We start from the raw sequence: 288,358 nt of genomic DNA, 5'->3' as shown, positions 1-288,358 counted from the left end.
AGATGCCGAGTCTCAGGAAGTTACAGTGAATCTGCTTGAGATAATTTTAACAGTTGTGTTCAAAATTAGACTTTCCTTCTCAAGCAAAAGCCCAATGTGTATGCCTAAAAAAGCTAGGCAAGCATCTTAAAAGTGGTCCTGACTCTGTTATTTATGTCAGTCTCCTATGCAAACACACAGAGAAAACCTCTTCTTTTGAAAAATAAACTGAAGTGTAATAAGTGTCAGGTTTTATACATAAGGAGTGTAAAGAATAAAATAAAATTGTAAAAATATAAAGCATAAAAGACACGAGAAGAAGCTAAAACATATTTCTTTTTATACATACCATTAACTTGAGATCGCATTGATAAATGCTAAGTAACAAAATAGGAGGCAGGGGCAGGAACAGACTCTAGTTCCCAATCTTGCAACATGTCGGACTCTGCTAGGAATTTGTCTGGTGGGGCAGGTAAGGGGGGTGATGCAGGAAGGTTTCAGAGCCAGCACAGAACCTTCATCTGGGCAGTATCTCAGGTCTGAGAAAAGCAGTGAGGGCTTCATCCATCGAAGGAGAGGAGCCAGCCCTTTCCTCCCCTCTGGAGCCAGCCAGGCTGGAACCCCTCACTCAAGCACCACAGGCTCTGGGCAGCTTTGAGCCACCGCTCATCCTGCAGCACAGTGCTGCACTCTAGCCCCAAGCAAGATATATCTAAAGGCAGATAATCCACCAGCTAACCATCAAAGATATCTTTTTTTTCCAAGTTATTTACAAGCAAGACACACCAGATCATTGAACACATACTTTGTAAGGAATGTGTGCAGAGCCATGGTAGCCTAGCGGCAATAAGATGAGAGGTGATATATGCAAAGACACATTTGGTGCCTGTAATTGTTTCCCAAGCCCTATACCTCTGGTTTTAAGCCTTTTTTTTTTTTTTCCTACTGCCTTACTTACTTTCCTACTTGCAAAATCAGGCATTAGGGAGGCATGAGATTCCAGACAATTTAAATGGGAGAGGAAGAAGGGAGCTGTACTGTGCCTTTCAGTGTGATTTCACTCTTTGTGTTCTCACCTTTCCTTGAATGTCCCAGTCCCTCTACTACTATCCTGCTTTTGAAATGATATAAACATTCATCCAAAACTGTGAAAGCATTGTTTGAACCTAGGATCAAAGCCATGAGCAAAGACTAAACCAGACTTCCCTCTCACTCATTCACAAAGATCTCATTTCTTAGCATCCACCACTTTATTCCAATGTCACCTTCCAGTGGCCCTTTGGCAAAAGTTCTGTATTTATATATAAGCTAGTGCACTTATGTTTGGCTAATAAATGCATTATGACCTTAACCAACCTTAAACATTATTCTTATCTCAAAACGTATATGCTTTTACATGTGCTAGTTTTAAATGTTAAGTGACAAAATCAAAATACTTGGAAATAACTGCTTGAATTCTTTGCTCAAATGCACATTCAAAATCCATATTAGAATAGAACATTTGCTCATTGTTTTTTTCCCCCCACCTGATCATTAGTTTCTCTCAGGGGAAACACACTGGCAACATCACAAAATAGCAGTGCCACAATAGAAGAAACATGGAAGAATGCCAGTGAGTAAAAATATCCTCCCCAAAAGCTAGTACACAGGAACATAAATATATCTGGGAACTCCTGGGTCATTATCCCCCAAGGCCAGTCACCAGGACAGGTTTTTAGTGGGGCACAGCCTCACCACAAACATCAGTATCTTCAAAATATAGGGAGTTTAGTACAAAATACCAAAAAACCCACAAAATCTATATTGCACCATTAAACAGCAAACAAGACAAAAACCTGTTTCATTGCCAGTAAATCTACTGTGTGTCTAGAGGTAGACACGTCAAAGGCATTTTCCTGGCCCCTGCCAATGTCCGAATTGGTGCTCCGAGGTGTCACCCAGCAAGTCACCTCTAATGGGAATCAGCAATGTGCCACTTAGAATCAGCACTTCTGCCTTCACACAAAGAGAAAGAGCATTTGTCCAGGTAAAGTACATGCCATTCAGAATAGATATTTTTAAATAAAGTCATGAGCAAGTTTAATTAGAGAGTAGCAATAAAGTAATTTAACATTGATGAATAGAGAAAAAGGTAGCACAAAATAAGAGTAACACGAAAAGAGTAATGAGAATAGACTCTCGTGAAACACTGGCATCTAAAATTTTATTTAATATAATCAGTTCAGTAAATCCGAGAATATAAAAAACATTCTTCAATTGCCAGTACAGAAGCTGGCTCCTTCCTGTTTCAGTAGACCTGAAAAGGGAGAAAACTGCTGCAATGAAGAGAATTATACTCTGAGAGAGAGAATTATACCGAGATAAGTCCATAAGATTTCTCCTACTGACCTCTGGAATGGTAAAGCCATTTCAAAGCCCTTAGGCTACTGTGCACCCCCATACTTAAACCAAATTCTCTACCTAGAATATGAAAACCAGAAAGGAATGTAGCAAGCTATTTACAATTACCCAGTCTAAAGCAATACAGTGTAAAAGGAATTACAAAAAGCTAGCCAGGAAAGCAGCTGGTAAATAGGTACCAATGTTCAAAACAAATTCAGGCCAGATATGAGAGCAGGGTTTTGTTGGGTTTTAGGAAGAATAATTTGCCCAGTAAGGCATATTTTGTAGCCTTAGGGTCCCTATACAAATAAAACAAGCAGATCTCTTAGAGGAATGCATGCAAAATTGTTCTGAAGTTATGTGTTTATTATTATAAGGCTGAAAAAAGAACCGAAGGAAATGCTTTAAGAGGAACCATATGCTGAAGCATTATTCACCTTTTATCCTCAAAAACATGTTTTTAATGTGGGCATTCTGAAGGTTCGTTTCAACAAGGAGTAGTCACTGAAGCTGCTGACCTAAGAAAGCTTTTAGGCATGGCAGTCGTGGAGGCTTGTTTATGAAATCCATCAGTAAATTTAAACACTGCAGCCTCCCATTCCATGTTAAAGACTACCCTGCTATTGTCCTGAGCTCTGATCTGTGTGGCCCAAATTGTCTTCCAAGTTAAAAGAAAAAGTGATTCCCTGTGGTTCAGGAAAATACTTTTGGGTTTGTCCTACCCATAGGGCTGAGGTCAGCCACGTAGCTGTCACCAAGCATGAACACAGACTTTAGTCCAGTGTTCATCGCTTGGGCAGGGACTGGGGAACCTTGTTGCACTGGAGCTGAAGTGAGAGGCAGCACAGCAGAGATGTGACTTGATCTGATGGGTCCTACACACCACAGGGACTGGCATTTTTAGCGTTCCCCACGAGGGACAGATGGACATGCGTTGGGCTGAGGGGATACCTTCTCAAAGAGGGAAAAACAAGCTAGCCCCACTGTTTCTCCAGAGAATCTCCTGCCCTCAGTATCATACTGCAGATTCCACTGTGTACTCCAGATGTGATCCAGCTATCTCATTGCTGTAAAGAAGAGGAAGGTTATTGTTCCAGTGCTTCTTTAAATGATAATTACCTTTAATTATCTAACCTAAGTCACCAGCCTGTGCAGTTCTTCAGCTTAGAGTCACAGACACTTGTAAAATATTTATTGTCATGACATTTTGGGGAAGACCTATTCTAATTTTAGCTTTAGCTAGCAGGTTAAATCCTAGCAGGAAAGTGGGAAATACCATCTGGAGTAGTGAGGCATTGCCAGACCTCAGCACTTCTGCAAATACAGTTTCCATGCAACTGTGAAGGGAGGAGGCTTTATCTGCTCCCTTTCTCCACTCACCCCAGCTGGCAATATGGTCCTGGCCTGGATACTAAGTACATGTTATTTTCTCTGTTATATCTGTGGCCAATAATACAACTTGCAAAAAAGTTAGGGACCAAGCAGTACATGAAGGCTGTTGACCCAAGTTTGCCTCTGAGCACGAGTCCTCTCAGCCAAATCAAGACACTACAGCCTTGCTTTCAGCCAGATGGTGATCTTTCATTTTCTTACTCGCAAAAAAATGGTTTGTATTACTTTTTTTTTGTCATTTTGAGATGTCTGTAGGGACCATTAAGATCTGGGTGTTGTGCAGTGCTCAAGGACACACTGCAGAGTGTGACCTCAAGGCTCTCATGCTACGCTTGATGTCATATAGGACATCTCTGAGACTGCTGCTGCCACTGTCAGAAGGAGCAAACACTGAGTTTTTGTCTTTACTAGTCCTCAGAAACCCTTTGGTGCCACAAGGACAGAGCTTGTGTTTGTACAAGAAATACTGAAGTGTGTTCACTTTCAATATGCAACATCACCTGTTGTGAATGAAATTAAATTATTTTATATATAAAATGGCTATGTAAAATTAATCATTAACAGTTTTAAAATAAAATCTTGCCTATAATGTAGCTCATAAATCAGATTTTCACTCTGATATTTTTAGTTTGTCATGGTTGCCCCTGCAGCTATTATTGCTGGATTTGAAATGTCAGAAAATGGGCTTCGTATCCATCACCTGAAGGAACAGTTGCTCCCAGCATAAGGACAAGACAAAATAAGTAAAGCTTCAAAGGCAGTTTTAGCAGGTTTCTTTAGGTATTAAAAATATTGGTAAGAAATATTACTCCACAACATGAAAGAGAATACTAGTAAAAGTTATTATTATTGTAAAAACTATTATTATTTACATTCACATAGGCATCTACACAGGCATACTCATACACAGACTACTCTCATACTAGTAACAAATAAAAGAAAAAAATTGGACTGAAAAAATCTGCAAGAAAGGGTGTGGATTCAATGGAGCTGTATAAAATCACTGGAGAAGGAAATCCAAGCTGCACTCTCCTCATATGGTACCTAGTGCTAGCTCTTGTACTTGCATTGTGCAAGCAGAAATTCCCACTGATGTGTTGGTTTATGTTCTGTGAATTAGATGTGGGCAGGGGTGAATCCAACAAGGGCTTTTTTTGGGTGTTAGTTACATCCTAGAGGCGACATGTTGTCCAAAGTCAAATGGTCCCACAAGATTCAGTGCTAAAATTTCCTTTGCCACCCACCTATTCTCTATTGCTGCCTGTAACTCATTATATTGTCTTTTGAGAAACAAAGAACTGGTGTGCATCTGAAACCTCTTTATGTAGTGTCTTTGACTCTCTATTTATGTGTTCCTGTAGAACCCTGTTAGGAGGGGTCCTCTTCTCAGAAGTTTGACCATTCTTTCCTTGGCCTTGGATCAGCAATTACATTTCAGCCACAAGCATTTCATTCAAACAGGAAGAGAAATATGGCTCCTAGAAGGATGACTTGATATCAAAAATAATTTTTGCAATTTTCAGTTGTTTAAAGATGGTAGCAGTTTAAATGTTATGCAGGAGTTGTAGACTAAGAAATCACATTGTCCAGCAATCCTTGAGAAGATTAAATCTATACATTCAGCAGTATGTGAAATGTTTAGTATTGTTTAGACATGTAGGGTAGAAAAATTCTGTCTCTCCACATAGCTATTTGCACTCAGCTGCTTCAGAGGAGAAGTTTTCCCAGCTGTGCCTTCAGAGAGAATTAAAACTACAGTCCTCAGATGCAAGTGATTTCCTCAGAAATTTCCTGCTCTCTCAAGCTCCATCATTTACAATTCATCTTGTTGTCCTGCATATTTCCAACTTTTCTACATAGTCGCCATAAAAAGATGCCCATAAAAGAGGTGTTGAGGGAACTTCCCTGTCTGACTATCCAGGAGCCACACTTGCACCACCTAAGCTGGGACTACAGCCCCTCCATAGCTCTACATCCCACACTCACGGAGTCAGACCAGGGTTCCTCACCATCTCCACTCCAGGTTTCCTACAGCAGAGTTTCAGACATCTTGATCCTTAAAATAATGTAATTCTGGTGGTGAAATAACAAAATACCAACTTGAAATGGGTGCCTCCAAGGAGGAACCTGGAACAAGGCAAACCCTGGGCTTTTATACCAGCAGAGTCTAAGTGCTCAGGGGTCTGGAGGCCGTCACTCCTGCTGCATCTCTGAGTGTCCCTCACCTGGCTGAGCCACAGGTCCATGAGCCCTTTGTTACACAAAGGGTCAGCAGTTCACGGGCTCTTTTCTGGGCTTCCATCGCCCAGAGTTCAACCTGCAGCTGCACACCAAGCTACCTGCACCAAAAGTCTTCCTCATCACAGGGGACCCCTTGCACCCATGCAAGAGGAGTGCCCAGCTTTCAGATGCTCCTTCTTGGAAGACCAATAACAACTTTGGAACAGAGGACATGATAATATGCCCATTGTTCACAATCTAAATAACAATGTGCAGCATCAGCTTCCAAATGTCAAGGTCATTTGCGATATTTCTATTTTGAGTAAAATGGTTCCTTACAGTTTCCATGGTTTCACCTGAAATTCGTACTGAGCCTCATTGTTAAGAACCTTGAAACCCGACCATTCTAATAAGAAAAAAGAGATCCTCTTCTGTAGGTAGTCAATTTGACTTTCAAATGAAAAGCAGTCTGTATTTACCCTGGATAGCTTTATGGATCTTTACACTGCATTTGTGAACAAAACCGGGTGTTTGAATTATCCAGTTTGCCCGTCTTTTTGGGCATATTGCACAATAATGCATTTAATTATTTTTACAGCACAGATTTGGTTTTTTTTCTACTGTGGAAAGATTGGCTTTATTGTTTACTTCACATAAGGAAATATCAGCTTTATTAAAATAAACTATTGAGAAAACATTGTAGGTCACAGTCAATCAAAATGCAAAAGAAACACAAAATGCTTTAGAGATAGATTTTTAAAGTGTAGCATTGCTTCACATTGTATTCTGTATGTCACATTCATCTGTGGGAATAGTAACAGCTATTAGAAATGCCAAATTTTACAGGACAAGATAGTAATTTTTCCATTATTGCTGTTACTTAATAAGTATTAATCAGAAACAGAATGCTGGAAGGAGATTGAAGAATGACTCAGATGAATAAGGCAAGGAATAGTTTAATGAATTTTTAAAACCTCAAAATGCAAAATTAAAACTGTGGATACTAAAAGACAGAAGATTTCCATATTAAGTCCTCCAGTACTGTTCTTGTTGAGTTGCCAGGTTCAGAATAGTCCTCTTTGCAATATTATTGTCATAAACACTGTGTTTTGTCACCAAAATGAGGCAATGCTTTAGAGTGATGTAGCTTTACTGGTAGAGATAGGATTGGAGCAGATGCTGTGTAGCAAGGAAGCCCATCATCTTATTAAATGGACATCTTTACAGCCCAATTTTAAGCAGAATATGGAACCAGGTCATTATTTAAATCTGTCCTTTCTTTTATTTCTCTTCTGAAGCCTATCTGTTAGTAGACTGTCATCAGCTGAAGCTCTCATAATTCACATGACATCAGTCTGTGGTATTTTTCTCATTTGCTACTTACTCTTTTTACAGCTGTAGAAGACACAGAAAATGTAAGAACATAGAGGAAAATTGCCATTTTATCTTTGATAAATTGCAGTTTCATGTTGTGAAAAGTCTGTTCATTTTCCCCTTATCAGGCCAAGAGATTTTTTAAAAGCAGCAAATGGGATCCAGCTCACCCAACTGTAGTTGTCTTAGATGTAGCCATTCATGCTGAGTTCATGGACTAAACTCTATATTCAGCAATACAGAGAAAATTCAGTGGTTGACCTCTAGATATCTTTTGTTCTTTATATATATACAACTAATACTTAGTTTGTGCAAATGTGAAAATGCTTAGAATATCTGTATGCTGACATAGCTCTGAGTAGTTTTGCTTAGTGTCAACAGAATTTTATACAAAACTAAAATGTGTGAGGACTTAAGACTTTGGCTACATATTTTGTATTATTTAAAGTGTTTGCATATATTTCTGTATCCTTTGGTGTTATTTCTTGGTTGATACATTTCTCATATGTGGGATTTATAGTCCTTATGGTTTTAGTTATTAGAGAGGAAGAAAAAAAAAGAAAATAAAACCTTCACATACCTTGTATGATTTCCTACTCTTATTTCATTTGAAATCCTAAAGAAATCTGTAAGAAACTAGAATAATTAGTGTCCAGCTTGCTTGTATCCTCCATTCTTCCTATCCATCCCTATTGCCTTCCTCATATGTATGTCCTTCCACAAGGTCTGTCCCACTGCTGTGCCAGCTATGCCAGAAGTCACCTCGTAGGTGTGCAGAAGCACGGCCAGCTCCTAGAGTGTGTGGTCTCTGCACCACAAGGGAGTGGGTGCAGATCACAGAAAGATGAATTGTTCCTGTAAGCCTCACTTCAGTATGATGGCATAGTTCTGTACTCTCCTCATCTTGTTCAGCCAAACCAGCTGGCATGAATCTGGCTTTTGGAGCAAAACTAAATTGGTCAAGAAGAGCTTGAGGTATCATGATGTAACAAAGTATTGCGTCGGATACAAAGAATGTGTTAATAAGCAGTTTTGTTTTGTTTAGTTTTTTTCTTTTAATACAGGGTGAACTTATAAACAGGCAAGATCTGTCATATTCTTTTTTATACCTCAAAACACAAGAGAAATGCACATGTTAGAAAGCATTCCCAGCACTGAGACACTTCAAATTCCTCCATAGCTTTAATACCTAGGAGATTAACAGGTGAAGAACACTGTCTACAGGGCTCTAAAGGGACAGAAATGACTGAAGGCTGAAACATCCTAGCACATCCAAATAAAAGCATGAGATGTTACAACCAGTAAAGACTATGAGAACAGTATGAATGTTTTACAGACTGATCTAACTTAGGCAGGCTTACACTTGAGGCAAGGTGCTTTGAAAACTTTTTCTTTTCCTTTCTTGTATTTTTCCCCAGCTTTATTTTTTCCTTCACCTGCAAAAAACTTCCTTCAGCTCTTTCTTAAAGCTCAGAATATGCATGGTACATCAGTATTGGAACTGCATCGCTTTTGCTAGTTTTGCAAAAGGCCACATGTTGGGTTCTTTTGATTAGAATTGCCAGTCCTGGGAGAATGAGACATTTTCTACGGTCACTTGGCCTATCTTGCCTGCAAAATAAAATCTGTTCATCCAACAGTTTCAGTCAGGAATTTATAGGGAAAGCTTCAAAACACTGTAGACAGAGCAGAATTTCAAGTATCTCTTAGCTATACAGAGCCCTTACTCTTCCCTGGAAGACCATACGGTTGGTGCTGTGCTGCCAATTCAGTGAGTGATAAGAAAGCACAGATTTTTAATCAGCTGTGTTAAAACTCATGCAATATTCTGTTTCTGCTTTTAGCATTAAAGAATGTAAATATTTTTGAATGGGTTTTACATGAATAACATGAAAATACTTTTTTTTTAAGGAGCTGATGCATCTTAGTGTCTATAGAATCACAGAATGATTTGGGTTGGAAGGGACATAAAAGATCATCTGGTTCTAATCCACAGTGACAGTATCTACATATTACCTAGGTTTGGAATTCCTTCTCTAGTCACTGAAGAGGATCTTCTTGACTCATTTCCCAAATGTAGACAGCGAGTGCCGTTGGAGAAGTCACAGGACACCTGGGAGCACTTCACAAAGGTGGCAGATGTTGTACACTTTACAGAGGAGACCCGTGAGTTCCCAAGCTTCAGCAGGACATCAGGCAGAAGGCTCAAAGGCCACTAGGCAAGTAGAGCCTGGAGCTCCTCATGCAGGCTGCTGTTGGAGGGTGGCTTGAAGAGCTCAGAGCAGAGGGCAGTCTGTCAGCTGCCTCGGCTGGGTTCCCATTGAGTGTAACAAAGTCTAGACAGCTTGTTCCCACATAGCTAGCTGCATCTAGGTACCTAAATCTTAATGTCTGTGACCTGCTGCCAAGTCTCACCGAGATGTGCAAGTAAGAACACAAAGTTTTTGGGATTTGTAGAGAGATCAAATAAAATGTGCATCAGGGAATACTGATGTTCTAGGGAACAGCAATTTCCAGAATTAAACAATACCTGGAATAATATCTGATCCCTGTCCAGAAAAGTATTTACCATTAAGCATGCAAGAAGCTTTGTCTTTATTCAATGAAGCATTGCAGCACACTCTGGGAATTTAGGATGTGCTTAACAGGTCTGCTGGTTCAGGGCTCTAGCTCCATCTGCACATACATATTCTGCACTAAATCTTGTGCTTGTGCACAAGGCTTTGCAGCCCCTGCCCACTGTGCATAACCTTAGTGGAAACGGAGAAAAAAAATAAAGTCAAATAAATGGATATCTGAGCACAGCCATGAGATAACTAGAAAATCACATCCTCATCATGTTCAAGCACTCTTGGTAACTCCCAGTTTGCTGATATACAGCAGCTGATGGAATTGCCTTTGCCTGAGCATCACAGGGGTTTGCCTTCAGTTGCATGGCCTCAGTTCTGCAGTACACATGCAATTCAGAAGCAAGTTTTTGAGTAAGGAGTATTTGAAGTGGAATTCAGTTTTAGGAAGCTTGCAGACCATAACTGATTGGCAAAAGAGATAGGAAACATCTCTTACCAAGAGGTATTTTGTGGGTTTTGGAGGCTATGAAATCAGCTTTTACAAAAATGCATACTATGGGTATAAAAAAACATTTGACTGTGGGATGCTTCTATAGTCAATGGGATTTTGTAATAAAAATGTTCATTTTTCTTAGTTCATCCAGGATTTCACTGCTGTGAATTTAGATAAAACTCAGATCTCTTCATTCCCAGGGCTGAATTGAAAGATTACCAAAAAAAAGGTCATATTCTCATGGAACAAGCAGTTTCTAGTATAAAATATATGGTAAAGAAGAAAATACTAGTAATTTAACCTAATTTTTAAAAATAAACTAGCCTTATAATCTAACTTAAGTATGGCTCCTTATCAGAGCTGCAAAGATCTGTGTCTTGAGTAGGTTCTCTAGACCTGTCTGAGCTCTTAGACCTGATTTACTTTTTCAGGATCTGTGTAATTGGCTTAAAATTGATAGAGGAGGGGGGAATGGGACACATGGGAAGACACATGATAGATACACATGACACTGGCAAATTTCAAGTAGCAATATTTATTTTATTTTATTTTATTTTATTTTATTTTTTATTTTATAGTCCGTTCCACAGTAAAACATCTTAACAAAAATGTCCATCTTCCCAAACCAAAACAAACCAAACTTCCCAAACCAAAAGTGCTTCGTTTTTAAACTTGCTTTTTAAACCAAAGCCAAGCTTTGCTTTATTTGGTCTCCACCAATGTTTTTTCTGCCTTGAACTGAACTGCCAAATGCATTTTCAATGAATAAATTATCCAGAAGCTTTGCCGATAATTCTACTGATATAACAGGAGGATGCTGATTTGCTCACCTTGTCACTATGCTCCACAGACAGCTTTTGCCCAACCCCTCATAAAAAGACTGTTTCTTTCATTTACAATTACAATTGTAATTGCAATTTACAATCCTTCTGTTACAATGAAATATCTGGTTGGTTTTAAGATTTTAATATTATCTTAAGCCATGAACGCCATAAACATAAGAGCAACCATCCATACAATTTCACACTACATAATTATGTTAAATCAGCAAAACACTGTTAGTACAACCCCAATATACATTCTCAATTGAATGCAAAGGTCCAAAAGCACCTGGTGAAAGGCAAAGCTGGAAGGACTTGAACACTAGTACTATCCACTAAGCTTCAAATATCTAAAGGCACCTTGTTACTTCTGATATGTGGTCCACTCTGTTTCATTAAATCCTGCTCCTGTAGCTGCGGCTCTGGCATTTTCAAGACAAATCCATCATCAGTGTTATAAAATTGGGCTAAATTGGCTGACAGTCTGATCCAACCTAATCCTGCAGAAACGTTAGCAAGTCCCAAAAGCAGTTGCTATTAGTAGCTGATCTGTTTGAAGAAAGAGGGACCAAGTGTGATGAAGAGGTTAAAAATAAGTTCAACAAACTGCGTGCTTGGCCATGCAGCTTTCTGTCTCTGTTATCTAACACGCTCACCTCGGAAGAAATCTCTGATTTAATTAGAAGTACCAATCTGGGATTCGTGCACTTACATAACAAATTACCTTGGGAAAGAATTAAAAAAAAAAAAAAAAGACCTTTGTACCAGGAATACTGTCCCCAAATATTAATTATTTATGCTTATAATAATTAGAGCATGGATAATAATAACAACTAGCCAGCTCACAGTTTTGCATATGCTGAATTACAATAGTTGCAGACAATTAAAGCCACAACCTGAGTGATAATGATCATACTGCAGAAATATTATGTGTTTCCTCTATCTTTCATTATTCACTGCTTTAATGAAACTCCTTCTGTTTTCTAAAATATATTCTGGCCATTATATTTTTATTCTTTTTTCTCGCCGGATGATCTGCCATCTAGCCAGAAATCTGAAACTGGTTTATCTTCTATTTTTAAATCTCTGCATTTGAATTAGGTATTCTTGGTTTATTTGGTTTGTTGCTTTCTTCTTTTTTTTTCAACTCACATCTGCCACTTAAAAAAAAATAAAATAAAAGGCCACAGTTCAATTCAGTGGATTTATCTCAAAATCCTGGCAGGTTAGCTTGATGTTTTTGCAGAACACATAGGACATGTGGGATTAAAGTTACTCCTTGTAACTGTGTCATTAGCATTGTAGCAGTGTGCAGGCACTGATTATGTTCTCTCTGCCTCGCCTCCACACCTCTAATCTCAAAGCTGACCCGATTTATATCACTAGCTTTACACGGGCCTGTACATATTGAAATCCAGGAGAGGGAAAGGGCTCAGACTCCCTGAAAATAAACTCAGCTGGCAAAGAGATTAACCCATTTATAAATGCAGTTTTGCCTGTTGCTGAGTGTGCAGAGTTTCATCCATTTAAGGAACATAGGCCTGAATCCAGATACTAACACTGCTTGGAAAGGGAGAAGAAAGAAATGGATGAAGTGGTATTTTAAATGGATCTGTTGCCAGCAGACCAACTCAAATGATTTGGGGATTTTTGGGTGGGAGGGAAGGGAGGAAACAGAACAGGGAATTTGGAGTCAACATCTCAGAGAAATCATCTGCAGTGGTTGGTGTAAGAAAATATTCTTTTCCTTTCCAGGTACCGCTCATTACGGATATCTTTGGAAAACTTGGTGTCCTCTTAAAAGCATTTCCAAAGTGAGTGCAATCAGTCATCAATGGCAGAGGTTTATGCAATCTCACATTTACAGCGAGGAAAGCAATTTACAGATGAGCATAAACACGAGACACAGTGACCCTCAGGCCTTTGTCAAAGGATTCCCAGAAAGCGACTTAGCTGACACGGAAATTACCAGCACACTTCACAAGTGTTCTTGTCCCCTTCTGAGCATGAAGAGCCTTCCCCATTTGATGATCTCAGTTCTAAATCCAGGTTCTTCTGAGATTCAAAACACCTAACACCATTATTCTTATGAAGACCATTTTCCACCCTTCTATAGATGTCTTCTGCTGAAGCACCAAATACACAGGACAAGGTTTAAAAACAGTGCTTTGAGAATTGCATTCACACATAGTGCCAGGAAACAGTGAGACGTGCAAGGTATTCCCTGGGCAGTTTATGCCAGGTGTGAGTGGATGAGATGTGCAGGTGCCAGATGTGTGCATGTGGTCTCTTTGCACATGGGAGACCTTAATGAGTGTGGATCCATGGCTGGACAGGCAAAGCACCCACGGAGCTCAGCTGGGCTTCTAGAGTTTCAACTCATTCACACCTCTGACTCTGCTTCCCTCTTCTGATTGAAGACAAGCCCAGAACATTTAAACAAGTTCAGGATATCTAAACTGTATTTTAGGCACTGTAATATCATCCTCAAGAGCACACGTGGCTGTGGAACTTTAGCACTCCTCTTGATAGGCCAAGGTGCATCTTCCAAGATTGTGAGTGGGAGCAAGGATGAGAGCTTGTGGATGAGAGCAGTTCTTTCTGTGGGCCCTGGGACCAAGGCTGTGGCTGTGCCTGGAGCAAGCACACTGTCTTATTTGGTGCTTTCTTACGGTGACAGGGCAGTACAGGTCATTGCACCAAAAAATACTGGGATTATTCTAATTTTTTACCTAAAAATATCTAGCAGTAAAATCTTAAATTCACGATATTCCAAAGCAGGAGAAAGATTTTTCCAAGAGGTGATTCAGATAGACCCCTAACATAGGTACTTAGAATAATTTCCAGCACTTCTAAGTAAGATCAAAACCAGAATAAAATTAATGTAGAGTTACGAAAAATTGAGTGTGACCAAAACTGTTATCAAAATCAACTATCCTGGGACTGTGGGAGAAGTCATCTTGCCCTTGTCAGCCAGAAAAATTTCATGATTGTATTGCTGTTATATCTTTCTCTGAGTTAAGAGTGCCAAGTTTATTTTTGTACCTGTTACTATTGCAAGCCTGGTGTGTTTAAATATGTGCAAAATTCCATCTCAAGAGAAATTTTGATTTTGAAAGGAAGAAAAAGGTAAGATAAGTTTAAATGTGATAAAAAGAGGAAGCAAAAAAAGGAATTGAGGAGGAGACAAGGTAACAATCTCATTCAGATACTTTGTCATGTGTCCATAGCTAAGGGTTTTTTTCAGACACTTCCTTCATATAAAAACTTAAATATTCAATAAATATAAATACTATATTGTCTCTGAAGGGTAATAGAAGAGACACACAAGACAGCAAAATGATCAGTTCAGAAATCTATTCTACATTTAAGTGGATTTAAGGTTGAAAGTACTTGTCAATAATTCAAGGGTAAAATACATTAAGGGACTACTGTAATTATCCAAAGCTCAGGCAATATAAGCTGGAAAACTGAGAATCAGGGAACTGATTATAGAACATCCAGCCATGCAATCATCAGGATTTTGTGGTTAATGTGTAGTATTATGATGGAGCAGAGTTAAGGATAGTTGCCTGCCTTTGTTGTGCCTGCTTTGTCTGCATGTATGTTGATTATTTTTGGTGTAAAGTAGATATATATTTAAATGTAGTTGTTTGCTACAGAGACCCTGGTGCCTCTACTGAGAAGCACTCAGCCCCTCCAGTGACTGTCAGAACAGAAATAAGGTTATTCTCCTATCCATGCAAACATAAACAACATACTTCAGTGAATTAGAGCAAGAAAGATTAAATTAAAAGGCAACCCCTGGTCTCTGACAGCTGTGTCTCCCTTCCCTCACACAGCCCAGAACAGGGCATTTTCTATCTTTGAAAATTGCCTAGAAGAAAGCGTTCTGTGTGTAAAATCACAGAAAACAAGCTGAAAGGGATCTAGGGAGTCCTGCCTAACATATTGCTACACCCTAACCCCATGCAATGACACTTTCAGCAGGTCACTGTCATAGATAACAGCAAAAGGAAATTACTTTTTCTTAATGCTTTTCCTTTTTAGCTATGGCTATTTAGGAAAAAAATACCCTTTAAATATAAATTAGTGAAGTTCTCTTGGGAAAGTGTTGAAATACAAATGACATAATCAAATTAAATAAAGCCTGTGTTATGGGCATTAGTCATCCATTCTGCATGTGTCCAGTCTGTTCAAAATGACAGAGAATGCCTTTGGCTCACTTTGGCATTAGAAAGGAATTGTGGTTCCACTTTTGACTTGTTTTCTTAATCAGATGGTCTACATATGTTCAAACAAATCAGAACAGCTGTAAAAAAAAAAAGACAAAATAAACATCTTTTTGCTTTCTTCACCACCACTCACTGTGCATCTCATATCGAGGCTAATTAATTCTTACAATTCATGTTTTCTTCTTGGAGAATGTGCTGCCAGATCAGATCAAAACAAAGAAACAAAAAACCTCCACCTGGAATGCAGCCTCATTCAAACAACCCTGACACAGATTGTCCCTGCTCAGCCCTCATGCAGAGCACACAGCTGATGGCAAAACAGGGACAGGAGTGGCACGAACTGAGAACCATCCACTCTGTTTAGTCTGTGGCTGTGTGGTTATCAGTGGTATAAGAATATTCTGGATGATTCCCTCCCTGCTATCTTCACCAGGACCTTTCAATGACTGTTCTGAAGCAGGTTGTCCCAAGAATGGATGCTCGCAGCTCTATCTGCCTTCCAGCTGCTGGCTGCTTGCTGCAGAGCTCGTCTCTGATGCCTGCCAAGGGAAGGTTCCCCTCCATTCCACTGGCAGGAGGTACCTGACCTCACCAGTCCCCAAGTCATCCTACAAGCCTGACAAAGAGTGTTTTCAGTTTGTCCCTCTCTCTGCCCCAGGCTAGGTGGTAGGAAGTTTAGGACAGGCCAGCTCGGCTGTAGATTTGTTGTTCCTGTCATGTTCGTTGCATAACTTTGAGACCACTTTTATTGCTAGACGTTCTACAGCAGGAGTAAATCAAACTTATTCTATTAAAGTACTGGGCTAAGAGCTGGGCTGCAAAACTGAATGCTAAATTATAGAGATCAAGTGATCAAATATATTATTAACTTCCATCTAAGGCTGATCAACATATTCTGTTAAATGACCCATGTGCAAGCACTCATGAATTTACATAAAGGACATATATAAACATATTTGTATGGGACTTCCCACTTCATTCAGAACAAAAAATTAAACAAATAAAAAAATCCATTGTCATTGGCAATAAAATATCCTGATGCAGGAAAATATTCAAAAAGCAACTGAATGTGTGGAACAAGATGTAAGTTACCTCAAGGATAAACTTGGATGGTTGGCCTCAAAGATGGGTTCATTTGATTCAAAGAATGGTATTGCTCTTTGGAAAATATCCAGTAAAGCTGCCTGCCAATTTAACCTCCCAGAGGAGACAGCTTGATGAACATTACGGGCAGGAAGTCAGGAGAGTGTAGTACGGCTTTGATCCTGAGCACCTATTGCAGCTGCAGTCGCAGTGCAGGGCAGTCTGAGGCTGTTCCTCCTCCCAAAACAGGGGTTCAGGGACTAGGCAGGAATAGCAGAATTTGGGCTGAGTCTGACTGCTACCCCTCAGGGGTAACAATGTCACTGAGAGACACAGCAGAATTTACTCTATGCTCAAAGCAGTGACAATCTTTCCATTAAGTTTAGTGTATTGATTGCAGGTGGTAATCGAAATTACACCTGAAATATATTCCTTAGAGTTTGACTCTCTGGTGGTACAAACTTGACTGATATTATAGGAGTTCTGTCAATCAATTAAGCTATAAATCCGGCCTTTCAACCATCAGTACCCAAATATTGAGTAAACTGAGAAACTCTATTAATACACAGTAATAACTTTCAGAAGCACCTGGATGAGTCCAGCTGCAGCCAGTTTTGTCCTCTGTAACCTCTCTTCAGTTCTCATTTTCAAAGTTGACCCCATGCCTCTGGCTCTTGCTGCACTTGTTTAATCCCACACTTGTTTTATCTCCAGAAACAAAGAAAAAGAGTTAAGAAGAAATCCCCTCTAATGTAACTATTAAGGATGTTAGCCACATTGTTTATTGGGCAATGCATTTCAGTGCCACAGAGATGCTGCTAGAAAATCAACAGAGCTGGTCTTATAAGCTGTTCTCATTTCCAGGAGCAGCATTTGAGATAAGTTGTTCCTTCAGCAGCCAGAAAGAGTTTAGAAGCTGTGAATCCTCTTTGTGCTTGGCTGCAGGTATATTAATTATAAGAGCGCACAAGACTGGTTCAGTGAGTGGTATCCTCAGGGATGATGCCTTCTAGGAGATATTCACTTGAGCTGTGATAATAAAGGACACAAATAAGCCAGTGGCCCCATAACCCTGAACCTGCTCTAAAAGCACAGAGGAACAAAGTAGAAAACAATTCACAGCTGAAAATAAGATGTACAACTGGGAAGTTTCAAACTGGGAATTTTCTCTGTAACTGTTTGTCCTGAAAATAGATCCAAAATCCACTGGCCAGAAGCTACACAGGTAAAATCAAACCACCCGGAGCTCTGAGACAGGTTTGATTGATTAAATCTGCCCTCTTTTCTGTCTGTGATTAAACCCTGAGAAAATGGAATCTACCTGCTGTGGCCACAAGACCTCATGCACTGCGAGGCCCATGTTTGCCTCCCTTGCTTACTGTTTTGCACCCCTGCTCTGCCAGTTTCTCTTTTCCCTATGCAGATTCCAGTTCCATGTCTGCAGATACTCAGCCAGTGCTTCTCTCTAACAGACCCTGGGCCCAGGGGCTCACAGATGCATTTGTGGGGGACATGGGGACATTTTCTGCAATATGCTCATTTTTATCCCCTTTATCTCCACTGTGAGAAAGCAACTGTTCTGCATTTTTAACTCTTTGCTAATATAGGAATCTACCACTTCTATACCAGTGAAAGTCGTTCCTCAGGCCTCTGAGCAGAGTTAGTACTAATGCTTACCCCAGGTCATGAAACAGCTTGTTGTGGTGCTCTGTTGAGTTTCATCAACCATACAACACAGGTTGTTTAACCATAATGGATAAAGCAGGCTGAAATGTGGCGTACAAATAGATCTGCTATGAGCCCAAAATTCATAAGTCTGTACTGTGTGATATGATGCTGCCTAGAGGTGCTCAAACCAGGTTTGGTATCAAATGTCATCTAGATCCATAGCAAGACTTTTTACCTGTATTTTTTTATTCTAGTTCCCAGATGACAAATAACACCCAAATTCCTTCCCAAATAATACATGGGGAGGAAACAGATTCAGGACGTATTTGTTGAAGCTTGGGGGAGGCAGCATGATACAACACTTACACAGTCAATGCTCCTAGCACAGACTCCCTAAGGATCACCTGTACAAATAAGATGGTGAAGGATCCAGGCCTTTGGGCCAGATCCAGCATTACCAGTTCTAACAGAAAACTCCTACTCATCTCAATGGATTCTAAATTAAGCCCTCAGGCCCTGAAAGGCAGCTGCTCAGAAAATTATGCTAGGTCATGGCTAGAGACCAGGCGCTGCAGTCCCAGGGATTACTGAATATTTTATCATTCAGTTATTAAAAAACATGCGTATCAGACATCTATCAAGTTGGGCATCCATAACCCTGGCTGCTTCTGGGGAATTGAGGGAGGATATTAGCAGAAGAGCTATTTCAGGACTGCAGGAGCCTGCCTCCAGTAAGCCAATACTTTCGTGCGGCGAGGGACTTTGCTGGATATTCTTGTATCTTCAGTAGGTGTGGGGCTGACTCACGCTCTGCTGCATTAAATAGCCGTAGCAGGTAATTCAGGGTGAGCTGCCCTGTGCATGTCCCTGGCCTCCTGCAGACAGATCAGGGCAAGGCCAGGGCACACACCTGAGAATAACCACCTCCTCCCAGCTTGTGTGCACACAGGGTCAAGGCCTTCTGGGTGCGAAGAGAAGGAAAAAGCTTCTGGAAGGAGAATGGCTGCAGGGAGCCGTGCACAGAGAGGGCAGGTTTTAACAGGCATCTCAGGGTACAGCTGTGATTTCAGCAGTCAGTTCATCCAAAGTGAATCAAGCTGTTCCCAACACAACCTTAGAGGTATTGCTATTGAAGAACAGCTGGATAACAATCTATTTGAAAAGTGGCATCAACGACAGCACAGTTACATAGGTTTTCTTCAATACAATATATAAACAAGATAAATCGCTGTTAATTGCTTTTTAATGATTGCTAAATCCTGCTATGATATGAAATGCCAGTCAGTTTCCTGTCTCTTAAATTCTTGAGAATAGCAATGCCTAATTGAATAATTCTAGTCCTAACCTAGATGATCCAAGATGAATAGCAAAGGAGATGTGAGAAATTAAGTTGGTATTTTAAAAAAAAATTACTTGTTTAGTATTTGTTCCTCATATCAATGTTTTCTAAGACAATGAAAGATTTCATATGTAGATACATGCATTCAAAGAAAGAGCTGAAACTACACCAGAGCAGTAAAGCGCCTCTGATTTCTTTCCCAGCCTGACTCACTGAAAATAAATTTTTTGGGGATAAATCTCACAAGAGCTACTATGAACTCTCAGAAACCCCATGTTCCTGAGAAAAGTCATTGAGATTGTAATATGCCAGTCTGCAATGTTCACTATACCGAAAGTGGCAGTGACAGTGTTAAACAGAGTTTAATACCTGTAACATTTGTCTGTCCTCTGATTTCCACTTCTGCTGAGGACCAGTTATTGCCAACACTGATACTCCAGAAACTGTGGCCAGAAGGAGTGGATCAGACTGAGGAGCACCATACCAACAGAAGCAGACATCATTTTCTTCAAGTAGTGCTACAAGAGAAAGGAACATGGCCCAGTGTCTTTATTATAAGTAGTAGCAATGCTGTGTGCTCTGATTCAAATGTATCACCACGGCATTGCAGTTATCCTCACAACAGCATTGTAGTTTCTGCCTGGAAGAGAAAGGGCAGAGAAAGCAAATGGGGTTGGATTCTCCTGCCAAGTGCTCTACTTTGACACTTTGGTTCATGACATTTATTCAGCTCCAGACCTATGAGGGATGAATGCTGTTGTCAACAAAAGAAAGTGTTCAGACAAGCTGTAAGGTGCCACTGCAGTTAGTGGCCCTGTTGCCCCCATGTCACAGGGCAAAATAACCTGAACAGAAGCAGTGGCACTCACCTCTCTCTGGACACTGGTGTGCATGTGGAAGGGAAAACAAATCATGTTTCCTGTGCACTTATCAAACAAAACTGTCCCGCACTGCCACCAGACTCCATGTCACCCCCAGACGAGGGACACTCTGGATGTGCTGCCCAGTATGGCCAGGGCCCACTCAGGACAGTGATCCTCTGCCACACCAGTGCAGAGGGAGCTGAGAGCCTCTCTAAGAGCCACCCAACACAGAGTACAGGCCTGTCCCACTGCAACAAGGGCAGGCAAAGCCAGGATTCTGTGACCCCCCCAGCGGAGAGAGTGCTGCGGGTACCCAAGGGCTGGTTTCACACCCGCTGGACCAGGGCGAGAAGGGATACAGCCAGGGCTGCATGGTGTTGTGTCACAGTAACTAAACCACTGGATACAAACAGACCCAGCGTTCATCTTCATTAAACTGTTTTAGAGGTCAGACACTACAGTTCCTATGTGCAGCCCTGGATGTCAGAGCTCATTGTGCAGCAATCCATCCCTCCTGACCTCCCTGAGCAGCGGTTGCTGCCCTCACGCGAGGAGCCCGGCTGCTCGGGCTGGCCGGGGCGGCACAGACAGCTCATCCATCTGGACACCATCTGCCTCTCAGGAGCACCGAGTCATGCTGCTCAGGGCTGGGCCACCCCACGCAAGCTGTGCTGGGGAGAACACACAGAGGCAAAGAAAATCTTTCTGCAATCCCTGCAAGCACTCCACAGATTTTGTCCTAAATCTCTACTCTAACAGGTGGTTACGCTGAGCCTGGACACACGGGGAGTCTTGACCCCTGTTTGCAATTTTTTGTGGTTTTTCTGTGGCTCAGTGTGTGCATCTCTTCTGGATGAGAGGCTGGTTCTGCATCACAGCTGACAGGCAGAACGGAGATTTGATTATTTGTCAGATGGAAAAAGCAACGGTGATCCTCTCTTGCAGTCTCTGGAGAGGTGAAGAGGGAGTGTCTGCTCTTAATTACGGCCTTCAGACTCCATCATGTCCTGAGAAGCTGAGAGCAGGATGATACATATACATATACATATACATATACATATACATATACATTTACATAAGTATACATATACATACACATATACGTATACATATACATACACATATGCATATACATCCACATACACATATATATACACATATACATATACATATACTTGTAAGTGACTCTATAAGTGACTCAGTGTTGACATTTGTGGAGACAAAAAAAAACAAAACAAAAACCCCCAACTGAAAAAAGAAAAACAAAAAACCCCTAACATGGCAACACTACTTTATTCACTGTAGCCTTTCACTGTGCATCAAATGTGCAAGAGCACTGTAGGAAGGACTGACAGAAAAACCTCTCTCTCAACTGGTATTTCATATCTGATTGCTGCAATGGCTCTCAGCATGTCTTGCACAGGTAGTGAATCCTGACCACCCTGCACAACACAAGTGTCAACCTGATCCAGAGAGGACAAGAGAAGAAAATCAGAAATTAATGCATTTAAGAAGTCTGGGTATTTTCAGATGCTTGCATTAAGGAAAATGAAATGTTTTCAAAGGATATTTTTAAAGCTTGTTTTCATTAAAAATAAAAACCTCTATGATCTTTTAAAGGGCAGTGGTAGTGTGGCAGGCATAACTGGTCAATAATTACAATGGCAAAACAAAGTCTTTATAAATGCTATGAATCATTTAAATCGCCATTAAAAAACAGCATTATAACCACACTTGCTACTTCTGGAAATATTAATGAGGAAGGAACTTAAAGTGCAGTTAACTTTTTGCTGGATTATAGTCAGGAACCTGGTTGTCCTGCCACAGAACACATTAAACTTTTGTCCATATTTTCTGCAAGCTTTGCAATCCCTTCAAGAAGGGTCTGTGCCCCACAGTCACTCCCTTACTTTCTTGGACAATCTAAAGAGGATCCAGCTCACCTAATTCAATCCATTTATAAGCCAGGGCTGCAGCCTAAGACGGCTTTGTGAGCATCTTTGTCAGTCAGACAAAGAAATAGGCATTTGGGGAAGGCTGTTCACCTTACTCTAGGCACTCTCTTTAAGGTAGGATGACACATCCTGTGGAGATGTTTACCTGCTGCTGATTGTGGGACCTTGATGCTCCTACTCACTTTTAAGGGAAGAGGTGAACTAACTAAGATAAGAACCTTGCCTTCATAACTTGGCAAAATGGAAGGAAACACAAGCACAAACAGCAGCAGTGCCCAGCTGGACAGGTCATACTCCAGTACCTTCTGCCTTGCTCTGGTTTCTCCTGCCAGCCCTGGGGTAAGCCCAAAAACTGAGTCACCAGTGGTGTTATTCCATGTTGCCTGCAGAGCCTGCTCCCCTATGGTTCTGGTTGTCTAGTCTGACCTTTGAGCTTTGTGTAAGGGCAATTCTCTTGACAGTCCCACACTGAAATACAGTACCTTGCACAAGGAGCACTGAGGACAGCTGATTTACTAGTTCTCTTGCCTAAGTCAAAAAGGTTTGATTTTTTTTATGTTAAAAAAATTTTGGTAACTTTTTCTTAGTGAACTGATTTTCTTAGAGTTTGGATCTTACATGTGAAAAACTTTCAATGTCAAAAATATGAGTACTGAGAGTTCTCATCATCAACTGTCCCTTGTTTTTTTCACTTATGGGCTCCTCATGTGAGTAAATAGCACAGCCTTCATATATTCAGACTTCCCTAGACAGCACCTGTCTTAATAACATCTGAGATAGCTACCTGGCCAAAAGATCCTAGGAAAGCTTGAGGGAAACATGAATACACACACTCATATGATTATAGCATTGCTAAAGCTTTTTTGGTTTATTGTAGAACAGAGGGGAAGGTAATTTCATGAAGTCTAAATGAAATTTTGTCTCAATAGAAAAAAATTTGAAGTGTTGCTCTATAAACATGCAATTCTCTTCTTTTATGAAACCTTTGCTCAATGGTCTCAAAAATGGAAATCATCTGACATGATTTTGTGAATTAAAATGTGTTTTTCAGAATGAAAGGGAAATATCTGAGTCATCCAGCTCCAACTCTAGTTTATATCCTAGTTTTTTGTCTGAATTCCGTTTTTAGATTGAATGCACAAGCAAATCCAGTCCAAGTAAAAAGTAAAAATTCTACACAACCATCTCTACAATTATTCGATATTTGGTCTTAGTCAAATGCCAATGTGGCACAACAGTGACACGGAAACACCTAGGACTTGATATCCAGATTTACAGCAGAGCAGATTTATGTTCATGACCAGAGACAGCAAGTCAGAAAAGAGACCTTGAACATGCCCCAAGGACTTATGTCTCTTGACAGTGTATTGATTGCATATGTTCTTTATCTGATCTCAGAACTGAATGTACAGATCTGCCTCACAATTCTCATTCTTTGCCTGCTCATAAATATGTCCAGAATCCACTTAAGTATTCGTTATGCATATATTACTTATGACTGGTCAGATTATTCAGTATGATTGTTGTTTATACATGAAGTTTACAGCTAAATTGGAAAAATGTTTTATTCGCCATAAAACTTTCCCCTCCCTGTACTTAATTGGTGGGTGATTTTCATTATTCTGATCTATAATCAAGTCTAATTACTTTGACAGCTCTTTCCTATCAACATATTATTGTGCCATTATTTCATTTGTTTTAAACCTTTACTTTGTTGGGCTGCAGAAACATGAACACTCTTCCTGTTTGAATGTGCACTGTTGAGCAGAGCAAAATAAGAAGAAGAGAACAATGCCAATTTTCTGCTCTATTTTAGAAAGAGCTGGTATCCTTTCATCCCCTCTTTCTGTTGACTGATAAGAAAAAATGATGACCCTCTTTAAAAAGATTGGAAAGTTGATTGCATTGCATTAAGTATACCTTTCCTACCCCAGCTGCAGTTGTACCTGCAGGTAAATACTTGGACAATCTGTCCTGCTTTGACTAAGAAACTGAAGACATGAAAAGACATGCTGACAAAATCGGCAGCTGCTCTAATTGGGACTGTTTCTTTTCAGTTACTGATTTCCTTGAAAGATGTGTAAATCATGGTGTTTTCACTAACACCATTCAGGAATGTATGAGACACAATTATAATATTTTTCCATTTATTAGCTCTAGAGTGTTGGGCATCTGGTGAGAAATCTGAAATGTGGGGGTGTGAGCTGCTAAGTGTTATCTTCACAGCCTTCCGTGCAGTAGTAACAGTGCTCTCAGCAAACCACTTTAGACAGCAGATTTCCTCTCTGTTACCTGGAATGCTGGAATGTTTGTTGTTCCAACTCACCTGGAAGTACTGCCCTCAGAACACGGTATTTGCAGGCAAGATGTCATAAACAACAGCAAACAGAAATAGTTACTTGAGAAATTGCTTCCCAATTAATTTCTCTGACTTAGGAAAAAAAGCATGTTCTTTAGGAGAGATGCTGGAAATAACTCATCAAGGGAGATTTTAGAATAACAATTCAAAATCATAATAGCTCCATTTTGCTACGGTGTTGAAGAACATGTCCATTTTTTCTCTAGATCTGCTGTCCTATATAGCTCTGTTACCCATGCCAGTGAGTCAACCCAAGTTTCTGTTGAAATCATGCACCAAAGGTATCCTTGGAGTCACACCATGCTGATCAGCTGGAGAGAAAAATCTTCAACTGTTTCTGGGAAGAGAGAGGGTTAGATCCCTAATGTTCACCTGAGAGAAAAAGAATATACAGAGATATACAGTGACCTTGTTTCACCTGCATAGAAAGTAGACCATCTGCAAATAATGAATTCCACATTCAGCAATAGTTACTTGGAAGCTCTTAGATTTTGGGACATTATCGAAACAGATACTGCAAGTAAAACACTTTACATTAGACTAAACAGGCCAGCTAAGGCTGAATTATTTTTTAAACATGAACATTCCAAGACTGTGGTATGTTAAGTTCCTCACTTAGAGGCCATATATCCTTTACAATAAATTGCCACATAACCAGTTCAAACAGAGCTACCAGGCTCACATCCATCTCTGAAACAGTATGCTTACAACAAATGTGCCATGGTGTCAGGATATAATGAAACTTCAGAAGAATCAAGGTATTACACATAACAGAAGCCTTTTGGCTCTGAGAGAAAGCTCACACAATAAGAGAATAGCTGAGGTGGGAAGGGATCTCTGGAGACACTGTGGTCCAAACCACCTGCTCAAGCAGAACCATCTGCAGTGAATTGCTCAGGATCATCTCCAGATGGCCTTTGAGTTTCTCCAAGGATGGGGACTCCACAACCTCTCTGGGCAGTCTGGGCCAGTGCTTGCTCATCCTCACACTAAATAAATGTTTCCTTGATGTTTATAGGGAACCTGCTGTGTTTCAGTGTGTGCCCATTGTCTCTGATCTTAGCCCTGGGTACCAGTAAAAACAGCCTGGCTCTCTCTTCCTTGCTCCTTCCCTTCAGGTATTTATATACATTGATGAGATCCCCTGAGCCTTCCCTTCCCCAGACTGGACGGTCCCAACTATCTCAGTCTCTCTTACAGGAGAGATGCTCCAGTCCTTAAATCACCTTAGCTGTCATTCACTGGACTGTCTTCAATATGCCCATGCCTCTCTTGTGCTGAGAAAGGCCTTGCTAACAGCAGGGCAAGAGCCCTCTCTGAGAGCCAGGAACCTCAGCAGCTCCTTCAGCATCTTGCTGGCACTGCCTGTCTGACTGCAGTGCTGGAAGAAATCCTAGTGCCTCACTAGGAGAGGACTTCCTTCTTCAGCTCATTGCAGAATGGCTCCAGTCCAAAGCAAACATTCATTGCACCTGAGTTCTGTTTCCAAGCTGTCCTCTGCTGCTGTAGGGATAAAAACTGGCCTTTTGTAGCCAAATATTTGAATTATGCTATATACTCCAAAGGTGAGACACAAATCAGAAACTCATCTTCATTCATCCAGACTGGCATGTTCTACAGCATGCAATGGAAAATACTTTCCATAGAATATTTTCCCATAAAATTAAAAAAATAAATAAATAAAATTAGAGGGAATTTGGTTATAAGCTATAATGGGGTCCACTGCATTTCAGGAACAGCCTCCATGCAGGTTATGCATCTTAAATGTAATCGTAGTCTTGGAAAAGGAGAGTGCATTCAGCATTCAGCAGTCCAGGAATAGAAGACAGACAAGGCAATGGACAGGGACAAACTGAACTCAAGTGTAAATTACTAGCCTGGGAATTTTAATAATGTAGATGATACTGTCTATTTTCCCAGGTTTAATGCAAGTCTCAAGATTTAACTTTATAAAGACCCCTCTCTTGAAAAAAAAGCAAATATGCAGCATTCTGACCTTTTTTCTTCTTACGAAAGTACAAGACCTTTTCCATTTAGAGTTTACGATTTTTTAAAATTATTATTAATAGGAAATTATTTTGGAAATTTACTTTGAAAATTTCCTTAAAGAGCAGAAGACAGAGGAAGGAAAAAACCTCAGTTTGTGCCACTGCGCTGATTTTTTGGCTTAGACTTTTTTGACTTAGACTTCCCAGCAGTTGCCGTATATCCAGCAACATTAATTTGTGGTTATTTGCAACACGCGCTTGCATCCGTGCCTAGGAAAAACCTCTCGGTTACCTAAACCATGCACTGGCGAGGCTGAGGAAAACCAGCGTCGCAGCTGAAGAGGCGCCAGCGCTTCCAGCCGCGGGGAGATGGGGAAAGCACCGGCAGCGCTGAGCCAGGCAGCGCTGCGACACGGGGGACACGGGGCTGTGGCTGCTCCTCCGGCGCTGTGGGGCTGTGCCAGGGCTCTCGGCAGCCCGAGGGCTGTGCCTGGCTCTCGGCAGCCGCTCCGGGCCGAGCCATCCCCGCGCTGTCCCGTCCGGGCCGGACTCGGCTGCGCTCCTGGAGCGCGACCCAAAAAAAGCCATTTGCACTTCGGCCAGCAGAGGGAAGTGTCAGGCCAGCTAAAGCACCCAGGTCCGCTCTGGCTCCCGGAGAGAGGAATCCGCGATCCTGGGAACAGCCAGGGAGAGCTAGCCGCAGGATCACGAGTGGAAGGGACCTCAAAGACCAACTAGTCCAACCCCCCTGCAATGAGCAGGGATGTTCTCAACTCAGTCAGGGTGCTGAGAGCTCTATCCAAGCTGACCTCGAGTAATATGTATTTATATATGATACTTCTTCCATCTAGTAAAAATCTACCCTCTTTCAGTTTAAAACATTTACCCATTGTCCTATTCCAACAGGCCCTGCTAAAATGTCTGTCCCCATCTTTCTCATAAGTCCCTTTGGATGTGGAAATGTCACAAAAAGGTCTCCCTGGAGTCTTCTCTTCTGCAGGCTGAGCAACCCCAACTGTCTCGGCCTGTCTTCATAGGGCAGCTGCTCCATAACCTTTTACACCAATATAATACAGATTTTATACTCCTTTCTGCAACTCTATTGTATTTCACTGCTTTATAAGGTTCAGGAGCAGGTCCCATTAGACCCCTACTCATCATAAGACCCTTCAGCCTCCCAACCCCAAACCACCTGAGGGAGTGAAACTTAGTGATTTATCTTCAGAGAGCAGAGGATAGTGTAAAGCATATGTGCAAATACACTTGAAGAAAGGCAAAAACAAGCAAAACACTTTATTTTGAAAGTTCAGGAAAGGGAGAGCAGTGATCTCTGTAAAGGAGATCAGCTCTCACACTGCTGTACTGGCAGTGCCGACCTAAATGTGTGAGAGGCAGTGATCACAGATGTGAGCATGGCCGGCTCATCAGTCTCTTCATTCCCCACCTCTGTTTTCTGCCTCTGGCTTTCTACCTCCATTTCCAACCTATCTGTCCTACTGGTCTTCCCATCACAGATTTGTGCAATCTCTGGGTGCCTCTGTGTTCCCCTCTGCATCCAGTTTAAGCACTTTCAGCAGTGTCACTTCCTGCTTCAGCACTTTCCCTGCCAACTTGAAACCTGTAGACATCGGGGGAGTTTATTGCTGGGTGCTGCTGACAATTCTTCTGCTTCCCTGCTTCAAAATTTTAGGGCAAATATCTCTCTTACTGACCCTGAACAGTCTCTGAGCCATAAAATCACTGTGGGGGGGATCCTCTTAAAGGTTTTTCTCAAACCTTTGGCAGCTCAGAAAATCTCCATCCCGTGGAATTAGGTGAGTGAAGTAATTTCTATTCATGGTCTGAGTGTTTTTGCACTGCATTGAGGGCCAAGGGGAGGTTTGCTTTGTGGATCCAGTGGTCAGGAAAGCAGACAAATGGCACTGATGAGCAGACACTTCACAACTAAATGCTTCTTTGGAAGTACCTCATATTCAAACAATTTTTACCAAATCTAGGGTGAGTTTCCTGGCAGACTGTGCCAGGGTTTCGATCTAGCACTCATTCACCGCAGACGATCTTTATCACGATTACCCGAGGGCAGAGCAGGCAGACATCATCCTCTGAACAATTTACTGGTTTCCATCTAATATTTTTTCATATCAAAAAGTCAAATCTCACACAATTTCCTACAGAAATGTTGCTTGCTGACTAACTGTAAGCAAAACACCATGCCTAGATTCTTCTAACATTTTTTTCATGTGACCTTTAGTTGTTCTGAACAACAAGAAACCAAGTAACCTACTCCTACAGAAATACTGTACACCATTAACAGCTGTGGCTTGAGTGATTTGCACCTTGTGTGCTTCAAAGAGTTTACAAGAGTTTTGTAAACACTAAGTAATGTAGTACATCAGCTCTACTTGTTAACATACCAAGGAAAAAGAAGGCTCAGCTGACATACCACAGAAATCCATCTCCCCCTTAAAAATTAAAAGGGATTTTGCTTAGTCCAAACACATTTAGTTTGACCTAGATGCTTCTGTGAACAGCTCCTTGGTTTTTCAACTGCGGTAAAACCAAGAACCTATTCACTTTCATCCCATCAGAGTGATCAAAGAAGCCATTGTGGGATAGTAGATTCCATGGAGGAGAGCTGCCTATTGTGTCACCAGCTGCCCCAGCATCTCAGCAAGCACACGGAGTCTGACTAGGCTCAGCTTGGCTAATCCAAGTGCTCCCCGAGGTTACAACACAGACAATCAGGCTGCTGTCCAGAACTTGGGAGAGTGATGATATCAGCAAAGTCTTCCTTGACCATGGTACTTATCAGGGAAAAATGCTACAGAGTTTAAACTGCAAGCAAAGTCAGGTGAGACCAGCTGCTCCACTGTCCCTCCAGTATTCATGGAAATGCCTTCACAGGTAACAGCAAAATTGCTGTACTGTGCATAAAGAAGGACTCAGCCAGTGTGAGCTAGTTATGAACCACACTAACAGAAACCATGGCATATCCTTGGCAAGGTCTGCACCACCAGAAAATTCAAAGTCATCTCAACAAAGCCTAGTCTTGCCACCTACATATAAGGAGGGTGTGAAATCTCTCCATAGGAACTTCATTAACATAGGAACACCATTCTCATGACAGCACATCTGGAGCAAACTGTCCTAGAAGGAGAGAGCTCCTGGAAATGGTGCTGTCAGCAGCAACAATGCTGTGTCCCGGGCTGGAGGCAGCTATGGAAGAGCCTGCTGGTCATTCTGGCAGACCACCCTACACACCTTGGCATGCTTCATCATTTTCCATGTACCAAGAGCTGCAGTTTCCTGAATTTGCGCTGTTGTTACACAGATGTACAAGAAGGTTCAGTCTGTTGGTGGGAAGTAAAACATGCTCCCTAGGCAGAGCTAGCAAGTAGTTTTCTTATTTATTTTATACTTCAATTTTTCTTAAAAACAGGAGGTATAATACAGCTGCAGTGTCTTTCCTTCTGACAGTCCTCATACTTCTAGTGATGTCTGAACTTCTTGATCAATTGTCCTCATAGACTGAGAGACAGAAAGGCCTCAAAGACTTTATGTTGATGCAGTTTGCCCAGTAACTGCCATGTGGCTGGAGAGAAAAGAGCCCAAACCTGCCCACAGAGGAAAGGCAGCAGCCAACAGCTCCTGCCCAGGCAAAGGATCTGCTCTCACCCAGCAATCATGGCTTCAGTGCAGCAGCAGCATGGAGCTGGACAGTGCTGGATGTGGAAGATTGGACAACCCACATCACTCTTCCACTGGAAAGCAAGATTAGAGTAATTTATAAAATTCACTGTCCTTGGATGCACTGTCCTTTTTGCCTTGGACTGATACATTTTACACATTTTTATTGGTTTCTTCTTGCATTTTGCTATCCTTATCCTGATATCCAGCACCTGAAATCTACTTAATTGTTTTTTTTTATCTCCTAGTGCAAAAAACCTCTATTAAATTTACTGAAATCATGAAAGCTAAGTTTGGCTAAAATGTCTCAACTCCATCTTTTTTACTGCTTTGAGGCTGGTTTGTGCCTCATATGTATAATGAGCTGGCCAGCTCATTAACTTGGACTTGTGTGATTCAGTGTGTATTTTCAGGACTCTGAAAGACAAAGCTAACATTTTGTATACAGTGCAAATGACTCCTTACCACTGCTGATTGCTCTTCTTCTTGTTGGGGACACCTACATTTTCCTATCTATAAATTTAGAAGCAGAAAATCATTAGTTTGCCTCAAATAGTTCAGTGATTTTGAGTCACCCAAACCAAACCACATAAAAAACAATATCCTGACCACAGCTCAGGGGAGTTCATAGGGCCCTGTCTGCAGTTTATTGCCATGAAATGTGTGGCAATAGGGAGCTCATGTGGCTCCCTCTTCTGTACATCATGATTGCTCCTTGAGACTGTGCAGTGAACCAAGGGACCTTCTAAAGATTAAATGAGAACTTGTTTGCACAAGGGAAGATATTGTTGGCATCTCCATATGGGAAAGCAAAATGGTTAACTGATAGCAGAATTATACTATAAAACATACAGGACAAAAAAGAAGCAAGAAAAAAAAAAATAAGTAGTCCTCTGCGAAGCTGAGATAATTTTGCAACTTGAGCAATTATAGGATGAAATCTTCAAATCCAATTGGATAAAATCAATAGAAGTTAAATCCTTGGTTTTTCTTTTTTTATATATTTTTTGCAGGTGTACATCTGTATCAATAAAGGTGTACAGTTGCTGGTTTATCATGGCATAATAGCCATATCAGCTTATAAATTATTTCACAGATTGAAAAACATTTATTTATGAGAGGTGCTGGCTTAGTGGTTTGTGGGAGCCAGGAAAGTGCTACTTCTGATGACACAGAGCCATTGACCAATGTCTGTGGTCAGATAACTTGACTTCTTCCTTCAGTCATCCCAGCTGGAAAGTGTGTTAAATGCATTGCCCCTGGAAAATGACAGTGTGCATTCATGCATTTATGTGTGTTTTACTGCATATAGGATTTTGCACTTCTCCTTCCCCTTCAGCTTGTAGTTTCTGGTTTCCTAAAGTGTTATGCAGAATCCTGTGCAAGTGATGTTTTACATTTCCTAAACCTTTTATATCCTTGAAGTTTAAGAAATTAGATAGCATCAGCCTTCCTCTCTTGGATTTCTAAAGACATTTCAGGCTTGTCTTTTATCTAAATCATTTTATGGCCCATTAATTGAATAGATAATGTTTCCCAGCAAAGTCTGAAGGGTCATTTAGCATTTTCAGCATGACACAGTGTATTTTCAGCCAGTGATGATTTTTTTTTTTTTACAGTTTCAACACTAACAAGTGAGCCAGCCTTTGATATCCACTGCTCTTGATACATGTAAATCTTTGTGCTGAAATTTAAGCAGAAGAAATAGTATTTTGGTTGAAATTGCATGTAATCTAATGCCATTATTGAAAAATCTGAAAAGGCAAGGAAGACATTAACTACTGCTTGTAAGAAGACAGAATAAAATCCCCCAGAAGTCTAGCCATAAGTTCTCATAGAATTCAGAGAAAGATTTATTATGCTAGGTAGTAAAATAGGTGTTTTCAAAGAAAAATCTAGTTATACTACTCATGTCAACTCCAAGTCAGTTTTGTAAGCCAGTTTAATCTCTGTTAAAGGCCTGTGTTGATCATCCAGTTCGAAGTGCTGCCAGTAGTGGCCTGGTGGCACGAGGAGCCCTGTTGCCCTATGGCATAGTCACAGAAAGTCCAACTTATTGACATTATTCTGAACACTGGGCAGTATCCAAAACAGTCAACCCAAGCTATGTTTAGGCTACTGAGCCATTATGCAGTTGTACATAGCAAGGAAAGGGGAATGTGCATCCTCCTTGGTGTTCCTCTGCCGCTGCCAAGTGGGACCCAGTCCTGTAAGGCCTTGAAACATGTTAAGCTGCACACACCTTTTCCAGACAGACATGGACAGGAAGACAAAATCCCATTGATCAGCTGGTTGGAGTTATATTTGGAGTCTGTAAGACTTCTTGGTTTTTGGGAAAAGAAAAGGAAAACTAATCTTAATGGTTCGAAAAGGTCTGCAAGTCTGCATCATACCTTTGGTTAATCAGAGAATCACAGAAAGGTTTGGTTTGGAAGGGATCTTAAAGATCATCTAGTTCAAATCCCCCACCATGGGGGATTCAACCTTCCATGAGATAAGGTTGCTTAAATAATTATCTTTTCTAAATTTAATGAGAATAATTACATTCCATAGTACTGCTTCTGCAGACAGTCCTTGCTCCTGAGTTGTCATAATTTGTGGTAGGTCTTTAATTTTTAATTATTTAGTAGCTACTTTTGTGGAGGATTTTTTTTTTAATTGAGGTTGAACTGCATAGGGAGAAAGAAAGCTGGTCATTCATACATGTTCATATATATATATGCATATAAATATAAATACATATAACTAATAGTTAACAGCTACTTTAAATCTTTTGCAGCCACATTCAAGAACTACAACCTAAGAACAAGGCAGATTATGGTCCATTATATAATTTTATGTCATGATAACTTCAGGGTGTGTTTTGAAAGGCTCTGAGTTCTCTTGGTGAATAGCAAGTAACTGCACTTCATCTCTAGAATTAGTCCCTATTGTTGCAATTCAGGTGGAAGAGATCATAACTGTGTACTCACCTCTTACTGCTCCTTATGGTACAGTTGCTCCAGGGACTACTTATGAATTCACACTCAGTGTTTATTAAGCAGATCACTCAGAGCTTGCAACTTCTATTCCAGTTCCTGCCATATCACAAAGTAACAACAGGGCAAAACAGGGAAGCAGCATCATAACACATAATGTCATTTTCTCTTTCATGACTGCATCTGCTAACACAGGGCTGAGATTCTCTGTGAAATGAGAACAATAGATCACAAAGTTGTGCCAAGAGGTGTCAGGGGTGCCAAAACAAAATTCTGTACACTTATGATCTTGTAGAGAGAATGAGGGCACTCAGAACTAATTAGCTTTTAAAGTCATCTCTGATCTCCAAATTACTGCAGGCCCTGAAATAATCTTTAAAAGGGTGTCTCTTGCACATGTCTTTTTGATGAGCACCAACACAAAAAGAGAACCTCAAAGGAGCATTTGCCCTGCATGGTCAGAAATCCTTGGGGTAGTAAAAGTGTGCAGAAGGCTCATGTGAATAAGGCCTTGCGTAGTACCTTTTACTCTGAAAATATTACTTGCCTCCCAAGGCACAGGAAAGACTCATACTTTTTCAATACTAGTGATATGATTGCATGCTCAATTTGGAAGATGAGCAGTCCATTCTCAAATCACAAGCCCACCAAAATAGGTGTCAATATCACCTCCAATCATAAAAGACAAGAAGTTATAGAAGGACAATTTGGGTTGTTGTAGCCAACAGCTGCCTGAGCACAACATGGGGCAGATTCTTTAGGAATGAGTGTTTCTGATTCCATATGAATGAATGATGTCTGGTTTCATGTAGGATTTAATGCCCAGGTAATAAAGGAACTTGGCATTGGACACAAAGTAAGTTAGTTCTATGCCAGTCCTCCTAGAAAAGTGATTACAGCAATGTAACTATTGAAGGAACTGAAAGACTGAATGTGTCTTAGATTTGTAAAGCTACCAGAGAGTACATTTCTAATGTTTTTAACAGAAAACTTCATGCATAATACATCTTAATAGAAGAAGAAGCAATAGTAGCAAAGGTATCACACAGAATACACACAGTGCTGCCAAGTGAGCAGGCATGACTTCCTGAACAAGGGCTGTGGCCTAATACCAACAGATAGATACTTCCTGAGGAGAGCATAAAAGGTCAAAGGAAGGGCTAATGGGAGAAGGAGGGTAAAAAAGAGCATGTATGGACTCCTACACCCATTTTACAAGCAGCAGAAAAAATGATGCATCATACTCATATTGCATAATTCAGGCAGTAGAAGGAATCACAAAAGCAGCCGAAGTATGGGTCAGAGACACGTGGATGTGCATATTTTCAACTGTGTGCATGTTTTGACCTCATTCAGCACGTTGGCTCTTTGTTCTAATCCTCTTTCTTTCACTCCCTCATTTTCTTTCCCTCTGCTTTGCTCCCCTCAAGCCACTGTACCTAACAATGTTTGCTGTCATCCCACAGTTAACTGTCCTGTCTCATGATTTCCTTTTTCCTCCCTATCTCATCCATTTGCATTGAAAGGTCTCTGGAACAGGGGAAGCTCAAGCATTGTGTTTTCCAATACCTTTAGGCCAACTCTGGTTCCTGTACTGATTAATAAGGTGCTAATCTACTCACTATAAGAAGACACAGAGTATCTTAACTGATAGCACATTTAAAATAGATTATAGCCACTCACTGCTGAGAGTTTGAGACCAAAACAACAGAGTATACCTACTTCTCTCTGTTGTTGTTGCTGTTGTTGTTTTGGTTGGTTGGCTTTGTTTTCTTGGGTTTTTTTGTAACGAGCATAGAGGACTTTAAGGGAAACTTTAAGTCCTTTAAGGGAAACATTTCTACTGTGAAATGAAGCGCCTCTCTGTTTTTGATCAGGAGCATTAGTAACACGTCCATATGCATTTTTTCAAAAATCAAGATGATTCCTTGGTAGTGGAATGAAGGCTTGCAATCCCACGTTAACTATTTTGATGGGAAAAGGGCTATGAGACCTGTCAGAATCAAATTTCTCAGAACCTGGAGGGAGCTTGTGGCCTCCTAGTGAACACCCAGTGGGGTCCTGCTCTCAGTGGAAGCAGGGACGTCCTACTGTAAGTAGGTAGAATTAAATTAGAGATGAGCAGTAGATAAATTAGATGGGAGTGACACAATCTGAGAGAAGTGATTTAAGAAGCAAACCCGTTCCATTAAAAATGCAAAACTAAAAAAATATGAGCTCAAGTACACTTTCTTTCTAAGGATAAGTCTGTATTCAATCAGAATTGTGGCTTCAGCTGCATGCATAGACCTTTGAACTAGCCAGTGCAGATGTTTATATCCATGGAGTCCAGCAGGAGCCACCAAATATCCAGGACAACCTTGAGTTTACCATCTGTTGATTACCCAGTGGTCTAAGCTAACACAACACTGAGCTCTCATTCATTTGTCACTAGTGGTCTAAGCTAAGGCTGTTATCTATAGCTCAGGGATTTGACAAACCGTGGTGTTGTCCTGGAGATTTTTCAGGTTCTTCCACACTGAACTCCTGCCCTGAAGGCAAAGGATGACAGCAGAAGGAATGGATAGTAGTGGCACAATTTATATGAAACTGTGAATGCAGTTATACTGCCATTTTCTCTGGGGGCAAAAAGGTCTTGAGAAGTTTCTGATTCTCATTTTTTCACCCCTCTTGACTTCACAGGATTTGCTTCCAGTGCTGCAGGTTAGAGCCTGCCATAGCATACCACAGCAGCTCTGTGAGGCTCTTTGTGACCAAAATCACCATGAGGAGGAATTCCAAAATCATACAAGGCAGAAAAGCCTCCCAAACTGGCTTTGACAGCAAGTAAAGTAGAGTTCCAATACAAAGAAAGCAGAGTATCTGTAACCTGTGTCTAATTTATCCTACCAAAATTATTGCATTTGTATGAGTGGATTTTAAATCAGCTTTTGTCTTATTGTGGGAGCAAGGGTAGGATAGCCTTGATCCCTAAATTAGACCACTGCTGTAGATGAATTTGAAGCTTCTGTAGTCTTATTTGTGCTTATCTTGACCAAATTTCCAAGTTCAGTCTTGCCAAATTTGAGGATGGTAATGCAAACCTTCACCAGAGAGCAGGGCATCAGGAAAAATCAATTAAGACCATGTAAAGTGCAGCATCCTACACCAGGACTTTGCAGCTTTTGATTCATCAGAAAAATTTTAAATAAGCAAGATTTGTCTATATACTTGCCCCTCCTCTATATTTAAAATACAGTCCTGTCATTTATAATTGGTTTCTGTATTATTGTTTGACGATTATTATTGTGTTCGAATACTATTATTGTTATATCTTCCATGTCTTGGAAGTGCTAGATTGCAAAAGCCTGTGTGATCTAAAATTTGTCTCACTTATATTTATATAAGAATACTGGATAAAGCTGGGCTGTACACAAGCTTTATGATGAAATCATTTCTGTTGTGTCCTTATTTGAATTTCCATATTTACTTAACAAAAGGTTTCACTGGGGCTTTTCAGTCCTTATTTACATAGATCCATCAAAGATGGCATAGTTAGACACAGGATGTAGTTGAAAATAGACAATAGCACAGCAGGGTTAAGGTATTGGGCTGCAGCTAAAGTGTTTTGTTAGGAAGATCTGATAAGTGCTTAGACTTTTTGCTAAAATAAAGACCCTGACAACAGTGGGAATTCAACAGGGTAATCACACTTAATGCAGACTGTTTAGAGCAATTAGAGGTGATTGGCAGTGTCTTAAAGCCCTTAAAGAGAAACAACATATAAAAAGAACTGACCTCAATTGGATTTCAGCTTCGTTGCCAGTTCCAGTCTAATGGCTTATATCTATCGTTAATGCACATAAGGGTGAAGAATTTTTTATTGATACTGTAAAATATCGGTACTGAGGCTTCCTCTGCCATGGAAAGTTCAAAACGCTCCACGTGGTAGGCAGCCCTATCAGTAGACAGTGTAAATAAAGAGTGCCAAGGGATAAATCTCTCTTCCCTGATGTCCATGAGTTGTTTATCAATGAATGGATCAGGAATGCCGCGGGGAAGGCGGGCAGACGGTGACAGATGATCCAAAGGCAGAATGGACTGCAAAGTGTGTTTTTAATGCAAAACCAAAGTGTGCAAAGACTCACTTACAAACAACAGTGTAGTTGTGCTTATAAATAACACACAGATATTTAATCTGCAGTGAGTGAGATACTCTGATTTAAAACTCTACCGACATACTGAAGTCACTGAAATGAGGCTGACTTTTCATTTCCAAATGATTTAGCTCATAAGTGGAATAAGCTCATGCAATGAATCACCAAAGCAGTTACACACATCTTAGGAGCCTTAGCAGGATTTCTGTGATAGTGTCTTTAGGACAAAATTTGCTAAGGCATGGCACCCACTGACGTTGCCAATTGTTGAGTACTAGGCTGGCCTTGGTAAAAGACATGTTTGAAATTAAAAAGTCACACTTATCCACAGAGAGGGTATGGCCAGAAAGACAAAACATCTACCTGGGACAGTTTAAATTATGTCGGCCAGGTAAGAATTGCCATGTTTTCAGCTGAAATACACAGCTAGAATAGTCATGTGTTCCTATGTTGTTGTAGTGCAGAAGTTTGGTATCTTAAAAGTTAAAACCTTCATTTAGGAGGCAGCAACTTTTTAAAACATTCTGTCCTGATAACTTTTGAATGTCTAATGCCACCCAAGTTTTTAATATGTTTTTTATATTTTTATTATTTATAGTCATACAGTGATTGTGTGCATAGGATGTCTTATGTTCATCTAACTTAATCTGTTCTGAAAATATCTGTATTACTATATTGCCACCATTGCAGCAATATATTTGTAGTTAGGATGTTGGAGTGACTGTGGAGTGATGTGCTGAGGGAACAACCATTCTGTCATGACAGTCACCCTAGCCAGTATATTTTGGTCTCTAAGGGGAAGGGCCAATGCTGAAATCCACAGCTGGGTACGCTGCTTTAGCAGCAGAATTTATGCAATGTAATTTGTGTATTTTCACAAGTGCAAAATAATGACCCAAGGGAGCAATAATCCTCTGCCAGTTTGCATAAACAATGAGGTGAGTATAGATCAAGAGCCTTTCTCTGGACAAAATCTACAGAAAATGAAGATTTGCTCACATACTTTGCATTATGACAGACAGCAAAGAAAGCTGCTGTTCTTTCTTAATCAGAGCCCTAGGTTTAATCAATAGTCACAGTAATCCCATCTGCACAAGGCTGGGAATTGCCTAGGTCTAGCCACCCAAGAGATAAGCCTTCCTTTAAGTCTGACCCACTGGTCTGGACTCCCTCCACAGCCAGTGGAGACAGAATAGGCACCTTCACAGAGATTCCTCCCACCCCAGGAAGGTGCATAAGCCAGGGGGGACATGAGGGTGTGCACAGTGACTACCTGCACAAGGACATACACAATGAACTCATTGCAGGTACTTGGCTTGCAGTGATTAATGTTTAGGTGAATGTTTGCACAGGGTGTCTAGCACAGTCAGATGCAGAGACAGATCCCTCATCTGCACCTACAGATACTAAAAACCCTTTCCTCTGCTTTCAGGTCCAGTAGGAGCAGAGTTTTCTCTTGCAGTCATACTCAAACCTACCTGCAACCACGTGTAATTCCTGAGCCATTTGCTTGTTTCACTTTGTTCCTTACTGGTTATAAGCCAGATGTCTGAAATCTCTGCTTGTGTACACATTTTAATCATAATGCAATAGGTAATAAACATTTCATATGGTTTCTACGTTAGGATAAATAATGGGTTATTATTTTATTACATAAAAGGGGGGGGGGGGAAAGTGAAATTTAAATAATCTCCCAAAGGCAAGCTCTCAAAAATAGAGAAACATCATAATTTTATTGCTTGTCTAGTAGCATAATTTTGAAATTTTTTGCTTTACAAACAACTAACTGGAAGCACAAGCTTGTGGCTACGTAGAATGTTACTTAATTAAAACAACGTTAAATTACCATCCTTTCCCTTGCCATGGGAAGCAAACAGCCAGAGGATAATGAGCTTTATTAACTCTCATAATGTCAGTGTTGACTGCATCTAAATATTGGATCAATTTTTTGTCAGTCCCCAAAGAACCACCTAGAGAAGCAAATGGGTCAAGGATTAATTGATTGGTGCAAGGTTCTCTCTTTCCAGTACAGTTTTGCTACTGTGCCAAGGAGAAGAAAGTCAAGGTGTTTTGAGGCTGGGTTTTTTCTGCTCAGCAGCAATCACCGTCCTTTTGCCTGGTGTCTGCAGATGATGTTGTAAGGTCAGCGGCATCACTGCAACCTTTCAGCAGCTGTCAAATATCTTTACAAAAACCGCTGGTCTCAACTGGCAACCAGTGAGAAATTTTCTAAACAAACTTTTGAATTTCTTGTTTTGCTCTGTTTCTTAAACCTCATGCTAATTTGTGGAGTTGGAGTCATTACCTGGGAATGCACCCCCCTCCAGGAAATTCTCACCAGGAAAGGACTCTCTAGCACAGAAATTAGGAGAAACATCTGCAGCCCAGACTAAGAAATAGATCAGTGATTAGGACACTTGACTGGGATGTTGAAGACCTATTCTTCCTCTGTCCCAGCTTTGCACTAGCCCTGGGCTACTGCTAGAGGAAGGGAATTTCCTTCAATCTCTTCCAAGGGCTTTCACCTTTGAATAAATAAACAGTTGATTGCTGGGTGATACAAATTGTGTTTTTCAAAATATAAATAGATTTGTCAAACATTTGGTTACAACTCATGTAGCTTCTGAGCAGACTTTTTTCCAAAATTCTCTCTTACCTGCTCCATCAGGGACATTTTCTTGGCTTCATGTTTAAGGGTGAATACTAAGTCTATAAAAATTTCTGCTCTCTAAATTGAGGGAAGCCAAGAGTCAGCAGTACCAGCTCAAAGAAAGCCAAGCACAACCAGGAATGAAGGGGTAAAACTGTTTGGGTTTTTTTTTTTTTTTGGTAGCAAGTAACTCTTAAGTTCACTTCATGTAGCTTAAATGATTACATCATATTGTCATTTATCCTGACAGTATTTGCTTGTTTTTTTGAGGGAAAGGAAATTGGATTTTCTTTTGTTCTTTTAAAAAGACTTGGTTTCACCTTACTGAGCAAAAGAAGGCTAGGACGAAACATTGCTTAGCAATTTTCCATAGTAGATTTTTTTGGGGGATTTTATCCAACCTTTATTACCGATATCCCTAAGCTGGAAAGCCAAATGATAAATTCCCATGATAATGACATTGGTTTGGTGTCAGAAATATTTTCTAACCTGTAAAGAGCAAGTAACCCCACAAAGTCTAAAACTAACACAAATTTAGAAGAAGCAGGTAAAAGCAATTGATTCCACTGTGCATTTCTGTTCAATGTGGGTGAATTTTCAGAAATTTGCTTCATTCCCCATACTGGGTCCAACCATTTTTGTTATTTACATCCTGACTTACCCTCTGACTCAACTCTGGTGAGGCAGTCAGCTCTGCGGCCAAGGCATGTAGGTTTGAGGAGGGTCTGTCTCATCCTTCTGAAATTAAACAGAAATGCAGTATTTCCTACCCTTAAAACTGTTCATAAAGTGGAGTTTAGATCATGTTTAAAGGAAACTTGAGAAGGAAAGTACATCATGATACTAAAAATAAGCAGTGAAATGCATGCATATATATATATATTTAAATAGTGCACAAAATCCTTCAGAATATGTTAAAATGGGAAACACTGGAAAATACAGCACTTTGCACTATGTTTCAACAAAATTAAAGTTTCAATTCTTGCAACCTCTATTTTTCAAGAAAGATGTCTTTTAGTGGCACATCTTCCCATGATACTAAGAACTGAACAACAAATTTATAAAGTTCCCAAGCTGTCCTCAATACAACCTTTTGGGAACTCATTCCCAAATGTCATTTTTGCCATTTCCACAAACAACTACAGCTGAATGTTGGTAATGTGAATGGAACATGCTCTGTACTAGCTTTGAAATCCAGCTTGTTTGATTCCTAGGTCTGATAAATTAAAACCCCAACAGCAATGGTAAATTGGGAGCCAGTAACAACTGGCACAAGCACCCACAGCTCCACACCACTGGAAAGGAAGCGATGTGATCATATAAGACATCCCCCTCTTCTCCACTCATTCCTGTTCCTACTCTGTGTGACATTGCTCCCTCAGCTGATCTGATGTGGCTGCTCGTGGGCACATCATCTGCATGACAGTGGAGAACTGAGCTGGTTTTTTAAACATTAAGCAAATTTTAAATTGCTTTAAAAACTAGTGAAGAAAGCACCCATAAGCCAGCACTGTGACTTATATCAGCAGCAGAAATACTGTAGAAGGAAAGACAAAGGGGTTTAATGCAGTCAGTGTAATAAACCTTGTGCTTGCCTATTCTCAAGAGGGTCAGCAAACTTCCACTTAATACAATCCAACCTCTCTTACAAATAGGAGATATTGCTGGATATTAACACTCAAAGCCATCTGCAACTTGGAAAGTTGCATGTGTTTTAGACTAAGAAAATCCTCCTGAGTGGCCTTTTTTTTTTTTTTTTAATGGATAGAGAAGCAGGTTAAAGGGTCTGAAGATAAATAATAAATGAGTGACAGCTTAAGATCACAATTAGGCCAACATTAATAAGCATCAATTCAGAAAGATAAAGAATTTACCTCCAGAAGTGACCACCATATTATATATGTCCTACTACACCTTAATAAATAAACTGAGTTAGCATTACAGTTGAATATAAAACAGGAAAAAGGTTATACACAGGAAAAGTCTAAACACTTTTTCTCCCTTTATTTTTCCCTTGCACTGCCTTGGCAACAGCCTGTCATTCCCACAGGGGAAAAAGATATCTGAGTATAATGTCCATTCTCTGTTACACAATATTAACCTTCAAGAAGGCATCTTTCAGACATAATTAGCTTTGCCCAGCATATTATTGGCACACCATTCTCAACCCTAAGGGGACCTCCTTTCCATGGCACTTTAAAATTTGCTAACGATAAGACCTATACTAAATACTGAATATTCCATACAGACTGGTAGGTCTTCTCAATGCAGTCGAAGCAACCTGTAGCAAATGACATTCCAAAACAAAAATGGTGAATTAAATTCAATCTTGTTTGTTTGTTTGTTAGCTTGTTTCCCTTCCTCTCCTATTCTTTCTGTTTATTTGATCAAAACACACTGAATGGCAAAACATCCTCTGATAAGTCTGGCTCCTGCTGAGCATATTAGCTTATCTGTCCCTTCATCCCATCTTTTACAAAATTGAGTGCTGTGACAAATCAGAGCATTTCAAACTGTTTTAAGTTACTCAGCTCTAAGTGATTTACTTTAACCTTAGTTTAGAAACACAATTCTTAGAGATGAGATAATGACAGTGCAAATTTGTTACATGATATCAACATAGAACAAATCATGACTGGTAGAAAACAGAACTTTAATGCATGATAATATCCATGAAGAAGTAAATCCCATAGTTAGTCACGACCATCTTTATGCCTTGTCCAGCCAACAGCAATGGAAGTTTAACTTCTCACTTGGAACACGTGAGCCTAGTACAGGTTTTCATTGTACTTACTCCAAAAAAATCAGTTCCATGGTCCTGGCACAACCCTGGTTTTCCATAAGTCAGTGGAGTGATCTTTCAAACCTACACTCTGAGTCTAGGGGACAAGAGCCCAATTTTTAAACGTGAAGCATTGGTGTTGGGAAGAATGGCCCAAGACCAGTAAGGAACAACATTGCAACATTTACATGGGCATCTAGGAGCACAAGTACCTTCTTTTAGTGATGGACAATGCACTGCTTAAGTCATACAGATCTTCTTTCACCTAACAGATAGCCAGGAAGGGAGTTGCTCTCTAGTCACTAAGGTGTCTTTGCCTAAAACATTTAGAAAAAAGATACCAAATAAGAGACAATATCATTGTTCCCTTAAGAAAAAGTAGCACGAGGAGGAGCTATACGTAAGTGTGATCAGATGCTTTAACAAAATTACATCCTCCAGGTTTCAGGAATTTAGGAGATGAACATTTTTCTTGTTAAAGAAAATGAAGTTTTTTCATAAAACTGCAAAGCCTATATCAGCCCTGGAATATAATGCTAATTAATAATACTAATACTTCTACTAAAACTAAAAATAGCTACTCTCCTGAAGGTCATTCAAGCAACCACTCTTACTGCAGTCATTGTTTCTGTTGCTTGAAGCAATGGAAGAGACAGTGGAGGAGCTAATACACTTCTTTAAGTGAAAACTGTCTTGTCAAGGACCCAGCACAAAGCTGTTATGCTACTGGCACCTCCAAAGAAATATCAGGTGGTATCAGCTCAGGAAACCGACCTATCTCGGACAAAAGATTAAATTGATTATGTCCTCATTTCACAAACAAGAGGGTTATTTACCCAACTCTCAGTGATTCAGTGAAAGATTTCAGTTCACTCTGTTAGAAGCCCAGTGATTCTAAAAACCAAATTAATACTGAAGATAACAGGCCTATTTTCTTCCACATTTAAGTATAAAAGTATTTCCAAAGCAATAAATTATTATTTCATTAGCAACTGCTCTAATGAAACTGGGTATGGTCTTTCACAAATCACTTAGATGACAGCTCTCCCTATGAAGGAAACTGAGAGGAAGAAGCAAAGCCCATCATTAAACTAAGCATGAACAGGAAAAAAAAAAAAACAAAAACAAAAACATTAACCCCATGGTATGAGCCCTGGATTTTTCCAAAGAAACAAAGAAAGACGTAACTGGTTATAATTTTGAAAGACTAACTCTCAGACTACTTTTGCAATGAATGATTAACATGGTCTAATGTCCCTGTTCATTACAGGGGGCATGGAACTAGATGACCTTTAAAGATCCCTTCCAGCACAAACCATTCTATGATTCTATTGTTCTGTGATTCTATGTTTCTATTAAAAATCTGCTTGATGTCAAATATCTCTGCTTCTCACTGCTCCAAGTTTCCCATTCTCCTAGCTCACACCACTGAGCCCTGTGTGCCTGAGACAGAAGCAGCAGTATTAATAACTGCAGCAGTTATTGGTGTTCCTGTGATAAAGTCAGCGTTAATGATGTACGATGGTGTCAGCGCTTGTGCTCGTCTATCAGCTGCCTATAGACCCTGCACACTTCCAACAATAGCAATCATGTTCCTGATTGATGCATTTGCTTTTTATGCCTTTAGATCAATTCAAACTGCAAATATCTATTGGTCATCTTTACTACAAACCTGGCTAATGCAAATCTTGCAGGTGCTCTCAGAATTTAATGTTTCCTCATATGCCGGTTTTCTTTACTCCAAGTCCCTGAGCAATGGTTTTGCATTAGGACATATATCCTTCATACCATGCAGAATGAACATATGGGCATTACTCTCTCCATAATGAAATTGATTGAAATTGGTTGAAATTCAAATTGATTTAATTGGTTGAAATTTAAAACACCTTCACTTTACCTCCTTTGTGCTACTGAAATTCTCATTAAATCTGTTGCAGTTTTCCCTCAGATGAGGATGTGAAAGTGCATGCAGGGGCAGTTTGACTTAAGAGGTTGTTTGGGTGAAGATTATGTATGTTAGGGTTGCTCACCAATTGGTGAAATAACTGGATTATTCAGGGACTTCTAATGTTTTTTGAGGTTTTCAGTTCTGTATTTCTGCTGTCTAGAATACAACTCATGGTGGCACCAGCTGCCAGCTGTTCAGGGACCCATGAAAAATGGGCCAGTAGTAGATGCCAAGTCCTTGGGAACCTGACATCCAAGCAGGACAGGTGAGTGGTTATGCGGCCAAACCCATCAGAGTCCTTATGAATTAATCCTGAGTGGGAACTCCCAAAGTTATGGCTTCCTAAATCCAGGAGGGCACTGGCACGCAGCAAAGGAATTATCCTACTTGCAATTGCAACATTTTACTTCCCAGTGCTGCTGGAAACCTGTGCTGTTAATTGCCCGCTCATTTACAGCTGATAAACAGCTACTTTGTTGCTGTGGGGACACAGATATGGGGACAAGAGTCCCTTGGTGATGTGAAATTTGATGAAGTGAAATTTCATCAAATTAAGTCTAAAGCCAGTCACATAAATCTTGGTATTATCTCCCTGTAGCAAGTGTGGTCTGAAGTCTATTATTCTGTTTATTTTAAAATTAAATTGCTAAGGAGAAATTTTTAAATCAGTAAAAAGAACCCTGCCCACATTTATTGCTATGGTGGGGGTTTTGGGGCAGTAGTAAAAGTTGCTCCAAAAACGACTTGATAAACTCACACCAGAAACATTCCTTCAAGGACTGTGTTAACAAAAAAGCTGGATGTAAACTCACCTCATGAAATCCTTAAAATGCAGGTGGTAGGAAACTTGAAGAAGTATCAGAGGTAGCAGTTTTCTGTGCCTGTTTTCATATTTTTCAATAATGATTATTCAGAGATATAATGTCTTTTACCTTAGATCTGATTCAGTACTAATATTAATTTATTAGTTCCTAAAAAAAATTAAAATTATCCTATGGCGTTGCTCAGCTTATACGTGAAGGAAACCTCTATTATTTCTGGAGATCATATTTGTTTGAACTTATCAAAATACAGGCTTTTCTTCCTTTTCTTTTTTCTGTACCTTTGAAGAGATATTAATATATTTCCACCAAAATGTTAGCCAGCAGACTAGATAAATTTCTTACAGCCTTTTTTCAAAATATTGACCAGCAGAGCTGATGCTATTTTCTACACACTTTCTTTAAAGTGTTAGTCAGCAACATAAAAGACATAAAGACATCTTCATTTATAGTTATATTTTCCAGTATGCATCTCTTTAAAACCACTGTTACTCTGTGGTTTTCCAAGACAAATAGGATTAGAAATGCATGTAAGTGTACATCTGCAGAAAAGAAGGAAGTCTTTAAAGGGAATGTCCTCTTTACAGGCAGACATTAAAGATAACTGGATTTTCCTTTTTGGTTTCAGTAAGATTTTATTCCTAATATCAGTGATTTTGCATTAACAGGCTCATTTTATTTTAAAGGCCTGTGCTCCTGACTGTCAACTGCTTATCAAAACACAAATCCAAAATGTGACATGTGCATCATAGCTCTAGCATTTTTCTCTTTAAAGTCAATCTAAAAACATAGGAAAAAGTTACCTGAATTCTTTTCCCTAATACACAAAATACTCACTGCAGGCTGAATTTATAAATCGGTATTATTTAAACATATGGATTTAATCCCCTATTACAGAAGCAGGTTCAGTCTGATTTAGTCTCTCTCCAAAGCTCAAAATAAAACAGACAAAAAAAGTAACATCTGAATCCCACATTTCAGGCCTAATTATCAAATATGTACATATAGACAGCTACAAAAATAGAACTTAGTTTCTTAAACTGTTCCATTCCAAAATACATGTTTAAAGGTCATTACTTCGTGATTGGAGCATACGTAGTGTATGCATAGTTTCTATCTCACTAATCTTCATTAATTTTCTATATTATAAATGGTTTGCTACAATGTTTTGAGGGTTTTTGGTTTTTTGGATTGTTTTTGTTGGCACTTGTAAATCAAAGACCCCTCAGGTAAGAACATTGGATAAGAATGTCAGGTCATGAAAATTCATCTATTCATTTATTACACTCAATTCTTTAGGGTCAGTTTCTTTAAATACTTACATGAATTTTCCCCAAAAATGTTATTTTATTTATTTTTATATTAAAAGCTTTAAAATGTGAGTATTTTAGTTTTGAAAATAGAATTAAACTAACAATAAGTTACATAATTTTTTTTTTCTGAAATTTCCAGTAAAATAACACATAAATTGTCACTGGATGTTAGTGACCTGCTACTTCATCTTACTGTGGTGAGTTGTCACAAAACTTTAGACCCATCAGTGACTATAAATGTGCTATTTTTAGGCCATTAGTAGTTATTTCTTGTATGGCCTTTAAAAAAAACAAAAAAAACAACAAACCCTTGCCTGAATTATTGTTAATGTGAGATGAGCTGCAAAATACAACCAGAAAGGCTATAAAATCTGCTTCTTTATAAAATCACTAGGGTTTTCTGTGATGCTGAGATTATTTTCAGCAAGGCTATTCAGTAAAGAAAGTTTGAGATTTGGCCTTCTATAATAAGCACTCAATAGACCACAAAATAATGCTTTTACAATAATCGATTCTGCCTTTAAAGTCTTTTTTTTTTTTTTTTTTTTTTTTGTAAAAATAGGTTTATAAACTATGTTGCTTCATTTCACATCCAGCAGCCTTGGGATAACAGTCCCAAACAGTAAGAGATTTTAAGGTAGGCCTTGATATTGTAGAAAGCCCCAGCTTCTACAAGCAAACATAGATTTCTTGGCAATTAGACTAGCTGGACTAAATTTCTCTCTGACATGATTTATAAATTCCTCCAACTTAATTTGCTGATAGGAAGCTGAGCACTGTACCCGGATCATTTGGTCTGATTTATATCAGAAAAGTGTGCAAAAGAAAATGGAGCTTCTCTATCTTGCTCTTGTCCTTTCCTCGATTCCTGTTACTATATAACAGGCACTCTTTTCCTTTAATTACCTTTTTCACGGCTTGAGAGCTTTGATGACTTGATTAAGCCTTGCAGTGCAGTTCCAGTCCCTACCCATCTGATTAATTAGCCCAAACCTTATTAACTTCCTAATTCCAATCAATAATGCACTGATGCTGAACTGTGGAAGGGCAAACTAAGGATAGCAATTTTGTCTGAAGACACAGAACCATGTACAGTCTGTTCTTTTACTTCTTCTTAGTAGCAAAATTAAAATTACCCATCAAGAATATATTTGCTCAGGGAGGCATTTTGTCACCACCTGTCTTACCTGAACCATGACAGCAATAGAACTTGCACTGATGGAAGCCCATTGGTGGCACCTCTGTGCTGGGCTGCCTTCTTCCAAATATTTAGCTGTTTCTTGTGGAAAATGGTACCTACTGTCTTGGGGTTCAAGTCTCCTGCACAAAATGCTAATGGCACTGGAAAGGCATGGCTGACTCATGCTCCCTCCTGTACAGCTCTCCCTGAACCTGTCCAGAGGTGAGGAGAGCCAGCAGTAACTTTCAGTGTATTTTAAGGATGCCAGTGGATATATTTCAGTGCTGAAGGATTATCTCAGCAGTTGCCAGCACGATCAAAACAGCACATACATAATCCAGTGCAAGTGTAACTGTGGGTGGCTGAAACAGAGGTGGGACATGTTGGCACTTCTGTGGCTCTCAGCCCCTCTGTCCTGAACTCTGTCACTGGTGCTGGAGGTCTAAAGGTTTACAAAGGCTTGGCAGAAGGACGTCAGGCATTTTTTTTTTTTTTCTTGCCCGGGATGATCTGAATGCCCAAGCAGAGAATTTTGCATGGCTGGGGCAGCTGTGAACTGTCAGGCAAATCCATTTCTCAGGCTGCAACTTTCCCACTCAGTGATCGGTCAATGCTACCATTTCAAATATTTTTATTACAAATATTTGTTAGACCTTACTTGCACAGTCCATAACTGCTGTGTCTTTTTAAAATGATTATTCTTTTCTTGCAGCAGCATTGACAGTGAAAATGGGATCCAAAAGTCTCCAAAAGTCCACTCAGCAAAGATTTCACATTAAAGTAGTTCTACTCATTATTATGAAATGTACTGTTCTTGTCTGTGTTATTTGGCTTGGTCTAGCTTTCTTCAACTATTGGGTTGGGGGGAAACTAGAGAATCAGAGGATATCCTGGCTTGGAAGGGACCCATAGCAATCACTGAATCCAATTCCTTTCTCTACACAGGACGATCCAAAAAAACACACATTGGTTTTGAGAGCAAAGAAGCACAAGAAAAAGGAGAAAAAAAGTATGACAAAAAGACCTCTCTAATATTCTTTCATCAGTAGTAGATAGTCCTGGCAATAGAAAAGATAGTAGAAGGTACAGCTCACGGAACACTTCTCAGCAATGCACAACTGATTTGCATTCAGGATAAGAATCAGTACCTGGGATTGATGGTGGATGCTAGCTGTCTACCATTTATTCTCCAAACAGAAACACGGGGTTTCCAGACCAATCACATCTGAATAACAAACCTTCAAAACACCGTATTGCGTGCTAAGAAGAGGGGAGCTGGACAGGTAGGACGTTTGGGAGGACCCAAGGGCTTCTCATAAAATGCCATTGTTATTCTCTTCTTGCTTTCTCTGGGTTTTATTTTCTGATCACATGAGCAGCTCCTTTGTTCTCATTAATGTTTGCCTTTCTAAACAATCCATAGTAACAAGTACCTCCATTATGCTTTCCACAGGCCACTGACAACAAACCACAATTCTCTGTACAATACATTTTCTTGGAGGTAGTGGGTATCAAGGACTCTTAATAGTGCTATGTGGAGGATCAATTGCTCAGCTCTATAGTGCGGGAGTGTCTCCTGAGCCTCTCAGTGCCTGCTTTTGTGTACAGTATCACTGATGGGGAGTGACATTTCTTTCTTAGGGATCCTTCCCATTAGAGAGGCTGCTTCCAGGCAAATCCAGTTGTGGAGCATTTGGGAAACAAAACATGGGTAGAAGTGGGCTTTTATCACATTTGTCCATGTGATTGATAAGGAACTAGACACTTTTCCTGCTACTCAGGAAGAAGAAACTCTAGAAAAGCACTTTCATTCCTGAACTGTTATTATTTCTCTGAACTTTTAAATATAAATCACTATCAGGGTTAATTTCCTAAAGCAGAAATTAAGAAAAACTTTTAAAATGCCTTCATCTCTGTATTTTCTAGATTTATATGAGCCACTAGTTTTTTGGGGACAATGGCTTTAAACCTTCAGTTTCTTAAAGGTAAGATATCACATTTTTCATGTGTCTTTGCTGAGTTAAGCCAGGGTAGCAATTATGCAAGGGTTAGAGTGAAGCAAAGCTGTAGATGAGTTTCTATCCCATGAAAACAATAGGTACGCTGCAGGAAGATCTGGTTTTGAACAACTCCAGTCTTAACTATGTAAAATCCTTCTGCATGTATGCTAGTGAGTTTTGAGTCCAGCATCCTGCTGGAACTGCCAAGTCATGAAGGTTTCATCTTTACTGATGGTGTCCTTTATTGAAGAAGCAGAATTGGTGTTTTTCCTTGCATTAACAGCCCTCCAAATCCAGTCCTACAAATCCCTGATTCCTAGCTTCTCCTGAGACATTAGAAGAAATCAGGCTGTAGCTGAGGTCAGCAACTGGTAGATATGGGACTGCTCATTTGTTAGAATTTGGAGTCACATTGCCCCAGAAGAAACTTATGAGGAGCTTAACATGCTAGCCTCGATGGCTAAACACCAGGAGGCAGGAATATGCACCTGCATGAAAGAGGCTGCAGGGCCTCACTATGCCTGAGCTTCCCACCTGCAAGACAGAAAGGAGCGGGCATGCTGATAAATCCCAAAAGAGTTTGGGAACTCCAAGGAACAGGTGAGCAACATAATGTGGCTTCACTAGCAGGTGGTTCTGCACAGCTAGAGAAGGGTGAGGTACTTACACTGTGGCAGAATTATGGTGCAAGTAGAATTCCACATTAGCCCAAACTAAGAACACTTCCTCCAAGCAGCTAAGTTTCATGAATATGTGAGTAAAAGCAGAAAAATTTTAAGCCAGTTTTGTTACTGGCAACTGAGCTTTGCAGGGGAATCTCATGCCCGGCCACTGCCAGCAGAAGATCCCGAGGGTCTGCCAGGCTGGATGCACTACTCAGCATGGCTGCTCTCCCAGGGCTGGCACAGGACGGGGGCAGGCATACTTCACTGGTCAAGATAAGCATTTAAGCAGCTTCCAATAATCCTTTCATTCACTAAACTACACTAAGCAGATCTGCTTGGTCTTCAAAATAAAATCAAATACGTGAAGAAAGGACAGTGCATCTAAACTGATTGTACAAAGTCAGCACGGGCCCTTGGCACCAGGGGCCACCTGCCTGCAGCAAACACAAAGGTACTGCAGCCGTCAGTGCATCCATGCTGGAAAAGGTCACGTAGGCTTAAAGAACATCCTCTTGAAAGAACTCTTCCCTGTCACCAAGGGGTCTTAAGAAGTGATGTAACTGCAGGGATCTTGGCACTCACAGCTTATAGAGAAGTGCACAGTTCGCCAGACGCTTTTGGCTTGTGTTTCTCAGGGCCAGTCAAGAAATTCAGGCAGCTAAGGCTCAACACCTATCGAGATTCCAATCCACCTCCTCCGATTATTTCCACCACCACAGCTCCCTTCTCTTCCCTGAAACTTGCTCCTCTCCTCTCCTCTCCTCTCTCCTACTCTCTATTAGCTCCTTGACATTCACCTTGCTCTGATAAGATCCCTAAAAAAATCCAGCCTTGTTTTTACAAATATTCAGATAGCAACTGACACCTTCTGCTTGTCCTTGTTTGCCATTACCTGTTCTCCCGTTGTTCCAGCTGCCCCTCACCCCACTCATAAGCATGCAAGCCAGATAACCATCACAGGACACAGACAGCAATCCTGATGGCAGACAGCATTGAAAGAACAATCAGCTCCTGCTGCCAAGCCCGTACACACATCATCGAATGCTGTGAGGCTGGGCACAGGTGGCTACAGCAAGAGAGGAAGCACAGGTTTGGTGAGGGACACAGAGACTGATTTTCCTTCTCTAGAGTTACTCAGTGAGAAGCTGTTTCATCATTTCATTCTCTTCTGTGCAGACACCAATTTCCAGGGGTGCTGGTTTTGTCCAGATACTGCCACCAGCCTGGTGACCTCCACTTCTGACATGGGGACATATTGTGTCTTATGGGATCCATGCCCTCAGGGATCCATGCCCCCAAGGACAGTAGGGTGAGGGTCTTTCTAAACATTGTCTGGACAAATGCTCTTGACACCAGGAATAGCATTATCTGATCTTGTATGCGTTTCCCTGCAATGCAACCAGACCTGCCAGGTCTGGTAGAAAAGTCTTAGTTAGGTCATGTGGAACATGTCCATCTAATGTACTGGGGAAGGAACAGCCCAGGAGAGGGCTTCAAGGGCAACCCATTGTGTGCATGGTACAAACCACAGCCCAGAGCTCACTTTGCTGGCACCCCTAGACTGCCCAACAATCTAAGACCAGTAGTAATTACTTAGAAGATATCCAGTAAAATCACATTTGTTTTCAGAATACTATTATCACAAGCTATATATCCCATTCCAATCCATGTCACCCTGTTTCAATTGTCGCTGCTGAATATGCTTTCCTGTGTTCCTTGGAACTGCAGCAACAGGCTAGTTAAAATCTGCCGACCTATAATACTAAAGCTCCTCCTCAAATTATGCATTTTCATATCAGGTAGTTAGTTACCTCCAGTGTTCATAGCTTAAAGGGAGTAAATTTGCTCATCACGTGTGGGAGCTCCATGTTTTAGTAAAATGTTTTTTGTTCTTCAGGTGCACCTAGTAAAGAAAAAACAGGAACACAACAAAGTGAAGAAAACTAGGGAAATATCTGATTTTATATATAAGAAAGGGGGGAAAAAAGTATTTTATTATTCTTCCCTATATTTTTTCTCTCAAGTATGTGGAAATGTTATTCTAAAATACATATAATGAATGAGATTAAAAAAAAGCAACAGGAAGGAAAGATCTGATGAGCATGGTATCACCCCAAAACCAAATCAAATATTTCAGGTTGGATCCATTTCACTCAGCATATATTTTAACAAATGGATTGCAGTGTAGAAAGCATCGTGAAATTCATCCCAGGAGTCTGAGCTATAGCTTTCATTCTAGGATATTAATGGAAGATTTCTAACCAGGCTGAGTTTACTGAAACAAAAACATCTCAAGGTCACACTTCTTAGGATGAGATATGTTCAATAAAATCACTGAAAAGGGCACATATGTTCCATGCAGATATACTTACAGATGTCACTCATATGTGTTCTCTACTTTTTGAAACCTGAGGTGTAATGGAAGTAGATTTATGTTAAAAGACATTTTAAAAAAATCAAGAAATCAATTTCTGGTAAGAAGCCTTCATATGAGGAAATGTTTTTTCCACCTCTTTGGGTTCCTTTTTTTTTTTTTTTTTTTTTTTCCTGGCTTACAGACATTGTGGCAAAGTACAGCAGGGGCTTTGTAGCAGTTTATTGATGAGGAGTGGCCAAGGACATCTGTGGTCTAGAAAACCCACTACCAATGCAAAACAAAACCCTCAACCTCAAAACCATGAAGTGAATTTTAAAAAGACCACAAAAAGCTGCAGCTCTCTCCTCCTGGGATTCCCCATGGGTATTCTTTGAAAAGCAGCTTATTTTTTTTCTTTCTGTTGGGATTTCCTATATCATTGAGAAACCAGTTGATCATCTGGAGCCTGGAAGTATTCATCTTGTTCCTTAGACAAAACGTGCCATGACCAGAGAGAGGAAGCAAAATTGCTTAAGTGCCATGCCTGGAGCACTATACTTCTTCAAAAGAAGCAGAGTGAAATTTTTCAGATGTGGAGAGGATAGTCTCTCAGTTCTGTGCCCATCCATGAAAATTCCAAAGCAAATTTCACAGACATTGGGAAGTCCCGACACGGAGAACAAATTCTAAGATTTAACCCTCAAAGTTGTGTTTTTGTCCAAAAGAAATCCTCACAGTCTGACAAATGTTGGACATAAAGAGACAGCTTCTTTGACTTGCTGATAGAAAAAAGTCATGGACAGAAATCGTCAGTTAAACTGATGAAAATTAATTTAAGTCAGAATGGCAGTATGAACTCTGGCTACAGAAGCTTAAAAGGCACTGGTATCACAGTTTTATTAGACTTTAATTTATATTTCATTAGAAATACAAAGTGACTGAAAATGAATGTGTTCATTTTACCTTTAGTGCTGTCAATTCACATATATCAAACTATTTATTCAAAGCTATCAATGTGCCTATTTAAAAAAAGTAGTGCAAAACATGAAGGAAAGTGTGATGGCTCATTTCGCTTCAGGGTTCACCTCAGACTTCAGGCATGTGATTTATCACCCTGTTATTGCAAGTTGAGGCTTTTAAATCAAGTGACACAAAATCTTGTGTATTTTGTGCAGCTCTGGTGAACTGCAAACCTGAAAAACATAACATTCTTGTTATGGCTTATACATTTTGACCATCTTAACTTCAACATGTCTTTCTAAATACACAGACACACATGCACACACATGTTTACACAGAGCTAAATTCTGCAATATGATACATCCTGCCTTCTGTGGCTGAGGTGGAGAAAACACTTTTAACTCAAGAAAGTGATTTTGCACTGGAAGTTGTTCAACTATCTCTCCATCAGGGCCTTGAGAGTGAGGTCATATGCAGCGCAACTGCTGAATATTATTGGGAAAATAAGAGATGCAAGACAATAAGAATTTCAACACCAATATTAGGGCTTGGTGTTGTTTTGAGGGTTTTTTTTTGTTGTTGTTGTTGTTTTTTTTCTTTTTTTTAAGGACTTGCTAATAAAGGAGCAAATTCTAAGCATCATAATTGACACAGCAGACAGCAGGGTTTTAATCAAGCAATCCATACATCTGACTTTCTTCTAAAAATTGTGTCTGTCTTGGTTCCTTTCCCATATATGTGCTAATTATAATTTTGAAAGTTTAAGTAGCTACAAAGTTGTGTCAATTTGTTCACTATTTAAAATAACAAAAGGGCTTGATCTCCAAGGAGAAAATCTGTGCAAAAGAAAATTCAGCAATGCAGGAGAAGGAAATTCCAAGTACACAGAAAATCCTATAAAAAATAACTTCATTCAAGAGGGGCAGACGTGCCAGCTGATTGGGATATTCAGAGTATTTACTAGAGGACCAGCTGCAGTGGGGTTAGATGCCCTACACTGATGAATTCCATGTGCAGGGGATGTATTAGCTAAGCAATTATTATATAGGTTTCTGAACATGGCTACAGAGGAATATATACAGTGTTCCAGCTAAGGGCATCATCAGGCATATAAGTGCCCGCTCTGCCATGGAAAGTCAAAAGGAGAGGAATAAATGGGATTAAGAAGGTATTTGCAGCAGGACAAAGACAAGGACCTGTGAAACACTAACGCACCAAAACATTCAAGAGGAACACTTTAATTGCTTCGGACTGAATCAATGAAGAAATAGTAAACAGTGGCTACAAATGTGTTAATCTGCTTATTAACACGGCAATTTAGAATAGCTCGCTCGCACTGGTGACATTGTTCCTTTACTGCTCTTTCCCCACACACCCTCCACACCCTGCCAGAGCAACGTGTTGCAGAGCACATAAAGCAGAGGCTGTCCCCAGCAGGCTGGGGAGGTGACACGTGCTGCCGCAGCTCTCTTCGAGGCCATGCCCTGAGGCTGTTTCCCTTGGAGGATATGTCAGGATGGGAGAAGGAAGCAAAGCCGACTGTGGGAAGTATATGTTTGTATCTCCCTTCTGTACAGTAATTATTTTTGAGGTCCGTTAATATGGATTTGGGCTCTACTTTGGGCATCAGTCTCTGCAGTGCAAAGAAAATGATTTAACTGATCTGCAGTTCTTTTTTCCACTCCCCCGCCATTTGAAAAATAAGAACTGTTATCCTCACCTGTCTTTGCACAACCCTATGAAGATCTAAGGACAAAAAGTGTGAATCGGCTTCACACTGGCACATTAAAATATAACTATGCCAGTTTTCTCGAGTTTCTGCCAGGGACAATCAGCCCTGCTCCCACTTTAAGTGTCTTGAGAAAACCCTCTTTCAGCAGAGAAACCACTGAACAACAGAAGATCATCAAAACAGCTCCAATACTTCCCCCGTGCTGCAGGCTTCCACCTTGTCCTGGCTGCTGTAACAGTGCCTTGGAGAAAGCGGCACCCAGAAATCAGCAAGGAAGAGGCTCGGAAGAGACCAAGCTGGACCGGAGCCTGCTCTACACAGCTGGTGCAGCCTGGACCAGCTCAGCTGGGCCAGAAACTCCAGGACTGGGGTCATTGTGTTGCAAAGGAGCCATTGTAGTGAAATCAATAGGGGCGTTTTAAAATACCCCTACATGACAATTCCAGTGTCAGAACGGAGCAAGTCAAAGAAGGTTGTTCTTCATAGCAGGTTAAACTCCTGAGGGTGGAGATAATCTCACAGCAGGAAGGGAGGAAAGTGCTGTGCCTGCCTGGGCCAAGATGCTTTCACACTCCTCATTGCCAGCTTTAGGCTACAGAGCGGGCCATTGTCAGAATCATTGCCATTATTATCCTAAAATCTGCTGCCCGACATTCAGGCATCTATCAGGAAAAGACCCAAGGCCCTATTAGTGCAGGCAATAAGCCCCCAGGAGGAGGGGAGGAAGATCATTCCTAGAGAAATTAACGTTGCTGCTGGCTACATTCCTATCAGCTTTGTTAATTCTGAAGTGACATTCATTGGTAAATCTGATTTTACCATGCTCTCCCATCAATCAGCAGGACAAGTCTCCTAACAGAGGGTTTTTTTATTGTCACACACAATAATTTGCCTCATAGACACATGATGTAAGGGCCCTGGGGGAAGCTGATTATCAATACTTTGCATCTATATGAAAACCTTGTGCCCACCACCATCACTGTGTCCTGACTGTGTCTCTGATATCTCCCTTTCTGCTCTCAAGCTGCAGTTGAGGAAGTCAGCATTTTTCTATTAAACATATTAATCGATTGTGAAAGAATGCCACTCCTTCCCCAAGTGATGCTTCCAAAGAATACGATGTAAAATCCTTTACCTGGAGATACTTCCATTGCAAATGCACACTAGAGAATTGAAAACGGTGTCCAACAAAGCCTGGTGTTTCCCTGATACAAAAAAAAAAGCGATGGAAAAATCCTGAGTTTTCATCCTGCACTTCAGCAAGTCAAGTCCCGCTGAGATTCTCATTCCTCAAGGTGATTTAGAAATGTTTTGTCCTGTTTTAGACAGCTGGGTACAAAAGAAATATCCGACAGATTCTGATAGATTTGCAATTCTAAGTTAATTGAATATTTTACAACCAACTGCATAAAATACAAAATTAATTGACAAATAGACTGCACACACATGCTATTTCTTTTGGGAAATTAAATATTTGATTGTGATAAAAACTTTAAAGATCTGGGTATCAAAAACCCAATAAATTTCTTGATATACTTCCATCTAAGTGAATAGAAACAGGTGAAAGCTTGCAATAGTCTTTTAGCTGGTGGGGGGGGGGGGGGGTGCGGGGGGGGGGGGGGGGGGTGTGCGGAAGGAAACTCTTAATTTCTTGCAGATTTATGTAAAATAGTCCAAACTCATGAAACTGTGTGTGAAGAGCACAGTCTTTAAGGTGATGAATAGTACTAAAAGGCCTCCTTACCATTCTGAAGGTAGTTAACTGAGCTGAGTGCCTCGAGCATTGACACATTTAAACGGCATGTTCACCAAGGGAAAGATGGGCTGAATTTGCAAAATATTTGTCCTCCTTCTGGGGCCATACAGTAACCCACTAAACTGTGTAATTGCTTAATTTTCTTCTACTCCATACCCTGCAAGAGATGACAAGAAGCGAAGAGAAAAGAGAGCCTGAAGCTGAAGGAAAGTAAGTTTTAACTCTCTGCTGGGCAGGGGGCTGCTGCGTGCCTCCCTCCCGTGGGAATGGCTATAAGAGAGGGTTAAAAGCTCTTCCTCACAGCCCCCGGGGGCTGCTGTGTGTACAGCAGCACACAATGCGGCTGCCTGAGGAAGGGCTGTGCCCACAAGCGCGGGGAACCGGCCGTGTGGCCGTGTGGGCCTGTGCCGGCAGAGGGGCTGAGCGGAGGCAGGGCTGCGGGCCTGTTCCCAGCAATGCCTGCTGAGCCCACACAGGGCCCAGCTCCCCCGGGACCCCAGCCACCACAGAACCCAGCTAGCCAAGGCACCTGCGATTCAACTCCGGCACGTTAAACTTCTGCCCAGTGTCTAATGGCTAAAAACTCCCCTTTGGCCTTGGGTGCTATAACTATTTATGAGGTTGACCTTTAATTACTCTCTCATGTAGAAATCTTTGATAATATGTCTTTGAAAGCTTGACAAATACGGACCTACACAGCACAGATCAATACCAATATAGTAACATAGTAGAGCAGCTTCCACAAAAGCAGATGCTAAAAGGTATTACCAGCAAAGCTGCTTCAAAGGACTTATCACTTCAGCTGGGCACTGTCAGCTCTCCTATTACTGAAGGGTTTAGGAATGTGAAAAACAATCATGTTTTTTTACAAATGCCAAATATTAACGTGACATAAAGACTGGAAAGGGTATGAAGCATTATCCCACTGGGCCCAAGGGAACCGCAGCTGCCAGCAGCAGCAGGACAAGAGTGACTGCCATCTGCCGTTGCTAAAAAGTTTCCTGCTCACCGGCCTTTCAGGGCTGGAAAAGAAGTTGGTAGTGTTGAATACCTAGTTTGAGTGTCACAGCTTCTTGAAAAGCAGCTCCTTAGCAAATTCACTATCTTCATGAATGCCATCCAAAGTAGTAATCAAACTGAGAGTGGATCGCTATTAATTCTACATTCAGTTCACTTGAATATTCATTATTGCTTGACTTTCAAGCTTTAACAGACATTGCACACATGCATGAGCATACCTATAGGTACACAAATGCACATATATCTGTGTGTATATGTACACACAAATAAAATCAAAAAGTCAGTAATATTCTGCTAAGAATGGTGAATACACTTGGGAAATATCTACACAGTGTTGAGGAGGGGGTTATCAGTACAACCATACAGTTATATAAAACAGAATCATAATCCAGAGTACTTCATTTTTATTTTAACCCACCTAGCATAATTGATTATTATCATACAAGTTTAATACTTTGTGTCATAAGTAGTATGGAAATAAGTCGGGGTTCTCCTACAACAATGATTAAAAGCACAGAATATGTATCATTTTTGACCATCACAATACATTATAGGGAAGAACTTGACATTGTTCTCACCTAATGAAAGTTTGCTGCTGAGAGGATGATTCCCAAAGACATAGACTGAAGAAAATGCAAAGATAAAATTTTAAAGGTTTTATAATAGTTTTTTTTTCCTCATCACTACTAGAAAAATAATTGACCCATCTACCAGACAGATATAATTAAAGAAAAGCATCACAGACCAAAAAGCTGTACAAATTTAGGGAGAAGTTTTAAATGCTAAGAACCACTTCAGTTTTCCTTCTCTTCTGAATTTCTGCAAAATTAAATTGTTTTCTCTTATTCAGAAGAACAACTGTTCTCCTTTAGCTCTCCCACAGAATTTTTTTTTTTTTTGGTCATAACAACATCCTGGCCAAAACAGCTCCCAAGAGACAAAAGCAATGAAAGCCATAAAGGAAGAATGTTTTTGTCATGCCAGGCCCTACTGCTCATGTCTTAAACTTAGGAAACCATCAGCAACTAAACTGGGCCAGACGGACCATCTGAATAAATTTGGCCAGTTACCAGTTACTCCAACCAGTTAAAAAGTCCAATATATAGAAACAAACTATGTTAACAGTGTTACATCAGCATAGAAACAGAAAAGGAATTTAAAAGCCCTAAATTCAGGGACCTTTCCCACAAGGAGGTAAGATCAGACTGATTTTCTCTGAGCTTGCCTCCCTACCTGCAGAGCTGGCATTAGAACTCTCTCTTTGATGGAAAGAAACTCAAAAAAGCAGTCTACCTGGAGGGGTCCTTCTCCATCCCTCATTTCTCTAATCCCCAAAACATAAGGCTGAGGACACCCTTGGGAAGGGGCCTGGGGGTGGGTGTGGGGGGATGAGTAAAGAGCCCAGATGCTTGAGCAAATAACCAAATGTCACTTATCCAGAAATTTTCCCTTTTGATGGCCCGTTTCTCCATGCTGAATTTTGTTTTGTGTGCATTACATTAACTGTGTGTGTGATCTCTCCAGCTGTGAAACAAAGAGGAAGAAGCCTTAGAAGAAGAGGTATGGGTTAAATAGTTAGAAGACGAGGTATGTGTTAAATAGAAGCCTACTGTGATAAATGTAGTAATATCCATACAAGGTTTCATACTACTCTTGTCTGGAGGTCCACCAAAGTCGAGAGAGAAAAACTCATTTGACTGGTACACTTCTGAACAAGCCTCGTTGCAATGTGTGGAGCAAAGACTCCCAGCTGGGACCTTGCTGCCTTCAGAGCCATGGTGTGAAGCCTTCTTTTGCTGCCAGCATAAGGAAAGAAGCTTTCATGAAGGCAGCTCCAGATACAGAATAAAAGTAAAATCCTGCCCTCCAGGGGCCGGACTGCCTCTTTTCCAGCATTGCACATGGTACATGGAAGGGAAAACCCCCAAACCCTCCAGCATCCTTCAGCACTGCCATCTCCAGCACTTCCTGCTCCATCCCCAGCAGGAGTACTGCAGGTATTGCCCATCCCCAGTAGCAGCAGGATCCTGCCAGCCCACATTGCCACTCTCTGCTTACTGATGGGTACAGCCATACATCAAGCTCTGGGGGAAGGGGGCTCAAGAAGAAGAGCAGATTCCCCTTGGATTGTTTCATGGGGGTTTTCACATCACTGACCAAAAAAAAAAAAATTGAAAATCAAATCCACTTTTCATTAAGAGTCTATTGGTGAAACTGATACTACAGAAATACACATTCCTGTGTGCTGCCTTCCTGCTCCATAATGGCTCTTGCATTAGGGGCTGGGGGCAGGGGGGCTGCTGTTATCCATTTACTTTAGTAAAGATTGCTATTGAATGAAACCTTTAATGGGGTGTTTATGCTCCCGCTCAGCTAAGAGCTCCAAGCTTGTGGCAGAGTAGTCTTTCCCTCCACCTTGACAGCTATCAGAGAATCAATACAGGTAATCCCTCAGCTGGCCTCAGCACCGCTGCTGCGGGCCTGCCCTGGCCACTGCACTGCGGTCACTCGTGGGAAAGCCAAACTTCTCCGGGAAGTGACTTTTCACAAGACCCCCACCACCTCTGCACCGACCCTCTGCAGCTCCAGAGGGAGTGCCACTGACCCCACTTTGATTTGGACAGGGAATGGACTTATTCTTGCTCTCTAGGAAGCTTGATTCCACTTCAGGGGTTATCTGTGAATTGCTCTTTTTGGCCAGTATAATCCAAGTCATCATCCCTTCCTCTTTCCTGAATTCCCAGTGGGTGTTTTCTCTGCTCCTGCATTTCTGTTCATGACTAAGGTATCTCCTACTGGCTCTGCTCAAGTTCCTGCAGTCAAAGTGGACGGATTGCATTTTCTCACTGCTACTTTGCAGGCTGATAACACTGCAGTTTGCAGGACTGTGTGCCATTCTCATAGCAAGGCATTCAAAAGTGCTCTCTACACTACTAAATTGCTCGGCCAGCCAGAGGTTAGTCCTGTGACAAAGGTTAGTCCTGTGAGTTTAAGTCTGGTTTGTCACTCTACAGTGATGATAAGCTGGAGTTTCATGACAGCCCCTACAGCAAGGCTGCTGCAGAGTGGCTGGCTGGGGATGGAGATGGAATAGAGTCTCTCAAGCCCCACTGCAGGAGAGGCAGAGGTGCTGTCACTCTCCCCTGGTGCTGCTGCACAGCCCCAGTTGTCAACACCAATTCCAGGAACCTTCGAGGGGATGGCTTTTCAGAAAAGGCTAGTGGAGATGAAGCCTTTTTAAAGCTCGAGTCAAGCACCATAAAAACACAGACTGAAAGTCTGGACATATTTTACCTAAGATTGAAAAAGAACAAAAGGAGAGCAAAGACAGAGCCTCACACCCCTCATGTGCCTAAGGCCCTGCACCAAGTGTGTTAAGGAGAGACAGAAGGGAGAAAGTGCAAGGGCATGTGTATCAGGAGGGAAAGGCAAATGAAGATGATGGTGACTGTGTCTGTAGGGGTAAACAAACACCAGCACTTGCTGCAAAGGCTTGTAGGAGACTGGGGACCCAAGGAATGGCTTTCTTAAGAAGGGGACAGCCAGTCAGGGCTCCTCTAGTGAACAATCTCTCTTGTTTAATGGATAGGTTGGAACTGACCAATATTTGTTTGTGACATATCTTCAATTCACTAAGCTCCTTGCTGCTTTTCACCCTCCTTCAGTGGTTAACTACCTCCCTGTTCTCCAGAGTGAGCAGCAGGACAGGGACTGGGACAGCAGGGGCTGGGGATCAGGTGTTTGAAAAACAGGGATATGCAGGAGATGCTACAGGCAGCAGATGTCTGCGGCCAGGCCTTTTGTTCTCTCACACTTGCAAGCCTGAGCTCTGGGACCACCTTTTTTTTTTGTCTCCCCATTGTCATTTACCCAGGAGGAGCATTGCAGGAGTTAGCCTCACACAGTCTCTCTCTCCCTGCACCCCTCTGCTCCAACAAAACAGTTGATTGCCCTCATACTCTGGTTTCTATTTAGATCACTTCCTATTAACATTTAAAAAACTCACACAGAGTTAATGCAGAGCACTTAAAATCACCTAGTGTCTTACAGGACGGATTAGTCCCAGGGACTTGTCTTGCTGCTCCCCTTGGGAGGACCATTTTCAATCCTAGTTAAGGGAAGAAGAGCCAGGGTGCACACATATCCTTTGCCTTAGTGAAAGCAGTGACAATGTGACCCCAGACAGGGGCATCACCCCACAGCCAGTTTAAGTGAAGCTGAGTGAGAAACACGGGTGTTTCTCACTAAATTGCACAGTGTATTACTGTAGTTACTGTCATGGAAAATAACACCTCTGTCCTATATTTGCAGATGCCAAGAAATGGAAGAGATGGATTTCGTACAGCGTGTAAAGCCACAGCCCAGCCGCCTGAGAGCTGCAGGGATGTCGTTTTTGCTGCCTCAGCTCAGAAATAGCTGCTGGAGCATGAAGCACCACGGTGCCTGCTCAGGACAGACCTGGCAGCCGGGACTGCCCTGCACAAGGACTGAGATTTTACACATGGTCACAAATATTCTCTTTTCTGCTGGGCTTGCAGTGCAGCCTCCTTCATGCACATGTCCTTCTGTGCCATGCAGTCATTCTGGGATCCTGCCAGATATCGAAGTGCAGCATGCACACAAGCTCCCTCAGTCTCCCCCCTTCTTAGTGGTGTGTACAAATATCCAAAACCCCACTGCTGGCTGAGCTGGCTAGAGCTGCACATTCACTCAGCTGCTGAGAGCACAGCCACAAACGGTGCAAGTAAATGTGCAAATCCTCGGGGAGGAAAACCTCGAGCTCACGGGACACACACAGGGTACAGGTACACTACAGGAGGATTCTCTAATCTCTCCTAACCCCCATCTGGCAAGAACAGCAATCTGTTTGCTCTGACAATCAGCGCATTTTCGTTTCAGAAAACTAAAATCTGCAGTGGTCTCGCGGGTGGCTCAGCTTGACCTCCCTCCTGATACATTTCTCCCCACCCTGCTGTGAAGTGTGCAGAGCCAAGTGCCATCCTGTCCCCAGCACAGCTGGGACTCACTATTCAAAAGGGAGAGGATGACTCTATAGGGTAGTTAAATGCTACAAGGTAGTTTAATTCCTTTTTTTAGTGCTCAATCCGGATCAATCATCTTGCTTGCAAGTGGGAGTGAACTCAATCCAGAACTGAATGCCCTCAGCTTTCATGAACTGTTAGGGTACTTAAGACCAAATCCATCAAGACAGTGGGTGCCTTTGACTTCTTGTGCAGTCAGCTGCTGCCCATCAGGACAAGGACTAGAATTCCCAATAAGAGAGTTTGACTCTGTAACGACTTACAAATGACACAGAAAACACGCTTCATCCATTTGCTAGTACCTCAAATACACAACTCTGCATCTGGCAGGAAACAAGCCACAGCCCATTAGTGTACACTGCAGCCTCTAACAATTTATTTTTATTATTTGCATGAACGTAAGAGTAATAATATTAATAATAGAAAAGATAGGTGCTAACGTCTTCACAAACAACTCGATGGGTGAGGGTCTTTAGGACAAACGGGTGTTCATGTCTTTGAGATGGGTCTTAATGTCTCTACCAACGTCAAGCTGAAAGTTTGTTACAGAACCCATCCAATTTGACTACAGCCTAAACTCCTGAACTTCGTGGTAATAGAAAAATGGGTCAGCAAACCCTGCTGCAGAACCTACATACTTTGGGAGAAAATGACAAATGCTCAAGGCAGCTCGGGAAAGCTGTACCTCAGCCAATGGGAAAAGTAAAGGGCAACATGCAGCCCGGAGTTTAGGATAGAAGAAGGCTCAGTCTTCTAGTGGACTCTCCCTCTCCGTATTCAAATAAAGTTGCAGGACTCCTCTGTCTCCTTTATGGACACTAACTTTTTATAGAGCAGTTTTGTGCACAATAATTAGCATCAAAATTTACATACACGGTTTTAATGTGCAAGGCAGCCAGTACCTTCAATCACAAGTATAACCCTTCACATACTCCTTTACAGGCAACACATCAAATACTATAGAAAGGTGCAAATAATTAAGCACAAGACATTTGGGATTTCTTCAAGAAGATGAAAATGTATACAAGAACACTACAGAGGCACCATTTAAATATACAACCTTCATTCAGAACAAAAAAGGAGGTTACCTGCACGGGAAGATAATCAGGCATTTCACAGTACTTCAAAGCCATTCCTAGTCATAACATTTCCTTCATTAGTAGGCAGTTTATTTCACCAAATACTGATTTTTTATAAGTGACTGAACTAACAAAGGCTTCACACACAATTCTTGTTTCTGTTGGCCATGATTTTGTATGTTTGTAGCTATCCTCCTAGACAGCAGGCAGCTGGAAGAAAGGTTCAGTTCCCCTACCTGTTTCACAGTATTGTTTGTACATGTAAGTACTGTGATAATTTTCTGCTCGGCAGTGAATTTTACTTATTTAGGGGTCAGGGATTCAGCCCTCAATATGTAAAATATTTAGCCTGCTGTATTATAGTAATATTTGGTATTAAAATAAGCAAAAACCAATAATCAGAGCATACTCTAAAACCTACATGCATAAACACACAATACAAATGGATTTGCTTATTTCACATACTTCCTAGTGCTGGGCCTCAATATTTTGTTTACCAGTAAGTGATTCAATAAATATCTAAAAATATTTTTACCATGAAAACAATGAGAACAGAGCAACTTGAGATACAAAAAACCTTATAAAATTAGTGCAAATCAATATATTTAAGGATACAGTATCTGCACAGTATAATTGAATGTACAAGTAAAATATTTTCTATTTCTATGCTGTATTTAAAGAGACCAATAGAGTTTGTACAAAATAAAAACTTGACTTTCTTCTACTTTATGTACAAAATTCTTGTTAATTCTAGATGATCTAGGATACTTTGAAGAGAACTTTATCATCCCAGTAATATCGAACTACCTGTGTTTATCAACTAGCTCCAAAAGGGACTTCCATTATTCCTCCTGGATGCAACACACAGTCCCACTAGCACAGTGAGACCTTTCACATGCACAACCTTCTGCCAGTCGTGGTGGTCACTCAGTGATAATTAAAACTTCTATAGCAGTTACAGCACTCCCTATCCTCAGCAGTCCTTCAGCACATGCTTTTTGTTAAGCTTCTTAGTTAAAATTTCACATTGATATGGAATGCCACTTTCTTAAGAATTGAAAATGTCTCACTGACCACACTCCTGCATTGCATGTGTGGGCAGTGAGACATGGAGGATGACACCTTCCAGTCCTCCCATGGAAGCAAAGTCCCTTCCCTGCAGACCAGGGAAAGAATTTTCTGGTAGCACCTTACAGTAATCCAACATAAAACCAGGAGGAAGCAGACAAGCCCACCCTTCATTTCAAGGTTCACTGCAAAGATTCACCTGGCCAGAACCAGAGAGGTTCAGGGAAATCCAGAAAGAAGAGCCCACTGCTGGGATTGTGTTTGCGTCTGGCCTGCTCTGAGTCTACAATGAAACACTTCTGTGAGGCCACTTGACTGCTCATTATCCACTCACTGGCTCACTGATGCTTAGGAGTATCACCATGTTTGGTCCTCCAAACTCTTGAGAAGACAAAACCAACCTCCACTACCTCTGCTACCTGGGATATCAGGCCTGCATAGATCTTACCACTCCCCACTTCTCTCCCCCTGGGCTAACCAGCATCCAGCACCCTCTGGAAGAGTTGCTCCCACAGCCCTGGAGTTCTCAGTCTCCCAGCAGCTAAATTATTTAAAATAGCTCTTTGTTGGTCCAGCAGCCAGTATCTCTGAGAAGTTCACATTTAAATAGAACATCACTAAAAGACAGGTTAAGGGTAAGTAGACCATACACCTGTGGTCATCTGTCCAAACAACATGAACAGGTTAAATCAGCTTTGAGAAATGCACCTGATAAAAACATCCCTTACACAGGCTTTGATACAGATTGTACCAGGCAGCCCATAGGCACTGGAGATGCAGAAACACTCCTCACAGGGATATTTGTGCACAAAGGGGTTTTGGGAGGTAGAATTCCTTCCTGTCTTTAGAGATTACAGTATGGGAGGAGAAGGAGAGTGGCATCAGAGTGTACCCTGTTCCCTGTGCTCAGTCACGTGCCCTGGGTCCAGAGACCAGACCTACCCCAAGAGCCACTGCAGGTGTCACCTCCTGCGCTGTGCACACAGCCACGCACAAACAGAAACACACAGACTGAAACACACAATGAGCTGGTCCAGGACACATCCGTGGGGCTCCTGACTAGTGAGCAGCATGAATCTTCATGTGGAAGTCACAATCCTCCTGCTGGGGGAAGTGCTGGCCGCACACGGAGCACGTGCAGCCCTTGTCCTTGCTGTGCGTGCGCCGCACGTGGCTGTCGTGGGCCGCGTGCGAGGCGAAGGCTTTGCCGCAGTGCTTGCACTTGAAGGGCTTCTCCCCCGAGTGCTGGCGGATGTGAGTGCGCAGGATGCTGGATGCTGTGAACGCCTGAAAGGGCAGGAATCGTTAAGGGCAGGGCAGGAAAGGAAATGGAATTGCAAGTAATTTGCTTTCACATGTGCAATCCCCACCTTCAGCTAACCCAGACACCACCAGAAGCACACTACCCTGAAAATTAAGTCCTGAAATAGCTCACGTTTCCACTCCTCAGGCAAGTGGAAAAAAATAATGAAAACTCCCAGCAAGGAGGAATCAGAAGGCAAAAGCTATTGCTATACAGATGTGGCTGAGTCCATGGAGATATATGGAGCTCAGAGAAAGATTTCTGACCAAAGACACCAGTAAATATCTTCTATATGTCAGAGGGAAGAAGTCAATACTACCCTAATTAACTTTGCAGCTCATTTATGTGTGGGAAACATAATGCAGGCTTTCCTTACAGTTTTTGTTTTTAAAGTTAAACCCTTTGACTGTCTTGGGATTCAGCTGCTAAAATTCGTCTATGCAGTCCACCATACATCACTTACAAGTTCATTTTCCCTGCTCCATCATACTCTTCTCTTTTTGCAGGCAGAGTTTCCAGCCTGTTCCCCCACCACTAACACTTTTGAGTAGCAAAGTCATAAAGACTTCTCCTCCATTTGGGGATAAAACTCTCTCACGAAAATTTGAGCAGGAATGTTGTAAAGTTGCTCATGTTTTCCCCATTTTTTCTTATCCAAAGAGAATTTCAGGCCCTTCACTCTTTGCAGACCATACAAAATAAATACTTTCTACTAAGTTTTCACGGCAAACAGCAATACATCTTATTAGAGACCCTTTCACTAGGAACCTTAGAGCACAAAAAGATCACAGACTCCTATACATAAGTCCTTAGAGGTGTATACCAAGGGCAAAAATATATTTTGGGGAGAGAATGGTGATGCTGACCCAGCACTGTTCCTTTAATCTCACAATGTTCCTGAAGTAAGTGAACACTGATTTCCAGCAAAGGAGCTGGAAAAGCAAAGCCACTGTTAGAGGCAGAAGAGGAAAAGAATCTTAATCGCATAGGAGGAGCCAGTGAGGATTCATTAAAACAGGCCCTGGTTTTCCAGCCTCAGTAATTATGGCTATGTTCTAGGATAGCTGCATCCTGCAGCCTGAGGACAAAAAGTTTAATCTGATCCAATCCACAGCAGTCCAACCAGAACCGGCTGGGGACTGGTCAAGAGTCCCGAGACATCTCTTTACAGAGCAACCTATAAAGCTCTGCCACCTCCTCTTGTGATCAGAAGATTAAGGATGAGATTTCATCCTAATCTCTGAGAACAAGTATGTTCAGGATGATCATGGGGAGACAAAAAAATATAATAGCCAAAAGGAGTTTCCTCTAAGGGCACTTCAGCAAGACACTTCATCTTTGTGTTAGTCCAGCCAGTCATACAGAAAACTTTTCTCTCTACAAAATCAGTAGCAGGTTACCACTGCTGATGGGGTTTCTGTATTGCATGGACACTCCACAGCACTAGGAGCCCTACCAATATTCATCCTCCAGCAATTTGTGCATCCACTTGCTGTCTGCTGTGAGAGCTGCCAGCACTTTCACAGGGAGAGCTCACCTGAATCACCCCTGCTGTGATGGGCAGTAACAGCAGAGCACATCTTTGATCAGGGCTGTATGGTTCTCCTTGTGTTCTTTTTTTAAGTGAAACCTCCATGCCCATCTGCCCATCAACAGCCTTGATATTTCAAGGTAAGCATGCACAAATTCATATTGCACAGGTTCAGTTTATAGACCAAATCTGTTTATTGCAGTCCAGAAGCAGTGTCAAGAACACCAAAAATTATCTATCTGAACACCAAAAAATATCTATCTACTGGATATAGCTGCATGCTTTGGGTGGTTTTTGAAAAGCTCTCAAGCTTCCCTAGACCTTATTTCTGCAGCAGATCACTGAGCTGGTATGAACCACAAATTCCATGTCAGATGGGACCAGACCCTGTTTCTTCAGTCTCATCCCGTCCTGTCACCTTACCTCACAGCTGCCCAGAATATACACCCACTCATCTGGTTACCAGTTCAATAAAAAGCATTTTCTTGAAAGAAAACAGAGAAGAAACAAAGCACAGCAGAGGGAGAGATGGGGCAGGGCTTCCTTACCTTGTTGCAGTAGACACATTTGTAGGGGCGCTCCCCAGAGTGAACCCGCATGTGTTTGTTCAGGCTGGAGGATTGAGAAAAGCTCTTCCCACACACAGAGCACTGGGGGAAAAAAAAGGAATAAAGTTAAAAGGAAGCATGTAACTACATAGTTAAAAGAAAAAATTAAGTATGTGGATGATGTGCACATTTCTTACATATAATCTAGATATACACATGTATTTATATATTCATGTGCAAACACAATAGCAATTTTAACTGCGATAAATTGAAATACCCAGATGTTTAGTCGGGTTTTAAGAAAAAATTTACCGCATATGTACATATGTTTTGCATTAAAACCATGCAAAATTTCAAATCATTGGTGTTAAAATTGTTTCAATAAAAAATTGGTATTTTACAGAACAGACAATATTGATTTTCTGTAATAAAAATCTGAACATTTCTGTGAAATCACTTAAAAATATATATTAATCAAGCCCCAGTTTTAATTTTTTTCCTAAAAGATAAACTATCTAAAGAATAAAATAATCTTAAATTTACCAAGGCAAGGTAAAGGAAAAGGAATTACATGGTATTTAATATCTCATATTTAATGGAAAATTTATCTGTTACAAATTCCATGCAGATATTCTGACATTGTAATAGTGTCATTTTAGTTACAAAATATTTTTTTCTCAAAAAATATAGACATTGTAGGATGATCTATAAAACAGGTATTTGGAGAACTTTGAGGACTGATTTAACTGTGCTGTTTCAAGCACGAGAACTTGCCCTTCCCAGGCTTTTCAGAAAAAAAAAAAGTTTGATTTTCCATTCCCAGTGCTGCCAGAGAAAACTGGTGCTAGAAGCAAGGGGTTTGGTGGAGATGAGTAAAGCATTTTAAAGATTTGCTTTCATCAATTGAAAATCTGCTTCACACTGAACGTAAAACTTTTAAGCCCTGTTTGGTCCAACAGACACAGATAAAGCTGTCAGACCAGACGGTTCTCAGACCGAAGAGTGGGGTGTGGGAAACAGACATGAGACATCTCTCCCCTGATCCTGGACAAGCCAAGCACCTTAAACACAAGTTAACCTCACACTGTGTGAGAAAAGGAGCAACATTCATATGCAACCACGCAAAAAGCCCAGGAGAAATTTTGTTTCTTTTTAAACTGAGACTGTGGAGTTTATTTTCCCAACCTAAACCCATTAAATTTCTTTAACCAAGCTTTGCTGCACAAGACAAGTTCTTCCTGAGAAGTCCCACCAGAAAACTACCAGGGAAAATGGAGGAACAACGTTATCAACATCTTATCTGGACCAAAAAAAAGATTTATTAAGTACCCTCAGAAGAGCCAGTGACTGCAGAGAGATCCGGGAGCAGGCTCACCTTGTGAGGTCTGTGCTTTTCGTGAACGTGGAGAATATGGATCCTCAGCCTGTCTCTTTTTTCAAAGGATCGGTCACAAAGGTGACAAGGAAATTTGCGGTCCCCCTGGTCCACGCAGCGGGTGTACTTGAGGTGTTTGTCCCGGTAGTACTTGTAGGCAAAAACTTTGCCGCAGCGCTCACACTTGAAGCTCTCCCCGGCTTCTGTACGGCAGAAGGGAAAGTGCCACCTCACCGTTACACCGCGGCAAAAGGGATTCAGATCAAACCTGCATCCTTGGCAGAGCTGGGATCCCTACGGGGAATTTTGAGTCTCTGAGGGGGCAACGACTGTAAACTGATGCTGGCAAAATCATTAGCAAAATACATGCCGCATCTCCCCTTGTCTTTTTAAAGGAGTGGAACAAACGAGACCCCAAAGCCTGCTGAAATTATTCGGTTTAGCTACTAACTTCGCCAAAACCAAGATTTCTTCCTTGTATATCCATAAATAGCAAGAAAACACGTGAAGAAACAACTCAAAGAGTCCATCATAAAAACTTCTCCATGTATGCAACCATTGTGAGATATTTCTTATCAAGAATTGTCTGTCAGTTTTACCTGCCATCCCAAAAGGGGAAAAAAAAAAAAAAACCAAAAAAAAAAAAAAAAAAAACCAAAAAAAACCCCAAACATTGCACACCTTTTCTATAGTTTTCAAATAACTATCGAACAAAATAACATATTTATTTGACTTTTTTAAAAAATTCAATTCATTTTTTACCACTGAATTTAGGAAAAACACCAGAAAAATTTCAGGCGTTTATACATTCTTTTCTGTCTTTAATAAAAGTAGCTTTAGCTTAAGCCTTAAGATGAAATGAACAATTTAGCATCTGTCAAATTAGACATTTCAAGACAACAGGTACAAAATTTTCCATGCCAAATTTTCATGCAAATTTGCTTCTCCCCCTTTCTGCTGCACCGGGCTAACCCATCCCTTCCCTGCTCCAGCTTTTCCCGCGCTGGCACAAATCTGTTTTTTCCATACATAAATTTTGCTTATAAGATCATACTTTCTGTACATTACAAGTAGAACTACCCTCCCTCTCCTCTCACCCTGGTGTAAGTTCATTTGACATTTCTTTTGCAAGCAATACTGGCATTACGGGATCGGAACGACTTCAGCCTGCCTCAGTAAATGAGAGCGTCAATTACACGAAAGTCAGGTGTGCAATCCTAAGATGAAACAGGACCAAAGGTGGAATAACCCCATCTCCTCCCAAAACGGGACCCTGAAAAACGGCGCTGAGGGCCCAGGCAAGCTCAGCCCAGGACCACCAGATGTTTTACAATCGTCAGACCAAACAACACTTTAAACTCCCCGAGGAGCCGCGGACTGACGGCGGAAGAAAGAGCAGCCTCTTGCTCCGCGCTGCCGGCAGCCCTCGGTGCAAACCCCCGGATTCCCGGTGCCGAGGGGAAGCTGCTGATTCGGGATGCTAGATGCCGCAGGAAGGGGCGGCCGGGGATCGGCTCCCTGGGAGAGCGGGCGGACAGACCCAAGGGACCGGGGCTGCGGGGCCACCGCCCCCGCGGCAGGACCGGTCACCCACCACCGCCTCATCGCAGGGTCTGGGAAGCTTTTAAAGTAAAACGCCGGACAAATGTGGTGCTTGTGTTTCTTTACCTCCCCTCGTGTGAATCTAATTCAGGTCAGGTACACGTCCGTGGGAATAAGGGGCAGTGTCGCTCAAGGGGTTGCTGGCAGGCTCACCTTCGGGGTGCTGCGGGGGTTTCTTCCCCTCCGCCATGCCCTTCAAGCTGATGGGGATGCCCAGAAATTGCACGTAGCAATCGCCGTACCACACCAGCAGCTCCTGGTTCGGGAAGATTTCCTTGCAGGTCTCGTAGAAGATTTGTCCCTGGCACTGGATAGCCGTCAAATTCTGCTCCTCAGGGAACCTGGCGCAGTTCACCAGGGACATCCAGTTGCCAGCGGCGCCCTTCCCATCGATAAAGTGGCTCAGGCCACCGTATTCAAAGATCTGGCGAGCAGAGAAAAAAGGATCAGGTTTGACCTTCCGTACACGTCCTGCTCTCACCAGTCCCACCACCCACACTGGGCCGAGCCCCTCTTGCAGGCTACGGTAGAGGGGACGCCAAAAACCTCGCCCCGGGCCCGCGCTGGGGGTGCGGGGTGAGCCCGACGGTGCCTCCGCTACCTCCCACATCAGCGAGTTGTCGTCGTAAGTCTTGATCTCGCTCGTGTTGACCACTTTGCCTTGGAAAGGGCCGAAGCGGACTCCTTTCGGGATGGGGTCGGTACAGAAGACTCCGAGCTGAGACACGTCCCCGTAGGCCACCCGCAGCACCGAGAGCCCTGCGGGTGACAGGGGGCTGAGCGCGGCGCGGCGCGGGCGGGCGCGGCGCGGGCGGTGCGGGACACCTACCTTCGGGCAGCTGCAGCGAGTCCCGGTCGAGCAGCGGGGCGGCGGAGTCCGCAGCGCCTGCAGAAAAGGAACCCCTTCTTCAGCACCGGCCCTGCAGGAGCGGGTCCTACCTTCCCGACAAAGGCCACAACCCGAATCACTCCCCGGCTTTTTCCAGGTGTGGGCTCGTAACGCAAGAAAACCACAGGGAAGATGAGTCCGACGTGCCCCCGGGGATGCCGCTTGAACCTGGCTGCCTGCACGCCTTTTGGGACTGTCTCCGAACCCTCTCGCACATCTGGCTGCGAAGAGCGAGCTGCCGCCCAGGGCCACCCTGTGTCCCTCTCGCCGCCGTCAAATACCCCCTTACCCGAGCTGGCGGGGCACACCCGGAGCCCCGAGATGGCGTGGAGATTCCCGGCAGGCTGGCTGCTCCGGAGTGCCCCGTACAGCACCGCGTTGAGCTCCTCCTCGGTGAAGTGGTACCTGTAGCTCTGCCCCGCCGCCCCGTCTGCCCCCGGGCTGCGGGCAGCCCTGTGCGGGGGGCTCGGGTAGGGCGGCGAGAGCGACCCCGGGGCCCCCTTCCCGAGGGCCGAGCCCTCACTGGGAGGGAAGGGGGCCGGCAGCCTGGTGTAGACGGGCAAAGGAAGGTTGGGGAAAGGGTCGGTGGGCAGAGGGGGCGGCTGGCTTAGAAAAGCGGGGACCCTGCTGAAGGTGAATGGAGGCAGAGGCGGCGAGGAGGAAACCAGCTCGCCCAGGGGCTTCAGGGGCTGGAAGAAGTCGGGAGCCGTCTCGAAGTAATGGGCGGGTGGGAGGAATGAGGGGTAGTAGGAGGCGAGGCCGGTGGGGCTTATCCCGAGTGAGTCTCTGCCGTCTCCGGGGACCGACTCGCCGGCTAGGGACAGAGCCATGTCGGGAAGAAGGGGGGCAGACACCTGGGTGCTGCCGGCGCGGGGTCCCTCTGCAGGGCGGGACGGAGGCGCGGGAGCTGCCCTTCGCCGTCGGGGAGAGCGGGCCGGCCCCTGCCGGCCCCCCGCGGCTATATCGGCCCGAGGAGCGGGGCGGGGAGGGCGGGCACGGGCGGTGGCGGCCCTTGGGGTCACACAGCCCTGGGGGCGGGTGGGCGTGCTGCCCCGACTGGCACGGCTACCCTAGGGCGGAGCCACGGCTCCTCACGGAGCGGCCGGGCCGCCCCTCCCCACATCGGGGTAGGGGAGGGAGGGGGGCGGGTGGTCCGGCCTCACGGACCCACCTTCCTACCGCCGGCTCTGCCCTCCGCCGCTCCAGGTCGCAGCCCGGCGGCCCGGCCGCAGCCCTGTGGGCTCTGCCTCTGCCCAGGGCAGCAGGCCGGGCTGCGGGACCAGCACCTGCTGCCGGAGGTCAGGGTTCCGCGGAGCAGTGTCTTGGGGGCTGCAGGGGTGTGGTTTGAATATGGAAAGGCAGAAAACACCGCTGAAACTCCAGAGACCTGGACACACAGGAGCAGCGCGGTCTTAGTCACTGCAGGCTTCACGGGCACAGCTGAGGTGATTTTACTCTAGCCTGGGGCCTCCTGTTATGTGCTTAGCTGGGCTCCTGCTGGGGTTTTCATGGCTCCATGGCCAGGCCTATGCTATCCTGCCCAGGATGGGACCAGAGGAAAACACCTGACCCTTGCCTCCTGCAGAGGTGTTGGGTGATCCCCTGTCTGTGGTTTCATCCCGGGTTTTTATAGGGTTTTCTCCTGCCTTCCTTCCAGGTGGATACATGGCAAAATTGCAATGAAAAGGGGGCTTGGAAGGGGCTGGAGGATCCTAGGGTCCCAGGTGTTCACTCTGCAGAGTGTCATCCCTGCTGGTATAGAGAGATGGAGAAATCTTCAGCCCAGGACTGAAGAACAGAACTGAAAACCCCATACAGTGTGTGTTACTGCAGAGCTCCCTCTTGAGTAGCTCATTCCAGCCTGGGTAACACTGCACATGCAGGCATGGAGGGAAGGGACAGGATGGGCTCTGCTGCACTCTGGAGAGCTTGGAGACTTGCACCCAGGGGTCTCTCTCAGGGAGAGGCAGCATAGGGACACAGCAGAGCACGAGTCAAGCTGCACACAGACACAGCTGCAGTGGGAACATAGCCAGGCTTAGCTCCTGGAATTTTAAATGCCATTTCAGTGATTATATTTGGTGTGCTATAAAACTTAATTAGTATAGCTCCATGTGATCCTGTGTAAAATATTGTCTTCATCCCAAAGAAGGGATGCGTTAGGAAGCACTGGAAGCAGCCCCAGAGAGAGAAACCTCAGCTCCAGACACAGTCATTGCCTGCACTTGACCAGAGGTGAAGCCATCCTTTCAATCCTGATTTCTTATCTGGCCTGAATTAAGTGCTCTGAAATAGAGAGTTTGAGAAAGAATCACTGGCTGCCCGGGGCAACAAGTCCTTCAGGCACTGCAATTCCTACTTACCACAGTCTTTCGTTTACAATCTCCCTTTATTTTTTTCACTCAGGACATAAACACTTAGACAGCAAACACGAGCACACAACCCTGCTGGAGAGAGACAGAGAGCTGATCCAGTCTCCCTCAGCTGTCAAGACCCCTTCCACAGCCGTCCAACACATCTCTGTCCCCAGAGTTGCGCAGAAACATTTCTGTAGTCTGCATTAAACGTACTGGGCTAATTCTCCTACCTACAACCTCATTCTCCATCCCAACCTCTGCAAGACAAAAGTATTAAATACACCAGGGAAGCTAATACGAACAAGTCTTATGGAGAAAGTAGGAATGGAGCATTATAAAACTTGCTTGAGATAGTTCCTTAGCTTAAATGGCCTGATTTTTCAGTTGTCTTTTGGGTTTTAATTTTTTTTTCTAATTTTCTCTGCTTTGTGCTAAACCTCTGTTATTTGTAAAACAGAACTGATGCTATAGTGCTTTAGGAAACAGTTTCAGCCAGGCATTTCAACATAACTTTATTGATGCATCAGTAGCATAAAAGTAGTACCAGCATTAATCTGATTTACAGGAATAAGTCTTAGAGCTCTGATTGCACAGAAAAGTTTGAGTTATATTTAGAATTTAAGTGTTGCCAGTGAATCTGGAATCTTTTGATGATGCTGTGTTCAGGTATCACAGCAAAGGAAGAGGGAGAGGTACTATGAGAGACATTCTCACATTAGAGATTCAGGAGAAATGAAGTCAAATAAGTACAACACGAAATTTTAAAAGTCACATCATTAATTAAATTGTAGACACAACCAGAAACAAAAGGTTTCCTTTTTCTAGAAGCCTGGTGACACAGAGTCCAGGAGAGGAAAAGAGCTTGAAGCACCATTGCCACTACATTGCAGATTAATCTTTAGATGCTTTAACATTCTCTAAGAGGTTAAAGGCATTTAGTGCATTAAAAGTCATGACCTCGGGGTAGTGGGGGAAGCACGAGGGCAGCCTTGCAGATGCACCCCCAACAGTCCAGTCAGTACTGTGGACAGCCCCAGCTTAGAGTGCCTCCCTTCCCTGATTTTTTGTCTTATTACAAAGTAATCAGAGAAGTCTATTAGCCTCCCTTCCCTGCTGCAGGATTTTAGAGTGTATTCCTTTGCACTGATGTGGGGATTCATAATTAAGACAAGCACCAAGGGACATCCCTGCAGGCTGCTTGCATAGCATTCAGTCACCTCTCAGTTTGGACACCACTGAGTTCTTCATCAATCTTACATCCACCCTACATCTCCCTTTCTCCAGGTTTAAAGCAGCCTGCCTCCTACACATTCCCAAACACACAAGTTATACCTGTGAGCATCCCTATAATCCCCCAAAGACTACAGTGCCACAGCACTCCCTGATGCTCATCTTCCCACATGTGGCCTCCCTGTGCCCCAGCACCTACACCGACACTCAGCTGCAGCATGGACTTGGGAATCCCAGCAATGGCACCAGATGCTGTCATGGAAATAACCTGAATTGCAATTTAGACGAGCTCAGAGCACAAACAGTTTATTGCTATAGAAGAGGATAGGTAGCAGAAGAGCAACTGAATGCTGGTGGACTATTAAAAAAAGGGGAAAACAAAATTAAGGTGATTCAACTTTCCTTTTCCTGTACTAGTTGTATCTTTAGATACAGCAGCATTTTAATGGTGTTACCATTAGCTCTGTGACTTCATAAAAGTAATTAATTGCTCTCAACTAATTTCAAGTGCACTGAGAATAGACAATAAACTGAAAAATACATGCACAAGAAAGAGGTGGGGAAGCCAGTCTAAAATTTGGATCAAACCAATCCTGTCATAGAGATGACAATCCTCTTCCCTTTGTTGGAGTGGGCCACTGAGTGAACACACAAGCAAAGGCAGGAATATCCATTGTTACTGTGTTCTAAAGACACTTTGCCAACAGTTTGCAGGGAGATGAATAAATTACTCCAGTCAGGATCACTGTGGGACCTTCCAGCATCCTGAGTAGCTGCAGAATGAAGTGATAAAGTGAAGTATAGCCTGAAACTTGGATGGGAGAGATATTTTTCAAGCAATTGGAGAGTTTTCCCACGTTTCCTCTTCTGTCTTTGCAGGAATATCTCCTAGGGAGAAATTCGTGGGCACATCACAGAAGTTGGAGCAGCTTCAGCTCTGCAGCAGTTGTATGGGACTGGGGGAATGTCTCAGTTTCCCCAATCTTTGCTACCTTCTTCATTCTTAAATGAAGCCTCAGTGAGTGGTGGTTGAGTAGTTTGGAGCATATTCAGTAGGAACTGACACATTCCAAGCGAAGTTCCTGCTGCTGTGTGAACTAGCTTTACCTCTGGCTGTGTGGTGGAAGGAGGGTCTGAATGCTCTCAGCTCCTTTCTTTGCACAGAGCCACCCTTTCATAATGGAGTGTTTCTGCCTTTAGTGCCTAATTTCAGGGGAGGTGGGAGAAACACCAATTGGATGGCATTCAAACTGTCACTTGGCCTGTCCCCTGCACTCAAACTGCTGTTGTTCTTAAAGCCAGAATCTTTTAATGATCCACAGAGGATTCCAGCTCCTTGGGGGTGGAGAAATAACAGAACATTCATCCCATTGGAGCAGGAACTTATCCGAGCATCCTTGGACACAGTGACCTCTTGTGCTCCTGACAATCACAGTGGCCGACTCTGGGTTTTCCTGCCCACCCTCCCTCGTGTGTAAGAATGATGACAGCATTTGTCTAATGACAGCAGCCATGGTTTGCGGGTTCACCCAGCAGCAAAGCAGAGCACAAATGCCAGAGACACAGACACAGGATGCATACACAGAGGATGCTGACACAATCAGTCATACAGATTGCCATGAACAAGGTGCTACCCTCAACCGCAACCACTTGTGGTACCCATGTAAGACATAAACACAGCTGAGTTTCCACCTCTTCTTTAACTGGTAGAGCTTTATGTTCACTGATGAAAACACATCATGCCCTCCCTCTCTAGGCTCACAAACACTGGTTCATGGATGGCCTCACTCTGGGCGCAGCCCTTCTGCCTGCCCAGTATCCCTGCCCACAGTTCCAGCCCCCACATGGAGCTTTTCAGGTCCTTTACTTGCTGGCTGGTGCAGTTGGATGCACCAAACATGCGCACTCACACAACTGTCCCTTGAGCACTCCACCACGTTCTGGTCACATGGCAGGGTACAGTTGTCAGATTTCACTCTTTCATTCAGGCAGAATGTTCTGTTTCAGCCACCATCAAATGTTTCTCTAATTGTCCTTTAAGATCTTCTACTTGATCTTAATTTTTTTTTTTTTTTTCTCCTGAGGGTCTCTCAAACTTCTGATCAGAGATTCTGTTTTTCTTTTTCCAGCCTCCTCATACAAACTGAAAAATACCACTGAAAAAAACCCACTGAAACTGAGGAATTACAGCCTCTGGACTCCAAGATGCTCCTTAATTAAACCCTGTAATGCAATCAAGTGTGGTTTTTTCATCCCCAAGGTAAGTATACAGAACAAGAGCCTGAAGAGAAGAAACAAGATATACAAGGGCTTCCTCCTGGTCACAACATCTGGCTTAAGCCCACCATGCTGGCTGAGGCTGGAGTTATTAGCAGCAGTAACAAAGGAGGCTCAGACTAGAACCTAAGTCTGAGAAGGGTTAATGGGGTCCATCATACCACCTGAGTCTTTAACTCTTGGTGTGGTTTCTTCTTCAGCTGAGAGACATCGCAAGAACCTGTCCTGAAGTGGCAAACAGCTCAAAGCCCAGCTCTGAAGGACCACTGTTCATACAGGTTCACTCACACTAATTCCAGCTTGGACCTTTCCTACATCTCCTAAGGACTTCATCAATTTGTGTTCATTCTTCCTTCTTTTAGCTGACTTAGAAGTATGACCTCTTACTGTGGCTCTGGACTGACCTGTGTTAAAAGCTGGAATTCAGCTGAAGTGCCAACAGGGATTTCAAAAAGGTGGTATTACACAAGTCATACATACTCACTACATGCACACTGCTGACAGAATCACTCCAGGTGCTCTGAGTTCTGCTTTCTTCGGGACAAGAACTAATCCATCAGGAAGGTTTCACTGTAATCACTGTTTCCAGGAGACAGGGTGTGAGTTCTGTCAAGAGGCCCACTCGGGCTGTATTTGGCATCTCTATCTCCACATTTCACAGTCCATGAACCAAGGCAGAGGGCTGGTAACACTGGTTGCTCTCTGCCCTTGCCATAGCCTGAGCCTAAGCACGCATGACACGTAGCCCTCCTTTTAACATTGGAACACACATAAAGAACTGTAAGTGGTGAGCAACAAGCTGGGGAACAATTTACCCCTGTTCTATCCCTGTGAAAAGTCAAGTCTGCAAGACTCAGTGCACAGTTTATCAGGAAGACCTTCAAAAGGCAGAGTCACTTTTTCTTTGGTCATGACATTGGGTTAGAAGAACTTGTCCATATGTCACATGCACTGGTCCCTGTCAACAGAGCTTGATCTAGAAAGTAAAAGGCAGTACTTCTCTTTCATGAAGCCAGTTGCATCAGAGGTCATCATTAGCTCATCATCGTATTTTGAGGCCAGGAGTCTTAGCTAAAACTTGTATCTTTCAATATTAATTAACTATAAGAATGTCTAAAGGCAAGATTCCCATTGGAAACATTTTGCCTCTCACTACATGGATGTTTTCTCTGCTTGCTTCTGACTTCACACTGGGAAGAAACTTCCTTTCCTTGCAATGTAATGTGGCATTAGTTTCCTCATATCACCACTATTTTTGCTGAAAATAAGAGAACTGCAGGATAAGCCTTGTTTTGGTAGGAATGGCAAAAGGTTACCAGTGTTTGAAGGTCTATAAAATAACTTTAATTTCTAAAATTTTTAATATAAATAGTTTTTCTGCCTCATCCATTTCCCAGACAACAGAAGATCATTCTTTACATTGCACATTCTGGAATGCTACAAGCATTCTTATTGCTTTTTTTTTTTTTTTTTTTAATTGTCCAATCAAATATTTTCAATTGTCTTAAATCCACCATTTGGCACAGAAAAGAGAGCAAGCCCATAACTCTTCTCATCTCCACATCTGAGGTCTGCCTCTGCTGACACTGCCATGAAACATGTCCATTTCACCCTGACTGATAAAAAAAAAGTACCCATAATGAACTGTTCTATTAAGCCATGTGATAAACATTTTCAGTTAATACAGCCCTGAAAAGATGAAAGCACTTGCAAGTAACAACTAGCTAGAATATAAATTCACTACCAGTGCCTGCTGCCTTTTTAAAACCTAGCACTCCATCTACCCTCCAGTTCTTCAGTGCTGCATCTTACACCCTTCTATGAACAAATGAAGACACAACAGAAACCTGTTGAAATCTCTAAAGCCATGTAAAACCCGAAGGCATTAAAATTTATTAAATGATGCAATAACAACAGAATTCTTTATTTACAATAGCATTATTTAACATCAAATAAGCAAATAGCATCAGCAAAGCAATATTAACTTGCATAAATGTATTTAAAATTTCTCTGAATATATCTACCTTTGCATAAACTGCTAACACTAGAAATACAAACATCAATGCAGGTGAACAAAGTGATGTTCAGAGTCAACTCCGTTTTGAAAATAAATCACAACCTGAAACACTGTAAGCTTTCTCCTGAAGAACCATAGTTTATATATTGCTTAATTTTACCCTTGTATAATCTTTTCATATACACACATCTCAGATGCAACTTCATGATGAACTGTACAAATAAAACCCACAAATGACATAAAGGGAAAAAAAAATTAAATGACAGTAAATGTTTGAAGAAATGTGTCCATCATCTCTATTGAACAACATAAAGATTAAGTGATGATGCACTTATTCCAAAATTGTACACAATTCACTATACAAATATAATACATCAGACAGCTATGTAGGAATATACAAGACTTAAAAACAGATCTAAGGCATTATGCTAGATTTTAGCATTTTGAGGTTCTTGCACATAGCTTTTACCTGTAGTAAGAAACTTAAAAGATTTTGTTTTAGTCTACAAAGAAACACCAGGGAGAAAATTCTAATTAAAATCAAAGCCACTACAGTAAATTTTCTTTTGTGCAGAGAATGCTTTTGCTCTTAGGCAGCATACTACCATACAAATACTAGAAAACTTTTAAATTCACACCAACAATTAATGGCTTAAGTTGCATTTCAAAACTGATTGTGTATCTTTGGGTTCTGCAAGTGGAGCTGTGCCACCCATTTCTTCTGTTAAGCCCATATGAATTCCGCTTTTAAACAAAGATTAAAAAATGTATTGTATAAACTGCAAAAACATTGCTTTTAATTAATACAGGCTCAAAAGGATACCGGTGTGGGACAATATTTTAAGGATTGAGTACAAATTAACTCCTTGTAGCAAAACAGCTCACTTCACTTTTTAAACTCACCACATTACATGAACACTTAAACGGGTCGTACGACCATGTATATATGCTTATTTTTCACATTATGCGCCTTTCACATTTAATAATGTAAATAGAACACTGATTAATTGTTCTCTTAAAACAAAATCCAAGTACTTTCTCCGACAAATTTACTGTATACAGGATGAAAAATACTGATAATGAAGGGAATTGATTTGGCTTTTTTGTTTCTATAGTGATCAATATGATCAGAAGATTCCTTCACTCACTTTTCTCTTTCATTACTTAGAAGACGACAAAAGTCACAATGAACCCAAATGGAGCCAAAGTGATAGGTACAATCTCCTTTCTTTCAAAATGGCAATGAATGATGAAATATCATAATCACTACAGATAAGGGTTTGCAGGTCTGTTGTGAAATGGGACAAATTTAAACTATTTTTTTCCACTGTGAAAAAGAATAATCTATCTGCAGAGGTTACAGTTAAAAACCAAAAAAGAATGGAATAGCAACAAAATTATTTTTAAACTCATTTACACTTTGTGGTGCATGAAATTAATTCCTTCAAATTTATACATTTCTTATATAAGTATTTTTTTTTGTCAGATACATAATGCAAGTTCAAGACCAATGCGGTAGTAATGAGGCTGTGGAGGTTAGGGCTGATGGTTATTTTTGTTTCCCATCAGCAGGTCAAAGAATGGCTCAGCTGACTAAACATTCTGTTTGAGTTCGGCAACAGAACGGTGACAGCTGAAAAAAGTGTTGCTTCTCCAAAATGGTTGCACTGTCTTCTCTAAGGACAAACACAGGAACAGCCTTTGTCATATTTTCCTCAGCCTTAACATAGCATAGCTGCTATTTTATTTGAACTCCCACCTGAATACCAAAACAAATTAAATGACAACAAGACAAACCTTTCAATCCCAAAAGGCAGGGCTGATGAGATATTATAAAATGCATTGCATTTTACATTTAATCAAAAAATTTGCATTCAGGTTAGAAAGTTTGTGGATTAGTGTCCTGGTTCCGGCCAGGATAAGGTTAACTTTTGCAGAAGCCGGGAGAGGGCACGGCTAGGACCCGGAGGTTATTCTGTAACACCTCACATCATTGCCGGGGGCAGGGGAAGGGAGTCTCTTCCCGGGAGAAGGGCTCTCTTCTGGATCAGCGCAGTGGCGGAGGGAGCATCGGGCATGTCCTGGGTTTCCGTGAGAATCGCTTGTCTCTTTCTTGTACCCTCTGTCACTAGTACTGTAGTCGTTACTGTTTTCTTATCTCATTGCTGTTTCCAGGAAATTGTTCTCATCTCAACCCATGATCTTTACCTTTTGTGCCTCCAATTCTCCTCTCCAGCCCTCCACAGGGAAAGATGGAGGCGGAGGGAGCGGGCTCACGGTTTGGAAAGTCTCAGTGGGAGCACTGAATTACGGAATACCATTCCTAAACAATTAGGAACCAGCGGAAAGAAAACAGGTCAAACTCATCAATTTCTTAATATTCCAAGTCCTCAGAAACTGATGTCAGTATAGTAAAAGATTATTCAAACCACAGTGGGCAAGGAAAAAAACCAACACACCTTAACAGCGGCCTGCTTAGTAACAGTTTTTCTAAGATTTGTTACGAAAGGATATAAACATACAAAAATCAAGAACTGGTTCCTACAGTGGCTGCATATAATATAGGTTAATTAAATGGTATTATGAGCAGAATCACAAGGCTTAGAAAATGAGAAGTCTCAAGCCTACAAATTAGGTCTAATCAAGGCATTGTGATCCTTTACAAAACACTTTTCCAGGAGACACACACGGCTAAGAAGATATCTAATTTAATACTGAAGTACCTCATTTGGAATCAACTTCACAACATGTATATCTCACAAAAATTATACAAGTAAAACACTTAAGTTTTCAACTTAAATTATTGCTTGTTTACATATAAACTGGATTTTATGTACCTTACAAAACGTCTTCATAGTCCACACTGCTTTAAAATAATCAGAAACATGATAGTGGTGAAGTCTGTAGTGATATCTGCTATAGGTATTACAGGAATTGTTATTTTCCCAGCTAAGGGGATGGGAACCAGAAATTATCATGCTTTAAAGCAGGTATCTTTGATATTATGCACCAATTCTGCCACTACCATAATCATTACATGCATTACCATTGAACTTTGCTGTTCGGCATCCAGTAACTGGCTGAGCAGATTGCTGGAAACACACCTAAGGAAATAACGGAGTAACCTGTTTTTTAATTCTACTAGAAAGAGTAAGATGACAGAGGTCAGGAGAGCCAGGTTAAAAACAAAAAAAAAAAAACAAGATTTGCTGATTGTTAGGAATTTAATTAAATGAGAATGTAACCAACTTGTATGTTTGGATTAATGACTTGCATCATAAACACTACCACAAAACCCAACCAAATCACCCCTTATAAACAGCCCTCTCACAGGGTAATTTTCATCTGTTTCACAACTTTAACCCCATTCAAAATTGGTCTGTATAGTTTTCTGCATCAGTTGATCTTCTCTGACTTGCTGTCAGTGGAACATGCTAGTTGGAGGTCTCTAAATGTACCAGACGTTGCTTCTATGCCCTCCTCCATGCCTCCTCTCTGCCCCAAAATGCAGGCCTTAGTCTAAAACACCAGTTTTCAGACAGAACTGAATCCTTTGCACCAGACTGTGTAAGCCAGGGAAAACAAAGCAAAAAAACCCCAAGGTCTAGAACTAAACAGAAACAGAACAAGAGCATGGTTGTTTTTCCTTAAATACATACATTTAAATACATTCAATCTGACATGGTTTATGAAAATTGCCTGTCAACATTTACTTTGCAGGAGAGATCTAAGTTGCACTAAGGTGAATGCAGTGAACAGACTGAGCAATGTCTGTACGCTAGCTTCAGACTGTCAAAGAAGAGGCTGCTCTTCGGCAAGGATCCCCGCTCCCCTCGGGAAGGCAGGGCTGAGTCCTGTTGGCAGCAGGCAGCCGCCGGGGCTGGCAGCTCCGCGGGGACACGACAAACAGACACAGCTCTTCAAACTGGTAAGGGTTTGGGGCCGTAAGCCCAGTCAGCTGAAGAAAGGAGCAACCAAGCCACCCTCAGGGTCAGCAATATTTCTGCAAAAGAAGAGAAATGGGGGAAAAATAAATGAAGTTTTCCTGCTGGGATAGTGAGGATGGACAGGTCAATGAGATCTGGGATGCTACAGTGCAACATCCACTGGCAATTGTGCATTACTGTAATGCTTTACACCTGAAATTTAATTGGAATTTATGAAGCTAAACTATTCTTTGTGTACACTGATACAACTGACCAGTGATTTAGTTCCTTTGATATCAGAGGTGGTTTGATTTCACTGCATTCTTAGGTCCTTAATTCATTTAAATTATCCTGGATGCTATAATAAATCAAGGTCATCCACCTCTTGTAAAATCCAGCTGAAGGCATAGCAACAGGGTTTAAAGGAAGTCTCATTCTCAGAATATGTACAAAAATCTCTCTTAGTGCTGCATCACTGTCAAAGGAAACAACTGCCCTGGCACACTTTCCCTTCCAAGACTCATAATGAAAAAGGGAATAAAGAAGTAAAGCCAGCTTCAGCTATGGATCCCTAGAGATGTTTTTTACCTCATGCTTAATACCCTTGTGATGTCTTTACACAAATATAGTACAAACTGGTTTCAGCTGAGTTGATTATCTTCTTTCTTATTCACAAAAACATCAGGATGTGGTTTTCACAGTTGTTTTAAGACCACTCCTTCCAGTGGCTGCAATCTGTGACTTTCTGTCTTCCTCTCCTTGTAAATGCCTGCTCCCATGGGGTGCTGTGGTCAGTCAGGTCAGAGAGTCAATCCAGCCAAACCCATTTTCCTCCTCCCCTGGGATTGCTTTTCACTCACATCCGATGGCTCTGGCTGTGGAGCAGCTCTTTGCTCACAGCTTCCTGTCACGCATGAGGAAGGCCCTGTTTGCTCAGGGACAGTGCTGGTGGGTAGGCAGCTTTCTCACCAGTCCACGTGCATGCTGCTAGGCTGCCTTCTGGAAGCTGCCTGTACTGTGCTTTGGACCTTACCTTCCTCTGCACTCTCACAAGGCCTAGAAATGTAGCTTTGCTGACAAAATATCCTGCAAGGCAGGAAAGCAAGGTCCTACGTTTTGTACATCTCCTATTCCCAGTTTAGCTGCTGCAGCTGGAGCTCCTTGGGTGTGACCAGCACTGAGTCCTGCCCATGACTCCTCCTTCCTTCATCACAGCACAGAGACACCACACTCACATCCCTCATGCCCTGACTAATACGGACAAACTAAGCTTTGACTCCTCTTTCTAACATGCTGAGAGGCAGTTCAGGAACCCTGTTAGTGGTTTTTGAAGTGGAAGCAAAAGTGAAAATCCAAAGATGTCCTTATTTTCAGTGTGGACATTTAGGAAACAGTATCTCCAGAAAGATACTAAATAAACACTCCAACTATACCAGTGACTTGAAAAAAATTACATAACGCAAAAGTTGCACACTAATTACACAACCTGAAGTTTCTTAAAGAAAAAAAAAAAAAAGCTTTGTAGGAGTAGTTTATGGCTCAGCTGTATGGAAAAAACAGCTGTTTAACCTCTATTAGAGTTTAAAGTTCAGTGAAAGGTATTTATAGAGCATATAAACTGCATTTTTATTGACAGTCAGAGGTATATTAGTAGAATAAACATAAAATCACAAAGTGCAGTCTGATGTACCTTTCCAAAATAATTTGAGAGGTTTGAAGAAGTTGCTTTTATTCAGGTGAAATAAAGCTTCTCTTATGCATTGCTACTGTCCCTCTCATTATCATAGCACTGACTCCGTTATTATAATTTTACATCCCAGAGATTCCCTGCCAAAAGTCATGCCACTCACTTCTCTCCACCATCTCTCATACTCTTTCTGTCACATTCACTCTCTTCAACAATTATTTAAAATCTACCTCCTCCTTTAGTCTGCTTCTGTCTCAACATCCTTATTCCCTTTCCTCAGCAGTACTTGGTATTTTCTTCTCTTAGCCAAGCTTCTCTTAAGCCAGGCTTTTCTTAGCACATGGAATTTAACTGGTTAGGGAATACACTAAGTAGGAGACCTTCTAGCAGCCTCCCAGTACTTAATAAGTCCCCCAAGAGAGCTGGAGAGGGACTTTTTACCGTGGCATATGGCGACAGGACAGTGGGCAACAGCTTTAAATTGAAAGAGAGTAGTTCAAGATTAGATATAAGAAGAAATTCATTACTGTGAATGCGGTGAGGCACTGGAACAGGCTGCCCAGACAAGTTGTGGATGACTCACCCCTGGAAGTATTCAGTGTTGGATGGGGCTTTGAGCAAGCTGGTCTAATGGCAGGGGGTGCCCTGTCCATGGCAGGGGGTAGGTATCTTTAAGGTCTCTTCCAACCCAAACCAATTTATGATTCTCTAATAATGCCTTGGTATGTAACAACTTCTTGCTAGAGCAGAATACACTGCATCTTTTTATTAATCAAAGTGACTATGAAATGGCTGCAGAAGAGACTCTTTATGTACAGATCCCCCACTCCTGGAGACAGACATTTGTATGTTTATATGAGCAAGATGAAGATGTGAGAAGAACTGGCTTCCGGGAAGTTTTAAATACATATGAATACAAAAAAGACAGGGATACAATAAAATATATGTATGGTTACTTCTGCCTCAGTACTTTCACATTCTTCATTTTCACTCATGTTATTAATTTTTCAGACAGATGTTTCCAATTTCCCCTATTACTCAAATTCCTGATCTTTAACAGCAGAGACCTTAACCACGCCCGGCCCAGGAGGAGGCGCCGCTAGATGGCGCCTCCCCCGCGTCACTCGGCCGCTCTCAGTCCGTCCATCCATCCCTCCCTCCCTCCCTCCTCCTCTGTGTCCACAGAGCAGTCCTCCCTCACATTAATTACAATTATCCAGGGCACTTGGAACTTTGTAAGTAAAAAGGTACCGTACCCGCTCCAGCCTCAGTATATTCGCAGCCCTGCTGTGCCCGTACCCCGTTTCTTACCCGTGCTGCATCTCCATCCTGCTTTATCATATCCATTCCAGGCAGCTGGTTTGGAAAGAGATTGCCTCCCCTCATAGCAGGATCATTAACCTATTGGTAACAAGATATTAAGGAGAATGAATCAAAAAATACATTGGGAGGAGGGCTGGGAATTAAGAAGAAGAATTACAGACTATTACACTACTTGCATGTACCAATGTCCACTCCTGAGACAATGCTCAAGTCAGGGAAGTGACTGCATAGCCAGGCACTCCTCTTGCACAGCATGTGTTTGACTTATATTATGCTGCTTCACAGTCAACAACAAAGATTTCATTCCTGATACTATGACGCTTATGCCTATTTTACAAAGCAGGTTCCATAAATTATGTCAGTGTTATCTGAAGAGGAAATCCCTGCTATCAAAGTTCTGAAAGCAGAAACATGTAACTACCTTCCTAACCTCAACATGTGGCTTTGCTGCTTGCAAACCACCACACACTTTTTTTTAAAGCCTGATGAGATAACATGTAGGCTAAATTATACCAGCTACTGACTTAGTTTTAACAATACTTTTCTGTTCATAAGCAATGGGAGAAAGACAACATTAAATGGGAAAATGTGCAGTGGCATGCTTTTCTAAAGGATGGTCTCCACAATCTTCTGAATACAGTCACAGGAAAGAATTGAAGCTGTGTGTTTCTGCACAACCAAAAGGTCTGTCATGCTTAGTCATGTGTAATTTGCCAAATTTACAGCACTGCTTTCGCAGTCAAAGGACTAATCTCACCATGTAGGAACTGGCATAAAATACAAAACAGCCCTTCAGCAAGTTTCTGAAATATCAGAAGAAACAGTTTTCCTTACAAAGTTTATCAGGGAAAGAAAGAAACCTCTTTCTACGAAGACTTTCTTGAGTCAATTCTGCTCCCCCAGAGTAGATCCCATTCTCATGACACTCTCCCTCCAGACATATATATTGGTAAAATCTTGTCTCAGCCTTCTCTTGTTGAGGAAGACTGTCTTGAATTCATGACACAAAGTCTTCTCATTTCAGGTCCTCCTGACTGTTATTTCTGTTGCTAGTCACTGATTTTGAAAAATACATTCATATGCAACCACTTAAAGATTGGTTTCCAGTCCTGCCAAAGACAATTCAATGGGAAAGATTAAAAACTTAAAATATTTTTGCCTTAGGAATTCTGACTCCAAAGAAATTAAGTGCTGTGAGCTTCCTAGTGATGCTTTTTGCTCCTTGAAGTGGAGAGATTTTTAAATCTGAACATGAAAAATTTAAATCAGAACGGACGAGAACCACATTATTTTATTCAGAAATAGAGATAACAGACAGCTTTGCAGCTCTATCTGCATGCAATTGATGAATCCATGTTTAAAAAGTGCTTTCTGCTACTAATCAATATTCATTAGAATGTGCAAGCACAAATACCTTTTCTGACTGTTTAGTAGACAAAGGGAGGTAAAAATGAAAGCAGAAATAAACAATTTGTATCCTGAATCAACAGCAGTTTTGGAACCAAAAGATGACTGCATGATTTGCCTCATGGCAATTAGGACAGGTATGGAAAAGGAAGGTGGCTCCAGGCCACTACAAAAGGAACAAAGGCATCAATGAAGTGTCTATTAAAGAGTATCTTTGCCACTAATGATGCAAGAATCCTGACTGACATGGTACCAGATATAAAAAAAAACTCAACCCAAACCCAAAAAAACTATTTTGTCATATGAATACATTTGCTTCAGAAGACCTTTAAACACCTGACATTAACTTTTCTGACTGCAAAAAAAAAATCAGTTAGAAAAGCATGGAGAATGACAAAGAAATTGAAAGGTTTTCAGAATTTTCTGAAGAAAGATAAAGTGGTGTTATCATATATAAAGTTTGACAACAAAAGAACAAAGATGTTTTACAATTCCTTTGCAATTAAGTGAAATTAGTAGTCTCCCATAAACCAAAGTTATATACAAGGTGTGCAACAAGTAAAGTTTCCTACCACTCCAGAGCTCCTTTAATCTGGTATTCTGAACTAAATCAAAATACCATTTCAAGATAACTCTTCTTAAATGCCATGATAATTTCGGCCTGGGGAGTACCACCCTGTGCAGATTAATACACAACTACTCTGACTGGACTTCTAAATAGGGGTTTACATCAGATAGTGAAAAGCCTCTTTTCTTGCACAGGTTTCAAACTGCTTCTTTGGTAGCTCAGTATATAGCCCGGATCCATGATACAAAATAAGTAACAGGCAAAACCATGGCAGTAGTCCACTGTGCCAACAAGAAGATGAGGACAAGGGCACCGTAAGATCTCTGAATGGTGCAACACCAGGAAGGTTTACTTTCTTGATGCCTGGGGAAGTTGTTTTGGACAGGAGGAACCTGCAGACCTGGCAGCCAGCATTTCAGCATTCCTGGTAGAAGCCTCCTAGAAGAAACACTAGTAACAGCAGCCTGAAGAGATTTAACGTAATTGTAAGAGCAAAGACCATAATGAGACAGGATCTCATTCTTCAAATATATAACAGAGCCTCTAAGTATATAATAATTACCAAGCCCATTTTGGCCACAATCTTTTTGCTTGGTGCTGGGAGCCCAGGTGGTAAACAAGAGAAGTTGGAGATAACACAAGTGTGATCAGATAAACACCGAAGTATTTCTGAGCTCTGGATGTATCTGTCTGACACAGCATAGTGCCACAAGAAGAGAGGAAAGAGAGCCCACAAAATCTGTTTGGTACCAGGGGTAATACACCTTCTTCTCACAAGGTAAGTCAGTTCAAGCACAGCTGTTTATTATTAGGTAGTAAGATCTTACTTCCAAAACCATCCAACAGTAATAATGTTGAGTTTTTTTCAAAAACTAGAACATATTTGCAGAGAGTAACAGTGAATCACTGTTAGTCTCACTGTGGTTAGAAGGAGACAAGCACATGAAGTTCAAATTATGTATTGTGGAACAAAAAGTGACACTGAATAAGTAAACAGAAGTGTAGGTGACAGTATAAGAAAACCCCAAAGAATGAATGAAATGGCAACAGTCAGCAGAATTACAGAAAATACAGTCATTTTGAAAACCACCAGTTACAAGAAAAAGTACAGCAGAGTCTAAGTCAATTGCTAAATAAAGATGTCACTTAAGTAAAACACTATGCCCTGAAAACAGGGAAAAAAAAAAGTGTCAATTTTAGTATTCAAGTATACATTTTTAGTTACTTGTGTTTCTCAAGAAAGAAAATGCAAAGCAGTACAGCACATTCCTGAGGACTAAAAAGTACTGTCTTGTGGCCCAGAAATGGCCCCTCAGCTGTCAGCTGGCCACCTCTGACCTAGACCAAGCATAAAACATTTGCCTGCAGGTGACACAATGCTGGGGTGGTAAATAAGAGGAAACAGGTTACTGTTACAGAATGAGCCACAGCACTTTGCTTTAACAGACACCATCTAAGAAATACAATTTGATGGAGACAGAAGGGAGGCAATACTTCTGGGAACAAAGAATGCAGGTTTCATCTTTGTAGAATGTGTTGAGGAGAATTTGGGGGACCATCATAAGGGTTTCATTGTGACATTGTCACGAAAAGAACCAAGGCAATCCATACACTGGAAGAGAAATTACAAGCAGAACTTGACTCTACACAGCTGTGGTGCAGTCTGTTAAATCACTGTCTCTGGTTACTCCATTCACATTTCTAGAAGGAGGTTACAACAACAGAGTTTAAAGTAGATCCAAAAAAGGGACTGATGGGCTGAAATCCAAATGTTGAGATGGATAAAGAACCTCAGCCTATTTAGCTTGCTAGAAGTTAGATAAATGCTATCTTGAAACAAGATCTTGTAGTCTAACAGGAAGGAAAAGCAGTGTGACAGCTGTGCCAGGGGAAACAGTAGCCTGCATGGAAATCTTTGAAATAAAACCAGATCTCTTTCTACAACGCAGTTTGTCAATTCAGGTTCCTAGGAAAAATTGTGTAGCATGGGTATGCTGAGAAATCAGATCAGGTCATAACCTTTAAATCCCCTTTCTGTTCTTTTTTGGTTTTACTGTTATTTTACAACAGTAAATGTCTGCAACTCTATTAACTCAGTAACTAATAATAAACAAAGCCTGCTATAATTTGGCTTAGCAACTGGGAGTATCAGAGAAGGTGACAGATTTTGGAGTATCAAAATGACTTTGGGTCACCAGTATGCAGCAGCTGTAAAAGACAAATGTAATCTGCAGCTATATCTGTCAGAGTATTCCAAGAGAAATGGGGAAGAACTAGTGTCATGCACATGGCCCTGGTGCTTAGGAAATACTGATTCAAACTAGAACAGCTGCAGGAAAGCAAAGGGAGTTTAAAACCTAAGAGATTGAAAAACCATGGCTTGTCTTACAAGAAAAACGCTACAAAACCCAAAACTAAACAAAAAAAAATATCTACCCAAACTAACAACAAAAAAAATCACGTTGATAGAATCTTTCTAAAATACAGAAGAAGAAAAGAGCTATTTAAGGTAAAGGACAACACTGGAAAAGTAAATACTCTGTTATCGAATTTAGGCTGGAAAAAAGCCATCAACATAACCAGCTTTAAACTGGAACATTATGGTATCAGAAAAAGTTATAGCAGGAGATGTCTATAGCAGGAGACGTTACCTGAAGACACAAGAGGTACCTTCTTGCCAATATTTCTAAGAAAAGTCCATAATTTCAAGCCTGTATTTTTGAAGAAGCTGAAGGTCAGCTTTGAAACAATTATATGAGCCTGTTAATTAACAGGATTTGTTTATCAAACACTTAGTAATGTACTGAGAGAGTTTACTTGCAGGTTGACAAACAGAAATGTTATTTTTTCTTATTTCAGATACCCTAAGTAGCAGTATCAAATAAGAATGAGTGTGTAAACATCCTCTCAGCAGAAAAGAACAGGTTACTTACCTATTGATTCAGCAACCTATTTCATATGCACCACATTATAAAAAACATGCATTTAGTGCTTGTAAAGTGGCCACATGGATAGCTCTGAAAACTGATTGAATATTTATTGTCTGGGACTACAAATACTGTGGCAGTTGAAGCCCCTTCCAAACCCTGCCCATACAGGCAGATTTCACTCTTCCCTCTAGGAAGCAGCTGCCTGCCATCCAGTTCCAGCCTCTGCTGCTGGGAAAATCAACAACTGCAACTGTGCTACAGACACTTACCTACTGAGAACAGGAGCTACCATCAGCACGTGCTGCCCATGGAAGTCCAGGAGCTAGCTACAGTGCTCTCTACCTCACTGGTCACCTTGGCTACGAGCGCAGAGCTAAAACCAAAGCCCTGTTAACATCGTCATTTCTCAAGACAACTACTAAGAGAAACATAATGCAGTGGATCTAAAAACTACTGGAAGTAAAAGCAAATCCTCTAGCTGTCATCTCACATCCTTAGATTCTCACCTGCTCAGGACCCATGGAGGACAACCCTGATGTAGGCACAGAGGTCGCTGAGGTCATGCTGATCTGCCCTGTCATCTGGTTCATGTTGTTCATACCACTTGTGTTGGTTGCCATGGATACACTGATGTTCATGTTATTGTTGTACATGCTGGTGCTTGCTTGCTGCCCAAAATGTGGTGGGGACTGTTGTGAAAACATGCTACAGCAAGGAATGGAAAAAGCAATGTGTCAGACTTAGAACGCTGAAGCCACTAAGAAACTTTTAAAAATATGTCTTAAGCTAGAATTTGTATATGCTGTCATTTATTCCAACTTCAAAGGAAAAAATTAGTTTTCAGCTGCATTAATGTCTAAGGAGTAGATTTTCAAAATTTAAGGTCCCATGTCTGTGTACAAAAATACATGCCTTTGCGTGTGAAAGTATGGCAGAGTACAAATCTGCTATGCACGTGCAAGAACAGCCAATTAACTGTCTGAAGGAGCTTTGTATGTATTTTAAAGTAACGTTTGGAGGGAGAGGAAAACACCTTTAACCTCCAGTGTTAGCACAGCACAGGACTGTTGAGCTGAGATTATAGAAGGGTAATAAACTTTCTTTTTTGCAAAACAGGCTATTTGCATATATGAATACCAGATTTGCACATACAATTATGGCAAGCGGGCACAAATATAGACATGCAATTGTGCAGGAATTTATTTACTAGGTCTTTGCACCAGGTTTTGAAAATGTGGCACTGTAAGAAACAACATAAAATCCAAGATAATTCCCATCTATGTTTCTTTGAGGGCATTTCTGAACAACTTATGGGGGAGTAACTGTGGGAAACCTCATCCCAGGTTTTATTCAGTCCAAACGCTTTCTGGACAGTATCTTCCTTCCCATTATGTTGAAAGCCATATGAGAGACTTCTTTACATTTCCTAAAATGCACTTCACTGTTTACACATCAGCGTTCTCTAGTCTTTGAGCATAATTCAACAGCCAATGAAAGAATTATTACTGACAATGTGTCTGTTCAGAGGATGTGCATTAGACTGAAATACTGGAAGGGCTGCTGTGTCTCAGTGTCAGTGGCTGACGTCTCCTGCCCTGTGAAGCACTGCTCCCTCAGCTGAGGAAACCTTGCACTTGGGTACTCTGTTAGGCTATTGCACTCTGAGACCTGGTGCAGTGCAACGGCATTCTGGGCACAGGACCAAACTCAGAAAATCCCACCATTCTCTTCTTTCCAATTCCATGTCTTTTCAGGCCACCTCCCCCCATTTTTAAGTTGTTATCTGGATGGCTGAAACAGTACACTACAGATCATTGTGAATACTCAGTGGCTTGTGTAAGCAGATTTGACATGTCTCTGCTGTAGAGCTGCAGTTTAGCAAAACCAACCATTGGACTTATGGAGCTGCCCCTGCTGCCATTTTTGGCAGAAGCCATGACAGTGGTAGCTATGCCTCCTGCAGATGCTTCAGGAAGACCGAGAGGATGAGGCATGGACAAGGATGAGGATAAGCTGATAAATCAGCTGCTTTAGGGGGAACTTTACTTGGATTAGCCTCATCTATAAAATACTGGTGTTTTGGGTTTATTAAATCTTTGTCAACTAGCAGGAACAAGATTTGTTGCTGTGCTAGGACAGTAAGCCTGAGAACTTCAGGATTACAAAAGCACGGTGATAGAGATAGCTGTGTGCACCCCAGTGCCAACTGATACAGGCTGTACCTGACAGCTCCTCCCATCTTCCAAGGAAAAGCTCAGACCACTGCCATCTGGAAGCTCATTGCTGCCTACTGATAGTGTTCAACATCCAACCCATTTGATTTGGACAGATGATTATTAGAGCTACACCCACTGGGGCAGGGGCCTCAGCTGAAAAGGTGACTGCATGCATGAGGTATTGCTACAATGCTGTCAGGCAATGACAGCTATATGCTGACCCCCAGCATGTGCAAGTACTAATGGGCTGAACCTGGTTACAACTCCAGCATTTAAAGTGGGAGGTGATAATCCAGTCACTGCAATTCCAGAGGAGTAGAATGCATAGCCTCTGGTTTAGCTGATCCAGCCATGTAGAAAGCAGTGTGGGATGAAAATCATATGCAGAAGAAATGCATCCACACAAACGTTAGGGGCTGGAGTTCACTGTGCAGCACAGATGCTTCTTAAGGGCACACAGTGTTTGATCAGTTATAACAAAGCAATGCTTTGTGTGGATGCAGGTCTTTTAGCTATGCACTCACTTTGCCTTGTATGAAGACAGAATTTAAACCAATTTGTCAAGCCAAATTGAAAAGAAATCTCTTTTAGGATAGGTAGTTAGCAACAAACAAACACACAAACAGTTACATAAAATGAGCCCATTACTCTGTGTGTTCCTTTTGGTTTTCTTCTGGATTTACCTGTTACCACCCATATTCCCTTGTGCCCACCCATTCATCTCCGTAGAGGACTGATAGGCAGGGTTAGCCTGAGACTGCTGAATCATGGGGCTTTGAGTGTGAGCCAGCCTTGGTGACATCAGTGGACTCTGAGGAGTGGTGGCCCCTGTGAAGCCTGGATCGGGCTGCTGACTAATACCTGCAGAAGAAAATGAGAAATTTACCCACTGTACATTCAGAGTTAAAACAAACCAAGAGCTCATACCTGCAAACATGTCTTTAACCAGTCTTACTTTTATCATCTGGTAAGAGTAGATACCAAATTTAGAGCTGGATGGACATAATTTGTTATATCAATAGAACTTTCACATAACATACTATTTAATATAATTATAACATAACTTATACAGTAGGTATAAATAAAGAAACTGTATAACAATAACTGTATGGAGGTAACCCAGAACAAAGTGGTTTGTAGCTTTGTAGAACACAGAAAGCAAACAGCATTAATTATATTACACATTGGGTTAGGGGTAAGAAATTGAATGCCCTATCCAAAACTGATTTATATTACTTAAATTGAAGAGGTTTTTTTTTAGCTCACACAAAATTCAGAGTCCATCAAGCAATACATACATATATATGTTTGTGTGTGTACATACATTTATCTGCATACATCTATATATAAACCAACACACACACCGCACTTCTGCTGCTGCTGCTCAAACAAAGAGCAGTGCTTGGAGAATAACTGGTACTAGAGCTAGGAAAGTGGAACCTCCAAGGGGTCCAAATGGCCATGTTTTCCACTGTTCCCAGGGAGCCAGGCAAGAGCCTGTGGAGAGGGGGCCTGGACCCAGCACTGGGGGGAACATGGGGGAGTAAGGACCGACAAAATCCAGTGAGAGGGAGTGGAACCAGTACCGTAGTTTGGAGGAAATGGAAACTGCTGTGCATTTGCCTGCGGGATGCGCGGGTTGCTCATGGTTGCTGGGATGCCACCGGTGGCCACCATGCTGGGGGTCATGCTCAAGCCTTGCCCTCGCATCATCAGCGTCCGCTGCTGCACCTGCTGCTGCTGCTGCTGCATCTGCCGCTGCCGCAGGTGCTGGCTCAGGATCTCCCGCTGCCGCTGCGCCAGCATCTGCGCGTTGATGGGGCCCTGGGGGAAAACCACCGCCACCCATCCATCAATAACCCTTCCAAGGCAACCCAGCCAGCAGAGGCATCTCCACTAGAGCAATCTCAAAGATTCCAGCCTTTTCCCCCCTCATCACGCAAGTAACAGAAATATGAAACAAGAGAGAATAATCTTGCTAACGCTTCTGCAGGGAAAGACTTCCAACACTGCGAGAGTCAGTAACTGAAATAACACCAGTGTTTAAGGCTGCAGTGATTTGTATTTGCAAATGGAGCAGCTCATTAAAAACACACATCTTTAGGAAATGAGAAGCATGTTAAAAATGCAGTTATATCAAATCTTTATTAAACAATCATCCATCCCATGTGAAAATGGGAATGACTCTCAGAAATGAAACAGCAAAATACTTCCTTATCACACAGACTGCAATATTTGTATTGAAACTGTACTTGCCACATAGCATTACTATTGCATTACACTGGGGCAAGAAAGCAAAAAAGGAAGTGACTTTCTTTTTTAAAAGGTATTCTTTTTCTCACCTGTGTTGGCACTCCAGTTCTCAAAGACAGATTCATATTGGAGACGCTGCTGATCTGATTTATCAGTGGCTGCCGATTCTAAAGAGGAAAAAAAAACAAACCACCCCAACACCAAAACCCAAAAGTTTTTAGAAGGAAAGGAAAAAAAAGAAGTGTTACATACATTGTCATACAGATCTACTTCCCTGATCAGCTGGTCTATAGACCTAATTCTACATATCCAAGCAGTGACTAATTTTCCTCCTCAAATCCTACTCCCATTCATAGAATGCTGTTTCTTAAAGAGATAATACAGCATAAAAATAACAACCCAGGCACTATGCTGTTTACACAAAAACAGCTCCCTTCATAGTTCATGCTCTTTTTCACTTTGGGACTGGACTGTTGAGGTTTACTCCAAATTAGACCTTATCCTGAAGGCCAAAATGATCTTTCCTCCTTAAATACAAAAAGCATTGATATCTCACTGATAGTACTACAAACCTACGTATTTAAAAACAAAACAAGAAACAATAACTTAATCCTCAGAAGCAGACCAAGGCCAAGCTAAAAAAAAGGATGTAGGATGTAGGCAACAGGCAGCAATAAAAGCAGTTAGATTGGCAGAAGAGTCAAGATACAACAAATAGAAAAAGATGTATATAACAAAAAGCACCAATGTAACCTTGCTCAAAGACTTGGTGAGATATACTTAACTTAATACTGGTCATGTTCTTGTATTGTACTATACAAAGAACAATGCGAAAATGCCAAAAAAGAAGATCAAAAAAGAGAACGTGCAAGGCACTATTCTGTCAAAACTCATTGTGGCTCCTGTTAAATTTTAGCTTAAAAATGGAATGAAGCAAGACCCGGTCTATTTGGAGCGAGCTGTGCTGCCTGTGAGAGAGAGCTGGGCACGGAAGGGGCCGTACCTGCTGCGCCTGGAGCCGGTGCTGCAGCTGGAGGCGCAGCTGGTTGGGCTGGTTCTGCACGATGCCGGCGGGCCGCAGGCCGGGCCGGGGCTGCATGCGCAGGGCGGTGTATCCCGGGCGCTGCCCCATGGCGTGGAAGCCGGGGTCCTGCATGGGCGCGTAGCTGCCCTGCGCCATCTGCGCCTGCGCCGCGTACTGCTGCGAGAACACCGGAGCCTTCTGCTCCATCAGCATGCTGGACTCCTGGCTCGGGAAGGTCTCGGGGTCGACAGCTTGGCTCTGCAGAAATACACCAACAACAGGAACAGTTGGTGGGACACGGCTTTCCAGAGGATTATACGGGACTAACACAGACAGTCTGCAAAAACAACCTTCCAAGATGGGAATGTTTTGAAACAGAAAATTATACTAGCTTTCTTTACCTCAATATAAAACTTAATAATAAGCAGAACTGGATATTTGAGTATCAAAATATATTTATGGAGACAAATTCCTCCCCTCTCTTTTCCTTTGTTCTGTTTATTTTTTCTTTAAATAAAACCCTATAATCTTCCTTGTTTCTTTACACAGACATTGCATTACTCTTCTAAAGAATAAAAACCTGAAATGACAAATGCTAGATCAAAATCTGTAAATGAAGTGATGCTACCATATTATGCCATTGAATCTGAGATAAATTCAAAGGTATTGCAAATGAATAAGTAGATTTTTATCAGTATCTTTAAACAAAATAATGACTTCAAATAAAGATGCCTGAAACTATTACAGAAGCTAATGTGAACAGAGTGCCTAATTCTTTCAGGGCACTTTTGCACTAACTGATTATCCATTAGCATAAATAAACTAACACAATTCTAAATTCCATTCTAGATACTCCCCTAATATTTGCTCTAGCCAGAACAATTTTACAGCTTATTCCACACTGACCTTGAAAATGAAGTTAATCTAAATTTCAGTGCCCTCATGAAAGAAAGTCTTTAAGCTGCTGTAAAATGTTTGAAGGCTATTTTAAAAAAACATTTTTTAAAATTAAGCAGTCCTCTTATCTGCAAGATCCTGTAACTGTTTCCACTGAATTATTAATTAAATAGAAACATATTTACTGCTTAGTTTGAAATAAACCATTATTCATATTTTTTTTGTGGTGGTATTCCAAAACCTATATAATACTGCATGAAAATTTCATAGTGCAAAATTGAAGTTCACCAATAAATTGTATCTCCAGCTCTACACCTCACTGACTTCTGTGTTGTACCAAATAGGCTTGGAGACAGCTTTCTCGTGTTCAAAGCAGAATTTCATTGGTCCTATTTCATATCTAAAATGCAGAGCTAGTTCACAAGTTATGCTCAGGGTGCTGATGAGTGCTGGGGAATGAAATGGGTACTGCAGGTTCCTCTGAGAATATTAAGTCATTGTACAAACATATACTGATTTTGGAAATAAAATTCTGATGCCAGAAGTGTCATGAACTAACTTTTACTCAAAATACTTTTATTTTTCCACGTTTTTTTTGCACATATAAGAACGAAACAGGCAAGAACCACAGGGAAATCAACAAAAATAACTGTGGGGAAGAATGGATGAAAAAGCATATAACAAAATGTATCAAGCATGCTTGAAGTTTTGAAAAAAAAAATTACAGTTTAAGTGCTTGGAATGGAATCAGCTGCCTCAGATAAATCTCATCCCTTAATACACATTAATCAGCTAAGGAAAAAACCACGGGTGAATTTACACATCTCAGGTTTGCTAATCCAAAAGTTTGTTGCCCCCATCACACTAAAATCTATCCTGCTCCTCGGCTCCTAGGTCTTCATGTTCTTATTTTCCTATTTCCTATATTCTGTTGCTGGCCATGATCTTACCTTTTGTCCCCTACAGCTGTTCCTCTGACCACCATTTTTTTGTTTTGATCAGATTAGTTGCATAATGCAGGTCAGAAGAAGGAGATCTAGGTGAGGGTGGCAGGGGAGAGGAAGGAAGACTGAACTAGGGGCTGAGGAGAAGTTTTCAGGTGACACTGAGCCATGAAATGGACTTCCACCATCCTAGCTTGCAAGAAGAACTTTTTCAACTCCATCTTGACAACATATTTTATAAAAGCAATATCTAATACATGCAAAATACCATGTTCAGTATACCTGGCTCACTAGTTCAGGTATTCCTAGAGCCCTGTCGATTTCTTCTAAACCATCAAAATTCCTTAATGCCATGTAAAGCTGATCCAGGAGAGCACCCTCATCACTTGGTGACTCTGATGAAGGATGATTACACAAGAGATCATCTGGTGAGCTGCCAAACGGTTGCCTGTGAAAACATGAACAGAGGGTTGGCAAACAGCTGCTGGCAAACATGAAATAATATCAGAGGATTAGTATTCACACTGAACTAACAAGTAGAGACAGAAATTATTTTAATTGCTGCCAATTTTGGTTAGAAAGTTATTCTGGGTGGAAGTCATGCTACCCAAATAAGTAACTAAATGACTAATGCCTGTCAAGACCCTACAAGTGTGGTATACCTGACAAGAAGGAAAACCCAATAGAGGTAGCCCAGGTGCTGAGTGCATGTTACAGGGTCAACAGAGGAACTGAGAAGTCAGTATAGAATATAGTCACTGAAGACAGAAGGCTAAAAAACTGTATTTTTAAAACTAGTTGTAACTTTGAATGTCTCATGTCAGATCAATTATATTATCACAAGTAGTACTCATTTCCATAGACTCTCCCCTTAGCTGGTTTTCTATCAGGCTAAGCAAGCCAAAGAGGTCACAGACAGGTCTGTGGATTGTCTGATCTCGCACAAGCTGAACATCTGGAAGAGCTGGGCAGAAGCATGAGGGAGCAGGGAGAAAAGGACATTCCCCTTTTTGCTTTCAGGAAAACACTGCATCAGCCCACCCCAAAGGCACACTTGGTATCAGTTTATACACTTGGTTATGGGCCCTGGAATGACATCAGCAAGAACTTGGGTACTGTCAGGCACCATGTGATGACTCTATAAATCCTGCTTACCTCACCCCTGAATTTGTATGCGAAGCACACTCACAGTTACAGAGGCAGGATAAAGGTTTGTTATAAACCCAAAGGACAGAACTTCCTGAGAAACCAACTAAATCTGAAACAACACTTTATCTGCAGCCAAATGACATGTTTTTGTTCTGCAGTTCACACACCTGCCCTGCTTCACGCACACTACCACAAAACTGCAACAGAAAATAAAAAGAGCAGAGCATTCTGCAGGCAAGGGCAGCTACAATATGCACATCGTGGAAGAATCCCATCCCAGATAATTACTCAGACACAACAAAAGCTGTCACCCATGGAGGCAGGAAAAGCACTATATGTGAACCCTTTTTACATGTCTGTTTAGAAAAAACAAAGAAACATGTTTGTGTATTTAGTTTCCATAATGAGATATATGGTTGCCATGGAAGTCTAATCTCTATGTCAAAGCTAAGCAGCAGAGCTGCATCGTCAGGCTGCACACTGAATGAACTCAAGGGATGGCAGGCAGGAAAACTAATAAAGATATATTATTTTTAACTGGATCCCAGGCAGTAAAAAAAATAAAAATAGGAAGGATATATGACACACCTTTTAAACATAGCAAAGTATTAATCAAACTCATATATAGAGAAATTTCTCTAACTCCCATAGATGAAATTATAAATCAGCAAAAAGGAAAGGGCAAAAAAAATCCTTTGATTCAAACTGCTTATAAACTCTAAAGATAACTTCTACAGAGTGATCTATTATATGGAAAAACAATTGATGAGGCTAGCAAAAAACCCTCTCTGAAATTGCAAATGAGTGTGAACACACATGATAAAGAAAACTAAAACATTTGTGAAATTCTGTATATTAAAAAATGACAATTACTTAAAATTTCTCCATTTCTTTTATATACCCCAATGACAATTTTAATTTTTAATTTAATACATTTTCAATTTAATACAATTTTTTCACTTAATACATGGCAACCATCAGATTATAAAAACAGCAATCTTGGGGATTAATAAAGCAAGAAATGGCAGCATCAATCAATTAATAGTCCCTGGTTGGGGTGTAAATGATCAAAATATTGTTACTTTCAGATGCAATGCAATGGGAATGTTTTCCACCATCTTTGGCTATAAGGATATTAACTGTAAGGAATAAGGAAATTACACAGCTATAGGGAAATTACGACAAATGCAAAGGTAAAAAAACGGAAGAATTAACTGCCTGGCTCGCTGACCAGACATGACCCTGTATTTTCTTTTAAGGTGTAGTTTTTAAACTGAATAATTCAGTCACACAAACAGTGCATTTTGCATATGGATATGCTAACTGAGAGAAACACCAGGAAACATCTCGAAAAGCATGGAATATAAGAAAGAAAATGTCACATATATTTATGGACAATATTTTTGGGCATCCTAATGAAAACTAAAAGTAGTCAGTAGATTAACACTTTTTTCAAACATTTTTTTTCCCAAATGTAACCACTTAATTTTCTTTTTAGCGATCCCTCAATTTACTACTTACACAATTGAAAATATTTAAACATTTTGCACTTGCTTGTCCATTTTGCATTCCTTAGACATTCCATATACACACAGTCTCTCTAAAGTAAGCTGCAGACCTTTTGGAGAAGACATGGCTCTTTTTTAAGAAGTATAAGCTGCTTATAACAATTGCGCCATCACTAAGAAGTCTTGATGATGAATGAAGTTATTAATACATTACATGTGGGTTAATGAGTTGTGACCAAACTGCAGTTCTGATCACCTGAGGAGGAGCTAATTCAGGGAGGAGGCAGCCTTCCTTTCACTTCATCTTTCCTTCCTCCTCTTTTATAGAATTTAGGTCAATTAAAAGAACCCAAACAAAACATAATTAACCATGTCCTACATCACTTAAAATGCTACCCTGCTGCAGGAAAGGACAGATATTATGACTACATAGTCATGGCTAGTACTACTGGCACTCTTCCACATTTAGTGTTAAGAGTAATTGTTAACAACATGAACAGCAAAATCAGACAGAATCATGCCCACATTAATGTTCCAGAGGTGAAAAATGGTGCAACTATCCCTCAAGTGCTGGCAGCATTCACTGTGATACAGAACTTTCGATTCATTCAACACATTACATGGCAAAGAGAGCATTTATAAATATGACCGGGACACACATACATTTCATGAGCACAAAATAATACAGAAATTAAATTGATATACATTTGTTGAATGGTCTATGTAGAACTTTGTTTCCATGAGGAGTGTAAATTATAGGCCTCCAAAATCTCTCTGTGTTCTGATGTGACACCAAGACTCACCTGTTCTGATTACCAAAAGTTGCCTGTTCTATAGGCAAGATGCTGTCTGGCCATGGTGCAGTCTGATTTGGAGGTGCCTGCTGTTGGCTATACTGAGGTCCTCCTATGTTCATTTCCAATTCAGATGGCCCTAATCAAGAAAAAATAACCATATAACTTTTCTGAAGAGAAGCATGTTAATTCTTTCAACTGAGTTACCTATGATATGGTAAAAGCAAAAAAAAGCATTAAGACTTCAGTAACATTACACTTAAAAGCATCATTATTCCTTTGTTAAAATTTGCTTTTAAATTTTGAGAAAATATGAGTATTCTGAAAGTGGTTCAAAATTATAAAATAGCAGATACAACATCGTAGATGCAAAAATGAGTAACACAAGCATAAGAAAAAGATTGTACATAGAGTCAGTATTATAATGCACTTGCTTTAAAAGTGACCAGGAACAATTATCATTCCACAGCATATGGTCTAAAAAAATTCCACAGTCTTCAGTGAACCAAAGCAACTTCTTGTCCTCTTTCTTTGGCCACACAACCGTGGAGCTACAGAGTAGCAGGAACTGTCCATCTCAAAACATGTTAAAATTCTGCATTTTTGACACCTTCTTTCCCATGTCCACAGGAAAATTTCACTGGAAAATATGGCTCTTATAGAATCTATAAATGAACTGAGGATTTCTTACTTTCTTTTTTTTCTCCTGTTTAATCTTTAACAATCCAGCATGCGCCAAAAGGAACAGCTCCACATGTGACTTACCCATATTCATGACCTGAGATGGAAGCATCTGCCTTGGGCCAGGCTGGTTGCTGGGTCTCAAGGGGATGCTGGCCGTGGGGTTGCGGATCATGCCTGCTTGCACCGGCCGGTTCATGGCGCCAGCCGTGGGCGCGCACGTCACCCTCACCGCGGGAGCCTGGCTGCCCCAGTCTCCCGATGCCATGGCAGGCCGAGGGGCATTGCCACCAATCATTCCTGCACAAGAGCCAAACACGCTCAAGTACCAGCACATGATCAGAACAGCCTTAACACTACTGCTGCCTGAGGAGCTGCATTTTCAGCAATACCAATGCAGTGGTTTCACTCAAAGCGCACTGCACCACCACAACTGCCCGTCCAGGTGTGCAAAGCTGCAGAACGATGCCTTACACTGCTTAGCTGAGGGACTGGAGACTGTGATACATCTTACAAGAGGAAGACCCTTTTATCATTTCCAAAATGCTGCTCAGGGCAAGTGTTCCCACATGTGGTCTGCAACAGGTGCCGAGGGTGTGTGGATAGCCTTAACTTCCTTCCTCAGGAAATGAATCATGTTTGCTGATGTGTGTCAGTGCTTTACTTTCCAAGTGCTAAGTGAGAATGGGGACTTGAGTAACAACGTGTTAACACTAAACACACTTACAAATTAGAAGGATTGAGTATCAAATTGTGTTCTGCAAACATCTTTTGGCTACTTCTTTCACTTGGAACCCAGAGCCTTCAGAGCTTCAAGGCTCACCCAGATAATCTCAGACGAGTGTACAGTGCAGGGAAATTACTCACAGGAACTTTCCGATAGATGCTGAAGTTCATTACCGTTATTATAGGGGAAGTCCTCCCACATCTACTGTAAACAACTGATACGTTTTATTTACACTTGGAATATATAGAATACTACACTCTGATAGCAGCCAAAAAGCCTCAAGCAAAACCCAACACAAAAACCCCCGAGTCCCATAGATAGCTGTCGTAGTATTTATGCATTTCAATTTTGTATCAGTCAAGAGAGTAGATAAAACACTGATTTCAGGTTGGACTAGTGGTTCAGATTGTTTTTTTCAGTTGCATTATGCAAAATCCCTAAATGAATACTAAAAGCCACACAATTATTACTTATCAGTTCAAATATTTGGTGACATACAACCAGAAAAAAACCCTCTGAAGAGAGTCTTTGTTTCAGCTGCTGTACAAAATTTGCTTTAGTGTTACATCCTCAGGTTCTGTCCATTTGTGTATATACTCTATCAAATGAAAGATGTGCTGTGCTAGAGCAAGGCAGGGACACAATAATATTCTCTAACTTGTATATATAAGATGAATAAAATCCTCTAATATGTATACAGAATATGAAAGTAAGAGGACACTTGAAAGAATGCAAGTTGATCACTAAACTGCTTAAATAAAATATTTCAGCCTTTGGCTGCATGTCTCTTTTAATACTGATGCAAACTAAGTATACAAATTTGACATCAAACAGCCAGCTGAGAGGATTTACAATGCCCATTTATTTACTCAGAGCTCTTAGAGTGGTTGTCGCACACTTGCACAATCTCAGATTATGCACTAGTTGAAATAAATCCATCAGCCAGACTTTTCTTGTCAAACAGGCTATATGTTTGTTCATTATTAGGTGAACATGTTGTTAATTGCAACATCTGATTGTTCCCAAAAAGCAGCTAAGGCTACTAAGTAAAGAATAAATTAAGGGCAAAGCCAGCTTAATCAGGGCAACAGTATTGCCCATGACTTTGTTTTGAAAGACCCATCTCTATTGGTAGGTAAAAAGCAGCGCATAAAAGGCAGGACTAAAAATATGTAGACACAGAAATTCAAAATAAATATGCCAATACATAACATCCACAAAACAGACTTCATGGAGAGTAATAATCCGCACTGGTATTAACCCCAATGTTAAGCTGCACATGCTATAGCCTGTTACTCAAGCATATTTGGAAAAAAAAAAAAAGGAAAAACCATCTTACCTGCACTGCTGTTGCCTAAAGTTCCTTGACTTCCTATCATCCCTTCATTCCTGCCCATCAGTCCCGGCTGAGGTATCACTGAGTAGGGGCTACTCGTTCTTATGGGTGGGAAAGTTCCTGCACCTGTTGGGTTCTGCAGTGTTATGTCAAGTGGTAAATTCTGGTTTGGTAACAACCTGCCCAGTTGCCCTGCTCGTGGGTTATTAAAAGCTAGACAGGAGGAGCAAAGAAAAAAAGCAAAGTTACAAAAGTGGAAACTTCACTAGGTTAAAAAAAAAAAAAAAAAAAAGAAAAGAAAACAAAAGAACCTAGACACAATTAAAGCTCCTGGGCTCAGCTATTTAATGTTGCATAATTTACTCCGTATCTGTCTGAGAAACATCCCTTCTTGACATTTAAATATAAATTTCAAAATGGAACATTCTGACACTAAACACAAACCATATATGACGTATATTTAAAGAAACTTTAAATGATGCAATTTAACTGACAGAAGAGCCACTACAGCAAAATACACCACCATGTGATGTGCATACTACTGCCAATTAATCTTATACCTAGTAAGACTGTAAATGCATGCAGATCCCATCCTGAGGCAGATTGTTAGGAATTATCTCAGTTTGGAAAGTCTTCCAGCACAAGCTGTGCCCCAGAAGAAGTTTTCAAAATTAAGGACGGACTGACTCTATATTGGATCCCACAGCCCCATTTCAACATGTCCCTCTTAATTTTTTTGGGTTTTACATTTTTTGTCATTAATAAAAAGAAATACTTCTATGATTCAGTAACAACAAAAAAACAGTCCAGAAACAGAGCCGTGCCACCATAATATTCTGATAAAAAAAGAACCATCCTTGACAGTTACTGCCACCTTTATGTAGCTACTTTCTTCTGGGTTGTGCTTTTAAAATCAGCCTCTGCAAATTAAACGGCAGACTGCCTCAGCAAAGTGAGTTTCAGACTGTGACTGGCAAGCATCTGGCTCAGCTGGTCTTTGGGCAATGTTCCAATGCATGAAAGCATCCTCTGTGCGCTCAACTAGCTCTCAAACATGAATCAAACACTGACCTTGTAGCTTTGATTCCATTTCCAATCATACCCATGAAATACATGCAAGCAAATTAAACATTTTTGTGAAAATGTTACTTGCAATACTTTCTGATAGCTTCCCCTAGAAGAGGCTCTAATGTAACAGCATCCTTAGAGCGACTTCTGCATTTTTGTGTTCATCACATTACTGAGAAGTTAAATTAATTCTTCCTTATTTTAGATCGAAGTAGTGCTACTTTTGAATCTGAAAACATCTGAGGTTTAGCAAGTTTGTAAAAATGCACAGAAATATCTCACAACAGAGGTCTCTTTTATTTTATAAAACCAGACTACAGGAACTCACTGTATTTTTTTAAAATGTCAGTTCTCTGCCAGGTGTATTTTTGTGTATAGAAAATATATCATATCACAAACACCTAATTCCTAACCATGAGATTTAAGTTTTGTATTGTTTGCCTGTTCAACTAAGCAAACAAAACTTACTTATGAAAAGCAAAAATTACTTTCTCAAGATTAGGGATATCACAAAGTCTAAGGACTGAAGCAAAATTAAGCTTCAGTGACAGTTTCAGAACAGTTTGCTCCAGAAGTTTGACACATCACATAGATAAATGAGTTACTTTATGTGCAGCTTCGCCAGCACCAACTGATATTACAAAAAGGAATTATGGAAATGCAGCACAAAATAACAACACAGTTGATGACCTGTGATGGTGCTTAGATCACATCTCCTCCTGCTTATTCTACTCTTCGTCAGGATGGGCTGAAGGAGGCTCCCTATCCCCCATGTAACAGACTCTAGCAATTTGGCAGATCTAGTAGCCTTTCTATTTTTCAACAGGCAAAAATATTTGTCTGTTGAAAATAAAAGTAATTCATTAAAACCTGTAAAATTAAAGTTTGTTATTTCATCAGAAAAAACAAGTATAAAAACCCCCAAATCTCTTTTGGAATTGTATATGATTTGACATTCGTTCCACATTGCTTTTTTGTGAAAATATGAGAGGCCCCTCACTTTTTCTGTGGACCTGTTTTCTGTATGATCTTCTACTGAACACAAGGCAGGAGTTCCTAGGGGAATCAGGCACAGACTCAAGACTGAGCCGAGGGAAAATATTTCAGGGTTTTAATTTAGATGGGAAACAGGATGCTTTTACAGAACTGCTGCTAACCATGAAGCCACTCTCATTTACAGTCATACTGCTACTGTACTGCCAGTAGCTTAGAAAGCAGATTTAAAGCTAGGCTACCCTTAGAAAGCCAAAAGGCTGGAAGGAACAAACAGACCTTGCTTCAGGAAGAATATGCTGAAGACTTCACATGCACAGAGATTTCCTTCTGACTTTTGAGGTGCTGCTGTTTGTACCTCTCATTGTTTATACTCACAAAAGCAAGTATATAAAACCCAAGCATCCTTCTCTGGGCAGCATGGATAACAAATGATAATTTAAGAATATGAAGTGGCCTTAATATGTATTTAAACACGAATATTTATTGATAGAATATTAGTATTTATCTAAGCATTTTAAAGTAATTTGAGTGAATTTGAAAGTGGCTCAGTGTTGGTTTAGTATTATCAGAATGGCTAAAAATATTATTTAAACCCTCTTGTAGAACCCTTGTGTTCTACAAGAAAAAAACCTAGAGCACATCTAAGGAAGTAAAAGATGTGGCCATCCTAGCCAACAGGAGCAAAAAATGAAGTAGTGTTTTTTTATGTTGTTTTATTCAACATTAGTACTTGATAATAGTCCTGTCTTGCTTATTTTCCATCATACCATGATGGCAAACCAACGTTTCAATGCTGATTTGTAAGCTGATTAATAAGGTTAAGGAAAGCTGTCAGCTGGAAGCAACTCAACTAAAAGCCACAATCTCAAATTAAAGTTGGCCACTCTTAATCTTCTGTCCGTCTATTAATCTTGTGGTTTTAGAAGAAGACTCTCCTTCATGCTTAGAAAAGCTTTGCTGCAAGAGCTGCCAGAAAAGAATGACCCACATTACAAAAAAGTGCACGTGCTCTCCATGCCAAAACCCTGCCAACAGCAGCGTCACCTATCATGGCAGGAGGGCATGTTTGATTTGAGGGTACCCCTGAGAACATCTCTGGGGACACAGAGTTCCAGGATGTGTGAGCTAGACACAAGTCCTGTGTGCCTGGAGCTGGGAGGACCGCAGATGGCGCTCTGTCCCCACACAAGAGCAGCCCAGGACGGGAGCTGCCCAGCTCCTCCCTGGCTGACCGGGGCACCAAGAGCCTGCACTGGGGGGTTCCCGAGCCCGGGGTGCACTCACTGCTCTGTGAAATCCTCATTGCTGGTTTCTGGGTGGCCACTGCCGCACCGGGGCTGCTGTCACTGGTGAGCTGCATGAGGTCATTGATGATGGCTTGCTTGTCCACCGAGCCCGCTGGCACGCCTGGGCGGCTATCTGGGAAAAGCTGTGGTAACTGGCTGTTCTGCAGGTCATCCAGAATCTCTTCCAGGTTATCCAACTCACTGCCTGGCTGCAACGAAGAACACAAAACCCACAGTGCAGGGGGCTGCTCGCCTGCTGTTGACCAAGCCAGGCAGCCCCCCAGTGTCCTCGGAGGAGCCTGGCAACAGGCCTGACGTGGAGGAGGCTCACAAACCCGCTGGAAGGGGACCGGGCAGGCTTCCCAGGGCTACTCTGCCTTGCTTTTGGGGAGCCCAGTGTGGCACTGGCACCCTTCAAAAGCCCCGCATGGGGATGGATGATTCCATACCTTGGGCAACAGGGGGATTCCTCCCTGTGCCCTCTGTGATCAGTGCGGACAGCAGGGATAACAGGAGAGCCAGGAGTGCTGAAGATGGGGGTTTATGGAGGTATAACTGCCATTTCTTTCAGCACAGTTGTATTTCTAGTGTCTTTATGACTTGATTAAAAGCATACAATCAAATAGTTACTTTACGGCTATACCAATTCCCCTTATGCCTTTTCTTTGTTATATTCAAAACCTGAACACTGAATAACTCTGCAGAGGTTAAGTGGCAAGATATATACATTGTACTGAGAATTTATTTTACTCCCAACTTCCCAAACATCAAAAATAACTTCTCCAGAGTATGACAAGAGAAATATACATATGAATTTACATTTAAATTCAGTTGAAAATTAATGAAATAAAGACGGGAGAAAAATTAAGTTCACCTTATACTAACATAATTACTGACCTGCTTGTTTTTCTTACATATACTGATTTTCACTGGTATTTTCTTTTGTCCGCTTCTCTGTCTAAAACCTCCCAGAATTAAAATAATTTTCTGACTGAAATGTGGAAATCATTGTAACTATATTCTCAGTCCTGAACTCTTGATAAGAGTAAAACTTGGGTAATAATTAAGAACAGGGTGTCCAGTTTCAGTTTACCACCATCTTGAACAGTAAATATAACAGTATTGATAACAAATATCTACTCAAAATCAGTGTCTTCATTAGGAAATGTGCAATGACAGAGAAGAGGCAGAGTAAGCAGCCACCTGTGAAGGATGGGGAACTGAGAAATAACACCACAAACATGCGGAACTGAAATACAATACTTCCTGGGCCTTTTTTTTTTTTTTTTTCTTTCTTTTGTCCTTCCCCACATCATGAACTTCTTACTGAGAGCAAACTTGGGCCACAGATCACAAGATACTGTAGAAATACCTGAGATGGCTTTAAAATACCTACTGAGGTTCTCACAGGTTAGCTAGGAAGCACTGCACATTAGTCTGTACAGAACTCCTGCCACCACATCTAACCTGCTCCTGGGAAGTCCAGCTATTTTATTCAAAGGTAGCTAAAATGCCCCAAGGTTACACTGCTAAGTGCTTTTTTTGGGTGACTGACTGCAAATAATCATGGTGTTATTTTTTATTATTTCTACATCATGCCCTAGTCATATAAATTGTAGTATATGGTGCAAAAGAGGAGGGAATTCACCCCATTAAAAGGCAGCACGTGGGTGATCTAGAGGCTGGTGTTATCGGCAAAATGGTAGGAAATCAGAGAATCAGAGGACTGGAAGAAATCTAAAGCCTCCAGGCAAAATCAGTGTATGCCATTCCCTATGGAAGTTCATACAACTGCTTGTTAAAGACATCCAGAGACAGAAAATCCACAGCTTCCCTGGAGAACAGGTTTCAGCACTCTGCCATCCTTACTACTCTTGTATTTTTTTATCAGTATCAACACAAAATCTCTCACGCAGAAATTTAGACCCTTCCTTCCAATCATATTTTGAATCTGGAGAGCATACTGTGCTACCCTTTCTTTTCCTAACTTTTTTCTGTATTTGAAAACATGTGTCCTTTTGTGTTTTAAGCTGAAATGAATAAACAATCTCAACTTGTGAATTTTCTTCAGCAAACAACCTGTTTTCTAGGCCACTCATTACTCTTACTGCTCTTGTGGATTGCTTTCAGTTGATCCACACTTTTGCTGAAGCCATGTCCAAGACAGGACTTAAAATGAAGCCTTATAGCTGCTGGGTAAAGCAGAAAATTTCCTCTACACATAGTATGCTTTGATGGCATATTCCAGAAAAGCATGTGATTCTTTTAATTACATGACATTTACTGACTCTCACTCATCATGTCATCACTATGATCCCTAGAACAGCTCTGAAAATTTCCTATTTAGTTACTTCTCCCCTCATTAAAAAAAAAAAAAAAAAAAAAATCTGAGACAATATTCTTGAGTACTGATAATAAATAGTGTTTATTCACCCTGAATGTTCTAATATTTTGTCTCTATCTCTTTGTTGCAGCTGAATCTGAACTGTGTCCTCCAGGGTGTTTGCAGGCATTCAAGTGCCATACTCAGCTTTACCAAGCTCTATTGTCACATCAGGTCATTTAGGTTAACTGAAACATTGAGCAGCTCTAGATGCTGCACGAGTCCCCCAGCATCTCCATGTTGACAGCGAATCCTTCAATAACCACTGTGTGTGGAGATATTTCCTACAGCTTCCTCACCACTCACAGCAGTTTCATCTTGACCATGCACCTCTACCCTGCCATAAGGAAAAGGGTCTTCCTCAAAACACCTTGACACACTATTTCTCTTATGCCAACAATTCTGCTACCCTCTTGCTGGAGGAAAACAGGTTGGCTGGCCCAAGATTATCTGTTCTTGACAAATCCTTCTGATGACTCACTGCTTTCCAGGCAATTACAAGCAGCTGGGTGGACCCAGCACATCAGTAGAAAAGGCTGAGCCAGGAGGAATCAAAAGTGATTATATGAAGCCTAAATCACTGCAGGGACAGGTGATAAGCAGATTCAAAAAGGCGCTCCAAGAGACAGCCATGAGTGATGTTTATAGGAGCTGTAGTTTGAGCGATGGGAGATCTGCTACAAGAAGATGGCAAGAGCCAGGAGAAGAGACTGATATAGAGCATCATAAATTATAGAAGGATGATTCAGTACTCTTTGGGGGAATAAAGACATATGGCCTTCATTACATGTATCTGAGACAACAGCAAAGAGAAGTTTTATATGTTGCAGGGGGGGTTTTTTGGTTGGTTTTATGTGGGATTTTGTGTCATCTTTTCTTTTAGCATTCTGGCTACTGCAGTTCTTTGTTCAAACACTAGATATATATATAAAAAAACAACCTCAAAACCAAACCTAAAAAAACACCAATGAAGAACATATTGATCCAAATGTGTCAGAAAACTGCACTCCCTAAGATGTTTCTAATTCCTCTCAGAAGTGGCAAAGAAAGGGCAAATATAACAGATGTATTACAACAACCCAAACACATAACCTTCTCCCTTTTTTTGCTTAATAATCAATATTAAATATTTCATCTTTATATTTTTAGAAGAGTTCTCAACTGCTACAAAAGCTCCAAGAGATTTGGAATTAACACCATCCTATGACGTTAGCCTAAATCTTTCCAGATTCACCCTCAAATGGCACCATATGTGCAGAAACCAGCATTAAAATATTTACTTGGTTAGATTAATGGGATTTTTCTTTTATTTATATTCTATATTTATTTTGTTAATGGCCTAAACTGAATTTATGTAAATAGAAGGCACACCCTAAGCTCCCTGTGAAACAATTATTTGTCAGGAATTAAAAAAAAAAAAAAGGCACCTGATAAAGTGCTAAGCATCACAAGAAAGTTCTTGTGTGGGTATTTTCATTATGTCTAAGTAATTTTCATGTCTAAGTAATGCAATTATGACAATCTCTGTAGAACTTGGGCACTAAGTGCCAGAAAGTGTAAGACAAATAACTCTCACGGATATTTTTGCATTTGAAAAAGTACTTAATTTATACTGTCATATAGAGAAATACAGATTAAACTTAAGAGCTTACAGAATTTTTGCAGCTGTACTGAAAGGCAGCTGCACCTCAACATGAAGTTTGGTTTACAAAAGTTGCTGTTTCAAAGCCTAGCTTCCATGGATTGTGAAGGACTGGATAAGATACTGGATAAGATGGAAATCTCCTTCCTGCCATGGGCATTGCCCATGGCTTGCACTGTGACCCTGTGTTCTGAGGACTTAAAACAGGATGTCTTTTGGTGGGGACACAACTTGAAACTACACCTGATTTGCATAAATTTGAAGTTTAGCTCATCTTCTACCTCAGAAGTACGGGCAAAACATTTGACCATAAGAGGCAAATGCAACCAAATCCCTTCTCCAAACTGGCAATAAACTAAGGGATTATGAAAAGAAGGGAAAAGGAAATTAGAAGTGGAACCAACACAGCATTTTTCTCCCTGGTAACTGCAATAAATATAAAATTGGCTAGAAATCCTATTAAATTATCAAGCTATTCTATGACTAACATTTAAAAGCAGAACTCTTACTGCAAGACATTCAGAAAATGGAATCCCCATTCTAAGATTTTGATAGAATTTCAAGAAGAAACAAATGTTCCTCATGAACTTAATGGATTCTGGACTATTAAAACAGAAATAGGTTTTTTAAAGATGAGTGGCATGTGTAGAGAAAATATGCTAGTATTGGGAAGATACTGGTTTCCACATAAAGCATGAATACAGCAGAGTTGATAAAGTATGTGAGGAACACCAGAGCAGTTTCTGAGTTTTAGGACAATAATGTACATACTTGAGATGATATCTGGAACAGCATTTGTGCAGACTGTTGCATTGCAAAGTCCCTGTCAAACAGGCTGTCTTTATGGTCTACTGAGCAAAAAAGAGGAGAGTACACTTGCAGAGATTGGGATTTCATTCCATGCTCCCCCAGGTGATTTCTAAGAGAACAAGCTACTTTAGCAAGGCCATATCTAACATTGTTCATGATGTTTCTCTAATGTTCCCCTCTACTTTCACTCTCCCTCCCCTCCAAGCTGTCAGCCAGTCCTTGCCACATCTGACCACCTCCTGATCACTGCAGGGGCTGCTCCTGGCAGTGGACAGTCAGGGAGAGCTGGAGAAGGCAGGTTTACTGCAGAGGGACTCTCTTCCCTTTCTAACAGTGGTGAGCCATATGAGAACTCGTGGTGCTTGACAGCAACAGCCCTACTACGGTGGGTGCTGGAGGAAAAGCCCCGCTGAGTGTCCCCAGCAGGTCCCTCTTTCATCCCCCCTCCCTTACAGCTGCTGTAACTGGAACAGCAATCAGCCTAATAAAGCCAGATAACCATCATCCCACCAAGGAAGGGAAAAAGGTACTGCAGGGCTGGAAATATTCTCTGCCATTTGAGAAAGGCTTCCTGTCAGTTGCTGCTCTCTGCAGAAGAGTATGTTTAAACACACTACCTAGAAGACTGCTATTTTTGGTACAGTGGTGCACTTCAAAGCATTTCCTGCACAGAAAGTCACACCAAAAGTAAAAGGAAAAAATGCAATGGCTCTGTTGCCTCCCAACACACTGATCTCCCTTGTAGAGGCCATCCCACTGCTGCTCTGCTGCAGTTTCCAGAGAAACTGCACACTCCAGTGACTAATTACTTAAAAATACAACATTCCTCAGGGAGGGGAAGTTTTAAATAAACCTGCAAAATAGGTAACACAAGCACATGGCTAATTTTTACATATGGGAGGAAAAAGGAGGGGGAAGGATGCAGGAGGATGGAAGAATTTAGCTCAAGAATCTGTGTTCTAGTCTTGTACTAAATAGTTCCAGCTTTGATCTAAATTTAGGCAATGAGCACTTCCTGTGGGAGACCATCTTCCAAAGCTGAAGAGTTTTGATGCTAAATATTTTCAGTGATTTTATAATTGGGGTAAAGTGGTTATTTGTTTAAAGGCCTGGTCTTCAGACAGTTAAACACTTACATTATTCTATATTCCCCATCATTTCCTCTCCATGCTGGACTTCTGTTTATTCAGCTCCAGGTTTCACTGCATTTTAAGTGGGTTTTAAAGTTCTGTTTACAGCCAACAGGAGTAACAGGAGCAACAAAAGCCCTTCTGTCATTATCCAGCAGTCTTCCATCACACTGACAAGACTGGCTGTTCCATACCTTGGAGCTGAGGAAGCCCCTACCACTTTATCCTGCACTGCTTTGTGGGTTTTCTGAACAAACCCAACTCCTGGACCTTTCTGTACCTCCGGTTCGCTCTCTCCTGGGAGACAAACTCTGTCTTCAAATTTTAAGAAAAGGCAATACATCCACAGCCCGCACTTCAACCCCCTCAAATCCCTCTCCAGCCTCAGAAACATAAAACCTAAAAATAAAAAATGAATAGACCATTCACTTTACGAAGTTCATCATTCAGGAGACCCGATTTTGAACTGCTTGAGGTTGGCAGTGCTTGTAGACACTGAAGTCTCCTTCTTGAAAGTTGGTTTTATAGTTAGTCTGATGTTTACATTTAGGGTGAGACACAAGTTGCCTATGAAAAAGTAAAGCAGCTAGTTTAAACTGCTCACCTGTGCTACCACTTGTCAATGGGAATAGCAATAAAGAGCAGCTTACCTCATCTGTTTTAGACACACATTAGGATAAGATTAAAAAAAAAAAATCCTGGAGTGTTTTTCTGTGTTTCCATCATCAATAAAATGAGTTTGTAGTACTACCTTGGACTAGACAACAAAGTTCTAGAGAGGACAGAACCTGCTCTCTGAGAATTGGTTTGTAAGCTAAACCGTTTCTTGTGTACTCCACAGAGATCACAAAAGAGAACATTTTAATTCTTTTAGAAATTTAATTCTAGGGCAACAAATCATCTGAAGGCCATGATTTTGATCTATGGATGAAGGGCATACATTTTTTTGTGATTACCAAATTTTACATTCTTGCTGAGTACCTAATTTCGGAGGATTGAAGATCTCTGCTTTCAATCTAGTACTGACTTCAATGCGCAGGATCTGAACTAGGAACTGAAATCTATCAGATATTTTAAAAATATGCCATTCTTGCTAGTTTAACTGTGGATTTCTTGATATCTGTATTTTTCTAGCCTAATGAACCATCAGTTCTCAAAGAGAATCTAAAGCCTACCTCTACACACACTAAAAAATACAGGCTTCTATTGAAAACTAAACTAACATCCAGGCTTGAGGATAAATCAGCGCAAATTTCAGCGAGGAGAAATTAGTACAATTTGGCTTGGTTTCCCCTAAAGTGCGGAAGGGATTGAAAAACCACAATTGCTCCTACATAGTGGGAGTAGTTGTCAAAAGCAGTGAAGTAACCTTAGGAGTTGCCTGGATAACTGAGATTTTAACAATGCTGCATCTACACTGGAGAGGTACGTTTGGCCTCTATGTTTTGTGGTTATAACCACTGTTGAAAGAACTGTCTACTAGTTACACACTGCCAAAATGGCAAATAAAAAAAATAATAATCCAAAGTTGGGTCTTAGGGCTAAGAAAATGTCGTCTATCCCTCCTCATCTTCACAATACAATATAGAAAATATAAACAAGAATGTCTTTATGCACAAAAATAAAAAGTTATGATGGGTTAAAAAAAATAAACAAGCTCAAAGCCACTCTACACATTAGAAAATATACACAATTTTTAAAATTAAGGATATGGCTGTGAATGAGACACATGAACATTTGCATTGTATATAATCTGATCATGATTTACAAACTAAGGCTTCACACACAGGGCTGCCTAGGGATTAATGACCAGCTGGGAGATTCGATAGTGTAAGACAAATCTAAGGATCATTAACTCCAGCTAGTTATAACCTTCCCAGAAAATGCTTTATACTAAAATTGATATTGTAATTACCCATTTTATAAATAATATAAACAGTAATACTGAAGTAGTAGATTGCTTTCACTGTGTCCCTTTTTCTTGCAAAGCTCTGAAACCTGGAGCATTCTGGGTGATGTGGACCCGCTGCTTTTGGAAAGTGAATTCTGCATGAAAGCCAGTGTGACATAACACTTCTTAGCATAGGTCCCAACAATACACCATTTATTATTGCGTTGGGCAGCACAGCAACAAGTGATCTTGCACGGAAAGCAAAGAAATTCTGAATGCAAAACTCAATGCAGATAACCTTGCATGAGGAGACATGATCTCCGTACTGAACAATTAATCTTTCACAGAGACTTGAGGCTGAATATAAAGAATTTTTAAGATGACAAGAAAACCCCATCAAATCCTCCAAACTGGCACAGAAGTCTATTTGCTTTCATTTTAATTTGCAGGTCAAGCATAGCATGAAGACCAGTAATGCAAAGTTGTTATCAGTCCTTTCGAACAACTCCTGTTCTTCTGCATGAACCTGTTTTCCATGGGAGGAGTGTAGCTGCTATGCTGGGCTAGGTCAAGGACCCATTTAGCAAGCACAACAGCAGTTCAACCTCAGCCTGTGGGAAAGCTGTCAATTAGGTAGCACTAACCAAGAATCACGAGAATTTTCTCTTTGCCTGACTACCATCTGGGAAAGGCACCCTGCATTATCCACCTCCACCCAGGCAGAGCCTGTGCTTTTACACAGTGGGATCATCACAACCTAGTAACACTGACTGGGAAACTGAGCGAAGACTGGATTTCAAAGGACAGGTAACAGCCTCCTGAAGTGCCAAGATGATACTCTTAGCAGAAGTCAGATGGCAGGAATGCAGGCCTGAAACAAGCCATTCACACATAATGCAAAAATTAGCTTACCTGTTCATTAGGCTCAAAGCTTATCTCTTCTTTTTCCGTCCTCATAGCTATTAACTTTGTGCTACCGGAAGGGTCTGTCTTACTGTCCAACCGCTCCAGTTTTGGGGGTATGTCTGGTAAACCAATATCTTTAGTATCATCTTTATCTAGCAAGTAGCGAAGTAGTGCATTATTATTCTTCTTAGGACTCGCTGGCTCCTGTTTAACAGTCACCTCTGAACCAGGAGCTGTGCTACTGGACTCCTGGTTCAGTTCTTTGCCTGTGGCCTCTGCTGTGAGCTTGGCCAAATCTACAGGAGAACTACTGTCCTGCAATAGTCTGTGCAAAATTTTATGCTTCTCCTTGAGCGAGGTTCCGTGTGCTGAACCAGACCCAGGCAACCCTCCCGTGGAGTCCTTGCTAATGTCTCCCATGGTACTGGACAAAGGTGAAGGCTCCATCTGATCTGATTTGGTGGTCAGCAATTGTAAGAGCTTTGTCTGGCTTTTTCCGTCGTGCAGTTTATTCTGTCCATCAGGTCTCTCACCACTGACACCCGGTGGCATGTTGCTATCGCTGTTGTCTTTCTGCTCTCCTGAATGGCAGCTGCTCTCTGCTTGTCCAGTTGTACCTTCTGATTGCTCCCCATATATTCCAAAGCAGTCTTTAGAGTCCAGGCTTCCCATCTTGCTAAGCTGGGGAGGATTCATATTCACAGGGGAATTTTGTAAGTTTCCCATTTTTAGGTCAGGTGAAGCCAACGACGATCCTAGAGAAACGCCGTGGCCCTCGCTGAGGGCCTGAAGTGCGTTCAGGGAACTGTTGGTGTAGTTATGGCTATTTCCTGTGCTGCTGCAGACTCCCACAGGTGAATGTAAGCTTCCTGCAGGGGAGAACTGACTGGGTGGGATGCGAGGACTTCCTGCCACTCCAGGGCTCACGCGATGCCTTGGGGAAAGCATAGAGTTTGGCTGCCCTGGGTTCATGCCGGGGCTGCTTTGAGAGGGGCTATTCATTTTTAGTGCATAGTTACTACCCTGAGGAGTGGATGCTTGTATGCTTGACACATGGTTCATTCCCCCTGAACCACCAAACCTGCCTGCTGGCATGCCCACTTGCTCCTTTGGGCCATTTATGGCAAAATTTATATTGCTACTGATGGTCATATCCTGACCTGGGTTCCCACTGCACATGGCCTGATGGGCAGGGCTGCTGGAACTAATTGGGTTCAATATCTTCCCCATTCCTTGTCCAGTCAAATCCTGATTCATTCCACAGACATTCTGCTCTCTATGTGGCAAGAGGAAGAAAACAGCCTGTTAGCTAAATGACAGCGGCCAACTTGCAATTATATTACGGAAAAAGAAACAAAACCCCAAACCTCGCTTTAAAATAACACAAAATCCCTACAATCAAAAATAAATCAACAAGTGATAAAAGTGATATGCAACTCTCAACATGGCTGAACATTAACAGTATGGTTTTCCAGTACCTCATTAGAAAACAATGAGAGGAAAAAACAAAATTAAACCTCATTTAAATGACAGTCATTAGAAATGCTGATAGGTTACAATTTCACACTCCCTTTAATGTATCTCTCCTCTACAATTTGGCAAGAGCTAACTTCTAGAACTGAAAGAAATCTCATCTGAAACATATGACCCAACAAATACACGTTTTACAAGACAGCTGCGGACAGCTGTTTGCTGGAGTTTTGAAATTCTCTAAGTTAGCCCCACCACAAGGCTGGAGTGGGCTATTTGCCCACCAAGTTCATAGCGAAAAGAAAGTTGAAAAAGTCACATTTTTACACTGCCAGAGTATTTCAATACTGCTCCAAAACAGCCTGTGAGCCAAGGGAACTACTGGATACTTGTTCAGAATGAGAACAGTCTGTTAGCAATCCAGTCCTGCACAGGCATTTAGGAAAAGGGGAGAAGAAAAACAACAAACCACACACACAGGAGCTGAAACTCATATTTTAGAGATGTAAGCCGCAAGACAGAAGAAAGAGAAGAGAGAGAGACACACACACACACAGAGAAAAAGCTCTTGTGACAGCACCTGAAGGTCACTTTTATTTTCCTCAGTAGATTTTAATTAGTTTATGGGAGGATGTAATACACTTTTTACTCTGTGCTAAAACTTAAATTAGGAAAATCAGATATATTCCCAAATGCTAAAAGCTACAAAAGAGACAGAGTCAAGTAGGTTAGGAAGGAAAAAAATGAGATTCTGACAAAAAAAATCTAATCAACTCTGGACTTCCAAAACCAAATACAAATGGAACATTCCTAATATGCATTCTCCATGAGACAAAAACCATTCCTATTTGCACAGTATAAGCAAGCGCAGATAAACCTTCAGTTTTGCTAAAATGTGAGTAGTGAAATAATTGAAGAATACAGAGTAGTGAATCTTCTTATTCTGTACTGGTTACCTTAGGTATAAAGGCAAAGGTGAAAAACATTAACTATAAAAAAGGGGTATTTTTAAAACCTTATTACAAATACAGTAGTACCAGCACTTTGCTAAAAATGTGCAAGAAAATTTATGAGTACCATTTAAAAATTATTAGTGCTTGCTTTTTAAAATTTAAGATTTGGCACTTAATAAAATATTAGGTTTATTCAGCAGTCCAAAGAAAATAAATTGCAGATGGCTTTTGGTCAGATCAATCTACAATTTCTATAAAATAGTTTCAGTTATAATTAGGTTTAGCACTGTTTTCTTCCTTTCAAGAAAAATGATACAGAGGATCAGGAATAAAATCTGAAACAAAATCTGATACAAATACACCAGGACATGCAATGACTTAATAAAAATTGTATGTTGAAGTTCTGATGTCAGTGATTACTCAGCCCTGACTTTAGCATATTATTGTCTGTACTTTTTGAAAAAAAACCCAAATTAACAGTAGTGACACTTCTTAGGATTGGACAATTGAGAGCAACTTAGCCAAGCACCAGAAAAGACAAGGCCTGAAGGAAATCAAAGAATTAAGTAACACTTTGTCTAAAGTGCAGTCCTAGTAATCATAACATGTTTTTTTAAGAAGAACCAGAACCAATAACAGAATGTGAACTACAAGAATTCTAAGTTTTCTAGATTTAATTACTGTTGGAAAGTTTCTTGTATCTACTATGCAAAATACAAAAAATAAGAAAATAAGAGCATGGCATTGAAAATCCAGCATGCCATTTTTAAATTCTGAAACAATCTTACAGTCTTTTCCTGCTGCAAGCATTGATTTCAAAATCTCACTTTGTTTCCATGATATCAGTTCTGGGTCAACTGAAATCTATCAGCCTTAAACCATCTATTTGCTTTGGCAACCTTGTGCTTTGCACGACTCTTGGCAGAGCGTGGATGTAATGAAGTGGCCAGGATTACCTGTGAAGCATATGCAAGGAGATTACAAGCTGAGGTTCACTGGTCGTCTGAGAACGGATGAGCTTGCTCTTGGTTTGGGCAGAGACGATGGTGCCGTCCGACAGGGAAAAGCGATACACAGGGCTGAAGGCCAGCCCCTGCCTCAGCACTGCAGGCAAGCACAACAACACAGGTGAACTACTGACAAACTGCAGGGCACGCAGCTCAGCTGCTCAGCATCTGATGTTCAGCACCGATAGATGCGGTGCTAATTGAGCAGAACAAACAAAAAGAGCGTTTTGAAAATAAACAGATGCGATGTGTACAAAAAAAAGGATCCCGCGTGCTGTAGGGTGATCGAATGAAAATCCGTAAGGAGTGACAGCAATAACAGGAAGATACTGTGAAATAGAAGATATTTCAGGAGCAGACAGGAAGCTCTTGATGTCTATTTCACTTTTCATCAAATATGTGTCTAATTCCTTTTGCTCCTCAAACACTTTTTCATTGTACCATTACATCATGATGATTTAATATAAATGTCCTTAGTTTTTAGATCATCTGTTTCCATTAGCCTGTATATTCTCCTCCTTATTGCCTGCCTCAATTGTCTTGCAGCAGTTACTCTCACTACTTCTTTAATTTAAAAAATGCATAAACTCTTACCTAAGAAAAACTAGGAATGAGAACGGGAAAGAGAAATTATTACTTTTAAAAGAACAAATACAAAACATATATAGCTCAAAAAATTACAAATAAAATTACCTACATCAACACTGGGGCTCTGCTACACTTTCTCAGTGCTGACTGCATTTCAGGTTTGGGGTTTACTTCACTGTACACATTCTGCAGCCCTTTAAGTTTTTAATGTAAATCTGAACTTCAACAAATTCAGTTTTTTAACTTCCATAGATCCCTGTGATACTTCTTTAATGAAAAATTACAACATGTTATGGAAAAGCAAATCTCCCAAACATTTATTTTACTGTTCACTCTCTGTCATCAATGAAACAAACTTACAATTTCTAGTCCAAATGCAATCACATTAGGATTGGAGACATGAGAGAAGTAAAATACTTCAAAAATTTTCATATAATCATTTAGGGAAAAAATAGGAATGAAGCACTACAAAGACATTTAATTTCTTATTTTTTCACATATCTGTATTTTCAGCGAGGTTCTTTCTCTTTTCTATTTTATTATTTTTTTAATTAATAGTATCATGTGATCTTCATTTCATTGCTAATCTTTTAATACTTCCTGTTGTAATAAAATGACATGGTTTTCCAAGCGTGGCCTTCATTTTTCTGGTCTACAGAGCTACCACATTTTCAGCCTTGCAAGACTGGTTACAATTGCTTTCCTTCCCTGTCCCCCACTGTTATATATTGTTCTGCAAGGTTGCAAAGTATTATCTAAGCAGTGAGAAAACAGGAAGCACAATTTAAACAACCAGAAGGGGTTTTTCAGAGTAAAAATGTAATGAAAAACAAAAACCTACAACAGTGAAACAATACAAAACAAAATTTCACTGTTAGGTATGTCATTGTTTCAGTTTAACCTTTGGGCACCAAAAGGTCCAAAGCTCTTAACTTTAGCATATACCACATCAGGAAATTCCAGTACTCAATGCCAACAGGATACAAGTGAAATCTCTACTTAAATCATTTTCCAAACTAATTCTTTAAGCAAACAAGAATGTTTCCATATTCCTCTTGAGGAAATGCTATTTTTCTGACTGTGGCCAATATAAACTTACCATACATTCTGCATTTTACACTGAGAGATAATGTTAAAGCATGTTTTTATTGTTTATCAGGCTAATGCTGCATTTTTTTCACACTGTAATGCTGGATTACATGTAGGAGATCATTACTTTCTTTGCTTCCACTGTCAAACCACAATGACCCGAAAACTGCAAGCACAAAGATGCTCCAGCCCAAGATATGACTTGTTTTTCTTCAGGGCAGGGAAGCAAATATTTCAGCCATTATTCCTCTTCAGTGCAGCATCATTTGTAGGAAAATAATTCCAGAGATTTTCCTCCTCTTACCACTTACTCTTTTCACTTTGACAAGAAGAAAAGAGCCTTCTCATTTAGATTAATTCTACAATTTACATGATGATCCTAAGCTGCAACTGCAAAATGATACAGTGTAAATTCCAAAACACTTTTATTTTCACCACATCATAGAAAGCTTAAGAGAGGACTAATTCAAACCTTAGGAACTCAGTGTAGTAGCTGCTAATTTGTTCAGAAGTAACTTCAAGAAGACTGAAATAAAGTGCTGGGATGCCATAACATATAGCCCTAAATCATCTCTGGCACTCATAGGTCCTCACCTGCAACTGCTCTCTAAACCCCTCGTGTCACTTTAATTGCATACTGCCTTGTTCAGTTCTGTCTGAAATCACAGCACAAGGCTGTGAACTTTTAGCACTTCTACTGTATATACCCCAAAAACTGTTATCTAAAATAACACAGCATTTCTGCTTCTAAAACACCTGAAGATTTCAGGAAAGCAGAACATATTAAAGAATATTTAACTAATGCCTCATGACTAAAGCTCTTTTTTGTTGGTGTGTATTTGGTGGAATAATTTGATATTCCAGTTACAATTTAGTATCCAAGATGGCATGTCTGTTGCTTAATAACCATGGTAACTACTTGTTACAAGCCAGCTGTAAACCCTGTTCTTTAAACATGAACCCAAAGAATGATGCTTCTGTACCGGAAACGCTCCAGCTATTCCCAATTGGTTTTGAAATTACTTTCCCATGGACTAGATAGAGTTATTTGCTTTTATTAATTTGGGTCTGTGTTACTAGAATTAGAAGTATAAGGGTTTTATGAAGAATCCCCACCCAGTCACTACCAGAGAAACCTCATGGGGACCATTCCAAAGTGCAGTATTTTCCTATTTCTTACCTGCCATAATCTTGACTGAGTAGAAGTGCTTGTGGTATGTCCTATAACACTTATCAGCTAGATACAGTACAACAATGTAGGTTTCCAAATATGAGAGGTGCAGCTTTGGGAATTTGCACTTAGTGTTTCTCACAGGAAATGTGACACTAAAAGTCCATTTTTGTAGAGAAAGGAAATACAGGCAATGAATGGCAATGTGTGACTTGAGGTTTTGAAGAATAATGGTCAGTGAACATTTGGACAACATGCAAGGGTCTTTCCTTCCAAAATAATTTTGACATTTTGAAGATTTAAAACACACTCCAGGATGGCACAGCTGTAACAAGAAGGCTAAAACAACCAGTGAGAAAGCTGAAGACCTCCCTGGAGAGCCATCAGTTTGCTAAGTAAACAGCTTGAGAAAGGGACTGTCAGTAGCTGGTTCCATCAAAGCATAACAAAGAGAGCACAACCAAGAGATATAAATGGCAAACACGTTAAATATATAAAGTGCTAAAAGTATGAAACCTAACCTTCCTGGTGATGCCTCTTGGCAAAAGATATTTCTCCCTCATGCTGTGAATGGAACCTCTGAATGCATCTTCTCACCAAATCCTCCCAGCCAGGTTTCATAGCTGCTCGCATGGTACTTGTGTCCAATGAAGTTATTTTGCCTGATATTAGATACATTAGAAAGTATTTGTTATAGCAATTTCTCCAGCGAGGAAAAGGAAATAAAACTTAAAACTTCTACTCTTATTTCACAATACCTTGAAGATCCTGGCGTGTAGTAAAGCTCTCTGACGAAGGAAGAAGTGGTCTTTCCTTCATTGGAGCTCTTCTTGCAACACAAATCAAGCAAGACTGCAAGTCTTAGAGAAAAATGTTACTTTATTTAATTTTTATGGAAAGGAAAGACTTTTGCTTGCACAAAGACTTCAGAAATTCTTTTAAAAAGTTCCTTAAATCTATTTGGACCAAAATATAGATTTTGTACCAATAAACGCATAGACAAAACTCCGTGGGTTTGTAGCTTCACTACTTCCCAAAACATTAAATAAAACAGGAAAGGTGGGTTTATTTTCTTTCAGAAGAAAAATTAACAAGGACTCCACCACAATCCATAAGTATTGGCACATGTTTATGAATCTACCGGTAGATTCATAAACATGTGCCAATACTTATGGATTGTGTCGTAGCTCAACCACTCAGGAACTAAGTAATAAAGAGAATATACTACACACACAAAGAGCACATTTCTTCAACACTCACCACTTCATACTTTCTAAGACAAATTTCTTAAACTTGCCTCAAATGCTTGCTGTTCCTGAGAACTCACCTTCACAATAACCATTTTTACTTACCTGAATACTTACAAAACAATCTGAGGAAATTTACCTGCTGAAGTAGTAAATTGTAAAGGAAATGGTGAACCACAATTGTCTTCAAATTCTAAGAATTCAAAAAATTGCCCTTTGAAGCCTTCTTCCTAGTCAGCTACATTTTTCTTACAATTTCAGCAATATAAAACTAGGGTATCTCCCATTGAGATAAACAGAATTTCTCTCAGCTCTCTCAGCTGGTTTAACAAATAGGTGCATGCAAGCGTATATCCTCATAGCCAAGACAAAAATACTTTTCTGAAGTCAAATTAAAAAAACCCAAAACCTAAGAATTTTTCCAATTTTCAGGACTTAGAGGTCACTTTATCAACTACTCTGAAAGTGCATTAACACAAACTGGAAATGGTAATTACCTTCACCGTCCTCCTTGAAGGAATTTGGTTGAGAAACAGCAAAGCACTGCATAGTTTCATATTTCTGATGTGCTTCCTGGTTATCATGGCCTTCTTCAGAATCAGCCAGAGGTTTCACCAGCATCCGACAATTGAAGGTATGGCTATTACGCCTAGGAGTGTCACCAGACCAAGATCCCCCATTCACTGAGCAAAAGATCAGATAGTGAGACAAATCTGGTACCACACATTTCTGCTGCTTATCCACAGGAAATTAATCAAGATGTTTTACAAACTGGTTGGGAAAGAAGCTCATTTAACAACAACAACAATTTAATTTTAATATTCAAGCCCAAACCAGCACATAACCCGGTCATATATAAAATTAACAGATTTTAAGAGCACTGCTAATTTGTTCAGCTATTATGTTTTTTTCCAAGTGACTTAAAATGACATAGCAGAAAAGCAGAATAAAAGTCTAAATATTGGTGCATGTAAAAGTCATGCAGCACAGCAAAAGCCTGTTGGGCAGATCAAGTTGATTTATGAGACTGAAAAATTAAGGCAGTATGTAGGATCTTTCCAGTAAACTTAAAAGGTACAACTAAAATATATGGCTGCATTGTATAAAAATCTCTGTCCAGATTAGAAGGGAAAGAAATGAAACTAATATGCCCTTATAAAAACAGGAAGCAATACAATAGGGAATATATTGAAACACACAGTCACAGCTACAATGGGAAAGACTGAAGGGCTGAAATGACCTGGGCGGAGCTATGGATAAAACTAAAGCCTAACACAGTGCTTAAGACAAGTAAAAAAAGAAACAAAATCCTGAGATGCACAAATATAGGTACTGGACATCAGTCAGAGCGAATCACTGTTACACCACATTAGCAAATGGCAGGGTCATATTTAAAATACTCTTTCCTTGCCCTCTTCAGTCATAAAATGCAATAATTGCAGTAATATATTGACTTTATCCATTTATATTTTCGCTTCTTCAGAGTATATAAGTACAGTACTAAAATGCTAAAGTGAATTGAGTAATACTTTTTAAACTGCTGTGAATAAATGAGGAACCTAGTATTGACTTTCTCTTTCTTTTCATCTCCTCCAAAACTCAATGACATTAAAACTAACGAATCCAATATGAATCCAAATATGGCTGCAACTAACAAAAACAGGTTTTGAAAGTTAAGAGGAAGTATTGCTGAGAACAAAAACACTGAAATAAAAATTCTAACATAAGGAGGTTTCTGATTTTTTCTTTTATATTTCTCCTTTCCTGGGCCATTTTTGGAACAAGCAGCCTAGACAGAGAACTAACAGAGAGTTCACATAGCTAATGCTGTCTTTTAGTGATTCGTGCTGGAGATCCATTAAAAATATCAGCTAATGTGAATTACTAAGAGCAATTTTTAAAAAAGAAAAATTTGAAAAGAGTGGAGGATGCTTTTGAGAATAATATTAATCATTCATAGTCTATATATACATTAAAAATAAATAATGTATATGATGAAACTGTAAGTAGTGTCAGGACATTAACTTAAGTTATTGAAATGCTGACTTACAAAACCAAAGTTAAATAAGTAATGGTATGATATCAGGAAAAGTTATATACCTAAAGATTTTGGCAGCAGGATTTTGACAAATTCATTGTGGTCCCCTACATGCAGGATGCTGTATATGCTTGTGTTCATCAGCTCTTCTTGGTTGTACCTCAGGTACTGTGTCACATTCTCAGAAACAAACACAACATTACCCTCTGGGTTCACTACAAAGAAGAACCCATCTAGGGCCTAAAGGGGGAAAAACAGAAAACCAGGGAGAGAGAGAAAAACACAATAGCAAACAATCAGATTAACAAAATACACAGAAAATAAATACTCCATTCAGAAGACATAACTGAATTTTTCCTCATCTATCCCAGTTCTTACATTATTGTCTGTAAGAGCAAAGGACACATTTCAGACTGAGCATCTAATCTTACATATATGACTGGTAAAAGCACAGAAAGGTAAACACCTTGCAAAATAATGAAACCCACAATCTCCAAGCACGATTGCAGATGGCAGAAATATATCATCCCTCTAATTTCATGTCATATGAGCAGATAAAGGGGGAGGATACAGTAAAACTTAAAAGCACCAAAGCTTTTTGTCTATGCATTCAATTAACAATCTACACAGACTTCTGCAGCTTTGCCTGATTTATTCACCTCTCTAAGGATTGGCAGGAAATCACTAGAAGGATTGTTAGTTATTGTATCTCCAGGGACAGAAATAAATTAGAAAAACAGGCCACCCACAATTCACTGTGGGTCAAAACCAAGTGGATCCATACTAAATGTGAATACAGCTCACTGCAAAACAGTCTGAACAAGGAGGAGCTGCCACAGCAAGCACAAGGCATTTTTGATTTGACCCAACTTGTATACTGTACAACTCATATGTTGGGTCTTAGCAGGCCATTGGTTACAGAGATGTTTAAAACATTGCACATTACTGAGCAGCTAGCAAACCCAGACAATAAAAGAGAAGGCTAAGGATGGATTTTATTTCTGCATTCAGCTACCCAGCAGGAGGCTAAAGAGAAGACAGAACCAGGCTCTAGGTTAGAGGTTCACAAGGGAAGGTTGAGATGCAACAGATGCTGGCTGCAAGTCAGGAAATGTCATGGAGATACAAGAAAAAAAAAATTCCACCATGAAGGTGGTCAGATATGGGAAGAGACTTCAAAACCACCTTCCAGAGATATTCAAACCTTGGCTGGACTCAGATCTGGGCCACCTGCTCTACTCAGACCAGACTGCAGTGGGAGGTAGGAATACACAAGCTCCAGAGGTTCTTCCCAAACTAAGTTAGACAAGTTGGATAATGATTCTGCTCCAGGGGAGGGTCAGTGAAAGCACAATGCAGGCGGAGCAGCTGAGCCCATGGCTGACAAACGCTTTCTTTGTTCTATTTTAAAATTAAAACATAATAAAACCCACAAAGAAATGTGTAAGTGTATACTTTCCCTGACTGCCTCTAAATTAAGAAAAAACAGGTCTTTTTTTCCTCCTGCTGGCACAAATTCTAATCTCCCACATTGTTTTTTATCATTGCCTTATTTTTGTTTCTGATAATTTTTCGTTCCTCCTGTTGATTCAGTTTCTTTGTGATCTCCATCCTTTATATGCACTTTCTTAACATTCATTACATTTTCCTGCTGAGTAGTATTTATTTTAACTAATAAAGAGTTACAAATTAGTTAATAAATTGAGACTCTAGTATAATTTTCAGCATAATAATTTCTAGTATAATAATCAGCATCTCTGCTATGGATTAGTGTCTTAGGCTGCATTTCACCATCATTTGAAGCCAGTGTAAGCATGGCCTGTTTGATTTAGTACTTCCTACATCAAAACAGCAACCTGTACTGTGTGAGGCTATGAAGAGCCGGACCAGAGAGCTGAGTCGGCTGAAAACTAATTAAAGAAAAAAAAGATGCTAGCCACATCAGTCCCCAGCTGGCCAACCATGGAAGCCACGGTATTTAGAGCTGGCAGAAGGGTGTGGGTTTGGCTGAACCATCCTGCTTGGCAGCTGTCCACACATTAATTCACAGGGGCTGCAAAACCAAAGCTATCACAGATGTTTACGAGAGTCCTAAGGAGAAAATTTTCAAAGGTGGAGATGGCAAGCAAGAGATTATGAGAATTACTGGCATCCCTCAATAATCTTCAGTTTTCCCTACTGTTTCCTAGAGTGGCAACTTGTTTGGCAAAGAAGTGCTCTCTGTGCTGCTCCCTCCCAGCTGTTTCTTGAGTTGATCACAGACGTGGCCATCTGGGCTTAGAGTAACAAAGGGCCTTATATTTCAGTCTCTCATTTCTTTCTATTCTCTTAAGAAAATAATCTTGCAGGTAAGCAGCAGCAGGCTTTTGAGGAAGTTAGTGCACCAAGACACTTGAATATTTTAGAAGCCTCCACTTTTGCAGTAATTTCTTATTTCTGATCCCAGATGTGAGCCACCACAATCAAAAACTTTTCTTCAGAGCTAATGGGAAAATGGGTGAACAAATAATGGACAGTATGATGGAAGAGAAATCAAAAAACCAGATATTTTAGATTATATATTGGAACAGAAAATACATTTGTGTTTTTTGAGATGTTGTCATCTCTCTCTTGACTATTTTCCTACACTTTCTTCCTATCTACTTTATCCTTTAAGCAAGAAATATGTTAAAATATTCCTCAGAGGCAGCTGTCTGATGAATTTTACTCACTTCCTTCAGCTGGAAACACTCATTATTTTGAGTATTCTTCAGTTTTATTCTCTAATAAAAACATACAATAACATTTCTAAATCAAATCAACTAATAAACTATTCATCAGCATTGCAATTTTTATTATTATTTGGCAATGAGAAAAGGTAGGAGTTTTTTTAAGAGGTTGTATAAAAGGGTTCTGTAAAGATTAAATAACTGAATTGCATTTCCTTACGGTGATAAAGACACAAAGAAAGTATCTGTAGTCTCTCCACAGCAAATATAGAACAACTTTCAGTCCTTTTTAAGTTTCCTGGTGCAAAAGGACTGTGGTTCATTAATTTCCACAATGTTTCATTGTTCATATGCAAAGGAAAACTAAATTAAATGGTAACAGAATAAATGGGTGATTTTACATGTCATGTTTGCTGCAGTAGCCAATCACACAATATAAGCTATGAAAAATATAATCTTATTCTTATTTTCCTTGTGATTAAAACAGATCCTTACAATTAATAGAAAATTAAAGATAAATTTTAATATAGCAGTGTAACAGATGAATGCATAACCTTGTTTGACAGTAAAAAACAACAACATTCAATTCAGTGAGTATGTATAATAAATATTAAATTAAATAAATTGATTTGTTACCCTCACTTTTCAAAGAACAATGCCTCCAACCTGTCTAATCTTATGTTTTGCAGTGAGAATTTGGAGCTTTTATTTCATGCACAGTATAGAAAACTATGTCTTCATTTCACCAATTATGAAAAATAAAGCAGATACTTAAAACTGTTATACAGGCATTCAGAAATGACAGATTAGTTACACTTCTGCCAAAGCTGGTTCCCTTAGCTTGATTCAGAGTTTGTGTTTTATGTTACCTAAAGTTACATTTATTCTTCCTTACAGATAAAGTCCATAGTCAGAACGGGATGGGAATAAAGAGTTTGCAAGCGAGTTTAAGCAGATAAAGCAGTAGTGCACATGATTTAAGGATCCCTGATTGCATACCTACCCAACGTTACTGCAAACACACATTTGGAAGCTAGACTTGAATCATACAGCCCTTTGGGGTATCAAAATAACGGCTAAAATCAGACAGAAATCTTAACTGAACAAACTGAAATACACATCCTGAAAATCTCTCCTAGATTACTTTCATAATCTAGATGGAAGAGTCCTGCTTCAAGCACTGAAATGATAAAATATTAAAGCAGTACAACAGTGGCATGCAATTTTAGAGGAATATTATTCACTTGTATACTACAGTATATACAAGTCACTGTTAAAAGTGCAACAGGTCCTCCACAGCTGTTGTGGCTCAGAAAGAATAAAACATGCACAAGCAGACACCCAAGACTTGCTGTCAGCTGAAGCCCCTCAAGCTGTCTGTGTTACAAAGACGCAGAACTCTCTGCACCTCTCCCTACTTCAAGTTAAAGAGTTTCATCACTAAATGCAAGAGAAATAAATATGCTGCCTGCTCTTTAATGACATAATCCAAAAGAGCCAAGATGGCTTGTCTCTCTTGACCATCCCTTTACAGCAACCTCTGACTATGCCCTTTCATTTCATTCATCCTAGGAGGAGCAGAACTGCCCTAAACACAGGGATTTTGTGCTCTTTACCTCAAGCATCATTGGTCCAAGTGCATCCTTGTCGATGACACTCTGACCTGTAGACGATACATCTGCTTTTTGCACTTCATCTTCATTAGCTGCTGCTGCTTTTTCTGCAAGAGAGAATACCATGTGTTAAGCAACAGAAGACTGATCTCACTGATACACCAAGAGTCCACAGAGTATTGAGAAGAGCTGTGAAATGCTTACAGTGCAACAGTTCTGAAAATGAGATTAGACAGTCTCCCATAATGATTCAACGGAAGCATAACCAGCCTATTTGTGTCTCAGTTTTCAGGTCTTATGACACAAATCAAATAATTTCTCAAGTTTCTCTGCTTGACATTTCACCAAACTACAGAGCCTAACACTGGGCAAAGACAAGGGCTCTTTATGAAGGTGCAGTGGGCAAAAACTAGGATCAAGGTGTAGCCAAAGACTGATCTAGAAGAGCACGCAAAGCTTACAGCTGCAGAGCTTTTCCATGACCGCTATATTTAGAAGGAAAAACATAAGTCCACAATCTACGGTTTCAGTACTGAGAAACAGCGGCCTCAGCTCTGCTCCCATGTCTCCACCCACATTCTTACTATCACGTAATTTTCATACCGCCTTATTTACCAATATATTATTAGAACTACATACAATTTCAAGTGCTGCATTTGAAAATTGCAGGAAAGAAAATAAGGATTTCAAGTTCCTGGAACATAATGCCATATGTTAAAATGTGTTTTATACAGCATCACAGGTTATACCCAACTCCAAATATAACGGATATTCACAGAAATTTCAAACCTAGTGGGTTTTTAATTTCTATCAAGTAATGAACTGTATTAATTTTTCTATTTCAAGAATGGTATTTTTAAGGATGAATTAATAAAACTAATAAAACTACTACATAAAATACATATTCTAATGCACATTGTACATAATAAATTAATGAAACAAGTTACTTTTTGTTGTTAGTTCTATACTCAAAATTATTTCACTATTTTTCAAGCAGCAGTTATGTAAAAGCTAGGGCCATCCTGCAATCTAGAATATTAAAAGTAATTAGAAATTTCTTATTTTTTAATACAATGCAATAAATTGTTTTACTAAACATGAAAGCACACTGAAATTTTAACAAGAATTTATGTCTTCAACAACAAACTAGAAGAACACTAATTGTAAGATTTTTAAAATTCCATGTGCAGATGAAACAAAAGAAAAATCACAGAGAGTGAAAATTCAAGGATCAGTCATGCAAATTAAAATGTATCTGGGTGTACAGTATTTTCCACTATCTGTAGATCTGCAATAATGCAGGTAAAGTTCTTCTGAATCTCCCTGGCATAGGTTTTAAGGTCAGTGTGAATCTGTGCCGCTCAGACATAAGAGTAAAGGAGCTGCTTTTGTGAAGCCCTGGGTGTTCTCCTGTCAGCGATCACCCGCTGGCAAGAAGGCTTTGGTCACTTGGGCTGTCTCATCCTAGATTTCTATGGTTTCTTGCTTTCATGAAAAGACTCACAAAAATTTTATCTGTCTTCATAGGTGTTATACACTATAAAACACTATTGTGAATAATGATTTAACAAATTGCTCTGAAGATGGAGTTGCAGCTAACAGACTAATTTTAAATCACTCTGATTAGCATAATCTGATAGAAATAAATTCACTAGAAAGAACTATTAACATTTCCTCCACCACTTGAGCTCATGAGGACATAAAATTAGTATCTGTGGTTTAGACTAGGGGTGGGATTTTATTTTTTTCCTTACCTTTCTTGTTTTAGCAAAAAGCACAAATTAGGTGTAACACAAAAACAACTGAACAATCCTTCCCATGCTACAACACAGCGGAGTTGGCACCATATGATGACACGAAACTGAAAACATGTTCTAAAAATTCTAAAAGAACTCTAAAAATAGAGTTGAGCTTTTAATAAAGCCAGTGATGATATCTGTTTCCCATCTGTTCCTGCTAGCATAAAGTGATCTCTTATTTTCACACTGCAAAATATTAGAATGGACAGGGATACCAGCTTCTCGTCCTCATTCGACCACTGCTTCAGCCATTGATACCATCTTGATTATGGGAGAACATGGGGCTACTCTCTATGAGCCAGAAATGGAGGGGCTGCAGATATGATCCAACAATGGTGCGAAAGCACAATAATTACAGTTTCCTCATGTCACCAGTTTACAGACTACTTTTACTGATTATTTTTCACATAATATGAAATATTTGCTGCTGATTTTTCCACTCTTACAACCATGGAGTTTATACATTGATAAAAACAGTTGTTTTCTTTCATATGCACTGATGAGGTTTTATACAAAGGAAAAAGAGGACATTTAAAATTATTGTAATAGTAATCAACACAGAAGCTGCAATACCAGGTCACACCAAGGATCTCTCAAACCTCATATCCACTTCCTGAGAGCCACTGCTTTCCTCTCCACTTCCCTCTTTTCTCCTTTGATTGTTTGATCCCTGACTGCTTCTGCTTCATCACCAGCTGTCCCCCACAACCATTTGACTTCTTCATTTTCTTTTCCCTTTCACACTCTTTTCCTCAGAGAGCCCAACATCTTTGTGGAATCAGTAAACTCAGTGCTTTCTCAAGGAAAAAGTGTAATGAATGGAGAAAATATGAAAATTCTATTTATACTCAAATGTTACCTACCTGCTTTTCCCAGAGATGGTGACAATGTACTACTCATGAGCTACTACTACTCAATGTTCATTACTCATGAACTCTGGCTAGGCGCTCTGAAAAGCAGTATAAATCACAAGTGCTCCAAAATTATGGACTTCCTAATTGGATCTGTAACTTAACTGGGTAAGAATTCAAGTAGCTGGAGAGCTTACAAGAGGCTACACATCCAGGCCACAAGCCACACTTCAATTCAAGTGGCATTGTATAGGAAACCTAGGCCTGAGACAGCCTCCAAGTAGGACCAGCTGTAATTCATGTCACTGTTATAAACTGCAGCTACTAATAATGTTCAACTATGCAATAAATTATCCATTTTTGACTGAATTACAAAGCCCCTCGTGTAGACTTTATCAGCACATACAAGACGAGTAAGTGCGAATCCTGTCAGCAGCGTCGTCCTGACAGTCAGTCATGGGGAATGTCTTGAAATGCAAATCTCTCCCTCAGCAATACAGCACATGGGGCTAATTGACAACAAAAATTTGTTACAGAAAGGCTGGAAAAAACCAATGATTGATACATGAATTTCTAATGCTGACAAAATAATGCATTATCACAAGTCAGTATTCTTCGTTTTTCTTAACAGTTCCAGCTTCTGGTGTTAAGTAATGGTGCAAAAATGTAAAGTTTACTTTCCCTTTTTTAATTTTATCTTTTTTGAGTTCATGGGAGCCCAACAAAGAAATCAAAAGCACAGGGAGTTTATAATTGCAACACTAGATTAATGATCTCTGAATGTCAAGGCTTAGGCAAACAGCTGTAAAGGCCCAAAGGCAAAGCCTCCCAGAACCCTGTTCTCCCAGCCCCAGGAGAATCGTTGGTGTTTCCCTCTGACTAACCACAGCCACTAGATTTTGCCACTGCAGCCACATGGAGAGTGGGAGCTGCTTCCCTGACGTCACAGCTTCCAGCGATGCCTCCTGCTAGAACAGCGCTGTCGCTGTTAAATGTCAGCCGGGTGTTCCCAGGTACCTACAGGCACAGTGGCCAAAGGACAGCGGAGGAAGAGCGTGGACAGAGAAATACAGCTTTCTGCAGCCAGAGGATGTGAGCGGGATGGAAAGGGACTTCCCATGGCTTCATCTCCGTACAGAGAATTCTGAACTGGAGAGGGAGCATTGAATTAGAAACTGGTCCCATCCTTATGAATATAGCTACAAGGGATCAAGCATATTTTATCTGAATTACAGTAGTATAAACTTGACGCACATGAAATAATTATTAGCTCTGCTCAATTAAGAGTTTAGCCTAGAGAGAGAAAAAAATTTAAATAAAATACAAGTACCCATGAGAGAGACACTACAAAGAATATATACATCCAATTATGTAGTATTTTAGTGATGTGTGTAATTTAGACTTTAAACTGTGGGTATGTTTACAATTGCATAAGCAGTATTATACTAAAATACATATTAATATTTTCAATTGGGCATCTTCCTAGTGATCATAAACTGTATTTACTTTTCTACATTTAACATACAGAATAAAGAAGGAAAAAAAAGCCCTCAAAAATATTTTCTGATGAATTTATGAGTGGGAAGCCTCAAGATTTATTTAAAGCTCATTCCAGATTCTGAAAGCAAACCTTTGTAAAATCACATTAGTTTAACAGAAATTCATAAGTCGAAGAAATAGAAGCCAAAAGCAATAGTTGGAAGTCTCCTGCTACATTTTAACTTAGCAAGCCCTCTTGGTTTTCCATCCTCCCAACTCAAGCTATGTCAGTTCTCTCTTCAGTTCTCTCTACATTTCTGACAACAGACTCTGAAGTGTTACTGACAGGCATCACCTTCTCTTGGGTGTGCTTCAAATCCTGCTTTCCTACAGGTGGGCCAGCAGGACCCGCTGAACCACTCAAAAAGCTCTCTTTGTCTGTATTCAAGCTCTGCTCCAACTTCCTTAAGGAAACCTGCTACAGAAGTATTTCCTTCTTCGTGCTCTCTGCAAAACCAAGATGCATTTTTAAATTAAAAGAGCAAAACTTAGCCTCTGCAGCATTTCAAAAAGATGAAGCATAATTTGAAAGAGAAAATTTGCATCAACACAGATTTAGCTGATTTTTCACTGGAGCAACTTTTAAGGTTCTTCACAGAACAAGAAGAGTAAAAAAGAGATCCCGGTGAAATGCTGGGCAGAGAAGAACCCATGCTCTAAAAACCACTAAAGAAAAAGGTCAAACAAAAAAAGAAAACCCTGTAACAGGTAAATTCAAGTTTATTATCCAATACTGTTTAAAACAGGTTTCCCAGATGCCCTATATGTAATTCCTGCTCTTTGTAATTTTCTGGATTTGCTATTGAAATGCCATACTTATCTCAAATTACATACCTTTTCTGTACAATAGGTAAAAAAATATAAACAAAGAGATTTGTAAAAAGTGACACTAGAAAGCTCAACTCCGCACTCTTCAAAGAAAATCATAGAAATCAAGATCCTTATAATAGTAACATCACTTGAATGTAAATGCTATGCAAAGTTTAAACATGCAATTTAATTTTACACTGGAACTATCTTGAAAACAACTTATCTTTTCCATTTTTGGTACGTATTAGCCAACTAGTCTTGTCTTGCCTAATTAATATATCTAAGTTTGCCCTGCATGATCCTTCTGAATTGCTGTGCAAAAATAACATCCAAACAATCAAAAAAATGCAGAAGTATCTAACTGTCCAAAGGTAAGTAGATACAGTACTAAAAACTAATGCTAACATATAATAGAAAGTATACTTAGCAAAGGCTATATTTTAGCTGACCTTACAGTTTTGAGTATTAGATTAAATAACATTTCAAATATTAGATGCAATATCATCTGTGTGTGACTATTGTTAAGTAATTGTATTGACTCTGGTAATGGACAGGAGGTTTATAACACGAATAGGGCTGTACAGAAATTGCCTTCAAATGCACCAACTTGAATAAAACACAGAAGAGAAAAAAACCCAAAAAATTGTATTTGGTAATGTGAGTAGTTTTGGATCACTACACATGATGAAGTAAAGCAGTGAAGAACGTGCAAGTTATTTTGATGCTTGGTTAACCACAGGGAAAGCAGCCCTGCCTTGTAGCTGTGTAATTCAAAGCACTACAATCCATGGCTCACTTGAAACTTGATATCCCCATGCACGTCCTTACCCAGTTCCCATTGCCTCAACACAAGTTGTTTTTATTCCCTGAAAGCAAGCAATTTTTCAAAACAACAGTGCCTAAGAAACAGCAACTATTTCAGCAATCAATTTTAACACCAGCTTATCCCATCCTTGTGAATAAAGTTAGCTACTATTTTAGGGAAGTGATTATATAGTGAGGTTGCTCTTTCATCACACAGCACACATCTGTCCAGGGCAAAGAAGCTCTTAGACTCTTGAATACATATTTTCCCCCAGAAACTATAGATCAAGTCTTACAGGAAAAACTATGCAACATCTCAGGAAGGTTTTAGGAGGTAAAACAAGGGAGAATTATGCATCTGCACCGAACTAAAATTAGAAAAGCTGCCATATGGCTCTGTGAAGCCAGCAGCACGTTCTTATTCATTAGGAAGCATTCTGCTAACATAAAAACACAAGGCCTTCCTGTGCTCTCCAAATGTGTTTATCTTTTCAACATTAATGCATGATATATCATCAGGCTGCTGAAATCTCCTGCAGTGCATATTAAAAAAGCACAGCTGCACTTTTTCTCAGCACGTTTATTCACTGTGAGCACAGCTTTGCCCACCTCCCTGACACAGCCCTCTTGTCAGCCCGGCTCCCCTCTGCTTGGAGAGGGCTGCACTCCCACCGCATGCTCGCTTGCCCAACTCATCTGCCCGCGTTCTGTTCTGCTCATCACATCCACATGGTTTAGCTTCATATTTACTACTGCTGGTGGAAGCACACTTAAATGGTAAATGACCCCAGGGCTTGAGCTAAAAGCCCTTGGAAAGCTGTAAGTGAAATGACTTGCTCAGGAGTAGCAGCACTTACAACACTGCGGTTTCTTTTTCCAGTGCAAGCTGCTCTAAGTGGTGCAGCTGCTCTCCTGTCCCACACATACCTGCCCCACCTTCCCAGGGTAAAGAAGCATCACTAAGGCACTAACTCTATGGAAAGCTTCATATTCTCACAAAACCATCAAATATAGGTAAACATTCGTGCAGCTTTACAAGCTTTGAGTGAAGTCCTGCTCTTAGAAAATTCAGTAACAGTAGCCAGCATATAAAATTTTCATGGACACTGAAAAGAAAACAAGCACTGAAAACCCATGATGGATTTAGGAATAGCAACAAATGGAAGTACTAACACCTAAAATTAATACTAGTTTTGTCTCTTAATAATTTTGACATTTTGCCATCATTCTTTTCTTGTACAAGTCAGCATTTTTGTCACTCAATACACCTTTTGTAAGAAGTACTGCCTGAGAAATAATTGCCCCCAGCTCAGTTAAACTGGAACAAAGACAAAAATAATGAAATTCAACTTACCAAGGATAATATTTAACTGCTGGAGAGAAAGAAGTCTATTATCTTTGTATGTATTTTTTGCTAAATACTTTAATAAGCATTTTACTACCTTTTCCTTGGTTTCTTCCTCCCTCTCATTTTGCTGTCTTTGCTTTCATCAACATCTACAACCTCTTTTCCTTCTCATTATTACAAAACTCAGTGGTTGACTTCTTGCAAGTGAGGAAGAAGACAGTGGCAGCAGTGGAAGTACCCAGGATCCAGTTGTCTCCAAGCCCCATGATTTGGGGTATTGCAGTGCTGCATTCCTACCACATGGCACCACTCAGAGCACCAAGGCAGAATCCCATCCATAAATACACTTAAATAACATACATGAAGATTGCTAACTCTTGGATATAACAGTGACAGCTAAAAGTGCCACATTATTTATATGTAAATATGCATTATTTACGGAACTTCGCATCTACTATCCACAGATTTATCTACTTAATGCAGTGGATAAGAGATTATTCTTACCTGGTATTACCCCAGGAGGTCCCTAGTCTCTGCTAAGTTAAGGACTGGGGACTGAAGTAAACCCAGAGTTACAACCCTCTCGCTGCTGCTGCTCAAGTGAAGACTAAAGTGTCCTATCCGGGACCCCAAATCCTCAATGGCCTGATCCATCCCCAGCACACAACAAAAATATGAAACAATGCCGCAATTAAAAGAAATTCTTTGGTGATATTATTTTTAGTGTTTTTATTTATCAGTAAAAATACAGTACAATTGCTATATTACCCTTTAAGTGAAATCTAAACTAAGACTGAAAGGAACACTGAATCCAGAAACTATTTCTCACCCCACGGCTCATTTAAACTTGTGGTGATGTGTCAAACTACCACTTTTTGAGTGGAAAGTTATTTTTCATCTCCAGAACATGGAATTAAGCTTCCATCATGACTATCACCTATTGAATCCCTGGACAGGCTGCAACATTAACCTTTTCCACAAAGTTTTCAAAAAGGTGGAAAGGAATACAACTGGGTATAGTTTTTACTCTTACAAAAGTTTTAGACTGGTCTTCTTACTAAAATATATGAGTATGTTCAACATATGCTTTTATATTAAATGAAAGGTTGTGCTTAATTTGCAATCAGAAAAAATAAAGGTACATGTATTCCCATGTTTTAAAGATATTATCTTTTCCCCAAAAAGATCACCAACACTATCTTTCTAGTGTATACTGACTGATTAGGGAAATATCTAAATAAAATAATCATCAAAGGTGCCCTGCCCAGGAAATGTCCTTAACAAAAGGCCAAAATCCAGGATGATGCTGAGAATTTCTAATTTTCACTGGTTTTAAAATGCATTTTTAAGTACAGGAATTTGGGGTTCTGTTTGTGCATTTACATTGCCTAAGAATGTGTAGTAACCAGTATAATCACAAATATCTGATTGATTACAGTGTAATCTACAGTATTTATTAAATGCCTAAAATACAGTACTCAAACAATAAAGGAGTACACATGTTAGATTAAGCACATTGGCTGTCAGTGCCTTACCCCAAAATACCCTCAATTTAATCAGTTACTTATTATTCTGTGCTAGAATCAGATAAGCAGATTCAAATATATGTATCTGTAGCTGTATACACAAACACATCCAGGAAACGGTTTTGCATCTGTTGCTATTTACATGATTTCAAAACACTCACGTAAACTACTCAACTGTGCATGATAACAAATGCTGCACAGCCATCAGCACTGACTTAAAATCTGTTACACTAATATGGCTGCATTTCAAAAGAAAGAGCCAAGCTAACTGACCTCTGCGCCGAAATATTAGATACAAATATTTGGCATCACTTCGTTTAACAAAGTAATTATTTTCTTTGGTATGTGCTGAATTAGGACAGAAAAATTCACTGTATTTCTTGGCATTTGCAATTTTGTGTTAGATATTTACCAAATGAGTAACCTCATCTTATTTTGATAATTCATCTCTCAAAACAGTATTAATATGAATGTCTAAATGGTGGGAGTCCAAAGTTCTTTAACATTTTGGCTGAGCTAATGTTTTCAAAGACAAGAAACATGGCAGAATCTGATAATTTTGTTCAAAACAGGGCTCCACCATGGTCTCAGAAAGAATATATTGCTTTTACAAATGTTAACAGCCCTCCAATTGGTCCTCTGACATGTTAAAACACTGGCCAGATTTTGAAAATAAAGATATAAGGGTTAACACTCTTTAGACTAGAATCTGCAGATGCAGTTGCCAAGCTAATTAAACTTCTGGGTTTCCAAAACTTAGGCCAAAATAACACACTAGAGAGAAGTATTAATCTAGCAAGTCTCTATTTCTTGAAGCCTAACTCTTCTGTACTCAACCAGCTGTTAAAAGGAAACAGATGACTCCCTTTCTTCGAATGCCACATCGCCATGATTACAAAATATCTGTCTTATTTTAGGATGCTGATAATAAATCTTTGTGACACACCAGATCATCCTCAACAACAGGCAAAGATCTTTTTGCTTTTATAAATTGCCATTGACAACTGCATAAGTTTTCAAGAGACCTAATGTGGTCCACAAAAAAAAAATATGATGGATCGCGGGCTCCCTATGAAAGAAGTTTCCATAATAAAACGTAGGCCAAAATGGAGCACAGATAATTGAAGACAGCTAAGGAAGAACAGAAACAGCTTTAATTTAATGTGTCCATGCTAACATGGATTACAGGGCTCCTACTGTTTCTAATAGTCCAGATTATGGTAGATAAATCTTTTGCAAAAAAGCTCTAAATCATTAAGGACAAGTAAAGTTTTCTTCTATAACAGCCCAGTGTTCAGAAATAGAAGCTTGGGCCCCTCTCCTTACTTGTCTAACCCACCATCACAGGCCTCAGCCAAAATTTCAAAGCAATTTAGAAACAGAAACTTTCCTATTACTGCAAGGAAAGCAGATGGAAAACCAAAACCTTCTTAGAAGAAACTGTTTATTTCTGCATATTTCAAGGGATTTTTAAATTGAAGCCCTTCACAAAACTGTTTTTTAAGATACATTTTTTATATTTCAACAGTGGCTACATTACTTCAGGCACATTATGAATACAGGGTGGCTGTGAGAAGAAAGGTAAGATTATTAACCTGCATTGCTTAAAATATTCTCTAAAATGAAGAGATCTTTTTTCATTACCCTAGAAAATCTTGCCTTATCTTGTTGCTATGATTTACATCCAGACAAAGTCACTTTTAACCTCAATTGTATTAATTTATTCTGTCACATATTAATTAGCAGACATTTTAAAATGTCTGCTAATAGCACTGATAGGTACAAATGGACTCCCTTCAATAGACTGAACCATACTTAAAACTTAATTAATTAGGCACTCCCGTTTCTGTTTCTCTAACTCAGATTCATGAAGCAGGGATCAGCATCCAGTCTGAAATATGTCAGTATAATCCATAAACAGGAAAATGATTAAACACTAATGGTATTGTTTTCTCTCTTTTCTCAGTGAGCTGTATCAGTTCTCTTCTAAGAAGAAACCTGGAGCTGTTTTAACAGTTCCTCCACAGTTCCCCATGGGCAACTAGGAGCTCAGTGGAGGATGCTCCATGTTGTGCCGGCAGGTGCTGCCCAGCCAGCTCTGTAGTCTTGCTGCTCTTCCCAGCCCAAAACTCCTGACATGGCACAGGCTGGGAGTGAGGGGCCCTTGCTGGGCAGTCACCACCCTGAAAATGCTGAACACATGCAGCTTTAACCAGGAACTGCTGAAGATTATGGTCTGCCTCCAGCCGTGTCCCTCCCTGGCGCGAAGGCCGGTAATGCAGATCTGCAGCCAAGCCTGAGCATTACATCAGAAGTGATAAACCAGAACATTTTCCTCCAGTCTCCAATTTACTTATTTGCCTGCAAAAAGAAATGTGGGTGCCTGCTCCTCATTGTACATTTTACCCCTCAGAACACCAACAGGTGAGACATTTTATGTAACAGCTGTTATTTCCACAGTATTATGTGTTCACCTCAGCCTAAACACTTAAGAATACTGGGGCCAAAGTCCTTATTACATAAACCAACCAACTAACCCAACAAAAATCCCCACAAAAAAACAATAGAAGAAACCATACCCCTTCCTCTGGAAAGCATTTAAGCTGTTGAGATAAAGGATAAAGGATAATATGCTCCTTGTCTGAGCTTCAAAGAAAGGACAAGTGGCAGTGTCCATGACCATCACATAGCTGAGGGAAAGGAAGAGTGTTCTTGCACCATAATTCACAATGACCCTGAGAAAGCCAATATCCTCCCTCAGTTATATTTAATAAAGGTTTTACAGACTGGCTTCTCTGCCTGTTATAAAAAGTAATATAAAAAAGTAATGGGAAAAAAAGCTTACTGGGCATATTTACATTTCAGATTGCCAACTGCAAACACATAATTATATTTTGAACATTAACTACAATGGCTTGACAATCTGTACTACAATGTTCACTTAAAATCAGCACCTCTTGCAGATAGACAGATGGTGGCTCAACTTTGAAGCTCAACAGTAATCACAATAATCCTTGATTTTCATCAGTGTAACAGTCAGTGATTCATTAGTAACTTTTGTCACATTCCCTAAACTATCTGATGATTTCTTACTGCAGCAACTAAGAGTGAAAACATTATTAGAGGGATGACAGTGAATGGAATAAAACTGTCACAGGTGTGGTGCTGCTGGTCGTAAAATTATGGCTAAAGCCACACCAAAGGCAAGAGATAGCAGGACTGGGGAAGGTGTGGGAAAAAAACCCCATAAGACAATTACTGAAAAGAAAACAGTGCAGGCTTAAAAATAAAACCCTTCCAAAAATGGGGGGAAATTGGAAAATACAAAGAAAATCCATTCAATACAAAACTCCATTTTTGACAATCAGTCAGGGACAGGGAGCATTGCATTCAGAGGAGTCAATGGTGATATGAAGAAAAAACTAAAGAGAGAAAAAAAAAACCCCAAACATTGATATCTTTCCTTCAACCCAAGGCAGTGAAAGGTTTTATACAAAAGAACCAAGACAGGAAGAATTTTATGTTATTGGCACAAAATACCTTGATATTTTTTCCACGAAACATCAAAATAAACCAAGAAAAATCTAAATGATGGGCCCTCTGAGTTTTCCAATCTATATTTAGAAATTAGGACCTTGATATCTTTTCCTCTTTTTTTTTTTTTTTTTTAATTTCCAAGTAGATTAAATGCTATATTTAAACACACTTCCTCTTCAGTGTTGAATATAGGCCCACAACTAATTTGTTTCTGGAAGACATCTCCCTCAGAAGAATCATGGGAATTGCAGGTTGTTCCAAGTCTTTCTAGGAAACTGTGCCTCAGGAGAAAAAGTACTAGTATAAGGCTAGTGCTCTTCAGGATCACATGTCTTCAGATGACAAGAGACCATTCTAACTGCCTAGCCAGCTCTCCATAACACATCCCAAAATATTTCACCAGCTCCTGGATCATGACAAGAACTTCCACAGAATATTCTGAAGAACATTCTTTGGGAATGTTTTGAAGACTTCTTTGAGAGGGCTGACAGAACCCACCAATTCCTCCGTTAAGTTGCTCCCGATTTCAGTTAACTTCCCATTAACAATCTGCCCTTTCTGTATGAGTCAGTCACAAATTCCAGCTGTTAGGCTGTATCCTGCCTTTGTGTGCTGGGGGTGCTCTGTGGCAGGCACACTGTGGAGCTCCATTCTGGTTCATGCCAGTGAGCAAAGCAAGGTGCAGGGACATGCATTTCTGCTCTGAGACGACCTGGGCCTCAGTGAAGGGATGTACGACACGGCTGCTTTGTCCACAGAAGCATGTGGATACTTATTCAGATAACACGGGCATATCTGAAGCACCTCCAGCTATGGAGTATCTACTTAATGGATTTATGGTTTATGGAGTTACAAACTTTAGCAGAACTTAGATTTATGTGCTTTTCTGTCTTCCCTTTTCCCTCCCTCCTCTGATCTTGTGCAAATTAAAGAAGGGAAGGAGAGTATGTGTGTGTTTAAGTGTGCAGGGAATATATTAAGAGTACCCTTTGTCTTGTAACATACATAGAGATGTGCCAACACCCCATAATAATGAAAGGAAACACAAATTATGCATGTATTGACTCTCCAGTCCTTTGTCTGAGGGCATTCACTATGAGCTCAACAGTGTTTGTGACAGAGCAAGCAACTGATCACTTGCCATGTCACCCTTCAATCTTCAGTCTGTGATTTTCCCCCAGTTGTCCCACTGAGGGTCTTCATAAAAGAAACTGAAAGCTGAAGTAGTAATAGCTGACATTGCTTTTCATATCTTTGGTGATTTCACATTCAAGGTCCCCTATTTCCAACTAACTGTCCATACACAGAATGTTTTGCAGCAATAACAAAATGCATGACTTAGAACAAGACGCAATTATCTTGGTTCTAGTTTGATCACAGAGAAGCCTTTGATCAATGCTTCTTCAATGTACTATGAATCCACAGGTTTTCAGGAATCAAACATGGTATGAAAGGCATTGCACCCTATTGTGAGTAAATATTATATTATTGCTTTTCAAGCTGCAGTCTTTAAAAAGAAAAGATAAAAGCTTTGTAACAAAAGCTAGATTCCTTAAAATAGATGATTTTTTTTTTAACTGAAGTATCATCACTATTCATAGTGAATTAATCTGCTATTCCATAAATTAAGCTGCAGACAGAGAGCCAAGGTAACATGAAGTCTCCTTCATTTACTTGCTTTATGTGCTGCTGAGATTAAGACACTGGACTCATAATCTAAAGCGCACAGCAAGATTTGGTGTTCTACAGTCAGCACCTTTTATATTACAAACCATCCAGGGACTATCATTAGGACTCAAATCAGAAGGCTACAACTGTTCTGTAAAACCTAAACTCAGCATTTATTTTTTAGCACCTAAACTCAGCCTTTGTTTCTGATCACTAAAGAAAGAACAGCTGGTAAGAAACACTAGACTCAAAAGCTTAGTCCATATTGTGCAGGGGTAGATGTCACTCTATATTTCTGCATTTTATTTTCCCCTCAAATAAAAATGCTGAATGAATTTATGGTATTTACAGTTCACAAGAGATTACATGTTAAACTGCAAAAAAAACCCACCCTGAATAAAAAACTGTGAAGTTTTGAAGTTTAGTGCTCAGTGACAATTTAAATGCAGTCTGAGAACAATACACTTACTTTTGGAGGCAGCCTCCAAAACCCAAAATTTCAAGAAGAGATGTCCCCATCTCTCTTATGCAAGACATTTTTACTACAATCCCAGTAGTACATAGACAATAATAAGATCATTACATATTAAAGGAACTAAACCAAAACTTAAATGAAGATACTCCTGTAAAGAACAAAGAGGGAACACTTAACAATATCCCCCAAAGAAGGTTAAATATAGGAGAAGCAGCACAGTCCTTTATAGCAGTCACCAGCATTGGTGTTATAGATCACAACCTCTTACACTGCAATCATCTTTGCAGCTATATGATACAAAGTAAACAGCCACACTTTGCTAGTTTGAACTATTTTTTTTCTCCTGGACATTTACAATTGATGAAAGAAAACAAAGACCAAAGAAAAGCAAATATAAATAGGATGCAAAACAAACAAGACAGTTTCCCTGTAGCATTCGTCAGTAACAACTATTGCTACCTGAAAAGCCCAGCACCCGAACAGCTAAGAGTAACATGCAGTTTCTCTTTAACTTTTACCCATAACTTGAAGTCAAAGCTTAGATTTTCAGTCTAAAACTTCAAGCAAATTATCTCTGGCATGGAAGTCATCCATCACTGACTGAGCTGAAGCCCATGGTCAAGAGGAATGTCTTGTTAGGTGACAGCCAGCACGTGACACCCTGCAGCGCCCAACAACACCAGGACAGCTGTGGGCACTGGCCCTTAGCTCAGTCATGGCTGGTACGCTGGGACCTGTGTGGGAGTGGGACCCCACCAAGGACCCAGGGGGAGACAGAACCTCTACAACAGGCCACCTCAAAAACACTGCTCAGGCTCACCACACAACTGCAGAAATGCTACTGTCACTGTGAGGGAGGAAATGGAAACTCATGATCAGGAGGAGGGCAATCAAGTTCTGTCCTCTTTCAAACCACTCAAAACCACTGCCTCTTGTTCTGGCACTACAGCTCTCATTAAGAAGTCTCTCTCTGTCTCTCTTGTAAGTTTTCTTTCTTATATATTGAGAGGTTGCAATAAGGCCTCCCCAGAGCCTTCTCCACTCCATGCTGAACAATCCCCCTCCTCTCTTAATTGTTTGAGCTCAGTGTGGACACAGTTATATGTCATAAAGTGTCTTCAGCTACTCATTCAGTAAGTAATACTAATTACATTATAACACTGCCTCCACTGGAGAAGATTAATATTATTAAAAAGCCTTAACTTATGTGTAGATAAGGTCTAAGCTAAGTGTTCTGCATGATACACAACTCCAGTAAAATCAGCAAACACCAGGAAGCTTCCCACTTGATGGGTCTGCTAGCCAATGACTACTTTTCACCAGATGCAGAAAAGAAACTGATGGTCTGCATTACCTAAAACCACTTTAAATTCTTTGGTGAATCAGTAGTTCTCTGGAGTCATGCAAGTAGTAAAGTCAACATAAACTGCATATTTAGCCAGAAAGCCTTACAATGTACACAGGAAGATCAAAGACACTTTCAATGTATCACTCTCAGCTGTAGGCAGGGGAGTCAACAAAGCAAATTCAGTAATAGTTGTTGTTTTGGTTTTTGGAATTTTTTTGTAAATGCTCTGCATAAATTCTTTGACTTCAAGCACAAATTACTGTGTCTCTTAATTCAGTCTTAAAATCCTATCAGACTGAAAATACAGTATATACACACAGTGACAGCCATGTAGAATTCCTTCAAAAAGAAGATGATTCAAAAATTGCCATAACATTTGAATAATTCATCTAAAATATTATTAATATAAAAATATAATTACAGTAAAATTGACCTAGTAAAACTGCAAAACAAAACCCAACAAACAAAACACAAGTCTGCATATGCTCTTTTGCCTTAATATCCTCATTTTACAGGATATTTATGCACATACCTTTGAACCTTTAAGTAGTTCCACTGACTTAACAGGGATTACTCATCTGCTTAAAGTTAGGGAGTTACTTAAATACCTTGTGAAATATGAATCTAAATTCAGATCTGATAAATTCAAAGTAGCAGCAGCCAAAGCAACACCTCATTACAGCATTAAGACCACGCTGCTTTCTTTTAGCAAGAGATTTTACTTGCATACTGGTGCTGGAGGCAACAATATACTATCTGCTGGAGTGCCCCTGTGATTGCATAGTACTGCTACAGGGAAGCAAAAACTGGTTTTGCTATCAAATGTGAAACCAGAAAAAGAAGGTAAGTATGATTAACAAGCCTTCTTTTAAAGTTCATACAGGTTTCCATGCATGTCTCTCTTCATCAAGCACTTCTTCCTCTCCCAACACTATTTTGCTCTCATGTGGTGATTCATTCTGTCCAAGGTCTGTCTTTTAAGGCTATTCTGAAAACAAGGTCTGTTTCACGTCTCAGGAGTGTACATTAACAGCTAGACTGGTAATTGCCACCCAATATCCCTTCCCTGAACCACTGAAAAGCTGATCTACAGAACATAAAACCTCTTCAGAAACTAGTGACACATGAAAACTGGACTCTGCAGGAAAATGGAAGTGACATAAAGTCATATTTGAGGATACTTTACCACAGTAGACTACATCCCACTGTATATGAATCTAAATAGACAGGTGGATGCCATCTTAAAAAACTGCTACAGAAGACAGAAAGGCTTGGAGAATAGAAGGGAAGAAATAAGAGATAGAGACCTGGAGTTTATAAAATAAAAGGAACTCAGAGGACTTGGAAAAAAAACCAACAATCCCATGTCTTGCACTTTTGTCAGGACACATTCCTCAGCACTCCAACCAAAGAGGTCAGAGGAGATTTACTGCAGAAACTGCTGAAGAAGCTTAAGGTGATCTTCAGTATCCTCTGTACCTACTGCATTGCTGATATTCAGACAGGAGCACAACTATATAGTGAAGAAAAAAGCACAACTAGAAAATGAAGAAAAGGAAGTTAAAAAGTCGGAAGCAGGAGTTGTTCAAACAGTGGAATTTGACAGAGTGTCTACTTTAAAAGATGAGTAATTTACCTGCTGAGACTGGGGCCAGCATGACAGATAAAAGGAGCTGCAAACTAAGGGCAATTTTTATAACTTGCTTTATACCCAAAAGAAGAAGAAAGCAAACAAACAAAAAAAAACCCCAAAACAAAACAAAAAAAAACCCACAAAACCCTGAAATAAAACCCAGCAACACAGAGACAAAGCAATCAAAAAAATGATGACAAAAGCCCCACTACCATAATGAGGGGAGTCAGGCTGGTGACAAGAGTGAAGGAAAAGGACTACTGTTGGAATAAAATCAAATTAAATTGATGTGAAACAGTTCAACTGATTGTCAACTACAGAAGAAGAAAATTCAGATTACTTTTATTTACTATCAGAATTCTGCTGTCTTCAGATATGAGAAAACATTTTAAGCAGTACTTATATGACAGAAATTAGTATCTTAAGTGCTGAAGTTGCTTCTTAAAATAAGATATGATCTTAAAATCAATCAGATACTATTTTACTAAGCATATTTCTTAAGTACCATCAAATGGCTCTATAGTTCCTTGGACATCTGGCATATAAAGGAATGTTTATTCCCAATGGTCTTTACACTTGTCTAACACAAGCTTTTTAAATTTAAGCATGTGCAAATCAGGACTTACTGGCCTGTACACATTATGAACACATCTGTAACATACATGACCATTACCCTGTCCAAGAAACTTAACATGGACTGCAAACAACAGGGGAGCTTACACTTCAACGACCATGTAACACAACTGTTCCAAATTACTTTTATGTTATAAATAAAAAACTGAATGAGTGTTTTCCAAAGTATTTGAAACATGAGTCTCAAATCCCCAATAGAGATATCCACTTAAGATTTACATGACTACAACTTCTGTTTCATCTTCACGCTATAATCACAATTTTTCATCTCCTCTGGATGAAAAAAAAAATCTCCATCCAATCATTGTAAGATAATATGATAAAAATCCTCGGTAGAAATTTAAGCTTTTGTAAAATAACTTGTCAAGTTATTTTTCCCAAGCACTAAAACCATTTCAAAACCCAGATTACAACTTCATGCAATGGTTACATCTTCCAAATATCTTGAATTTTAAAAATTAATTTAGCTTTACACATGCATTTATAACTTGCCTTCAAATTGCAATAAACAGAATCTCTAACATACCACAACTTAGCAATCTTTGAAGTATATACTGTGAGAAATGATATAAAGATAAGAGATAAAATATTCTAAGTATATATTTGCATATAAAATAGATCAGGATAACATTATACTAAATTATATAGTATTATTAAAGCAAAAGATCTACTTTTTTCAGCTACCAGCCCAGCTAGCTTGACATGGGAAACAAATATCAATCTGCATTTCATCCTTCCTTGTTCTCATTCCTAGAACCTAGAATACAGTTTCCTTGACAAAGCTCAGTAGAAGCTATAAAACTTGTTGCTTTCAGTGGCTTTTCAAGGTATTTATAACTGACCTGTACTTTTGTAAGTCATTAGACCTTCATGTGCAATTAGAATTTTTAGTATTTATTTCAAAGAAACAACTTCTTCACTAAAACTTCCAAAAAATACAACTAATTTAATCTAATCTGCTTTGGAAGAAATGCAGAGCAGACCCACTGTATGACCAATAAGCCATCTTAATTTGTCCATTTGTCAGTATAGAATCACTGAAGAGTTTCAGGACTTTCATTTAGTTTTGTCCTACAAGTATTCTGCATAACACTAAAAATCAACAAAATAATTGTAATGAAATATTATTTTTAACCTGAGTTTCGTGGCACTTTATGCAAGTACAGCATTATTTTAATGACTTTTGTTTTAGAAATAGATAATGCAAGTTTTTGACTGTTGTCAAGGTGTTCTAACAGATCTTTACAGTGGAAGACCAATCAGAAAGATTTGGAACAACGTAAAAGTTACCACATTTAAATGATGAGCATATCTCTAAGTGCAGGATTCCCAATGTGAGGTGATAAACTACCTATAAAACATGAGACAACAATAGTAACAGCTAACAGCCTCGCTAGGTCTTCAACCTGTTTGCATTGTTTATGTCAGGTTTTTTGTGGCACTCAACAGAAGTACAGGTAGACTGTACTGTTTGGGCAATTTGGACACTTAATATATGTGAGATATTTTTGTTAATGAAGTGCCTGTTCCAAAATAATTTTGCATTTCAGAGTATGCTGTCATTTGAATTCTTCTTAAAAGGAAAAGCCTTTTAAATTTGCTATTAAAAGGAATTTTTAAATTTGCTCAAAGGAATAATTTCAAATATTCTGATCTTTCTTCTGAGATGCTACTAATGACCACCTTGAAGTTCTCAGTGTTTTGCAGCGCCCCTTAGAGACTTAAAGTCAGTCTGTACCAGCTGTGAGTTTTATGTGGATACCCAGTTACCAGAACATCTAATTGTCTTCAGCTGAAGAACCTTGTGTAACAAATCAACATCAAAAAGAGCAATTTAGTGTCTTTATTGCTCAAGGCCTGCTAACTACTTCTACTTGTTGAAATAAACAGTGCTCCCAGCAGTTTAGTCTGTCTTTAGGACTGTATATTCAGTTGTTTTTGCAGTAAGATTTTATGACCGTAAAAAACTAACTGCACATTCAGCTTTGGCACAATTCTGGCCCTTGATGACTTCAACAGTTTACATCTAACCTGGTCTGGTGAGTGTGAATGTTTCATAACAACATGAAAACTACTGTTGTGATTTTTGGTCCTAAACAACAAAACCCTGGCTTTGACAAAGTTACCATGAGTTAGAGCCAGATTTTCAGACTAGATTTTCTAGAACTGCCAACCAAATTACCAAAGTGGACTAGCAGATTTTCCTTTGTGCACCCACTTCCCAGGAAAACACATTTTTTTTGTCCTTTACCTTTTCTCAGGTAAAGATAAGGAGTATGTGTTGCTTGGTGACAGCAAAAAAAAACAAAAACAAAAACAAAAAAAACCAAAAAACTAAACCCAAACTTAAAAATCAATCTGAGAAAAGGATGAAGAAAATAAGGGAAAAAGAAGATCTCAGAAGTCAGCAAGGTGCAAAACAATGATGGACACTGTGTCAGGTTAATAAGTACACTTCAAATATGGGGCATGGCAGCATCACTAGAATAGCCACTTAAAAAATCATAGCAACCTAACAGCAAAAAGAGGAGAAAAAGCTGAGAAATAGAACACTCCCTAAGATTAATCAGTTAGAACTTCGGAGGCAACTGACACAATCTGACTCCTTCCACTTTCCATACAGCTTTGAATAGACTGATGTCTAAAACTAAGCATATAAGTACATATAACTGTAGATCTACTTACATATTTAGATAAATACATATGTAAATTATGAAACATGCAGTCTCCACTTTTATAATTTTGCATACACAGTATGGAAAAGGAAAAATTATTTTCCCACAGAAAAGTGAAAAAGTGTAACATGTTTAAATTGTTTGAAAATCAAAGGAATCACTCTAAACACAGTTTACAAAGAGATATAAATCTTCTACATCAAAAGAAAAATTATAGGCACCCACTGTAAGAATCTGAACATGCCCCAAACACCTGCAGTGTGCCTGCCTAGACAGACCCGTGCCACAAAACCCACTTCCAAAAAATTTAAAGTTTCTAAAAGATTTGGGTTTTCTCTTTGAATAGGAAATATATCAAAAGAAAAGAAATACAAAACTAATCTTCTAGACAAAGAACAGGAAGAAAACGGTCACGTTCTGTGGTTTACATTTATAACAGGACCCTATCTAGAGATTAGAATAGTTTCAAATCTATTGTAGTTGAGGATATGATGTCATCATTTAAAGGACGCAGATAATTTAGTCCACAATATCTATTCATACCAACAAAAGAAAGCAAAACGAATATGCAGAACACTTGCATACCCTACTCTCCTGGACATTTCTCTTTTGCACGGGTTCTTACTCATCCATGTAAGAGTATGTGGTTTTTTTCCCAAAGCCATCTGCTAGCTTAACTTTTGTGAAAGCACAAGTGGTTTCAATTCCATTAGATACACACATCAGACTGATCAATTTTTTCTCTCTCTAAACAATTTTCAGTGAAGCTTATTTTAAAAATACTGAATATGATACTTAACACACTCTATTCCCATGACTTAACAGCATTTTTCAGTACTGATTAATAAAAAACATGGGAACTTGCTAAAGAAAAGCTGAAGAGACTATCAGGTTAGCCAAAAATAAAATGACAATCAAGACGAAATATTCTAAGTCAATTAATTAGTCTTCTTACCTTGTTCTTTTATCTGACGAATTTGCTTCACAGTTTCTTTCAAGATTGCACATTTGTCAGGTTTAAAGTTAAAGTTGTCAATATCATTAAAATTTGCAAAAATCAGCTCTGCAAGTTCTTCAATGTATTTATTCTCTTGCTCACGATTGCGTTTCTCAGTGCTTCTTTTAGGGCTGAAAGAGGAGTTTATAAAAATTCTGTCTTTAATGTCAGTTTACTTGCCTTCTAGCCAGCTCAGAGATGATTTTAAAAGGCTTGACAGTAGTTGAACAAAAACACCTTTTTCTCACTACCAAAATATAACTTACAAGTTTCTTGCACAGAAAGGTTTCCTCTGGACCAAGGAAAGGAGCATTAGAAAAGATGTTACTTTTTTTTTTCCAGCAGTCATGTTTTTGTTTCAAAAGAGGATTGGGATTAGAAATTGAAAACACAAGATTATTTGGGGGGGAGGAGAGGGAGGTCAGGATTTGAATATTTACAAGTATCCCTCCCACACAGCACTGAGAATCCAAAGACTATTATATAGTGATTCTGTATGAGAAAATAATACAGCTTAAATAGTTACACTGAGCCATCCATACTCCCTGCCTCCTTGTGAATTTATGGCAGTCTTAAGAAAAGATGAATGAGTGGTTATGCTTTAAAATGCATTTGTGTTGGTAGCTGTAAAGCTGGAAAATATTTTTCAAGACCTAGATTATAACGGACCTAGATTATAACATACAACAGAGGTGGTAAAAAAATCTCAGATTGACAAAATGAGTGACTGAAGACTTCTTGCAGTGAATGCCAAAAACCATTTTTACATCTCTCCTGAACTGTCACCAAAATTCTGCATTTTGGCACAAAGCTGGATTCAAAAATAAACAAACAAACAACAATAAAAGAGAATAGTTCTCATCCCCACCCCAAACCCTCAACAACACAGAATTACTGCAATAAAATAGTTTGGCACTGACTTCTCTTTGCAAGAATGTTGTTTGTCATCTTCTAACTGAAAAACAGAAGCACATGTAACATTTTTTTTAACTCATTCTCTCAATATTTCCTGAAGTCAATGGACTAACCTGGGTCCAACCTGATCGGGATCCTTGCGCTTTCTTGACTCTGCTCTGGATGGGTCAGAGGTATTTTCTCCCATCCCACTCATCTTGAACACATATCAGCAACTAAAAGGAAGAAAGTGCAAGAAAGGGTTATGGTGGAAAAGTCTTGAGTTCTGAGTTCATATTTAAAAGTTTCCATGCTCAACTAAGATTTTATTTGGCAAATCTATCATTTGAAATACAGCTTGTTTGAACGGCACTAATAAAAGCACTGTGTTTAGGACCCAACAAAATGCTACAAAAACTCCTTGAGAAGAAAATTTGTGGTAGGCAAGTAAAGCATTATTATCTCTGATTGTTACTAGTTACGTAAGAACTGATAAGTATATTTTGTGCCTGAGCTGCTGAATTTTCATGGTAAATTTGCAAGGTTGAATGGTGAAAGACAAAGGAAAAGCCATAGTGCCATACAACAAGTAAAACACAACAGAACTGAAATACATGAAATAAAACATGTGTCCCAGCTACGTGAAAAGGTAGTACATGCAGCTTTAGTTAAAATGAAAAGATAATGCCTGCAAAGGTACACGTACAGAACTGTAGAAACAGAACATCTGTCAGCACTAGAAATTGCTGAGGAACTGATAAATATTTTGTACATATAATCTACCTCATAAGGAGAATAACTGGTCAAGTTAATGTAGAAAAACAACAAAAGCTTATAATTTGTGCAATAAACAGCCTGTGGAAATCCTGCCCTGCTCCCAACTGTTGGTTTCCCTAGGCCCTGCAGAAGCACATGAAATTTGCCTGCCTCAGATTACATATTTCTCAACAAGTACCAATATTCTGGAAGCAGAAGTCACCAAAGGACATAGGGAGATGATGCAAATGATCAAAAATTCATGGAAGATGAGGCAGTCCCAGCTCAGCATCTGCCCAGTTGCTGCCAGTTTTGTGAGGATGATGGCAGAGAGGTGTTGCTAGACATTTCAGAGAGCTCCTGCAGTGTTTGGGATTAGCAGAAAAATAAGCATGAGGTGCATGAAGGAGGTGAGTGTATCCAAGAGGTGATTCATACCATACTAAAATAAGAGCTGGAGCCTGTAATTGTATGACCACTTCATTTTGGCATGAAGTGGAAATCAGGTATCAAAACAAGGGAGTTTACCATCTCCTTCAAGCCCTTCATTTCTGTCCCACCAGCTCCTTTCCCTCTGCTGACGTGGTCAGCATTAATAAGGGAATAACCCCCTAATAAACTGGGGATTAAAGACACAGTCCCCTTCCCTTTTTATTTCTGACATTTTCTAAAATCTAGCTGCCAGCCTATGCGCTGGTAATCATGTGTCCACATTAGAAATCTTGGTTTTCCCAATGAGCCGAGTGAAGATATTGCAGGTATCAGCAGAAACAGCCCAAAGACTTAAGGTCTGAGCAGTTGATGCTGAGAAAGGCTAATCACTGAAACCTGAGCAAGCAAACAATGAATTGGAGCCATCTCAGATTCAGTACTGACCACCACCTAACATTTCCCTAAATAGAAAGTTAAAAAAAAAAAACATTCTTTTTACGGAAAGTATTTTTTTCACTGAATATTCTTAGTTGGAAGGGACCCACAAGGATCACTGAGTCCAACTCTTAAGTGAATGGCCCAAACTGGGACCAAACCCACAACCTTGCTGTTACAAACTCCATGCTCTGACCAACTGAGCTGATCTCAGTATTTTTTTAATCAGTTTGAGCACGGAGTGGAGCATCTCCCTTCTTCTAGATACTGTTCATGAGAAAGACTGTATCATGCCTATAACATACAGCTTCCATCTGGTCTTTGACATGAATGGTACCAGACTGCATTTGAAAGATACCTGGATTATCTTTTTCTCCACACGCATATCCACATACACGCTCCTATTATTTTGAGAAGATCCCACTGTAAGCAGAGCAAGAAGGTTCCATGGCAGAGCAGACACAACTCTCCAAGGGAAGCTGCACCATCACAAGCTCCACCATTCTGTCCTGGCTGCAGAAGCCCCAGTGGCCTCACCAGGGCACCGGCAGAGCCACACCAACGCCAGCTGCCCTGCGGAGCACGAGACATTGACTGCAGTCTCCAGTGGGGTCTGACACGCTGCTGCTGACACCCTGACCCTGACACCAGCTGTTCTCCTACAGCTGTCTGTCCTCACTGACTTCTAGCCCCACGTCTGAATTTATCCAAGCACTGGAGTAGGATATACATTCATAGATGAGGAGCTAAGCACTTCCTTGAAACTCTGCAATTTCACAAGTATCACAAATAAGAGCTCCACGGAAGGAGCAAGGTACTATTAAGGAAGCTGACAATATTTAAACAGAAGCTTTGTCAGTGAAGAGCTGGAACTGTCCTTGCAGCTCTGTTTCTATGACTAAATTTTTCACTGACCAAGGTGAGAAAAAATCATCAGCATGATGAAAGCTGTACATTCCCAAGATCTCATCTCTGATCCAGACTCAGATGGTGAGCTGTTCTTCTAAAGTTCAGAAGAACAGTTAGGCTGGGGAATCCCTTCATTTCTTAGGCTTCCCAAATAATACCCGAGAAATGTAAATCAGCTATTTTTCTTGAGAAAAGCAAACATAACAATTCACGAATACTCTCAAACCCTCAACTGTCATCTTCTCACTCCCCTTCCCTCCTAAGCAGTAAGAAGGTAAGCATTTATGGTGGACACCATCCTCCAAAACCCCCTCCTCCTCAAGAAAACACAGAAACTGTTACTGACATCTTTCCTGACTACTCTGTCAGACCTACTTCAAAGGGAAGTTTTATTTTTGTGGGAACCAAAGTTTCACCAGTAGCTCCACCAATGAATAAATCAATTCTTGTTGCATTCACACTAATGCTATTCTGTACGAATCCCACTAGGTCCACTATCAGCCTTTGGAGGACATATTAAAACTCCTCTCCCACCACAGACTTTAAACTTTATTCTTCAGTATTAAGGGGAACAAAAGCGGTATCACAATTACAAAACTAGCACCCTCTTCTCTCCTTTTTAAACAAAGCAAATAGTACTAAACAAATAATGTATGTCTTTATTTTGTTTGCACTTACAGGCTATTACATCTTTTTTCTCAGCAGCATTATCAGTTTATTCTTAGAATGAATTACCCATGTCTTTCTCACTCGTCATAATTTATTTCTGGAAATCTACCACCTACTACCATGTTTGCTTTCTGTTCTCCTTTATGTCTTAATTAAAAATCCTGTCCTATACCTCGAAGATTTTTATAGGCCATTTTCTTGCCTAGTAGGTGACTGTGCTCCAGAGCAGAATTTAAAATCCAGAGATAGGTGTCTTGGAAAGTGGAGAGCCTAGACAGATGATATTGAAGCAATCTAAAAAAATCTCAAAGGCTAAAATCAAAGTCACTCATCCATATCTAGCACCCAGTACTAAAATCGAAAGGATATGCCCCAAACCCTTGTCTCCCTAGGTATTTAGGGTCCGACTGGGATAGCTAAGAGGTCAGGGATTCTTCTGGAATTCAGAAACTAAAATCTATTCCCTAGTTTGCAGAAATGAGGAAGAATCAACTTTTAGAAGGTGTGGATAGACTCTTCTTACCAAGTAAAACAGCCAGAACCTGGGCGATGGAGATAGAGTTTCCTTTTCAGGAAGAGCTCCCATGCCTGTATTTCCCAGCATGCAGGGCAGCCTCCTGGGTGCCAGGCCACCTGCCTGCCAAAGCTGGGTGTTTATGAAGTGAAGAGGGCAAGGCTGATTAACTCTTGCAGTGCACAGTCTTTAGGGGTGTGGTGTGTACCACTAAACTCAGTAGTAAGTAGTTCAAGCACAGTCTGGAGACACAGGGATTGAGGTTTATTTAACTCCCTCAGGCTGAGGAGGGTAGCAAAGCTCCATCTCCCATTTCTCAGCAATGACTCTAACGAGTCAAAGAGGCAAGCACTCTTTCAGTTTCCTCATGTCTTTTGAAGAGAAAGCAGCTGTTTCACAGATTTTTCCATGAGCTAATTCAAAATCATGACCAACGCATACCACTAGATGAAGAACTTGAAAAGTTTGCGTACCTCGACAAACTTAATGTGGCACAAGCAAAAAACTAAAACCACATTTTTCTGAAGAAAGTCCTTCTGGGCACATACAGCACCAAGAAGCAGGGTCCTGGGAATTTTCCAGGCAAGAAGCAGAAAATGTCAAAAATTTTTATTGAATTGATAGATGAATTTTAGACACAGAAATAAACATCTGTGGGTTGAAGCAGCTGAATTGCATATTATACTTTTTTGGTTTCTGCCTTAACTTCCTCAACACATATTAGTTTATCGGTATCAAAATGTCTTGGTTATTAATTATTACCAACAGTTTTATACTACACAAACATTCATAACATTATATCATTCAATATTTTAACAGGAAAACTTAAGAATTTTTAATGCGCTTTTAGATATTCCTCGGTTCCTGAACTACTCATAGAACTTCTCAGCTGAGAAAACCGAAGTTCCACATTTGAAGTCTAAATTTTTCCAGGAAACAAGATAATTCAAAACTAAAGACACTATGAGTAGAATGACAAGTCAGAGACTCAAGGTTTTACTCCAGTAAACTTCCCCTTAAGGGAACTACATTAGATTAGAAAGCAGCATTTATCCTGCTCCACTGATCTTTATATACATCTCTACAGGAATTTTCAGAAAGAAGATAAAGAAATTAAACCATTCAATCAATTCAATGCTTTAGAAGTAGTGGAAATGTAGTATCAGCTCTATCATATAAAAATACAAAAATCAAGAAAATGCTGGTAAGGGTTATTTAGCAAGGTATAGAAAAATTATTAATGAAATTAGGAATGAGTAAAAACAAAACCAGCAGTATTCACTGCTTTGAGGAGAGAGAGATAAAAACATGCTTGATAATGAAAAAGATAGCATCATGATATGTCAGTTTTATTTCAAAAGAAATTGTCTTACGAAGTTAAATTTGAATGCATGTCTTGCATAATGAATTGCCATGCAAGACCAGGCACTCCCTTTTTCATTGTGTAAGTTGTTTGAGAGCTGTACTGCACTCCAAAATACAAACATAATATCCCACTGTGGAATTGGTATTTTGCCTTCAGTGGTGGTACCAGATTCTTCTACTTCACATTATGTTTTTTTCCATGTGTCCTACACCAACAAAACACCAAAACCAGAACAATAAGAGCTGAACTTCTAATGCTGACTAAGATGCTACTCAAGCTTTAATTCCACTGGGCATAAATGAGCAATAGAGCCATGGAAATATAAATACACTCACATTTTCCTACAAGGAAGGAGATAATTAGAGAATCAGAATATTATTATTAAAAATATCCAAAGAACTAATTTTACTCTCCTACTGATGACCCGTACCAACAGGACATATCAGGTAACTTAATACTTTTTTCCTATTTAAGACCAGAAGTGCATTTTCCCTCTCTTTCCATTTCATTACCAGAGGTCAAAGCATGCAAAATACTTGGAAAAAAAACCCCACTGGCTAATTATTCCAATTGTTAAATGTAAATCACAAATACTGAAAAATTAAATTTAAAAACTTTAGGAGAGTACATGTTAGTAACTACATTCATTGACACCTAACCAGTTTCTACTAGATGTGGGAGACTGAAATAACAGAGCCTGAAATATGCATAACTTCTTTTTTCTTGTCTTTTTTCTTTTTTTTTGTTTGTTTGTTTTGTTTTGTTGTTATCAGTAATAAAACAATAGTCTCTGCTCTTGTCGTGACGGCACATCCTCCTTTACATCCTCCACCAGCAACTGCTAAAGTTGGAGTACACAGAGAGGCTTAACCTAATTATAAAGCAATAGTAAACATCCATCTTTCAAATGGGAAAGAAAAGCAGAGGCACCATGAAGTGGGAGACAGGAAAATATCTAGCACAAATCACTTGTGTGAATTCTTACATCTCCTCAACTCCTCAAATGTCACGAAGGAAGATGGCATGCAGAGCAAGCCTTCCAACACTGATTCTCAGCACCACTGCATTCAGTTAATCACCCAGAGTCAATGCAGAAGAAGATAATGTGCATTTTATCTCTTATCAGAGCAGGCCATCTTCCAAACAAGGCCTGTTAAACTGTCAGATTTATTATAAGCCTAACAAATGCAGTTAAAGAATAAGTGAGGATTACACCTTCAAAGCTGCTATTTCCAAGTGAAAAGTAGAAAACAAAAGGTAAAGTACCATATAGTGGACAATCAGGTAGCAGTGCTGTACTACCACTGCTCCAGCCCACCAACACATGAAACAAGTGAACATACAACTGATACATATCGAAGAGATTTACTAAAGCCAGTGTTTTATCGAGTAACAAACAGAAAAATACTGTTTAGTGACCAAAACTATACTACAAGTCACTAAAAAGTTTGGCAAAAAACTTTCTCTAACAGCTAATTTGAAAAAGCAGCTTATAATTCTGTGGTTGTTTACTCAACCATACAGCCATTAAAGTTCATCCTTTTTTCCTGTGAAGTTGCCATGACTAGAAAGCTTTCTATCTCAGTTTCAAAATTAGAAATGTACTCTGTGTAACATAAATTCTGGTAGAAGCCAGAGGAAAGTTGGAAGTCACATGCAAATTCTGATTCTTCACATTTTTTCCTGCTTATGAACTCTTTTTTCACTGGCTTCATTTCAGAACTGGAAAACATTTAATATTGATACATACTGCAATCTGCAACCCTTTCAGCGAAGGCAAACCCTGCTAGCCACTTTCCCAGGCCTCCAAAGGAAACTGCTGTCAGAGGCAGGATAAGATACTAGATCAGAGAGGGGGGGCCACTGGAGCCTAAAGCCAACCTTTCCTTGGTCAGCCACAGCAGCCCAGGAGAACTTTTCACTCCCAGCACGTTCCACCTGTCAGAGCGGCAGGCAGCGAGCGCAGCCTGCCCGCCCCACGTGCCGCACCGCACTCGAGGAGCTCGGCCTCTTCGCACGCAAACTCGCTCGGCACAGGTGTTCCCACAAAACCACACGGACATGAATAAGGGTTTGAAAATTAATTAAAAAAGAGGTGAAAATCAAGGGAACTACAAGGAACAAGGAAAAAAAGACTGCACTGTCTGGTAAAATAAGATTTAAGCAAGAGATCCACTAATAAGAAGTGTGACAGAAAAGAAAGTTAAGAAATATAAAAAATATATTAAACCATACTCCTGAATCCCTGGTATAAGTAAGCCACATGCTCTACAACCAACTTACATACTCCTGTCCTTCATCACTAAACACCTGGAACCCGAAACAAAACAATGCCAATCTGCCAAAATAAACAAGATGTCCAATACGTTGGTTGGTGATGGTAACTTCAGATTAAAAACATAAACTAATTTATTTAAAGGTATGCTTCTTTCTCAAAACAGCACTACCACGTTTACTATAGGTGAAACTGTCTAAAACCTTTGTCACCTTACAACAGTCACACAGTATAAAGCTAAAAGGGAAAACAGAGTTTCTACAAGGAAGGTGATAGCAGCAAGCTGAAAGACTCTAGTCACCTTTAAAGGATTTGTACTAAAATCTGACATGCACCTGTAGCCTCTTCTATCTTTTCTATTCTTTCTATTTTAAAGACAGTCTATTACAGGCAACATTAAAACAAGATTTATGGCAGTATTTAGCAAACTCTATTCTTCAACTCTGCAAACTAGAACTAAGAAAAGAAACATAATTTACTTGGAAATGCCAGTGAGTCCATGTATAAAAACTGAAAACTGGCTCCAACACCTACTACTCACATTTTTAAGCTGAAGGCTCCTTCCTCAATCTTTTCCCTCACTCCTGTGTAATGGCTTTAGAGTGGTGTATTAGACAGCAAGAAGACTACACATTCCATTTGCAGCCTGAAAGCCAATAATGCTCATGAATTTTTTACCTGACAGACACTTCAAGATGCCACTGGGAAGATCGTCTAATAAACACATTAGGCTGCAAATGGGTGGCAGCAGCTCTTTAACACATGCTGTAACAATCAAATAAATGGCTAACATTAATGTTCAGTGTTACAGACTGGGATTTAATATGACTTTCTGTAAAATCCACCTACATCTTGATGGAGAAAGAGCTTTTTCTCAGCTACTCAAACCCACAGGTTTAAGAAACCCCCAGTTCTGCTTGATACTTTGCCAAAACCCCTCCAGACTGACCCCAGCTCTGTAGGCTGGCTCCTACCTTCTGTATTCCCATAGGCTAAGGCTCTTAACAGAGCCACTCACTCAGCTGCTTATGGATTAGGCTACGTCAGCGCCTCTAATATGCCCAGGAATAGCAAAACCAGGCTCTAATAAAACAACAGTGAAAAAACATCAGAAGAAGGAAGTACCTTTTTCTTTTTTTCCTTAATATACAACAGGTTTGCTTGACTTCTACTTTTAAAGAGGAAAAGATCTGTTTGCATCAAAACATCATCAAAGAGGAGACAGGCGTTACTACTGAAAAAAACCTTCAAGACTCTGTACTGTAATTTCAGGTCTGGGATTCTGTTTCTCTAGTTATCAAGAATTGTTTGTGATTCTTAATACTCAAGGACAAAAAAAATATGCAGTTTAATATCACTAAAACTTCCTTTTAAATACCAAATTAAATAACAAAATACAAGGCCAGAATATATTCATACATACATACATACATATACATATATATCAGTCACTCTTACAACCTTTTGTTTGTATTAGGTAGGAAGCTAAGTTAAAAAACCGAAACAAACAAAAAGTTATTCTAAATCAATTTAGCCTTGTATGATGCATTTAATAATTAAACTTTGGTTGTAAAATACTAAGCCTGCAAGCATTTTCACTGGAAAGGGAGTCCAAATTCTCACATAAGTTGTTTATTTAATTTAGATTTTTCTCTTGTAGTTCACACTTATTAAAAATTCATGAGACTGATTTTGAAGCCTACTATTTCATATCTACTGTGATTTAAAATAAAACTTTGTGAATAGGATAGCTGATAAATGAAGCAAATCTAACAACACAGAAAAGGATAATATTATGGGAACCTTTTTATTTAAACAGCTTTCATTTCCAGTTGATGATACTTCTGGAACAGTGGGTTAAGCATATTTTGACTCCTACTGAATCTTCTCTGCCAATCTCACTTTCCAAACTGTTATTTGTCCACTTAAATTCTCACACCAACTTCCTCCTCAGAAACCACCAAAGAGCAAGGAGAAAATTGGACTGAAAAGAAGGGGGAAAGGAAGCAACTCTCACAAGCATAAGACACCGAGGAAAAACTCAAATTCATGAACATTTTCTAATCTCATAAATGACACAAATGTGCACATTACTTACAACACCAGAAAGCTTATACAGTTTGGTGTGATTTTCAAGATGCCTATCTTAGCAACGAGAAAAATATGACCAATCACATAAACAAAGGCATTTACACATCTCTGTAATGTGGGCTTGCCTACATTAGGATTTCACTCCAGTTAACTGCCTGTCAAACACCAGTCTGTTTGCAGTAGATAAAATATATTCCATTGATTTAAAGCTCTGGAAACATGGTTCTGTATAGGTAAAAAGTAAAAAGCAGAAGGCAAGCCAGACAGAAACACAGTGTGTTTCCACACAAGGTGCATACAGTAAGTAACATGTAGTTTATAGGACCTACACACAGAGATATGAAACCTATCATACTTGAATTTGAGTTCCTTCATTTATCAATCTGAGTTTCAATGACTTCACACAGCTAGAGAGGTGTTGGTCCTCCTGGTCACTCAGACCAGCTTAGCATGTCTGCAAACCCAGGTGCAATGTGATGTGCAATCCAGGCTTCAGCAAAAGATGCTTATGTTGCATGCCACCTTTCATACCTCTAACCTGGGCATCAAAATAGTGTTCCTTCAGCCCCAGAGTTCCTGAAAACACATAATCTTACTGAAACTTTTGTTGCACTTCAGTAACTCCAACTCTATGTGTCTTCTCTGACACCTCATCAAAAACTGAACTCATGTTTTCAATTTTCACATACCCACAGCACCAAGAGGGTTTATCTTCCTTTTCTACTTAACCACCCATTACTAGGAAGCATGTTGAAATTTCAGGCCACCATTTAGAATGCCAGGTACTGAATGAAAACTCTGAGCTGCAGAAAGTGTACCTAAACATTATCTATAATATTTTTACATATTTTGATATTGTTATTGTGGTGACAGAATAACCCACTGCACGCATATGTACAAGATACATACTCCACACTTCCTTCTATAATACTGGATGTTTTTATAAGCATACATTTCATTTAACAGTGTATAATAATAAATTTTCAAATTAAGAATCAAGAATTCAAGCTGCTTTCTTCCTGAAGGTTGCGAGTTAACAACAGTCTGAAGTCAAACACACTTATATTCAAGTTAAACAAATGGTAGTACCCAGCTCCACAAATGGCCACAGTCACAGTGACTTTAACAGCCGCCTATGAGGTGAACTGGACTTCACTTTGATGTCCTCTGTGCCCCCCAGAAGCTCAGAATGCCGCACCACTTCTTTAAATTGTATGCCAAATTATCCTGTTCAGTACAGTGCCCAGTTTACCCATCCACTCTGCCTCTGAAATGCATTTAGAGTGCCTGTCCTGGAAAACGCAGTGTTCTCCTCAGCCTATGATGGCTTGCTGGATCCTGGTCCCAGAGGGTGCCTGCCTAGTGGCAAGGATGTGGTTCCGGATGTTACAGGAGAGACCAGATGGAGAGCTTGGCTCTACTCCCACCCCGTATCTGTATGAACAGGTAGATTCCCCAGCAGGTGCTTCCTGCTGATACTGGTACGCATGCCAGTGTCACCCACTTACACTGGAGCAGCAGTGTAAGAGGTGGGAAGTAGAAAAAGCTTTTTTCTTAATAAAGTTGGAGGAGCAACCAATTTAATATGTGTTTTTTGAGAGAATACAGCTATATGCATGAAAGATTGTATTTGTATCACCTCCCAACATGCAGAATTACGGTTTTGTACTTAAATATATGCTAGATGGAATCAGACTTTTGGCAAAGCTACTGTGAATGCTAAACTACACACACTGTTACTAAGCTCAAAAATTAAAGCCACCAAATTATGTCAGAGTCACATATCAGTGTCTTGCTAACACTTACAAAGTATGATTAACTTGATGTTTTTAATACAACCATGAGTACAAAAACTGGTCTGTGAACATGAATAACAGTTACTAACAACTTCAAATTTCACATCCATCTTCATTTTATTTGCTTTAGTAAAAAACTGCAACCAGCAATAACAGAAGAAGATGAAAGTTTAATTGTCATTTTAAAGCACTTAAAAGTATTAAACTCATAAAAATATTGTTGCTTTACTTAGTCAAGTGCCAAGAAATAAAATCTGAGGAACATCAGTCATGTGTGTCTGTATGTATATACACACACACACATATATATATTAATCCAGGCTGCAACCAAATAAAATATTCATAGAAATGGCTATATGAGTCAACCAAAAGAAACATTTAGTTTGTGACTAGTCTGTCATGGAAGCTAATAGCAGGTATCTTGGAAGAAGGTACAAGGCAGCTGTAGATGATTCTTCCCCTTGTATCTGTCTCTGACAATCAGTGGTACAAGCTTAGCTACAGTGTAGCTGTGCCTCCTCCTTCCTCTGAACCCATCTTCAGCGGTGCCTAATTCCATCTTAAATCCATATATACCTTTGGACTCCACAATGCTTACAGGCAACACCCTACAAGCTTTACAAAAGCTCTCTATAAGCTCCTCAAAGCAGGAACGGCACTGTAAAAAAATGGAACAGTTCTACAGGGATGTTATGACTCAACTGAAATAAATCAGAATTTTTTCACTGACTTCACTGAAGCTTTGATTCTCCTCCTGGTCTACTATAAGAAGATATCAAATTGTAATTTCTCTCTTTTGTAGGTCATAAATCACTCCATGGGCCTGAAAAGGCTATGCTTGTATCCTGTGGCCCAAAGAAAACAAGGTTACTCTACTATTAAAGCTGAATGCTAATTATGAGCCATTTTATTCTCTTTGGAAAAATAAAGTGGAATTAATTTTCGTTAATAATGAAACAGTTTCTGGTAAAGAATCACAATTTCTAAGAAACAATCAATGTCTACTCCAAGTATTTTTAATTTTGGATTGTAATGGAATATATTTACCAAAGAGAGGAACACCCACTACATTCATAGAAGGAGCTGACCAGAAGTCTGCAATACACAGCCTCAAAGCAAAAAATAACACACATTTATAACTACTTGGACTGAATACCTGGCAAAACTTCAGGAAAAGGACCAAAAATAATTTTATTCCAAGCAGTTCTAACAGAAGTTTCTTCATAAGAATCTGGTGTTGCTCAATCACAACAGCCTATGCTATCAGGAATGGAAAATCACAGCAGTACAGCATCCTGATGAAGTTTGTTTAGGGACAGAGTGCATAGGAGAAAATTAAATGGAAGCAGCAAAGAGGATATTCAGGTACAACACACACTGCAAATTCAATGCATTTATCATAAACTTTTGGTTTGAGTCTTCTTTCACAATTTTTGTCCAATTCCTCCACTGATCCCTATGCTCTGTATCCTCACCAGCCAGCCAGCCCTCCCCAGGCCCCACTGGGCACCTTCAGCTATCAGGGCAACCACGCAGGGATCAGGCTCGCTCCTAGGTACTGAGACCAGCCCCCTTCTCTGAGACCTGGCTTTCACCCCTTACACCTCACCTCCAGAGACCAAAGCTTTACCTGCTAATCATAATTTTTAGTCCAATTCAGGCATCCTTCTAGGCCTGCCAACGTAAGCAGCAAGAGAAGCTAAGGAGGAATGCAGGCAGTAAAATGACTCCATCAGGATTTCCTCGCAAGTACAGCGATTATCAACTTACAAACACCCTTCTCATTTACTCAGCTCCAACAGCTTGGCTTGTAGATCCAGTCCTCAGTCCTCAACTCAGCTTTCTGATTACAATTATGGGACTATTATGTATTAATGTGCTAACAAACTTATTCTTAATAAAGTAGATTCTGAGAATCAAACTTATATTTAATAAAGTAGATTCTGAGAATCAAGGATGTTTTCACACCTTCCCTCATTCTTTTCTATGACCAGCCTAAATAAACAAATAAAATGTCATTATAAAATCTAAGCAGACAGTTGACTTCCCAATGACACTTATTATTAAAAATTGTTCCAAGAACTCTGGAGTGGGGGGGGAAAAAACATTTCAAAGTACGCCTCTAGTTCACACTTTCCAAGGAGGGGTTTTTTCTTACAATACTGGTATATTTTGCAATGCAGTCACCTTTCCTCCTTCCTTGCACAAGAAATTTCCCTTACAGAGATTACAACAAAATGGGGAAAAGAAAAAAGAGAGAGCCACATGTTTTGAACAGTACCAGTGTAACCCTGTTGACTACAGAAGTATACACAATTTTGAAAAGTGGACAAACAAAATTACTCCTGTAAACAATAGTTTTATATATGCTAGATACAATAATTATGTAAGAAACTGCTTATGAAAGAAAATATCCCAACTTGAGTTTTGTGAGAACACAGAGCCACCTGAAGAACAGTCTACACAAAAGGTTCATTTTGTTGCAATGTCCCCCCCCCCTTAATACATCCTAAAAGGCATCAGGGAAATCAAAATGACTGTACAAGCAGCAAAAATTTATTTTTCTACAAAACATAGGTGCCAACGTATCAGAAAGCACTACTCAGCCCCCACTATCTTGTTAGATCTTCTGTAATGAAATAAAGGAAGAAAACACAAGAAGCAGGAGGAAGTTTCATTGTTCTTGTGGCTTCGACATTTGGTGCCGTGAACGTGACAAGCTCTCAAGCCTCCCCTCAACGGCACCGCCTGCCCCAGGCCTCTGGACCAAAATGTTACTATGCTGCAATTAAAATAATCAAACCGAGACAAAAGAGAACAAGCAAATAAATAGCGCAAACTTGTTTACGTTTCTGGCTCTGCCCTCACAGTATGAAATAAAGTCTCTTCAAACACCAACTACATTAATTTGAAAAACAATAATATTTTCCTTTCTCCCTCCTATCTCAAAGTAGCATGAGTTTTTCAAAGTTTTAAATAAAATAAACGAAGGCATTTCCTGTATGTATTTAGTTAATTATTAAACCGATTCTAAGCATGATAGTCACCACCACTATTTCAGTATGAATCTGGGAAAACACACTTTTAGCAAACTGCCAGTGCACTGCAGTAATGACTGATCATATGCATCTCTCAACCCTGCCCTTAACTTTGGAGGCAAATTTCTAAAGAAATGACTACCAGCACTCCTATACAAATCCAAACACTTAATTTTAGCTTCTTTTTTTGTGGTCCAGGATTAGTATTACTGCTGTGATTTAAGGAGAAACGTTGGGCATAATGCTGTATACAAGAGGAAAATAAAGTCAGCAAGCCTGCAATAACTTCCCAAGGAGGGGACACAGCATACTGACTTCACTTTACTACAAGTAACTACCAATAACCTTTTTGAGGGGAATATTATTAGTTAATTAATCTGCAATATTAAATGCTGTCCTCCCAAGGTTAAAAGAAAGGTAAATACTGCCGAGATATTTAATGACATCATCATGCATAACCATGAGATAAATACGAGGTCTGAAGATTAACTGAATGTCATTCTGTTTACATGAGCATGTAGTTGTAAAGAAAACTATTAAGATTAGAGAATAGAGAAAGTTACATAACAACTACCAATATTTCAGTGTGTTTTGTCTACTCAAGCTCTTGGTCAGAAAGAGAAAGCTTTATTGCAAAAATATCTCACTCTGACATACTTTGTACTTTTTTTCATGTGCATATAAATTACTGAATATTGAATAGTAATTACTGCAATGAAAAAGACACTCAGGCTCCACCTCCTCTTGACAGTGGGAAAATATAGATGGGTTTGTGTATTATTCTAGATGCCAGAAAAACTTGCTTACAAAAATATTTCCTGTGCACTAAGATATATTTAGTCTCATAAACCCATAAAACTGTCACAGGCAACCACAAGTACACCTGTAGCCATTAAAACGGGGGAGGGGAACAACAGAAACTGCAGACTCGAATTTACATTATTTCTTTGCAACTGTTATTTAGAAACATTATCTTTAAACTCTCTTTCTCAAAGAGAAATTAGCTGTTCCTCCCACTCCCCCAAACCAAGAGCCCCTAGCCCCCCTGCACCCCCAACATCCAGACACCTCTGATGCACACAGGAGCACACATACGTGCAAAGAGAAAGCACTAAAAATGAAGTCACAGCACTTCAGAAACACACCTTGTCATCTTCCAGCCCTTGCAGATGAAGGCAGATCTTATTAGTTTTTCTCCGTCTTCAGATCAAGATGTAGATAAATCCCCCACTCATCACACTGGTTTTTTTGTTAAAAACAGGAGGGGGAAAAAAACAGAAAAAAAGAAAAAGGAAAAAAAAAACCAAAAAGAAAAAGAAAAAAAACCCCAGACGATTACCAGTAAATTTGCAGCTTTAAAAATATCAGCTCTCCATTATCCCAAACCTGTGTTATGTCTTGATGTAAACCAAAGCACATGCTGAGCGAGGACGTGCGCACACAGCAGCTTATCATCTCTGTCATCTGCTTCTAATGACAGCTGACAAACTGGCCACGCTAATCCTTCCCTAACTGCTGATCAGAGAGATCCCCCTTTGACAATCCAGCATGGTGGAGTACTCGAAAATTCCTCCTGCTTCTGTTCTGTTGCTGCTCTAAAAAGCAGTTTCCTTTTCATTGAGATAATAGCCTTTTCTGCAGTCACGTGGCACCCGGGCTACATTAGCAGAGCTTGATGATAACAGAGTAACTCCCCTCCCTCCCTTCTGCTGATTTTAAGTGTACGACTCCTGGAGAAACCCAAACCTGGCACACTTGAAATCATTTTGCATCTTCCTCTATCGAAGAGCAAACTGTGCTGTCGATGTGGAAGAGGAATATAAGGGCTCTCTCTACTTCTTGCACCAAAACTAATTAGCGAATATATTTTTAAACAGTGCCTTTGTTGGGGCATACACATTGGTCATAAACATGTCATATGAGACTAAACTGAATATTAAGCATGCTTAATACTGAGTATCTGGCATGCTAGAATTATTCTTTTCCCCCAAGAGCACTTTAATTTTTTGCCTGTAATTTTAGTTCTGTTGCTATAAATACTCTTCTCTCAGCAACAACCTATGGTTCAAATCCCCCCACCACCCAACTCTCCTGTAAAAGCAAAAAAGCACAAATAACAAATGATCCACACTACAAACTCCAGTGTCAGTGCTTCTGCATATTAAGTGACATAATTTATCTTGCTTTAACTCAGTACCATGACAAATATCTTGAGCATTTTTTTAAACACACTGTCGAGTGGGGAAATCTACCTAAGCTTCAGCTTCAGCGGTCCCTCCTGAACGCCAAACCCCAGGCGGGTTTGCACTTTGCCGTTAAGAAGTTTTCCTGCTTGTAAAAGGCAAAGTACACAGACAAGCATAATGCTCTGTCCTGCCTTCACTGAACTAGTTCACAGACTACAGAACAAGCCTTTCCTCTTCTGCATTAGCACCATTTCCCTATTACCTCAGCACACACCATAAACATCCCCAGTTTACTGCCGCCAGCTCTGTCCTCCTCTGACAGCACTGGGCAGTGCAGCTGGGCACAGACCAGCACAGCCTTACCCAGACATTTCATTGTTGGGATTTGCAAACTATTTAAGAAAGCTGTGGATGAAGCACTGTAAAATAATCGTCAAGCCCACAGAACCACTTATGCAGCTTTGTACTTGCCCTTTTCCTACATGATCAAGAAACAGAATTATCTCCTTTTGCTTTAGGGTAGATATTAGAAAAAAAGGTTCTTCCCCCCAAGGGTGGTTTGTCACAGGCTCCCCAATGAAGTGGTCACAGCACTGAGCTTGACAGAGTTCAAGGAGTGTTTGGACAATGCTCTCAGGCACAGGGTGTGACTTAGGAAAGGTGCTGTGCAGGGCCAGGAGTTGGACTCGATGGTTCTTGTGGGTCCTTCCTTGTAATTCCTTCTATTTCCATCTTACCCCATTACACCACTTCATTCTCCTGAAAGACAGCATTGATCATTAACTTATGGTTTCTCCAGGAAACTGGAGAACAGTTTTAGAGACTGTGGCTATAGTCCCAGGAAAATAAAATGGAAATTGTGGAGAAATAGTGGCTGTCCTGTACATACAATTTTTGCCAACACTGCCCCATCACCCCTTCTGTTCACCCCTCTCCCTAAGGACAGCTCTACTCAGGAAAGCAGCCCTGCCCAAGGCTCTGGGGAAACCTGCTCCAACACTATGATCAACATTATGAGCTCAGACCCAACCTTTCTGCAGCAGAGCAGCAGAAAATGAAGTGGGAACAAGGCCCCTTCTGGAGCATTGTGAATCCTATTTTCTACTCTTCTCTTTTCCATGCTATAGGGAATCTGTGAGAAAGACCCTCAGTCCAGGAAGAAACAATCTGGTTCCATAAGGAGACTACAATCAGCAGAAAAACATATTCACAGTAAATTGAGTGGTTTTATTTTTCCCAGGCCTTTCTCAGTATGTCCCTCCTTCTCAAAGCACTACACTGCATAGGGTAAGCAAAATTTACATTATTTGGAGTTACATGCAACTTTTACCCCAATACAACAGGAACTGCTTTGCAATCTTAATTTTATCTCATTTGCATTTTCCATATGAATTCCTGATCTAATGAAGATGCATCAAGCATACTGGTCAAATTGGAAAATGATACTAATGGGACAAAACTGAAGATTAGGGAGAGCATCTCCGATATTCAAGAAAATATATTAACAGACAACCACCAGAAGGAAAACGAGCTTTCACAAGAATGCACACACACACAAAACACTACACTTGTGAAGTACAAATCTAAGGAAAACATAAAAAGTGGGAGCATCCCAGTCAGACACCATAGCTAGAACTGTCTCACTAATATTTACAGGAATCATAAAATGAGAAATTTAAAGTCAAAATAATATGGTGAGCACAAACGCAATAATCACAACGTTAAAGAAAGAGTTATGTGTAAGTAAAAAGCAGGTAACAGAAAAGTGTCATTGTAGCAATAAAATAGGAGTTGAAGGCTGAAAAAGCAGTGAAAGTACACAGATGTTGTTAAAAAGATTGCTTAGTGAAGAATAGTATACATATAAAACAAATGGAGAAGTGGGAACATTCTACTGCAGTGTACAGACTAATTCTAGACAAAAAGGGAAAGGAGAAATGAGTGAAAAAATACTCCTGACAGAAAACACTTCTCTGAATGGGAATAAGAGAACATGCAACAGCAAGAAGGAAAGGGTCTTTGGCTTTATCAGGCAGTGAATACATGCTTCCAATGAAATTACAAAGTTGTTGCTACCTTTTAAATAGTTTCACAGGAATCACATACCCAATTTGGGGATGAGCAGGTGACATTCAAAACTAGTATTAGCATTACAGACTTCTTCATGTTAGGTTAAGACACAGACCTTACACAGCAGAAGAGGTTCACCTAAGTTTTCTCTAAGAAAATATCTCATTAATACTTCATTTTCTTTGCCCAGCTGCAGGTGACTTTGCAGTAGACACGGGGAAAATGCTGCTTCCCTGAAACACTTACAATTTATGCTCAAATAATTGAAACTGATAAACAGAACACTGCTCCCATTGCATGCATTTCACAGTTTTTTAAGGCTTGTTTTGTCTTCCTTTTTTTTTTCCTTAAGAAAGAGTGAATCAGGCAGACAGGACATACCACAACAATCTGGTGTTCTTTGCCCTTCTAACATACCCACAACTGAGACAAGGACTGGTAAAGCCATCTCAAAACACCTTTTCAGTCTTCTTAATTCCAAAATGTAACTTTTTTGTCCTTCTCTCACTCTCTAAAACATACCCAGGAGGATCCAATTCCACCCCCACAATCCCTTCAACTCTGTAAGTTTGGAGTAGCCGAAGAGGTACCCAAATTGACAGCTACAGTAACAGCCCTCATTTGCAAAATAGCAAGACATTTCAAACTGTGTTTGTAAGAGTTTGCAAAGCTGACTTGCCAGGCTTTGCTCAAGGCACAAGGCCACTGACTTTTAGGATAAAAGCTGACTGGGCAGCACTAAGTCTCACTCCTTGTGAGAAAGACTGGAAGGACACTGCACCAGCACAGAGAACAACCAGAAACTATTAGGACTGACTGCTGTGATGCACTATAAGGATATATTACTTACTGCTCAGATAAATAATTAAAACAGTATAGTGATGTACATGTGTTACACTTCAATAAATGTAGACACAAACAGAATTTTCAAATATTAGGTATTTTTTTCAAACTCCTCTAACTGAACATTACACAAAAGCATTGGCTTTCCAAGTCAAAGCTGAAAACCTGTTAAGTTAAATATCAACAGCACTGACATTTTATCAGTTTAGGAACTCCTAATTGAAAACTAGGATTCCTCCTTTTACCAGCTGATGAAAAATAAATAGAATACTGGAGATAAATCTAGTTTTTTCTGACCTTTTCATCTCCTCTTGAAGGGCACAGAAATCGTATCACTGGAATTTGCAGCATTTATCATTGCTCACTGTCAGTCTCCATATTAGCAATACATGCACCTACAGTACTAAGGACCTTTTGATTTCTGTCCATACGAGGGCAATGAAAAAACACTCCCTCCCCTCTCAGCCTCTTAGATATTACTGTTGACTTCTCTCTTCATTTCATAAAATGTCCATGCTTCTTGAAGACAGCTCATCAAGGCTCTCATACCTTACATAAACATCCACTCAGAGCATTCCATGTGCAAGTATCTGCAACATCTAACTGGAGAATTCAGTACTGAGGTGTGTGCCATATATAGCAATTAAGTTCTGTATGGGCATGCCCACTAACAATTGTGTTCTTTTTAAGACAAGTTTGATGAGTATGGTTAACTGAAATTTTTGAGTAATAGCTGATGAGGATTTCTGGTTGGTTTTTTTTTTTTTTTTTTTTTTTTTTTTAAATCTCCACTGCTTCAATCCTTTGCCTTTAATTAAGAAGGAATACAGGAGAAGAAAAAGGGGTTCTTTCAGTGCAATCTGGAAATTGTCAGCTCCTGGCTCAGTTCTTTCTCCTCCTGGAGACTAAAAAGGGTTGTTCCCCCCTGCTTAGAGCCTCTGAAGCAGAGTGCTTGCCAGTGCTCTCTATGGGTTATACACAGAGAGGTGCTCTCTGGTGGAAATGGGCCTCAACCCACAGAGAGAAAAGTTCAAGACCATGAGTTGCTTCCATCCTTGCCGAGGGTACATGAGAGGAACTCAGCAAAGGAAGTTTAGCAAGCAAAGAAAAGCAGAACCAGAATGGAAATACTGGTAGAGCATAGAAAACAATGCTGTATTAACATACTATGTTACATAAATGTATTAACACCTAGTGCTACCATGCATTTTTAACAAGATGTAGCTAAGTTATGAAGAGTCTGGGATTTTTTATAACGAAATTATTTTACACTCTACAGAATGCGCCTTCCAGTGAACATATTTTTAAAACCATCTCAAACTCTTTATTTCACCTCATCTCAAAACAGAAGTACTTCTAAGGACTTTTAATACTAAAAGGTTCCCAAAATCTGCAGACTGACTGCTGGCAAGATTCAATGGCTGAGATTTTAATTAGAAAACAGTTTTAACTAGATAAAAGTCAGACTAGAAAATGTTTACTATTAAAAGCAAAACAAAATCATACTAATTAATCCAAGGATAAGGTAGGTTTACTTTCATGTAGTCTTATCTACAAATAAAATATTTCTAAATGACATCATATGACTCTATCAAGGTAGAGGATTATAGATAAAATAATTTGGTGAAAATTCAAGGTTTCTGATATCCTGGCCGAGCAGAACAGTGTAACACTCCAGTGGATCGTAACAGCAACAGTGTGTGAACTCAGCAGGATTTGATACATTGCCTGCGTTTCCCTTGAAACAGAAACTTGCTGCTGTGTTTAATGCAAGTGGGACCTCTAACTTTTAGATCAGGATACAGCAAATTATTCTGCCTGCCATACCTGGTGATGAACACTTAGGTCTCTGCACTTAGATCTCCTTGTTAAGAGAAGACTAACATTTCCCAGAAGTCACAAGAATCTCGTGTCTCATGAACGTTCAGCAGTCTTCTAATGCTAGCGGCTTGCAGACATTGCCTTGCATTTGAAAAGCCAGTTCCCACAAGAAGTAAGCAGGAAATGCACAGAGATGCACAGATCTTGCAGATCCTGAAATTCGGGGCTTTCACATCCTTCCAAGAGCCCTCAATGAAGAAAGGAGATGCTACTGATTACAACTAGTGTCACTTGGGAGAAATTTGAACACAGGGACAGCTGCTTTTTACAAATTTGAGAAGAAATAATAAGCTAATTTAACGTTGCATCATCCACTCTCATCAATTCTAACAAGCACCTGAAGCAGCACTTTGTGCTGCTGAGTGGTGAATGGCCACAATGATCAGCAAACATTGATGACTGACCTTTTGCCTCAACCACTCAGCATGTGGTACACAGAAAAACAGTCATGCTCCAAATGTTGGTATTATTAAACATCCAAAATATCAGTGGATGAGACAAGGTACAGAAGAGAAACTGAAGAAAGGTTTTCTATTAATAGATTTCAAGCAGTAATTTCCATCAGCATTAGACAGAACCATGAAACTTAACTGAGCCCAAGCACAAATACTCCTGAGAACTACAAGAACTGGCACTATTTGATGAGAAAACCAAAAAGCCACAGACTGCAGCCTATCAAACAAAAAGTGAAAGGAAAAGCAGGAGCAATTGAAATTAATTTGATTTACAATAAAATAATTAAATACTCTACTGTTAAATAAACATCAACTTCAGGACAATCGGTCTATGCTAATTTTTATACTGATGTAGGTGTGACAAAATTGGCATTTAACTTTAGCACTGTGTCAATTCAGAAACTACAAATCCCAGATGTGAGAATAAAAGAGGAAAAAACCCCATAACCTTTGTGACAATCCAACAGCAATGACTGAATGCAGGATATTAAGGAATATTTAACATAATGACAGTTATGTGTTCAGCAGAAACCAGACTTGCTCACTTTTCACACAAAAGTGCAGGTTTGCTATAAGCAGCAGCAATAACAAATGACATCTTTCAAGCATGTAAGACAATACTCATTTCATTTAAGTAAAGTAGCAATAAAATTTAGGTATGCAAGTAAATATTTACAGTAGAAACAAGACAATTCTTACAGAGACTTAATTCTGAGCAGCACAATCTCAATTAACCTCCAGTGTGGTTAGCACTGAATATTTAAGTCTATGATAAGAGGAAACATGTCAGAACTTGGGCCTACAGCGAAGTCTTATAAAGTTCAACACACTGAATTCCAAAACAGGAATCTGTTTACAACTTTACTTTGCAAAGCCAGTTCATATGTAAGACTGAAGGGAAAAGATCAGAAGCAGAATACTGTTTGATCATTTTAATCTGCAATATTTTGAATATATAGCAAATCCTGTCCCCTCCAGAGGACTCCTACACACATTTATGTTATATTGTACATCAGTATGAAAAAGTCAAACACAGTATTTGAAAATAGATGGCAGACACATTACAACTGCTATCAACGGCAAACAGGAGGCCTGACAGATCTTTCCTCAATGTAAAATTAGTGACCCACACCATGTTTACACACAGTAAATTTTCCACAAAAAGCAATCTCAAAAGTATTACTTTAATGAAAATATCAAGAATATGGGCAGTGTATTTCAGTTTCCCAAAGACTGCATTCGAGCACGTTGTATTGAAGCACAAGGAGGTACAAGGTCTGTACATGAGGAGAAAAGTCAAGTCTGTCATGGCTATTTCATTGCTTTCCTTCTGGCAAACAGATTTCCATCTTTATCCTTCAAACACATGGCTGTCATGACTCATCTTGAAAAAGCAGTACTTAACAGTTCACAGGACAATTTCTTAAAATCATTAGCAAATAACCTTTAATATGCAACTTATGAGTAATTTAGATTTTTACAAATTGCCAGTCCCAGGTTCTTAAGAAACTACATTTTCTAAGCACCAAGTTAATAATGTAATAATATATAATATTGTTTAAGCCTTTTGTCTTGAGTGAAGCAAATATCCTTTTGAGAAGAAATCAGCCAAGTTTAAATTAACTATCCTTTCTGCTGCACAATTTCTTCTCCAAAACTAAAGAGAAAATAGGAAGGGCATGTAACATATCAAGACAAAAAGAGCTCAAAGAAAACATTTTGCTGGCAGTTTTAACAGCAGTACGGCAAAGACAGAGATGATTTGAAATAATCTGGACATAAAGTCATATTTTGCCTTCAAAAGTCAGAAATGCAATCACAATCCAACTACAATCCAGTCAAAGCAACTGTGAGAGAACTGATGAGCTCTGTTTCCAAATTACACCTCCACCTGAGAAGCAGGATGCCCCAACAGGGCTGCCTTAAACTCCAAGTATATGGCCACTATCGTTGTCCAAAGGCAAATCAGCTTTACTTGCTAATTAATATTTCAAGAACATCTTTTGACTTTGTTTTGTGATGTGTATTTTTATCAACTGCTTTGTAGGTGACACTGCAGTGCTGATTTTGAATGATAAAGCAATGTAGAGTCCTGGACATGGGAAGGCTGATTTTCTCTTTATTGCATATGTGACCAGCAGGTCAAGGGAGGTAATTCTTTCCTCCTACTCTGCTCTTTTAACATCCCACCTGGAGTCCTGCATCGAGCTCTGTGGCCTCCATCATAGGCAGGACATGGATCTGATGGAGTGAGCCCAGAGGATGGCCAAAAAGATGATCAGAGGGCTGGAGCACTTCTCCTATAAAGACACAGAGAGCTGGGGTTGTTCAGCCTGAGAAGTCCCCAGGAAGCCTTACAGAACCTTCCAGCACCTAAAGGGGACTTACTGGAAACCTGTGGAGGGATTCTTTACAAGGGCATGTAGTGATAGCACAAGAGGAAATGGCTTTAACCTGAAAGAGGGTAAATTCAGATTAGATATTGGGAAGAAATCCTTTACTATGAGAGTGGCAAGAAGCTGGAACAGACTGCTCAGAGAGGCTGTGGATGCCCCATCCCTGAAAGTGACCAAGGACAGGCTGGATGGAGCTTTGAGCAACCTGGTCTAGTGGAAGGCTTCCCTGTCCACGCAGGGGAGTTGGAACAAGATGATCTGTAAAGTCACTTTCAACCAAAACTATTCCATGATGCTATGGGAGTTGTGGGGTTTGGATACTATTGTTTTGGAATAGCTACACAGACACTCTGATAACCACTCATGCTTTTGAAAATGCTTCTAACTTAACTCAACAGAGCCAAGGTTCAGGGACAATCACCCTACTCCCAGAAGGGAGCCTGCCAGGAGTGGATACAATGAAATTTAAGTGAACTGAGACCATGAATTAACACTAAAGGGAGCTTTGTTCTCAAACTGGTGTGATTCTCTTGATAAGCATATTTGACACTGCATTTGCTTGCTGATGTTACTGCTCATAAAAGTTAAGGTATTAGGGGGCTGGTGAAGGATTTTTTTCCCTTGAATGGCTTCTGGAAAAAAAATCCCACATTTTTTACTTAAATTTTACATGGGAGGGGGTGCAATGTACAATGATGACCATCCAGAAATGTAAGGCCTTCCAGATCAAGAGAAAAAGAGATCTAGAATAAAATAAATTTTACAAACAATGTGGAGAACCAATAAAAAAAAGCTAATCCATGTCCCTATCAGCCAAGAGATGCAATTTCTTAAATTACCTGCTGACTGGAGACTTTGGATTTCATGCAATTCTGAAGACACTGGCTGTCAGTACTACATAAATGCACATACAGCAGGCACTGAGGGGCACATGTGAGAACGCCTGAGAGAGAAAGTGAGAGAGCACCCAGTGGAAGCAATGAATGATGTGTTGGAAATTAAGTAACAGGGCCAAATAAAATACCTCAATTTTAGAAAACCAGGTAATATGAGAATACAGCTCCTGTATGCAATGCTGTTCTTCTCCACAAAAGTGTGGCTTTAAAAAAAAATCCTGTGGTTTCAATATAATTTTATGACTTGAAATATTTCATAATACAAGGGGAAAAAACAGCAAACAAAATATTGAGCTGAGTATCCTGTACATAACACTGACACTAATATTTGTATTTGCAATGGAGATTACTGAGATGGATAAGGAGAAAAAAGTGACAAAGTTCCCCTTTAGGGTTCAGGCTCTTAGGAAGCTTCCATGACACAGTATTCCTGCAACTTCTAATACATCACACTCACTTCTGTGCTATATGTAAATTAGATTAATTAATTTTATAAATATATAGCCTGTAGTACCTCAGTGTTCTTCAGAGTCAGAGTGGTAGGTAGATAAAAAAACAGACTAGCCAAGACATCAGATTCTACAGCTGTGAGGAGGGCTAGATGAAAGCATCAACAAATACAAAGACCATGCAAAACAATGCCTGAAGTGTAATGGAAGAGAACCAATAAGGAAGGCAACATAAAGGGAAATACTCCCAAGCAGATGGCTCCTTTTAACCAGGCACTTTACTGTGGTCTAAAAGTACAGTCTTCTAAAGGAAATGTACTGATACGTAGGAATTTTTTTATCAACCATTTTCTGAAAAAGCTCCTCCTTGGGGATAGCATTGCTTCCCTTCACCATCACAACCTGATTTCTAGTAACATCTTCCCAATCCTTCCAACTGGACATGACTTCAGCTGTAGAACTGCCCTTTATCCAAAAGTGCAGTAGAGAACCAAACGTATCCAGGAGTCTGTAATCTCCAAGAGAAGTTTTAAAACTGGTGCAAGAACCCTCCTGCCTCTGCTGTCAGTACTGGAAAGTCTGTGCCTATCCCAAAGAGCTAAAAACTTTTTTGGATTTTGCTGGATACAAATCTGACCTAATATCTGGACTTGAATTAAAGGCCAAGCACTTGAGATTTATGCTAATGTCACAGATCTCATTTCTAGGTAATTTAAAAGTGTGCTCTACTGAAGACCATTCCTTACACTCCTTCCGAAGCCAAAACTGTTACAGAGAAACCAAATTATTAAAGCAGCGTATGTCAGCAGGAACATGCACAGCAGTGCTACAAAACCTGTGCTAGCTGCCTGTTGATATCCAAGCACAGTTGAGAATGTTCACATTGAAGTGTAAAGGCCTGTTCTTGCAACAAGCCCATTCTTGCTTTCTGCATGCTTTGTATCTCTACCTATATATACATATTCAAGATAAGCTATGCACAGACACACATATAACATATGCCTAAATTAATAAAATATATAATGTAAACAGTAAGCAGAAAACACAACCCTTTTGATGACAAGTAGGACCTACAACAAATCCTAGGAAAGAAGAAAAGAAAAATACTAAAAGAAAAATGAGTTTATTTTAAAGTACACTGCTGGTATGTCAATTAGAAAACAAATGGCTACAAGCACTAGCAGTAATCTCTTACACTGCATTAACTTTACCATTATTTTGATGCCATGAAACTCTAATTTGCTTACTTCAAAACCCAATATTTGCCTCACCAATATTTGCCTCACCTATGACAATTATTTTTGGTCTCAGCAACCTTTTTTTTTAATGTTTATTTTTGTTTATTTTGAAAACTACATTTGCACCTCTCAGACAAAGCTGGGTATTAATAGTTGAAACCAATTCCTTGGAGAAACCAATGTTTCAATATTATCACACACTCATACACATAAAACTATATTAGATTTCATACAATGAACACTTTTTCAGGTAGAGCTATGAAGGTATGACTTTTATTCTCAGGGGAAAAAGGAACAGACAAGATATCCATAACCTTACAGTCTGCATGCTGTGCATGTCATGTAGCAATAAATAATTCATATTTTGACCTTACGGGATACCTTTTACTCATGGATTTCAAAGAGCTTTTGCAAAGGTGGATATATGTTTTATTATCAGAAGTTTATAGATCTAAGGATGAAGAGAGACATAAAATTACCTATTCAAGGTCATTTAGTAAGCCAGGTGTATTTAAGTGGGTAGTATCAGGCATTCTGCCTTTTTGGTTCAGGTTGCAACTTACAGGGACACAAGTGTCCAGATATTGCCTTAAACTTCAATTAAACCTGCAAGAAATTATGATGGATGTTATGTCTGTAAAAATACAGAAAATCTAAACACATTCCTGGATGAGAAAGGAGAAAAAATTGCTAACTTTGGTATGTGGTAGCAGGATAGTGCAGGAATTCTCCAGAATAATCTTATGCAAGCATTCTGGAAAGGGCACTGGATTCACAGGCAGAGCTGTCAGGATCTGCTAAAGAGGGAGGAAAACAAAGCTGTCTTCCTCCACAATGAGATTTTCTTGGAGACCATATCAGTTATCAGAATGAACCTGAAAAAAGTAGAAGCAGTTCTACAATACAAATGAAATAGAGAGGTGAACAGTAGAAAATAACACATTTTAGAAAGACTGATTCTATTTACAGCAACCTTCTCACAAGATACACTGCCTGCACTTAAGGTATGTAAACCAGAACTAGCCACATTAACTATTCTAGTAAATATTCTTTTTGATTTTCATTTACTAAAAAAAAAAGGCATTTTCCCTGATGTCAATAATTAATTCCTGAAAAATATCTTAAAAAAAATAAATATGCAAAAAGCTTTGCACAGAAAACAACTCCAAACTGATATATAAATATGAGAACATTTGTGAGAACGTAGCACTGGGAAGACAGTTTGTTAGTTAACACCACATCAATAATGCTCTGGATTAAATACTTAAGTCTTGCAATTCTCTGAACTGCCTTACCTAACATTAAGTACAGGGCTCCATTCATGGCCTTAACTGTAAAGATTATGGCAAGTGCTTTCTTGGAGTAAGCTTGGAATGTTTTTTACTTTTCAGGATGGAGTCCTTATGTTGTCTCAGACTGCAGAGAACTTAGAAGCACATAACATGCATAAACTATCTGTTCAGCTGCCCTCTGAAGTGCAGCAGTAGCAGGACTCAAGGTCCTTACGTGTTAGCCAAGAAAGATAACAAAGAAATAAGCCTTGGGTTGTTTCTTTGTATTGCTTGTGTTTGTTTCTTTTTCCCCAAAGAAAGAAGGTACTATAATCTGCCACAGAGGGAGCTTACTCTGTTCTAATAACATGATGTTTAAACAAACCAAAGATTTATATTTTACAGGGGGAAAAAATTATCACCACTGTTATCACTACTAGCTTATAACAATTGGTAGCAAAACACTATTTCATAAAAGGTCAGCATTTCAAAGCTAGATTTAACTAATACCACCACTGAAATGTTTCCTTTACATAAAATTAGGTTTCAAAAAGAAAAAAGAAATCACAGAAACACACGTTCCTTATTTTGTATGTACCAAAATGAGGTAAACCCAAAACCTAGTGACTGGCAAATCAAACTACCATCATAGGGAGAAAAAAAAACCTATCCTGACTTGCTTATGTGATCAGAATGAAATGGAGTTTAAGAATATCCAGCATGCACTAAGAAAAGACACATTTGCCAGAATTTTTCTAGGATTAATTAAAGTGGAATGATTTGAAATCCTTCTCTTCTTTCCAAGCTTCTCCAAGCTGAATTTACTCCATTTAGGTAACAAATGCAAAGTAGGCAGGAAGGCGTGTGTTATTTTCAAATAAGAAAAGCAATCTGGTTTAGAGAAGTGAATTTTTTAAGCTTTCAAAATACAAAACCATTCAGAAGACCAAACAAAATACATTCCTCAATTCCTTTGTGCAAGGCCTTCAGACAGACAACAAAATGTGCCCCTCTTGAATAATTTCCTGCATAAGATTTACAAGAAACCCTCAAAAGTCTTGATGTTCATGCCCAACTGCAAAAATATTTGATGTAGCAGAGAGATAAGCAATGCTTCTTGTTGGAGCTGAGTCTCTGATTCCCCTACCCTACAGCTGGTGTGTAAACAGGAGCATCAGCATTGAGCACTGGGATAAACACACGCCTCCGTGCGAAAGGTGAGGGACCATTAGCACCCACTGCACGTGTTCCATCACAATTTGCCCCATACCTTCTCCGTATTTAAGCTCCTTACCTTTTTTTCACTGCTACTTTCACCACCTGTGCTTAAGCAGAAATTATTATAAGCTTATTAGCTGTAAGTGGTCACGTCCACAAACATGGGGAAGGGTTGGTGCTTGGTGCCAATCAGCTTTCACTAATCTGCACCCTACCAGTGATCCCACTGCTCCTCAGGATTGACTGTCAGGAGGTCAAAGCCGTTCCCTGAGCCAACAGGGCACAAATATCATGCTCCTGGCTCCCTCTCTTCTGCTGAAGGCATGTATCGACCTAACTCCTGTGTCTTATGGAAAATGAATGTGTCCAGTTACTTCTTTGATTTTGAAGGTATTTGTTATGTCACAGACACTGTGCAAAGCCAGAAATCTTCACAGCTTAGACAAGGAGAAGAGAAAATTTTGGAAGATCTGCAGCGTTCCTCGTGCATTTACAAATGAAGCGTATCAAATTCAACACTTTCTTGTAACAAATATTTCACCTTGATTTTGATACTTTTTGTGGGGGGGAAAAAAATAGATCTGAATCTGAACCTTGTCTACATTTCCACTAGCAACTTAAATGTATCAAGAAAAATGTTCTTTTAGCTAGATCTGTATGGGCAAATTACTGCTTTTATCCTCCAATTACACAGCCAGCACTTAGCTTGGTGAGCAGCACAAAAAAATAGCTGTTATACTACATACTGTAAGTATATTCTATTACTTTATTTGCAATGATTATACAATGGTTTACTGACAACTTTAAAACTTCTCAATACCCAAAATACTCTTGTGACAATAGTTCTCTTGCAGAAACCTAAATACCACCGGTACAGTGGCGATGATGCTCTCCTGCCACGCTAATTTCAAGCCCAAGTTAAACCAGGCAAGTACCGACACAGGTGAGCAATACCTCAATACAGGACAACAAGGAAAGATTCCAGCAGGTTTGGAAAGTTGTCTTCTGGAGGCAGAACAAGCCCACCATTTTACTGGAAACTGTATGCAAGGTGTGGTCTAAGAAACGACAGCTTTTGTCACTTACTCTTTCAGAGCACATACAAAGGAAAACTAAATTAGGTATTTAGATAACACTAAAAGGAAACTGAGCTTACTTATTGCACACAGGTGTTTCACCTACTTACCAAAGGGTAGATAAGAACTTTTTGTGCCACTCATAATGGAAACCTTCGTACTCAGCTTTGAGCAATCCTAGAAGAGTCATTTTAACTGTTTTATTTCCAGCAATGATTAGGAAATATGAGCATCTCTCTTATACTGTGGCAAGCAATAATGATTAGAATTAAAAGAAAAATATGCAGCCATTATAAAGCACAGGTCACTGTTACAGGTTTAATATATCCCCCAGTTTGGTTGATGTGTTAATAGGTTTTATTTTTTAAAGCAGCATACAGGGTATTCATCAGGTAACTATAATTGTTCAGGATATTTCAGGAACTGGAATACAAGACTAGTTATTTACATAATAGCTGTGAAAAGTGCACATCCTTCAATTACATTTCTATTTTAATCAGTGAAACTGTGGGAATAATCCCGTAATATTTCAATAATACCATTTCAGTAATAATGCTTCAATACCTTTTTAGACTTCAAAAAGAACAAGAATATAACTCGACAAAATGAGTCTGGATATTCTGGTTCTGAAAATCCTTTTCTTTCCCCAGTATGAAACCCACCTCTTTAATTCATTTCCCTTTCTACTTCATGTATTAAAAATCATCTTTTTCTATAGAATTGTTTTTGGATTTGCATTTCTCAAGTACAACAAATTCAGAATACCTCTAAGAAGCTGGTACTTATGAGGCAGAAAGCTGGCAATAACTGCCCTTGATTTCAGGTGGAATAGCTGTTATGCAAAGAAGCCTTAATTCATTAAAGTCATGAACACAACAGACAACTACCTCACGCTGAAAATTATGCTACTACCTTTAGATTAAGATTACTCAATGAGGTTTTAATGAGGTTTGTGAGGTAACCCTGCCAACCCACTATCTCTGTCAGAGGCCACCCTAAGGCCCCCAGCCCAGCCTCCACAGGGAGCACAGGGCAGCACTTGTGGCTGTGAGCCCACTCTGAAGAGCTGGGACTTAACAGGTCCCAGCAAAATTTGACTTAACAGGCAAATTTTGAGTGCAACTCAAACCTGGTGATCTGAAAGCTGCTCATCTGTAAAAGAGGGGAATGCACCAGTGGGATTTTTAACTGACCTAAAGTTTGTTTTGGTGGGGTTTTTTTTTGTGTGTGAGGGGTGTTATAAAACTGTAGAAGGAATTAATCTATGACAGTGTGCACTGTTTGACATTTGAGGAGAGTAGTTTCCATTTCACTGCATTTTAACAACCAGAAAAGTTTTGAAATCTTGTGTGACCAGATCAAACTCATGTAGTAGCAGCCACTGAGGCATTTAAGTGCCTTAAAGCTTGCAGCAGCAGCTCTTTGCTGCAGGTACAGGCATGGCTAAAATGAACACAATTCATCTGCAAAAAGAAATGGAATTACACCCAGCAGTCTATGTACAGTGCAAGCTTCAGCATGATTTAAAAGAAAAAAAAAAAAAGAAAACAAACCACCAAATCCAACCAACCACGCTTTATCAGTATTTAAAAATTCTCCCTTCCTCCAAAGAGCATTTTCCAGTATCTTATTTAGCTTACTACCATATGTTTGCAATTTCTACTCTCCATAGAAGTCATTCTGAAAAACCAAAGGAAAATTTTTTGTGAACCACAAATATAATAAAATAACCCCCTCCATGAAATGGTCTAAAAAGCTTGGATTGCTTCTGCTCCACCTCCCCACATCTGGCACTCGCATCAGATTACAGGCCAGAAGGCAACGCAAAGAGACGGAAAGGGAGATGTGGCTGGATCATAGCTAGGAGGAAGCATGCCTTCTATAACTCACTCTTTTCCCAAATGCCGATACCTCAAAGCCTGATAGGAGAAACAATTGTGGGAAAAGTTTGCACATGTACATACACAAGATACACAAACATCCGACAGGCAGTGAATTACACAAAATATGCTCACATAACTGCAGAACTATCAGTCTGTGCCAAAAGTGCAACTGGGCTTCTGATTTTGCAACTGACAAAATTTACAGGAAATAGACAATCATTGGTTTTTAATTCACAACACTTTCACTTCTTCTAATTTTCCATGTATTTCATAGGCACAACAAAACCAAAAGACACTGAATAATCTAAATGCCACAGTCTTGTCAAATAAACAGTTTATCGATTGGTTCTTTTTGAAGTTTAAATTTTGCAAACTTTAAACTGGTTCAAAACTCAACTAGGAAGATGCATGAACCTAAACAAGAATTCAAGGAGCTATTGGAAGTGCTGTTTCCCGGAGCTCTCTCGGGAATCACATTCTCCTCATCCCTTCAAGCCTGCATCAGCAGGAAAACAGCATAAAAACTTTCACTGAGTCTTTCAAGCTTAGCAATAAATCTACTGCAGTCTGAATTATCGAAATTATTCAGACCGTTCAAATGATTTTTTTGTTCCAAATGGTCTCGGCACCGCTGGTCAGGAACTCGTCAAGTCAAACACGAACAACAAAAGTGGAATTCTTCTTGCTAAGCTAATTGATGGCCCTACAAAAACAAAACGCAACTGCATATTCAAAACTTTCAAAGACGCACTGTATTAGAGCTGCAGAGCGCCTTCCCCTCGGTGCCTGCTGTAATATGATCGTAATTGCTGTGAAAGGGCGAGAGACCGACTATACGTTAAATCCTGCCATCTGTAGGTGCTTTACACAGTTCCATTTGCTGCTGCTGGGTCAAAAGTTTACCCTATTTTCGCTTGTTCATAACCAATCACACAAGCCTCTGCTATGCGTAATCTTTGACCTACTCTCAAAGCAATTTTTGTATTATATAGTCATATGATTACACTGAAAAAACCCACACATTTTATTAAGAATACAGTTCTTGTTGGTTGGCTTTATAATTATTATTATTTCCATATTCAGTAAGTGTACTGTACCGACCTTGTTCTTCCCAGTTAACTCCCTTGGAGCACAATCATAGAGCCATGAATTCTCCAGCATTTCTGGCTAGTTGCAATCCAGAACCACACACAAAACAGAGCTGGAAAGCATTCACAGTATCTGTCATTTCAGAAGTAAGGGGAAAGAACTGCTCGATCTGTACTAATAGGGAGAGAAGCCGTTTTGTAAACATTTAAATTAATGTTCATAGTAAAAAGGAAAAATGTTTCTGAAAATTAGAACTGCCATAAGAATATCCCTATATATTTACCTTAAGAACTAAATATGCAAAAATATATTTCATGGAAATACTTATGCTACTGATATTACTATTATTAAATATCAAGGGAACAAGCAGTTTCATGAACAACAGAATTAATTAAGCCTCATCTCCCACAGATTTATACCTCCTGGTTGGTTGACTTCAGTGTCTAGAAAGGTGAAAGCTTTGAAGGAAGTTTTTCCCACAGCTGGGACATTTGTTTAAATCCTCTCTTTTCCCATTGCTACGATTCCCAGACAACTAACGAGGTTATTTCATGCTGCAACCTTTCCCTCTGTTGGGGCACCTTTAGGTGGTTCCAGCTATACTCAGCTACTTATTTTCACAAAACCTGTGGGATCTGAATTTTGAGCTCTCCATTGTGCCAAAAAATGTGATCAAAATCAGCAATAGGTTCAAAAGATAATGAGGAGAATTGAAGGGATGTGTGTGCATCTACACAAGTGCATGGTGTGACCTCATGAGCCTTGTTTCTGTAGGAAAAGAGGTTACAAATAAAGGACAATATCTGACCTTCTTGCTATTTCACAGAAAGCTAACTTAGAAGGGCCCAACTAAACAGCTGGCTATACTACTAGATCACCTAAAAGTAATACCACAATATTTAAATCCATCTTGCACATTTTGCTAGACTTTAAAGAAAAACAGACACACAGGCCCCGTTTAACTTCTAATAGGAGATAAAACCAGATACTTTTCCACAGATATGTATTTTACTGTAATCTATGAATTGTGATAGATTTGGGATGTTTAAAATTATTTTTAATCTAGCATTTATACAAGTGTGTTCAGTCTTCAAGAATATAAACACAAGTCAGCACTTACATGAATAGTTACATTGCTCCATTTCACATTTGACTTTTAGTTACTAAACCCTTCATAAATGTAACAAGAGAATATAAAACCAGCCCTTGCCACTGTGACCAGTGAAGTAATATAAACCGGAGAATAATCAATCAAATAACAGCATTAAGCCATTTCCAAGCAGGTAATAAAATACATTCACATGCAAAATTCTAATAGTTATGAAGTCAAATCATTTACTAAGAGACAGAATAAAAAATTACCCCAAATAAAAAAAAATCAAGATGTAGATTTTAAGGAAACACCCGTCTATCATCTCACCTCTTTGGTACAGCAAAGACCATACATAGGATTTAGCACCTCTTACAGCAAAGATCAAGACCTTATATGTGCAAAGCACTCCTCAGAATGCTATACGTGAAGCCATATATTACTTCCATAAACTGCTCAGTCTAAGTCAATTATATGTTTGGAAAACAGAAAAAGCTACTCAAAATGTTTCATTTTTCACAGAGAAAGAAATAAAACCCAAAGTAAAGCAGAAGTCAGTATTTTAAAACAATGAAAGCAGTTCATCTAACTGGCAAACATGGTGGCATATGCCAGACATTAGCTATTAGATATTACACAAAATTGTATACAACAAGATGTTTATTATACGTATTATATACATAAATACAAAAAATAAACAAACTGTGTGCACATATACACACAGCTTTCAGACATCTGTTAACAGGACTGAGATCACCTATGATCCAGGCCAGGAACAAGTGAATAGTCTTTCACCCCGGGGAAAGCAAGACGGATGCTGTTACAGGAAACCTACTCCACTCAGCTTATCAGCAGCAAAATGAACAGAGGAAAAAGACCAGTATAAAAGGAGAAACAAAGACAAGGCAACAGAACTGACTCTTAAGAACACAAAGGAGAAGGCTGAAGGTACCCAGAGGTATCTACAACATGTCTCAACACAGGGAAATTTTTCACCTTGGCAGAACAATCTGATCTGGAGCAGAGCTCAAACAACTGGAGCAACAACTTATCAGGAGATAAAAAGACTGAAGAAGTGAAGTTGAGAATTCAGGAAACCTGACTCAAACCCCAAGATGATCCAGTAGCAAAGAAATGCTATAAAACCACTCAGTGTTTTATGTAAGTTTGTGCATCTCTTCTAATTTTCTTACAACGCAAAAAGTGAGTTTATAAAGTTTGCAACTGAGCATGAATTTATATTACCCTTTATATTACTGGAGCAATTTGGAGAATTTAACACTGGTCTTGGTAATATGGTTAGTTCACTCATATGGACCCCATTCCTGATAAGGAGAAACAATCTGTCCCCAGCAAAGAGATCTTTCATGCCAGAGCCAGAAACTTAACAGGAACCTGATGAGGCTTAGGGGAATTTACAGGTACCAGGATTTTATGTAGGTCCACAGAGCAATGACATGAGGTATCTGTGATGCAGAATTTTTTCTTTCAGTTTTATTTAAGAACTACAATTCTGCTATACAGTTAGAGATCAGACAAATTGCAGTAACTCCTTACTACCACATATTTTTCCATTTGACTGTACTGGAATTAAGCGATCCAGATTATTTCTATAAATATGCATACAAAAAAGTAACAAGTTTCTTCTAGTATCAGCTGACTGAATTATAGTAAATTGAGTTCTTAAAGATATCACCCAATTTGTACATGATTTTTCTACTGTTTCATTTTCACCCAAACCATTTTCATTAGTACAAGAGCCTAATGATTTCCTAGGTGTGAAAATTCTTAAAACAATGAAGCTGAAAAAAAGAAAAGTAAAAAAAAATTATAAATAATATAAAAATCTAAATCTTAATTTAGTGTTTAACCTTATGATGATAAAAACATACAACCAAGTGTGGAGACGATTGTTAGAAGCATTTTCTTTGGATTAAAAAGGTATTCAGTGCTCTCATGTAATGGATATGCATATTATCTCAGGATAATAAAAATTTTATAGACTACCACTGCATGACAATGAAGAGTACACATACAATTTTATTAATATTATTATTGTTTCATATATATACAGAGCTTTCCATCTTCCCATATTCTTTTTGGGTTTAATGGTTACAGTCTCAAATTAAACTTGCAGTTCTCCTAAACAGCAATATAAAACTATAATATCAAAATCCACTCAAATATTAGTATTTGACTTCTCAAATGGCAATTAGAAGTTCGAATCTGAATTACTTCATATGCAAATAAGGTGCTTTTTATATGGCAGAGGAGCTTGGAGTTGATAAGGGCATTTTTAATGAAGTGTTTTAAAGGATGTGGTTTTCTATTAGAAGAGGTCATCTATTACAAGGAGTTGGCAATTCTGTTTCAGTGGTTGGCTGCAGAACCTCCCACCAGCTAATTCTCACAGACTTCACCTCCTAGTCCTTGGGGTAGTCACCAACCTGGCCAGCCTGCACATGCTGCAAATAGCCATCCCAGAAATATTATCAAGATATTATCATGGAAATAAAGCCACACTACAAGAGAAGGAAGGCTCCTCCACTCCCTCAGAGCTAGCCCTCTAAAGTGGATTGTGGCAAGCCTCCAGTGCCGTCCAGTTGCTGGGCAGCATTTGCTGCAGCAAAGCTGCTCTCCATCTCCTTTGGTAAAAAGCAGAGCAGATGGAAATTTCCTGTAGGCTGGTCTTGGCCCAGAGACCACTGTTTGGACGATACTCCTCCACGAATAAGAGCAATCCATTCATTGCAACAAACTGACTGGCTCTACTGTCTTTTACAACACAGCTCGGTCCAATCCCTTCAGTCAGTGATAAAGCACAGCGTGATGTGAGCGCATTTCATCGCCTGTGCCCGGGTAGGAACCAAGCCATGAAGGAAAATATGGCCATGTCACGCTAAGCAAAGAAACACATGAGTAACTCTGGCAAGCACCTAAGATAAGGCTTTCTGAATGACTAAAGGTAATGTTATATTGATGTTATGATAAATTATTACCTACAGACACAGAGTAAGCAGACGCAGCAGCAGAAGCTGTGCAACCATACTCTTCAGAGTGGCAGCTGAATGTTCTCTGAACAACACTGGAAGATAAGAATAGAAAGAAATCCCTTACACAAAAAAAAAGTTACAAACCTGTTGCGTCCTGAAAGTTTCCAAATTTTAATCAGAATGAAAGAAACACTTCAGTATATGTAACCACCATGGATTTTTTACAAGACTCAAAGGACCTCTCACTTTCTTTGATCTTCCCTTGTCTGTCCATCATGGCTAAAACACTATGGAGCTCAAAGCAAAGCAGAACTCTGTCCTGACTTTGGTCTCTTTGCAATCACTGTTCTACCTATTTTGTTTGCTATGCACAGGCTGCTAAGACTGCTTTTCCAAACTCCATTCAAACATGAGTCAAGGTGCTGGTCATCGATGCAGCTTTTCTGGTTGTTCCAGTTACAACAAAATGGGTCTGCCAGCTTTTCCTGAAGAAATTAAAACATTGGAACAGGATGAAATAGTCCTTTTAAGGCCTAAAGACAAAAAGTGGTCACTATGAATTTATGATATTCCACTATTTATCTGATAGTTGAACAGGAAAGCCAGGAAAGGGAAGGGAAATGTTCTATATTATATTTAGGACAGAGGAATCATTGTTGAGCTCTGCCTAAAGGTTTCTCAGAGGGCTTTGCAAAATGCAGTGCTACCTATCACGTGAAGAAAAGGCACACTCAATCACCATATGCAGCCAGTGTTGCAGCTTCATTTTCTACAGTGCTTCCCAGCAGAACATCTCCTGGGTGAGCAAACTTTCCCTGGAAAGGCTCCTCAATGGTCCTTTCTAGCAAGTAGAGTACATAGGGAATATTCAGTAGGTATTTGCTGCTCAAGTGCATTATATCAGTAGAGACAGAGAGTGTACAGGCCTTGTCTGGATGAAAAGTTAGGGCTCTCTTCAAAGGCTCTCCAAGCAGCCTAAAGCATATTTAAACCAACCCGAGAGTGTACGGGAACAGAAGAGGAACTCTTTCTTATCCTTTTGTACTCATGCTTTTCTGTCACACTAAGTGCATGAGGTAGAGTCAAAGGCAGGATGGCTGAATTAACTCAGAAAAAAGCTGTCCAAAAAAGCTGAGCAATCAGTCCTCAAAAAATTAATGATAAAAGACTTTGAATAAAGCCAATTTGTAATGGAATGTAAGAAGGGAAGTCCCTAAAGAGAAAAACTGTCTACCAGCTCTGCAGCAGGTTTTGCTGCCCCATGCAGTTTACCATGGCAAGACGCCAACTTGGCAAGAATCGCTCCTCTCCAAGGAGCCTGGCAGAGATCCAGCCACACTCACAGGTCTCATAGCTGCTGCCAAACTCGAGGGGCAACTGAAGACCCTCTTCTGTGAATCTGCAGATCTGGTTATGACTGGGGATATTTGTGTTTCAAAATGTTCTTAACCAAGTCAAGTTCCCTCTGTGTTTATACAGTGACTGAACAGGCGAAACAGAATGCTTAACCCAGCTACAGAAATGAGCCACAGATTGTTAATTATATGGCTATTTGCACTTTGACTGGAAGAGGAAGTAAGCTGGTTATAACTACTTTGGGCTTTACTCCTGCAACTGCATTGAAACCACATTTATGACAGCTGAAACTATGCAATTTATATAAATGTAGGCGCTTCCTGTTTTTGAAACAAGTCGTGGTCTGCTTGCCCTTACCTCACAGTAACGTCACTGGAACCAGAATGTAATAAATGTGCTCAGTTTTACTGACTTTATGATCTTATTTTGCTAATTATTTTAAAATATCTATATAAAATACATATTTTGGACTAGTGCTGCCAAGCATATCTATTCCTAGGACCTAGCTGTGCTCTTTAGGCACTAGGAAACACATGTTTTTCACGTGTGAGACTGAAATGCCCAGCTAACTCCGGGGCATGCCCAGTCCCTGGTGACGTGGTCATGGTCACTCTCAGATGAGGAGGCAGGTGCGTCACACTCCCCGGCAGGCAGGTGCACTCCAAACTACACATGCAGGCAGACCTAACTTTTTCCATTCAATATGCAGTATTTCAAGTAATTGGTAATAGCAGCAATAATGGAAACCTTATTGTTTTGCACAGTGTAGCGTTCATTCTTCATTGTGGCTAGTATATGTTCAATTTTATAGATAGTGAGCATGGGGAGTAACCACAGCCTTACTAGCATAAATTGAAGAAAATCACAATTTGACTACAAGATAATTTTGCAAATATTATTTAAAAACCCTAATAGGCAGGAGCATGTTTCCTGTCCTTTTCTCTCATTATGCTTATTTATGTGAACTGGAACTCACAAACCAAACTTCTGCAATGAGTACAATTACGTAAATCAGCACTCTTGCTTTTCCAGTACAGTCATTTTCCTATAAGATTACAGAAGGAAGACTGATTCTACTGTTCAACCGGAAAGCAAACGGATGTCCAGTAACTCCTGATGATAAAATGTGGTAATTCTTACCAAAAAACCCCCACACACTCCCATTTAATTTACAGTTTATTCCTTCAGATTTAGTTTGGAACATACTGTCTGAAAGTCAGGTATCCCTCGAAATCCAAGATATTTACAGTCAAGATAGCCAAAATCCTCCATAGACAGAAGGGGCAGCATTTCTTCCACCTTTTTTTTGCTCTCCAAGACCACAACCTCATATTTCAGACCATTAGATCCCACCCTTTAGGCTTTAAGAACTCACCAGCTTCACAGTGCTAACAGAGTGAACAATTACAGAATGCTTAGTCTCATGCTGTAAGAAGACAAAATAAAAATTCAGTTTAAAAGTCCTTGTGTAAAAACCTTCAACTCAAAGAAACACTAAAGGTAAAATTTCAAAATTTCACCTGATTGATTGATTTCGCTCTACTTTAAAAGCAAACACAATATACAGTCAAGAGACATTTCTTAAAAACACTTCCCGTGCTTGCCTTCTCAACCAAGGCATGGTTTTGAAAGCAATTTACAACTACAAGAGGCGGGTCCTCCCATCCCTCTCTTCCAGGCCATCTTCAGCAGAGACATTTGTCCAACTCTGCAGTTAGGAAGTTCAAAGAGGTCAAGAGCCAGCCAAGTGACTCAACTAAAAATGCATCAAGCTGTCCTCTGGTTTGGCTCCCTGAGCCAGCTCAGCCCAGAGCTGTGGCTGCAGCGGCACTGGCACAAGGGAGAGGGGGTAGCACCTCAGCACAGAGGGTGCAAGCCACACTTCTGGAAGCTGTCAGACCAATGCTAGCTGCCATGATGTCACATTTGTGGCATCTCCACAAAAACTGGCCGCATGTTCAGCGCCTAACCTCCAAACATGAGAGGACAATAAAAATCCAATTCATGATGTCCATCTAGAGCTGCCCAGATTGAAGAGACTCACTAAGCTACAAAGTTTCCACTCATCTTCTTATTTTTTTTCTGACTGAAGCCTACTGTTTCTACACAGAAACACTCAAGTCCAGATTCTTTGCAAACTTATTTCCCGAAGTAATGTGAGCATTTCTAATAAGGAGAAGAAAAAAAGGACTTAATGAAGGCAACCCAGATTAGCTAAATGACACATCATAGTGGAACAATTCTGCTGTTAAAGACCATGCAGATGTTATGATGGAGGCAAAGAAAGCCTTTCTTTAGCTACAGCACAGCTGCTGCATACAACTTCAAAAAGACTTGGCACAGGATTTCAGCCACAAAACTTTCCCTTCACTTCATTTCATGAACGTCATCTGCAGCCTCAGTGAGCTGCACCAGGGACAAAACCAACACATGGGGAGTTTGCAACATTTTATCGGCAGTGGGGCAGCTTTTTGCACTCACATGCACATTCAGAAAACTTGTCTATACATCTCCATCCCTCCTCAGCCCAGCAATCCCTCAAAAGCAATGATATCCCACACTGCTGTCCTCCTGTTTATACCTCCATTATCTTCTAAGTTAAAGAAGACAAACAAACTATTACATAACGAAGAAATATTACAGCTTAAAAAACAGCTGTAATAAACAGATAATTTCCTTTACTTTTTAAGTAACATTAGAAAGTATTATCAACTTTCATCCACATCCCTCATACACTAAGCTACTCTAAATAGACACCCTGACCACAAAGCTGAAAATATCATAGCTTACAATTACCCTGAATGAACATAGTTAATGCCAATCTTGTATTTTCCATGTAATACACATGGCACAAAGAAAGTACATATGCACTGTCTAAATTCAAAGTCCAGCTCTCCCCTTCAAATACGTCAAAGTACTACAGCCAGTTATAGGTAGTACATAGGAAGGACTTGCATTGATTTTATAGTATTTAACAGTAAAGTATACATATCTTAACTTTGATCTTACATTTGTGATTTTCTTTCAGTGATGATAGTGTTAAGATATACACCTGAGAACTTGAAGATGCATGTATGTATATGAGATAAAATTAAAACATTTCTGACACATGGGAACAAAATCTTGGAAAAGCTATTCTTAATGCCTCCCTTTTTTCTTCTCTTATTCTTCATATGTCAGCTTGTTGACTCTAAGACATTCTTAGGCAACTAGCATGTGAAGCCATGAACTGCTTTGTCACCTACAATATTTTTCCCACATCTGCAAATCTACAAAGAATCAGTCCAAATGAGAAAACAGCGATAGGAGCAACTAAAACTATATTAATATTTAAATTTCATAAGTAAAAGAGACTAGGTAAAAATGCAGAAACAAAGAAACAGAAATTAGAAATAGAAATAAAAATAGAAATGTACTGAAAGAGGATTTTTTTTTAAAACCTGCTCAACTGCTCCACTACCAAGAACTTGATACAAAGCTGGAAGCCCACAACTTTAAAGACTATTAGTAATATTGATTAAAAACAGTGAAGAAAACTCATTAAACCAAAGGTAAAGCTTGAAATACTAGAAACATTAACCACAGTATTACTATATTCGTAAAAACAAAACACTTTGACATGACCTACTTTAATAATAGTAAAAAAGTAAAGAATATGGACTGTAACCCCCTGACTCTACTGATCTTGTAAAACACCATCTACTTTTCTGAATTAGCAACAGACTCATGAAATTGAACCAATTTGTTCAACAGATGTTTCAGTTGACTCAAGAGAAATTTTACTTTTCTACTGCAGAAACAGAGTGAGCTGAGTAAAATTCCACTCTTAATAGCAGCATTTGAAGTATATTAGCTCATAATTAGCTGCCATTTCCATTCCTTCTTTCTTTGACATAACAGAAAACATTTTCCACACCGGATTAGACGTGACACTGAAATAAAGTAGGCACATTGATAAAAACAAGTCACCCTCCTTCTCTCCCCCCCACCCCCCGTTTTACGGGACACGCAGGAATGGCAGGGTTTCTATTTTCCTTGGCGTTCCTGTCCCACATGAGCTGATAATCTCCGCGGTGTGGCTGTGCCAGTGCGCAGCCCACAACACCCCTGCTGTTCCAGCCCCGTGCTTTCCCGCAGAGGGCTCTGCCAGCGGTGAGATCCTTTCGTAATGCGTGCTATTGCATCAGTCTAATTGCAACATAACTCTCAATGCTCTAGATAAAGCAAATAATTTCATTTTTAACTTCTGCTCATAAAATACAGATTGTTTCCCTGCCACCCCCACTGCCTTTTTCTGTTTATTTTCAAAGATTTAAAGAAAGACTTGCACACTGCACAGCAGCAGTCAAACAAAAATACCTCATGTTTTCTTAGAAAGCAGCACTTAGAAATATTGCTCAACACCTAAAGCATTAGTGCAGCCTTTCACAGAGCTGTATGTAGTAGATCCCCTGTGAGCAGGCTGGAAGGGGAACGTACATTTTTACTCTGCGTATTTAATATAATATCCAGCCATTATAAAACCTTCATAGTTTTTTACTCTCTCTCTTCCCTGCAACAGAGAGAAATAGCTTATCTGGCAAACACACTGTGTTTCTAGGCATTGAAAACATGCTCTTGGTTAATTCATAAAACCTGATTTAATGTTTTTTTGCATTCAGGTTAGCTAAGTTGAAACAATATTTAGCTTAACCATGCCTTGGCCCAAAAATTCTCTGTTATCTACTGATTACAACAGCATTGTATCTGGCTATGGACATCACACTGGGAAAATACAAACCCCATGCTTGAGGAAATGCAGATGAAATTCAGACTCCAAGCCATTTTGATAGTGGGCATTACAAACACTACTTAGTATCTGATACAATAACCAGGCACAAGAATCATGTGCCTGCAATGAATGATGAATTTACATGTCATTTTAATTTTATGTACATATATCATCTGAGTTGACAGCATCAAAAAATGCTGCGCTTCTTGCACCCCAAATCATCTTGCATGATACAAATGTCTACACTAAAACTAATCTGGATGCAAGCACTCATAGGAGGAAATATCAGAAGCTAAGTCTCAGAAAACCTAAACTCTGCCTTTGTTTGCTTTTGTGGCATGGTAAACGTCGCAGTTATGTCATACCATTTCCACAGCACCTCTGCGCCATTCAAAAACTTACAAAATTACCACTAATCAAAACAATAATCTGTTTAACTCTTGGCATTTGGAGTATGGTCCTATACCTGATTTACTGCATTTACTACTCAAACTTTTTTTGGAAGACAGAACAAGTGATTTCTTTGTGAATTCAATGGTGCAGCTGAGTGCTCCATCAGCATAATGGTTAGTCCTGCCCTTACTCTGTTACTCCTAGCCTAGAATAACTGCATTATTCCTAGCTTCCTAACTAAAGCAGCGACAGCTTTAAGGTCAAAATTGATTCTCCAGTTTTGAAGACAACTTTGTCTCCAGTTTGGCATAACTCAGACCTAATTTTTTCACAGGACTCGGCATTACGTTGTGCTTTATATAGCACCTCCAAACCTCAGCCCCCACGGCCTCACCCCCAGCCACCAGTGGTCAGTACTTTTCCAAGCAAGATCCAAAGATCTCAAGGCATCCACAAGAAAGCAAGACACACTGAGCAAAGGCATAAGAAAAGCTAGGATTGAGCCGCTTACCTAGCATCACCTAGGAAGTCTGCAGCACAGCCAGGAAGGGAGCCCCGCTCGCCAGGGCAGCATGCAGCTGCACAGAGCACCAGAATGGCTCCTGCCTTCTGCAATCCCCTGCCTCGTCCACCACGCACGTCCCGACTTCTGCTGGAAGGGAGGCAGGGGTACTCCAGAGAACAGCCTTCTCCAATGCATCAACCAGATTCATTCCCAGAGCAAGTCCATCCTGTGCACGGAACAGAGCAGGAGTCCTGCAGGAAAAAAGCAAACCCAGCACATTAGCACATGACTTAATACCATTAAATTGAGGGGCTTACTTACAAGGGGCCAAACAAAAGAGATTTGCAAAGATAAGCTCAGTTTTGACAGTCCTTGACTTGGACACTGCCACACTGTAAAAATGTTTGCATTCACCATTTCTAGAAATAAGAAACAAGACATCAGACACTGTCACACTGGCACCTAAAAAAAAACAGCAGTTGGTTTGAAACCTTTAGATGTACCATGCAGCTTTTGTGGGACAGTAATACCAAATTGGTTGCAAATGTGAAATGATTCTCTGCATGGAAATAAGCCATAGGTGATGACTGAAAACATCCACAAAGAGCTTCTACTGAAATCAAAGAGTGCTTACTTAATAGTCAGGATCTCTGGACCTTCCAGAACAAGCTTCTCGGCCTGTTTTCCTCAAGCCATATCCTCTGGCCAATGCTGATTCAAGCCCTGGTCCTTCTTCATTCCTACCTTCAGCACCCCTGCCAAGTCTTTCCTTACCCTGCTACCCAAGAATTTTCATCTCTCCCAGCTCCGTCACTTCCAGGCGTGGCTAGCAGTGCCACACTCTCCCCTTGACTCCCCCTTCTTCCTTCATTGCCCCAGATTATCTCTCACTCTCCCACCACGTCTGCCTCCCCTGTTCACAGTCTACGGCATTTTGGGGCCAGAACCACACTAGGGTCCCACGCATGTCAATGTCTCATGGCTTTGCTTCTAGTTCTCAGGCACTAGGGTACAAACCCAGCTTCCCTCTCCTCTTCCAGGCCACACAGCTCTCACATGCCCAGGACACCATGTGAGATCTGTCATTTCTTTAAAAAGTTGAAGTTTGTTTCGATCTGAGAATTTTGCAGTGCTGACAAAGGCAAAGCTGTGACTCGTAATTGGCTCTTCTTCCCTAGACCCCTTCACCAGCACTTCCCACGCTCCAACTCCTAGTTTCTGTTTCAAAGGGAGGGACATTGAGCATTTCCAAAAAAAGACTAGTTTTTTTTGTTTCGTTTGTTTGTGGTTTTTTTAAAAAAATCTACAATGAGAAACAACTTTTTCCACACAGGCTCACAGAGAGCTAAATTATTTTGGCAGCAAAAAAAAATTAAGCTGGCGGCAACTGCCTAGCCCCAAAGGCTAACATTCTGTAAACTCAAAAAACTCCAAGGAACATCCTATACTGGGAAGAACCAGGCAGTCTTCCTTACTGCAACTTCTGGCACTCTCCTTTCAGCCCTTAACAGTTTAACTCATTCAGCTCACTCCAACAAGAAATGTGCAAATCTTACTACCTAAGTGGTCAAGCTGAGGAGTAGCAGCTGTGGGTGGACAGTGCTGGAGTCAGCCCCATGCCATGCAAGCTGCCTTTGCCTTCACCACCAGTTTAGTTGCATGCCTACAGCAATACAGCAAATAGCATCATCAGACAGCACGCAGCACAGCTGGCATTTCTTCACATGTTTTCATCCTGGAGGTACCAATGACTTCCTGAAAAGCTACAGCTGCTCAAAAATACTTCTAGGCCAGGAAGACCTGAAGTAAAATGAGTTAGCTTCATTCCTGATTAAGGTCACACACAGCTAATAGAGATAATGTAAGCAAAACCATTTTACTTTACATTTGCAGTAAATCAGGAGCAGCCCTGCATAAGTTACAAAAGGGAAGGATAACTTCACACAGTACTATTGCTTGTGATCACCTGCCCCTCCCTGGAGTGGAAATAGCCTTCTTAAATGAGATATTGGGAAGCTTCTACTTTCCTTTTCTCTCTCTAGCTATTTAGTTATTTATCTCAGCATGAAAAACAAATGCAGCATGCTGTCAATATACAAAGGAAAGAATATATATATAAAAGAAAAAGGAAAACCTCTCAAAACAGATAACATTCTTTTAGAGCAAAGTCCAATTTACAGATTTTTATACTGAGCTTGTAAGAGCAAACAGGGCAACAGTTTCCTGATGGCTCTTGTAAATATTCTGTACAAATAAGGTCCAGAAGAGGAGACCAGGAAAAGAAAAACATTCACATGCTCACAGACAGATGCTAATTATGACATGGATTAAATGCAATATGACATTCATTTTTCAATAAGAAATAATTACTTCTAAAGAATTACTAGCTATTTCTGCAAGATCATATTTAGTCTAGAGACATTTGATGCACCTAACTCGTAATAACTATGGCAAAAGAAGTATGGGACCCACATGAACACTCCTAGAACAATTATGTGAATTCTTATGAAAATCAACAGAGAAGCTTCAACCTCAATATGTAAAACAAAATGAGCATTAAAAGCTCATTACCATTTTCCAAAATTACTAATAAATTATTTTATCATATTCTGAATTCAATTTAGCAATGCAACTGGGCTAGCAAACATCCATATTAGCTATATGTACTTTTTAAAAGCCAGAATAATTATCTGATCACTAGTTACAGTTCAGATGAAAAATATAACTAGGCTGAATGAAACTTCAGTACTTCAATGTACAATCATGGAAACTACACAAAACTTCTTGCTTAAAAAACAAGAGCAGAATTTCATGCACTATTTCATTTGGCAGAGTATAACACATTTGCTGTCAGCAAAGGACTTTTTTCAGTGAAGAAAAAGGAAAGTATCTGAATTCATACAGCACTGACCAAGTGATTAGAATTATCAGCCACTGCTAGTTGTCTCTCAACTATAAGCAACTGCAATGGAATTTGTTCCTACAGACCACTATACTGTGTTCCTAAAAACTCTTCTGAAATCCAGCAGACTTCCAAAAAGCTATGTGTTTGTTTAACATAAACTAACCTAATTATTTTGTCATCAAAATCAATATTTATGGACTAAAACACTACTTCAAGTAGGAAAGCTTTAATGTAAAACAAATCATAAAACACTGATAATGGATATGCTTGAAAAGGCTCTAGGATTGCATGTATTTATATAAGATTTGTGAATGTATAAACACTTGGTTATATATGTCAAGAAAAAGGTGAGGCTCAGTGCAGTGAAATAAACATCTAAAGACTAAGCTTCTTTAAGGACTTAGGACAGCTGGCTGAAGTGTATCAAGTATATTCCCTAACAGCAAAGACTCATCCAAGTCCATAAATTCATTGTTTCTATTTATTCTATTTTTTTAAAGTAGTTTTTAGCATTTTTGAAATGCAAATTATTCCCTGAAAACTTTCAACAGCTTTTTATTGCTAATACAATTATCACAAAGCCACACTACACTGCAAGCAGTGTGCTTGCTATGATCAACAACACTGGCATCATTTGGTGAGAGATTCTTCTCTATATTAATAAAATGAATTTTGTTATAAATTCTGTTAGGGAAACTGTTCTTTAAATCATCATAAGGAAAATAATTTTCTACAATACTAGAACTTTCAATCATCAAAAATCCCAAAGTCATGATTCTTTTTTCATCTCTCAAGAAGTTTCTCATAGAATTCTATAATCCTACATAACTATAAAAACCTAGCACCAACACAAAAACTACTTCATGCATTGATCAACATGTATAGTGTAGTTTATTCTTTCATTTCAATCTGTTCAAATAACATGACACAATGAGTTCAGTATAAAACATTATGGTTCTTATGCAAATTAACAGACTCCTAACATTAAGGTTACTGCTCCACAATACATTGCACACAGCTGCTCACAGCTTGCCTTCACACTGAAAACTAGATTAAAATGGAATAATGAACTTCTACCTGTATTCCATTGATTTTACTGACTTGGGGCATATTATTAAAAAAAAAAAGTGAGTACTAATACTGAGAACAACAGCACGTACAGCTTCCAACTGCTGTGGCACTGCACCCCTTAGTTTTGTGTCTCACTGTCATATGAAACAAAGCCCTTGCCTTGGTGCCCTGGTTGGAGGAAAAAGGGATGGAGTTTCTAGCACTGTTTAACTCCATACCACTCCCCCATGGTGGGGACATGGCTCCAGCAGGAGGAAGCCGAGGCTGGAAGCAGAACCCAGGGAGGGCATGTGCAGCTCTCAGGGCCAGCTCTGCAGGCCTTGTCCCTCTCTGCCGCGGGCAGTCCCTTCCCCGTTCCTCCGAACCGCAGCATTTCTGCTTTGGTGCTGAAAGACAGCGCCACCGAGCCCGAGAAAAAAGAAAATGGAGCCCACTGGAGCCACATGGGCCCAAGCCTCAGCCATGGCGGCCACAGCAGCCGCTGGAGCTGCGGCCGGAGCCCGAGATGCGGCCAGAACAACCGAGCATCCCAGTCCTGCTCCCGCAGTCAGGCCAAGAGGAAGGGTCCTCCGAGCTGTTTCAAGGTTCTGTCACATCCCACCAGGTCCAGTCTGGTTTCCCACTGTTTTCCGGCTGGGAGGGAAGTAAGGCTGGGAGCATCCCTGCCACGCTGCCTTTGCTTTCCCATCCACCACACGGCTCAGCATGGGGTCAGCTGCCATTCTACCTTTGGCTGGGAATCCACACTGGGTTCTGTCTTCAGGAAGTGTTTTGGTTTGTCCAGTGGTAAATACTCTTTTGTGAGTAAAACACACACTTTATTACATTCTTTTATTAGCACTGCTGTGGTTATTGCAATTTTCCAGTAAACTGTGATTCCATTTTATAATCTCTCCTAGTGTTTCCTCCACTACCAGAAGGGGGCGGGGGAAGGGGGCAGCTTGAGTGGCTTTAATTTTCCCACTGGATTTTAAACTAGCACACTCAGAAATCAAGTGAAGCACAATGAGCACCCACAACACCAGCCCTCTACTGTTAACCCTAGCCACCACTGCAAGTTCAAGGTAATTCAATTTCAGTCAAATATTCTTCAAGTTGAATGACTTTTCCTTTCTTTAGCAAGTATTGAGGGAAACACCAGATGCAAAGAGTCAACATATCATAGCTTTGTGGACATCAGCCATGTCCCCCACAGAATTTTTCTTGGGATCCACAGCAATTTCCAGCACCTCAAGCACTGATCTGACTGACTAAAGCTTGGTTATGTCATGAGCACTTCTTTGAGACTAACATTTAAGCTCACCTCACTTCATGTACTCTACAAGAGAATTTGTTTTCCTTAGTCTATGAACAACAGTGCCAAAGTAGGTACAGAGCAAATAGTAAACAGGTATATAGCAGTATGTAATCCATATGCTGTCTACTAAAATAAATCTACTTATAGTCTGTTGTTTTCAAAACAATGCACCTGAGTCTCAGATTTTTGAATATCAAAAGTCATATCACTTAGGTGTGATTTAACTTATTTTTAAAGTAAACCAGAATTATGAAAGCAAAACTAAGTACCAGCACAGATACAAGGATATCTTGCATAGAAAGACAACAAAAAGTCCTTAGAATAAATGCATATATGCCTGTAGTATTCTCTGGCCACTGAGGTGCCTCTTAGGATATATCTCAAAGTGAAGATGACTCCTGGCACACATTTGGCTTTGGTACTGAACCAAAGCAAACCTTTTAAAAGTTATCTCCCTCTTATTACTGTGGCTTGCAGCAGAAATACACTGTGACCCTTTATTTTGTGAGCAAACCTCCATTTCTGCTACAGGGCTTTATGACTATTACAAAACTATGCTTTAGTTTCCACCAAGGTGATTTTCAGAAATTCAAAACAACATTATATAATTCATTTCCACATAATAATACAATAATACATTTTCCAGAGACACAAGAAAGTTCTCCACAGAACTGAGAAATATTACTGCTCCTAAAGACATAAAAATGCATGCTATGCATAGGTTCCTTATCAAAATAATGAACACTAAACTCTATTAACCTCTATTATACTGTTTGTGCCTAATTTGCGAAATTCTTTGAATAAAATGTCCTTTTTTACAATACCTTGCTACGCCAACAGTGTGCTAAGCTACAGAAACTGTAGATTTTGAGCCTCAAATCCATGATGAGAAGGAGCAGAGAATATTTTCTAACAGATACTGTGTGTGAAACGTGAGTTTGGTGCCTCAGTGCTTGACAGCTCTGATTCGATAGACTGATTTCTCCTCTACTGTCTGGGCTACATTTGTAAAACTTAATAATCTTTTCTTGGTATATCTTTGGAACCCACAAATGGTTCCTCTCATGGAAACCACCCCAAACACCATCACATAATTCTGGAAAGAAATGCTCCAAGTGTGCTGTCACACCAGAGTACTGAGCCAACCTAACAGTTCACTGTTAAGAAGTTCCCCACATTCATCCTATGCTGCTCAATTTATCCTGCCATGCCAAACAGCCTCAGTCACTTGTTGATGCTTCTCCCCTTTGCATAGACAGATTAACTCTAGTCCCAAAGACTAGGAATCAGGCATGTTCACTGCCAGGTAAGTGCATTTGATTAAGCTAGACCAGCCCTCTGAAATCTGATGACTATTGCCATCTCCTGTCTGTTTCCAACTGAGACTGAAGAATCTCTGAGTACTCCAAACAGCAGTTTGCAAACTGTAATGCATGTTTGATAGCTTTAATAACTGGTCTATAATTAATGTGGCAAAACTATATCACGCACCAGCATTATAAATGCCTAAATTTCACAAAGTGATAGCAGTAGCCAGTAAGAAAATTTAGTAAGGGGAAAACATCCTCAAAAAGTTATGGAAGCATTTAGCAACAAAGCTTGCCTGTCCCCGATCCTTGTATAAGAAGTGAAGAAAGCCCCCAGTACATCAATCTGCCCCACTCATTGTTTCAGTGACACTTCTCTCACCTTCTGCCAGTGTGGTGGATACACTGCAAACTGCACAGCGCAGCAGTTACAGAAGTTTTTGTAAGTTCCTCAGCAAAGAGGGAAGAAAAATCAACTAACTTCAGTATTTGGTTCAAATTTGCTGCCTGATTTTTTTTTTTAAATTTCTTGCCAAGCATGGGTTTTTTTCCCCCTTTAAGCCAAGCCACCATCAACTCACTAAGAAACCCATGGAGACAGCTTCTCTATCACAATCTCCCCAAATGCAAAATGGTTTTAATACCTCCAGTGACAGTTACAACAGAGAAACAGAGAATTATTATATATTAATCCTACGCATTCCTGAGTCACAAAAGAACATACAGCATTTAAATACACATTTCAAATGAGAGAAATCTACTCAATTTACTAAGAATAATACTATGCACATACATTTATATAGATTACATTATATATAAAAATATGAAGTTGAACATTATATAAACATATAAAACAAATTGAACATCATCTATAAAAAATATAAAACAAACACAACATATGTATTTCATTTCTAATTTCTAAAAAAACTGTCCCAAAAGTGCTACTCAGTTCTTCTAAATATCAAACCAGTTCCAGTGTTATGACTAAATTTGGTGACTCATCTTCTTTGGTTCCAGGATTTTTCTGCAGAATATCCCCAGAAATAAAGAAACTGCTTTTGTTTCTGTTGAACACAATTGGTGTTAAGTTGCATCTCTCAAAAGAGAGAGAATATTTTAATTGCTTCAAGTGTTCATTAAGTGCAAGTGGGATCAAGTGGAAAAGCTGCTATACCATAGCTCAGTGCAACAGCAGTCCCCAGCCTTCACCAAGTAATGTTCGCATGCAAGGCAGGGTGCAAAGAAATTCTGACTACACATAAATTAAAGGAGGTAAAAAGAGCTTCACACTTTGCTGCAACGATCGGTCACGCTCGCTGCACCTATTCAGAGCACCCTGAACACCCCCATGCCACGTTTCTGTCCTCCTCTATTTCACAGATTATTGACCCACCTTATCCACTCCTTGAGTCACATGAGCACTGCTCCTCCCTTCAGCCCCTTTTTGGGAAGCTAAGGGCCATTAATATGACTGCTACCTGACTGGTTTCTAACCAGGCAGGCCAGTTTTACTGCTACCTTAATGACTGCAAACGAGACAACTGCATTTTCCAGTTTTCTGAGTAGCCACTCCAGCAGGGGACATGTGGAAACACTGGTGCACACGCCTGTCCACGGCCCTGCAGACTCCCAGCTCTTGCATCACACTGGTGGCTGATACCACTGCACATGCACAGGGCAGTTGAGCATGCAAACCAACCACCTTTAGATGCAAATTATTTTTTTTCTTTTAGAAGTGGCCAGCTGGCATGCCTAACTCTATTTCTCCTCTTGCATGACAGCAGGACAGATTCCCATTTCTATCAACAGACTTCAAAAGGTTTTGTAAACCATCCTTCGGTAATACCAGGGCTTCCTTCCTCACACCTCTTGTACTTCCTCTTTCCTCCACCCCACTTCCCATACCCCTCAAATCCTCATTCCCATCTATCATCCTCCTGGGCATGAGACAGGTCTATCAGAGTGCCAACTCTGTGAGCTGCCCTAGGAGGATGGGCAGAGGCAGTTGGGGATATTACGCTGGAAGGTGTTAACAGCCACCATCAAATGGTCCTTTCATCTCCAGGCAATTACAGAGCTGGGCCTGCTAACCAGATGCAAGGGGCTCCCTCTTCCCCTCATGTCTTCCTTCTGCATCCCAGACAAACACAAGTGCCATCAACTTGAGTCCAAGGCCCTGTAAACCAATTAGAGGTTTATTTTGAACTTAAGAAGAAGAAAAGGACTGTTTTGCCTTTATAGATGTCAGAAGGAGTTTGCAAACCACCAGTGCCACTCTGAAAGAGACTCTTGTAACAACTCCTTCTCCTTAAGAGGTGGCTGAAAATATGCAATTTGATTGCTGAAGTTCAACAACATTTGAAATTCTCTGAAGTTCCTACCACAATCATATGTATAAAAAAGAATTTTTAAAAGCTTTAAAAACTAGATGAAAAGCATGTAAGATTGGTTAGGTGCTTTTTACTAATTAGTACTGCTTTTATTATACAGGGCAAGAAAATGACAATTTTTTTCCTAAACTGGCAGTGAACAGCCAATTCAATAAGCTGCGTTTTTGTTTTCTGTGACAAGGCAGTGGAAAAATCTCTTTCATTTATTAGGTCTGCAGAGACCAAAACTGGCTGGGTGTCAAACCTGCTTTGTAAAAGCCCAGATCCATTCAGCCATGTGTAGATTCCATAATTCTTTATGACCTGTTCTCAGTATCAGCTTCACAAAAGATGAAACTTTCGTATCTTCCAGTGAGTGTTAGTGCAACCCTCTATAAAATGAAGCAAAGACCTGAAGTGACAGTTCAACACAGAAAGGAAAAAAACCACCCTAATGGCAGTGCCGAATTAAATTAGTTTTAGATTTTTTTTCTAGATGAGCTTTGCATAAAGATATAAAATGAGCTCCCCTGTAATGGTGGATAAGCAAGCTGTATAAATATGTAAATTTTAATAGCTCATTGCTCCATGCCCCACTGCATGCACCTATGCTTAAGTGACAGTTTCATCACCTCACTAGTGATTGCAGAGTATCCAGAATTTGTCATGGGGACAGACAGGGCAAGGCCTTAAGCTGAAAGGTCTGATGGCAAACTGAGATAGTAAAATAAGCTTTTTTTTTAGGAGGATGGAGCTTTCAAGATAGAAGAAAACTAGGAGGGTGAAATGACTGACTCGCTTTTAGCTACAAGAATAGCTAGATGGCTTTGATAAACTGAATAAAATGTGCTGCCCTGTTAAAAACTACTTCTAACATGAAATCAGGTGCACACTATATTATATCCAGGGAAAAATATTAAATTTCAATTTTCAGTAAACACACCCAGTATCACATTCTTACATTTTTTACAGCAGAAGCTTATGAATAACAGCACTCATAACACTTTATAATGTGAGACCGTGAAACTGAAATAACTAATTAATCATTTTATTCAAGTGAAATATTCTTGGCTATGCTAAGATTCCTCTGTATCTGTCTATACTGACAGCATTTGCTTGAATTCTCCCATTGTTTTGGCAATGCATTTTTTTACCTATTTCATTCTTTAAGGTAAAAAGAACTGCAAGCTAACTCACAAATGTTTCCCACATTATTAAGTACTGTAAATAATCATTTTACCATTAAACCAAAAAATTCTTGTGAAACATGCAATATGCTTCACATATGCTAGAAATCTAGTGTCCTCATTCCATACCCAGTTTGTAATCTTGCATGTGACACATATGTAAACATTAGCAGTCTTAACACCACCTTTCCATGCAAGCTACATGTATTTATCAAGACAGATAAAGATGCACACATGCACATGATTTTCTTCAAAGTTTAATAAAATCTGCAGGGTCTTTAGGTCACTGGAAAATACGTGTGATTTTTATCACCACCACATAAACAGCCTTCTCTAATAGTCCTCTCTTCAGTATGCAGCCTGCAGATCACAGGAGCACAGAGACTCTGAACTTCAGTTTCATTTTCACAAGAGCACAGGGAATGTTACACAGCACCATTTCTCATACGGGGAAGGGAATCTGTGCTCCTCACACACAGGTTTGCTGCAATTCAAACTTCAGCCATAATTTGTTGATGGTTTCAGGGTAAGGAGTAAAAAATTTAGAAGTAAACAAATGCAGCATTCATGAATACAACACAGAAACAATTTACAACTGTTTTAGGAATATGATGCTCAAATATGGCTCATTTAACATTTTAGAAATCTGCTGCAAAGCATTAAAACTCTAACCTAATCTTTGTTCCTTGTTTGAAGCAGAACAGCCTTGTGTTGCCTCTAAAAATAGGGAGGGAGCAGTGGGGGATGGGAAGGGGACTGAATAAGAGGATAAGTGAGAGCGAGAACTGATACACCATACAGGCAGTGATTTTAAAAAGACTAGTGACCGGTATTCTTAATACCATGGCTTTCCTAACAAAGTCAAGCACTTTCTCAATTACCAAATAAAAAAGGTCATCCTGTACTTTTTATTTTGTACATGCACACGCAAAGGAAAAAAGGAAAAGTTTTGTTTCATCTATTACCAAAACCATCATTCTGCAGTCAACACTTTTAATGAAATACAGGCCAAAAGATTAGTCAGAACAGATTCAGGGAAAACAAAGGAAATCTGTATGAAAATACAGATAACTAAACTACATAACCAAACCCAAAAGAGAATCCTGCTTAAGTACCTCCAAATATTGTCCTGCAAGGGTCTGTGCACTCACCCCAGCTCCACAGCAATTAGCAGCAACTTTAGCAGCCACTACCCTGAAGATGAGAAAGTATACTAATACCAACATTAAAGCCCTGAATTAAGTATTCTAAGTATCAAATGTGTCAGCAATATAGTCCATGTGTGCTAGAAGTCTTAAGAAAATTCTCTTTTTCAGAAAAGGAGCAGTCAGGGATCTGGCAGGGAAGGCTATAGGTGATGGCACAGGGAAGGCAGTTGCTGCTAAGGTATTGACCAGCTGGAAAGACAAGTTATTTCAAAGCTACAGGGTCACAAACAAGATAAGAAAGTAAACTAATTGTGTCTGTCACAAGAAAACTTGTGATGAGCCAGAGGATGGGCACAAGCATGGAGCATCTCCAACACAGCACTGCAGGCCTGGCCCTGGAGAGGCAGAAGCAGCACAACCCAGCATTTTCCATGGCTTAGCATTAGGCCCATCTCAGCCGGGGCTTTATGTGAGTAAACATTACTCCAGGAGTTTTTTTCAGAGAGTTATTTTTAAATACCTGACCATATAAGCTTCCTTGGAATAGGAAAAAAGGGGAGGCAAAACTAAACAGTCATTACACATATATTTAAATATAACATTAAAAAAACCACAGAATATTTAAACTTACTAGAAATGTTCGCTTTCATTATAATTTTAAAGTTGGCAGTGGACCTGGACCAAAAAAAGGTTATACACTAACTGAGATGAAGCAGCGTGGATTTTCTAAAACCAGTCTTTAAAATATATAAGAGGGGAAAAAAAAAAAAACCCCAAACTTGCCCAGAATCTCTCACTTAGAAAGTGACAATTTGGGTTTGAGCTTTTACTCAGAGATGTGCTAAAATCACTCAGAGCTAGAAGAGCTGAAGTAGGAAAGGAAATAAAAGTAAGTGCACAATAGGAGATTGTGGCTGTACAGAGCTCAGTTAACAACACCCATATCAACACATTAGGTCAGGAGGTTTGACACAGAGTTTTCCCAAGAAGCATTTGCACTAATGCCAAAAAAGTCGTTATCTACTTCTGTTTTAAAATATGGACATAAACACATCTGGATCTATGTAAATCATCTCCAAAGATGCAGTGGGATGCTTATGGTCACAAGCATTATCAAGAGAAAAGGCTGAGACCAAGAAAGAAAACAATTACATCTAATGGCATATTTTGGAAATACTGATACTGTTTGGCTGCTGGAAATCTAAAACCAGTATTTTTTCCAGCAGAACTTGTTAATATATTTAGAATCATATTTTGTAACAATACCTAAATTTACAAAGCAAACAAGTGCTTGAAAACATGTTTTCAGTCCACAGAATTAAGCATCTGTTTATCAATCAACCTCAAATCAACTGTCCCCTTCTGTTTACTTGGGATCCTTTTACCTGGCACTAGCAATAATGCATGCAAAAATTTGCATAGTTCTGCCACAGTTGTGGTTAATTATCCATTGCTGAAATCCTCAGCAAAATTATTTGTCAAACAAAATGTCATGAGAATGAAATAGTAGAATTTGACAATGGAACAGTAAAATTTAAATATTAAAATTACGTTACCTTGTCTCCATATATGACAGTAATTAATAGCCACTGAAAGAACAGGACCTTTTCCTGGCATGCACATAACCTTTCAAGATTTCTTAATTGCTTACTCCCTAATACTTCCTAAGCTTGGACTTTTATATAATTAGAAGAAACTAATTTTTTTTTTATTTCAAGGAAAGTACACTCACCCCACATCTCAGAGTGGAAAACACAGACAGCTAAGCCTTTTCTCAAGTAATAAACTCCCCAAAAAAAACCCCTCATGCCACCACCCTCTTCCCCTGAACCCACCAACAGAAGAAAAACACCATCAACACCCAACCCCAAGTGATACTGGTTAATACTTACAGGTTTTTTCATTTTAATATTTGGATATTCAATACATTTTCATTCACTATGTGTACGTCTGCATTTCTGGAACAACAAAACTTCTCTTCACATGGCAAAGCACTATCTGCTGCAGACTAGCTTCCTTTCTGCTACATACACCCCATATACTTGAGGTGATCTGATAACTTACTTCTGGTTTTGCACAATTATTGCAGCTAATGAAGTTTGTAGTTGTTTATTAGAGAAAGAAGGAAGAGCTACATCAGCTTTAAACCAAAAACTCTGTGATGCTGTATGAATCCTTCCTACAGTGGCCATTTTAAATGTCCATTTCATTACAAAACGGGAGTTTCTTCTATGAGCTTCTAGAGTTTCTCTCAAAGTACAGAACTTTAAAAAAAATTATTTAAAAAAAGCAAACCCCCAGAAAGACGATGAGCACTCACTCCACATGTACCACTAATCATCCACAGAGACAGAATAAACCTCTCTATTACACACACATTTGAGTACCAGCAAGTTGTGCACTTACTTGTATTTGCAACATCCCTGCACATCCCAGAACCTTTCACTCTAACCAGTGTTTAGGTAAATGGTTGGAGTCAATCCTCTTTGAGGTCTTTCTCAACCTAAATGACTGCTATGATCTAAGGCAATGCATTTTGGGTTCCCTCACCTCAAAGAGCTGATGAAAGGCTAAAGGCAATGAACTGAAAGAGGAATGAAATAAGACATGTAATATTTACAAGAGAAGATTTGGAGTTCCAACCATAAATTAGCTTTCTTCAAATTTTATTCCTTGGTATTTATAACCAGTTACAAGATAATAGTTAATTTGGCATGAGTGCAGCTGAGTTTCTGCAGGAGACTAAAGCCATTAAAACCATCTGCAGACACCAAGTGCAAGTAAGTGATGCTAGGGCTACTTCTTTCTGCTATTACCTTTGTATCTTGAAGAGGCAGTGCTGTTTTTCCATCCATATAAGCCTTCTCAATGTTCAACAGAGTTAAGTTATAAAACTGAAAGAGGAAAAAGCACAAAAAAACCCCCTCACAAAATCACTTCACCCCATCAAAACCAGGTTTCACGTGACAATAAGGGCTCTGATCTTACTCACTTTGTTTCCACACTAATGTACCTCAAAAACCCCCAAACAACTACAGCACAGGAAGAGAAAATCAAGTTAGGACCTAACTGAGCTTGCCTGAGGAAATCAGTTTCCTCACATGGATGAATTATAATGCATCTAACCACACAAATTCCAACTGTGCTGCCCTCTGCGCTCCACCACAGCATTCACTGCATTCAGTGTTTTGTCTTACTTCCACTGCCCATTGCATGACTGCACACACCACTTGGTGCAGCATTCAGAAATGTTCAGTGTCGAGTATTATTTTCATAAAGGAACTTTCTATGAAGTTCACAAGTAAGCTGACCTGCTTCACTTACAGTACCCTTTGTGTTTAGGACCAGCATTACGCTTTCAACATGAGCAACAGGCAGTATCTAAACGGAGGTGATTATTATGGAAACTTAGGCCTTTCTTTTCCACAGTACTTTGGAAATACATTCATTTAAATATTCAAACCACGTAATCTCCTGACTCAAAGTACAGCTTCTCCTTGAGAAGACTGAGCACTCAGCATTTTTGCAAATCAGACTGAAGCTGAGCACATGCAATCAAGATGAATACTCTGTGCCGACCTCCAAAAAAAGCTGAACGACATGCGAGCGTCACATGGGAAGCTGGTGGCAGAGCCCAGCACAGAATTCTGTTCTTTACAGCTGCCTCGGTCAGAAGAGTATTTTTTGACTGCAATCCTTGCCCAATTCAGCTTCAGGCAGACACTTACCACAAAAATTTGGTGAAGATGGAAGCAACTGAAAATCAGATTTCATATTCATATTGAGATCTGTCAGCATATCCAACAGTTTGGCTTTAAATATCACCTTCTCCAACTTTTGGCCCTTTTGTCAGTACAGTACAATTTTTATTAATTAAATTTTATTTTATATATATACATGTTTCTACATATTTATATATCTCATATAAAAACAGGTTTCTCTGTTTTATATATCTATAAAAGACTACAGCCAAAATGTTATTGAAATATTAATCAAACAGACTTTGGGATGGGGGGATAAGGCAGCCAATTCTATAATTTAAGCAAATTAAGTGCGAAAGAATGAAGTACTCATTTTGGAGAAAAAAGGTCATTTGATGAAAAATTTCTCAATTGAATGTGAAATGCATTAAAAACATACTGCTAATGCAACTCTGCTTTTTTGGCATCATATTTGTTGCTGAACTGCTCATTCATGAACTACTAGCATGAGCTTGAATACAAATGCAATGTTTAAATTACACCGCCCCAATTCAAGACGTCTGTGAACTAAAAAAAAGAACTGTTTCAAAAAGTCAGACATTTATCATGCTGGGGAACTCAGGATTTCACATGATAACATTTTACACCTTTCCTTTTGGGTTCCCTTTGAAGGACATTCACACTATTTATGTGTGCAGTGAGCAAACACCTGATCCCATTACAGAGAAGAGATTAACAAACCAGAAGATCTGTTGTGATGTATTGCTCTCTCTCTCTGTATGTATTTCACTGAGCAGAATGACTGGAAGAAACATGAGCAAAAATTGATAGTAAATTTTTTTTTTTTAAAACTAGAGTTACAGAGCTTGTTTGAGGAGAAGAAAGTCTTGATTCCTACTCCTCGGTCCCAGGTCTGTTTCTATTTTGGTTTTCTGGGGGCTTTTTCGGTGGCTCTGGATCAAAATAACAAAGACTATTTTTCAAAATTCATATGGGAACATTGTACTGCCCTTGCACAGCTGCTGCTGGGGAGGAGAGACTGGACAGCAACCTTCACTTCATCACCTGAAGTATACCTGAGCTCTCTTTCTGGAACATATTGTATCTTAGCATATAACATGAAAGCTACTTATCATTCCTCCCCCCCAAAAAATCAGATATGATCTTGTAAACTGTACTGGTTAGTTTTAATTATATTGGTGTATTTTAATTCCTGGTTAATCAAGACCTTGGTCAACATTTACAAGATTTTATCTAAGACTGGAGTTAGTCTGTTAGAAGTAGAGTATGTAACATCCTGCCTAAAACAATATTAAACTTTTATTTAGTCTATCTAAATTTTCCACATGTGAAAAGTTTAGGTGTGAGTGTAGGGCTGCTCAATAAAAAAGAAAAATCTACATTATCAGTCCAGATAACTCTGCAGATAAGCCCATGAAGTTATGGACAGAAGCTGACAAACTAACCCAGTGTGTTCAACTACTTTGCTGTTTCATATCCTGCTGAGCCAGAACAGGAAAGGCAAGTGTTTCATCATCAGCCCAAGAGCTCAAAACATGTGAGTATTAATTAAAAAAAAAAAAAAACCAAAAAAAAAAACCAAAAACACAACAGAAACGCACTTTTAATTTTCTGTGTTTTTAATTGCAAAGCTACAGTTTTCTCTTTGGGTTGCTTTGCTTTCTCTTTTGTTACTTTCTACTATCACAAGCTTCTGATTTAGATCTGGCTTCTCCCCCCACCCCGTCCTGTCTTGCTTTGATGTGTTTCCCAAGTGCCTGAATTCTCTTCATAATATTCATAGTTTTCAATCAGTTTTAATCTGCAGTGTTGGTGTCTCATTGAAACTTTTTTAAAGCAATTATTTTTCAAATCATGTAGCTTATCATTTGTGTATTTCACACCTTTTTTAGTGTAAAATACACAAATACACACAAATTTATGTGCTTTAGAGAGGTACTTTTTGTCAACCCTTAACTAGTCCAGACTTGATCATGCCTTGAAACTTGCAGCATTTTTTTTTTGGTTGTGTGTTCAATAATCCTTTTTATTTCAAACAGTGGGATGCAATGCCTTTTTTTTTTTTTTTTCAAAGTATGGCGCACAATAACTTCCATAAGGACGCTGCCATCTCCATATTTAGACTGCCCAAAGTAATGGTACTACCAGAAGGAAACTTAGTATGTATTCCTGAGCTTGTAATCTCCCATGGTATCCTCCTTTTCTCCCCTTCATCTCTTGAGAGGGTCAACCATTCTCATCTACAGTGTGACTTCAGCAGATCTTCATCTTACATTCTGTTACATACATTTAGAATTATCTCCCACAGGGTAGTTTGAAAAATCACAACTAATTAATGACACCATATCTAACAAAGTCAGATGCCCTCAACAGTCTTTTCAGTTTTCCTATCATAAATCTGCATGTGAAGTGGGAAATGTATATTGTTCACTTTCCTAACAAAAGTGAATGCTTTACTAAAAACCTAACCAGTGTATACATACCTTTTTTTTCTTTGATATATATTTATAACCTTGATCAGATGTCAATATGCTGGAAACAGCAGTGTAAAAAGTCCACAATGATTTCCCAAGAGACGCCTTAACTTGATTCTAGCCTCACTTTCATCTAGCTGCCTTTTGGGGAAGTAAGTTCACTTCCTTCACCACCATCTTAATTTCACTGGAGTGGAAAGTGAACTGAATGGAACCAGGAAGATTCCAACCACAAAGAAAAAGAAATATACTTCAAATGAGAAGCAGAAAGTGGCAGAAACTATGGACTACAAGTGTTTTGCAGCAAAAGTTAATCACAGCTGTACTCAAATTAGCACAGCTGCAGAATTACCATCTGCATACCAGCACGCATGACACGACAACTTCATCACTTTGCTCAAATTAAAGTCCAGCATCACTGAAGTCCTTCTAAATTATTTTTGTTTTCAAAGACACGTTAAATCCCTAAATTATGTCAACACTCATTGCAGAACATGATCAAAATTCCATTTAAAAAATGGCTGGCTTATTTTGCTGATGACATCACTTAGGAAGGAAGGTGCTTTGTATTAGAATGGCTGGCACCCTGCATCTCTGCTTTCGGAGTCCAGTTTATCTTACCCACGTATGTATTTTCCATCATTATTTCTTGTGTGCACAAAGATCTGTCATTCATTAAGAGGGCATTATCAAATGTATCATAATCTGTCTCTGACCCACATAACTTTAAAAAAAAATCAGAAGCTTTTTCCTTATTAATGAAGTGAATCAAACAGCAAGGCAAGACATGCAGTAGTCTCAGTCCATGGATATATAAACAACAGGAGCCATACAGATCCCTTTCAGTAGTTAAGCAGAGGTAAGAAATAAAAAAGAAAATTAAGCTATGATCTCGAAGTAGAAAAAGACTGATTTGAAGATATTTAATTATTGTAGCTCTAAGATGTCTTACACATTTTAAATCTTATCAAGACTTTAACAAAATCATAATATTACAGAATCACAGAATCATTGCAGTTGGAAAAGGCCTTGAAGATCATCCAGGCCAACTGCTACCCTCACACTGCTGTATGTAGTGGTGGAAACCTCACCACTAAACTATGTCCCCAAGCACCACAGCCACATGCTTTTTGACTTCCAGGGATGATGATTCCACCACTTAGTTCCCTGGGAAGCCTGTTCAAATGCCTGACCACCCTTTCAGTGAAGGAATTTTTCCTTATATCCAATCTAAATCTCCCCTAACACAGCTTGAGGCCATTTCCTATTGTCCTGTCCATGGTTACCTGGGAAAAAAGACCTAGTCCATCCCACTGCACTCTCAGGAGAGCATGTAGGAAGCTCCCTTGAGTCTCCTTTCCTCCAGGCTGAACAACTCCAGTTGCCTCAGCTTCTCCTAGTAACATTTGTGCTCCAGACCCTTCACCAGCTCCACTGCTCTTCTCTGGACACTCTCCAGCACCTCAAAGTCTTTCTTGTCCTGAAAGGCCCAGAACTGAGCACTGGATTTGAGGTGCGGCCTCACCAGTGCAGAGCACAGGGGACAATCCCTGCCCTGCTCCTGCTGGCCACACTATTGCTGATACAGGCCAGGTGCCATTGGCCTTCTTGGCCTCCTGAGCACACACTGGCTCAGTTTCAGCCAGCTGTCAGTCACCACCCCCAGGTCCTTTTCCATCAGACAGCTTTCCAGCCGCTTTTCCCAAAGCCAGTGGTGCTGCACAGGGTTGTTATGACCCCCCAAAAAATCATACTAAAATCAATAAATATTGGTTTATCACTTTTGCAATTCTGACTGACATAAGAAATGCTTTAAATTAAAACCTTTCCAAGGCAGTGACAATGCCAGAAACAGATACAGTTCTACGATTTGCCAGAAAGGCTTCATCCCATCACACAATAAATGAATTTCTGATTTAATAGGAAAAACAACACATTTGCAGGCAAAGAAAATTCCACTTCTTCACAATTATCTAAACAAACAGATAACATTACAAATAGGAAGCAGAAGTCTTATGGGAAAAAGCAAACAATCTCCTCATTAAAAAATGCCCTTCGCTAAGCACTTTTACATACATTAGAAAAGTTACAAGTCTGCTTATGCCATTATGCAACCCTTATGCACATATACAAGCTGATTTTCATATACAGTGGAGTGTGATAAGATATAATCAATTACCTAATTGGTATAAAGACTCAAAGAAAATTCTTCCATGTGTTCCCTAAAAGAGAAAATAATGTCATCAAGTCTCTTTGCAAAACAACAGAGATACAAAAGATTTAGCTTCATATGCCATCTGTAACTGCGATGCCAGACTGATGCTTCCCAGAGAACTGGTCTTTTTTCTACAACTGCATCTAAAATTTTTTCCCACTACCGTATACAGAAAGAAAACCTCTCTGATCTGACCTCTTGAGACAAGTTACTTGAAAAGTTTTATTAGCAAAAAATTTAAATTACTTATATGAAGGACTACACCCAAATAACAGATATTTCAACCACCCTACAGAATGGGTTTTAATTAACAAGAAAAAATTAACAAATAAACAAATTTGCAAACTTGTTCTGAATTAACTTGCCTTCTTAATCAGTCCATCATCTCAAGACTAAGCTTTGACTTAAGACAATGCAGTGCATCTTGAATGCACCTTTGAAATCTAAACTAAAATTCTTGGTTAATTTAACATGCAGACAATGAACTGCTGATTCCCATGGCCACCTTTTTAAACACAGATTACTTAAGCTAAAGCTTTTGGTAAAATAATACACGCTTCCTTAAGAGTCACTCCACAAGCACTATGACTAACAAAGCTTACTTTCCTACTGATTTGTGCCATGTGGTTGGGTGACCTTGTAAAGCTCTTCCCATGCCTGAGACATGGATGAAATCACCCTAACCTATGCCAACTCCTTTGGATCTCACACTTTTTCCTCCTCAGTTCAGCCACTAATAATGTCTCTCTCCCCTTGACTTAACTATCTGTTGTTATAAATGTCTTTTTAAGATATTTATTCCTCCTCCCTTTGAAATATTTGTCAATATTTACTGAAAAGGGCTATTAATTCAAAACTAACAAGCAATGAAACCCTGAGACAGTCAGACACTGTAATCATAGTTACTTTTACTGCAAAAACAAGTTTAAACATTGAACTTCTGAAGTTTCAATGATTACCTTACAAAGAGAAGGGTGTCTCAGTAGGTTGGACATCAAGAAGGAAGAATTTCTTCATGGAAAGGGTTGTTAAACATTGGTGGTGGGGTCACCATCCTTGGAGGTGCTCAAGAAACAACTTAGCATGGCACTCAGTGACAAGGTGGTGGTCAGTCAAGGATGGGACTCTATGATCTCAGAGGTCTTTTACAACTTCTGACATATAGGAAAAGAATAGCACCTTTTCTCTCATTTGTGTTGTACCACACACAGAAGAGAAGCTGTAGTGAATCACAGAAAGCCTGAATTTCTGGAAGCACACAGCTAAGGCACTACTTTGCCTGGAAATTAAGAGTGATATTGAATCTCCTACTGGTTTTGACCTAACTAGCCCCTTGCTAAAACTTTAAAACAAAGCAATTGTTCTTCAAAAAGTGCTAAGCCTTACAAGTTAATGCTTAAGCTTCCCCCTAGGCTTTAACTCCACCAACCAGCAGTGCTAATTAGACTGAGCTAGGCAAATCCATCAGGAACACACCTTTAAAGCCTGGACTAGACAAGACTGAACACTAATATAAATTGAGCGGATAAATTTATTAGCATAACCACCTAGCAAATATCCCACTAGGCTTGTAAGCATTAATGCCTATAAGGTGCAATAATATAAACAGATTAAAGGTTTATTGTAACAAAAAAGTAGTGGTGACACATTGTGCTAAGTGAATGCACACAAGCTAAACACAATATAAGCTTTGCCTTTAATAGGACAGAGGCTAAGATCTTCCAGCATCACTTAAACAATAAAGGTCTAGCTTTAGTATCTCTAGGATATGATGGTACTATCTCTATGATGAAACCTTCAGCAAGTCATTATCAGTAACTGCCTTTGGCTCTGAACTGATGATGACAATCCTGCAGTGGAGCGAGGGTCCCTGCAGCCAGCACAAATGCAACGCTGCTGAATGGTATTGCACCCACAGCACTCTGCATACACTGTGAGACCGCCTAACTTTTTACCAAGGCATCATCTGTGCTGTGCAGCTACCACAGATAATGACAAAATGCATTCCATGTAAAAGGGTAAGAGTATGCACAGAAAACTGAGGTTTAATCGACAAACAACTTGCACCAATGTGAGTTCCCCTTCTCCACACTAAGCAAGACTTTAATTCTAACTCAGAAGAAAGGGCAGCTCATTATTTCTTGGACATTTCAGCAACACGTGGGTGAATGGTTATGGACTGGGGCACAGTGGTGTCATGCAAGTAGAAACCTGTATTCTCCTCTTACTACGGTTTCAGGTGCAAAACTCGCAGAACCACAGGATATAATAGCACCCACGGAGTACAGACTACTTCAGAGATGAATACAAGGAGGATTTATTCATTTAGTATTTCTATTTCTAAAAAAAGCTATACAGAATAATTCCAGGTTATTTTCTGCTCAAGTTCTCCAGCTTTTTGCAGTTGTGCAGTTTTATTTGAGGTTATCACACAACTGGGAAATCTTGCTGCCTGAAACATCGAACAGATTAAAATACCGTGGTTTTTCTAGAACTATCTTACTGGAAACAATCCTTACATTCAAACCCCTTTAAAGATGTTAAGCATGTGCCAAGCTGCCTATTTTAGGCATGTATTCCATCCATCTCCTTTATAAGGGCAAAGTTTTCCAAGTGTGAAACAATCCAAAGCACTGGTTATATATTTTAAATGTCATGCTAAAATCCTGATTAGGATTACCAAACAATTATTCAATTGTTTCCCCTTAATTTTTGCAAAATAATGTAGATTTCAGTTTCCCTCAACCCACACTACCGCCTTTCAGAGTTTAAATCCAGAACTAAATGCAATGGCCGCACTACACAAAGTTTAACAAACACATACTTTAACAGTTTTCTATTTTTTTTTAATCATCCAACAGGTAGTCCAAATAAGACAGATTTTATAGGAGAAGAAATTTCAGTGGACTATAGAAAACAATGTCCTGATAGTTTTTAACTCCATTTTAGAAAAAACAGTATATATAAAAATTCTCCTGAAAATATACTTCAATATGGCACAAGAAATAAACAGAAAAGACACAGCAGTACCATAACAAAACAAAAAGTATTTCTACAGACTGGCCTTCTCTTATGCAAGTTAAGGCCAGATACCAATTGTATGCATGTGGCTTCCCGTGAATGACGTAACCAACAGCAGAATTCCAGTCTTATCAGAGACCTGAATGCTTTCCCAAAGACAATGTACTCAGTTTTTCTTACTACTGAATCTTTCTTGCCTTTTCAAGTCATGAAGCCTTGGTTCCAAACCTAATGAATGCCCAGATTTGACAGAATTTGAAAACGGACAGATTTCCTAACATGTTTGATGTTTGGCTGTAACATGATGATTCTTATTCATGAAGCAAAACAATAAAACATAATACAAAAAAGTGGAAAACAAAACCTTTAAAAGGCACTGTACTCACTATTCCTTTACTGACTTATTATTATTCTAAAAAACTTAAGAGATGTTATATATGCAGCTCTCATTCTCATGGCAGAAGCACTTGTTTCCAACTCTGTTACAATCTGAAGTCTAGCAGAGTTTTGGGGTTGGGACAAAGGGAGCACTGGTATTTTGGTTTGGTTTTTAATATACTGGTCTACAAATAAAAACCAAACAAATACACCATCACCAGCCTCCAAAAAACAAAGTCAAGGTCCTGAAACAATAACGATTTTCCATCCCTGACTACAGCTGAAACAGTCCATCCTCACAGCCTCCTGCTCTTCAACACACAGTAACTGTGGTTGTAGCTAAAAATGCTTTAAGTCAACTGAAAATAAGAGAAGCATTCTGCTGTATTTTTTATTTTTCTGTATCTTTAAGGCCAATCTTTGCTTGCAGCCTTTGCAAGTCAACTGTTTCAAGCAGATGGGAAATAAAAATAGTACTCAAAATAGAGGCAAAAAATTGTTTTTAAGGCAGTGAAATGAAGAAACATTACTGAATCTCAGTTATGTTAAGAGAGCACTCTCATAACATCCTATGAAACACAACCAAAAGACTTAAAACCTGAATAAACAAATACAGGCTAGAAGTATAGGTATCTTGCCATTTTACAGGAGAATTACTGGAATATTAATTTTCCAAGCTACTTCAAAAAATCCAACTCATATTCTAACTCACCCTCTTTTTTAAGTTCTTATCTCTGATTAATTCAGTCTTTCAACATTTGTAGCCTTTTTGCCAAATAGTAACAGTACATAACTGTACTTAACTCTTCAATATACTATTATGTGCAAAACATTTTGTATTCCATAGAAGAAAAAAAATTGAGTGAGGATACTGGGAGCTTCACTCTGCGAAGAACGTAACTGGGAAAACTGTAAAACCTAGGGGGTTTTTTCATCATTCTGCAGAACTGGGGCAGAGGGCAGGAAAGGCAATGCATATAGCCAATACTAAAAAAATTCCAGATCTTTTTCATATTAAAAGTTTATTTGAAAGGCCATTTTAGAACCACTGTATAATTCCTCAAACATCACTGTTGCCTAGTATACCTGCAGAAAACAACGTTTTGTCACCTATCCCAAAAGTGGACAACAAATACACATTTCTGGTCTCTTCTCACTTCTTTGTAGGACAATTCCCTATTTCCATCCAGGAAAGCCAGAAAGAATAAGCACATTACAAAGGAATGTCACTGCTTCACTCCTTGACACATTCTCTTTATATTTCAGTCTTCATGGAAACTAAAATCACCGTGCTTTCTCAATAAGTTCATCATGCTAAAATGAGACTTTCTTGTGAAGAAATGAGGAAGGCACAAGAGATGTCCCTCAGAACAGTCTGTACAACTGACAACAATCTCTCCAAGAAATCTTGAAAGCCTATATGGTTTCATCTTTCTATTTACATTTTTGCATCACAGGACATGGCTCAGAACACTGAAGTGTACAACAATTACTTAAGAGTGAGGAGCCAGGAATTAAACTGCAACATCTCTCATGCAAACAATTACCATGTTCTAGATCAGACTACACTTATTTCCACAGAAATGAACTATCCCCCTTATGATCACATTTGAGGAGCTGGTCCTTAAATGTAGCTAGATATAACATGTCCATACATAATAAAGATTTCAAGGGTTGAAATACTTAGCAAAGAGACTGGAGGCTCAGAAGGTGATTAAATGAGGCTCTCAACCCAAGCAGCAACTTCAAGACATACTAGGAGCTGTATTTCCACAGAAAATGTTTCCTTCAGACATGAAACAAGTAATCTTAGGACCTTTCATTAACATCCAGCATACTACAGATGTATTTGATTTAGGAAGCTGCGTCAACGCAACTTCAGTGAAGTTATCTTGCTTTTCAATAAACACAGTCAAAATGAAATTTCTCACAAGGATTCTAATATTTCAGTTACATTAATTGCAAAGTCATAAATCTTTTTCTAGTCTCCAATGCCAATTCTGCCCCACCCACACTCCATGAAGAACTTAGATAAACAAGCCAAACAGGCAAGAAAGTCTCACATATTTGAGCCTGGTGTACATTAAATGCACTTTATGCAAACATTCTGTTATGTAAACATTTATGAATAATTTCTATATATTTAAATTAAAAATTCAAATGGAAATACAAGGCTGTTTGACACAAGGGTTGTTTTAATTAGTAGAAATAAATTAATTTTTGTTACATGTCAGCCCATTTAAACAACCAGAGCCTATGCTTGGGTTTTGGGGGGGCGGGGGGAAGTCATACGACAGTATTGGTGAGAGAAGCAAGATGCCCATACCAATCACACTAAGAAATGTGGAAATACCATTGCAAAAAGACAGTTTTAGTTTTAGCAGTACCTTGGCATGGGTGGAAGTGAATTAGCATTACAGCAAGCAAGTGAATACATCTGCAAAGCAAAACCTACAGGCACGTAGTTTGTATTAGCAACGATACATACCAAGTTGCTCCAGCAAGACCTTGCCACTTAGAACAGAGTATTTTCGTACTCCAGCCACACAGACCCCAGAGACTCAACCCACATTTCCTGATTTCTACAACAAAGAGTCATTAGCTACCAGCATCATCAGGAATGCAGTACTACAGTAACCATACTTAAAGAAACCTTTCATCTAGTTTGGGAAAAACAAAAGTATGGTGAGACTGGTATGACAAGTTAATCAACTTTTAAGCTATTAACCTTAGCTTCAAACAAGACAGCTCAACTAGTAAGCACACAGTCCTACACATACAGAACCTGTGCTCAACTCAAGTTAATACAAGTATTAAATGTTCGGTTTAGTCTGCTTATTCTAATTCTCTACTTCCTTTTGTTTTCATTTGATTCATCTATCAGGTAATGCATAATTTCGTAAGATTTAGCTGCTAAACAGAAGTCTCAGAGGAGGTTCTCTTTGCTACAAAACTCCAGCACTGGATTCTATTAAGAGCAGAGATTCAAAAGTTATTTTACTAATATGCTGCTCCTCAAAAATATCTGTACTATTAGGTTGGAGTTATGACTTTTCTGGGTTTATCTCTTTCTGCAAATTGTGTTTAACTGTTGATTTTAATAAAGCACTAAAATATTCTTCTGTACTCAGACACAGTTGAGTCTTATAATTCCTAGTAATCTTATGACTTTTAATTCCTTACATTCTTGTATGTAATTTTGCTATGCCACAGCCAGTCTAGCTGCAATGGAAGCCAAGACCTCTCTATTCTGACCCTGTGACTATGCCTCTTATTGTTAAACCTTTTGCCATCTTCGTATGTTTTACTAAAACAACACCACTGCATGTATTTTTACTTTAGCTTATCCATGTAATAGCCTATTTCATAAAGTACATAATGAGAATAATGTGCACAGATGAGGAAGATACAAACAAAAAGAAGTCCCTTAGGCTTCTCACATAAAACACAAAAAAACTGTACTATATTTTTGAAAATAAACATGGAGGGGTGTGGAAGGGGCATAAGAACCAACACATAGCTGCTAAAGAATGTATCATTCCTACTTCACCTGACTAGAGCGCGTAAGATGGGGTATTCATGAAATGTCTTCCAGCAACCCCACAAATCATCTTGCCTGGAACAAACCTCTGTTTCCCACTCCGTTCAAACAACTAACCTCTCCTTATGTACCCAGGCAGGCTGTAGTGCTGCCATTGATTTCTTGACTACATGTGTGCACTGAGCTTCTAGAGATCACAGGTTAAGCAGTAGAGATAATCCTGTTGCAGTTATCTGTAATTTGTTCACATAAATGTTGATTATATTGGCCAGGCTGGTGGAATAAAACCACTTGCTGTTCTGCAGTGTGACTGTGGAGCCCTGCGTGCAGTTCAGCTAAAAAAGTGCAATGGAGATGGTATTCCTGGCACAGAACTCTATTTTCTTTCGCCTGCAATTTCTTCAGTATTTTGTTTACCAGTGGCGTTACATGAACGGTATCAGTAAAAACGGCAACCTTCAGGTAGCTTATGTTCTAAAAAGCTTATTTTTTTTAGTTCCTAAGTTAATTACAATCATTTGTGTATGTGCTTATTTAATGTCAGAGCAATATAGAGGGAAAAAAAATACCTGAAGGCCAACTGAAGTATCTTGATTAATCTAAATCTTGAGTAATTTAAATTTTGTAATGTATTTCTAAGTGAAAACTGTAGAACTCCTCAGATTTCAGCAGCACTCTTCTTCTCATCAGCTTGCTTCTCATTAACTGTTTGATTCTCACATCTCTAAAATGCCACTCCAGAAGTCAAGCTACAATTAGTCACTGAAGGTGCTTGCTAGATGAGATTAAGAGAGTTCCACTTGCATCCTGATTAAATCTACACACACCAAACAAATTAACTTTGTAATGAAAGCTATCAAATATATTTGCCTTTTACAATTTGAACAAAACTTTTGGTTTTCAGCATAGATGCCTAGGGAAGCAAGAGATTTCAAATTGCAACATGCCTGCCAGTTTCAGTTTTTGGACCAACTGGCCAGGGGCCTCTTGAAAAAGACGGAACATTTCAGATAGCTGAGATGTTTAATGAAAATCAGGAGCAGGTAACGAAGACATCCGTAAACTCCTTTTTTTTCTTTTTAAGCAAATTTTTTGGTAATTCTCAAAGACTCTATTCAGAATTAAAGCCTCTGTCTTACAAGGTTTACTAGAGAAGCTGATAACATTCTGCAAGGGTTTCCTACTACTCTCAAGACTGCTGTTTGCATGGTAGTGATTCCTGTAGATTTGGAAAAAGCTATAATCTTCTACTACAGATCATAACAATTCTTTGTCCAACAGTTAAGTACGTAATACACACATACCATCTAGCCACCAAAAAATTTATTATTCCTAAAAACTTCAGAAACCATGATAGGCAAAAACTTGTTATTTCAGTATTTGCTTTTAAAAGAATGAAGTTTCTAGTAATTTTAGGACATTTGTTTGTCAAAGTTGAATTTGGCCCAGTGTGAGCCAGGCCATCGAGATGAAAATGCCAGGCATACCCAAAAACATCAAATCACAGTCTTTTCAACACAGTCTCAATGTCAAACAGCAACAATGAAAAAAAGAAATAAAACAAAGACCTACTGAGGTCAATGGGACATTTCAAATAACACTGCTATGTACTTTCTAACGAGACTTGTTAGCAACCCTTACAGTTCAACTGCCTAACTACTTTCATCATAAGGGATCTTGAAAGCTTTTCAAGCAGAAGTGCCTACACCTCAGTGGTTTACAGTATACCTTTGATATTCAGTAGAGGAAATCCCCATGGGCTACATAACTGTTTTCATTTTGTCCCATGAAATTCTGTTCACTTCTGGGTGATGTATATGCTGGTGAAGTCCAAATTTTTCTCCTCTCTTGCATTCCTGCAAATTTTTGGCAGCATACCGTACTCATAACCACAAGTTACAAAGCAGAGCTCATTTCACCACCAAAGCAGCAATGTAAATGTCAGAATAGTTTTAAATGGTCAGCAGAAAACTCTTTCCTCCAACATCCTCTCAAAGTAGACATTCCAAAAAACACCATGAGGGCCGGAAGATCCCTTACCTCCAAACATGACACAGTGGTTCTAAAAAAAAACACAATTAGCACACAGCTAAAGCAGCCAATACTCCACAAGGTGGTAACAAAGAAAATAATTTCCTTCAGACTTGGACAAGGGAAAATACTGCATGATCAATCATGACCAGGATTTTTCTTGCCCATCCAAACACTTAAAACCCAAAGTGAACCACCCAGCATATCAAAGACTGATGGCAGGCAATTTTGTAGATTAGCTGAAGACACTTGTAGTTCAGTTGAAAACTTTAAAGCATCACTGCTCCAATTCAAAATTAAAACCTTATTGCTTCCCACTTATTAAACCCTGGAATGTTCCTGCATATATTATTACAGAATGTAAATTAGGTTAAACACTCAAGAGTTTGAAACATGGGAAATGGTAGCTTGACAGTCATCAGTGCTGCTTTGGATATTCTACTGTGTGTCATGCAAACACATTATGATTAAGTTTTTTACCTATGTAATATCACTCCTTCATTAACTTTATCTTCTTTACTCTTAAGAAAAACAACATGCTGAGAAAGGCAAATGAGTACAGCAACCAAATATAGGTAGAGCAGGACCCTCCCTCCCACTGAATAGCAACTTCCAAATGATGGAGTTACTCTCATTCACATATTCTAAATTCACTGCCATAGGAAAATCTCTTCTGGCAAAATGTTTTTCTTCCTCAAGATACCAAGTACTTTTTTTCAGTAGTAAAGCTTTGGCCTAGGGAACCTTGAACTCTTGAATTTCCTTTTTTTTCTCCCCCTCCCTTCCTGCTTCAGAATAGGGAAGCACAGAACAAAGGCTTATGCTGCAAGAGAGTTCACAAATGATGGTACCACCAGAGCATGATACGCACTACATACCCCTGCCTCAAATGGAAGCACACAGCTTCACCACACTTTAAGGACCATTGCTAACTGTATTTAGTGCCCCTAATTCTGGGACTGGGGGGAAAAAAAACAAATCAGTTGACAACTGTCATGCTCTTAATTTCTCCATGTCTATTAATTTCTGTCCTATCATTTCTGGTCACAGGACAGACACAGAGCTGTTCACACTGAGTGAAGTAAGAGGGGTATACTGTGGGAAACAGCCACAGCCCTCATCCACAGCTGCAGGTTTCAACTGATCCTGCTCCAGGAAGGTTCAGGGCTGCAGCTGTTACACAATCAGAGAGATAATCTCAAAGAGAGGCCAGTACCGTCTGAAATTTTCTTCTTGTTGCTTCAACTTGCACTGGAGCTATCCCTGCCGTCCCACCCTCCTCCCCAACTCACCGGAGACACACTGACACTAGGAACATGGAATGGCTGAGATTAGAAGGGACCCCTGGAGACCAGCTAGCCCAGTGCTCAAAGCAGGATCAGCTACAGCAGGCTGCACAGGACATGGCTGAAATAGACCTTGAGTATCTCCAAGGATGGAGACTCCACAACTTCTAAATGCAAGAACCAAAGTCTAAGTCAGTTTTTCATTTATGATGAGCCCATCAAACACTATTCAGACATCCATGCCCTGCTATAGTTTGAACTATGAAAGAGTCATCCAACTTTGGGATTGTATATGCCTCAAAGACACCTGAAAGAAACATGCTTTGCTGAGCACAGTCACCAGACTCGCCAAGAAAAACTTCCCAATTCCATATTAATATAATCTACAGGCTAGAGCTCAGTGGTTTTGTACTGTGTGAATTAAGTGTTCAAAGAAACGTTTGCAATTTTTAAAGAAAGACCTCCCAGAGTAAATAATCTTTAACAAGGAAATTTCTTGAAGAGATACCAAAGTAAAGGAAGAAATCAACTAAGGGGGAAAAGTAGCACATTTTTAATACTACAGAGACTAGAGAGACATGGAGGGTAAAATTACATTGGAGGAAGATTTCAGACTTGTATCAGACACCAAGTAGTCTTAGAAGAAGAAAACATCTTTACCAAGAAGTACCAGCATATCAACATTAACACCACAAAAAGAGTCATACTTTGATTCACTCCACGATGAAGGATGAAGACCTGACTCCAAGGTACGTAATCCTCCAGCTATGTAATCCTTAACAACCCCACAGAACTGATGTAATTTTGACACAAGAGGTGTGCCTGCTTAGAGAAACCCTCATGAATTCTCTTATCCCCTTGTTTAGCGAGCTCTGTGCAGCAAGTAATGTCGAGCCACACCTGGGCATCTTTGATCTTTCCTGCTTCAGAGAGTAGAATAACCACCAGCCCAGACAGATGGATAAAGTGGGTCAGAGCAGTTCTTCATGACATGAAGTTTCTTTCAGTCAATAGATCACCTGTCTCTTGGAGCTGGCTCCTGCAGCTACAACACGTGACAGAGGCAACTTTAAAGCAGGACTCTGGTACTGTGACAGCACCTCAGAGTCACACTAGAATCAACTTTTCCACTAAGAATAATTTTAGACAGGTATTGCAGACTCCTCAGAAAGCCTCACAGAATTCCCACAAGTCTCCATTGAGGAGGGGTGGAATACTAGAAAACAGGCCCTCTGCATAACTGTCATCCAAGAGGCATTTCAAAGACCAAATACTTTGGTTTTAACCACCCTGCTTTTTTAGGGCTGCCCCTAGGCCACCAACAAGACAGGACCTGCCTCCTCTCCTGATAATGAAATAAAAAACGCAGGTGTAGTCACAGAGACGACCCTCCAGCACACATATCAACATCAAGCACTTTAGCAGTCTAGCACTCACTTGGCACAGGAAAGACAAAGCCAAAGCAGATGGGTGGCTAGAAAACGGGAGTCTGTAGGGCAGAATTTACATATGGACATTCTTGGGCTAAGCACCTACTGACTGCTATCTTACACAGACCTTCGTACCAAGAAACAAAAATCAAAGCAAACAATTCATGACTTATATCATGGTAAAATACAAAGAGCTTAACTAGAACTTACCATTAAAAGTGACTCCTAACTACCTGCAGGTAAAGAGGAGAGTACAGCTGTATGTGACAAGGGCACAGCTGATGCTCCTGTACCTTTGCTGGAGGGCAAACACTCGCACCAGCCCTGGGCAGCTGCGCACATCTGGTATCCTGCATGAACAGCTACCCTGGGCAATCTGGGCACACACCCAGCATACCAGGTTTCAACTTAAACGTGAACACAATGAAATAATTACATAACAAGAAATTGGCTTTAAAAATTAAAGCCAAAAGCTACCAGATTAAAGAAGTCTGCCAATGTCACAGAAATAGCACTGCAATTAGACTGAAAAAATGCTGCTATTTTCAAGCATTTCTAATCACACAAAATCACAAAATGACTAGGTTGGAAGAGACCTTCAAGATCATTGAGTCCAACACATGTCCCAACACTTCAACTAAACCATGGCACCAAGTGTCTCATCCAATCTTTTTTTAAACACATTCAAGATGGTGACTCTGCCACCTCCCTGGGCAGACCTTTTCAGTACTTTATCATTCCTTCTGTAAAAAACTTTTTCCTAATACCCAGCCTATATTTCCCTTGGTGCAGCTTAAGGCTGTGTCCTCTGGTTCTGCCAGTTGCTGCCTGGAGAAAGAGACCAACCCCCACCTGACTACAACCACATTTCAGAAAGTTGTAGAGAGCGATAAGGTCACCTCTAATTCTCCTTTTCTCCATGCTAAACAACCCCAGCTCCCTCAGTCGTTCCTCACAGGACTTGTGTTCCCAGCCCCTCACCAGCCTTGTTCCCCTTCTCTGGATGCGCTCAAGCCTCTCAACGTCCTTCCCAAACTGAGGGGCCAGAACTGGACACAGCACGCAAGGTGAGGCCTCACCATTGCCAAGTACAGGGGAAGGATGACCTCCCTGCTCCTGCTGGCCACACTATTCCTGACACAGGCCAGGATGTTGTCGGCCTTCTTGGCCACCAGGGCACACTGCTGGCTCATGTTCAGCTGCTGTCACCAGCACCCCCAGGTCCCTTTCTGCCTGGGCACTGTCCAGCCACACTGTCCCCAGCCTATAACACTGCAGGGGGTTATTGTGGCCAAAACGCAGGACTCGGCACTTGGACTTGTTACACTTCATCTTATTGGACTCTGCCCACACATCCAACCATTCCAGGTCTCTCTCCAGAGCCCTCCTACCTTCCAACAAATCAACACATGCTCCCAGCTTAGCACTGTTTGCTATGAGAGACTCAATCCCCTCATCAATGTCATCAATAAAAATATTGAACAGAACTGGCCCCAGCACAGACCCCTGAGGACACCACTGGTGACTGGCCCCAGCTGGGTGCAGCACCGTTCACCACCACTTTCTGAATTACATGTAAGAAATGATGAACCAAAACCTGAAAGCTTTACTACACAAGCAACTCAGACTTCATTCCACAACTTTTCAGCCTGAACACAAAAATAAATTTAACAATTTTAGCCTTCTTCTGTTACTGTCTGCAGTTCTGCAATTGCACTTTGACAATCTTCAGTCGATATGTCCATAGTAATCAGCTACAAAAACTGGACTTGCTCATATGTCGTAAGTGTTGAATCCAGGAAAAAAAAATTAGGACACCTAATTTCCAGCTTAGGAGATAACCCTATTTAATAAGGTACATGTTACTCTCTTATATGTTATGTAAATGTTTTCTTTAAAAACAAAACAAACAAAAAAAAAAAAAAAGAAAGAAAAAAAAAGAAAAAAAAAGAAGAATGTGTTAATTGCTGCTTTGAAAATCTGGGTTCGTGAAAAGTCCATATGTGGAAATGTATTTATTCTCATTTTTAAGTGATTCCACATGTACAGTTATTTAAGTGTAAAAACTTACACATCTTCCAATACAGCAGACCAAACACTAAAAAGTTGGAAAAATGTTGTAATAGTAGATTTATCTAAGAAAAAATCATGACAGTCAGTGTTATGATTTTTACAGGACTAACACTACTAAAATGCATGTTCATGCAGTGGCCCAAAGAGTTATACAATAGGCTTAGAAGTAAATACTAAAAACCAGCAGGTTTCCAAACAGTGATCCAAAAGGCCATGGTTAGCACATGGTTCTATTTAGGGCATTTTCCCTGAAAGTGCCATTAGAAAGAAATGCATGGTGGTCTTGAATATACTGAAGGAGGAGAGTCATATTCAATGACTATTAGAGGTTCTATAGAAACAGTACCTAAATAAAAACTAGTTACTAAATAATGTTTTTAAATATATCCAAGCTATCTGGCAAATTGGTATCTTTGTAGCTGTGTTCCTTTTTGGTAGTCTGAAAGGTAGAGGCTGTTCATCCTAATAAATTATATAACCCCTTTTAAATGTGGAAAGCAAATATAAACTCTCATGAGTTTTTCAAGACCTGAAGGCCCTCTCATTAATTAGCTTTAAAAAGCCAATTAAAAGATGTTTTTTGAACATCACTCAGACAATATTTTGTTTGAATAACTGCTTAGGAAACACCATTCTATTCAATATTTAAATTCATCGTTTAAACAACTCACTGAAATTCTACAGCAGAATTTACTATCCTTGGCAAACAAATCAGAAGCATTACTTTATTCCTTAAATAGCCCTAGAACTCCACACCAACAAGTAACAGATATGTCAGAACTCAGCTATCTTTCATTTACCTTTATATGTAAAGGAAGCAAGCAGGAAGTCATTCCTTAGCTTGAGCCAGCCCTTAGCTTGAGCCCTAGCACAGAAGCAATTTCTGCCCACCTAAATCAGTATGGTAACACTTATCTTTGTGCTAAGCTGGAACACCAGCCTTTCAGGTAGACACACAATGCTCACTTCAAAGTGGCATGGATCTATATATACTGCAGAGTATGTAGTGGACCTTAATTTTATGCATGGCTGACAAACTCATGCTAAAGGGTCGGTTCATCTTCAGAAACAGTACAACAAAAAAACCCAAAATACAACACGTTCCACTGGTGTTCAACATTCAAAACCTATCAGTGGGTAATGACAACCTGATTGCAAAGATACTCACAGAGCCATAAGGGGAGAAAGGGAAGGTGCTCCAAAAGTCTCAGCTGCCCCCAGATGAACTTAAGGCATTTCAAATTGCTAACAATTTCACTATCATTATTGCCATTAAACTTCCTCTGGCCTCAGAACTACTACATCCTGGCAATACTATATTGCTCCAGAACTGAGCTTTTAGTCTTCCTGATACCTACAGCATTTACCTTTTAGTTTGTCCACCCGATAAAAAGCCAATGCACTTTGCCAAGACACACACCTCAGACAGGCAGTTAGCACGTGTTTCAGACTGTATTTTTTACTGATTAGTCAGACTTACACAGTACTGTCAAAATCTGGTTCTTCTTCTTAACTCAGCTACATACTAAGCTATCCTTTTTTGCTGTTTATAATGTATAAAATCATCCTACCAATCATCCATTATGATGAATTCTTACACTAAAGAAGAGGCAAAACCTTTGCATATGCTCACAATCCACCCAGAAACAAAACCACAAAGTAATAAATTTCTTTTTCCTTAAGTTTCAGAAAGTGTTTATTTAAGGTTAAATTATTATTTTCTTCCTGTAATAGCAACTTTTTCAAAGTTAGTTAAAATGTTTGCTGTTACAGCCTCTACAGGTTGCTAAACACTTTCTGGGTACAAAGTCACAAGTTCTGTGGAATGCTGCTCTGTGTACTCTGCCTCTGCCAGCTCAACTTCCCTAGGTAACACACGCACCATACAAATACCAGGTATAAGTGAGGAGTTAAAGGTCTGTGCTTTTAAATTTTGTTATCTACAGAACACACAGCAGGTTCCACTTGACCACTCAAAGCATCATCTTCTGGGTTTCCTACGATCACAGCAAGTGCCACGTCAGTGCATCCCTTCCATGCAGTCAAAAAGGTTTAAAAGATAATCCAGTAATTCAAGTAATCACAGGATTTGTACAGAATTGAATAAAAAAACAGGACAAGGTTTCCCTACTCTATGATACAGTGAGAAGGCATGAGAGCACTCCCTCAGTTTTAGAATTCATTACTTTTTGCAAAAAAAGCCCACTTTTTTTCCCCCCAAAGTGTTAGTCCAAGTAGCATTATTCTAAATAAACACTGTGCTTTCATTAAGTATGGTATTAGTAAACAAGTATATATGGTAGCATGTTAATTTCTATCTCTTGTCACACAAATGCAACACATTTCAGTTCTTGAAACAAATGTCCTTGTGAACTAGGATTTCAAATAAATGCCTTGAAACATTCAGGTTCCTCTTACGTGTTAAACAACTAATACGATATATGTTAAAACTTCAGACTGAGATTACTGCCTGAACGTTCCTACAGAACTTAAATTGTACTTCATAATATTTAGAAAAGCCCCAAAGGGGAAAACATGAAGCCTCCTGTCGAATGAGCCCTTTTCCAGGGCAACATATCCCATGTCTGACAAATCCTGAAATGTACAAAGGGGCAACCAAGCAAAGATTGCTAAACACGCTAAAGATCAATACCTTTGCACAAGCAGCACAACCTGGAGAACTAAGCATGGGACTGGCTGCTGCAGCTCTTCAGTTTATGCTGCTGCAGAAACAAACAAATGTATCTCCCTGGTTTCTTACATGAACAAATTGATGCGCAGTTATAATTACACAAGTTCTGTAAAATTCCCTGAAGAGTTCTCTGTGTCCCAGTAAAGCACAAAAGTGTGTCAAGGAACAAACTATTACTGCCTCTGTTTTTAGGAACCTTGGCAGTAAAACAAAAAAAGGCAGAAATGACTAAGCCAAAATAACTAAAATGCTCACATAAAGCCAAACAAGCATGTTAAAGGTATTAGAAATCTCAACAACCTCAGCTCCAACTGTCAAAATTAGCATTCTTATTAAAAAGATGGCATGATTTTGGTTTGCTTCAGTAATACGTATAGGAGTTCTCTAAACAACAAACTCCACAAAGCAAATGTTAAATACAAACTATTATCAGATTTTTTTTTCTTCTGGCTTAAGGCAGCTAATGAGGGCTTTTATGAAACACCATGTATAAATATCATGAGAGAATAGCTATGCAAACAGATTTTAAGAACATTTCTCCTTTCAGTCCCTTAGAACACAAAAAATCACAAATTACTGTAATTAGGACTAGAAAGACCTTGCATAGATATTAGAGGTGCCATCAGAATTCATTCCTTCAACTATGCTTCAAAAAAGGCTCAAGCATATCCTCATGATAGCAGATGTGTTCAAAATGCCATCAGGAATAAACACGACCATATAAACAATTCAGATTCAAAGAAAATTCTTCCTATCGCATAAAACTTAAAATCCACAGTTCTACAGCTAAGTTGAATAGTACCCTGACCTCCCAAATCTAGATGACTCATTAAGGTTTTTTACAAGCACTGATAAAAAAATCAGTAATAAAAAAAAAAAAGCTGGGGGGGAGGAAAGGAATTGTAAGCAAGAGCAAGACATGACTCCAGTTTTTATGTGAAAACAAGGTAATATAGTTCTGAAGTGCTCCTGACAGTAAGCAGAAAATGTTAGCCATCCCAAGAGTTGGAATATATACCTGGTTTGCCTGAGGTCTTTCCCTTTCAGTATTGTTGATTTCTGATCAAAAGCTAATTTAAAATAAGCTAGTCATATCTACCAAAAGTACAAAAATACGTAACAACTACAAGTTAAGCTCAAAAGAGGTAAACTTCTATTGATCTACAGAAGTAAATCTTCTTTTCAACCCTGCAAAGAAATTAAATGTTCTAATCAGCAAGCAAAGGTAGATTACTCTCAAGCCTGTGTGTACCCAAACACACAAATGGAAAGAAAGGAGATGCAGTAAAACCTGTTCCAACACGCTGTACATTAGAAATCTGACGCTCGTATTTCATAGGTGCCAAAGTAAATGAAAATGCAACGAAAAGCAAGCTAAGTACAAGGTAGAACCAAAAAGTACAAAGCTTCCACACATTACAGTACTGGGGAAATTCACTGAAACACATTTTTGTAGTTTAAAAAGGGCAAAAAGAAAAAAACCCAGATGATTTATTCTTAATTCTATTTTGAACACACACACACACATACACACACACATACATGTCCTTCAGAAGTGTTCTTGGATCTTAAATGAAATATACCTTCCCCACAGATCAAGAAACTGGCCCTAATAGACAAAAATGTTTGTTTAAAGATAGGTAACTAAACCAAGCAACCATAATTCAGCAGAAAAAAACGTTAAAAAATGGACTTAAAAGTACTAGTAGTTTACCATGAGGATTTGAACTTTATTTACGGCAGTCTTCTGAAATTGCAAAGCTGAAGAACAAAAGCTCAAAGAAAAACTCCAGCAAAAATTTCAAATACAAGAAAATGCACAGAAAAACTACTTGTCCTTCAAAGATGGCTTTCCTAACTCTGTTGGGCTATTTGTGGGATGACAGGTAATTATTTACACACAACTTTTCAGAGCAAAGATGGATATAATGTGCAGTTAAGACAGTCAAAGGAAAGGCAGCTGATGCCTGCACTGACACTCTCCAAAACACTCCTGATGTAGAAGCCTCTTTCACAAGAATTCCCACTAATTTACAACAGGAAAGGAATCATCCCTAAGTAGCCAGGCTGAGATTTTACTCTGCAATTGGTTATATGATATTCCTGGTGACAAAAGCTGTTGACATTAAGGTTGAATAGTCGAATTTGCGCTAGAAGAAAAACCACCTTGCGTATCACTTTCACCTTTTTTTTCCATTCCTGACAGCACTTGAATAGCCCAAGAATTTTGTCTAAAGATTTAAGACAGTTTTTACCAAACACAGTCGAGGAAAGAAGTGTTATACTCTGTCTTACAAAGACTGTTTGACTTGATTTTCAGTGACATAGGCCAGTGGTACTATGTCATTGTCTTTGAAATCGTCCGCCATTTCTTCTTTAACTCTACAATTCCTAGGAAGTGCATAAACTGTGCCCAAATGTTTCAGGACTCATTTTCCCCCAAGGCCATTCCTCAACAGGACGAGCTCGCACATGTGGCCAACTGCTATATTAAGGAACAGGATTAGTATCTGAAAACCGATCAACATCCACATCACCGCTGGATAGAATAATTGAAATTACTGCAGCATCGCTCATCGACAGGCCCGCAGTCAGCTCCGAGCATCGCCAGCGTGCTGCGCGAGAACAAGAACGGGGCTTTAAAAACTCAGTTGTTTTCCTAACAGGGTTGTCACTGCTGTAAGACGTGACTTGGAAAGCTTATGAAGTGCAACTGAGTACTTACTCAGCTGGAAGTAATAGAGTGATACTTTCACAAGAGCCTTTAAAAACCAAGTGTGCAAGTGATGTAACACCAGTGGACAGAAAAAGGACAGGAAAAACAGCATGTAGAGGAGAGGAATAAAAGGCACTTATGTGAAAAGTAGAATTGTTACTCTAAGAGTAGATCTTTTGCCTGATAATAACAGTGCATATTTCAGTAACATCCATTTGTGTATTACACTTGGGAGAGCACTAAACACATTTAATTTGTAGAACAGCACTAGATGCAATAGCCCAATCTCTCCGCTTCTGCCAGAGTTTGTAACAATTTATTTATTTGCTCCGTTATTGGAATCACAAGAGGCTGGACTTTTAACTTCTTCTATTGACCAAATCCTGAGATATACAGAAGGGATATAAACACATAATTCACATAATTATGTTGAAACAATGCCATACTAAAACAAACAGAGAAATTCATGAGTATTGAAATCATTGCTTCAGCTCTCAGTTTTAGGAGATCTAGAAACAGAAACCTTAGAATACACTTGTACATGAAAAATAAGTGTCAGTCTTAATTTAGAATTTCCTGGTTATTACTGATATAAACAGTACAACAGAAATTTATGTACTTTGAGATATCTTAGAAGATATCTTATATCTTAGAATAAAACATGTCCTTAAAGTATGGTTATAAAAATATCCATCATAGTATCTGTAGTCAAACATACAAATTAATATATTTACAACGGAACTAACATGCCATAACAGTGTCTTTGCCAAAAACATTTGTCACTTGGCTAGAATAAACAAGTATCTTAAGTTTTTAAAGCCTTTCTGCAGTTCAAAATTCTCATTTATCTCCATCACTGTGTTATATTAAAATGCACAAAAATTCTGCATTTAGGAAAGGGCAAGCTGGCAGTTTTACAACTTGAGCTCCTGTCACCACAGGAAAATGCCATGGTAGCAACTATTCCTTATTTCAGACTCTCCCTTTCATCAACACAGTCTGTAAAAAAAAAAAAGCCCAACACCATAACCTCATCCTCATATGCAACAAGCATTTTTCAGATGTCTCGCTACCTTTGAGAAAAAGAAAATAAAAATCTGACTTAATTCTCTCCTACTTCACTTCTTACACTTGTTAAAGCATTAAATTATGTTTCTTACTCTCCACTACCATTTCCTAAGATATTCTTGTGAAAAGAGGCTGAGAGCTGGTCTTTAGATTGAGCTATGGGATCACCAAAGGACTCCACTGCATTTAGTTCCTTCTTAGGAGGCACTTCCCAGAGACATTAGGAAACAAGGTGGCAGAAACAGGCCTTCACCTGTTTGTCAAGGATTCATAAACTGCCATAAAATAACATATATTAACATAATCTAGCTAAATCAGTGAAAAAAATTAAATTACACACTTGATTATGGATAACAGGACCATGCTCCTTAAAGCAGTATCATATGAGTTTATCAAGGGCCACCAAAAGGTGATAAAAAGAAAAATGGATTGTTAAGTTCTTCAGGTGATCAAAAGCTTCTCTACCAGAGTAAGGTACTTTCTTTTTTCTGAAGTCTAAAGAATGGTTGACCCTTTTTAGGTCATGTTTTTGGTAAGCTTCTACTTTCTGCACAGCCATTTAAATTACAAGTACATTTTGTGGTAAAATTTTAATCTACTAAAATATAAATGTGCACAAAAGAAAAACAATTAAGCTTCATCTGCAAAATATATTAAAGCTGCCAATATAAAGTGCACACATGAAAAATTAAGCCTGTAAAAATATATAATGAAAGACATCTGGCACAAATGTCAGCCTTCACACGCTTGTTTTGTCAGCTGTCAAATCATGGTAATATATGATGGTAAAAGGCACACTGACAGCAACATTCCTGGTATTTTAAAGAACAATCATAAAATGCATGCATCTGCATTGCTACCAAAGTAACTGAACAGGGCTGGTGGTCCATAGAAAAATATTCATGCTTAATGTTTCTGAATGAATGAATGTTTCAAATGAAACTCTGTCCCAAATAACTTCTTTTCCACATAAGGCTTTTTGAAAGAGTTACCTGGAGTTATTGCATGAGTTATTACTCATGCAAGCCTTTACAGCTATTGTAGGTAAATACTGTTCCTAAGCATCAAATGACATGGGGTCAAGGAATGCTTGCTATTCATTGTATACTTACCTCTGTCAATAAGAGAAGTGTTTTAAAAACATATGCAAGAGGGGAAAAAAATTCCTCCCAATAATTCCCTGCTTGACTCCATCTCAAAGAGTTAATTATTTTGCTGATTTAAAAAACCATTATTTTTCCTCTACATCAAACACGAGTTCCAGTTACACTTTGCACTTGAGCACATGAAGCATTAAAACCTCAGGATGTGGTCCCATTACCATCTTACAGTCCATACAGACTAACAAGAAATTGGAAGGAAAATGAAAATACTATATCAATATAGGTTTTGAACTTTGTTTCTTTATAAAATAATGATTGAGAGCAATCATTTGTACTATAGGACAAAAAGGAAAGTTGTCCAAGATTATGCTACCTAGCTGAAGATTTTATATATCATTATAGTCATCATCTCCTGGAAACCAAAGGAGCAGTAGTAATAAGAGTTAGTCATAAAGACTCTAACCTAGCTTCCTGTTAAATATATAATCATGCTGCAACAAAAACACATTACTTTTAAACAACCATTCCTTAAAAAGTATGCCTGAATTTTTTTCTGCTGTAGTCAGGAAGCTAAATCAGGTCTGCATTTATTCACATACCAGACACACTGTGACATTTTATTTAAATGCTGAGAAGGTGAATGAAGAAAGTTTTCACTAGAAACTTAAGTTTATAGTTCAGTTGTTGGGATCCTTTTAGTTTGCAAAGTTAATTTCTGCCTTGATGTTATGAAGTTTTAATCTCTCTGAAAATTACTTTCAAGACAGAAGAGGAGACAAGTGAGACTTAAGGGATAAAACTATAACTTGGCTTTCAAAGACACTGCAGCAGGCACTGGACGTGGTGAGTCCCAGTGGAAGTGATGGGCTTTCCTAATCCCAGTACGAAAATTTTATTAGGTGTCATTTCATAATGTAAGTTGAAGCAGAGTCTTTCAACCCCTGAAATTCAGAAATAATGAAGCCTAGGCTAAAACTGGCTGCAGTACAGCTGGCCTCACCAGGAGTATCAGACCTGGCCAAGGGCATCTTCTACCACGCAGAAATGTGATGTACACAAAACTGGCCAGTAACAGCTTGAGTTTGTGACACCTGCCTCTACCATGCTGCCATGCAAAGGACTTTTCCCTTCAGTCATTTTACTGAGAAACACTTAGTATAGACTAACTGCATATATCTCCCTGCTTTCACTCATCCAAACAGCAAAAAAACACATAAGAAAAGTTCTCATAGTGGTGTAAGCCTACAATCACTTGTGGCAAAAGACATATACGTACACCTCACTCTTTTCAGTAAGTTTTTGTAATCACCAAGACTATTAAAATGAAGCTTTCCACGTGAGAAATATTACTGCCACTTCAAATGCTTTCTGTATAATATCAAATACCACCAAGGTATTTAATCAGATTGATTATCTGAGGCTGAAACAAACAACTTGCAGCATTGACAGTCAAAATCATTATGTTAGATGTGGGGAAGGACAAATGAAGGCCTGTACTGATCCACTGCCAGAGAGAACATGGTACATTTTCTTTCTACCTCTACCTCGAAAATCAAGAGACTGAGGAAAAAGAAAAAGGATGTTAAGACATGACATTATGGCTAATTCAAAGATGAAAAACAAGACTACAACTATCAGTAGTAATTTTAATTTTGTACAATGAAACTATCTATAAGTTACATGTTTAACCTGAATTTCTTAGTGTACGGAGTTTTTCACACTTTTCTATAAAGAAAGGGAGGTGGAAATTTTAAATACCCATATACATTTCAGAAGACTATATTAATACTGTACATTTTTTTAACAGATTTTGAAGCACGTAAAACATAAATGAAATCTAAAGCACATAAAAAAGTGTCTTCCTATAACTTATCTTCTGATTTCTAATCTAAGAAGTCTTAATCCTCATAACCCCTCTGCTGCATGAAAAGGTGTTTCAATCTCCAGGTGACAAGCAGAGAGTAAGGAGCATGGAAATTTAGCTCGACAAAGATGCACTTGACTGACTTTGTGCCCTCAGCCATCCCTAATTTTGCACTCCCATGATGATTTTCTGACACTACATGAGGTCTGTCAACAGGTAAGGTCCTTCTTTCACTAACAGGATGGCAGTCATATACCTGATGATGTAATTTCTTACACCCTGCAGAAGCACAGTTCCTTTGGGACAGTGGAAGGGCAAACGCATTATCCCACAAGCGCAAGCAAACATATTTTATCTCAGTCGTGATCACATGGGTTTCACTTCCTTCAGAAACCAGACTAAAAAGGACAACGGTAGGGAAGATACATAAATACACAACTACCAGATTCATTCACCCTCACACCTTTTTATCTCTCTCCTGCTCACTTCCTCAGTAATTTTTGGTAAGCCTTCCCTGTTACATTGTACCAACCATCAAAGAGAAGCTTGGGAAACATTCTGGCATCCATGTAATTCTTGTAAAACACTAGGAAGTATAATCCTCTCAAAACAAGAATCCTAGGGAACTAGGGAAGCAGTATTTTGGCTTTTTACCAACCATTTCACAGCAAAGATAATTAGTAAGTTATATACCATTGGAACTAACACCAGCACAAATCCAGCTTACCTCACTGCTTGCTCTCTCTTCTAATGATGCCAAGATCATGACAGGCTTACTTAACATGGTTATTGTTTCCAGTTTCAAACCTTTATACTTAATTAAGTTTGAGCTCTAGATGATCTGTCTTAAGCAGCCAAACAAACCAAAAATACTCCAACTCCATTACCTCACCTTTTTCCCCGCTCGCTATAGCAACAACGCATCAGAAACACTTCAGAAGGATTTCATTTGTGTTGAACAGCCAGGATTTGGTAAGTGCATGCGATAAGCTACTTTCAAAATAAACTACACAGCATAACATATGTTTCAGTAACAGTAAGCATCCAGATTCTGGTCAGCCTTTTCATATCAAAAGAATACTACGCATCAGAAGCAAAAGTCTGTGACAGAAGTCATCTGAAAAAACAACTAGATGAGTAATAAGTTGCATTTCATGCATATTCGGTATAGTCTTCCATCACCTGACAAACTGGAAGAGCTGCCCCTCTGTCTCTTGCACAAAAAGCTATTGCCTTTTGGGATCAAAAAGCATCAGACATTTGCAAATGCTTTAAAAGTTTTATGTAATACATAATCACACATACACCCCCACCCTAAAGGAATTCCATGATTTCCGTTCAAATGCTGAAAAGATTCGGAAGAGCTGAAAAGACTGAGACAGTGATCAGCATCTCAATACCCCCTTCAAGAGCCAACAAGAAATGATAACTAATGAAAAACTCCAAATATTATTAATACAGGAAAATATGTCCAGCTTTGACAACCAAAGCAGTCATGGAATAAACACTTCCATCTTCAGTAGCTGCTAAAACAAACACTCTTTTACAGGCTTTGACAGAGAACAGAATTCATTTCCCCTTTACAGCTGCAGTGTTTCAAAGTCAGTTAAACATCAATGTGACAGCCTTACTTGTGAGAGCTCAGACATTTACTATATTATCTTAGCTGGACATGAGCAGAAAGCAGAGACTGTGAAGGCAGAGAAGGCAGGGGGAAGAGAGGGAAATCAAGACTGTTTTTCTTAAACACCTTATGAAGTGTTCATCTTAGTTTTTGCCAGAGAGTTATTTTTCTTGTTCATTTATTCTGCATTTAAAGACCCAGCTAATACAAACACAGCACAGATCTGGAAGGCAAAAAGTTCAGTAGGATGGAGCTTGTTTGCACAGATACTACTGAGCTACCAACTTCTCGCTCTGTCATAGCGTGCTTCTACCCAGCTGACTGAGCTATCATCAATGCCTACAAATTAAACTATCTTATTTGCTGCTAGTCATCACCATACTGATTTTCTCATTAATATCTAGAAGACATAGTTTAGTCTCTCACCCTAATTTCTGCCATTGACTTTCCTGTACAACTCCTACCTCACAAGACCATTGTGAACCTTAACATATATTAATTTCACACGGAACAGCAAGCATGCTAAGTACTTAATAGTAAGCAGTTAGGAATATTGGCCAGATGTCAAACCAACCCTAACAATGGCACAGGCCACTAAATTGAGGATCATGAACAAAGATTAGACACTAAATAACTGCAGTAGCCATTTGCAAATTGAGGTTCTGTGGAAAGCTGGCTGCTCACATGATTATGGTCCTGTCTACTTCCAGGTGTTCAATTACATTAAACGAAATTAAAAATACATCAATACATGTTCTTACTACTGGTTTCACATGAAAGCAGTTGTTGCCATTGTGGGAAGTGCTGTGATCACAAAGAGAAAATGTCTTATGAATTACTTACATAAATGGTTTGCTGAGTAACTAGTTCTTTCGTGACAAATGATACCTACTATACCGAAAAGTTTTCCATTTGGATTGTGAACCTATGTATCACTTCTCTGTGCATGCTATAAGCAAGCTTGAAAAAAAAAAAAAAAAGAAAAATCTGCATTTCTTCTTTTATTCTTAGTGGTGTTTTGTACATAAATACTGAAGAAAAGGCACATCTGAAATACAGCTTAAACTACATATCTACGTTAAAAAAATGGAGAGAAAACAGTAGCTAGCAAAAACAAAATACTGTCACATGAAACAGTCTGTATAAATTACATTATTACGTGGTATTCTTCTTTTCTTCTTTGAGCCAAGTTGGAATTTTAGAGCAAGCCTGAGGATTTGTGGCCATTCCATTTGGCAAAACATGTAACCTTATACTCAGGAAATCTCCAAATCCCAGCTATTCAGAGTGTGAGCCACCTTTCACCTTCTGAAGGGTCACTTCAGTTAAGGGGAAGAGAAATCAAGATGGACTTCACTTGTCAATAATAAAATCACTCTTCTTCACTCTTCATAGAAGCCCAATCTGAACATTTCTATTTCACAGTAATACCTTGAACTTTCTGTCTGGCCATTGACTGACTCCCCACACTCCCCTAAGACACTTGGGTTAGTATTTCCTCCCCCCCAGGAAAAAAGAAAACAAGAGAAGCAAATAAAAACCTCCCTAACAAAAGCTTTTTTACCTGTGCTTCTCTAAGCCACCCTCTTAACCAAAAGCTCGAATGAGTGACCTCCAGGGAATGCTGCCCAAGCCAGACTCAGGCAATGAGCTGGCCTGTAACTTTGCCTACCACAGAGAAATGGTGTGTCTTGATTTAACCATTTGCTTGTTAAATCTTAGTGTCCAGAGGGCTGCAGAGGTTTTTCGGTGCTGTGCTGCTGCACTCTCCTCACTCCAGCACCACTATTTTTAGTAAGCAGCAAATGGGTGCCGGTAGGACCTCTCCTATCACCAGAAACCTATCCAGCTTGAAGTGGACAAGCAGCCCAGCTCATGCATGCTAGCAATTCTTCAGATAGAGGCTTGCAAGCCCAGCCCTGCCTACTTCTGCTGCAACTAGCACTTCATTACATCCATTTTAATGCGGGAGAGGTCTCTTTTTTTCCTTTTGTAAACAAACCTTTGATCGAAACACTGTAAAATAAACATGCGTCTTTTCTCTCTTTATTAACCTTATTGCATTATGTTAGTTATATATGTGCCAGCTCTTAGCACAAAAAAACTCTCATATCCTAAAAAAATTCTCTTCCCCTACATGTATACAAAACTGATGACTATGCTGTTTTACCTAGTATTTCCTCCCAAAATTGAAAATCCTCAGATTTGGTCAAGACTTTAATTTCCATATCAATTACCAACTTCAGAAACATGATACAAGACACTGAAATACAATTTAAAATTTACTTCAAATTGATACATATCAAACTACACCATAATAAATACAGCCACATTAATTTTAAAAAGGAACAAAAAATTCTCAGAAGCAACAGCAAGTAAATTCTGTTAAATATGCAATTCGAACTATGTATAGACCCAGTTACTCAAATCAGAAATCTTAAGTGAAATCCAGGCACGTGGTGTGTGGCAATGGAAAGTTCTGTAGGACAGGCTACACTCAGAACAGTGCTGGAGCTGAGCCCACGACTCATGTCAAAACTGATGTCAAAAAGTCTTGTGAATTTTCTCAGTGCCAGCAATGCACGCTGCACAGCTTGTCTCCATTCAATACTCCTCATCATTAAAAATGATGCATTATGCTAAGATTTCATTGTCTTAATTTATATCCTATGACATCACAAACTATAGATGTTTTTTAAAAATTCAACTTAACTTGTAAGACAAAGAAATAAGCTGGGATATAACTAGTTTTGTTATGACTTTTAAAGGTGAAGTGTGGCTGACAAAAATGTAATAGCAACATGCACCAAATTTCCAATATAAAAGAGTGAAAAGTAAAATGTCAGAGTGAATTCACTTGTAACTGAAATTCCCCTGCTTTTACTCCTCCAAATTCAAGTTACTAAATAACTGCCGAATACTCCATGTATGACACAGCATAAAGTACAAGTTGAGTACTTGTATTTCAGTAATTTGCAAATTAATTTTAAATGTTTTGGCAGGATAAACTTTACATGCATAAACTTGCAAAATATACAAGCTGCTTCTTTATCTACTTATAAAAAGCAGAAGTCCCTTCAGTTCCAGTCACGTGAATTTATTTTCATAATCAATTTTATTATGAAAAAAATACAGATTCTTCCTGTTGGGGCAGAAAACATTTGTGCAAATACAAGAAACACAAAACAAAAACTTCTCCATGCGTAAATAACACTGAAGACAAAACAAATAGTAAAACCCTAACCCAAACTCTCCCCCAGTTAAAGAAGACACTTCCCCCTTATCTCTCAATTGTATTAATCTCCTATTAGAATGCTGATGATCAGTTAAAAAAAAAACCAAAGCAAAAAAAAACCCCAAACCAAAACAAACAACAACAAAAAAAAAAAAAAACCCCAACAACAAACCCAATAAACAATAAAACCAAAAACCAAACAATAACAACAAAAAAACCCTTAATCACCACCCTACAATTTCAATCTTAAGTTAGGTCTTAAAAATAAGCCCCATTCATACAAGACCTTAGTCATCAGGTCACAATCCTAATTTAAAACAACAAATTTTCCCTTTTGGTTCCATTATAAGGTGATAGCTAGCACCTCTAGCAATTTAAAGACATCCCATTTTCCTTGAGGTTAACCAGACAGCAAATCAAATAATCCCACAGAGGATTCAGAGCAGGCTTGACCCATTATTGAAGTGTTAAATTAGAATTTCAAAGAGTAACTCCATAGTCACCCTTCACAGGGATAATTTTTAATTCTTCTCCTGTGAAATGTGAAGTTAAGTCAATACTTGGTGTTTTATCTCATAACAAAAGCAGACAAAAATACTGCTAACTCAAAACAATCTAGTTTGATTCTTGTTTAATAAAACAGCAAAGGGCCACTGCTTCAATGTTTTAATAGGCAAGTTCTCTCTAGCATTTTTTTCCTATTTCAGTATTAATTCACATTGGTAGAGAGAAGCAGGCATTTTATTTACATTTTATGAAATTAAATACATAAATATATTTGTTTTCTCAACACAATCCACAAATAGCAATGAATGTGAATTTTGCATATGGAGAAAATAATGAGGATTGACCCCATTTTACAGCTAAGAAAATGAGGAACTTAAGCTCAAGTGATTTGTTTAGTACACTTTGGGCAAACCTAGCACTGAAGAATAAGCCCCTGGCTCTCTAGCACAAGGTCCATCCCTGCTGTTAGCTATGCAAGTTCATTCCCATGGGTAACATTATAGGGAAATTTCAATTACATGCAGGGGCAAATATTCCAAGTCCCCAAATTCTAAAAAACGTTCCTGCCACCTTATGTAAAATACTGGTGGAATTAAAAAAAAAAAAAAAATTGTCAACAATATGTTCAATTTTTGTAGCTGACCCTAAGGCAGCCTAAATAAATAATTTTAGCTGCCTGTTCAACACAACAGCAGAAACTCAGCACAGCAAGAGCCACAGAACCCACCACTGGCATGGCATAAGAGTGGTTGGTATCACCTGGTATCCTAAACAAATCAACAAGACAGAACTAAAAGCAGATACTGCAACCAGTACAAATTACAACATGGAAAAAAAACACACACAAAAACCCCACACATTTTTAATTATTAAAATACGCAATAAAAAGTCTCATGTTGTTGCAGATTTATTCTCCTCCTCAAGACATAGTCTGTGTAAGAAAATACCAGTTCCCTTTTACTGACTTCCTTCCCTGCCAGTGGTAAGCAAAATCATTTAAAAACCAATAAAACACAATGTTGTCTTTACATTCAGCTAATGCAAGTGAAATATTAGCAGAAGCAGGTTTGACCTAATATTGGATTTTACATTTTCATCTTTCCTGTACTGCCAGTTAGCTCAAACTTTCTGCAAGAAACCTTATTTCCCTTCTCAGAATCTCATCTCTTAAAAAAAGTCCCTACTCCCCTGAGGAAATTCTAAGGGCAGGGTCACAGTCGTCCTTTCTCAGCTTCCGCAATACAACTTGAGATGAAATTATTTACACAAGTGTAACAGAATTGAGTACAGCTCATTTATGAAGAAGTTACCACTATGCTTATACAGCAATATTTCCACAAAATCAGAACAGTAAGAACAGTCTCCAAATCATGTCAACAGCAAGAGAAGTTAAAGCTTATGGCCCTTCCCACAATAACACAAAGTACTCCCTAGTGGGTTTAAATTTTTAAGAGTTCAATTCTACCACTGCTGGCCACTTTATACATAGTTCACATTTTTACTTCTCAGTTGCTCTGAGATATCTAAATAGGTCTCATTTTGATCTTTTCAGGTTTTCAAAAATTCATCAGTTTTACACAAGAAAATACCTCACACTGACCTTAGCAACAGATTTGGAAAGAAAAGATGCCATATGCAGTGGCAACCATGTGAAACTTTAATTGTATTACATCTTTGTAGTCAAATGCATCCATTTAATTATGAACAATCATACATCTGATACAAGGAGCAGAGCTGTGCCTACAATGATTTTTTTATTTCAGCCACTGAACAGGAAAAACACATATTTTAAAACTGTTACAAGTTGTGCAAATAGTCAATTCACCAGGAAAAAATGCCCTTGTTTCAGACAGCTTACTTCATGTCAAAGTAGGGTAAGCTATTCAAAGCATTAAGAACATCCACAAGGGGATGTAATTGCTAAATATATCTGTGAATGTATACCTTAGCTTCCTTTGCAGTACCTTCTCCGAGAAGAAAACCTTATGGGTAGCAGATAAATAAATTACATCTATAGAAGTAGGCACGAGAAGGAGCAACTGCCCTTTACTGTAGGGCACATGAAACAGATAGGATGCTCACCTCCAGTGTAGGAAAATCAGTTCTCTGACAAAGTATTTACACACCAGTAAAAAGGCTGCCAGAGGCAGCAAAGCTCTGCTCAGAAACACTGAGCAGCCCGGAGAAAGCAGCCATCTCCTGAGAGGAAGGAGACCCAAAAGCAAACTCTGCCCTGAATCAGGAGCAGCGCAATTCCCTCCTCCGTGTTGTTGTGCACCCAGATCCCAGTGCTCAGAAGGCGGAGGACTGCTGCAATCTGCCCTCCAGCCTCTCCCTGCTCCAGCAAAGACGGGTGGAGCGCAGTGCCCGGCCTGCTGGGGCTCTGGCAGGCACAGCCCCTGCAGTCACCCCGGCTGAAGCAGGTGACGCTCTGGGCCACAGCTGTAAAACACTGGCGACCTGCCCGCCCCCAGCTTGGCACACTGGGGAGAGGCAGGGCCACCCTGGTCCCAGGAGCAGCCCGGGAGTGAGACCAGAGGCCAGGAAGCAGGGAGCCATCTGACCCATCAGCTGTCCCTGTTCCCAGGGCACAGGCTGTGCCGCTGAGATGGTCGCCCTGCAAGAGGCCTCTCCTTGCACCCTGCAGCAGCTCCCGCTCAGAGCTGTACCCATAGCACGCAGGTGGCTTTCCTGTGGCTTACTGACTGCTGAGTCTTGCTGTGACTCTAGTCTTGAAATCCAAAACTTTATTTCAGAATTTCCTAAGTGAGCCATTACAGCATTTCTGATTAGCAGGGACTTTCACCCCCTTCCTCAATGAAGCTACTTATGAAATTCCAGCCAACTCATTAACAGCTTTATGCTAGCCAAAAATAAATTTTCACTAAGCAAGTCCCCCTCAAAATACACACACACACAAGTTAAACTCTCTAGAAAGAGTCTCACAATCATGGATCAAGTTGTCCCGACACAAAACATGCGACTATCCCAAAGCTTTACAAGATTGTATCAGAAGACCACAAAACAGTTTTCCTGGAAGCTGGGGGCAGAAGGAAATAGCTCAGAAACCGAGTGATGAAGCAAGTAAGAGGACGAGTAAGATGCAACTTTGATAACTACTGTTACTGGAATCAAGTTCAGCAGCTGCTAGGGTTTTTTCCCCTTTAAGTGCCCACAATACCTAAAACACGATCAGAGCACCACATGCATGGTTCCATGCCTGTATTCAAAAATAAATACATACTATTGTGACACATATGTGCTATACACAGAGCACATTTGGCACTAACCAACTAAGGCTGAAAATTAATAGAACAAATCTATTTAACCATTTAGGTTGTGGCACATAGCCTGTGGTGTACAGTAGTGGTGGTTGCATGGTTGGGGTGTGACAGTGGTGGAATAGCAGGTAATAATTTCATATAAGATGGCCTGGTTTGGGGTAGTTTGGGTTTGGGGTTTTTTTGGCTTCTGTAGATTTGTATCGAATATGTTTTAAGTGTGGCAACAATAGCGTTATACAATTTGTATCACTGGTATTGGTTCCTCAAATATTTCAATGTTGATGTAGTGGGCTGACCATGGTTGGATGCCAGACACCCACCCAAGATCTCTCTCCTTTCTGCAGATGGACAGGGGAAAGAAAGTATAACAACAAGTTCATGAGTTGAGATGAGGACTGGGAAGGATCACCCACTAAACACCATCACAGGCAAAACAGGTTAGAATCAGAGACATTAACTAAATTTATTGCTAACAAAATCAGAGAAAGATCATGAGAAGTAAAATAAAACTTTAAAAACACCTTCCCCTCCCCCTTCCTTCCTTGCCAGCTCTGCCTTCTCCCCCATCAGTGCAGGAAGAGACAGAATGGGGGTTATGGTCAGGTCATCGCCTGTTGTCTCTGCCACTATTTCGGAAGTGGAGTCCTTCCCCTTCTCCAAAATGGGGTCCCTCCCATGGGAGACAGTTCTCTAAGAACTCCTCTAAAGCGACTCCATCTCAGGAGCAACAGTTTTCTACAAATTGCTGCAATGAGTCCATCCCTTGGGCAACAGTCTTCCCCAAACTGCTTCAGTTTAGGTCACTCTTCCATGGGGTGCAGTCCTTCAAGGACAGGTTGTTCTCCTGTAGGTCCTCCACAGGATCACAGGTTCTACTAAAAACCTGCTCTAGCATGTGCTCCTCTCTCCATAGGTCTGCAGGTCCCTGCCAGGACCCTGCTTCAGCATGGACATCCCACAGGGTTACAGTCTCCTCTCAGGCACCCACCTGATCCAGTGTGAGGGTTCTCCACAGGCTGCAGGCAGATCTCTGCATCCCCATGGATCTCCATGAGCTGCAGGGGCACAGCTGTTTCACCATGGCCATCACCACGGGATCCAGAGGAATCCCAGCTCTGGTGTCTGGAGCACCTCCTGCCCCTCCTTCTGCACTGACCTTGCTGTGTGCACACTTGTTCCTCTCACACATTCCCACCCTGCTCTTCTCTGCCCGCAATTACAACTGTCCAAGGACTTTTTTTTCCCTCTTCTTAAACGTTAGCTCAGAGGTGTTACCACTGCTTCTAACTGGCCCAGCCTTGACCAGCAGCAGGTCTGTCTTTGGCACTGCCAGGGGTTACTGGCATAAGTGCCAGTAACTCACTGAGCATACTCACTGCCAGACAAGGAGGAAGCTTCTCAAAGAATCTACCTGTTACGAAAGCTTGGCCATGCAAACCCAATATAGCTGATCAAGAGCCTAGAACTTGGATACTGACAAAAGAGTAAACCCACGAGGAAGGAAAGATTAAAATCACAGTCAGGGACAAGGAATATTTTAAACATTAGTAGTCATGCATCAAGCCCCATGTACCATCAGCTGCAGATAAACCCTATTCCACCACAGGATACATTCTGGAAGTTACATACTGTAACTCAAGACAGAAAAAGTTTTACATGGGTCTGTTCAGCAGGACTAAGCAATAAAAACACAGTTAACCAGGATCTGTGAAGAGAAGCCAAGCAAAAAACCACAACTGAAAACTGAAAGGCCATAAAAATTAACCCAAGTGAAATTTCATGTGTTGGCCACCTACTTTTAGAGAAATGTTGATGGTTTTATCCCATTTTAAAATACTATTATAAACTGTGTCACCACACAGTAGTTTCAAGCTCACAACCAGAAGAAAGAAATGTAGGGTATGTCTCACTCTCTTAAAGCAGTAGAATAGGTACCTAGAGATTGAAGGACAAAAGAATTTAAGGCAAAAAGGGATCTCCAATTCTATGTGTTACTCATACGGATAATGTTTTAAACTTTAAGTGAGAACATTCAAATACAAGCTAAGAAAAACATGCTGAAAAAAATGTGAATGGAAACATTTTAATTCCTCCTGACACTACCACAGCTTCCCTCAAGGAAAATCCAAATTGCAATACCTACTATAAAACTAATTCTTTTCTCAATTCTAATTTTAAATATTCCTAGTTTGCCCATTGCTGTCATTTTGAAAGATACAGAGTTTGGTATACAGAGAATTCTGTAGTTTATTGATTTGGGATTATTGAAGGAAGAAAGTACTGATAATGAAAAAAAGGCAAGAATCTGGACCATAAAAACAGATGTTGGAACAGGAGAACAGAGCATATTCTTAATTTATCATGGCCACAGTTGAAAATAAAGTTTTAGCAACACATTTACACACATACTGTAACAAATGCTGTGTACAGAAAAGCGCCAGTACCCTTTTTTTGGTTGTGGTGAGATGACTAGAGGAGGTTTCTGTAACATACTTGAATAGTTCGAGCCCTGCACAATGATACTATAATACTCACCAATATTTCTAAATCATTTTCATAATACTGAACTTCTGTGATTTATCTAGGACCTTTCATCTGAATTTTTCAACATCCAAAGTTTGTTTTAAAAAGAAAACCTGTAATTTCTTGGCAGTCCAGTTAATACAAAAGCAAATTAATGAGAGAGAAACACATTGTACAAGACTTTATATTATAATCATCTACAAATTTCCTTACCATTACAGCAGATAAGTCTTCTGAGCCTAACATCCCCACATTGTGGTATTAGAAAAATTCACCCACTTTAATGTACACAAATATCCATGAACCGCAAAGCATTGTACTATAATGCTGTCAAATAAACAGACTACTGGAATTCAATTTCCAGAAAGCCAAGGCAAAATCTACTGGCCTTCATCTGAAATACCAGTACCATTTCCAAGCCCTGTATTTAATTAATACTATTTACTGTCAAGAGCCAAGCCATGTAAATATTTCACTCTTCCCAATTCAGGGACTAAAGGCAGGCCCAGAGGAAAATCTGCCCAAGTAAATGCATCTCATCTTCTTTGATGATGCAAGTGCTCAGTTGTCCTGTTCTTGACCCCTCTAGAATTCTGAGGCTCCAATACTGGTGATACAATGTCATCAATCTATATATAAAATATACATTGATTTTCCACAGATGATAATGACAGCTATTTCTTCTGCTAATGCTAATGCAGTATAACTTTGTCCATATAAAAAGGTTCCTATCAAGGTAAGAAATGAAAAATCTTAGCAAAGTCCATTACAAAGTCAAAACCAATATTTAAGAAGTGAATAAAATCAAGTTAGCAATCCCATTTCCTAAATATTTTTTATTTATCTCACTGAAACTGCAATGTTCAAAATAATCTTCCAGGATATAACTACATACAAAAGGCAAGCTTCAATCAATTGAATGAGCATTTTCAACAGTCCTGGATATATATTAAGTTTGGTTCCATCAATGCAGTAAAAAGTTCACTGACAGAGCACTCCATTTAAATCCGTTTACAGTAGTTAATGAGTTTTACATATATAAGAATAGTTTAATCCAGCTTTACAATGAATTTGAACATTGTGGCCTCAAAACTACGAAACTACTTTAAAGTACTTTCATTACTAACAAATCTAGTTCTGCTAGTTGCAAGCATAAGATTTCTCTCTACAGTACTCTAGATTTTCATAAAATTTAAAGGAAAGAAATGCAATATACTACATTTGTGTAAATTTCAACTTTTCCACAAAAAAAATGTTTTTCATAAACTCCCAGTTCCAATTTTAGGGGAAAAAAGCTTTTAGGGGGCAATTGTATAAATCTCAATAGACGCTCATTTCCTAATACCTCAGTTCTCATCGTACCACCCACACAGAACTTCACTCTCAGATTAGGAGTATCATTTTAACACTGATTACATTAAATTCACCATAATCAAGCATCCATTTTACAAGCATCTTCATAGGCAATTCATGTTAACTAATGTCACTACTGAACAGCAGTGACTGAACACAGAATAGTCTTATCACATTTCATGCAAGACACAACTCCCCAGTTTTGAGGTCTAGCAATGAAAACACATTCCCTTTATTTATCACAAAACAATTCAAAGTAGATTAAGTATCCTTCACAGAGAAGACCAGGTTCATTAAAGATTACACATACCAATGTTTTATTTCAGCTCTTTCAGAAACACAGCTTCTGTGGGAATTAGAGTGCTCTGAACTGACTCCAGGGTTCTAGGAAAGCACCATTCCAGCCCTGCTTTGCAAGTTCACAGAAGCTAGCCTTATTCAGGTTTGATACTTGGAATCTACTGTAAGTTCCTCATTTGCATCCTTAAATTAATACCCAAGGCTCTTAAAACTTGTTTCGATACAAGGCAGTTTTATTTTCTGTATTGCACTTTATTTTCTAACAGCATTCCCTTTACACAAACATGTATTAGGAGAACACAGTCAAAAATGAGACATTTGTCAGAATTTTCTGTATCTACTACAGCTGTAAACAACAAGCACTATAACTCAGAATGAAAAGACACACAAATATTTTCTATCACACTTGACACTAACTACAACACAAACGACAATGAAATCACTACAAAGTTAGGTGGAAACAGACTCTCCAGATCAAGAGTGACAGAAAACTGAGATTTCTCTAATCTATGTTCTTTTTGCTGAGAAATATTCCTTACAAAGCAAACCACTTCATGAAAAAAGGAGAGAGAGGTAAAAAAATGCTTTCAGACTGGTAGCTTTTAGACTGGAAATTAAAACAGATTTTGTATCTGTTTGGGTTTTTTGCAAGTCTAAACTTGTCATCATTCTAATTGCATCCCCTTTTTTGTGAACACACAGCAGCTGCTACCCACTACCTCAAGTAACATGAAAAATAGACCAAATAAGCTTTAACTAGTAGGTTCATTTTCCAAAAAACTTGATCCAGTGGTAGAATGTGCACAACTTCAGTCAGAGTCGTAGTGCAGTCTCACAACATACAGTCAAAACCAACATTTATAATTCCACAAGCAATGCTAGTCAAAAGCCAAGGGCCAGAATTCTTAAATGACACTCCAACTGATATATCCTTCCAACCCTAGTATAATTTCAGATGGGTGTACTGGTTAAAATAAACAGCTACAGCTCTTTGATCTTGCAGAGAAGGTGACCATGTAAGTATGTCAAATAACAGGACTGAAGCCCAGGACACTCAAAACTCAACAGAAAGATTTCCAAGGATTCAATGGAACCAAAATTTTAAACTATTCTTTGGCTTATGGAACCTACTTTTGCTGAAATGTCTATAATAGGAACACAGATATAACCACACACTATAAAGCAGAAGAATATTTTGAGTGAAAACTACCTCTCTGCTTCATCCTTGCCCTATAAATCCTTTCATGACACCCATTTTTTTACAGTGGTTTATTCCTCAATGTCATCACCTTAGACTTCATATACAAATATTCATGTAATAATTGCACTTATTAAAGGTTTTGAACTTCCTAAACACAGAAACTGTGTTTTGGTCAGCATGTGTGAAGTTACGAGATTATTTTCTATCACTGTATCAACCAAATCTATAGTTTTGGTGCAGAATGTAGCAATACTAAGGAAAAGACAGGTTGGTTTTTTCCCTCCACATAAATTAATTAGGAAAAAAACCCAAGTAATTATATGGAAATTGCTTTTTATTTTCATATTTCCCTAATGCATTTGGGTTTTTTATCGAAAATTGAAATTGAGACAACTGAAAACAAACATACGATCAACCTGACAAGAAAATTTCATGTTCTCTATAGAGAATCCTGGCAGTGATATTTTTCTCTTTATTACACACACCTAACTCATTCTGAGTGCTATTCACTAGGAAAACAATATTTTAAGAGTATTGGCATTTTTTAAAACAACTTGCTTAAATGATTACAAAAGCAGATCATTATTGAGAAGACCTCCACAATTACATGATGATTATGCAGTCCAGGTAAGTAGTGTAAATAAATAGTAACCAATATAGTGTAAGTAATAAGTGTAAATAAGTAATAACATCTCTGTGGCTAAGCATTTTCAAATTAATATAAAACAAAAACAAATTATTAACTAGAATTATAAACTACATTGAATAGAATGAACTCCAGAGTGTTTTATCCGAACCGAAAAAGGAAAAGACAGAAAAAAGCACTGAAAAACTGCTTAACCTGTTTTCTCATACACTGATGCTAGAAAATTAGTAAAGTTTAAATAAAAGCATTGTTAGTTTGCAAAAAATGCTGAACATAATTAACAAAAGAGGAAATGAAACTTGATGTGGGCTTACATAATTTTACCCATATTTGGTTGGCATTTCATAAACAGTCATCCCCCAAACAACTAAAACCTCTTTCAGCAGGCTCATTTCCCACCTCTATATTTAGTGTGCAAGCCTCAAAAATACATATTTCTGACCTTAATAAGTCACTCTATGTGTTAAAAGACAACATTTATTCATGAGTACACTGAAAAGGTTCTCACATAAAATCTCAAATGCATATTTGTTGTAAAAGATTTATACCAAGTGAATATATTGATATATCAAACATACCTAAAATAAACCCACAGTATTTATATTCTACTTTCTTTCACTGCACTACCAAACTATTATTAGTCTGCATTTAAACAATCCGCAGGGGTCTCTTTTTCTAATTCTCAGTGGTATTATCCCTTCTTGAGAGCAGAGTTAAACAGGCACAGCACTGCCTGATGGAGTCGTAAGACAGTAATTCTTGAGCAACAAGCAGTTTAAGTCATCAGTGTCATTATACCAATTTCATCCCTCAATTTAAGTAATTTATTAGTGCACAGAGTTGGATGGAAAAGCTCGTATTATTTCATATTCAACCTTTGCCATAAGGCAGACCATAATCAGCACATCTGAAAAATGTCAATTCCTTAGTTACAGTATAAAATATCAAACAAACCTAACAAGAAAGGCTGAAGGGATCAACATGTGATATTCTTTCTCAGCAGAAAGTCACATTCCTGCTCCTGGCACCAAAGCAAGGACCCTCTACTCTCATAACCAGTGTCACCATTATTTTCAAAGTTTCTAAAATGTTAGTCTTTCCACTCAGTGTACAGTATCCCATGTTACTTAAAACCAAGGTTTGTTCTGCTGTATCCACACAATCAATTTAAGACATCTCACATCCAACTCCCCCACTGAAGAACACAAAACTGCAACACAATCCAATTAAATGCAATAGGATATAGACAACTCACCAAGACTCAGCGATGCAGACAATGATTTCTAGGGGCTCTGTATGCAGGGGGCCTCACTACTCAGACACATCTCAAGTATGCTAGGAACAAATTTGAGAGAAAAATATTAGTCTTTTTTTTTTTTTTGGAGATGGGTATAGAAGAACAAAAATATGATGTTTAGCACATTACTGTCTTAAGCAAAACACAAGGAGGGAAACACAAACTTTGTGGAGCGTTATCTGCTTTTCCAGACATAACTACAACCCCCTTCCAGTTGCACAATCACTCCAGTCACACAACTTCCTTTCTACCTGCTGCCTACTGCAAATTCATAGTGATAGCAGCTAAAATGTTTACATTAACTTATACAGTACACAGCCTCTATTTTCACTAAAGAATCTGTGAGAACTCTGAAAATGCTTGGTTCCTTTTTTGGTTGACTGCTTGATTTGACAGCACATTAGTTTCAAATCTCTAAAAAGGAGAAACTGGTGTTCTTTCAACCATTACTATAAGTTGCATGTACAGAAGCATGTTTTTTCTCTCAGCCTCCACTTACAATACTCCTGACCCAAGTGACAAGCATCAGTGAACAGAAAGCCTTTCACTCATATGGAGTCCAATAAAGCAGTTAAGAGTCCATAGAACAGAGGCCATACATTGCACAGCAAAATAATTCCTTCAAGGGAGGAGGAGTGTGCCACTGCCCATATAAATATTATACCTGAATTTCTGTTTGTAGGTCAAAGAGCACTTTATGACAAATATATCCAAGCAAACCACCAAAGAAGAGTTTTCTACATTCCTATTCTGACAAACAAAAAGGCAGAACTTAAAGCAAATGAGAACACAAATAAAACGGAAAGACAAGAGTCATCAGCAAAAAAAAAAAAAACAAAAACAAACCACCATACACTAATTATGCTTCAAGAGTAGCAGAATTCAGAATCAACCCCTTTCTTTGCCATTTCTGCTGTCTTACAGAAACCTTCTTCAAACAAACTCTGCACAAGTTCTTTCAGTCACAGACAGGATACCACTACAGTAACAGACTATTTAGGGGCACCACTAACAAAGAAGTGTTCTTATATAAAATATACACACAGAAGATAAGCCTACATTATTTCCTCAGGAATGTCCAAAAAGCACACAAGCTCTGTGCATCACGAACTTAGGGCTTTGAGTGGGTCCTTGTTGACAGAAAAAAAATCATCCTGTCTTGGAATAAAATGTTAAGTAAGCTGCTAGATCTTTTGGCAGCTCAGAGAGACATCAAAGAGAAGCCACAGTCTCAGCAGCACATGGGGGCTGCAGCCCCGGCTCACAGTGGGGAGACCTTTCCCCTGAGGGGCAGTGAACAGGACACTGCCTGTGCAAACAGGAGCATTTCCCACTCACCTCCTGTCTTTTACCTGCTGGGCACCAGTGAATGAGTACTCTACTACCAGTTTATTTCTTGACAACTAAGGTGACTGCTCACTTTTATTTTCCTGCTATTTTTGCATCCCACCTCCTGGTCTCTGAGGCCTCCAATAAAGCCGCTCAAGGAGTCTGTACACAAATCATGTGGCTCCTGACCATCACAGTAGTGTCCACAAGGCCCCACTGGAAAGGACAAGCTTTGCTGATTTTCATTCTTCTATTCATAAAACGTTTAACAATAATATTGTCTGAAAACAAAGACAATGCATTATAGCTTCACAATAGAAGCACTACCTTCGAAACACAAAAACATGACTAATAAGACCTCTCTTCCCAAAAAACCCTCTTGAATTATAGAGCAACTAGCAACAGGCTCATATACCTGAATAGATGTATTATCTAGTATATTTCTGATACATTTCTCTAACCAAACTAAACCATCAGTGAAGAAAATAAGTGATGAACATGAAGTTATGGACAAGGAAATTATGTGTTAGTCCTTTGCCTTGCCTTCTCAAGCCCATTTTGGAGGCTGAAGAAAAAGCAAGCCAACTATCACCTAAGCCTGTACAAATTTACACCCAACCCACAGGAATCAGGAGGTTCTGGGGACGGTCCTCAGAACTCAAGGGAACTACTCTTGCAAGAAGCCAGGTCTCACCATGGCATAACTCTGTTAACAGTGGTACACAATGGCCCACATGAAGAGCAGGTCACTGCCTCAAACAATACACAAATTATCAACATTACCTATGATACAAAAATGGAATGCACCACAGCCACACCTGCCATTTTCCAACACCATCATCCAATCCTACATCCCACAAAGAGTAAAAGAAGACTGTTTTAAAGGTCAAAAAACCTCAACTAAAAACAATTGATATGGAACAGAATAACACACTGTCTTCTAACTTCGGAACACTTTACATCTTTATTTTCCATTTGTGCACAGTCATTTCTTTCCCTTCTGGTCTCTATTCCAGATACCTAAGGTGCATTTACCTCCATGGTCCATAAAAACTTCACTGTGAACAAAACACATAACATCAATGCTGCAAACTACAGTTAAGCTGAAAAGGAGTGGGAACTTCCACTTTCAGGCATACTTGGAAGAGGTCATCCTCAGCATGCAAGCTTAGTGAGCACGAATTTAGTGAGGCTTTTCTCATCTACATTGTCTTCAGGTTCCATCATTCCTAAACTAAGAAGAAAAGGAGCCACAAATGATCTCACCATCATGCAGTTATCACTAGCTTCACACAGAAGTGTAGCAAAAAATATTTTGAGGCTTCATGAAAAATTCAGTATCTTTGTTTCAAAGTAACGCTTAAAAAAATCCAGCAAAACAAGCAAAAGTATGTTTGCACTGCAAATGCCAGCAAAAATTGGCAAGCAATTAAAACAAAAAAACCTTTAAACTATGCTATTAGAGCTACATTTTATAGCCTGTAAAGTATCAACATTTTTTTTTTTTTTTGCAACCCAGATAACAACAACCCTTCTGGACTCATTTAAAGAAAATAGTACATTTCTAGCTGTAAATTTTAATTTTGGAAAAAATACTAAGATTTAGACTGGATGAAGAGCTTTTCTCCTTGAGAATACAATTGAAAACTGAAATTTATTTATTTATTTCTATACACTCAGTATTTCTCCACAAAGAATCTAATTCAGAAAACAGATAGAACATGATGAGGACATTGTTCATGTATCTGGAGACCAAGGTATAAAACTGAGAGAGACTAGCAAGTGAAATGAGTTGACAATAATCACACGTATTTCTCAGAATATATAAGTACTTGGTCAGCAAGTCCTGACAGCAATTTTGGAAGAGTAAAGAGAAAGGGCTGAAGAGCTACTTTGTGAACTCAAAGCATGGTGTAAGCAGAATGAAGAAAAATAATCTCCACTGCAGCCTAGATGATACTGGAACTCTCAGATTCACAAGTATTAAAACTTATGACCTTGGGTTTTCACAGGGTTTAGGGTGCTTTGGGGTTTTTGGGTTCTTTAATTAATTTCAAATTGCATCACACAGGGATATGATGAATTTTTAAGTTCATAAAAATAAGTGTAATAAAAGTGTCAGCATACATTCTCAAATTTATTAATAGGCAGACTTTCCTCTATTCTCAAGAAGTTTTATTTTTAAATGCAGTTTAGTATCTCCTACATAATCCATGAGGTACAAATAGGTGACAAACTGCATTGTTTTTAATTGGAGTGATTTTCTTCAAAATCCATGGGCCAGGCTCATTAGAGATCAATACTGACAGCAATGAAAAACTAAATCTGTTCACACACAGATGAATTACAGCATAGGCAGAGTAAGAGTAAAATTCTATAATAATTCTGACTTAACAAGCAAAATGTTCTTTCACTTTCCATGCCTATTCTTCAGTCCCATGCTTCTCCACCGAGGCAGCCAATAAAGCAGCCAATTGTGATATGCCCACTATAAATCCTACCCAAGAGCAACAATATGTCTTACACAGCTCACTAAAAAAGCATCAAAATAGCAACTCTCAGTCAACACTACAGCAGATATATGTTCTCACTACGTCCCCTCATAGAAACTCATGTGATCCATACTACTTAAGATTTATGGACAAATCAACACAGTCAGTAGATATTTTAATTAATTTGTTGCCTATACTCTCTTCCCTTTCATTAATCCAATAAAGGTTTCCATGTAATGGGGACAATTCTAGCAAAATACAAGTTTTCCTTTCCATAGAGAAAATAACTTCTTGAAGTTTAAAAACAAAGAGAAAAATGTAAATAGGATTTACTGAGGACATTGCATCTTAGCTGCAAAAAACAAATACACATTCCAAAGAAGCTTCTTAATATCTAAGTAATGGGAGCACACTCACAGAAAGAGTGAGATTTACTATCAGTTGAAACTGCTAAAATGAGAGCAAAGGAAAAATATCTGTCAGTAACTGTATTAATGGGAGATTGTTATGGAAGCCATTTAAGGAAATGCAAGACTTGGAATAGCATAATGATGAAGCTGCAGAAGAAAAAAAATGTGCATATTGTTAATATTCTGCGGTATAGCTTCAGACACTTAAATTAATGAACTAATTTCAAACTTCAAGATGTCAAGCACTCTGATGACGATACATTTTCCATAGGAATTGTTTCCATTATATATCCATAAAACTCTTAAATAAAATTTCCATTAGTCTTTAATTTGAATAACGTGCAATTTCCACAGAAAAAGATTGAAAAATCATAAACAGTTACAAAACACAGTGCAGCAAATCCACCACATTCAAGATCTATTTTTCAAACTATTCATCAACTCAAAATAATTGTATAAAATCGGCAAAAATATTCCAGATGCTCATGAGAGGAAAGGCTCTTCTAGGTAATAGGTAAATTCAGGACTGAATGAAAGAAAATTAATTTCTTCCACTCATTTTTCCATTATACAAATGCTATTTCTGAATATTCACAACACTGACAATATTGCTTTGTCTTAAAACTGTCTAAAAAGTACCCTGGGTTTTTACCTTTTTTTTTTTTTTTTTTAATTCTGTATCCTAAATTGATGAAACTATACAACCTGTCATTTTTCATGTCAGATTTCTACTTGGTAGGTTTTGAAAAGGCTGAGCTACTGAATCATTAAAATAGGGAGTGTTTGCATAATGTAAATACTGCTGACAAACTACTAATTGTAGAACTGGTAAGATGCCTTTGTAATATGTAACCACTGATGTAATATTAGAAATTATTCTTACTACTCTAAGTTGCCATTTCAGCAATACATATGACTGTTTAAAATGCTATTCCAACATAGAGCAGGAGTCCTGGAAACTGTATTTTATTCCCTGAAATCATAAAACATTATCAAAATATTATCTATAATAAATACATGAAATATATGTTATCTAAGCTCCATTATCCTGACGAGTAAAAGCCAAAGAATACTTCTGTAAGGTTTAAATTCCCAAGAGAAGAAGAGCTCAGATCCTGTCTGCAAGCACACAATGGAATCACAGCTGACGATGCACATCTTTTTCTGGATGTCTCCATATGCTCAGGAGGGTTTTTCCCCTCCTCTCTCTCTCCCTGTTTCTCCCTCTCCGCCTCCCTTGCTCCGAGCATTACATTGAAGAATTTGTCATTATCTGCTGCCAGAAGTATAAGAATGTTTTAACAACTAACAAAAATAAAGCAGTGCAGTGAACTTCACCTCATTTAAAAATAAAAATAGGGGATCCTACCAGAGTAGCTGTCTGTAACTAAGTTAACTAACAGCAGAAAATGGGTGGATGAATGAATGCTGTTATATACCTTCTATAAAGTAATTATCAGTATTACTCTGTTCTTAGTTTAAAATGCTGTGTCACACAGCAGAGTATATACAGTAACAACACATTTAACCTGTGACCTCTAAAGCCAAACATGGACGTAAATGAATATTGAGCATTTTAATGCCTATCAGAATACTGAAGAAATGTGTGGAATTTGTTAAATATACCTACTCGCATGCAAACTGCATTGTTTAGAGAGGCCAGCCACAGCAAATGTACAAAGAACTGAACATGGCAAGAGCAGTTTTAGTTCAGTGTTCCCTTTCTCCAATGCACAATCTATTAGTGCTCGGCAGACAAAGAGAGTTACGTTTATATTTAAATTTGGTAGCAGTCTTTGGTTAGTCTTTTCTTTCAAATGAACTGACAGCATCCTCAAGGCTTAGACCTCTTAAGCCTCTGCAATTCTGGTGTCAGGTGTTAGAGAAACTCCAGCTGAGCACAGAAGCCCAGATTTTGCCAATGAGACAGTGACATCAGCAACAAAGGCAAGGAGCAGAAGACAGTGGGCATTGTAGCAGCAGCTGGCTCGCTCACTGACTTTGTTCTTCCTGCTGCAAAATCTGGGCTCCCTGCAGATGGGCTAGCTCTTACTGGTTTTTTGGAGGACAGAGGGAAAAGTTGGGAATGCCAACACTACAGACGGTTTACATGACTCTTTCAACAGAGCCTTTCAGCATTTTAATGAGCAAGCTACACCCTAAATTATTATAAAAATATAAACATTCTTAAGTAATTAATTTTTACTTCAGAGTCTCAGTTTAATGCAATACACTACACTATATGTGAATAAATCCCTTATATTTTCTAATGTTTCCACCACAAACAACCTTTATTTTCTCTCTCAAATATCATGATTCCAGTTAAAAAACTTAAACTGGTTCCAAAAGTACCATTTCTTGATGGCAATAAAGTATTCAAATATCTTGAGTTTCAAATTCAGCATTGACACCAATAGGACACACAACGAGGAATTTACACCCTCAGTAAAGAAGTGCCTTCAGACATTGCACAGATACTGAAGAACCACATCAGACATGGATTCTCTCCCTAGTAAAGACCACAAGCCTGAGAAAATACAAAGTTGACAAATCTTCAGGTTTTATGTGAAATAAAAGTGTACAGTGACTAAAAAGATGAGGTGATTGCAGCACGTTTGACATGCATTTATTGCATAATGCCCATCGAGATAAAAACCTATTAAAAATTATGTGATTCTTCAAAATAATGAGTGATGTTAAAAAAAGATGAATCTTTATTCTTAAAGTTGAACTCAATATTCTTGAAGGTTGAGTCCATGACAAAGTATTTTCTTCAAGACTGCAGATAACCAAGATGTCCTATGAACATTAAGCTTCTCACACTTAGGGATTAACCTTCTGGGGGCAATATACAACTTTCCTTATCTCATATGACACAACAGAGCCAACTTCTTTGTCCAATCCCCAAAAAGCTGTTACCACAAATGCAACAGTAAGCAATACAAATGCATGAGTGTCCATATGTGCTTACATACACATCTGTACACGGAAATATGTGCAAACCTGGTATATTCTATTTGTGACACCACTACTGCCATAAACAAGTCTTCTGGAAAAAAGTAGGAGGCACCAAGTACCCACACCAAGTGCGATAAAAACAACCAGTTTCTATCCACACTAAGCTCTGTTTAAGCAAACAAGATATCTGCTTTGGGGCGTAATAGTTTCTATATGACATTAAAAATTATATACAGCATGGGCATTTCTCAGAGAGCATCCAACACAGTGGACCGGCAGCTCCCTCCCTTTGGGCGCTGCGAAAGGATTCCCCCATGAGAGCAGCCCACCAGGTGGCCCAACACTGCCAATGGGTTATAAGGAGCCAGGAAATTAACTGACTGGGGTTGTTTTTATAGTTCAGTACATAAAAAATCCAAAGGGATAAAATCCAAATGACTGCCTTCACCCACAATGGCAGAACAAAACTTAAAACATGCTTTAAGTACAAAGACTGGCAGTCTTAAATGCTTACTTATTTACAGTGGCAATAGAGCTCTGCTGTAACTACCATAGCCAGGCACTATATGCTTAGCTCAAATTATACTTAAACATTATGGGTTGAGTTCTAAAGCCTATTCACCTGCTTCTTACCACTCTGAGACAAAAAAACAAAAAAAAAACCCAATTGATTATTATCGAACAAGCAGGATGTTCTCCTTTCACAAGGAGACTCTCCCAGCTAAATTACAAGTATATTTATAGTGTCCCACATACACACACTTCAGACCGAAGTATACAGGCTAACTCAAACTAAGTATATATCACGATATACAGATATTACGGCTTCCCAGTGACTACCAGCAACCTCCTTGCCTTTTTTTTTTTTTTTTTTGGCCTTTTTTTTTTTAATTTCCCTCTCCCCCACCTTTTTCTGCCAAGCTCTCGGGCAGGTTTCCCACAAACTACACGGCCTGAATGCCCCTCTCCGACAAGAGCAGAGTGCGGTCCCCGAGCTGAGGGGAACGTTCAGGCCCAAGCGGCGCCGAAGGACCGAGGGGCAGCGAGGCAGGCGAGGGACGCGGCTCCGGTTACGCCTCGGCCCGCAGCCGGGGAGCCGCGCGGTGCCCGCGGCGGCGCACACACCGCCCCCCGCGGAGGAGGGGAGGGGAGGGGCCGCGCACCGCCCTCCGCGGAGGCGGCGGGCACCTCCGCACCCCTCCCCCGCGCCTCACGGTGGGGCGCCGCTCGCCGCGGAGCGCCCCGCCTGCAGCCGCCGCCCGCTGCGGGGAAGCGGGAGGGAGAGGAGCGGCAGCCGCCCAGGGACCCCGGCCCCGCGCCCGGCCGGCTGCTCCGCTCTTCCCCCTCCTCCTGCCGCCGCTCCCCGCCCCGCGCACACACGCAGACACACGGCACTGCGGCGGCCGGGCCCCCACCCCTCCCCGGGCCGCGGGGAGGCGGCGGCCGGGCGCCCCGGGCTGCGCTCGCACGCAGCTGCGACGCCCCGCCGCCCGCCCCCGCGGCTCGGCCCGGCCCGGCGCTGCGCGGCGCGCACGGGCAGGCACAACCCCCGCGCAGAAAGTTAGAGAAGTTGCCCGCTTCGCCCCCTCCTTCCCCTCGCGTCCCCTGAGAGCGCGGAGCGGCGGCGAGGCGCCCTGCGCAGGGGGAAGGGGAGAGGGCGTCGGGCGGCGCGGTCCCTGCCCGGCGCGGAAAGGGGCGCCGGCCCCGCGGACGGAGCGCCGAGCGGCCCGCGCCGCTGCGTACCCAGTCGTTGTCAGCCGGGGAAAGGGAGGCGGCGTCGCTCTGCTCCCCAAATTACCCCTTTTGTCATCGGGGAGAGACCCTCCCTCAAGTTTCGCTATCGCTGCGTGGTGGGGGTGAGGGGGAACGTCCTGAACAGTCCCTTCAAAATCGCACCCCGCTGCCCCATCCTCCCCCAGCTCGGCCAGGGCAGTCCCTGACCCCCAGATCAGCCCCTCGCCTTCCCGGTTCCTCGCACTTTCCCCCCCAGCCAGGGGCGCGGAGAGGCGGCACCCGACCTCCGCCTGGCCTGGGAGCAGGAAACCGGCCCCCTCGGCCCGGCAGGGTGGGGTGCCCTATCCCCCCCTCCTTCGCCGAAACAGGGGGACGTCCCGGAGAAGTAACCCCGCGCGCCCACCCCCGACCGCCGGGCGCGGGGGTGCGAGCACGATGCCCCGGCAAGGGGCGGCCCCGCGGTCCCTCTGCTCCCCACGGAGGGGCCGCAGCCCCCGCCCCGCTCCCCCCGCCGCCGGCGCGGGGGAAGCCGCCTCGCCGCGGCCACACGGGGCGGCCGGGCAGGCGCGGGGGGCCCGGGCACACCCCCCGCCGCGCCGGGGCCGTGCGGGAGCCGTTACCGGGGTCAGTGCCGTCTCCCGCCGCTGCCGCCGGCGCTGACCTTCGCTTTGTAAGATGAAGCTGAAGCTGGGGCTGCGGCCGCCATGTTCCTTTTTAATAACTGCCTGCTTGTTTATTTCAATGGAGACCCTCCCACCGCTCGCCCTCCTCCTCCTCCTCCTCCTCCCCTTCTACCCAGAGGAGGGCTGGACGGGGAGGAGGCAGGGGGAGGCACAAGTCACTCCCCCCTGCCCCCGGGCACGGCGGCAGCGGCCGGGCCGCGGGCGGGGGGAGGCCGGGCCGGGCGGGCGGCAGCGCGGCGCGGTCCGGGGGCCGCCACCGCCCCTGGCCGCTGGCGCTCGGCGGAGCGCGGGGCCGCTCGGCGCCCCGCCCGCAGGGACAATGGCAGCCGCCCCGCTCGCAGCCCTGCGCAGCGCTCGCGGGAGCCTCCTCCTCGGCACCCGGAGCGGGGAGAAAGGGGAAGGGAAAAACAAAGTCCTTCGCCCTGGGAGGGAGAGACTTCGGCTGTGGCCCTTTGCTGTCCGCCCTTGGAGGAGCCCCGTTCCCAGGCGGGACCGGAGCAGTCAGCCCTCTTACGGCTTTCTGTGGCCCATATTCACGAAAACAGGGAAGCGAGGTGGGGGGGATACAGTCTTATTTCCTTTCTTTGCCTCCGGAAAAACACATGTTCAGAGCGGGCAAAAAAAAAAAAAAAAAAAAAGAAAAGAGGAAAAAGACACACATGCTGAAAATCGTGTCAGCTGTATCTCACTCATGGGAACAAGAGGATTGAGATGCAGGCTTTCCCTAGATTGGAGGAGAGAATGCATGAGTTAAAATTTGTTAAGGGCGGGAGGGCGATTGTTAAACATTGTCCTTTAGTTCAAGAAGCAATCCGTGGTGCAGAAATCCTATCTTACAAGAAAAGCTTTACGTTTTCACACGTTTCGATAATGGCGAGTTGTACTTTACGCTGCAACAGTCGTTATTTTTGACATTTTGTAGCCTGGATGTGCAGCCCCAAGTTGTTCTGTAGCTATCTGCAGATTATATATTGTTTCTGGTGGTATAGCTAACTCTGTTTGCAATTAGACTCATCCTATATTTTTTTTGGTCATAAACCTTGTTTTTCAGATGGTTACATTTTGCCCTACTGTGCTGCATAAAATTTCCCATACTTGTCAGACTTCATTTTTTTAAGCTGTTTTCTTGCATTGGGCAAAAATAGTTCAATTGTTTCTCCAAACAAGTTAAGGGAAAACTCTTTCCTACTCTCCTCCATGTTAAAGAAAGAAGCCTTTGCAATCAACCAGCTGAAAACTTGCAATATTTTCTTCTTCTACTGAGAGAACTCAGAAATGGGAGGGATGGCCATCAGAAATCTATTTGAATTTAGTCCCATTAGAGATGGGGATGGAGGGATTGTGATTCTTATATGCTCTATTGGAGCTTTGATGCAATAGTAACCAAAGATCCAATCCACCTTAATGCCACTGTTTTAGCTGGAGTACTTTTGACATCATCTTCAGAAGACAAGGCTCCAGCACCAGGCTCCAGCAGCTGGAGAGGACAACCTTTCCGAATGTCCCTCCCCATCAGTTGTATTTGGCAGAGAAATTACTTAGATTTCAGGGAGCTCTTCCACCCTGCCCATACACAGGCAGGCAAAAAAGACAACAGAATATTACCTTGAAATAACATAGCAAGTAAGAGTAGCTTGCATTTGAGGGGGAATTTAAAAAAAAAAAAAAAAAGGGTAAAAAGTCCTGAAGAGACAGAACTTTTCCTCTGACCTCATTTGTCATATCTGTGCAAATCTCTGTAGCAAATAAGCCAACAGTTAGATAGGCAATAATCTCATTTACCTCACAGTTGTGATTCATTCTCCGATGCAAAGTTAAACAGTGGTTTACTGGGGGAAAAGAAAGAAAAAGGTATGTCTTTAATTTTGTGACCATAAACAGTCCAATTTAGAATTGCACAGATAATTTTAATTCCAGCATTTCTTATTTAGGAAAGCTTGATTTTTTTTTTTTTTTTTTGACATCTAACTTTCTTTAACATCACCAAAAATCTTTATTAAACTAATGCATAAATCCACCAGGAAAAGCAAGGAAGATCTTTAACTTGCTGTAGTAGGAGCATAAAAGACAGCTCATATAACACGAAGTTTATAGCCTCAATGTGAACAAAAAGCCCTGGCTCCTATGTGGCTGAATTTCCTAGTCAAACTGTGTGGGAGAGGAGATTTAACTACACACATATGCTCAGATCCACTGAAATTTGTTACAATCTTCTAACTCATAAGCAAATACATTTTGTCATCTAAGGCCAAAACCCAAAGCCCTGGTTACAAGTGTCATTGTGTGCAAAGACCAGTAATTATGTTATTCCTCACTGCTATTCTTTAAAAGGAAGGGACCATCTTCCAGATGGGAAATAGATTTCATAAACACACTTCAGTGCAGATTTTATTCAGCATTACAGCTCTTCTCTGAAACTTCTCCAGTGTCACCATTGCTGCATTGTGCTGACTAGAGCTGGGCTTAGTTTTTCAGCAAAAAATTAATCCATTCTAAGCAGGAGTAATACAAGTTTCCTGTCATTCTCTTGTATTCACTTTCCTCCCCTTCATTCTTCTGCTTGCTATTTTGTTCACAACATCACTTTATGCATTCATTTGATTATTCACTGTGATTTGCAAACCTTTCCTGGTGTGAAAATTGAGAGAAGTTTTTAATTATTTTGAGTTTTCAGTGAGATTTTGTTGAATTTCTTTCATAATTTTTCCCCCTAAATTAACAGGAAAAAATGCAAAATCTGAATGCAACCATGTTTTCCCAGTCAGTCATATGTTGTCAATGTTTGGGGGTTTTTTACCTTTTCTACATACAATTTTTCTTTAAAAATTGGTACACAGAGTAAAACTAGCACTTGCAGGTGTGTTTCTAACTGGCTTTCAAATAAGTTAAGTTTTTCCATAAGGTGAAAAGTTATTAACAAATTGTTGGTAGTTTATGAACTTGGTAGGCCATTCGGGTATGGCTGCTGTCTCATAAAGCTCTACCTGCAACTTATATGCATAAGGAAGAATGGTTTATGTGCACCTGCTGACATCAGGGCTATATATATATAACGCAGCTGTTGGTGCACAAAGCCTTTTTCATGAGCAGCTGCATTTACTCTGTAGATCACTTTGCCCACCTTTATGGGAAATTGAATCCCCACTTATTCATTAACCTTCCCAAATGGATTTAAATATGGTCTTTATGAAACCAATAAGATTTTTGTTGACACAGTATATACCTAACTCAAACCCACAAAAACAAAATTAAATAAATTAAAACCATGTAAAAATACTCCACTATCTTAATCTTGAAGATTCAGGGGACCTGTTGAAGTCTTCTGGTTGAAGCCTCATCTCCAAGTATGGCCAGTTTTGAAGTTATGCCAGGTTTTCCAGGGTCATTACCAGATGATTTTTACAGTACCTTCCACCTCTTTGTACTACCCATTCCACAATTTGAACACATTTGTGAGTTGTTTTTTGTTTTTTCCCCGTGATGTCTAATTGGTCCATTCCAGCTTACGCCTGTTGCTTCCCACAATGAAAAGGTTACTGTGGACTTTCTAGAAAGCTCCATCTTCTCTATATGTGCCCATTAAGAAGCTGAAGAGAACATTAAAATTTACACCAGCCTTTTCTTATTCAGACTAATGGCCTGACCACCTCGATCTCTTCTTGTACATCATGTGCTTCAGCACCCTCACCATCATGGTGGCCCTCTCTGGATTTTCTTTTTTATGTCTGTATCTTTCCCACACTGGATAGCTCAAAACTGAACTCAATTTTCCAGATGTGGTCTCACTTTATGGATGGGAATAGCCACTTTTCTCAACCTGTTGAGAAAACATTCCTTTCCATAATATTCCATAATTCTTTCCTATGGCAGCCCAGGATGCTGTTGACCTTCTTTGTTGCAAAGTAACTGCTGACTTACTTGTTGCTCACCAGGACTTCCAAATTTCTTTTTGAAAATCCTTTCCTATCGCTTTAGCCTCCAAATGGCTATTCTGTGCCAGATGCTATTCTGTGTCAGATGCCAGCAGCAGGATGCTGCTCTGTCACTCATTGGACTTTGTGAGGTTCCTGCCAGCCCATTTCTCCAGTGTGCTAAGGTTGTCCAGAGCACTGACCGCTATCTCCCACTTAGTTGTGATCTGCTTTTCATCTCTTCCCTGAAGTCAGTGACCATGTTACACAGGAACCACCTGTGTCGCAGTATCCACCTCTGAAGTACATTGGCCACCAGCAGGACCTGCTCCTGCTGATGGCAGCCCTTGGTGAAGCCAGCGTCCCACCTTATCTTCTACTTGGCCTTGTTCATACCTCTCCAATGTGGTTAAAGGAGGTCTGTGGTCGATATTGTCTAAAGCTTTGTTATAGTCAAGATAAACGACACCAGCTGCTCTCCACTCCTCCACATAGTCACTTATCTCAATGTGACAAACCAGTCACATTGGTCAGGCAGAATTTGCCTTTTGTAAACCCTTGCAAAGAGAGAAATGGATACACTAACTTGCTACCTGCCCCCAGGCACCTTACTGCCTTTCACACACCTGGGGAAGGTGTCCAGGAGGATTTACTACTTAATCCTCCCACAGTCTGAGGTCAGGCTGGCTGGCCTGTAGCTCCTTGGATCTCCTTCCTACAAGATGGACTTGACATTTGCTTTCTTCAGTCACCACTACCTTTGCTCACTACACCACCACACCACCCCTCTGGCATGACACACACATCCTATAGTTCCTACAACTATGGTGACCCTCTGACCTCCATTCACATCTCCAAACTGTTGCTGATTATCCTGCTTCCATTAGCCCTTTACCACAATCTGCCCTTTCAAAATAACATATTGACTTACATGGCTTCCTTTAAAGCATCTGGGATCTGGCTCAGGTTCTTCAAGGACGCTTTGGCTTTATCATGATTTGATACAGTGCTACAACAACCTCATTAAGAGCATGCAGTGAAGAGCACATCCTATGCTTGTAGTGCTTATATAGTTAGAATTTTTTTTTCCTAGAAAAACTTTAGAGATAATATATCATTTTTTTGCACCTCAAATAACAAGCTCCTAACTAAAAAAGTGATTACTTAAACATTTTGTTGTATGTTTATGCCTTATTAATTCAATAATCTGCTTTACTGACATTTTAAAAAAAATAAAATAATCTTGAAAAGCTTAATACATTTTTAATACAAAAAATCAATCAAGTTAAAGTTTACCAAATAAAATGTTTTGAAGAAAGTTATAAATGTATAGGCTAAGAATAAGAATTTAAGCAATATTTTTCCAAATATTTTATACTGCAATAAAAGACTCATTTTACTTACGCTACGTTGGTAAACAATTCATGCTAAGAAAAAATAATAACTGAAGGAAATGCACCTGTAGAACTAAAGCACAACTGCTATAATTTTACCAGAAGTGTATTTATTTGCCTCATACTGTAATGTCATAGCAAAACCCTTACCTTATCTTGCTGGATTCACCTCCATTTACCTAGCCCTGTTGTTTCTGTACTTTCCTTCAGCTATGTATAATTGTGACCAGATAAAGTGCTGGATCAGACAGGCAAAACCTGCCTCTAAAGCTCTTCTTGAACACTCTGAGGGATCTTCTGAGCAGGTGACACCAAATTCCAACCCTGAGAAGAGGGATAGTGCCTGCTGGGTACCCCTGGAGTCCTGGACCCAGTGCCTGGTGATCTCCAGAGGTCCTTCCCAGCCTCAGGAATTCTGTGCCTCTGTGATATTTTTGAGGGAAAAAATTCTTTATGCTATTCTGCTTTATTTTGCACTGCTCTCCAACTTCTTCAATTGTTCTTTCTTTTTTTTTTTTTTACCACCTTTTTTTTTTCCCTTTTGCTCTTATTTTCTCTTTTATATTTGTTTTTGCTAGTCTTTTATTCTCGGTCTCTCCCATATTCTCATCCTGCAGTATGTGTTCAACACTAGTTATGATGTGACATATTCTGTGTATTCATGCAGTCTATTAAAGAAGACATTGCCTCCTACTGAGGATTAAAAAAGCCCAGCTCACCCCTGTACTTTGCCTTTAACCAAAATGGTAAACAGCCCTCAAACAGGCACATTAAGGGGCAAAACTGAGCTGCCGATAAGAAATAGACAAGTGTTTCATTATGGTTTTGCTGGTTAAAGAGCAGTGTTGTCTTCCTCTTGTAATTCCATTGTTGAATATATTAACTTACCTTTTGTTTAGAATTGTGCAACTGTCTTCTTCCCTTGATTTCCTGCACTTGAATACACAAATTTTGTACTTTCACAAGATTTCCATATTGAAGAGCATTGCTGAGGAAGGGCATAATTAAAGGCCATCCCACCATCACCAAGTGGAGATGCACACATTTACAAGCTCCCTTTGTGCTGCTCTCTTTGGGATGTACTCTGAAAATTGATTCTAAGGCAGATTTATTAATTCATAATTAACAATTACTTCTCATTGTTGACCATATACATTAGAAAACCTTCCTCCTAAATCATGAGCATGCAACCCTAAGTGACTCTACATCTTCTATGTTGAAAGTACTTTCTAAACTTACTGTTAAGATGATTACACCTTGAGTCTGATCAACCTCTGCTTACCAGTGTCCACTTACTATGTAAATCTCGAGTTATGTACACATGTAAATTTACCAGCTCATGTAATTAGAGTCCAGAAGATAGGAAAAAAAAAATCAGAGTAGTGAAGCATGTTTTTAACTGTCAAAATGAAGCATGTCTGTACAAGCAATACATTTCATGCAGCAGACTTAAAATCTACCTCCCTCTTTTGCAGTTCCTACCTAATACCATTGTGAAAGAAATGAAATTAAGATGGAAGGATGACAGTGATTTAGTCACAGAACCAGTTAAATGACTTTCCAAACTGGAGACCACAGATAGCTTTTTGATTTACAGATAGCACAGAAGCCTGATCTTAGAAACTTTTAACTGGAGTAAATAAAGTCCAGAAAGCACGAAGTAAATTTAAAGAGTCTGGCTTCACTTCAAGAGAGAGTTAAGAGTTTCAAGTTGTACTTCCGTAAATTCAGACAATCAGCTTCTTGCTCTATTTTTTCAATCATTAGGGTTTTTTAAATTTTATTTTTATTATTAAAAGAATTACAGCTTCCCAAACTCATGGTTTTTGTTTGACTTCCAACCCTAAACCCTAGAATAACAACATTTTCATATGGAATTATTTTAATCTAACAAAATTAGAAAAAAAAATTTGTCCCTGAGCTTTTTGGACTCTGTGGTAGGGCAGAGGTTTTCCATTCCCTGAGACTATCTCCATTCTCCATTTCACCCTAATGACATGGCCTCTGAAAACTCCTTGACATCAGTTTCATCTGACTCACCAGAGGCACCAGGAATGGGGAGCAGTCATTCTTGAAGACTGAGCCAGAGAGTGCAAAACAACCAGAACTGTTGAAAATTTCTCTAATCAGTTTTGGACATTTGTCCTATTTTCCTGCACAGCTCCTTGGATTTGCAGACTCTGGTGGTCTCCTTGAACTGCCTTCCCTACCTTAGGAGTGGATATTGTTGCTACATGAACCTACCTATGTAGGCCAAGATGACACATTGTTCATGATAGAAAAAACAGAATTTTGTTTCTCCTTTCTTGCACCAGGAAGAAAAGGTAACAGCACTGAACTTTAAATAATCACTGGTCATCAAAATTGTCACCTTACTGAAATGAGTCTCTGCTCCAGCCTCCATGCACACCCAAGGAGACAGTCTATATCAGTAAAAGTTCACATTTCTGAAGTTGTAATTATATCGTAATACATTCTCACCTCTGTTTTTTTCTAGACAGAAGTTTTGGTTTTACTACACATGCCTGTTATCCATTGGCTCATCAGAAAATAGTGAAGTTAGCAAAAGCCAGGGCTGAAGAAGAGAGAAGCTGCAATTGTATTTATCTTGGTATTTTTTCTTGTGCTGTCACACTGCAGCCATTTTACTTTTAAGCCCTCAAATACATTTGTAATAATTATAACAATGTTTAAAAATATTAGACAGAAAAGCTGTTTCATTTTAAAAATGGAAGAGGAAAGGGAATAAAAGGGATACACTAACTGAAGGCTCCTATTTGCAGTAAGAAAAAACATGCTTGACTAGGTGCTTGAAAGATGATGCAAATGTACCGAATGGTTTGGAAAAGCACAATTTGTAATCATGTGTGTACTTACACACAACTTAACCAACTCAGCCTTACTATTGTGTGGTGAGTCCAACCTGACAGCGAAGGTAATGGGCTCTGTCAATAGCTCTGCTTGCACTCTTTAAATCAACAAGTGTTTTGCAAGAGCCACTGTAGCCGTAAGGTTTCGAAGAGAAGCGATGTAAAGCTATTCCTCCTCCCCCACCCTTGCAGTCCTTTCTGCTCTGTTCCTCTCTGAAGGCAGGTTACAGCCTAAGCTTTCCCCTACTCGTTTTGATGCTTACACTTAAGAAAGATCCTGCGTTATACAATTCAACTATATTTGATGAGATTCTTATAAATACTGTGCTTGCTGAGATGTGGGCTTCCAGAACAAATTGTCCTTTGTGCTCTCCTCTACCAAGTCTCAGCCATATGTTTAGCAAACGGAAAAAAAAAAAAAAAAAGTCCTATGAAGGACAGATCAAGCTAAGACAAAGGTGTCCATCAGAGAGAACCAAAGTATTAAGAGGAATTTAATTTCTTTAGAGAAAACTATCACATTCCCTCTTAGTTTAAACACAGCTGGGTTGGTTAAATATATAACCTGAATCCAGAAAAAAAAATGTAACAACAAGATCATGAGGCTGAAAGAGGTCAGGAGGCCATCTGTGTCCACCCCCTCCTTTAAGACAGGATGATCAACACCTGTCTCATTCCTAATGGATCGGTCTAACCTGTTCTTAATGACCTGTAATGAAGACATCTCAGCCTCCCAGGCAACTGTATTGCTTTAAACTTCTCCCCATAAGTTTTTCTAGTGCTTAAACAGGGTTTCTTTTGCTGCAGTTTAGCTCTTTATCTTCTCCTCAAATCTACCACAGATATGGAGATTTTTTTCCCCTCCCTCTTTGCTGTTCTCACCCTTAAGCAGAGTTACAGCAGTGTTTCCCTTCAGTCTGTCGCTATCCTGAGCAAACCCAGCTCCTTCCCGCTCTCCTTCCGGGGCGCCTTTTGCCGGTCCCTGCTCACTCAAGCCACTGTGGGATTTCTGCTGCTGGTACAGAGAAAGGAATTCATTTTAGATACTGAGCATACTGCTTAGTTTGAGGCCTTACTGATGCTGGAAGCGTTACTTTGCCATTGCCATAATTTGGCATGCAAGCTGTACGTCACTTTCCACATCCCAATAATTGTTTTATTTCTCCTCCACCCCTCCAACAATATGCCATTGCTCACTGTCGTTCAGAGATCAGATCTATCAGATCATCCTAACTTTAGGATTCCTCAAATTTTAAAATGCAATTTAGTACATTATTACACGCATTGCATTGATGTAAAGACATACACCACTTCAGATGAAGACCTTTCCCAGCCATTACTTAAACAAAAATTGAAGAAAGAAATCTAACACAGCTATTTAGCGCACAAATATTTGTACATATTGGCAAAATCAAGATTCTAAATCAAAGCATAATAAACAAATAGCACCACTAGTGCTCTGTGAGCAGATCTGCCTAAATTTTTCAAACACAATGGCTCAAGCATTATTTTCTGTGCTGTATTTCTACAAATCAGGATCGAGAATATCAGAGAACCATCAGGAAACTACAGAAAAGGATCAGTAACACATCATTATAGTCTTAAGACAAACATTCTAATATGTAGAAAAAAAAATCCAAACCTTCCAGAATACTACTTATGTTTGTAAAACAGAAATGGTCACATTCGCTTGGGTATTCTGTTCACAGCTATGTATTTTTCTAAACAGGTCACACAACTCTAGGTTTAAACACAGGGCACTACACTTCTGCTGTAGCAATGATTACCTCTTGAACACAATCCCATTTTGCTAAGGACTGTACAAGTTTATTGCAAAAAGATTTTCCTTGGCCAAACACTGCAAGCTCAATACCAGATAAGGAGTGGGTGGACTGTGGGGGAAAAAAAACCCCAAAAAATACCAAAACGGAAAAAACCCCAAACAAACAAAACAACCCCCACCACCCCAACCCAACCTACAAGCCGCATCCTCACCCTCCACCTAGAGAGTGGAGTTAAAGGGAACAATGAAACTCTGGCCAAGTGCAGGGTTCGGTATGATAGAGAGCTGTCCTACTCCAGCTGCTAAACTGTCGTTGAGTCACTTGGTAGAAACTAGAGCAGGGTAAACAATGCAACAATTCAAAAAATTCAGGAGACACCCTTAGTTAAGTGATTTGGCAAATATATTTAGCTTTGCTGGGGATACTCACTGAGACTACTTACATGCCTAAGCACCTTGCTAATCAGGAGGCTATTTAAGCTATTTGGAGACAGAAACTGAAATGTGTTTGCTTGAAGCTAGTGGGCCTGGTTTTAGCTGGCTCTTGGAAGGATATAATGAATAATAAAATATGCCTTCCAAACATGCATTTAGTTGAATTTATTTGCTACCGATGTATTTTTTAAGATTGTTTTTCATACTCATTATTGTAGATCCATGTATTTCATTTTTTCTGTTAAAATGATACAATTTTTAAAAAAAAAATCAATCCAACACTTCACTATTCATTAAACACTTATAATTTTGAGACAAAGCCTGCCTGCAAGTGAAAAAAAAAGCTTTTTTTCTGATATTACTTAAATCTCATCCCCTACTACTCTGATAAAATCTTTCATTTTCTTTGATTAACAGTCATAGAGGAAGAACCCTGAACTGTGACATGAAGAACAAGCTGTAGTCAAGGAAAACGATGTATGGTTGTGTACAACTTGTGTATAATTTTGAATGTGTTGATTAACTTTTAATGCACATGGTTTAGTTTTCCATACTGGCTATCTTACATGCAATTTTTAGTTTATAATCTACCCATGAAAACTGAGAAAAATATTACACATTCCTATTAAATTGGTAACATGCCTTGTCTATGGAGGAGCTGCTTGTGATATTATTCAGGAATTCTATTTGATTGATTACTTTAAAGTGTGTTCAGTTCCACAGTGTCTTACTTAGCATCCCTTTCTCTGACACATTATGAATACTTGCAAATTTTAGAGGAGTAAGAAAATGCATTGATTAGAGAAGTCAGGTATTATATTTCTGTTTAAACATCAGAAAGACTCTGCAGCTACGTAGTAATAAATTGCAATTTTCTCATTATGTAAGCTTATTTTCCTTATATTTTCTCACCATTCTGACAAGAACTAGAAGAAATAGGTTATAATCATGGAGATCAGGGAGAGCATGAGCAGGGAGTAGTAGGCTTGCCTATGTCTAATAAGTCTTCCTAATTCACATAACTCAAACAAGAAAATCAAGTGAGCTGGCAAACCCCAAACAATGGAATGAAGAAGTAATGCAAGAGTAGTTTCTAATTAATGCTGTTTATTTTGTAGAAGCAGAGTATTTAAACATCTGGAATTTCATCTGAACACCACCATTCAAATATATTGCTTTTAAAACATATATGTATCCCTTCTAATACAATGTATTATGTATAGAAATGTGCCTATATACATATTATAGACATAAAATGACATCTATAAAATCACTGCTGTAATCATTCATAGCCATTGTAAGTAAGCATGCTGAAGTCAGGGCAAAAAGACGAAGTAATAGAAATAAAGAGATAAAAGAGAAAAATGTGAATTTCTGTAAATTAAATGCAAATTAAAGTGAAAATGAAAATCAAGTTGTTTCTTGCACAAGGAAATGTGCATACATTTTAGATACCCCATAATCCATAATGAAATCATGACTGAATTGCTACTTCAGAGCAAGTAGAAAGGTTTATTGCAAAAAAAAAAAAAAAAAAAAAGGTCCTGAATAGTCAAAGTATGGAAATATCTCTTTTTACCTGCAGCAATCTCAAACTTCATATGTTTCTCTAAGACCTACATAACTAACTATAATCCAGATAGAAACACATGAGAAAATCCTGTACAGATTGCAATAAAGATAGAATCTACACTGAAATATGGCTTGATTTTATTGAAATAAAAAAGCTGCCAAAAGGCACAATGTGAAGGTTGAACCCTACACTGTGTTTTGTAAATGCAAGTATTATTCTAAATACAAGCAGAAAGGAACCTCGCCCTAACTCAAATCACAGTGTCTGCAACTACCACTTACTGGAAAAAAATAAAAAGAGGACAAGAACACTTTGTAGTTCTTGTGTAACTGGTTCACACACAGGTAGGTAGAAATCTGCATCAAACCCCTGCGTCAGCTCTTTTTCCTAGGAGTGCTGTGTGTTACCCTTTCCTTGCCCCATGAAATGGGGTGGAACTGCAGGGCTGACGTCACTTACACAGAGCAAACTAAGTCGTACTTCAGAAAAAAAAAAGCACTAAAAGCAGACTACAGCCAGCTTTTCTTTGGCTATACCCTCAGCTTTTTTCCAGCCAGCAGCAGTCATCTCACTGTATTGCAGGCTCTTCCTATTGATACTACTCCTTACAGTCTGTTCTAAGGAGGAAATGCTGCAACGAGCAAGGCAAGGGAAGCCAAACAGCTTGCAGTGCATCAGCTCCAAACCGAAGGCTTGAAATTCCCTAAACATACTAGGTTTTTATTAAAAAGCACAGAACAGCTGTACTATTTCACAGTCAATTGCTGTGTTTTATACACCAGTAATCAAGCCCTACTTTCACATCCAAATTCGTGTGTGTTTGGGGGCTCCAGATGCAATAGGTGTTGAGGTATTGTAAGTCAGGCAAGACTTTAGACACTGAAGGTGCTTGTAAATACTTTGGTCCTTGTAAAACTTCTGAACAAAACTACTATGGAAGACAAACTTTCAAAACTGACAAAAACTAGCAATTCCAGCATGGTTTTAATTGTGGGAGAAGCAATACAAGCATTCAACTTTTAGAAAACAAAACCACGACTTCGGACATCTCAGCCAAAATAATGAGACGTTGCATAACACTTGGGTCAAGCAGTCCATTTTAGTTCAAGCCAGGACTGAGGCACATATGTGCACCTCTTGGATCATGACCTGGAAGGTTTCTAGTAGGGTACTCTTGCCCCAGCTGCATTCCTTTAAATCAATCTTTATCATATCTCCTCTTGGTCTTTACTTCCTCTTTCACTGAGACCGTTAAAAAATCCGCAGGCTCCCTTTTCAAGAGAGAAGCCGCTCTCTTTTCCATCCTGACCAAGATAGGAGGCCACGAGGGGGAAGGACGTGATCTCAGGGGTGGCTGGAGCTTGGGATCCCTGCCTCAGTAGGTGCTGGGAAGTGTAATGTTGTTCTCCAGCTCTTCAGAGCCAATGTACAAACTCAGCAGTTCCTCACAGGCACCAGGAAGAGAAAAATTGCACTGCTGTCAATTCAGAGCAATAGTTATGTGAGGAAACAACACAAAAATAATAAACATTCTGATGTTTACTTGTTTCTTGCTTTTTAAAAAGAAAACAAAGAAAACAAATATTGCTTTTTTTTTTTTTTTGCTTTTTTTTTTTTTTCTGGAAACTTCAAAAAAATTTTTTTTTTTTTTTTTTTTTTTCTTTTTTTTTTTTTCTGGAAACTTGTTTTCTTGAAACCTGGACACCAGTTTGATGGGGAGAAGGCTGGAAAAAAAAATGTCCCTACCTAATGGTAACAAAGGACAACCCCCCCTTGCCTGCTGTAGGCAATGCACTTCATCCGAAGCCACGGGACATTGGGTACCAGACAGCTGCACAGCAGAGACAAGCAGCCTCAGCACTCGGTACCAACAGGCACCCATTCTGACTTCTCATACGTGAACAGACCTGAAATGAGCATAAGAAAAACACATCTGATACCACTGGGCCTGATGCACAGGGATGAAGCTCACAGCAGCAAAGCTTATTTTGCAATTTCCCTGTATCTCCATAGAACCCTCTCCATAAGCAATTAATTAGCTTATGAACTAATTAGATGTTCAACACCTTTAAAACTTAGGCCCTCATTGTTGTAAAAAATTAACAAAATATACTATTTCTGTTTGTAGAAGTGAATTTCCCACAAAGTAATAATTGTTTTCTTTGGACTTTAATTCCTTATTTAATTTGATTGCATGAATTAAGATGTAGGGGCGTCATCAAGAATATAGGTAGTTGACGTCTCTTCAAGGTCTTCTTTTTAAGGGATACAAAAATTTCTGTTTATGTAGCTTTGTTTGGGAACCTAACATTTACTGAGATAAATGGTAAGGTAATTATATTCAATGTTACTGAAAGAAAATGACAGAGAACGTTATGTAATCGTTCTATTTCTGCAAATCCATGTTTTTTAGTTGCTAGTCTGCAATCTGTATTTTACCCAGTAATATCCCAATTTCCTCCCTAAGACAAGCTGCAAATTGAGTTTATAGTTTATTTTAATATTTCCTGCCATCAAATTATATGGATAAGAAATCCTGTATATTCGTGCCATAATCCCATTTCTGTAGAAGAAAAGAATATACGACCTGTAGTATAATATTGTCATGCAAATGGATTTGAGTCTCCCTATCTTAGCTTGCCCAGACGTTGAAATCTTTTAAAGTAAACAACATATTTTTTTAGGTTAGCTGGAGAATGAACTTAGAAACTTCACATGGAAAACTGAGATATCATCTTTCAAAATGAACAAAATAATGGAGAGCAAAAAAAAATTCCTTGTTTAACATGGTTTTGCTTAGAGTTCCATTAAGAAATGAAGAACAGTTGTCCAAGCCCTTCACTGAAATACTACAATATAACTTGAGACACTAAACAGACCTTTGGGTTTTACTGAGCACAAGTTTTGTGACATGAATGTTTAATTTTATTAGAAGATGAGGATGAAAGTCAAAGAAAGAATTATAGCTGCATTAAATTTCAAAAGAAAAAAAAACCCCAGTCACTCTGCAGAAAGGAGAATACAGGACAGCAGAGCAATGTATCTTTATGAGATTGGTGAAAGAAATTGATATCCTGAGGAAAAAGTGTTGAAAATCGGTAGGAATAAGTAAAAGTAAGGGGAAACATAGTGGGAGGGACATCATAACTTCAGGTCCAAGCAAAATATAAAAACAAAGTGAAAAATAATAAATTAAATCATAATAAATAGGCAAGATAAAATCAATTGAGAGATGGATTTAAAACTGGTATTTATGTAGTTTTAACACAATCAAAATCATTAATATAAATCCAGCATAGCACAGCAATTATACATTCATTGAAATGTCTTCAATTAGATACTTTTTACAAATACACAGCAAGAGAAAACACTTGTTACTTCTAATACTACATGATAAGCAAAGTACAGGATACAATCTGGGGAAATGAATGCAAAGATTGTCAAGATTTAACAGTTGGTAATTTCAGGGTAGTTGAAACTTTAATGTGGTTTGTTCTCCTGTCCTCAGTGCTTTCTGAAAATCAGGTCCCCTCTGATGCTTTCTCAGAAAATGGGGCACACAGAATAACTAGCAATTTGGTAAAACTGTGCCCTGAAAATACCTTCAGGAAATAGACAACTGCACAAAGTTTGATGAATATTTTGACTGACTCCTGTGAAAATTTTGGGCAGAGGCAGAGTACAGTGGAATATCCAACAATGAATAGTAACATGTAAGTCACACCTCCTCAAAAGAAAAACTAAAATGCAGCATCTGTGTGATAAAACTATGAAGAAAAAAAAATCTAGCTTATTTATGAGATGGAGAAACAACCTCCTACAACATCACAATAATCATCAACACGCAAACTCATATCAGATGTATTGAATGTTTTTGGAAAGTACCAAACTAAAAGCCAGGAATATCTTTCAGTGAGACAACTTAGCCACAGTGCTCTGTGATGCTGACAAATTCCTCTCTGACCATATTACCATGATAAGTTGGTGCAATTAATACTAATAACACAGGATGCAGTGGTGCCTTAATTTCTGTAGAGCATTATAAAACTAATAAAGTGCTACGTGCTCTATTTTTATTACTACTCTTACAGTGCTTTTATTTTCAGCCAGAAAACTGCAGGTAAATATTTTTAAAATACCTGTGTATAGGATATTCACAACAATCAAGACTGTTGTGCAGAAAAAGTAAGATATGACTGTTCAAAGGTATTTGAATGTGTTCTGGAGAAAGTTAAGACCAGAAAGAAAGTACATAAGGCCCTATATTTTGGTCTACTCAAAATCATCATTTTCCCTTATCCTAACATCAAATGTCTTATACAGCCCATGGTCTGGACTTATAGCCACATAGGTGCCTGTTTTCTAAATTAAAAGTCAGAAATTACTAGAGAGTGTTCTGGAGAACATTTATCTCTCTACATACATTTTCCAGACTCATAATGAGTAACCTCATAAAGGAGGTGCTTGAATGCTTTGATTTTTATTGCAAGGCAGCAGATCAGAAGAGAAAGTGTTAGTTTCAAGTAAGATTCAGCAAGCATCCGAATATACCTGAATGAAATATCAATTGCTTAAAAAAATTGGTGATACAATTTTATTTAAAATGCTGTGAAAATGGAAGTAAGACCTGCAATCCCCAGCCTGGTTGTCCTCATGAAATAATAGCAGGGCCTGTTTCACAGGTTTGTGTGACGGTTGGTGATGTGTCTTGTTAATCTTGCATAAAGGGTGACTTCAAGCTGACTTATATGGCTTGAAAGCCATTTAAAGACATCTTTAAAAACCAGAAAGGTAAGCAGTGAGAATATGAGTTTATTTAGCTTTCTGTGAGCTTAAGGAGGTTTATAAACTGGTTTCATCTCATTTAGCAGCTTCATTAATACAATGGCAGAACATGTTGTAAACAACATGCTAATCACATCACATAATGCTAAAATGAGAGGGTCTGATGGCATTAATGAGAATAGAGATAGTATTAAAAAACCAAACCCAAACAAAAACCAGAGACAATGAAAACAGTGTAAGAAAATATAATAACAAGCTTTGAAAATTATTCTAGGGAGAGTATAGGCAAAGCCAGTGAAGGGAAGGCAGAGCAGCGGAAGCAGGCGTGCCCAGGCAGCCGTGCAGGTGACACTAGACAGCGATTTGGAGGCAGTTTCACAACGTGATGCAGTAGCACAAAAGGGATGCAAAATTCAGGCTGCTACTGTGGCATTTATCTTCTAATAGAGCAGAGAAAGACACTCCTTCTAGCTAAATCTGGCTCAGTTTTCACTCCCAGAAGACATGCAGCACACTGGCATAGATTGAAACGAACTGAAATGAAGGGTAGAAAGAGAGAAAAGGTCTTAAATGTTGCAAGGAGATCACTAAACTCTTAAGAGGTTTTAAAATCTCCCCTTCACAAATTTTACAGGAGGCAAAGTTTGGAAACACTAGATAAGATGTGATGGAGGGAAATGAAGAAGGGGGTTGGCAATGGGTATATTTTTTGATTGAGTCAAATCATTCAAGCCAGAAACCATTCAAAGTCTCTTGCAGATGAATGGTGGCAAATTAGAAATGGGTTGTCATTCTCTCTGCTAGTCCCACGGAGAAAGCCTTCATTTTGCAAAGGCCTTGTGCCAAATGACATCTCCATCAGTCACAACAAAAGAGTCAAGATCTGAAAGGAGAAGACAAGCAGCTTCTTTTCAGATGTATGTGCTCTCAATAATTCTTAAATTATTTCATGAACAATATTCATCACGAGGACCAGGGGCTCATTATCTGCATTTTTCACAAGAATTCTGACCAACATTCTAATAATGTGTCATTCTGGAAGCTGACACTCAAATCATATGAAATCATTTGAAGTGTAAAGCCACAAACTTCGCTGTTTAGCAAAGAGCACCACTGCCATTAGATTTTGGTACTCCCTCATCCTGCCAAAGCTTCCTTTAAATTGTGTTTCCCCTGACTCTATTTCAAGAATTTTCAGCTCTTCTCTCTCAGCCAGTACTTCAGGTAATGGCTGCTACTGGCAAATGTCTTGAGGATGAGCAATTCCTGGCCTAGTTACTAACAAATATAGCTGCTACTACAGACCCATTAGGATTTGTGTGCACTTCTTCCTCAGCGCTGCTGTTATTCTCTGAAACTTTGGAGTAGTCATGTTGTAACAAAAACCACTCTTCGTTATGCAGACGGAGAACCATAAAACTTCATTAATAATATTTTTTTCCTTTCTTAAGGGCTAAAACCAAAACAACATTCTTCTCATCCTTAATTTTATGCACTCAGACTTGAGAATGGTGACTCACAAGAATTAAAAGGCAATGCAACTCTGTCTTTTGAGCCAAGATAGAAAGACTCATCTGCTGCATAAATCTCGGGATCCTACTAGAAAATAACATGAAGGTAGAACTGCTCAGTCCAGCCAGCATACAAAACAGTATCAGAGAATGCTCACCATCAGGTATCTAGGATCCCTCACTCCTCAAAAACTCTTCCTCTGGCTGTTACCCGTGATGTTTGAAATAAACATATGAGCTTGGCTTATCCCTGATTTGCTACCAGACTGCCTCCTCCTCGGCACCTCCGGCTGCTGCTTGACCCCAAGCAGCATCCCCAGGACTCCACGCTGCCAGACTGTGGCCCACAGGATTTCTTGTGTGCTCTCATTTTGGGCTGTATCTAATGAGTTCTGCCCAAACACAGTAGTAGAACAAACAGAGTCCTGGCACTGTTGGTAACAGCGTGGTCCTCTGAGACTGAAAGAGTGCAAGGGCAAGGAGCCATCCCACCTCCTGTCAGCTTCCTGATACCTGAGCAGGCACCCACGTGTTCACATACCTGCCTGCATGCACACACGGTGTGACAGCCATTCAAAGCTGGAGAAAAAAGGGTGATGAATGAGTTCTGATCTCTTTCCTCTCAAGAAGAGGGCCATTTCATGCACTGTTATATGCACTGCATTGGCAGAATCAATGGTAAGCATCATCCTGTTTATAAATCAAACCAAGATTGTTTTCCTAATTACATTTACATCACTTTGGTTTTTAAATTTTCATTATAAACAGGGCACATATTCTGGAATGACATCAAGGACTTTCTAATGACACAGAATATAGGCAGATAACTGCAGCAATATTGACTTGTGATGCTTGTGTGCAATAAAAAATGCTTTTTTCATATCAGGGATCTGCATATAGGGGATTTCAAAACAAGACATGAAGCAACAAGAAATTGTTTATGAAGTATATTTTTATATTAATAGGTGGGGGGGTAGGGCAAAAAGTAAGCAAAACCAAATTTTAGTTAATGATCTTTACTTTTATTCTAAGCTTTTCTGACACTTGCTCAGCCTCCCCCACTCTGCCTCTCCTTGCACTGAATTCTGCCTGATCACATGGCCACGAGTCAAAATGAGATCAAATGACGCAGAAAACTAAAATTGAACTTTAACCCCCACTTCTTCTCACCAGTTATTTCCCCCATGCACTGGCAATAAAAAAACCCTCAAATATGAAGCAGAAGTAATTATCACACAAATAGTGAAGTCAAACAAAACCCAATCCAAACCAAAAAACCCCCAGACAAACAGCTAAAATGTTTAAATTGACACAAAGACTTTTCTTTTTGCAGAGTTCTGCCAGGCAGATTATCTGCAACGAGAAGTGGAGCATTTAGAATGAAGAGCAGAAATAGAAATGTAGGCGTGGAGACTGCTAGCTCAGAAGAGTCTTTTGTCTGGCAATACTGTGACTAAAGATAATCTTTGTTTATCTTGTATGTTTAACTTGTGTCTTGTATACCCAAAGTGTTGGAAAAAAAATGTGGAATTACAAGTGAGTAACTGAACAAACCCATAACACAGGGTATAATTTCTAAGCATGGTGAAGGCAGGAAAAACAAACTCAGCAGTTATTATACTGTATTTATTCTCTTTTTTCTTTATAAGCATTCCCAGACTTGTGGCACAATAATGTTACAATTAAAGCATACTTTGACCAACAATTTCACAGCAGAATGGAACAAATTATGTGACATTACTAATACAGCAAAGCAGAGCTGCAATGCACCCCAGCTATGCAAGTACAGCTTACAGCTAAAACTTTACAGAGATGAAGGAGTGAGCTCAAGGCTGCCGAAAACTGAATAGGATTTAAGTATTTAGTGTCACCCAATCAGTGAAATATGATTAATGAGTCTGGAGGAGTACACTGCTTTTTAGTCTCCAAAGCAAGGCGGACATGGGGGGAAATGTATTGGAGCTCTTCAGCGATAAAAGCCGCAGCAAAATTCTGCACAGTTAAACTACACGTTCAGTTGCAGCTGCTTATTTCTCCTCTGTGTGATTAGAGCCTCCCATTTCCCTCATTACAGGCTTGATATTATTGAAGCAAAGCCAACAGCAAGTTAGCAAGCCAGCAGGGGATCAAATTGATTATACAGTTAGCTGTGGAAAAACTGAAATTCTTTATTAAGGGGAAATGAAATACAGTTAATTTATGCTTCAGCTGAACCCCTCCCACACTACACTTACTCTGCTGGTACTCTGAATTTTCTCTGAAGCTACAAGACAGCTGAGAAATTACAAAAGCTTTATTGATATAAAAATAAATCAGGCCTTCAGTATTTTTTAAAAGGATTTTTCTATTACTAATT

General features: G+C 39.6%; 2 protein-coding genes across 6 annotated transcripts; both read right to left on the bottom strand.

Moving 5' to 3' along the window:
• Positions 1-66,953: 66,953 nt before the first annotated feature.
• PRDM14 (PR/SET domain 14) lies at positions 66,954-73,972 on the bottom strand. Its single transcript, XM_041464394.1, has 7 exons — positions 73,700-73,972; positions 73,193-73,642; positions 72,855-73,139; positions 72,407-72,677; positions 70,652-70,854; positions 69,277-69,378; positions 66,954-67,181 (listed from the first exon to the last, which is right to left on the bottom strand). Exons 1-7 carry the CDS (start codon positions 73,970-73,972, stop codon positions 66,954-66,956), a joined length of 1,812 nt encoding a protein of 603 aa, XP_041320328.1.
• A 6,884-nt stretch (positions 73,973-80,856) lies between these two features.
• Positions 80,857-267,816, bottom strand: NCOA2 (nuclear receptor coactivator 2). 5 transcript variants are annotated; one of them, XM_041464376.1, is made up of 25 exons: positions 267,678-267,768; positions 258,093-258,172; positions 199,273-199,517; positions 192,248-192,333; positions 155,061-155,162; positions 153,991-154,163; positions 132,393-132,496; positions 128,131-128,308; positions 126,528-126,713; positions 125,542-125,643; positions 125,305-125,445; positions 121,885-122,032; positions 118,512-119,781; positions 109,742-109,952; positions 106,397-106,606; positions 104,415-104,630; positions 103,659-103,788; positions 100,481-100,646; positions 98,337-98,615; positions 97,423-97,500; positions 96,667-96,904; positions 95,764-95,941; positions 93,371-93,569; positions 87,948-88,037; positions 80,857-85,026 (listed from the first exon to the last, which is right to left on the bottom strand). In XM_041464376.1, exons 5-25 carry the CDS (start codon positions 155,141-155,143, stop codon positions 85,015-85,017), a joined length of 4,392 nt encoding a protein of 1,463 aa, XP_041320310.1. In that variant the 5' UTR covers positions 155,144-155,162; positions 192,248-192,333; positions 199,273-199,517; positions 258,093-258,172; positions 267,678-267,768; the 3' UTR covers positions 80,857-85,014. The 5 variants fall into 5 exon arrangements, with proteins under 5 accessions (XP_041320310.1, XP_041320309.1, XP_041320307.1 ...); XM_041464375.1 differs by having other exon boundaries at positions 192,252-192,333; XM_041464373.1 differs by lacking the exon at positions 192,248-192,333 and having other exon boundaries at positions 267,678-267,816.
• Between the last annotated feature and the right edge of the window lie 20,542 nt (positions 267,817-288,358).

Source organism: Pyrgilauda ruficollis, unplaced genomic scaffold (assembly GCF_017590135.1).
Source record: "Pyrgilauda ruficollis isolate IOZ18807 unplaced genomic scaffold, ASM1759013v1 scaffold18, whole genome shotgun sequence".
In the NCBI taxonomy this organism is placed as follows: domain Eukaryota; kingdom Metazoa; phylum Chordata; class Aves; order Passeriformes; family Passeridae; genus Pyrgilauda; species Pyrgilauda ruficollis.
The sequence above is the reverse complement of the archived record's forward strand: the minus strand, read 5'-3'. Positions and strand labels throughout refer to the sequence as shown.

Coding starts and splice junctions, on each gene's coding strand:
- PRDM14 (XM_041464394.1), bottom strand. CDS start 73,972: ATGGCTCTGTCCCTAGCCGGCGAGTCGGTCCCCGGAGACGGCAGAGAC. Junction 72,678..72,854: donor ACAACTCGCTGATGTGGGAG/GTAGCGGAGGCA, acceptor TCTGCTCGCCAG/ATCTTTGAATACGGTGGCCT. Junction 69,379..70,651: donor AAAAGCACAGACCTCACAAG/GTGAGCCTGCTC, acceptor TTTTTCCCCCAG/TGCTCTGTGTGTGGGAAGAG.
- NCOA2 (XM_041464373.1), bottom strand. CDS start 155,143: ATGAGTGGGATGGGAGAAAATACCTCTGACCCATCCAGAGCAGAGTCA. Junction 122,033..125,304: donor CAAGAGGCATCACCAGGAAG/GTTAGGTTTCAT, acceptor GCTTGCCTGCAG/TGCTGAGGCAGGGGCTGGCC. Junction 119,782..121,884: donor TCCTTGCATATGCTTCACAG/GTAATCCTGGCC, acceptor CTTGCCACATAG/AGAGCAGAATGTCTGTGGAA.